This window comes from Diabrotica undecimpunctata, chromosome 6 (genome assembly GCF_040954645.1).
Source record: "Diabrotica undecimpunctata isolate CICGRU chromosome 6, icDiaUnde3, whole genome shotgun sequence".
Lineage (NCBI taxonomy): Eukaryota > Metazoa > Arthropoda > Insecta > Coleoptera > Chrysomelidae > Diabrotica > Diabrotica undecimpunctata.
The window spans coordinates 23,554,140-23,827,012 of record NC_092808.1 but is presented as its reverse complement, the minus strand read 5'-3'; the positions used below and the strand labels follow the sequence as shown (position 1 = coordinate 23,827,012).

General features: G+C 33.4%; 5 protein-coding genes and 1 long non-coding RNA gene across 15 annotated transcripts; 3 read left to right on the top strand and 3 right to left on the bottom strand.

The window, feature by feature from the left end:
* Positions 1 to 30,420: 30,420 nt before the first annotated feature.
* LOC140442603 (peptidyl-prolyl cis-trans isomerase-like 3) lies at positions 30,421 to 33,744 on the bottom strand. The gene is made up of 4 exons (XM_072533612.1): positions 33,593 to 33,744; positions 33,296 to 33,532; positions 32,777 to 32,895; positions 30,421 to 30,612 (listed from the first exon to the last, which is right to left on the bottom strand). The coding sequence occupies exons 1-4, from the start codon at positions 33,593 to 33,595 to the stop codon at positions 30,486 to 30,488; spliced, it is 486 nt and encodes a 161-aa protein (XP_072389713.1). The 5' UTR covers positions 33,596 to 33,744; the 3' UTR covers positions 30,421 to 30,485.
* A 19-nt stretch (positions 33,745 to 33,763) lies between these two features.
* MED22 (Mediator complex subunit 22) lies at positions 33,764 to 36,151 on the top strand. The gene is made up of 3 exons (XM_072534470.1): positions 33,764 to 33,966; positions 34,296 to 34,509; positions 35,998 to 36,151. The coding sequence occupies exons 1-3, from the start codon at positions 33,864 to 33,866 to the stop codon at positions 36,101 to 36,103; spliced, it is 423 nt and encodes a 140-aa protein (XP_072390571.1). The 5' UTR covers positions 33,764 to 33,863; the 3' UTR covers positions 36,104 to 36,151.
* Positions 36,152 to 39,096: 2,945 nt separating this feature from the next.
* On the bottom strand, positions 39,097 to 109,831 carry sxc (O-linked N-acetylglucosamine (GlcNAc) transferase sxc). Of its 2 annotated transcripts, none has more exons than XM_072534468.1 (10): positions 109,694 to 109,831; positions 109,284 to 109,368; positions 107,361 to 107,571; positions 105,135 to 105,318; positions 104,346 to 104,414; positions 79,126 to 79,322; positions 45,596 to 45,880; positions 45,343 to 45,533; positions 41,760 to 43,488; positions 39,097 to 39,648 (listed from the first exon to the last, which is right to left on the bottom strand). In XM_072534468.1, the coding sequence occupies exons 1-10, from the start codon at positions 109,721 to 109,723 to the stop codon at positions 39,483 to 39,485; spliced, it is 3,147 nt and encodes a 1,048-aa protein (XP_072390569.1). In that variant the 5' UTR covers positions 109,724 to 109,831; the 3' UTR covers positions 39,097 to 39,482. The 2 variants fall into 2 exon arrangements, with proteins under 2 accessions (XP_072390569.1, XP_072390570.1); XM_072534469.1 differs by having other exon boundaries at positions 105,135 to 105,258.
* Positions 109,832 to 114,177: 4,346 nt separating this feature from the next.
* LOC140442602 (uncharacterized) lies at positions 114,178 to 115,045 on the top strand. Its single transcript, XR_011951078.1, has 2 exons — positions 114,178 to 114,453; positions 114,514 to 115,045. It is a non-coding gene; the product is annotated as an uncharacterized lncRNA (long non-coding RNA).
* A 3,995-nt stretch (positions 115,046 to 119,040) lies between these two features.
* On the bottom strand, positions 119,041 to 262,423 carry l(1)G0196 (inositol hexakisphosphate and diphosphoinositol-pentakisphosphate kinase). Of its 9 annotated transcripts, XM_072534461.1 has the most exons (24): positions 262,156 to 262,423; positions 261,985 to 262,099; positions 240,219 to 240,419; positions 235,141 to 235,372; positions 229,272 to 229,426; positions 228,856 to 228,957; positions 224,649 to 225,121; positions 218,240 to 218,428; positions 217,809 to 217,894; positions 217,487 to 217,627; positions 200,647 to 200,881; positions 196,902 to 197,110; positions 194,874 to 195,100; positions 189,086 to 189,337; positions 188,752 to 188,997; positions 188,028 to 188,248; positions 186,217 to 186,398; positions 174,295 to 174,336; positions 157,784 to 157,996; positions 152,038 to 152,283; positions 146,787 to 146,910; positions 127,086 to 127,240; positions 121,625 to 122,532; positions 119,041 to 119,269 (listed from the first exon to the last, which is right to left on the bottom strand). In XM_072534461.1, exons 2-24 carry the CDS (start codon positions 262,066 to 262,068, stop codon positions 119,093 to 119,095), a joined length of 5,100 nt encoding a protein of 1,699 aa, XP_072390562.1. In that variant the 5' UTR covers positions 262,069 to 262,099; positions 262,156 to 262,423; the 3' UTR covers positions 119,041 to 119,092. The 9 variants fall into 9 exon arrangements, with proteins under 9 accessions (XP_072390562.1, XP_072390564.1, XP_072390560.1 ...); XM_072534463.1 differs by lacking the exons at positions 261,985 to 262,099; positions 262,156 to 262,423 and adding an exon at positions 261,829 to 261,976; XM_072534459.1 differs by lacking the exons at positions 261,985 to 262,099; positions 262,156 to 262,423 and adding an exon at positions 261,745 to 261,973 and having other exon boundaries at positions 217,502 to 217,627.
* Positions 262,424 to 265,092: 2,669 nt separating this feature from the next.
* Vps28 (vacuolar protein sorting 28) lies at positions 265,093 to 271,792 on the top strand. The gene is made up of 4 exons (XM_072533611.1): positions 265,093 to 265,213; positions 265,269 to 265,329; positions 265,388 to 265,583; positions 271,304 to 271,792. Exons 1-4 carry the CDS (start codon positions 265,198 to 265,200, stop codon positions 271,673 to 271,675), a joined length of 645 nt encoding a protein of 214 aa, XP_072389712.1. The 5' UTR covers positions 265,093 to 265,197; the 3' UTR covers positions 271,676 to 271,792.
* Positions 271,793 to 272,873: the final 1,081 nt, after the last annotated feature.

The window sequence follows — 272,873 nt, the reverse complement described above, 5'->3', positions numbered from 1 at the left end:
CTGTCATTCTAAGGGGTTGAAGGTAGGGGTTGCATTTTCACGTTAAAGAATGTCAAGTTATAATTTAAATTTGACGTGTTTCGGGATTTTTTATAAATATGTACAGTAACCTAAATAATGAATTTATTCCATTTGCTTTTACACACTGTATGTTTCATAAGATAATGCCCAACGTGAAAATGCTATTAAACATAACGAAATTGTAAAAATAATCACGCAGTTTTACGTTGTTTAATTAATATTGTAATTTTTTTAAGTTGTCAGGAATTATCATTTAGGGGACACGATGAATCGGAGCATTCGTTAAATCAAGGTAATTATAGAGAACTAATAAAGATGTTGAAGAAATACGATTTGGAATTTTCTAATACACTTTCTGATTCGAAGATATTTAGTGGTGTATCTAAAACAATCCAGAATGAATTAATAGAATCAATTAGTTATATTTTGAGTAACGTTATTGAATCTGAGATTCAGGGAACTATTATTTTCACTAGAAGTAGATGAAACCACCGACATACCATGTCATTCACAATTATCAATTATTGTTCGATACGCGTTACCTGGTAATATTTATGAGGGGTTTTTAGGTTTTACAGACGTAAGTAAAAGCCATAAGGCAGAATATATTTTTGGTGTTTTAAAGGACAGATTAATATTTTTTTATATCAAAAATAAATTGGTAGATCAAACTTATGACGGCGATGCCGTGATGTCTGGTGAATTGAATGGTCACAAGGCAAAAGTTAAAACTATTGCACCGCAAGCTTTATTTACTCACTATCATGCGCATAGAATGAACTTAGTTTTACAGGATACATGTAAAAAAATTAAAAAATGTCGTCTTTTTTGTCAGTTTAAGCGGATTTGCTTCATTTTTCTCAAGCTCGTCTAAACGGACTAATGTTTTAGAACGGTTTGTTTCGACAACAGTTTGTCAGACGCGATGGAATTTTAAATCTCGGTTAGTTTTCACTGTAGCAGATTTTCGTGAACAGCTTTTGGCAGTTTTTGATTTTATTATTGAATGCGACGATTTTGAAAGTGGTGATATCTCGATCCGTAAAGCAATCGGTTTGAAAACTTGATTAAATGATTACTCTTTTAACATACTTTTAAATATTTTTAAGAAAGTGTTTACCCAAACCAATTTGATATTCAATATTGTTCAAAATCAGTTAACTGACATTATTCATTCCAAAAATAGAATAACAAAACTGGTGCAAAATTTCAGAGATTTTCGTAATGATAGTAATTTCGAGTAAATACACAGTGCCGTTTTGGACTCGCTTGATATTTCCGAACCCCCAAAAAAAAGACCAAGGCATGACAGAGAAACATCTCTCGAAAAACGAGTATATTTTGAAATTTTGGATACTATTATTATGCAAATAGATACTCGTTTTTCGAATTTTGAAGATTTGCAAATTTTTGACCTCTTTGTCGATTCAAAATTTAAAAGTTACGCCAAAGAATTTCCAAGATATTTATTAGACAGGTTAATTAAAAATTATCCATCATTCTTTAATAAAATAAAATTAGAAAATGAATTAAAGTTTTATATGCTGATCCAAATATTTTCGGAAGGTGGTATAAATTACAAGATATGTATAATTTTATATACTTCAATTCATTACAACAAACTGTTACCGAAATTAATAAATTATTGTCATTAAATCTCTCATTACCACCAGTCTACCTCAAATGAACGAGACAAATAAAACAAAAAATCTCCTATGATATTATATACCTATCTGAGGAGACAAAAAATACCTTGCCGACCTTGTCTCTAAAGCCACGAGCCGCCACTGATTCATAAAATTGTACAATTTTCAGTGACAATAAAGTATGTATATTTCTATAAATTATAAATAAACTTTCGGTGACATTTCGACAAAAATCTAAGGTTCCATACACTAACATCAATTTAGTTATTTGTATAGATGGCCCGAGGAGTACAAATAATGAAAAAGCAAACCCTCTAATACCTATTGTTATGAATATAAAGCGATTCAAAAACATATTTTTAAAATTGTATAAAAAATATTTACGCCTCTTTAAACACAATATCGTATCAAATCTAATAATCAGATATTTATTCCGCAAGACGAAACTTTTTATCGTTTTTTATATCTTCCTCAATTTTCTATCTGTCCATATAGTAATTTTGTGGACAATGAGTTCCTGATAAAACGAAAATATATCTATATAATAAAAAGTTTGGAGCATGTAATTTTCAAGTAGATTTCCACTTCGATAAGTTGATAAAGACAGAACGGCATTGAGTGTTTTTCACTTTTTGTCGATATTCTTTACACAAAAGAATTCGCTCGTTAAAACTGTAGAGTACTGAATGATAGTTATAATGTCAAGGGTGAAATCTTCTCGGTTTGGTTTTTTTATTAAGACACATGTTTTGGTACCACGTGGCGGGTAGAGAATATATTAGCGTCTGTAACGAAATTTTGCAGGTGATCGTCCAGACGGGATCAGTTTTTTTCTCGTTTTTGTTCACGTTCTCGGATAGCAGAGGCTAAATAGAAAAAGAAATTTATAATAAATTACTTTACATGAATTTATAATAATAAACATTAACGTTTGATACTGTCAATCAGTGGCGGCTCGTGAGTTTTACAATAGGGGAGGCTATAACTATAAAAAATCTAGACAAAATTGCACTATAGAGCGTTCCACGTTAAGAAAATAACATTGTGGAGATAGTGCCATGTATTTCTTATAGATGATAGAAGCGCGGCGATGCCACGACGAACACAAGCACGATTCAGGGTTGTATTATTTATATTTTCGTTTCCACAGACATGAATTAAAATAATGTTTTTTAACGTAATTGACCAAAAGTGCCCATTCGAAATAAGAGATGAGAAGTAGGGAAAATGATTTAATTAAATAAACAGTATTTACAAAAGATAATTTTATTTTATATTATTTTAATTATAGTAACGACAGTTTATTTGTTTTTCGGTGAGAATACCATATGCCATAAATGATGAAAATCAGTAGAAAATATTGCTTAGCTACATCATTCATTTTGCCGGCTATTAAAGATAAGCAATTAAACGGACCGCTTTGTGTAGCCATGATGGGTGATAGCGCGGTTGTCCAGCTATCCGTTGGAATGCATATACCTAATTACTAATTGTCACATAATTGTTACATAATGATAATAAGTCTTTGTGGTTCTTTAGTAGTTATTCTGACTTCTAAATGTTAATTGAAGATAGAAATTCACAAATTAAGCCAAGGGAATATCTTGTGACATCCGTGCAAAACAAATTGTTTTAAATGTATTTAATTATCATCTAAATTTAAGAAGTGGTGAAAGTGTTAGAAGCTTAACCGAGAAAGTAAGTTTTAGTACTATTTCTAAAATATGCAAGGAAGCTGCGAAAGGAGGACTAAGGCCCATAAAAAAACAAGAAAGCGTACCAAAAGTAGAGTGAACAGCAGAAAGTTCACTTACGATGCAGTAGTTCATACTCGGCTACGTGCCATCGTGCATAGTTCTTTCTTTAAAAATTTACCGCCGACAGAAAGTTTTTGCACTGGTTAAAACGACAAAGATTTAACAAACATGTCACGCACAACAATGTGGACAATACTGCATGAAATGAACTTTGTTTTTTACAAACGAGGAGTAAAGTCAAGCATGATTGAACGGACCGATATTCTGAAATGGAGAAATCAGTATTTGCGTGAGATAAAAAAATTTCGTTCTCAAGGATACACCGTCGTTTGTTTGAACGAAACTTGGGTGAATGTTGGACATGATGTTTCCAAAGAATGGAAGGACCTCTCAGTGACTTCAACCAGGGATGCGTTTGTTAAGGGGTTGTCAACAAGCCTAAAACAGCCAACACAGTTGTTATAGTGCATGCGGGTAGCGAATTGGGCTTTGTAGAAGGTACTGCTTTTTGGTTTTTAGCTAAAAAAAACTCAGCGGACTATCATGATAAGATGGATGGTCCTATATTTAAACAATGGTTTAAGGAAAAGCTGATTCCCAATCTTCCAGAGAAAACTGTTGTGGTGATGGACAACGCATTGTACCATTCGAGGAGAGAAGAAGTGATTCCGACACACGCCTTCAATAAAGATCAAACTAAGACATGGTTGGTGTAGAAAGATATCTTTTTTAAAAAAAAATATTTAAAATCAGAGCTCATGGGTTGTAAACACATACAAAGAAAAACACATAAAATATAAAATCGACGAGATGTGCAAAGAGAAAAATGTTGCCATTCTGAGACTACCTCCATACCATTGTGAGTTAAATCCAATTGAAATGGTATGGAGTCAAGTCAAAAGACATATTGCCTTCCACAACACAGAGTTTAAGACTGCCGCTATGGAACAATTAATAAGAAATGCATTTGGTGTAGTAACAGTGGAAAAACTGGAAAAACTATTGTAAACTTGCTATTAAGGAAAAGCAAAAATTTTGGGTTATTGACGGGTTGATGGACGATATTGATTCTGTGGTAATAAATGTGACGGTTGACAGTGACAGCAATGAAAGTGATAGCGATGATAGAGAAGATGAGGATCATGTTAATATGCAGTGAATAAATTATGTGATAGTGTGCAAATCGGCGGACACAAAGTGCCAAATCCAAAAAGTTTGTAAATAATAGTCCGGCAGAAGTGAAAATTAGGTAATAGTGCAAAAAATTTCATATAATATAACATATATATATATATATATATATATATATATATATATATATATATATATACATATATATATATATATATACTACACTAAATAGAAAAAAGAATGGAACAACCACATAAGCGGAATGGGGGAGACACGTGTGGTCAAAATAGTAAGAGATAAATCATTAATCGGTAGAAGTATCGGCCGACCGCGCGAAAGATGGAGTGACAACCTTTCAGAGAGGTATCAATCCGCCAATGAACAAGCAGGATTGCTTATAAACAGGAAGAAGAATAAGCAGATAAAATATAGCTTTGATACGCCGAAATTTTTGGGACACCCTGTATATTTCAAAATAATTTTAAAATGTAGCTTTTATTAACTTAAAAACTAATACTAATTCACCCTGTATACAAGAAATTTTTTTATGAATATAATTATTGTTATTACTTACAAAAAAATAAAATTAAAGCTGCACTTGTTTTTTTTTTAGTTACATCTTATCTAGAGCATTAATAAATATGTAATATTAAACAATACTAAAATTTAACTATTTTTATTAGACCTATAATAATTACATACCTATATCTGTCAAAGAAATAAGTATTTATAATGCATTATTTTGTATTCAACTATACATATCCTTTTATAAGTGAAATTAATTAACTACAACTACATAGTGCTGAATACGGCTTTGGTTAGAATTAATCATATATCGACAATCTAATAGCAACACGTGCCTGAGAGTTTTGGCATCACTGATCTCCATAAGCGCAATGATATTTTCTTAACTTGAAACAAAGTATAGCAAAAAAACGCCAAAAAATGTAATTTAAGGCTTCATTTGTTTTTGACCATTTTTTATCTAGACTTCCTCTTACTGCGATCATCTCTCTCACCGCATGCTTGCATTGAGAAATCATGTAGAGTAGCTTTTGTAATTACTTTTGTTTTTGTTAAAATTATTGATACTAAAACAACTTTTTGCTGAGTTATTGATAATAAAACAAAAAATGCACATGTCCCCGGTATTTTTTTATTTATTTTCAAAAAACATAATCTACAAATATAACAACTTTTTTAAAACGAGATTCTTTTCATTACTGCACTTGTAATTTGTCGGAATATTATTTGCACAACACAACAAATAACAAGGAATCACTTGAAACAAATTACACCTAATTTCATTTTCTCCTTCTTCTGCATTTTCTGCGTCACTATCCACATTCAATTTAATTCAACTTAAAAATACAATATAAAAATGTGAAAACAGAGAACACTTCCTTAACACGTTCATCTCCGTCTCTTTTTTTAAGGGAAAACAGTGGGCCACTGAGATGTATTTGTGTAAACTAATTAATTTTTAAGGTACACTTTAAAAAGTCATTTATAATAAATATGGGTACAAAAAAAATTAATTTGGTCACAAAAAAAACTCACCGCGTGAGTCGCGTTGGTGGCCACAGGGCAGAAAATGTGTCGGTTGAACTTAAAAAATAATAATCTAATTGAGAAAAGATATAATTATGAACCTAGATAACTAACATAAGTAATTATTGAATGGCAACAACATCAAGAAAACAAATTAATTATATAATTTTCAATTTCTTCATGAAAACGTCTAAAACAATTTTCTAAGCACAATCCCGGATGTTCAGGGCACTCCGCACAATGAAACAATGAGTCCTTTCTTACTTTTTTAGTTTGCCAGCAATATTTACACCGTCGTCGTTTTGTAATACCATTAGCTGATTTAGGGCAATGGGATGGCAAATGAAACGTCAAATTTTTCTTGACTTGAGGGATTTTTGGGTTTGGTCCCAAAAGACTATCAATCACCGACAATCGAAAGTCATACAATGACATTTTTGTATTAGAATTATTATAGAAATAGTATGCGTTGATTAGTATAATTTGAAAAATATGTATGCCTATTTTTTTGTGCCACCTCGTAGTTTTGTGTTCACAACTATAATTTAACGTCTGGTCGCCTAAGTCAATACCACCTTTATTTTTGTTATGTTCAGCGACTAAACGGGGCTTTTCTTTATCAATTCCTCTCCTAGATATTGTTGGAACCATTTCATGACCAAATTCGGAAGAGATCATTAAAATATCTCGCTGATCTTTCTATTTACACACACATATCCCTTTATTATTGTAAGCACTCACCAGTTCATTTTGTTTTAATTTTTGAGAAACAAAAAAAATGTACATGTCATGACGTGTCGATCGCTATTGACATGTGCGAAGAGGACCATGATCTCAATGTTTTAGTTTTCGACATAATATCTTTAAAAAATTATCTATTAATTTCAATTTTACATGCTAAAAAAGGGGGCCCACATTTGGAAATTTTGGGGGCCGTATTAAACAACACAAACTAAAGGCGCGCCAAACTTTTCCAAGACAAGATTTAGCTTATACACTGAGTATACCTCAAACAACTTACGACAGCGACTAAAATAGTCGGCCGTGCTTTGGTCTCACGAGGATCTTAATGTTAAACAGTGTTGCCACTTTGCAACTATACCGTACATCTATATCAACCTAGGGATGGACCCGGATTTGAGCAAGTTTCTCTATAGCATTGGAGACTTTGAAAGTAATTGTCGATGGATGTAATAGATATGTGCAATATGATATGGATCACAGGTAGGTAAATGACTTGATGAGTGGCGCGAATCAACATTTATCCCTATTCATAAGAAAATATTACTAACCGTAAAAAATCACTGCTCTTATTCCTCATGCAAGCAAAATTCTACTACATATCAATAATGAACGGCTAAAGAACTTTCTCTTCCAAGGATAACCGAAGAAAAATGCGGATTTGTACTAGAAAAAACAACGCGTGAACTGGTAGTAAACACCAGGCAGACAAAAATATATTAATGCTGTTTCGTGGATTACACAAAGGCTTATGATTCTGTAAAATGGGATCCCTCTGGAATATAATATATATATATATATATATATATATATATATATATATATATATATATATATATATATACATATATATATATATATATATATATATATATATTATATTCCAGAGGGATCCCATTTTACAGAATCATAAGCCTTTGTGTAATCCACGAAACAGCGTGCAAATAGAATATATAGAGAACTAGACAAGGATGCATCCGACCACGATTAACATATAACACAGTATGTTCTGAATATGTAATTAGGAGTAGTGAATAAGAAGAATCACTATAGGAGGCAGAAAAATAAATAATCTGCAAACCTCAGATGATACACTTATACTAGCAGCGAATAAAGTGGAAATGATTACCATCACCGAACGCTTAAGTTGGATAAGCAAAGAATTCGGACTTCAGATCAACCCTGGAAAAAAATAATGATCATAGACAGGGCAAATAATAATCTACCGCACATATACCAAGTGGCGAATTTGCATGTAGTACACAGATTTTTATACTTAAGCTCCCTGATAACCAGCAATGCCAATAGCTCCTCAGAAACCTCAGAGCGTTCCAAAGTTTTTCCTTTTTTGCGTTTTTCTCATTGCTACATATGCAGCGGGAACATCGACTCTCAAAACAATCAATAGAAGTAATATCGAAGCGTTTGAAATGTGAGTCTACAAAAGATTTCTATGCGTGTCTTGGACAGAACATCAGAACCAACCTGTCAATTTTGGAAAAGCTTCATATCAAAGACGCTATTAAAAAAAGTAAACCGAGCATATCTAAATTACTTCGCTTACATAACCAGAAGACCAGAGACTATGAAATTATGGGTAGTAACAGGAAAGGTAGAAGACCAAAGACCAAGTGGAAGATCTCCAATATAATGGGCACACCAAATGAAAACTCTGGAGGGAAACTCCCTTCATGAAGCCATCCATCTGGCACAGAATGGAGACAGCAAGCTAACAATATTTAGGGGAAAGTAAAAAAAATTAAAAGTCGATAAAATAAACAAGCCAGTATATGTATGTGTCATAGATCTAACAAAACCATCAGATATAGTCAATCTTAACGATGTATAACAGAATCTGAGACAGAAAAGAATTCCGGCAAACATCTTGAAAATCATAAAACAAATGAAAAACAATAATACGAGAAAAATTAAAACAAACGTAACAGCTATGTATAACATACCAACCTCCGAGGATCAGACAGGGAGATAGTCTCAGCCCGTTCCTGTTCAACATACTAATGGAAGAAATAATAAGTGTGGAACCGTTACGACTAGGATACAGTAGCGTATGGGCCTAGTTTTTAGCGGTCATTTCAACTGTCAATTTTTCTTCTTTTACATCTGTCAATACTTCTTTTTTTCCGTCTGTCAATTTTTTTCAGCTGTCAGTTATACATAACGAAGCAAGATGAATCATGGTAAAGATGGAAAGGCGGGGGTTCTCCAGCATGGGGTTCTAGGGAAAGGCGGGGAGTCTAACGTGGTCAAAGTTTAAGATAGAGAGTCTAACATGTCTAAAAGGGGTGGTCTAGAGGAAACAGTCTTATACGTCATATAGAACGAAATAAGATCAAAGTTGGGGTGGCGAGGAGATCTGACATGATGAAATGGGGAAGGCGGGGAAGTCTGACATCAGCTCTGTATCAGATATGTGCCAGCATACCTCAGTTCTAAACATGTGTAACATTAAATTTTAGGACTACAGAATTTCATAATAAATTAATTAATGTCAAAGAAATAAATATAATATTTATCCACAATAATTAGTTTATTGTAACTTCGACAACACGGTTTCGCATACTAAACTCTGTTGTTTACCGTAATGTCTTAGAAAAGGTTACTTAAGTGCTAAAAATACAAATTGCTACTATTAGGATTCTGTCAGGTAAACTATAAATTATGCCCATATTACGTATGCATGACGTAAAGAGTATATAAATTGTACTTAAATGCCGAAACAAATAATGTAGTTAAATGTATATAGAGAAGCACATAATATAGTCATCAGTTTTACTACACATTGAAAAAAGTGGGAATTTTCTTAACGAGAAATTTAGAAAAACAACTATTCAGTCATAGCTTACTTAAAATTTGTAAAAACGCACCCAATTAATAATTTGCTTTGAAAAATGAAAATATCTTAAAAACTAATAAATTTAGACATAGGGGATATAAAAATTGAAGTATGATATTGGTAATTTTCGAGTCGCATTAGATATCGGGTGTTATGTTATGTTGATATCGGGTGTCGAAAATTACTGAGAAAATAATGTGCTTGCTTTTTGACTCAGACTCACCATGTATTCGATATAAAGAAGATTAGTAATATCAACCATTATCAATATCAAATTTTGACAATCAATAAAAAATATGGCAGCAATAGATCATTATTATTGTGCTTCTTTTTAATTATACAGAGAGTTGAACTTTACAACGATTTTTATAAAAAATTTGTTATAGCTTTGTAAATACCCTGTATAATATAACAAAAGGTTATGTTAAGAGGTTAAGAGATACAGGGACTGCTTTGCGTCAGTTTTCTCTGTCGCACTGGCAGAACTGGCCTGTATAGAAACAGTCAGTCTATTTGTATTATATATCTATGGGCTAGGTATCATTGTTTTCTCTATGCCTCTATAAACAGTGTTTGAAAAGAGAGATCGATGCTAGACTCGGACAAAAAGATGGAAAAATAGCTGACTATCACGTCTCAAAAAATACTTCAACAACGAAATTAACATATTGTCAGATCTACAAGTCTTCTTCTTCAAGTGCCATCTCCGCGGCGGAGGTCGGCAATCATCATAGCTATTCGGACTTTTGAGACGGCTGCTCTGAAAAGTTCATTTGATGTCCATCCGTACCACTCTCTCAGGTTGCGCAGCCATGACATTCTACGCCTCCCTATGCTTCTCTTTCCTTGGATCTTTCCCTGCATAATCAGTTGGAGCAAGGTGTATTTCTCTCCACGTGTAATATGTCCGAGATATTCTAATTTTCTTGTTTTTATTGAATTTAAAATTTCCATTTCTTTGTTCATCCTTCCCAGAACCTCTTTGTTTGTGACGTGTTCTGTCCATGATATTTTCAGAATTCTTCTATACACCCACAGCTCAAATGATTCCAGTTTTTTCATTGATGTTGCATTCAAGGTCCAAGATTTAATTCCATAAAATAAAGTCGAAAAAACATAGCACCTCGCCAACCTAACAAGGTTGGCGAGATCTACAAGTACAAGAAGAAAAAGAAAAATTGGACAAATAATAATTAACCTACACAAACCTTACTTCGACCCAAAACATATTTAATTATATAACAATATCATCTGAACGTAAGGAAAAAAGCTGTGGCTGTTTTAAAGTTTTAAATATTTTATTTAGGATCTAGGAAATATGGAGACACTCAGTATATCTTATTACTAAACTGATGTATATCTAAACCCTTTTACACAAGATCTATTTTCAGCTTTCTGTCAACCGCAACCAAAATTGTAAGATCGTTGTACGCAATGCCTCAATAAAGGAGAGCGATCGCCTCAATAAAGGAGGCTGATCGCCTCAAAATTACATCAGAACATCGGAGCAAGGGGCACGCATCGCTGAAGGCTGTGAACGAAAAACTGAAATGCAGTGACGTGCAATGTACCAATCTAATAATTATTATAAAATATTACTTTTCAAAAGAGCTGCGACCTAAAAGAAAGCATTTAAGATTAATACAAACGCTTATTTATAAATATTCATCCTGTTAAGCAATAACGTTAGCAGTGGTTCACCTTTGTGGTATTTTTGCTTCAAAATAACATTTATTAAAAAGTTTATATTGTTCAGAACAAACATTTTCGATTTTATCAGACCATCTTCAGTAAACCTGACAAGTAAGTCTTCTTCTTCTACTTCTTGGAGATCTTTCGATCTGTTTAATTCTAAAGCTACCTCTGGTTAATTTCCTGGGAGGTAGATTGCCAACTATCCCTTCATCTTTTAGGTGGTCTTCCGGGAGGTCTTGAACCAGGCGGGTTGTTTTCTAGGGCAATTTTGGGAGTCTATTCTCATCCATCCGTCTTAAATGATTGTACCACTTCCTTTTACGCTGCCTTCCCTATCTTACAATATCTTGAATTTTGCGCTGCTGTCTGACGTTTGTATTTCTCACCCTGTCTCTTCTTGTTTTGCTCACTATTGTTCTTAGGGTTTTCATTTCGGCAACCCTTAGCATCTGTTTCGTTTTGTTGGTATCTTCGCGCACTTATATGCCATATGTCATGATCGGTCGTATACAAGTCTTGTAGATTCTGATTTTACTATCTGTGCGCATATACGGATTTGACCAGACTATCTCTCGCAGACATCCCGACAATGCGGATGCTTTGTTGATCTGACTACTTAGGTCCTTTACTGGCTCGTGTGTGCTTGATATATCTATGCCCAGATATCTAAATTGCATCACCTGTTCTATGGGGTTGTTCTCAACCACTAACTTACATTTGAGCGGATCTTTTGCTATTGTCAGACATTTAGTTTTGTTGGTAGAAATGGTCATATTTAGTTGGAGGCTTATTTGAAAGAACTGAAAGAGCTGTCTCTTAAGATCATCTTCCGATTCGGCAATAATTGCTGCATCATCTGCGTAACACACCATACCAATTCTTTTGTTGCCCATTCTGTATCCGAGATTGAGAGATGTTACTTTGTTTATGATTTTGCCCATAAGTAGGTTAAACAAGAAGGTGCTTAAACTGTCGCCTTGTCTAATTCCTCCCGGTGTTGGAATATTTTCAGTGAATTGGTCTCCTGCTCTAACTTTGGTTACATTGTTGTTATTTAGGTTAAGGACTATCTTTGTTATGTTGGTCGGTGTTTTATTTTCTATTAATATATTTAGAATGTCTCCCAGGCGAACCCTGTCAAACGCCTTCGTCAGATCAATGAAGCAAATATACGCTGGCATGCCGAACTCTATAGCTTTTTCTTTTATTTGTTTTGTTATGAATACTTCATCTGTTATAGACCGTCCTCTTGTAAAACCTTATTGTTCTTCAGCATTAGTGATTTGCCTTTCCAATTTGTCCTTAAGAATACTCGTGAAAATTCTATCGTTGGATTTAAGAGGGTTATTTCTCTATAGTTTTGTGGGCAAGTTCTTTGTCCTTTTTTAAATATGGGGATTGTGATGCTCTTATGCCATTCCTCTGGTGTTTCTGTGTCGTTTAAGATTTTGTTAAATAGTTGTGACAGTTTACTTGCAAGTTCAGGACCTACATATTTTAAGAGTTCATTGGGTATACCATCTGTTCCAGATGGTTTTCTGTTTTTTAGATTCTTGATCTTTGCTTCTACCTCTTCGTCATTGATTGTAGCACTTATTTCTGCTTCGTATTCGTTTATATCAAGTAAGTATAACCACTAATATTGAAGAAAAACGTGGTTGAAATTTTGACTATTAAATAAAACAAGTGGTTAAGATTACTTACTTTAAATTACTGCTAAATAACCTTATCACCAAGCAGTGAATATGTTTAAATTACATATTAAGTGGTTAAAATTATAAATTGAAACTACATATTGTCGATGAAGAAAGAATTTACTGTCCGGGAACACTGGCGCCTACTCGAAACTGGCTTGTACTGGAAACACCCACATGTTCGTTGGTCAGCAGACACCAGCCAACTAACATCAGATGGTGGAAATAAAAATTAAATGTTTAAATGACAATGACATTAAGACAATATTGATAGGTTATTTGTAAACATCGCCCTATGGCCCTTATTCAAAACTTCAAAACTTCAAAACTTATTCAAACTACATACTTGTAAACAACCTATTAACCTTGTCTTAACCCATATACGGCCAAAGGTGCGTAAACGCAACCTTTATTGTTAATTTTTTTTTGGCCCGAAAATAATTTTTTTAATGTTTTCTTTTTATTGAAGTAACATCTCAATAGATTGAGGTATATAGTATCATTTTTCTTTTGACAAAAATATTACTTTTTAAATATTTTAAGATTATTATAATTTTGCATAATTTTATGATTTATGCACATCTTCATACAAAAAATTTTTCCGATACTAATTATAAACTATAATTATAAAAATATGTTGAAATTTTTATTATTCTAAAAACTTATTCATTCATACTTTAAAAATAAGGTCTATAATTGCATGTTTATATGATGGATTCGTATACGCACCTTTGGCCGAAACCATATTATATTTTTTTCGTAGACTAAACAATCTGAAATTACGATCTCGTCAATAGTCAATACACTTCATTCACTATTTATAAAATTGCTGTGTGCTGTAAACGTTATATTTGCTTTTTTCTTGACTTAAATCAGTTTGAACGTTTCCTTGTGTTTATTTGTTTTATATTCCATATAAGTTGAAATGAGGTAAGCTAAATTATTATCATATGAATGCGTGTATGTAGTAGTAGTAGTGCATTTTTTATGAAATATGAAATAAAGAGGGCACTAACTACTAAAGAGTTAATGGCTTTGTTAGAAGAAGACTCAGACTGTGAAAATGCTGACTTACTTGATGTGGTTTATGTGCCGCCGGAAACAGATGAAATTTCCGATGTAGAAGACATTGATGATAATATTATTGGTACAGAAGGAATAAAAACAGATATTGCAGATACATATGAAATACAAGTGAATGGGAATTCTGACGATTCTGATGATGGTATTCCTCTGAACCACAGATCAAAACGTCCAAAGAAAGAACCAGGCAAAAATAATAAATCCAAATTTGTCCCAAGTTGGGTAAAAACAGATACTCCTTCGTACTCGGCAGTAATTCAACATCAGTCTGATCGATATTTAGAAAATATAAAAGCCAACCATGGAGGCAAGTCACCTATTGAAGTTTTTTCACTCTTTTTTGATAAAGAAGTAAGTGAGAGTATTCGATATTTTACAAATATTTATGCATCGCAGAATAATCGTCACGATTTTGAAATGAATGATACAGATTTAAAAAAATTTATTGGCATATGTATATTATCTGGTTATCACACTCTGCCTCAAGTTGATATGTATTGGTTGAAGGATGAGGATAAAGAAGTGCACATTGTAAGAGAAAGCATGAGCCGACATAGATTCCGTTCAATCAAACAGAACATACATTTTTCAGATAACACCTTACTGAATAAAAATGATAAATTTGCAAAATTGTCACCAATTTTTGAAATAATTAACCGAAAGTTTGCATAATTTGGAGTCTTTGCAAAAAATCTTTCCATTGACGAGGTAATGGTTCCATATTTCGGGCGACATTCGTGCAAAATGTTCATCCGTGGAAAACCTGTTAGATTTGGTTTTAAACTATGGTGTTTATGTTCTGATACTGGTTATTTGTTCAAATTTATTCCATATGGCGGAAAAACTGAGAAAACAGATAATAGTTTTAGCTTAGGAACGGCAGTTGTTTTGAATTTACTTTCGATAGTTAAAAACCCACAGCAACATAAGGTTTTTTTCGACAACTTCTTTACGTCATATGCTCTTTTTGGACTATTGAAAGAAAAAGGATTCTTTGCAACAGGAACAGTAAGGGAAAATCGCACTGCTAAGTGTCCTCTAGAAGAAAACAAAATTATGAAAAAAAAGAAAAGAGTTTCATATACATGTGCATTCGATTCCAATTTAGAAGTTTTGGTGACAAGATGGAACGATAATTCAGTAGTGACTGTAATGACAAATACATGTGACGTTTTACCCCTTATGCAAACTAAACGTTATAACCGTAAAGAACACAAAGAAATTCTTATGCCTCAGCCTAATGTAATTCACCAATATAACCAATACATGGGTGGAGTGGATCTGCATGATAATGGCATTGCGAATTACCGTATTAAAATAAGAGGAAAAAAGTGATGGTGGCCGTTGTTTACTAACATGATTGACAGTATGGTGGTCAATAGTTGGAAAATTTTTAAAATTGCGAATGATTCTAAAATTTCCCAACTGGAGTTTCGTTCGAGATTGGTTCTTAACTTACTAAAATATAGTGGACATGCAGAGAATAGTGAAGAAACCGCTACATCATTGTCAAACTCAGTATATGGACGTCCATCTAAATTTGCTTTACCAGATGAAACTAGATTCGACAATATTGGCCACATTATAAAAAGAGACGATAATAGTGCAAGAAGAAAATGTCGGATGTGCAAGTAATACTATTTATTTATGTAAAAAGTGTACAGTGCATCTACACGCCGAATGTTTCGAAAATTTTCATCTTAAAATTTAATTTACAGTTAAGATACAATATGTTCCTTTTTTAAAAATTGTATGCGTATTCGGCCAAAGATGCGTATACCCACCCAACTGTTTTTCCTTTCATGAGAAAAAAAAATTCTTTTTGGTTGTAAATTAGTCTTAATTTATGTGTTTTTAATCCAATCTAATAAATCAATTGTCAAATTTCTCTTTGTTTATTGTCTCGGCCCTTAATGGGTTTGTAATTGTCATTTATGAATTCAATTATTAAAAGTACAAAATATACAAACTTTCCAAACGCGCATATCCAGTAACCAGTACATTCTTGGTGAATCATTCTTAACATTATTGGTGATAGATGGGACATTTCTTATTGATTGTGACGAATCGTAAAACAAAAGGGAAGTACTTTAAATTCAATTAGCACGAAAAAAGTTCCACTTTCTTTAGCACCAACTAATGAGAATACTAGTACAGTGCAGTAGGATGAGACCTTTAGTACCGCCTTCCGAATAGATTTCTTTTGTTACTAGAAAGTCAAACTGTAGTAAAACAAATTAAAACAACATTGTTTAGTTTGCTAATAATAATATTATGATGAAATAATATGTGGGGCTTTATAATGTTAATTTTTTCGCGTAAGGCAATAATAGAATCTATGTTCTGTGGATATATAAACGAGTTCAACTCTAGTAATAAAAAATAAACTCTTCTTCGTGTAGTTGTTTGTCGTTTATCCATTTCTTCCAGTTTTTTAATATGTACTCAGTTCGATAGTTTCCTCTTTTGTCCAAATTTGTTTTGACGTGACAACGTCTTAAATTAGGTTGTGGCTCGGAGTCATTCATGAAAAAGTGTAACGCCCGCTCAAGTCTGTTACGATGAGTCACTCAAACATGATCGGTCCGCTGCGCGCGCAGCACTAGAGAATTAGGCGCGTTGAATCGGTGCGTGCTTGTGTCTCTGTCTTTCTCGAGCGTTCTTGGCGTTCAAGACACATTACAGCAGAAACACTTCCTTTCATTTCATATTTCTCCTATCATCGTCCTATCCTCAACAAAATCACTCAAATAGAAATTAGTTAAGTTTAAGTTTACATGTACAATGTTTTAGTAAACAAAATATATTTCTATAGTTAAAATTTGTGCAATTCTTATTTTCATTCAATTCCTTGTTCCTATTGTGCAATTTAATAATATTCATATCAATAAATATTCTACCTAGAAAAAGACGTTGTCACGTAAAATCTTCGCCCGTAAAACCGACTTTACAGGCAACCGATTTTTTTTCTAATTATCCATTTCTCCTTTTCCATTTTCCTCCCTCCATTCCCCATCCCCATCCATTTTCTATCTTTTTCTTTGTTTTTTGTTCTCTTTGGTTTATCGTTTTTGATTATGGTTCTCGATTTATCTTTGCTGTCTAATTTCTTCATTTTTGTATCTTTCCATTTTGGTCTTAGCAGAAAAAAAACCTTCTAGATAACTCATTTGTTCTCCCAACCACTTTACTATTTCGAATTAAATCCCATTTATATGATATGGATCGCAAGTATCGTCGCATTTTTTTTTTTTTGCTTTAAAATGCTATTCGATATCTTTTTTTAAACATACAAAAGAAGAAGAAAACATTCCAGAAAACATTTTTATTTAAAATCTTTATGATATTAAATATTCGTATTATCAGTTCATATTCAAATTGTACTCACCGAAAATTGATTAATTTCAATACGCTTTTCACAATAGTTCTAGTCCTAGTTTAAATTTGGTATTTTCGGGTTTTATGAAATTTTTTGCATAATTTTTTGAACTGTTGAAAGCTCATTTACTCAAAATAATTGTGGACAATTCGTCGAATCATGTGCATCAGCGATTTCATCGAGAACTGTTTTAGACCTTTGATAAAGTTTTTGTGGTATAATTTCAATAAAATGACAGAGTCGCATCTTTCTCTGCCTTTTAACTCCTATGATGCTTATTTATATGTATTTACCATACATTACATATTTTTCCTTAACAATAAATTTTGTGTTTTTTGTTCTGGTTCTAGGGGGCGAAATAGCATTTCCATCCATATTTAAAAAAAATGTCATTTAACAAACCACAAACTTCATACAAGCTATCCAACACAAACTGATTTTATTACGATGTGTACACGGCTTCGCAGTTCATTTTCAAAAGCATATAACTGATAAATGATATGATAAATCTGAACTGACCCAAACAATCAATACTATCAAAAGCAAATCTTCCGGTAGTACTGATGGACTATCCATAAAAATTTTCTCAAATCTCCCAAAAAATGTGTTCGAAGTCCTGGTCTCACTAATTAATGATTCCTTTGAAAAAGGTACATTTCTAGAGTGAATAAATGCAGCCGTTATTATTACTCTTCATAAGGGTGGTGAAAAATCTAATGACTGCAATTATAGGTATACCCTTACTATCGGTACTATCCAAAATTATTGAGAGACTTATAAAAGCCCGACTTATGTCCTTTGTCATTGAAAACAACATTTCATCACAAAATCAGTTCTGCTTATTACCCAATAAATGTACCAGTGATGGTACATTTATTGGGTAATAAGCAGAACTGGAATTTTATAAAAAATAGGTAAAACTCACTTTGGAAAGACCCTACTCAATTTATAAAATGATATTTATTTCAAAATTCAGTTAAAATTATATAATTCACTCTGACAACGAACACATTTCATACAGTTATTAAAATCTAGAGAAATACTTTCACACTTTACACAGCTCCTTATTTTCACAATAATCATTATAAAATAATGTGTTTATCTTAATCCTCTCTAAGACGAACGCCATTGCTATAAAAGTCTGATGCGCTGCACTTTATGCTGAATCAACGCCGCGATCACGTTGAGAAGATAGTATAGAGAGCAAAGCATTTTTATGGAGTGCCCTGGGGCACTGTCATGATATGTCCAATGACTTGGACAGGAAAAGTGTGATTGTATTTCGGGCCCTAGGGCCCCTTTTACATTTTCATTTCATCTCTATATTATTTGTCGTCTCGTCTGGATTCGGAATTTATTACTCGTTTTTTTTTTTCTGAAGCACATGCTTTCTAGAGATAATATTGGTTTTTGAATAACGTATGTACCTCAAAACTTTATGGATAAGGTCTTAAACGACCTTATGACTTGGAGCTCAATAGTTCTTAATGAAAAATATACCTATCTAACAGGGTAGCTTTATAGAGGTTTGAAATAAATTCTTTGTAAAGCTGAAAAAGCTAGAATGAAAATGATTTAAAACGACGCATAAGTGGAACTGTATAGAAAAATGCATTGAAATAGATGAGATAATAAAAGAATTTACAAAAAAATTAGATAAGGCTATTTTCCTGTAATAGTTGGAAATATGTCTAAAATATTTAAAGTGAATGAAACTCCAGCAAGGTTGCAACGTTCATTTATTTTTTAATACCTTACCTAATGAGAAATGAGTTTTTTATTAGAAAAACGACGGAATTAGTAAAATGTTAAAATAAATTAAATAAATAGTCCAGTCGTTAGAGACCTCTAAAAATCATACAAACGAGATTAATTTTGCTGAGAATGTCAATCTTATAACCCGAAAAAGATGCAAAAAAACTCCTAACACCGACCTCCCCCTAAAACCCCCCTCGTAAAGAGGAAAAACAAGAAAAAATCGAGTTAACAAGAATCTGTATCCCGTAGAAAAAAATGTTTCAAATAAAAATGTAGCTGAGATAATTTTAAACAAAAATGTTTATTATCACTTTTTATGTAGAATGAACCGTTCGCTTGACGGTAAAAATTCTATATCTTTTGATCAGAGTTTGTATCGACAAAATAATAGGGCTTAAAACTCAGAAGTGCGAGTGAATGTATTCCTTAAGGGGGAAGGTGATTCTCAGAAGTACCTTAGTTTATAGATTATTCTTGTACCTGATATGTAAGTAGTATTTGTTTCGTCGCAGATTAAAATGTAAATTAAATTCAATTCAACTAACACAATTTTCCTCTAATAAACCATATACTAACAGCTGAACGACTATTTAGTGCAGCTTCCACCAGATAGGTGATGCCCAATGGCACTAATGTCCCAATACAATACTTGATTTGTCAATCTTACTCTCAATTAATGTTATAGCTGCTTACTCACTCAATTTGTTATTATTTAGTCTCATTTATTGTGTTTCAGTTGTTTATTGCTTGTTTTATGTTGTTTTAGCTTTTAGTTTTTAATATAAATAAAAATAACGTAGGGGAAGGGTGGGCATAGTGGCCACTGAGGGCATAGTTGTCACTGTACAGTACGGTGTTGATACACAGCGACGGGCCCGTCAACTCTTTCATTTGAACGTCATCTTAGATGTGTTAAAGCTGTAAGCTGTTCTGATCATTTGTTTAAAAGTTATTGAAAATTTCGTGTTTTTTAACATCCTGATATAAGGTACGTGTATTTAATTAATTATTACAACCAAACTTTCATTCATAATACAGGCAAATGATGATGAGTAACGTCTTAAAAGAGGTGTATTTAGACTACAAAACGATGAGTCTGTGTAACGCCTTGCTCGATTCGTTTAGCCGGTAGTGTGACATTTATATAATGGCGGAGAAGAATGCAAAGTAGCCACGTCTGTAGCCACTATGCCCGACATAAAGTAAAATATATTTTCATTAAAAAATAATAGTATTGTATGTTGTTTACAAAACTATTGTAAACACGATCACTTATTGTACTATGTATTTACATGATACAATAAATTAACATTACTGTATACGATTATTGTAGCTTTATATAAGGTGAAAACGCCGTGTCACTTTCATATTTTAGTGCTATTTAACATGTAATACTAAAAACGTTTTTTTTTTCAGGTGTAGCGATGGTCTTAAAATATCAGAGGAAGAGTCATCAGCAGTCATGGGACCCCGCAGCGATGCAAAGAACAATCGATGCCGTGAAGAAAGACGGCATCGTGCCTTATCAAATAAAAAAGAATTAGGCCATTTTCGAGCAGTTTTCAACGAAGAACAAGAACAACAGTTGGTAAATTATCTCTTGGAGATGGAGGTATGTTTTTTTGCAATTACTGTAGCTGATTTGCGCAGCCTTGCTTACCAACTGACTGAACGGACGAAATAACATCCCCCATGATGTCAATAAAGAAACGAAATTAGCAGGAAAATATTGGGTAACTGGGTTCAGAAAGCGCCATTCTGAGCTTGTGTTAAGAAAACCTGAGGCGACATTTAACAAAACGAATGTAACCAAGTCTTTTGATATTTTGGAGGCTGTTCAAAAACATCACTTGTATCCTCCTCATACGGTTTACAATGTTGATGAAACTGGACTTATGACTCTTCAGTCAGTCTCTTATATCTGCAGAGAGAGGTGTTCTCAGCACATTTGTAATTTCTATGTCAGCTGGAGGAGTTTTTATTCCTCCTTTTATCATCTTCCCTAGACAGGGGATGAAAGTGGAACTTCAAGACGGCGCTCCACCTGGAACAGCTTTTGTTTGTTAACCTTCAGGGTGGATGCAAACTGAGATGTTCACACAAAAATCTAGATTTCATTGAAAGGGGCCCTTCATGGGGCCCTTCAATACTTATTATGTCCAAGCGATCGAAAGATTCTTGCGTAATAATCCTGGTAGATTAGTGACACAGTATCAGGTATCTAAACTTCTTAGAGAGGCATTTTCATCTGCAGCTACTCCAACTATTGCTTTAAAGAAGCTTGAAAAATGTGGCATAGTTCCTATAAACAGATAGAAGTTAACTGATGCAAATTTTGCTGCAGCCATGACCTCAGAAATTTTCGTGCAAGATTCTATCTCTCTTCAAGAAGCTGAAAATCAAGAACTGGGTGTTGAATACCAAGAGGAAACCTCTGCTGTGGTGCCAGGAAAAGATTTGGCATATTCGCGACAAAATATTCCTCGACGTCAAGAGTCACCACTTGCAAGTAAATAGAACCCGCCTTCTGGAGAAATAAATTTCCGACCAGCAACCTCCGCATCCAACACTTCAGTTCCTATGTTTTTCAATGACCACAGACAAAATGTCACTGTTATATCTGGAGATCTAAACTCTACATTCGTTCTAATCTCTAAAGACTCGCCAAAGCCAAGTACTTCAACATTCCAGCCCAGCCCACTGCCTTATTTCAGTACTTCATGTGATTTAATCAGCAACTCCAAGGGCAAGGGGCACTATACTTTTGCTGTAAGCCCATAGGATATTGTTCCAATCCCTAAAGCAAGTATTATCAAACGAGAAAATAAGAGAAAAAAAGCAACAGCTGCAGTTTTGACCTCAAGCCCTTTCAAGATGGAACTAGTAGTCGCAAAATCAGAAAAAGAAGAAAAGGAAAGGCTTAAGAAAATAAAGCTGGAATTAAAAAAAGGAAAGCAGAGTAACAAGAGGAATGAAGAAAGCAAAGAAAAATTTAAAGGAAAACAGAAAACGAAATCAAAATCAGTGAAGCGTGCTTTATTTAATGACTCGAACAGTGACGTGAGTGTTGCTGATTGCCTTTTCTGCGGGGACTTATATTCCAAGTCAAGGAAAAATGAAGGATGGATAAAGTGTTCGGGCTGTTTACGATGGGCACATGAAGCTTGTGCTGAGTGTGAATAAGAAGACAATGACTTTATTTGTGACGTTTGTAAATAAACTCGGTGTGAAACTTTCTTTTTCTACGATAGCAATAATGTTTTTATTTTGAAAATACACTTTCATGTAGTATACAAATTCAGTTTAAATTTTGTATTTTACATCGGGGAAAGTGGCCACCTCGTGGCCAGTTTGCCCCACCACGCAGGGCAAAGTGGCCATTTGGTAGGTTTAGGGTAAAAATAGGTATGTATCTAAAAAATTTACTGAGATAAAGTGAAAATTAAAATTGCCTTATGTAGCTAAGTCTATAGGATATCGTATGTTAATATAATATAGTATATTTCTTATTTATTTTCTTCAAGATAAAAAAAATATTCCATAATTATCAGAATATCATCAGACATTCATTTCATACTTGTCACTAAACTTGTAAGAATGTAGTAGTTAATAAGCGTTTTCCGTCGACTGTCCATTTATGATCAATTTTAACACCCTCAAAATCATTGATTAATGACCCCTATTAATGAATGATTTTCTATTAATGAACGATTTCATTATAGGCAACACAACATACGTTGCTTGCATAAATTAACGCACAACGCTCTGTGATAGGCAGTGACCTGTGGTGTAGGCAACCAAACATATACCTATTTATATTCCCACTAAAAAATTTAAAATGAAGTAGCCGCTGTTAGTACTATCTGTCATTGTATGTCATTATTTACTTTATTGTTTAAAATTCTGTGTATTTGAAAAATTAAAAGATGGATGGCAAAATGGTATACAGCAGATAATCATTTATCAATACCTTCCTTTAATTTCAGTAATTGTACTATTTCGAATATTAATGTTTACAATAATAAAACTACCACTAAGGAAAATTAAACTTTGAATAAAGTCAATGAAAGCTGAAAAAATTGTTGTTTATCGTTAAGTCGTGAATTAAAATGGCGATTAACAATCTCGAATATTAACGCGCTCGCTCCGCTCACGTGTTAAAATATCTCAATTGTAATCGCCCTTATTAATACAGTTGTTGGTTAAATAGCTATTAAAAACTACTGATATTTTAATAATCCTACACACAATATAAAACATATAAAGGTTACATAATATATAAATAAGTATATACTTTACTGAAGACACGGAGTAACTAGCTTTTTGTTTGTAATATATTTCTGATTATATCTGTTTGCTATCTTAATGTGTCTACAGTAATAATATCTTTTACAAAATACACAAAGCTCCCAAAATTATAAAGCCAATCGAATTCTGAAACTTTAAAATATTGAAACGGGAAGGGAGATTTAATTTTAAGGTAACATATTTTTATGTCATATAAATCTAAATTTTCTTCCGACTTACATTCGAAGCTTTGAAAAGATAAAAGATTTACTAGAAATAAGTATGCAATATAGTAGAAAGATGGTCTTTTACGAATGCATTGGCGTAAGAGGTAATACATTCGGTCGGGCTTTAAAACTAAGTATAAGCTTTGCAACTCTCTATAGGACTTTGTTTAATACCTTTAGTATATATATATATATATATATATATATATATATATATATATATATATATATATATATATATATAAGCCCTTCTCTCTATTCGGATTGCGGAATATAGACCTCTCCTAATTCTCGCCATTCATCTCTCTTGTTTGTAAGACGTTTCCACATTGGTCCTGCAGTTCTTTTAATATCGTCGTTCCAGTGCATTTGCGGTCTTCCTCGTGGTCTTTTGGCTTCATATGGCCGCCAATTCCCGAATTTCTTTATTCCCTCGGCCATCCTTAAGAAGTTCGTTATGTCCAGCCCATTTCCATTTCAGTTTAGATGCCTGTTCGACAGCATCTTTTACTTTTGTTCTATTACGAATGTCTTCATTGGTTTTATGGTCTTTGAGTAAGATACCCAGCATCTGTCGTTGAATAGCTCTCCGAGTTTTTCTGATCTTCTCTATGTTTATTTTAGTGAATGTCTAGGTTTGAGCTCCATATGTAAGTACAGGTAGGATACAGGAATTAAACACTTTGGTTCGCAGTCTTTGAGGTATATTTTTATTTTTTTAAGTACGTATAAGAGTCTTCCAAATGCTGCCCATCCCATTTTTACTTGTTCTTCTTTCAGTGCCCTGTCCGATTATCGAACGTTAGCGATTATATTGGCAATAATAACTTTGTTTACGGCGGCTCTAAATAAATTAGCGGTGGTCTCTTGATACCATTCTCGGAGATTTCGGACCTGGAGATTGTTCTTCTTCGACCTGGGCTTCTCCTTCCGGCGATCTTACCTTGTATTATGAGGTGTAGAAGGTTATACCTCTCTGGATGTCTCATCACATGACCGAAAAATTGTAACTTTCGATTTTTACACGTCTGCTAATTTCGGTAGTCTGATTTTTTTTGCTTACCTTAACTTTTTGACTCAAATATGTATATTCATCTACGTGTTCTATCTCTGTCCCTTGGATGTTTATCATAGGTTTGTCACCTTAGTTTGACATTAGTTTAGTTTTGCTGAAATTAATTTTCAGTCCTTTTTTTAGGGATTCTGTGTGTAGTTCTTCAATCATCGTATTCAGTGCATTCCACGTGTCGGCTATTAGTACTGCATCATCTGCATATCTAAGATGGTTCAAGTATCTTCCGTTAATAAGGATTCCCTTATTTTCCCAGTCTATTGGCTTAAAGATATCTTCTAGGGCAGCTGTAAATAATTTTGGAGATATTGTGTCTCCTTGTCTTACGCCTCGATTGATTTTTACTGGTCTTGTTTCGATTCCATTACCCAACGTCCCTATCATTTCAGCTTTTCGTAAATATTATGTATTAATATTCTGTACCTGGAGTCGATCCGGTTGTTGACTAATGCTTCTTCTATTGCCCACAGTTTTACGCTACCAAAAGTTTTTTCATAATCTATAAAAGCCAGACATAATGGGAGATTGTATTCGTTTGTCTTTTCTATTAGGATTTTCAAAGTATATAGATGGTCACAGGTGCTGTACCCTTTTCTAAATCCGGTTTGTTCTACTGGTTGATATCCGTCAAATTTAATTGTTAACCTGTTTGTAATAATCTTTGTGAAGGTTTTGTAAAGTTGTGAAAGAAGTGAAATTGGTCGATAATTTTTTATGTCTGTGGTGTCTCCCTTTTTATGTATTGTTTTAGCAGTATTCCATTGTTCGGGTATGTTGCCTTTGAATAGACATTTATTAAATAGTATTTTTAGATATGTGATAGCTTCTTCTCCGCCTTCTTTCGGCATTTCTGCTAGGATTTCATCGCTTCCAGGAGCTTTATTCCTTTATACTTTTTTTTACTGATCTTTCTATTTCTTCGTGGCTTATTTCGGGCATCACTTCTGAGTTGACATTTGTTATCTGCCTTTTCAAGTTTTGCTTTAAGGAGTTAGGGGGATCGTTTCTGGAAAGATACAGATCGGCGTAGAACTTTTCAATTGAGTTTGCTATATCAGATTTACTTTTTTCTAGTTGTCCTTGTTCATTTTTATTGTTTATTATGTTTATTTGTCCTAGTTTCGGTTTGGTATATTTGAGACTTCGGTTTTTCTCTATCACTTGTTCTATACGGTCTTCTTGATGTTTTTTAATGTCCTCTTTTATCTATTTTCTTATTACTCGATTAATTTCCTTAAATTCTGCAGTGTCTCTTTTGTTTTATCTCAGAAGATCTTTTCTTTGTTTCAGCATGTTTTGTGATTCTACACTTATTTTGGATTTTCGTTTTCTGTTAGCGGTAGCCACAATTAAAGGTTAAAGTAAGTTTTATGAACTTTAAAATTTCCACTTCGGAAGTCGTTCTCAAAATACAAATATTAATAAATTAAACAAATTTTGCTTTTTGTTACTGGTGAAAAATTCTTCTAATAATTTAATTATCTCTGACTCATTTATATTGACAATTTAGACATACATTATACATTTTAAAGTGGACGTCGTGGACGACTTTAACATAATATTGCCAATATTGTTGAGTTGCGTTCCTGTGACGACTTTACTTGTAAGATAGTTTAAAAAAGAATTGAAAATTAGAAAAGGAAATAAGGAAATGAAATATTATAATCCATGGAATAGAACGAAAATAGAAAACTTTTGCAGAACAAAGTAAAGGAAATAATTAATACAATAAACTTAAAAATAAATGGAGATGAACATATATTGAAAATATACAGAATTGGAAACCAACAAAACTTAAGGAACAGACTTGTAAAGATGGAGCTCAAAAACTAAACAATAAAAAGGGAAATTATGAAACGAGCTAAAATATTAAAGGGCACCAACATATTTATGAATGAAGACTTCTCAAAAGAAATTAATCAAAGAAGATGCCTATCACAATACCTGAAAGAAGCGTGAGAGAAAGGACAAACTGCCTACATAAATAATAACACATAAGAGGAGGAATCGTATACCCCAGAAATTGAGAAGAAATGGTATACTCTGGAAATATTATGATATGGAAAAGAAGCAAATCAACCAAATGTAGAGACACAACAACAGATTATACAAAATCCGAAATGAAGGACAGTCAGCGAAATATCTTCAGAATCAGAATATAATATGATAAAGAAACTTTCAAAAATAACTAGAAAACTTATATAAATGATGCACATCCAAAAAAACAACTAACGCAAGAACCAACTGAAAGCGAAATAATCAATAAACCGACCGAACTAACGGAGATGAATATGGATGAAACAGGAGAATATCACTATCGTAGCATGAAACTTCAGGATCTTCTGACAGTACTGCCACAAAATGGTCGCATAGCTTCTGTAGTGATCCTTTCTCAAGATCATTTTCTCCTGTTCCAAGTTAGCTGCACCGTACTGATGACGACCAAATAGTCAGAAATACGTATTTACAGTTGCCTTCTACCTTTTTTATCATTATCATCATCATTCTGGCTTTACAACCCTGCGTGGGTCCTAGCCTCCTCAAGAATTTCTCTCCAGTCATCCCTATCCATCGCCTTTCTCCGCCAAGCACGTACTCCCATATTTCCCATGTCTTCATCGATGTTATCAAAGAACCTTGTTCTAGGTCTTCCCCTTCTTCTCTGACCAATGGGTCTATCAATAAGCGTTTTTCTGGATGGATCATCTATGGAATTATTTATCTTTATCATTTATCTAGATGGAATATCTCTGCGGTAGTATTATTTTCAGTGTTAAAGAGCGCTGCCAGGTATACAAAACGATGACGTCATTTTCTATGTCTATTTCTAAGTGGTTATTCGTTTTGCTGGTGTTTATTATTAAAACCATTTTTGTAGATGATTCTTTTAATGCTACATACGCCTCTCATACAGCGTTTTCCGTTCTCCCAACAATATTGTTACGAGCATGCAATCGGCGTGGCCCGTGTAACGGTTGCATCTCGAAAGCGACTAGAAGTTTCCGGCGAAGTCTTGAGCGCGAGAGAGATCAACCCGTCAGACGAATTAGAGGTGGGCTACTCCAGAATGTTCTAGTACATAGTAACTTTTGTATATAAGCATACGATGTTATGAGTAGAGTGGAGTTGATAAGATATTACCGAACTGTAAACATATAAATAAATATATTTATATAAATTCGAACCGCTCGTTTTATTAAAAAAACGTTACAATATATTGATATCATCAGCATAGGCAAGATTTTCACTGATTTATTGTATATTGAACCAATGGTTGTGATTTGTGACATACGTAGGTATTACTTTTTTTAGAGCCAGATTGAACAGTACCTATTCAGGAGAGAGGGTCTCCCTGGCGCGGCCCCTTATTTTTTTAAAAAGGTTCAGACAGTTCCCCCTGAATTCGTACTCTACATTCAACTTTTTCAAGAGTTAATTTTGTTAAATTTACCAACTGAATTGGTATTCCTAGATCTTTCATTGCTTTGAACATTTCTCTTCTATTCACAGAGTCGTAGGCTGCTTTGTAGTCTATAAATATGTGATGAGTATCAATGCCATATTCCAGTGCTTTTTCTTAAATTTGTTTCAGGGTTGGAATCTGATGAATTGTCGATTTACCACCTCTGAAACCAGCCTGGTATTTTCCTACTATCCGTTCTGCATAATGGTGCCATACGGTGACATAGTACTGTGGAAAATATTTTATACGCTGCATTTAGAAGCGTAATTCCTCTGTGGTTAGAGCATTCCAAGATATCTCATTTTTGTGTATGGTGCCCAGTATTCCAATATTCCAATCATTAGGGAGGCATTTTTGTGTCTATATTTCTTTTATAAGCTGCTGTAATGCCATTATGGTATCGTGGCCACTTTCTTTATATAGTTCAGCTGTGAGATTATCTATTCCGGGTGATTTGTTTCTGGCTAGTTTTTTAACTGCATCTTTAACTTCAATCTCTTCCCTCTCGTCTGTTTCCCTTGCCTCACCTCTTTCGTTTTTCAGGTTTTCTTCTTCTTCCTCTATATTAAGTGCCTGGTTAAAGTATTACCCCCATCTATTCAATATTTTTTTCCGTGTTGTTAATAAGTCGCCATCCTGACTTCTGCATTGTCTTGTGGTTGCCTTGAATTCTTTTCTGTTGATGTTAGCTTTCTTATAGAACGCTGTGAATTCTTTCTCTCTGTTGAGCTTTTCTATACATTTAAGTTCCTTATTTAAGTGGTTTTGTTTTTTTCTTTTGTGTATCCTATTTTCTTCTCTTCTCTTTGTCTGGTAATTCTCTAAAGTTGTTTTAGTTCGTCGGGTAAGCATCTTTCTGTAGGCTTCATTTTTTTTTCTTTTTTTGTATTCTTGCATTCATCGTCAAACAAATGATTTTTACGGGCACAAATTTCTGTTTCTATTTCATGTTTCGCTGTTGCTTTAATGTCTTCCTTTATTCTGATCCAGTAGTAGTCTATATCTGTTTGGCCTTCTTTATTTACATTTTGATTCCTCAGCCTGTTGATGATGTTTTCCAAGTACCGTTTTGCAATTTTAGCATCTCTCTTGCATTGGGCCTTGGCCTTTTTTTATAATATGATTGACGTCACTGGTTTATCATCCTACATTTTTTATTGAGAGTACAATCCATTACAAAAACAAAAGACCAACGCAGGAAATTGTTGAAGGATGTTCCTAAAGATCTTTGTTTGCCTTCAGTTCAATCTCGAAGTAAAAACCGGATGACAGTGAGGAGTCATTTTCTTCGTAGTACTGTAGAAATGGTCCTTGGTCGAAACATAGTATTTGCTGTAGTTACTCCCCCTGAAGTACCTCACAGCACTTGTGGATCTACTCCAGTAACCGGAAGTTGCCATGTTTGTCAAAACGAACAGAAAAAACGGCGTAAAACGAGAACAAGCTGTGTAGTATGTTTTCTATCTGTGTGTGACGAACATTCTTTGTCTAAAAAGACATGTATGTGTAGCGAAAATCCACACTAACTTTAATTTATGTATTTTGATTCAAATAAACTATCATTTAAATACAAAATATTATATTGTTTTTTATAAAATTTATTTAAAAAAATTTACAAGGTACAAATATACCTATGCTGTTAGTTGTTTATGGGGTAGAAACAATTTAAGCCTCCTTCTGTGAACTGAATAAAGATTTTTTTGTTACGTTTCGCTCACATAACCTACCGGATAAATGTAGAGATGTCACAAAAGTCTCTACCTCTTTAAAAAAAAAGGTATCACAATTTGAAAGCTCAAAATGAGCAATTGTACCTATGCCGCCCAAGAAAGGTTGAAGCTTGCACTCCATTTTTTAACAACCGCTTACGAACGAGTTGGCAAATCTACTTTCCTCTTAACCCTATAAATACGGGTATTTGGTGATGACTCGATACTCCAATTTTTCGATTTTCTGGTCAATTCTTTTAATTATTTTGCAATTCTGGTTTGACTTTGTGTTGAAACTTAACACTGACCATTCTAATAAGTTATATAGGATTATAAATATAAAATGCACAAAAAATCTTATCAATATTTATTTAAAAATACACTTATATCTATTTACAAAATTAAACTATTGGTATCTTAACCAGCTATAGGGTTAGCATGTATTGTTACACTATTTATTCTGACATCTGTGAGTGGTTTGTAGTTTTTAGGATTTACTGGTAGCTTCTCTAACTCATCTAATGTTTCAAGACCATCGATTACCCTGAAAGTAAACCATAATTAGAATCTTGATATACTATGATACGCTGCATTGAGTTGACAGTGTCGCAAACATATGACCATGCATTTTAAATAGGAAGGTGCACCTCATTATTGCCAGCTTATTGGAATATGGCAATGTTTCACCATTAGTAACTTACATGAATCAGAAGATCTTATACATGGGCATAAGTCTGTTTGCAAATTTTCAACAAAAACTTTGAAAAAAAAAAACACTTTTGGTTAAATTTTAATCAACTGGAAGTGACTGGAAATTACTATACAACCAAGCACACATACTCGCAGCCAATATTTAAATAAAAAAATATTCACATGCAATTTATTAACAAAATAAAACTGATCAATTAAAACAAGAGTTTATTTTTGCATTTTATATTTGTTTTTAGATTAGTATTTTTAAAAGGAAAGTTTTTAATGAAAATTAATTAATAGAAACTCCCATTATTCACGATAATTCTTCTTTTTTCTCTGAAAGAGGTGAGCAACAGTAAATTTATTTGAGACATTAATAGGACTTTTCATCAAAAAATAGTGTCAGCCATTTTTTCGAACAGACCTTTTTTTAACAAACATGTTAGGTTAGTAATATAAATAACCATCCACATTTATAATACCAGTGATATGGAAGAGGTGACCTTAGTCACCAATGAGAAGGTCAACTGGATGATAAACCCGGCCCATTAGAAATAGATGTGTGGACTGCTTTGCGTCAGCTTTCTTTGCTGCACTGGGGAAAAGGGTTGATATTGCAACAATCTGTCAATCTTGTATATGTCTATGTAAATAAATATAAATAATTAATATAAAATATACCAAAGAAAGTCTAGTTATTGAAAAAAATAAAGTGCCACAATTAGAAAATAAATTATTATTACGATACATGTACGAAAAGGAACAATGAAGCAGTGTTGTTATGGAATATGTAAGGGCAATGCATATTTACAAGGCTTGCGGACGCAGCAAGTGAATTAGGACTTGTGGTAAACGAGGAAAAAACCAAATATATGTTGGTTTCTAAAAACCCTCGAAATATCCAAGAAATAATTCAAATTAACAACCATACCTTTGAGCAAGTCAAAGAATTTACATATCTTGGATCGCTAGTAAACGCAACAAACACGACAAGCGACGAAATAAAAAGACGCATAGCAATAGCAAACAGAACTGTTCACGGCCTCCGGAGACATTTAAAAAATAAAAATATAAAACGTGCACTAAAGCTTAATATATACAGGACCTTCATAAGACCAATTTTGATATATGGGGCTGAAACGTGGATCTTATCTCAAAATGATAAAAGACTTCTTGGTATTTTTGAGAGAAAAATTCTTAGAAAGATTTTTGGGGCCGTAAATGAAAATGGGCTATGGCGTCGAAGATACAACTTTGAACTGTATCAGTTATACACCGATCCAGATATTGTGAAATTCGTTAAAGTGCAGAGACTTAGATGGGCTGGACACATTGCTAGGATGTCAGATCACGAATACACGAAGAGATTAACATTTTCACAACCAGAGGGCACAAGAAGCAGAGGACGACCACGAATGAGATGGATTGATGATGTGGAAGAAGACCTACAGATTCTAGGGGTTAGAAGATGGAGGGAAGTTGCCAGGAATCGACAGGAGTGGCGACTTCTTTGTGAGCAGGCCAAGATCCACAACGGATTGTCGAGCCACTTATGATGATGATGAAGGGCAATACATGCTCTAAATCATTTAAAGACAATACATACATTATTTTATAAATTTTCTAAAGCCTTTATTTCTGTATAAACAATGTTATTTCTTTATTAAATAAAAAATATTTATTTAAATATTTCTTTATAAAATTATAAGCCAGTACATATGACATATAATATATATTATATGTCATTGTCAAATATGTCTGTACGAAAAACATGGTGGTTGATGAAAAGTCCTATAGTGGGAGGTAGGAATTTTTGTGTTGTATGTTTCTGACATGAATCTGTCCAAATATTCCCAAGCTGAGCGAATGGACTACATTTCCAAAACAAATGAAAATGACAGAAGATACTCTTGTGTAAAATATGTCAATAAAATAGTTATATTCCTTAAACTGTAGTTGATTCGTATAACATACTAATTAATACCTATACATTTTCAGAACTATATGGTACATACTTTCCAAAAATGGTGTACTTCAAATCCAAATGAGGCTGGGCTGCATAACTAATAAAGAACTGACTACCGTTTGTATTAGGACCATTACTAGCCATAGAAATAGTACCTCTTTCACTGTGCTAAAAATTAATTGAATTAATTGGCTAATAGTATAAACATATATTATGTTTAATTGACTTACAAGAATTATTCTCGTCACTACATAGTTTAAAATCTTTGTTGTAAATTATTATATCTTTTGGTTTAAAATATATTTAAAAACTACTTAGTATAAGGAGCAAAAATTCAGTGACTTATATCACATTATTATTTTTAATAGATCCAAATTGTATACTTAATTTGCCTCTAGTTACACATTTTTGGCATTTAAAGTATGTCATGAATAAAACAGGATCCTGTTTTATACTACATATTCTCAAATTTTAAATTTGAATCGTCATTTCATATATATACTGTTTGTATAAAAATTCTAAATCTCATAAAACACCACTCTAGCTATATGATTATAAAATGTATTACTTTTAATTGTTCTTTAAATTCGTCTTCAAATTTTTTGCCCCATATGGATGTTCCTCCTTTGCCTGTACCTGTAGGATCTCCAGTTTGAACGATGAATCCTTTAATGTTTCTATGAAATAAACAACCGGTATAATAATCACTTGCACAAAGGGCTAGGAAGTTCTCACATGCTTTAGGGCAGGACTCACAAAATAGCTCTAGTTTCAAATTACCTAAGTCAGTGTGTAATGTAACAGCCTAAAAAGATATTAATAAATAGCATTCTAACATAAAGAACCCTATTATAGTTTATATTACCATAATTAAATATATTTATGAAACTTTTTACAATGACCACTATTAAATTCCATGTATTATAATAATATAATATAATTGTATGTATAATTGTATTTATATTTACTATTTACTGAAGTTCTTAATATAGGTTATGTTGTTGGAGTATAAAGTCAAAAAATAAAAGAAGAAAGTTTCTACATGTTATTAATTATTAACCTTAACCTAAGATTTAGCATTTTGAGAAAAAGTAAACTTGAGTGAAGTGGAAGTGTAAACAAAAGTATTTTCAAAAATGTCTGTATCAAGAACTCTTCCACAAAGTAAAGAAGCACTGTTAAAATCTTACCGAACTCGATTAAAGGACGATGTCAAAAGCATGCTCGAAAACTTCGAAGGTACGGTAAATGATGGTTACTTTCTTTCAAGATTTTTTTTAACATAAAAATTAATAAAGCCGTTTTATTTGTTTGACACCAGGTTGTCTGTTGACTTTTGCATGTTGTTCGTATCTCCTAATCAAGATCTAATCATTCCTGCAGCTTTTTTTGTTGTACATCTAGTGTGGTAGATGTAGGAGATATTACTGGTGTATGAAGTGTCCAGACTCCAGAAGCAACATTTTTAGTCGTTTTAATAAAACAGAATTTAACAAAATCAGAACTAATCTAATCTATATATTTTATAACCAATACTTATATAATATTAATAAACTAATATTTTTTAGAGATTGTTAAACTCTCCAAAGGAGAACATGATACACAACTATCAAGGATGACTCAGTGTGAGCAAGATACTTATGAGATGCATGTAAGAGCTGCTAATATAGTAAGAGCAGGGGAATCTCTTATGAAATTAGTATCAGATATCAAACAGTACCTGATTTTGAATGATTTTCCTTCTGTCAATGAAGCCATTACACACAACTCGAAAGTTTTTAGGTAAGAATATGTAGGACTTTATGCAGAATTTACATAAGTATATAATTCAGAAAATATTACAAAATTTGAATAGATCCATTATTCACATAGTAAGTGACTTTACATATTACAAAAGCATAAACTATAAATCTAAGATCCTGTAAGCTGGTTGTATCAGTTGCTTTGGATCTATCTTCCTATAAAACAAATATATATATATATATATATATATATATATATATATATATATATATATATATATATATATATATATAAAGTAGTTAGGTATTATTGACTGACACGTTATGTAAAATAAAGTTTTATTTTGAGGTTGCAGTCATTAATAGGGTCATAATATATATATATATATATATATATATATATATATATATATATATATATATATATATATATATATAAAACAAAAGTCATACTAGTTTAAATCATGTTGTTGCATGTTTTAGTTGCCAAGAAATCTTAAAGTTTGTAGACTATTAAGCCATGATATATTCATGTTGCCAAAGTGAACAAAATCTACTTTATACTTTAAGAAATTAAGAAACAAACTTATAAGTATTACACTTAAAAAGGATATTCCCAGGGGTTTAGAAGAGAATATATTCTCAAGGATGGAATGAAAAAGTAAACAGCTTTACTATAGCTGATAACCCTCTTCATAACCTAGATACTGTAAGAAGACAAAGTTTGAGTGGAGCTACTGAAAGATTGAATTTCCCCTAATCAAGTACAAAGGTATGGAACCTGCTATTCAAAAACCTGGTGGTGCCACAGCGCAAGCAGAGAAAAATCTAAGTATAACACCTAAATAAACTGAAAACAACATTGTCAGAGTGTCAAGAGCCCCAAAACAATCCACATACCTTGTAGCAAGAACTCAATCGCTTAAGGAGAACACACTCCTTCTCAGAACTATCCAGATTGTTTACTGAGGATGAGGTTGCCACTGCTATATCTAAAGGATACTGGGCAGTGGAGTATAAAACTGTGGAGTCTCGATTGTAACCAACAGACAAATGACCAACTACATATATGGTTTGAAGGCTACACCTGCAATATCACTTGTATGGAATTAAATTGAAAACAATGGCAAATGTGCACATTCACTCCACAAATGGGGAAGAACAACATCACTAGGATGTGCCTGCAGTGCTCCTAGACAGGTGATCTAGCACATCTGTGATGAATATACAGTAATTGGTCAGAGTCAGACTTCCTGGAGGCATGCACCATGTTATTGATATTTAGTTAATTATTTGTTATTGTATCATATTACATTAATATTGCATGTAACTATAGGCTAAATAAATAGCTTATATCAACATAAGATGTTATTTAATGTTGATGTATTCTGTGACAGCTGTTTATTTGAAAGCTTAAGAGTAAATCATGTTATTTTTTATATGTATATGATACTATTCTGAGAATCATTGTAAAGTAAAAAGTTGGGGTAAGAGTTTTTAACCAATACTAATATTTTGTATCTTTTAGATCTAAGCAAACTGAATGTGACCAAAAATTAATGTCTTTGAGGGATGATATGGCTGCTGATCTTTACGACCTTGAAGAAGAATACTATAGTAGTATAAATAAATAATGTATATAGAGTTTAAGAAATATATTAAATTAATATTTATTAGGAGTAGACTTCATGTTTGTTTAAACCTATTCTATAGTGAATTTATAGTACATTTAACTTTTGGTGAATGGTGCAGTCATTGAACAGATCGATAGAACATTCTAAATGTTTTAAGGAGGAGATTCTTTCTGGAATTGAGATATTTCGCAAAATGTTCACACACCAGAAATATCGCTATGTTCTTTCATAATATAATTGTTAAATGTTATATTAAGTTAGTATTATAAAAATGTGAGACCTGGACCCTTCGAAGTTGAAAATGTGAGAAGCATTTTGAGTGGTGGTGATATTAAATTCTAAAGAATTGTGGATAGATACATAAATCTTTTGTAGATGCTATCAAGGAGACAAAGAAAGTTTGTTTACTTATCAAAGCGATATATGGATTAAAACAATCACCAAATGCCTCTAATGAAAGATTCAATGAATTTATGAAAAATTTTAACTTTGAAAGTTCAAAATTAGAATATTGCGTTCTTTTTCTTAACTAAAAATTTTGAAAGATACTGCAAAACAAAGATATTTACATAAGAAATGAAGCTTTTTCATGTATAAATATACCACATTTGTGTTAACACAAAAAAATTGTGGCTTAAATTCAGTTATATTAAATATTTATCAGAAATAATCTTTATGTAAACATTATCTTTAATAATTACAGCCAAAATGATTTACTTCAGTTTCTTATTTTTTGTCCATAGACGGCCTTCAACATTAAATATGTTGCTCAATAAAAGATATTTAGAGTAGCAACAATGCAGCAATTATACACAGATCCTTGGGATGTAAAACACTTTTAATATTAGTTACCAAATAATTTTGAATTTTCCTCTTCTAGGACAAAAAAAAATAAATTTTATAAAAATGAAATCTGGGTGAGACCGTTTTAGTTTATTATTTTGCACCATCCAAACACCAACCAAATGTCCTTAAAGCTAGTGTATATGGATTTCATAACTAGAAAGACTTAGTAGTCTTGGAATTTGACATAAAACTCTAAGTAAATTTTTAATAAGAAATATTTCGAATAAATAAGTAATACATTATTATATTTTTAATATTATTGTACAGAATATTTACAATATAAAAATATTTTAGTGCTGACACCTATACATCTAAGACTATACTATAATTCAGAACTTTGTTAGAAAGTTTAGTCACTACTCGCTAGATGTCACGTACGGATTGACGAAACGGAATCCCGTTTTTATATTTAAAACAAACTACAACAATCACTTGGATATCCTCGAGATATCATACAGAATAATGATACTGTCTTATTCCTTTTGTGTCACAGTGTATGACGATAAGTCTAAGCAAAAAAAAATCATACAGAATAAATAACATTTAATATAAAAAAATGTCACTAAAAGTATTTTTGAATTAGTTGTTATATATTATGTAAAGATAGTCACAGTTGATATATCTAATGCATGGAGTAAATATTCGCTAAAACAAACCTATGTAATAAAATGATGTTCATTTATTAAATTGTTAAAAGCAGGATACGATACATTCAATCTTTCATGAAATTACCAAAATGATCGCATCTGGTGTTTATGCAACCAGTAATACGCATTCCGGGAAGAATTTTGGTCATCTGTTCGATTTCGTAAAAATTTAGACTGTTAAAAATTAACTGCCAATTGTAAAATTACTTTGTACCACAAGTTGGAATTCGTAACTTATCAAGACTGTTTTCATTCGACAGTACAGAGTAATTGACCTTTGGCCGTTTCTTCATCCTTGTCACATGCAAGATTTTAATAAAATGTTTCAAATTTAAATATTAGTTTTCTAAATAGACATCTAAGTTTCTTTAATCCATAGTATGATCCATTTGCAAGATATATACGTCTATTAGTTTCTGCAGTTATATACGTCTATTAGACGCATTCGAAGGAAGGAATTCATAAATTGGATAGATAACATCATGGTTGTTTTGTGTAAAACTTACTGAGTTCGCTGGTTAATATTTAATTTATAATAACGAAAAATGCAATATGTGTAAATAAAGATGATTGTAATTCAAGTAACAATTGGCAGATTTAATAACTTATCCTCAATTATACATGAGATTCACTTACCTTTTGTGAATGCGGCCGATATCTAGATCGATAAACAGCGGCGTCTGTGGCGGAATCTTAGGGTATGCTGGACGCACACTTGACGCTGGTACGGATCTTGGCTGGTTTTGAGATATGTCCGACGAGTTGGTTTAGAGTGCCCATACATACGGAAGAATTACGTATATATGAAAGTCAACTAGGGTGGTTCCTTTGGTCTTATGACCTCCACGCATAGCAATAAATTAGCTAAGTGTCATCTTAAAAAATTGCCACAAAAATAAAAGTTAAAAATCTGAAGGACGACACAACAAGGTATCTCTGGGCGAAAGAAATTACGTAATAATTAATTTGGACTTCCTGATCTATTCAGTTGCCTGGTATCAACCGTGGGTCCTTTTTTCGAGTAAGAATCTGTATGTTCCCTTAAAGTGAAATCCTCTAACATCGACCTCGTGTCAGATTTTTAAAATTTAATATTTTCAACATGTAGTCTAAGGGATCCTTGCTACATGTCTAGTTTTACCTCCATTTAAGATGCTTTCACTGATTATGGTCTGATAGGACTGAAAACGTTCTGAAATTTTTAATCCTTTTGGATATTTTAAAAATATATATACCACTATACATAGGAAGTTTTTACTGCATTTAAGTTTATGTTAAGTACGGTATACAGCCAAGATTTTCCTTTTTAATTTTTTTGAAAAATAAAATGTTTTCGTTGAAAGACTTGTATTTTCTTTGTTCTAGCACGTCGTTACGAAACAATACTTCCTTTTAAAATATTTCGTTGTGTATCTATTTCAATGTTTGTTTCTTTTTAAAATATATCTTTATTATAATGGCATTAAATTACACATGTCAAGTAAATGTATTACATAGTAATAAAATGAACAGCATATAATTTATTAATAACTTAAATAATATAAATCATATTGAACTTATTTAAACCGCACATATACATTTTATACTATAAGAAATATATACAATTTAATAAATCACACAAATAGCCATAGTCAGTTGTTGATATCAATTATATAAAAATAATGTTCACTGCGAGAATAACGTAACAAGAATTCGCATCAACTCAATAACCTTTTGCATAATATGTCGTCACGGAAATCTTTTATATACAATGTCATTGTCATACTAAAACTACATTAGTATCAACTTGGAACTGAAACTATGTATTTTTCTCAATTGCAAATTATTGTCTATAAAAAGAAGAGATTTTTAAGTTAACGTATTTTATCACATTTTCAACGATGACACTATTCAGTGGCAGTTGTATCAATGATGTGATCGGGTTTCAAGCCAGCTGCGAAGCGATCCCACATCTTGCCATACAACAACTCCAATCCTTGTGCATAGATCTTACAGTTAAATAGTGGTGAAGTTGATCTTGCTGTCCATACTTTGTGTCGCATAGCTTTTAAGCTGTAAAAAATAAAGTTTTTAGGTTAAGTGTTAAGTTTTTAAAATAATATTGCTTTTGTAAATAAGAGGAAAGGCCAGAAAAGGCTCACGATATTATTCTAGTATCATAAGTTTTTTTGCTGGTTTTTCTTCATGATTTACAATGAATTTATTAACGAGAGAATTTTAGCCATGCTATGAATTTTCTGACGGGTATTTAGTTATAAGTTATAGAGTTAGAATATACATATAATGTTTCCTGCTTTAACAAGGCTGTAATGTAAAACTCTGTGCTTGTGCAAACAAAGAAACCAGGATTTCAAAATTTTGCAATCTTTCTCAATCACATTTCTGGTTGCAGTAAGACCATGGGTGAATCTTCCTTCTGGGGTATTTTCTCCAGCATTTGAAACAGGAGCCAATAGCCATGGTTGTATGGATAACCTGAATCTCCAATTAAATAGGCATTTTTTTAAGTTCATATGTCACAAATTGTCTTCCCAAAACTCAATTCACTACACTTAACTCAAAAATCTCTGAATTATGTGTCGATGCATTACACTTTAGTATAAAAATATTAAATATTATTAAATAATAAATATAATATAAAAATTGGCCTCACAAATTGCTTGCACATTTATACTATATCTGTTGAAGAAGGCCAGGTCTAATCGGATCAGCAGAAGGTGCTTAATTGCAATATGTATGCAATCAATAGCCCTAATTACACTATTCCGTCCACCAAATCTCATAAAAGTAATAACACATTTAGTTAATTAACAAAGCCAAAAGTTAGGTTAATTTGAATTAACTGACAGATCTTCAAGATATGACAGAATCGTAAATAAAATTTTATGTAATTTTCTGCCCTGGTTTGGTGATTTTACGCATAGCAACGCAGAGCATGATACATCATACCGTTTTTACATATTATGTTTTGAGAACTGTAATCTGATGTACTTTTTCTGAATTTTACACTTATATGTAATTATTTACGACTACAGTGTACAAGTAAATATTTACTTTATTTACCACCATCATTTTAAAGTCATCTACTTTGAAATAACACACAAGCTATATCACCAAAAATAATTACATAAGGTTAGAAATAAAAGAGGAAATACACAAAATCCAGATATACATCCCAATTACAAAACATGATAGGTACAATTAGAACAAAATCAAAAAGTACTAATAACAGGAAAAGGAATCGCTAGAATAGGAAATAATATATAAACAGGGCGGGGATCCATGGAAGAATGCAAAGAAATAGAATGATCCAATTCTGTATTACCAAGAATATGAAAATAGGAAACAGTCTATGGGAACAACAAATAAATGAACGATATACTTCGTAGCCGAGGAAAGAGGAGCAAGAACCATCATAGATAACTTCACAAGAGCTAGAAACGACGATAAAAGAAGTAAAAGTAATAACTGCCAATCTGAAGCATGGAGTGCTTTCGTAAAAGTCATAGACAGTTTCCTTGGAAACAACAAGTCTTCAACCTACAAAGTAATTGTAGCCAACATGGTCGAAAATTATAAAAAGTTGGGATGCAGTATGAGCGTCAAACTTTATTTTCTGGATTTCCACGTTGACTATTTTCCAGAAAATCTTGCGAGCTGGCAGCGACAAATAGGGAGAGAGTTTCCACCAGGACATAAAGGAGATGGAGAGACGTTACCAAGGAAGATAGGGTATTAGAATGATGGTTGATTACTACTGGACCTTGAGGAGACTCGTTCGCAAAAATCCATAAAAAGTAAACTAGAAAACGCAGCTTTCACGAAAAAAAAAAACGATTTTATTCATGCCAACGTTGTCATTGTAATCATTGTCAAGGTAGATTATACTGCATTGTTTTTTTATGAACAACTCCATTTTGCAGTGTAATTTGCAACCTGACGCGATGGAAAAAACTAAACACATATTCGTGATCAGCACCCCCCATTTATTATAGGACACCTATTAAACAAAACACTTTTTCGTGAAAAAAAAAATGTGTTTGTGTAATTAGTGGCTTCCCGAATGTTTTAAAATAACTTACTAATCGAATGTAAATACAGCAAGTTTAATTTAATATTGAGTGATAATAAAAAACATGCATTTGACAATTACGAGTACTTACTATTCTTTGTCTGTTCCCAGTTTAATGGCAATATCTTGATATTCCTGCCTTGAGTTAGCTATCAACTCAGGACAACCCAAAGTATTCAACTGACTGGCTGCTACTCGCGACGCTAAAGTTTCACCGGGTAAAGTTACCACTGGAGTTCCTGTCCACAGCACGTCCATGCTGGTTGTGTGTCCATTGCATAACGGAGTATCGAGACAAACATCTGAGAGTTGACCTCTCCTTACATGTTCTTCTTTGGCAGCTACATTACTAAAGATAATTTTCTCTGGTGGTAAACCTAGATGCTGTACAGTGCTCAATAAATTCGGTTCACCAACTGCGGGAAACCGTAACAGCCAGAGGACTGCGTTTGGTACTGCTTTCAAAATGTTCACCCACATGTGAAGCGTCACTGGATCGATTTTGTACAACTGATTAAAATTACAGTAAACTACTGCATCATCTGGTAGACCGTATTGCTGTCTAGTTGTTATAACGATATTTTGTGGAACTTCCTCACCCGTAGCTGCTTTGTTATTTGTTTGCGTTGTTGCTAGTCCGTTTTGGACAACTACTCCATTCAATGAAGTTTGAATTTGTCCAGATGCAATCATGTTTTCTATCGGAGTCGTAGTTGGTAATTCAGCAACTTTCAAGCTAATTTCCACTGGTTTTGCCGCTTTTATGATCTCTTTAATTTCTTTGATGTCTGTATTTTCAACGAGAGGAGATAAATCTGTGGCGTTGATTATAGCTACATTATCAGCTAAATTCTGTCCCGTTTTATCACTTACTATTAATCTTTCTTTTAAATGGGGGAACATTTGTTTGTGGTCTCCGACAAAGTATGTGTATGGCATATAAGCCAACTTTTCGCTATATTGATCTGCTACTTCTATTGGTGACGTGATTTCATCGGTAATAAGGTAATCCATGAAACTGGCACCACTTGTACCTGGATACCCTAGCCACATCACTTGAATGGGAGCTGGCCGTAGAGCAAATATCTCGTTTCGTGCTCCCTTTGTATACCCATTCATGTTTACTAATACGTGGATATTATCTGAATAAATTCGATCAGCGGCTTTGCCATTGCAAGATAAAGAAGAAAGATCAATAAAATGCTCCGCTTCCCTAGAGATTTTGCTTCTGAATGTAGTTCCATCGTCTTGGCTTAGAGCATAACAAAATATTTCTACTTTTGATTTATCGTGCATTCCAGGAATCGACTGCATTAAATGTGATGTCGGATGATTTCCAAAATCGCTGCTGACGTAACCGATTCTTAATCTACTTTTAAGCTCCGGGGTAAACTTGTAAGGGAATTTATGCAAAACGTTGATTTTCTCTAGGCATAAATTAGCGTGCCTGGCAGCAATAGCTTTGCGGAATTCGTGAGAAAGAGGATACAACATTGAATGATGCGGGTGAACAGACGGTAAACGGTTCTTCTCCAGCTGATCTGCGACAATGTTTACCAATTTCTTCATCCTTGAATCATAATCTGTCCAGTCACAGACAATTTGTAAGCAGTGAGCGAGGTTACAATATGCATCAGGAAAATCTGGTTTCAGCTTTAAAGCGGTTCTGTATGACTGTATGGCTTCTGGAATGTTGCCTGAATCTTTGTGGATACTAGCTAGATTACTGTGCGCATCAGCAAAGGCCGGATTTATTTGGATGGCGCGTGTGTAACATTGAAGTGCTCCAGATACGTCTTGCATCTCTTTCAAGGTATTTCCTGTAATAAAATTGTACTTTAAAAAATAAATACTTTATAAAATAAACAGTAAAAAAGTTAAATTAAAGTTAAAAGTACAAGTCGACCATTATAAAGTGCGGCTTCGGAATTCCTAGATCCAAAGATGCGCTGTAAATAGGAGCGTAACAAAGTTTCTTAGATACCATTCGGCACTAAGCAACAGAGCGAGGTGGTTGAAATTTTACAGAGCGGTAATTGTGATTTTGTGACTAGTGTTGTTAATACAGTATGAAATAGAATACGGGATTTGTTTCTAAACTTTCAAATGAGAAACTAAGTGGACAAACGAGGCAAGTTATTGCTAATGTGATTCAATTTATGCAGCGTGAAGTAGATGGTAAGAAACCAGTTATCGAGTTTCGGCAACTTATACCCTTTACGGATAGGGCGGGCGCGCTATCGGTACTTCATGCCATCTTTTTACTTATTTCAAGATTCCGTAAAGTATATGTTAGGCAACTTACGACACACATATCGCGTCGGTTTATGATTTGTCGAGTTGTCAGTGAGACGCTGAAGTAATAGGTGTTAGTTGATAGGACCTCAAAAATGGCCAAAACCGCTATTTTTGAAATTTTAGGTTAGGGTATCTCAAAAACCAGAACCAATTCGGCAATTTAGAGCTCAGATTCGTATTCAGTGCACCAAAAACCTTCGGGAAAGTATACTCTGTTTTTCTGGTTAAGAAAGTTTTTCTACGACTAACCCTTTTTGAATAGCTTTAATGCAATATCGACATACAGGTGCTTAGTATATTGTATATATTGTATATTTTATTATATAATCACTTTGAGGATAATGATTGAGGTGTAGTGCCAATGCTAATTTTTCCGATTTAAATTTCTAAAACTTGAAGAAGCTACTCACTTATGTCGAAAACGTAAAATGTAAGATCTATTCATGTATCCGAAAATGACGAATCAAATTAAATGAAGCCACATCCATCCAAATTAACTTCACAAATAAAAGAGTTAAAAAGATATCAAAAGTTCCAATAAAATGCCACAAACACCTCAGCAAACTATTTGGCACCACTTTAGGCACAAGGCTCCACTGAAAAGTTCAGCTTAAAAAGAAAAGAAATAATTGATAATCGGTGGACAAAAATGTATTGAAAGATTGGACAATTTTTAAATTGTTCATTGATAAATTTATTAATCTATCAGTAAATACTAAGACCAGTATGGGTATAAAGTTCTATGTAGATTCTGTCGCCTAGAGGAAGAGCAGAGCTCATTTTGTGTCAGTGCGAAAGCCTGACAAATGTGCGGTTCTTTACATTAGGCGAAGAAAAGCTAAGAGCTACATGGAAGTTTAAGTCTCGAAGCTACTACTAGAGAATGTAATCTAGGGATTAGAGAAGCTCAATAAATCTGAAAAGGTCGCAGTGGAATAGGCCAAAAGCCACCTCATTGAATCTATCTATGAATATGTTAATTATAGGGTTGTGCCAAAGCTAGTAATATACACGCCATCTAGAGATTTCAGAATAGTGTTAAGAAATATTGAAGATACTTCTTAGTATATACGCAACTGTGATCTTCGTAGGGACCTGGGCACGGAAACTGTGGATAGATGAATAAAAAATTCAGCTGAAATCATGAGTGGAAAAATTCATGTTCGTGTGAATGTTAGACAATACAGCTCCTTGACACCACTGGAATAAAAAGAAAGCTCTTATGCAGAATTAGATGTAATATTCCATGTCTAACTGGTATTAAGCAATATTTACTGATATAGGATGGTCTCTTAGTTTTAAAAAATCGTCGATAAATTACTTTGAACGTGAATTACTCATTGGTTAGTTGACCAGATTAAAAAAACGTAACTTACCCATATTGGAATATGCATCTGCAAAGGTCGGCTGAATCCTAATGGCTTCCTTGTAATGCATCAGTGCTTCATTCAGTTTACCCTGCTGCTGAAGTACAGATGCTAAATTGCTGTGAGCTGCAGCAAATTCGGGGAATACTTCCAAAGCCTTCAAGTACAACCTGGTAGCTTCTTCTATGTAACCCTGTTCCCTGTTAACAAAAGATGGTGTTTAAAACCAAATATTCTGATAGAGAATAAACTGATGACGTACCTCTTGATATTGGCCAAATTGTTGAGAGAGTCCGCATGCGAAGGACACAAACGTAATGCTGTGTTGTAACATTCTTCGGCTTCGGAAACTTGACCTTTTTCTTTTAAAGCATTGGCTAAGTTACAGTAGGCGTCCGGGAAATTAGGCTGAAGTTCAATTGCTCGTCTATATGTATCAATGGCCAGATCGATAAGTCCTTGTTCATAGTAAACGCAGGCGAGATTTCCGTGAACCACGGCATTATTAGGGGACAAGTTGAGGGCACGCAAATATGCCGCTACCGCTCTGAAATAAAAATAGCAAATTAAGAGAAAATTCAAAAAGATTTTGAATTTGTACATTGTATATGTTACGGGTAAACCCCGAAATTGGATAAAACTATTTGTAGCCGGATACTTTGCATATTATCAAAACTGACTGGATAAAAGGCAAAGGAGATTGATAATTTCTTGATTTATTCGTGTCATTCTAGAAATATCCAACGCCAAATGAATAAAGCAGTACATTTTAAACTTGGGTATAAATAGCACTACTTACATTTAAATTTTATTTGCTTTCTTTTCATTATTAATAATTTATTGTTCAAAACATATAACTAAACACTGAGAACTTATAACTAAAACAGAGATTAGAATCATATTCATTTTTACTCCAAATTAGAAACAGTTATTTTACTTGTATCTATTTATAACAAAATCACCCAGATCCTTGCATCAGCCGATCATGTATACGTATTGGCTGAACACATGGCTGTTGTGCTTGACACTTAAATGAATATGGCTTAAGGTCCAGAATACCTGTCACGAAACCTCTATTAACGCTCGCGAATATCTTAATTGTGGTGTTGACGATTGGAGTGCTATGCTTTTCACGGATGAATCAATAACAGATACTCACCAGATGGACGGCCTAGGATATGGAGAAGAGCTGGTGAATGTTACCAGCAATGTTGTTTTACACCGAGAGTTCAATTTGGCGGAGGTGGTATAATGGTGTGGGCAGGCATTTCCCTAAGAGGCTCTGTCGTCGCAGCAAGAGTGGACCTCTCAAATTATCCACTCTGCTGTACGCTCTGCTTAGGGCCTTCGTGTATAGTGTACGCAGTACCCCTAAGGTACTTTATGACAGCTCATACAGAACTTGTTACAATTCAAGGGGGCAATTTGAACGCACAACGGTATATTCAGCCATGTTTGGAAGATCATGTAGTGCCATTTGCACCATTTGTTGGAGAAAACTTTCGCCTGATGCAAGATAATGCTGGTCCGTACATCGCAAGAATAACACTAGATTACTTGGATGAAGTTGGGATTCGTTTATTGCCATGGGCCCCAAGGAGTACAGACTTAAATCCAATAGAGCATGCATGGGAGATTCTGGGACGGCAGATTCGACGTAACCATGGTGAGTTTGAAACCATGAATGATTTGGAGCAAGCAGTTCGTCACGAATGGGAGCAAATCCCTCAAGGAAACTTTGCTGCCTTAATCCGAAATATACCTGATCGAATGAGAGCCGTAATTAGGGCTTGTGAAGATAATACACTCTACTAAATATCGTTTTCCATAAAAAAATGTTTATATTAAAAAAATAATTTTTGTTTATTAGCAGATTTTCAAATTTTTTATTGTTTTTTCTGTGTAATATTCTTGAGTTGTAGGTATCTCGACGAAGTGGAAGAGGATCTCAAAATAGTTCGCATGAAACAGACTAAGACGCACGAATGGCTGTAGAACCATGAAGATGAGAATTATCATTTCGGATGTGCTGCCTCTTTTATTGAATGTTACATACTCCGTCGTCTGTTTCCTGTTTTTCCAAATCTGCTCTTTTCTGTATACGTTTTTGGACATTTTTTTTCGCCATTTCACTACCTTGAGTAAAAAAATGTCAAGTTGCAGATACATATATTGTATAAGTAGAGCTATGCAAAAATCGTTTCCTCCTCTTTTACATTTTCACAACAGAAGATATAATTGCTTAATCAAAAGCCAGTTTTAAAATAAATGTATTATTTTCAAACACAAAATAAATATAAATTCAACTTCAAACACGACAAAGTTAATATTAACGATTCATTCATAATCTAAGCTTTTGCCAAAATATCTCGGATACTGGTTCTGGAAATGGCCGTGATAGCTTTGGCCCATTTCCCAATTCCACATCTGTTCCGACACCACATATTAATTTTTTGCTTACATTCGATTTTTAAATATATATAAAACGGATTATTTTTATACCCTGATTTCATTACCGTGCAGGCATTTTCTTATCGTTAAAATTTACATAAATATTAAAAGTTATTTTTGGCGTATACATTCAGACAGCCCATGTTCACTTTTGACAGTGAACATGACCTACATAGAAATTTCAACCTTGGTTCAAAATGATCTTTTATTTACAACATAATAAACAAAACAATGCAAACAGTTTTATGACGCCGTATTAAAACATAATTTTAACACAGAAAAAATGACAGTTTTATAAATCTACAGAAATTAAATATTAAATACATTGTTCATAAAGACTTCGATATTGAACACTAACTTCTTTATTCATATCAAACGATATATTGTGTTGGAACTCAAGACATCGACTTACAACCGACGTAACTAGGTAGTAGGTTTTAAGGTGAAAATCCTTAAGTGATAGATGGAGCAATTTAGGGATATGCTATGATCTAATGCCAATAATATTTGAATCTCCCACACAACTAAACCATGAATTAAATCAGAACAAAATCGAACCACCATCATTACAGGAAATAAGTGAATCAATCTAAAAACTGATAAACAACAAAGGATCAGGAAATCCTACAAGAACTCTACCTCTACATATATGAAGATGAACATCGAAGCAATATTCAGTTTTTAAATCTCTGGCGGTCATTGCATCTTCTATATCTTCTCTCCAGCACTGTCTTGACCTACCTAGTTTTCTTTTAGTGGACAGAGTCTGTGTCTATTATTTCTAGATCAATTTCCATTTCTAACTGAATATCTTTGTTCCTCACCTTATTAAGTCTAGTGAGCCGGCAACATCGTCTCGAATAGTACATTTCAATGGCCTCAATTTTTCCCAGAGTATGGCGCCGTACAATCTAATACTTTTTTTATTGTTTTATAAATTCTTCTTTTATTTTCTTTTGTTATTTTAGTACTTCCCAATAGTTCGTGTAATCGTCTAGTGGCTGATCTTGCTTGGTCAATCCTGGAATGCATTTCTTCGTTACTTCTTATGTTATTTGGACTCACTTTCAGTTGATTTTATACTTCCCATTTCAATTTGTAGCCTTTCTGGTTTTTGCCCTGCAACTAAGTACTTGGTTTTTTGTATACTAATTTTTAGACCCCACTTGGTGTACTCCTTTTCCAGTTTTCTAACCATACACTATATATCACTCTCGTTTTCCGCTAGAATGCCCATGTTGCAGCACTTCCTTCTCCACACTCCTTCGTTCTGATATATTTTGAATATTGTAGGTGCCGTTTAGGAGCCTTGCTTTAGTTAGACCCTTGCTAATAGAAACTTCTCTTGTTAATTTTCTACCTGTTTTAATTATTGCCGGCATATTTTTATAAAGCTGCCGTACTGTTTTTATATTTTTTTTGCTTATTCCTTTGTCTTCCACTGCTACCCAGAGGATTGAGTGGTACTCAGACAGTGGTATCGTATGCTTTTGTCAGATCTGTAAAGAATATTATTATATGAGTTGAAAGCAGTGGCGGATACATGGAGGGAATGGGGAAATCTCCCCCACCCCCAAGAAGGTCCAAAATTAAAGAAAACCTATTATATATTGAACAATTTTTTTATTTCATTTTTGTGGATGTTGTTAATATGTGCTTTTGTCCAATCCGGTGGTAAGTCATGTCCTTTATAGAATTAGGTGAAAACATATGCTAATAACAACTATACTACTATAATAAAAATATTGGGAAAGAACCGAAAGGTAGAATTTACAAAACTGCCATCAGACCAATAATGACATACGCGGCAGAAACACGACCTGACACACAGAGGACAAAATGGATGTTAGAAACAGCAGAGATGAAAACACAGAAAAATTGATGGCAAGACACTATGGGACAGAGCGAGAAGTACAGATATACGACGTAGATGCAAGGTGGAGAACATCAAGAAGTGGGTAAGAAATAGAAGAGTAGAATGAAACGATCATATAAGTCGAATGACAACAAATAGAGTAGTAAAGAGGGCAAGAGACGGTTCCCCAATAGGAAGACGATCAGTAGGAAGACCACGAAAACGATGGAACGACAACTTACTGGAGGCACATTGAAAAAACCGAGTCATGTCTACATAAAAAGAAGAAGAAGAAGACATGTTATTGTGACGGTGTTCGTGAATTGCGGTCTTCTCTCAGTCAGAAGTTGTCAGTAATGTTCCATCTAAGATCTTTCTTTTATTAAATCTATTTGACTTGTTTCTTTTCTGTTTTTAAGGTTTTTGACCGTTTTTCATCCTTCTCTTGACCTTGTTGACTCTATCTTTTCTTTTTCTTTTTTTACATCTCTGTTTAATCCTGCATATGTGAAGACTGAAGGCAAATCTGCAATCTCCACTTTTTCGGAAATCGATATTTTGGTGGCATTGGATAGAATGAACTGTCTGCTTTAAGACCATTAATCTCTTGGTAGCAAAAACAGCGTAGAAACATTTGTTTTTTTTTTTTAAACTGGCCTAAAGTTTGCAAACTTCAAGTCTATACTCTGAAATCTGAAAAGCAATGCCAGCAAAGTCCAACTTCACCAACCGGAGCGCTCGATTTGCTCACGTGAGCTGTACAGGTAACATAGCTGCTTGATGTCTGTATGGAATGCCGTCGGTGCGGGTTGTGTGTACATCGTAACTTATAAAATAGTTTTAGTTTTGAAAAGCTTTTTAATTTATTGTGAAAGTATCAATGGAACCGTACAATAAACATAAAAAGCAAGGAAAATGCCGATTTGTCATGAAAAGTGGAAATGAAACGTTTCCAAGAGTTTGAGGTTAGTGCCCTACTAATCTTATGAATAAGATTAGGTTTTCTAGGTTTCTTACTTAAAAAATGTTGTCAACATTTTTGGTAACATTTCCTTTTTATTTTATTACAGCTATTAAGCGCTAAGCCTGCCGACGTATCCTATTTGTGGTCACACTAAAACCTATCGATGTAGTGTTTTAACAATGAAACAATGCTTAGATTTCTGTACTATTTATTACAAAAAAAAGCCATGCAATCATAAAACGAACTCTTCACAATCACAAATAGAGAAGATCCAGGACAATTGTTTTTCAACATTGCCCATGACTTTAAATACCCCTAATAAAAATTCAAACAATAGTTAAATGGAAATAAAATAAAATTATAGGAAAAAAGTAGGTTTGAGAAAATATATAGTGTTTGAAAATATATTGTGTTTTACAATATTAATATTAAAAGACATTTCATTCCGAGAATGAATAACTATTGATGACAAATACATTGTACTATACAATTTAAGAAGTTGCCAACGATTTGCAGAATCGAATCTTTTAAATGCCAAAGAAATTACTGCTTTGTGATTTATTATACAGTTACAAAGTCTATTCGCGTATTTTATATTTTATTTCGTTGGAAGGTTAGAAGTTAATAATAAATTCACTAACGACTCATGCAAAATTAATGAAGAAAGTCATGGTATTGACTTTGCAATTGGCAACAAGAAAGACATGATTATATAGATACAACAGCAAAGTTGGATCTAATAATTCTTATCATCCCAATCATTTTCCAAGTTAAATAATGTAGCTTGGCAAATAAAAAAATAATAAGAGCTGAAAAATCGAGAGAGTATTTATCCATTAAGACAATGATTCTTAATCATCTAGGAATGTCTTAAAAATTTTATGGAATTTTCACGATGCACAAATTTCTTACACAGGTTCTTAGGCTTCCTAAAATTTTGAATAATGATACTACAAAACAGGTTCCTAATATTGTTCTATGAAATGGAGTATTTAAAATTTTTAGCACATGGTACACTAAAACTTTTCCAGATGTAACAAAACTTCCTTGGAAGTTCAACTTGCTTCTTCTTCTTAGTCGTTAACCTGATGCAGGTATCGTGATATCATGAAGCTATTAGCTAAATTTCCCAATGTTCCTCCACGTTTTTCTATCTTCTGCCATTCTAGCACATTCTGACAATAGAGCGCCAATGGTAGCAACAATATGATCCGTGTATCGTGTGGGAGATCTACCTCTATCTCTTTTGCCTTCTACTTTTCCCTGGATGGTAAGTTTTTAATGTTAAAGACCATTTCTTCGAAGCACATGTCCAAAATAGCTTATTATTTGTTCTGATATTTGTGTTCTTAGTATTTTCTTTATGTTTAGCTGGTCCAGTATGGATTCATTTGTTCTTCGGGCCACCCATGGTATTCTCAGCATTCGTCTCCAGCAGTACATCTCAAATACATCTATGTTCTTTTTGTCTTTCTCAGTAAGGGTCCAGCATTCCGATGCATAAGTAAAAACTTCTTACTAGAGAAAGACTTCTTACTAGTCTCATTTTTGTATCGGTAGTTATTTCATGGCTTTTCCAAATTTTTGTTAATTTTGCCATAGCGCTTTTTGCGATTGCTGACCGCCGCTTTATTTCTTCGGTACAGCCTCCTTTGTTGGTTATTAATGACCCAGATACACACTTGCTTATCACACCTTAAATAAACTCTAAGAAGCGATTTTTAAAATTTCGAAAAACCAAATTTAACAAGTGCTGAATTACAAATTATTGTTGATTATTTATTGAATTCTCAAGAAGAAATAACTGAAAGTGAACTTTAACAAATAAAAGATTCATGGTTCATAAAGAGGTTCAGTTGCAAGATTACATATTGGTAAAGATAATGAAACAAATACGCGGAACAGTACGCCTGCGTATTTGTGTAAAGAAAACTAAAGCCAACAATGCAATCAAAGTTGTATTATTGCCCAAAGATTCAGCACCAAATATTTCAACAGTGTTAGAATCATTTCTCACGCTGTTAATCTAAAATGTGATTGACCGTATTGTGACATGTACTACGAGTAACATATACATTGAAAATAAAAACGCAAACAGTCATAATACTAAAGAAAAAACGGCTGCAAGATGATGTACAATATTGAAATTAAAGTACTGTTTAAAATTATTTTTCTAATTGCATTGAAAAGAGGAAATCATGGAAAAGTTTTGGAATTCCAGTCGAAATATATCCTATAAAGCTATTTTTAGCTGTAATTAAAAAAGAATGCTCTTCTTTGGTTGCTGTGATAATATTAAGAGCCGTGCACTTAAATTTTTCACACAACCATATAGCGAAAGTTACTCGACTTCGTAAATATGATCTTTGTAAATTTTGACATTTCATACGATAAAAAAGATTGACAGATTGAAAGTATATCGCGTGGTTTATCAGCAACAAACTTTCGAACGATCTCGTGAAAAATGGCAATCTCTCGTGAAAATTTTCGTGCGAGAAGACCGTCTGTAAACAGCAGTTGTCCCAAAAGATATTGATGCTATGCGTAGCACGAATAAAGCAGATCGACATGTTACCTTTCAGGAGATTCGTGCATCTATGGACAATAGGCATGAGTTAAATACAAACCATTTTGCATGACCGTTTGACAGTGAAAAAGATGTGCAGTCGTTGGATTTCTCATAATTTGTCATTGCTGTCCATATAGTCCACTCGTCAGAGACGAAAATACCATTCAACCTCTAAAAATCATTCGAACAAGATGAATTTTGCATGCACAAAGTCACATTATCCCATATTCCCGGGCTTCTCCCTAAAAACCCCCCACCCCTCGCCGGTGAAAAATCGAAGAACATAGATTTACTAAGAATCTGTACGCCGTAGGAAAAATATTTCAAACAAGTTCTCTCAGAAACCACGCAACAAGCGACAGGCAAGTTTGAATATCAGTTACGCAGACAAAATCAATTTTTGAAATAAAATTTATGTCAACTCGACAGTAAAAATTCGATATCTTTTGATCAGAGTGTCCCATCGACAAACATCCAAATGCATTTTAAAGGTAAAGAGTGCAGTTTTCATTTTTCCGCAAATGAAGTCAGTCTCTATAAAGCTCTTAAATGAATAAACGTTGCGATATTTTTGCCATTTTTTACGATACTCACGAGATCAATAAAATGTATCAATTCCATTGACCAGTCGCTGTGGAACTTCCACTGTTAGAGCCCAATCTTTAAAACATAACATGAATTTTGATACTTGGAAACAAATAGGTATGAGGCATTTGAAATATGCCAACAAAATGCTGAATTTAAAGTGTCATATTATAAACGATCTCACGTTAATTAATTAAAAATTATGATATATTAATCTACCGTTCCAAAGATAGAGCAATTTCCATATCGAAAATCACAGTGAGAATTGGCGGCATGTATTTCGCGCCAAAAATGTTTGTGAGAAAAACAACAAATACATGGTACCTACTTTGTCGTGTCCTGAATTTTAACATAGGTTAAATTCAATAACATTGAGACTATGACGGTAATCCCCCTGCCTGAACTGATGTGGATAATACCCATTATTTATTTTCATTGTTAAATTTTTTTTGTGTATTTATTTATTAAAATATATACCTGTCACCAGCAGACTATATTTTACAGAATAAGTAACCCCTAAGGAATAAAAGTTTAACCACACCTGGGGTAAACAATTATTTAGAAACACAAAATTAGTAGCAGTGAACAGAAAAGTAAGTTTAAGGAACGGATATTGTCTCTATTATCTATCTAGCTAGGTTAATTATTATGTTTGTCTTTGATTCCTATAGATAATAAATATTACACAAACATATCAATTATTTATATGACTATAATAGGAGAATGGCTTTCATAACATGCACAAGTGCACTCGCTATCCTTGTAAAACGAGTGACGTTACGCACTAGCTCTCTTTCAATTTACCTTTGATACCTCTCGTTTTAACAGCTGGTAACCCTAATTTCCGACCATTTTTTCACAGGCAACCTTATATCATCATGTTAAGAAAAATTAGCTTTAATTTGATATAAAAAAACATGTATACATGTCATGAACGTAAAAATTCACCAAAATAGTACCTGGATAAACGTGGCTGCGAAGCAGTTACGGCAAAGTGGGCAACGGTAGCCATGTCTTTTCAAATTCTTTACCCGCATTGCTATGATATGGATGGTATTTTTTTTTTTAAATAAATGGACGATTTTTTTTTCAAAATGAATAATCCTTAACTGAATTAAAACTATTTGCGGCAACTTTTTGACTGGCAACCTGTTATCAATGTATTCTCGTATTCTTAAATGTATGTAAAAATGTGAGTTAGATTAATTACATTATGAGAGTAGTGAATTTGTAGTGGTATCTCGTATTATAAGGAGACCATACGTAAAAACTCGAATAAGTATCTATTATAGATACGAATGTAAAAGAATATTTATTATGTATTACGATAATCAAGACCAATCCTACAGTTGGGAACAACAAGTAAAGTAAATGGTGTGATAAAATTAAGGAAATATGCAAAGAAACAAAAAGACGGATCAAAGTAAATTAATAACAAGAAGGAAATCGTGGATAAGAGAGACATTTAGGGATTGAGAATTACAAAATTTTAGGGAACAAGTGTAGCCTACATCTACTTTAATATTCATGAGCATCTTTTTTATTTGGTGATTGTAAACAATAAAATATAAAATAAATATATTAACCGTTTAATTTGTCCTTTGATCCATCCGAGGCATCCTTCTTCTCTTTTGCAAACTCCCACAACTGGCAACTGGATATTGATAATGGTATAGATGACCATGCTTTGCAGCTCCATATTTCCGACGACAATTGTGACGCGCCGAAGTCCGGCCCGATGGCCGTCATCAACATCGCGAACAAAGATACACCGACAACAACAAGCAACGTCCAACGTCAGTAATGATGAAATTTTTTTATGTCGGTATTTTTATGCCTCCACGGCGGTACATGTCCACGGTGTTCCGGAGATGACTGAGGATATTTTGGGTGAATTCCAACAGCGCGTAATACGTTCGCGTAATAATTTCAATTTGTCGTCACGGTACAATTCAAGGGATTAATTTTTTAACAGTTTCTGTGAAACCTGTATTTCGAAGCGCCAAAATTCTGGTGAACGCAATAAAATTATTTTTTATGATGCTATTTATATCCATAAGTGCTAAATATTATATATGTAATTACAATAAAGTTGGCAATTCAGTGTTTTCATAAGTAACATATTAAAACAAAAGTTTTGCAATGGTCAATTTTTTTGGAGAAATTCCAATCTTTAGATTTTAATTCCTAAATCCTAATTGGGGTGACGTAAAAGTATTTATAATTTTATAGCACCGTTTAAAATTATCCAACATATGATTTTCTAGAAGTTTGCACAATAATATACAAGCACTCATGGATAAAAATATCGAATATTTTAAAATTTTCTAATTTTTTTTTTTTGAAAATTAATTCTGGTCAATAAAGTCGTTTATTGTGAAGAAGAGTTTATTTTAACGTTTAATAAACAATTTTTTATGCGGAGAAGATTGAGAAACATGCTTAATGTTAGGTAAATATGGTGATTTTACTCTAAACTTAAATGTTAATTTAAATTGCTTAAACAAATCTTTTTAAGTAAAAAAAGTGCATGATCAGTAATGAGTATTCCCCCCTCTAGTTCTTATTACTGCTTACATCCTCCTTGGCATGCTTGTAAGTAAATTTAATTTTGGACATATCCTTGGGGAATTACATACCGTTCATCCTGTGCAACAAGCCGAAGCTCCTCTATCGTATTTGGAACGGGATTTCTTTGTCATATGCGGCGTTTTAGCTGATCCCACATGTGCTCTATTTGATTTAAATCTGAGCTAAATGGTGGCCAATCCAATTTTCGAATTTGGACCTCATCAAGATAATTTCTCACTTTGGCAGCGGCATGTGGTCGAGCATTATCGTGCATTAACATGCATCTGGCATATCCAATGTAACCAACATATGGCAAAACAATATCTTGCAAGATGTTTTGAACGTAAGAGTCACCAGGCATCCGCCCAATGACTTCTACAAGTGCGATGCGTCCCTCCCAACTAATACCTCCCCAAAGCATTATGCTACCACCGCCAAAACAAACGGGTTGGGCGAGATTGCAGGTGGCGAATCGTTCTCCAACTCTTCTGTAGACGTGGACTCGACCATCTGACTTCCATAATAGGATTCTGGTCTCACCAATGAAAAGGACATTTTTCCAGTAGTAGATATTCCACTGAATATGTGTTTTTGGAGAAGAAGTGGAACTTTATCAGGGCTTCTAGGTTTTAAGTTTGCTTCTTTTAATCTTCGTTTAACTGTTTGAACTCACATTAACTTGTAGTAGCTCATTTCTGAGGTGCATCGATGTCAATGAACGATTTCGTGTAGAATTAAGAACCAAAACCTTGGCCAGAACCAGAACTTTGACCAGGTCTTCGTACAAAATTTCCTGTCTAGTGGTACCTTTTTAAGTATGTATTCGAAACTGTAGATTTGACTTCTCCTTACCCGTCGTGCGATATCTTATTGTGTATATCCTTCCTCGTACAAAATTACAATCTGTGCTGTTTGGACTTCATCGCAGTGTCGAATTGGTGGTAAACTTGTTTTAAACTTAGTTAAATTAAAACAATATTTAATTAAAATTAATAATATAAACTAAAAATAACCGAATTACTATGGTGATTCATTTGGGTGAAGGATTTTTTTGCGTGTAAATTATTTTAAAATAATAGTGACTACAAAAAAAATTGGAACATTTCAAAATATTTGATATTTTTATCCACGAGTTTATATACTGTACAAAAAAAGGAATTACATGAATACATACTACTAGTCTTGAAGACTTGAAAATATGAATCATAGAAAAGCTGCAGAGATAGATAGAATAAATACAGAATTAATTAAATAAATTGGCAGTTTCAGCCACTTACGACTCATGCACCTTTTTAATAAATTCTGGCAAAGATACCAAATTCCGAATCCATAGAAAAAAAGGGGTCATCTATTTATTTAAAAAGGACAATAAAAACAAGTGTAGAACCTATAGAAGCATTAATTTACTGACTACTGCATATAAAATCTACGCAAAGAGCCTAAACATCAGACTCAAGATTCTAACCTCACAAACAAAATGGATTCCGGAAAAGGCGCTCATGCCATGGTAATACTGTTTTGTCACCTCTAATTGCGGCCCTGACGAGAAGCCGAATTCAGCTCTCTATCAGTAATACTCTGGAATTTCGTATTATCGCCGAAGAATGGATTTTGCCGCCGTCTATCCGCTATCTATTCTATCTACTTCGAGAACACCTGTTCTAAACGTTAGTTACAAAGACTACCCAAAAAATATTCAATTACAGTCCAAAAGTCAAGACCTCGAAAAATATGCTGATAATATCCTTGTGAAGACGACACTTATTAGTGAGGAAGAAGACAATCAAAACATCCACATATTGTCTACTAAAAAATCAATATACGTAAGAAGAAACTTCATTTATTCTAAAGATGTAATTAACAATTTAAAATTGCTACGAAAAAAAAACGTGAAGGCAAAATAGCCTGAACGTCATGCATTGATGTAGGCATGTCAAGTTACAATTCAATGAGTACAAAAAACATTTCGAGCAAGTTCGTAAAAGAAAAAACATTCAAAATCAAGGTAGATTTTTGCTCTTACATTGTTGTGTAAAGCCTGGAGCGCCAGTCCTCGCCCCAACACGGTTGGTGGGTCGAAATGTGGTCGGGCCATTCCCATAGAGCGTGGAGTATCGAGGTTTTAGTTTAGTTTTGCGCTTCAGCTTCCGAGCTCTTTTGAACCGTATTGATTTACCAACAAATGACGGGACTCACCGCTCCGATCGAAGATTGCCAATTCTTCGCTATTCATCGGCGCGTGAACCGGCAAGATTGGAAGAAGAAGTAGCACTCCACGCGCCGCTGGATCCCAGCTTAACCATATCCTAATAAATGTTGTTTAAACTCCTCTTAGGGTACGTTAAGAACTAGATGATTTGGACCAGACGATTAGAAATGGATTAAGAAAGTTTTTATCTTCCCAAGGCATTACAAAATATGCCGTTTGATATTCTGCTCTATTAGCATATTAGTTAGCAACTGCAACAGTGGACATAAGATAGAAGATATGTGAAACGCCACGTAATAATTCGTGGATAGACAAAACAACCAAGAAGAGATGTTGAATTGGACAGTGTAGAAGAAAGAAGAAAGGTTATGATCCTTGACAAAATATGTCATTTTAGATACATTCTAGGGTACCAAAACAAATGTCTACGATGTATCTTCTGTTCTCTCCCGGTGTAAAAGTAAGAATGCTGCGATGCTACGTCTTCTCTGTCCTTTTTTATGGTGTTGAATGGTGGACCTTGAACGAAGATATGTACTGAAGATTGGAAGCATTTGAGAGGTGGCTATATCGGAGAATACTGAAGATCCCGTAGACTGATCGTGTCAAAAATTAAAATATCGTCAGAACACTGACCGAGAGGTACTGACCACCATTAAATCTCGAAAGCTACAATACTTCGGACACATTATGCGAAATGAATCCAGATATGCCCCTCTACAAGCCATCGTACAAGGAAAAATATTTGGAAAGGAGGTCCACGAAGAACATCCTGGTTAAAGAACCTCAGAACCTGGTTCAACACAATATCTGCGCAGCTTTTCCGCGCTGTTGCAGACAAGATAAAGATTGCCATGATCATCGCGAACATTCATCACGGATAGGCACATCAAGAAGAAGATCCAAACGTTAAATAATTGGATTTTAGTGACCGCGTCCATAAGACCACGCAAAAAGCTCGCGACGTCAAGATGCGTAAGATAATTTGTGGTACTCCAACCTAGGACTCGATAACTCGGAAAATGCCCCATCAGAGCTCAATCATTTTTTATCTTTTGTCATGGTATGGGAAAATGTTCCTTTAAGAGGTAGTGCCAGCTGCTTTGCATTTACATAATTATAACCAAATTTAATTAAAATACAAATACTTTACCATTTGTCTGTGAAATATGAGAGATAAAAACAGTTGGAATATCAAAGCAATGAATACGTAAAAAATCTTGATTTTTATATTGAAAACACTCGAAAGTAAACTCAAAAATTATATTTTGCCTTGTGCTAAACGCGAATATTTTACCCCTTCACTTATTGAATTGACACATTATCAACGACTAAAATTTAACTAGAAGCTCCCGATCTTTTTACCGGTCTATCTAAACAATAAAGCTATCGTGTTAGAAAATAATCACGTCACCACAAACTGTTTTAAGAGGATTTAAGCGCCCTTTGTAGGCTTCAGATTTATCGACGTGACCCATTAAGAATTGAATATTCTATTTAAAAAAAAAAGAGATTATTAAAGGAAATATGCTTACGTAAAACGCTAATATTATTAGACAAGATTAGAACATAATAATTTTATCAACAACACAGATTGTTGCTGGAGTTGATTTATAGTTGATGCCTCATAAATATTCATTTTACAAGATACTTAAAGCTTTTCCTAAATCCGACAGTGGTGTGTTAACAGCACATCTTTCTTGAGTATGATTAATTACAGATCGTTGATAAAAGGATATAGAAGAGTTAAATTTATTACCTCTACAATATACCACGAAGACCATAATACAACAAATCAAGAACAACAGATAAATACAATAAAAGAGAAGCGGGTACTCAGTCAAACGCTTAAACGAATTAATAAAGAATACAAGAAACACTTATAGTACATTTGAAAATAATCGATAGCACAAATTTTATTGCGCGTAAGATAAAACCCAATATAACATCATAAAACAGTGACGTAGATTTTCTAAAATGAAATATTCAGAATTGTTCTGAAAATGTTTGGATTTTACCTAAATCCAAAAGTACGTAATCTCTACAGATACAAAATATTTACAATTTCCAAAAAGGAGAGGGTCAATTTATAAGCCCTCAACTTTCTTAGAAAGGATTAAAATTTCAAAGCGGCAGAACGTGTTTTGCAGAGGGTGAATCATTTTCGTTAAGATAAACAGGTTCTGTTTGTAAAGTCCTGTGATTATAACACGCTGAATTGTTAGTTCTATAATAAAAAGCGATATTATTAAGTAAACTTGTGTGGTGAAAATGTCACAAATGTCTAATTTTACTCCTCTAAAATTAAAGTGTCATTTAACCGTGCCAATGAAAACTTAAGTGTTAAATGTACATGATGCTCTTGTACATGAACATTTGACAAGTACTGTTCGGAGTTTAGTGTGTTCAGATGTGACCGGAGAAGAAACTATTTATAGACTATTTAAACGAAAGAGTGGAAGTATTATAGAAGCACCTAAAACGTCAACAGGGAGAAAACCCATTCATATAGACGATAGTGTGAAACAATCGATTAGAACAAAGTTCGTTTTATTTACAAAAAAAAATTTCTACTTTGGATAACCTTTTAGTAGACATTAATGAAGACAAATATTTGCCAAACATTAAAAGAAACATTAATGAGTGCATTAGGTTCGTTTATGAGAATAACAATAGAAAATCTGAGCTCATAGAGAAAAAAGAAATTATTTGTTGGAGGAGGCAATATTTAAGGAAAATTTCAAAATTGAGAAGGCAAAAATATTTTTTATTTAGATAAAACATGAATAAATGAAGCGCATTTTGTAAAAAAAGTTTGGCAAGACAAACTGGTTACAAATGCTCGTGAGGCATTTACAGAAGGTTTGTCTACGGGCTTAAAATTTCCAAATGGTAAAGGTTGCCGTGTAATTATCACTCATATTGGAGGAGATAAAGGATTTGTTGATGGAGGCTTCCTAGATTTGATTTCCAATTCTACGAACGACTGCCATGAAAAAATGACTGCTGATGTTTTTGGGAAATACTTCAGTCAAAAGATAGATTTATTACCGACCAATTCTGCAATAGTCATCGGCAATGCTAGTTACCATTCAAGATTAAAGGAACCGTTACCTAACACTAAATGCAGAAAGCAAGAACTCTTGGATTAGCTAACAACCAAAGAAGTAGTAGTGCCAGCAAAAGGTCTACTCAAAAAAGAGTTATTGCAACTATGCAAACAATATTCACCAAAATTTGAACTCATAGAACTAATTTGGGCTCATAATACATCAAAACTATTATCTGACTCCATATCAAAAATTTTATCTGACAACTGGTAAAAAGCTATAAGACGTGTCATAGCAGAGCACATTCTGGAAACTCGATATTTTAATAGAGGAAACAATAGAACCAATTATTATTTCTGTGGAAAATAAAGAAACTGATGGTGATGCCTCCTTATCGAAAGAAAACACCTATGTATTTAGGGATGTAATTATATATTTACATTACTAATTATAAGTTTATATGACACTAGTACCCGAAATTATTATTAAATTGTAGGGAAATGTTCTAAACCAATATTTAGTATTTTTATAAAAATTAATGTGGTACTACGTAGTTTAGTTTTTTTATATTAAAGTAATTTTATGGTCTCCGCCACTGAGGCGTTCAGTGATTGCTTAATCCCTTAGGGTTTGCTCATTTGCATTTTATGATGTATTGTATTTGAGGTTTGTCGGGGTGGTCATATTAAAGTCGAGTGAAAATTCAGACAAGAAGGTATTAATTATTACGTTCTTTCTGCGTTGACTAACCTTGTATTTAGATCTTTGCTATAAAATTTGTGCTACCAATCATTTGCAAATGTACTATAGTAGTAGATCAGATTTTTACTATTAGATAACAGCTGGAAAAGAGATGGGAATTAAATAAAGATATATCAGCTGTTTATAGATTTCCGGCAAGCGTATGATAGCATCTCAATGGATAGTGTGTGGATGGACACGGAAAGTTTAAGGGTATCAAAAAGATTATCAATGTAAGTCAAATATGTGTGAAGAATTCAATAGCTAAGACCAGAGTAGCGAAACATATCATGAAAACCTTCTCTATTACCAGTGATTTTAAAACGGGGCGATGGGCTATCCCCACTACTCATCAACAAAGCGATAGATATGATCATTAAAGAAGCTTACATAGAACTGAAAGTGTTCTCTGACCAAAGTCCGGGAATTATTCTGACGTATGTAGACGACACAGACACTCAGTTCCATCAAAAGAAATAATATGCTTATGAAAATAGAAATATCAATGAATAGAAAACGAAATATATACACATAAACATATAGAGCAGGTATATAACATAAAGATCATAACCCTGGACCATCACCTGAACAGAACAAATGAAGAACAAGAAACCATTAAAGCAAGAAAAATAAAATAAACTTTAGTAAAACTGAGCTACATAAATCAAAGATAACAAGGAAAAAAAATTTTAACAATTAAATAATTTTTTGTTTCATTAAAGACCGCATTGATATTTTATTTAAAAAACTATTTTCTCTATTTAAAGTTAACCTAACAAACACCCAACTAACCTGTGCATTGCAATATTACTTTCTAATATTTAGATGTGAAGGAGTGAAGAAGATTACCTACTAAAACTAACACACCACTCAAAAATATAAATATAAAAATTTATATTTTCCGATTACACTGAAATTATCTAACCGAAAACAATTTAACTATGAACTTGAGGGTCCTTTATAAGTTCCAGATTTATCGACTTTCATTACGATTTTCAAGAGTTATGTAATTCACAAAAATTATATATTTTTTCTACTCCAATTATCGTAATATGTCAATTATATTTTTTCATAACTGTACTAAAATATAGTGCGGTAAATAGTACCTATAATTTTGAGAATAATACGTAGGCTTTAGATTGGTCGGTTTTTATGAGTTTCCAAAGATTTTAAACCCTATTTTTATAATGCCAAAAGCAAAAGTTTTTTGAATTATATATGGTGCAAAAAAATCATTCTACAGTGCAATAGTACAATAAAAATTTTACTATACTCATTTGCCAGTCTTCTATAATGTTTTGTGATCATGACAAACAGAAAAATTTAAGCGGAAGCCATATTTACTTCGATTTCTTTGAGATTGTGTTACGTTTTAAACCATTATATTTTATATTATTTGCAATCATATTTATTACACACTAGATGATGAAATTACATTCTAGAAAGTGCATTTTATTATAAATGCTATTAGTTACCAAGATCCCAAATCGCCAGCTACGACAAAGAACAGGAGTGGCTGATGCAGTAGAGAGAGTAGCAACACTGAAATGGAACTGGGCAGGTCACGTGGCTCGAATGACAGATAATAGATGGACAAAGCGGATACTGGAATGGAGACCAAGAGATGATGCCTACCGAGGCAGAGGTCGTCCACCAACACGTTGGACGGACGATCTAAAACGTTGTCATAGGAATTGGATGCAAAAAGCACAAGATCGAAATAGATGAAAAATTATGAGGGAGATCTATGTCCAGCAGTGGATAAGCGAAGATTGAATGATGCTATTGGTTACTACGATTGCAAATTATTCCCTAATCCCATATACCTACGGTATAGAGCTCAGGAGGAATGCTTCCGTGTTATCGAGCCCTAATGAACCGGGTATACTGGAGTATCTCCCAAAATGTTTCTGGATGTCACGAGCAGTAGCCCTTTTGCAAGTTTCCGATAATATATTATTGGAAAAATTAATTTTAGTGATGAATAAGATTTTGTTGGTACCCCATCAGGAGTCAATGAAATTGCAAAGGACGCTTCATTAAACTGATAATTTAGGAAATCAAGACTACTTAGAGTAGGATTCGCTAAAAAGTTTGGAAATTTTAGAAGAAATGTATTTATTTTTCAAAAATATCGGATCAAATCCCCATCACCTTGATCTAGCTACTCGATGGTGAAAGATTGGTGTTTCTAAAAAATCCTACTAGACCTACTAGAAATTAATGAAACTAGATTTAGACCAAAAAACTCAAAAGTATTGAACACACCTATAAATTTCTAAAAGAAACTTAGACGTAAACTCAATATTAATTGTAACGACCGAATGCCGACCAAGAACGAACAAAGAACCGAAAGATGTCGAAGATGAGATGGAAGAAGAATGAAATTTGCTCATAATCATCATCAAATTATAATCATAAGACCATTTACTAGTGGTAAAGAACCTGATACAGAAGTCAGATGCATAGAGAAGTTAAGTGCAGAACACAACAAACCATTGGTTCCTATATTGGCGGACAAGAAAGCATTCGATATTATAAACCAGCAGAAAATGCTAACAGCATTGACAGAATGTAGAATAGACCATCGCCACAGCTAGCTTAAGACTATCTGAACAAGAAAAAAATTCTACAATTCTATGTACAGCAAGGAGAACGACAAAGAGACAACGTCTTTCCAAAGCTATTCACGACAATTTTAGAACATACTTATAAGAAGGCACACCTGAACGAGTATGGTATCAACATAGATGGAGATAAGCTCAATCATGACATCATCCTTTTAGTCGAACATATGTATGAGCATTAATAATGTGCAAAAATTATATCAGGCTTCCTTGGAGGTCGAACTAAAGCTCAACATGAACGTAGCGTTTTAATAGTGGGACTGCATGAAAAACTAAATGTGAATCACAATGAGAACGAGAAAAGACTAATTATTATTGATTTCGTAATTGTAAAAGAAAACGATGCCAATAAACGTTATGAGTATATTATTACAGAGGGATAACATATGGATAGAACCATTAAAGTAAACATATTGTTCCCATATGGACCTAAACAATGATGCATCGTTACAGATGAAGGTCTTCCAGAAACCAAAAAGATAGACGAGAAACACTACAATTTGGAACATTCTAATTCCTAAAGTTGACAGCAACTACATCGCAACAGGTTATTTAATTTAATTCAGACCAAAAACTTAAAATTTGGTCCATTATAGATCAAAAACATGTAAAAGAAGTCTACGAGAACCTGGAGAACTATAAAATATGTCACAGAAGAAGCAATCGGTGTCAAAACTAGAGCTCTCAGCAACAAAATCTACTGGGACAAAAGATATAGATCTGATAAAGAGCCGATCACGCAGAAGAAACAACTGCACTCAAAATGGTTTAGACAAAAACGAAAGATGACAGAGACCTATACTTAGAAATAAAAAGAATTACAAGACGAACTATTATTATTAGTAATGCAAAGACAGTTATGTAGGACAAAAAATGCCAAGGAAATTAATATGCACCTCGGACCTCGGTACAATAAAATGTTCGGATCATGTACATTTATAAAAAGAATCAGATGTAATGACAATAGTTTTTGTAACATTTAACTTATACCCATAAACAATTAACTAATCAAGGAAAACAACAGAAGAAAGCTTGAGGCGAGATGGACACGTTTTAGACGATCCTTGAGTATATCCAGACGAGACAGATGTAGAAATGATGACGTCCGACTGCGGATGGGAATAGGCGCCGCATTAATAACAGACATTAAGAACAAACAGTTTATATGGTAGGGATACGTGCAAAGAATCGATGAAAACAAACTACCCATGCAGTGGATACCACCAAACTGTAGGAAACGAGAAAGGTATAAGAAAACACGAGTGCCAAAAATCTAAGAGAGAACCAATGGAATGACAAAAACCAGTGGAACTTGTCATCGAATAACGTCTGAAACCAATTTATATATATATATATATATATATATATATATATATATATATAATATATATATAATATATATATATATATATATATTATATATATATATATATATATATATTATATATATATATATATATATATATATATATATATATATATATTCAACAAACGGTACGAACCTCGTATATCTTAGGTGTCACGTGAATTTTTGAGGATAATGTATAAAAGCATCGCTTAAATAGTTACAATGCACTAAGAGAGTAATTAGTGTTTGAAACAAAATGTTTCTGATCTGTCTTGTATAACCTTATTGTTGAGACCGTTTTCACAAGCGAAAAGTATTTAATAGTGCATGGTAAGGTCCCGAAAGAATTGAAGTAGAAGAAAGGTATTCTACGATAGACACTAAAACTAAATGATTGACACTAAAACAACTAAAATTAAAGCGCCAGACAAAAGAAATGGAAAGAATAAAAATGAATTCATGAAAAAAATATTATTTTTTCACAAAGGAAAAGTATTTAATGGTGTATAGTAAAATCGCGAAAGAACAGAAGAAGTAGAGGAAAAGTATTCTACGTTAGTTGCTAAAACTAAATGATTGTCAGTAAAATAACTAAAATGAGAGCACCAGACAAAAATAATACTAAAAATAAGAGTAAATATTAAAAAAACAAAAATATTATTATGTCTAGTCGCGGAAAAATATTTCGAATTGGAAATTAAAAAAAAAATGCAGATAGTTTAAAATGTTGTAAATCAAAGTTAAATTTTATTCCCTGCATCACCTAACCAATAAAAACTTACTATAATTTTGCGCAGTTTTTCGTAGTTGTCGACATTTCCGTCAGTTTTCAAAAATTGTAAATTGTAACTCACCTAAATTATATCTTATTAAGTATTTTTAATGTAAAATTCAACATTCAAGTAAAACATTCAAAAAATATATCAAAGCTTAAATAGCTACACTACACTACGAGAAAAATTATTGTTGAAATTGACAGAATGTTGATGTTATCAGTCGTTGTTTAACCCTGTTGTTTCGAAAGACTGTTTTCACCAGAAAAAAGTGCTTAGTAATACAGATTAAAGTCGCGGAAGAAGTGAAGAAGAAGAATAGTCGTTAGAGATAGACACTAAAACTAAGTTCTAATAGAACACTAAAGCAGTGAGCGGTGCGAAAGGTGCAACTACATGGCTGCCTCCTCGGATCTGTGACGCACCCCGGGTCGTCAGCTGGACTTTCGCAATCGTTACTCGGGCAACCTGAGGCTGCGCGAAACGCAACATTCCGCCTCTTCTGATTAGACGAAACAAAATCAATTGCGGCTTAAAAAAATAACTGAAGGAGTATATATTTTTATTCTTTTATATAAAAATCGATGGTGAAAACGAAAAATAAAAACCGGAAGAGGGTGCTTTTAGGATATTATAGTATAATATATTCCGAGTACATATCGACAAAACAACATTCACGAAACGAATGGAAACGTTATCTGGAATCAGTGTGTCGTAAAAATAATCCGAATAGTACAGTCGATATAAAGCTTTTATTTGAGAAAATTGTTTCGAAACGAAAACTTGATTGTGAAAACAATTTATTTGTATTTGTTCCCTTGTCGTTGAAGCCCTGTGAGAATTAATACTAACATTTTATCATTTTTACTATCTAAAATTAACGACAATTGACACACCTTTGTAATACGCACATAAATATTTTAAATGGTTACTAATCCCATAAAGAAATCTACGAATATACTGACATACAACTTACCTGAAATATAAAATTAGTAGTCGACTATTTTACCCAACAATAATAGTACAAGATCCCACAGCAAGATCACTGTGTTCATAATATAGTTAATCAAACTCACATTTTTACATAAATTGGAGTAGGAATAGGAGAATACATTGATAACAGATTGCTAGTCAAAATATTTTTAATTCAATTAGTAGTTATTAATTTTTGAACAAAAATTTTATTTCGTTAATTTGTTTTTTAAATAAAATCCGCTGCTCATGACGTTTATGCATGTTTTTTATATCAAATTAAAGCTAATTTTTTTCTTAATATGATGATATAAGGTTGCCTGAAAAAATTAGGATCGGAAATAACTGATATTGAAGATATGGTGCTCTTCAAAAGTGGATGTAAAGATAGAATGCTTGGAACTGGTTTTTTAGCAGCTGAATGTATCAAGGACAAAGTGATAGCTTTTAATCATATCTCTGATAGGATGTGTTCAATACGAATTAAAAGTAAGAAAAGGAATTGGAGTATAATCAATATTCATGCTCCGTCAGAAGACAAGGACGACGAAATAAAAGATCTTTACTATGAACAGCTAAATGTAATGTATGTAAAAATAATAATGGGTGATTGTAATGCTAAAGTGGAAAAAGAACCTCTGTACACTGCAGTAACTGGTAACTACAGTAAACACGAAGTAACAAACAATAATGGTCAAAGACTTATTGGATTTGCCATGGAGAAAAACATGGTGGTGAGAAGCATACAACTAAAACGAAAAGGGATATACAATGGTACGTCGGTCTCCCCAGATGGAAGGACGGTGATTCAAATAGATTATGTTATGATTGAAAGTAAATATATGAATATCGTTCAGAAGGTAAGAAGTATGAGAGGAGCTGAAATCGACTCGGACCATTACCTCGTTAAAGTCACATGTGGGAGGAGGCTGGAAGAAAAAGAGAAAGTACAACATTGAGAAACTTAAGGAAGTAGAAATAAAAAATAAATATGAAGAAGAAATAAATAAAATTCTACAACAATATGACCAAAATTTACATACAGGTCAAGCCTGGGAACAAATTAAATCTGCCGTAGGAGAAGCTAGCGAGAAAATAGTTAAGTACGACTCCAAGAGAAGTACAAACAAGGATTGGTTTGACGAAGAGTGTCAGGCGATAGCAAAGGAAAAGAAGATCAGACAACAACTATTAACAGATAATAGAGAGTGTAAAAAACAAGAATATAGAATAATTCGAGGTAAACTGAAAGCTCTGTGTAGAAGGAAAAAGAGATACCACAATGAGTTGAAATTAAAAGAGATAGAAGAGAAGTTTAAAAACAAAGAGGTGAGGTCGTTCTAGCAAGAAGTTAAAAAGATAGGAAAAGGTTATCAAAGCCACTGTAGTTATATGAAAGGTAAAGACGGAAATTTAATTAGCGATCCGGCAGAAATAATGACGGAATGGAAAAAACATTTTGAACAAGACTTCTGGACGGTTGGAGAAGATGCGATAGTTGAAAGGCAGCCTACATAGGAGGAGGTGGTGACAGCAATACAAGAAATGAAAAATAACAGAAGTCCTGGTAAAAATGACATATGCATAGAAAAGATCAAGTTTGGTGGAGAACAACTACAAAGAAAAATATACCAGCTACTAGTGCAAGTATGGGAAAAGGAAATAATGACATCGGAGTGCATATGCCCTATGCATAAAAAAGGAAACAAACTGAAGTATGACAACTATAGAGGTATAGCCTTAGTAGACACGGTATACAAAATCTTGGCAAGAATATTGAGAAATAAACTAAATTGCTATACGGAAACAATCCTATATGAGTATCAGGCCGGTTTTAGAAAGGACAGGTCTACTGTAGACCAAATCTTCTCATTAAAGGAGATATAAACGACTTGTTATGAAGGTAAAGTTCCCCTGCACGTTTTGTTTGTAGATTTTAGACAAGCATATGATAGAGTCGATAGAGTCCAAATGTATCGAGCAATGGAACATTTATGTATACCAAAGACACTAAATAACTCTACGTGTGAAATTGCTTGACAGGGTCACATATCAGATCAATTTACGGTTGCAAAATGCTTGAGACAGGGAGATCCCTTATCCACTACATTATTCAACTTAGTGTTAGAAACTGAAATCGGAAAATGCAGCATGAAGGTGGAAGAAACGATCATGAAAAATGAGCACCAGTGCTTGGCATTTGCTGACGATCTAACGATCCTAGCAAAACCGAGAAAGAATTAAGAAGAGTTGTGAAAAAAATAATTAAAGTACAGAAATTCGGATTGGAACTAAATGAAGACAAAACCAAATATATGATCACGGGAGGGACAGAAGGGAGAAAAGAAGACTTTAGTGTGAGGTCTGTAAGTGGTAAAAGCTATAGTTTTAAAAGGGTGGACAAATTTGAATACCTGGGTGTAGTTTTCGATGAAAATGGAAAAGAGAAATGGGAGCTCGAAGCCAGAATAGCAAAAGGGAATAAAAAATTAGGTAGTTTAAGAGCTCTACTGAACTCAAAATACGTTTCTAGACAAGGTAAACTCAGAATATATAAAACAGTAATTCGACCCACAGTAACATATGCCGGTGAGACATGGACATTAAACAAGAAGGAAGAGGATACTCTGGAAAGATGGGAAAGGAAAATATTTAGACGCATATTCGGAGGACGAAAGACAGAAGATGGTTGGGAGAGAAGAACCAACAATAAATTAATGGATTTATACAAAGTTCGTCATTACAAGTTCGTCAAGTCACAAATAATCAGATGGTTGGGACATGTGGAAAGAATGGCAGTAAACAGAATGCCTAAACTAGTAATAAGCAGAAAACTAATCGCCCCCAAAGAAGAGAAGAGGTAGACTCAGAACGAGGTGGATTAGTAAAGTGGAGGAAGACCTTAAACACGTGAAGGTGAGGGACTGGAAAGAAAAGCACAAAATAGAATCTAATGGAGAAATATTGTCCACCAGGTCCTTCAGAGTAGTTAAGAATGTTGTATATACATATTAAAGTTAAAGTTTTGTTTAAAATAATTGTAATTAGTTAATATTAGGATTATGTTTTAAAAAAATGCCCTAGGCCTTAACGGCCTGTTGTGCGTATAAATAAATAAATAAATTGAATTAAAAATATTTGCGGTCACTTTTTGACTGGTAACCAATTATCAATGTATTCCCTTTTCTTAAATATGAATTTAATTAACTACGTTATGAACATAGTGACCCTGCAGTAGGATCTTACACTATAATAGCAAGTTCACATGACCAGCGCTTAACGCCAGTTTACAACTACATAAATTTTACTCAGGCGCTGCGTTGGCGCTCGATTGTTAACAACGCGCGTTTTGATATCATTGGTTGGTTGGGTTTCTGTTTCTGTGTTGTGTGTTACCGAGTTTACGTTCGTTCAGTTGACCACGCGCTTTTGACGCAGAGAGGCGTATTTAGTTTAGGCGTTCAGAATTCGTCCGAAATGAAAACGGAAGCTTTTAATACCGATTTATTTTTTATTTATCGTATGGCAATTACAACACATTTAGAACAAATACACAAACACTAGTAATATAGGTATTTGACAAACTTTAAATAGTTACAAACAAACATCAAGTGTATTTATATAATCAATTGACTCTGAAATTGCAAACAGGAAGTCTTCAGGGCTACCATTGTAAGATCTTGAGGGACACTCTTGAATAATGTGGTCGATGGTTTGGTTCTCCCCACAGTCACATTGAGGAGACGGGTTCTTTCCCCATTTATGTAGCATGTATGCACATCTGCCATGTCTGGTTCGGATCCTATTTAGAGTGGACCATGTTTTGCGTGGAAGATCAAAACCTGGTGGCTTGTGGGTAATGCAGGGCATGTTATTTTGCCATTCGTTCCATTCTTGGGACCATGCATTCGTGATGTTGAACTCCTCATGTATCATTCTTGCCGTTTTCATTGGTGGTTTTCTAGAACGGAGACGGGTATTTCGTGCATCTTCGGTATCTTGGTGGATCGGCAGGTTAATATTGTTCATGATCTTTTTGTATTCACGTGTAAGTGCGTCGACTCGTCGTAAATGTGGAGGTGGGATGTGACTTAATACTGGAAGCCATTGGGTGGGAGTTGATTTAATTGTACCAGCTATCGTCCTCATAGTGCTGTGCAGCTGATTGTAGACCTTTTTTACGTGTGGACTGTGTAGCCAGACTGGAGCACAATATTCAGCGGTCGAGAAAACAAGGGCTAAGGCAATAGAGCGGAGAGTGGAAACCGATGCTCCCCAGGTGGTACCGCAGAGCTTCTGTATAATGTTATTTCTTGTATTCAACTTTTAGGCAGTTTTTGTTAAATGCTCTTTAAATGATAGCGTTCTGTCTAGTGTTACGCCCAGGTACTTCGGTGTTTTGTTGTGGGTAAGTGTGGTATTTTCAAACCGTATGTTGAGTTCCTTTCCAGCAAGTTTATTGTTCAGGTGAAAGCAACTAACTTCTGTTTTGAATGCATTTGGTTGAAGTCGCCACTTGCGAAAATATTTGCCCAATGTATATAAGTCTGCCGTCAGAACTTCTCCAGACGTTTCTAGTATTCTGCATCGTGTAGCGAGGGCCCAGTCATCGGCGTATCCGAACTTTCTTGACTGTGTTTCCGGCATATCTGCTAGGTATAAGCTAAATAGTAGTGGAGAGAGCACTGACCCCTGTGGTAGGCCATTCTTAAGTTTCTTTGGTAGGCTGATATCTGTGCCCATCACTACTTGAAACATTCGGTCGTTGAGCATGCTATCTATTAGGCGTGCTATTGGTTTCAGGGGATTGCACGGAGAATTTTGTATATAAGGCCCTCTCTCCATACTGTATCGTAAGCTGCCGAGAGATCAATAAATGCCGCTGAAGTTTTAAGTCTTCTTTGGAAACCCGCTTCGATGTAGGTGGTGAGTGACATTACCTGGTCTGCACAGCTTCGTTCTGGTCTAAAACCCGCTTGTTCGACTGGGATCACCTGGAACAGTTCTGTACTGATTCTATTATATATAAGCCTCTCTAATAGTTTGTAGATGGCAGAGAGAAGCGCAATTGGTCTGTAGTTTTTTTAGGTTGTCGGCGGGTTTGCCTGGCTTTAGTATGGCTATTTTTATAGTAGTATTATTTAATACCGAATTATTTATAGATGAAATTGAAAAACGTCTTGAGATATAGGTCTTGAAGAGTAGCGTTTATTCATATAGGAACTTAAATGAGACGGGAAGAACTCGTCCTCATATTTTGTAAAAGAAGTGATAGTAAAGAAGTTATTGTGTTATTACATAATAAAATTGGCTTTGCTTGGAATACAAAATTATGTTCTGGCTTTTAGTCAGCCTACATGAAACAATGAATGCACACCCCATCTCAGTCTTCTCTCGAGTCGTTTCTGCTGTCGGTCTAAAATCACCGTTAATACTGTTTCTACGTCCATATTCGACACATATAAGACTCAAACTCATCCAGGGTGACTGCGGTAATGTACATTCAACGCCTGAAAATTGCGCACCATGTAAATACTATAAAAAAAATGTGAACCTGCTCTAAACCTCGAGATAAAAACAACGGACGTAAGAGTAATCAGAGTGACAAAATGTTCAAGTGGCGATCATACTGTAAAAGTGATAGTATTTAGTAATAACTTTGAAAGCATAAATCAAGAAAATGTGTTAAAAACTATTGATAATACTAACGATATGACCGCAAATAAATTGTAAGAAGAAGATACATGAAGTTGGAAAAAAAAAGAAATGGAAAAACTGGTCGACGACAGAAACTTTAAAAATAATAATGGACAAAAGTGATAGAAGAAAACTAGATATTTGAACCAAATAGGTAACAGATGATTACAGTTAAGTTATCATGAGGATAGAAAAATAGACCAGGGCCGAAACCTTTAAAAAGCGGAGGTTTTGAAGTGAGAATTTTCGATTGAAAATTAGGATGCTTTTTCTATATTAAATCAAAATAAGGGGAAAAGATAAGTTTCCACCTAATTTCGTGATTTTTTTTTTGTGGAAATTAAAAATACAAAAACCAAAAATTCGGTTATTTGACTTTTTCGTATAAATTTTGAGGTTAGGTGAATAAAGTGTAAATACCAAACTTAAAGATTTTTTTATTAACTATAACTTTGCTATTTAACTTTTTTCCGTTGAACTTGTAGTTTTGGCGGAAATCGTGATAAAGCATTTTTTACCCTTAAAAACTCACCCCTTCTACTTCCCACCTCAGATCACCCGTAAATTATTTTTCCTAATTTTTGTTATTTTTTTCCTTTATAATGAGTTCCATCCTGTTACTATTTTTTTTTTATCTTAAAAATTATCGGTCCTGGCCTAAACTATATGCATTTTGAAATTGGTAGAAAGGGAAACAGATTTGTATGAAAGTATATACGGACAATTTCGTTTTTGTTCAAGGTGCAATATCGAATAAACACCACTCTAAATCAAATATACCTAAAATGTATCTCTCTCTCTCTCCCTCTCTAGTTCCATCCCTCCTTGTGAAGTATTGGGCGTTTATGCGTTTCTTGACCAAAAGTGTAATATTGCTGACTCTCCGGATCAGCTAAAATTTGAAAAATTAAAACTCCGCAGAATTACCCTTCTTCTTCTTCTTCAGTGCCTTATCCGGTCCGGATGTTGGCGATCATCAAGGCTATCATGGTTTTGTTGACTGCTCTGCGAAACAGCTCCGCTGAGGTCATCCCAAACCATTGTCGGAGATTTTTCAACCACGAGATACGACGGCGTCCCGGTCCTCTTCTGCCAAATACTTTACCCTGCATAACAAGTTGAAGAATTCGATATTTTTCTTCGTTCCGCATCACGTGGCCGAGGTACTCAAGCTTACGTTGTTTAATTAAATTAAGCACTTCTTTTTCTTTTGTCATGCGTTGTAGGACCTCAACGTTGGTGACATGGTCCACATAAGAATTACCCTAAATTCTGTTTATATGACTCGTATCACAGAAAGAAAAACTAAAAAACAAAACCACTTGCTTATTTGTCAGTTTGTTATCCTCTAGAAAACGATGCTTCAATACAAGAAGATACAGGAATAAAAAAATATTCAAAAAGAAATTGAAACAACAGCAATCTACTTAAATTGATATAGCATCCAGTTTTTTTGTTAATAAGTATCATTTAGCTAGTTCCTTTGAAATCAAATATAATTTCACAAACTTAATAATCATCTAGACATATTCAGTTTATATTTTTAAGTATTTTTAGTAGATTAATCAATGATGGAAAATAACAACGACTGTTTTCCACGAAAGTGACGTTTATAATAAACGGGAGCTACCAAACTCCATCCACTTTAATCAGTTATATTCTTAGGTCATTAATTTAACGTTGACACTCCTTCCGTGCATTAATCAATAAAAAAGTGTTATAGGTGAACATTGTTTGGACATGATAATGGGGAGTAGATTACACACTAGCAAAAATTCATCAACGGTTCACATAAAATATTTTCTTTTGCTGTATATATGGTAGGTATAGAAGAACTTTGTAAATGAAGAGACAATAAATATTTCGAGGGGCAGACGATGTCAAACAAAATCAAAATATAGGAAATGACGGAGGTGCTAAAATCAAAGGCTATCTATGGATCAAAACTGAAAAAGACAAAGCAGTTGGACGTAATTAAATTCAAAACTTATCAATCAAGATAATAACATTGCGTAATGGAAGCATGTGACAAAAAACTTGCAGTTTACATTAAAAAAAAGGCCATATTTTTATCTTTGACAATTGTCAAAAGCAATTTGACAACACAAAACCGAAAAATGTAAACTGTTAGTTCTCATCTATACATATCACATGATTACCGCACTCAAACTTAATCTCCGAAGACAATCCTCCTAAGGCCACTTTCACATTGACCTTAAACGTTTAAAAAGCATAGTATTCGCACGACACATCTTTTATTTGTACAAAACCGATGAATTATTGCACGTATAACAGAAGATAACGAAACTTTTACGAAAAGCTAAGAATTGATGAGAATAAGATTTTTCTACATTGTTGATATGATATATATCATGCAGCGCAACCGTCATGTGAACGGACCTGTATAATATATGAACCACTATTATTTTGTGTGTATTTTGTATCCAAGTGTGAAATTTGTGACGATATAATACTGTTATTCATGTTTTGGTTGACTCATCTTTGTGAAAATGAGCGTAATAGATTTAACATTCCTAATGAAATGAATCAATCCTAAGTGCGAAGTAAAAAATATTTGTATTTAAAATTTGTATTATTTAGAATTATCTACCGTATTGCTGCTAATCTACTAAATGGTGGAGGCGGATAAAATTTAATAAAAAAATAATGATCAAAATGAATACGAGTAACATAGCGAAATAGCAAAAATTGAAATCAACACCTTGTGTCTATAGATTGATAACACTACCGAGTAATATAGTAAAAATGTTTCTTCGAATTATCGATAACTCAACAGTGAAAGAATATGATGATTTTACTGAAATCCAATTCGGATTCAGAAATCCTTTTGTGGTAGAATTGTTTGTTCGTTTCAATATGACTCATTCGAATGTCGAGATTAGAAAAGTTTTCTTGCATTTTATATAAATTGATCAGGTATAAATTGACAAAAAACCGGTCAAACCGAAACATTTCGTATAGTATTCATATTTGGTTATTAATATTTAGTAGTATGATCATTACGAATTTATGGAAACAATCTGTATTATGTATATTTATTGTGGAATTCTATTTTACTGTTTTTCAACAATAACAACGCAATTAACTGTTGAAAAGGTGTATGAGATCAGATTGTTCAGGTTACGTGAAATCTGTATATACAGAACAGACTGATAAATTTGAAAGGGAAGCCGGATCTGAAAGATAAAAGGCTATAAGTTGTTGACGATCTTTTTCTTCTGTTTAAATTACTTACCAACACTATTCAACTGTTATCCAAAGAATCCAATGGTTATTCTTTGATCAAAGTCAAGCAAAAGATAAGATACTCTGACCTCTCGATCATTATACTACATTTATTCCCAACATAACTTTAGGTCACACTGATCGTTGCGTGAGTCGTGTTGTCGCAGCTTGTCGTTGGTTAGAAATTAATATCTAACAAATTAATTAATTTTGAGAAAATAAAGGCAGATATCGAGCACAGTTTTATTAATTAAATCTTGCCCAAGTACTTTCGCTTCCTAGAGCATCTTCAGAGGCATTTCGTCAATTTTGGGCTATCCAACAATCGCAGAATGTCATAAACATAAATTTAAACATAAAGCTGAACATAACACTACACTAGACCAGAACAAACAGTTTAAAATTATTTAAAAAAGTCGAAGCTACATTTTGGTCGGCAACAGGAGAGAGAATGTCTCTCTCTCTCTCCTGTTCTTCTTCTTCTTTAGGTGCCGTCTTCTTAGCGATGGTTGGCGATGACCTCTGCAAAGTCTTCCCTATTTTGGGCTTTCCCTATTAATTTGAAACTTTGAACTTTGAAAGTCTAATCCTGTCCAATCTTTGATGTTGCGCAGCCAGGTCATTTGTCGTCTACTCCTGTTGCTGACCAGAATGTAGCTTCGACTAATAATTTTAAACTGTTTGTTCTTGTCTAGTGTAGTGTTATGTTCAACTTTATGTTTAATTCCATGTTTATGACATTCTGCGATTGTTGGATAGCCCAAAATTGACGAAATGCCCTTGAAGATGCTTTAGGGAGCGGAAGTACTTGGGCAAGATTTAATTAATAAACTGTGCTCGATATCTGCCTTTTATTTGATCAAAGTTCATTTATTCGAGCATTCAACCTTATATCAATTAATTAATTATTTCTAATGACAAGGTGCAACGACACGACACACCCACCGATCAGTGTGACCCCTATCTTGGGAATGAACGTAGTATAGTTTCTCTTTTAGATCACTTCTTTAAACGCTTCCCTATCTTTTGCAACGTGAAATACCTTTTTAAGACTGAGGTTAGTCCAATCTCTGATATTCCTCAGCCAAGATTTCTTCTTTCTTCCCTCTACTCTTCCTTGCACGATGACGCGCAAAAGAGAGTATTTATCGTTTCGAAGTATGTGGCCCAGATACGACGTTTTTCTTACTTTAATTATGTTCATAAGCTTCTTGGAAAATTAATGGAAAACCCCGGAAAAATTTTAGAACGAAAAATCAATGTTAAATATTTCTATTTTTAACACGTTAATCTAAATATTTTAAAAAGTATCTATCATATCTACGACAAAAATAAATGCAGGAAAGACGATTGGTAATGAGATTTCGTACCAAAATAGGCTTGGGTGAAGATTAAAAAAATCATAGCAAGTGAAAATTCATGGAAAAATAAATGGAGAATTTTTCTATTTATTTTTCTTGGAAATGTTTTGGTGGAAATTTTCTGATGGGAAATCGATAACTCCGGTTAACATTTCTCAAAATTTGGTATGAAAATGTCTTCAAAATAATGGCGCAAAGAAAACACCGGTACCTTTTTTTCATAATTATACAATCTAGTAGGTTCGAAAATTTCGAAAATTTTTAAAGCTTTGCTTCATGGAAATTTCTTTGTCATGTAAATTTCTCATCTGATTTTTTTACCTGCGGAAGAGCAGATAGGTTAGTTGGGTGAGACTGAGATTTTTTTAAATTATTGTTTATGAAAAAATTTAAAATTTGATTCATTCTAAAACTTTTCCTCATTTTTCTACCAATTTTTTAGCATTAAAATATCGAAATTCACGTTATAATGAATTTTTCGGAGACATTTGGACAAAAAAAAAATCTGTATTTTTGCTCACTGCAATTAAATTATTTTTCGGGCTTACAGGTATTGGTCTAAAATAATTTCTGGCTGATGTTTCGACCGAGACTGTGGCAGATCTTAAACGATTCAAAAGCTCAGACCGTGATCAAAAAAAATATTTCCAGGTCTTTGTGTATCTTTGTCTGAGTTAAATAGCTTACTAAGTAATTAAAAGGTTAGGCTTAAAACCTAATGTTAAACGAACTAGCAAAAAATGATTCTAATAAAGATATGTTTAAAAACTTACCGATCAAATATTCTCGCTTCTTTCAAGACGTTCCCAAGATTGATGTAGGCGTCCAAAAAGTTAGGATCTAAACCAACTGCTTTCTCAAAGTGATGAATGGCCAACCAAATTTCTCCTTGTGCGTTGAAAACGCATCCCAGATTGCTCCAAGCGACGGCAAAATCAGGTCTAGTCTCAATAGCTTTCAAATAACAGGCCTAATAGGAAAAAAGTCGATTTTAATGCAACGTTTAGTGTTATTTATTTCCGCAAGCGCTCCCATTCTCATGGAACCTCTAAAAAATCGCCAAGTTGCCAAAAAGTCGCTTACGCTTATCGCTTGATGAAAAATAGAACATTTATTCATTTAATGCCAATTGTTCTCTTAAAACTCGATGTTTTTGGTTGTAAGTGGTTCTCTTATTTAACCAATTTCGATACCACCAACAGATGAAGCTTTTATATAAAGCAATAAAGAAATTTCCTTGTTTGGAGCGTAATATTTGAAAATATTAATCTATATAAATGTATTTTTTCGTGAATTTTCCGAGAACAGTAATAAGCAGTGAAGAAAATAAAAAATAATAAATTCTGTTTAGTTGCTTTATAATCTACTGTTCATTTTTTGCGCCACGCTTAGAGATTCTAAAATGGCGGACACATGACGGTCTCGATAACAACGGAATATGAGAACATTTCGCAACGTTCTGTAAGACCAAATATGACAAACGAATATCCATATTTTTTACTTTTCGTTGGTACAATTATTATAAATGTGAAAATTCAGGTATTACTTGATCTGTACAGATATTACTATTAAATATATTGAAAATATAAAACTTTCTTTTCGGTCTGACATGATTGACCTCAAATTTGTTAACTTGTTTCATTGAGTTTGACTAATTTGAGCTTATGTAATATACCTTACATTGTTTCTTTGTTCGTATTTTCCACTGTCCGATTGATTTATATTAAAGAAATTTATATAAATCACACAGTTGTTATTCGACCTAGTTTCAATAGCAAAGTACTTCAATTATTGAAGTTATCTCATGAAAATGTGGGTTTCTGAACACAGAGTCGGGATAAACAGTTTGTTTTCGAAGTATAGACAATGTTATTTGTCATGTCTACTTTACAATTCGTAAAAAACAACTATGGAGCTTTTTACCCGAACGGGACGGTACACAAACATAAACGCCCACCAAAGAAAAAATAAGAGCTTTTAAACAATATAGATAAGAAATAGTCTCAGAATTATAATGAGAAATGAATCGATAAGAAGTATTAAGGACTAAAGTTAAGTTGTAGTAATTTAGGCATTTGTGGATGGTATTGTTATTTTAAATGTATAGGATAAAGGTTGTGGGGACATATTGGTCTTGGCACAACAAACAAAACAGGAGTAAGGCTGATCCAATTTTGCCAAGAGATGGATATGGTTGTAACGAATACATTTTTTTAATTACATCCAAGAAGGATAAATTAGAAGATGGAAAAAATACATGTAAGAATTATTCGAAGATACAGCAAGAAAACCGACTGAAATAGACGACCTAACGGCCCAGAAATAACAAACAAAGAAACTATAGTCATTAAGCGAACTAAAGATGGGAAATCACCAGGACCTGATGAAGTGCATGGTAATATTACAACAGTCAAGAGCACAAGAGGGATGGCACTGTGGCTGTGACCACTTCTTAGTATAAATACATTTTGCAGTAGAAATAGAAAAAGAAAAAGGAGCTCGAACGTTAAGAAAAACATTCTGAGATATAAGAGCAGTAAACTAAAGAATGACGATCATAAGACGAAAATATGAGTAGCACATACACTTGGGAGTTGCAAAAATGGAGACAGAAATATAAAAAAAAAAATGAGAAATGACGAAATACGCAGTGGAAAAAGCAAGCAAAGCAGCATATGAGAGAACAAAACTAATGAAGTAAAGTATTGATTCAATGAAGAATGTAGGAAGCTATCAAAAGCAAGACAAGAAATATTCGATCATCAAGAAACCAGCAAACAGAGAAAAAATAACAAGATTACATAGAACAACGAAGCAAGTTTGAGATAAGATGCAGAGCTTTCAAAAGACAGTATAATGAAAGAAAAAACCAAGATATCGAAGAAAGTTCCTAAACAAAGAAATTAAATCTTACGTAGAGTATGTACTAAGAGTACGTACATGAGATCGAGCGAAGGAATACTGCTAAGGGAGCCTGATCATGAAAAGTTATATTGCAAAAGTATAACTGACACATAAACAAAAATGGAATAAGAGCAAAAATGTGCAAGGTATGTGGAGAGTGATTAGGAAAGCAATTACGTGGGTGTATCTGGTAAAAACAGAAGATCCAACGGAATAGTCTCTCGCATGTATTTAACCAATTCATAACCCAGGAGATACGATGCTTTGCGAAGACTATATGGGAATCGTTCTGATAAACACTTGCTGTAAAATATTTAGCAGAATTATGAGATTAAATTAATTAGGTACGCGGAAATGTTATTGGGAGAATATAAAGCTGGCTTCAGGATCAACACATCTATTATTGATGTCAATAGACATTATGTCGATAGACTTATTAGGAAAAATTGTTTGGTGCAATGAACCAGCTGACTATCCCAAGTAAGTTGGTAGACTAACAAATCTGACATTAATCAGAACTAGAAATAAAGTTATGTGAAATAAGTTAAGATCAGAAACTTAAATTGAAAGGAAGCTAAGGAATAGAGGACCACTTAGACACATTGTTCAACTTATTTCTGGAAACTATAAAACGAAACAGTGATTTAGAAAGAAAATGAACAATTTTCAGGATACAAAACCAATGCGGATGACTTAATACTACGTGCAAAAACAAAAATACAATTAATAATTGTATTTAAAAAATTAGAAAGAGAAATGAGGAAGTATGGACTGGAAATTAATAGTAAAAACCAAAATACATGATTATGGGAAAGAGATAAGTTGACGGAGAAGAAATAATAATAAAGGGTGAGATAATTCTAGAGATATCTAGTTCGTGAGTAATTTCACATTGATTTGTTGCCTTTACTTCTATCTATCTCATGTGTCTTATTTTTTAACTTTTATGCATTCGAATATATATATATATATATATATATATATATATATATATATATATATATATATATATATATATGCTGAGATATCTTGCCCACCTCATGGGAAAATAAAAACGGTGAACTCATATCGTTACAATAACATAATTGAAGACTAGAATTGCTAAAGAGACCAGAATACTTAACAACACGTGTGGATGTGGCACCAAGAATTATAAAATAAAAACGATGAATTAGTATGACAACATCGCTGTATCAGCTCAATTGAATCAATACTTATAAACTGATAAAAATTACAAGTCTTGGCATTGCTTTAAACATTTGTAAGTGAAACTGTGTTAAATCTTTTACTTTCATTATATTCAAATATAAAAAATCGTAAGTTGTCCTATTACTGACTATTCTACATAAACAAAATTCGGATATCTGCATTCACACAGCTTTGTTTAATAAACCAATTATACCGGCAGATTAAAAAAATGAATCACCTTGCAACACTGTTAAAAAAGGCTAAACAAGTTGATTTAACTTTTAATTTTTTTGCGCACTTTAGCCAATATCCGAACTTTTAAAAATCACATGTGAGAGTAATCTATACCTGGACAACTTTCACCAGTACTTAATATCAAGTATCGACTGGATAATAAACATTGGATAATTTTAAAATATCTATTTTTCATCAGTATCGCCTTTAATGGTAAAATCGAATAAACAGTTTAAATTATTTGAACCAAAATGTTTATTATTGTACGCCAAATGAATCTAATGACGCCTAAATGCTGGTTACGCTAAAGAGGTCCCGCTAACTCCGTTACCTAAAAATATAAAGACCACTGCCATCCTTCGTTTGCGTACTTTACCTGACTCTTGAGCCATTTGGTTTATGGTTATTATATACCAGATTGCCTGCCATCAGTGGACAAAATCGACCAAATCTGCCAGATACCTATATTACCATATAGCAACATAGTAATACCATTAGTTAATGTCATCTAGATCTTAGAAATAATATGAAAGATATTTTTCGACGAGGTTAAATATATAAACAAAATAATTGTACAAATCTATTCTCTTAATATAATCGCAAACCTTACATTGATTTGTCAATTTTGTAATCAACTAGATTATTAGTAGAAAAGGTTGGACGATGTAATTTTATTTATTCTATTACTTTTTCTACGTATCAGCAGCTTGTCCTTGGGTATATTCCTTCTCCTTTTTTTCATTAAAATTTTTTAATCTCTATACGGAGTTTATTGTTAAGCTTGCTCTTAACTACTATGTCTTTGGAATCTCTCCACGGTCGCGAAGATTTGGAAGAGGTGTCGCAGGTTTCGCTTAATTGTTTTCAGTTATTCAGTGCAGATTAGTGTTGGTTGGTCTTCAAACACACTTCTTGTGTATGAATTCAATTTTTACAGCAGTTTTTTAGTGTTATTTTAGAGCGTAGCCATTTTTTGCTAGTATCTTCATCTTCAATATATTTTACCTTATGTAATACTCCTGTGAATTGCGCTCCTGTAATGAGCGCAATTCACACATACTAGTGCTCAATATGAAGCTGCAGAAAAATCGAAAATCAAGGTGATCGAACTGAAAATACCGGTGTCCCCCATATCAAGCTTCAGAGTTTGAGTATCTTTTGTAATAAAAAGTTCCCATAATGTCTAAGTCTTTAGAAAGAATTCATTTGGTTTCTTCGATTTTGTTTGCTGCTGTGCATTCAAAAAAAATGATTATCTACAACTATAGCTTTTCTCAAAATATTGAATGTTTTATTATTAGTGTATATATTTTGGTAATGCAATCGTCCAACCAAATCCTCCGTAGTCACAGTCACTAAAATACAATAACCTAAAGATTAAACATCAGTCATATTTAGCAATCTAATAACATGATAGGTAATTCTTCGTCTTCTTCTTTTTATATTGACATGACTGTCTGTTTTTCAATGTGCCTCCATTACGTTGTCGTTCCATCGCTTTCGTAGTCTTCCTGCTGATCGACTTCCTATTTTGGATCCGTCTCTTGCCGTCTTTACTACTGTATTTGTTGTCATAATCGTTCCATTCTACTCTTTTATTTCTTACCCAGTTCTTGATGTTCTCCACCTTGCATCTACGTCGTATATCTGTACTTCTAGCCCTGTCCCATAGTGTCTTGCCATCAATTTTTCTAAGTATTTTAATCTCTACTCTTTCTAACATCCTTTTTGTCCTCTCTGCTTCAGGTCTTGTCTCTGCCGCGTATGTCATTATTGGTCTGATGACTGTTTTGTAAATTCTGCCTTTCGTTTCTTTCCCGATATTTTTATTTCTCCATATTGTTTCATTCAGACAGCCTGCGGTTCTGTTTGCTCTATTCACTTGATCTTCTGCTTCAGTTTCACTGTAAATCATCTTCACTTTAAGAGAGTAATATTGCGTCGTCTGCATATCAGATTATTTTAAGTTGTTTTTCTTCCATTTGGTATCCTTTTTTTTTAGATCCTTGTTAGAGTTTAAAATTCAAATGATATTACACTTTTTGATAGATGAAGTTCTTGGTCAATGGAAACCCTTACATATCTAGTAAAAGATTTTTTGAATTTTTACTTCATTTTCTCAATTGCTTCACATAGTTCAATTCTATTCCGTGGTCTAAGGTTTGTTTCATTTGATTTCTTGTAAACTCTGTCCACACATTTTCGATGGGGTTAAGGTCTGGACTCCAGAAAGGCCACGTAAGAATATTAACATGAGTTTCTTCCAACTATTCTTGAACAATTCTGCTCGTATGCACCTGATAATTGTTATGTTGGAAGATGAAGTTGTTATTGGGGAATCCCTGGATCACTGATAACAAGATTATATTCTCAAAAATATGTTTATAATACTTAATCCTGCTAATTTTTCTACTATATGAGAACAGACACCTACTACTTCTTACATGCTGAGTAGACCGTTTATTAAACCTATGATTTCTCGACCTATAAACTCTTATTCGATCATTGCTATATGATTGAAACACGTATTTATCGGAATATACGACGTTAGACCAAAAGTTGTCTTCACGGTCTATGAATTCATTACAAAATGTACTTCGTTTCCTCTTGTGATCCTCTGTCCTTCTACGTGTAGTGCGAATGCTGCCTGAACACGCTGTCTCTTCACTAGCTCTTCGTGCTGTGGCAAGAGGAGCTTCTGTCAGATAATCTACTAACACCTCATCTTGTTGCTCTGTGGAGATCTTCTGCCATCTTGAACCACCTAACCGTGCTACAGAGTGAAAATGATTCCATCTTTGCTTGATTTTCCATATGCACATACGGCTCATGTTCAAATTTGCAGCAACTTGCCTTAGTGATCGACATTCTTCGAGTTTGGCAATTGCTCTTGTTTTTTTGCGCGTCATTCAAATGCATTCTAGATATTTTGGACACGTTTAATAGATACAAATGAAGGTGTAAACTATTCAGTGACCGCAGCTGTATATAAATAAGTCCATTTCACAATTTTTTCCCGAACATTTAAACTTTCTATCTTCTTACTGAATTTCGTCTCTTAATGGCTTTTAGAAGTAATCTGTTTTCGTACATTCATGGAATATGTTCATTACAATTATTTCTTAATTGACATATTGTCTAATTTAGATAACACATATCGAGCTCACTTTTTATTTCATCATATTTGATCTCATATCGTCTGTTACAACCTTTAGCTCTTTTTATAAATTTCATTTCTCATTCTTGTATTCGGCATTATTGACTTGTCCAGATCTAGCTTCAACGTATCAGGGTTTACACAGCAATTGTTATATAGAATCTGATCTAGAAGTTTTTCTGGTTTTCTTTCCTAAGTCAGCATATACGATTGAATTTGTTTATCGAATCGATTTTTCAATACCTTTACTATAATAACATTCCAGATTACATTCTAAGTATCTATTTAAAATTTCTAATTTATTCTCTTTATCAATTCAATGAGAACATTTTCATTTCATCGGTCTCGCATATACATCATTTTTGTAGTTTATCTTCAATTTGGTAGTAGTATATCAATTGTGTATAAGAGAGAATTGAAGATTGTGCATGTTTATCAAAATCATTTCCTTTATCGCAGTTTGCTTTTCATTCTCGCATTATGTAAACTATGCATATATTGCTAAGACCTGGAGAAATATATTTCCCGTGTCAATTTTGTTTAAATCTTTTCCGTTTCAGACGTAAAGGTGCATCATTTACATCTCGTCTTCTTGAAACCATAGTTGTTTCTAGTGTTTAACCTAGCTACTTATCTGGATTTTTCTCTCAGTGTAATCATTGCTTTGTATGATGAATAACATAATAACATAACAAGTTAAAGAAAAGACGGGGGATTCAGTGATGTTTCCTACAAGGATTTTTCAACCTTGTTTTGACTTGTTTTCAAGAATACTTCACAAGCAAATACTTACATCAGTGTGAAGAGCTTCTAATTAACAGATTCATCTGAACCTGTGACACTGGCTGTAAAAGTGAATTATTGTGGTTTTCTAGTTGTTGATAGCCGATGAGCTCTGGTTAATAACCACGCGACAATTTCTTGAATTACTGTATGTTTTAATTAGAGAACAAAATAATGTGTAATTGATTCAGTAACAGTTCAAGAAATGTATGTAAACAATAGCAATGCCCATTTACAGATTTCTAAATAAATGACAATAACGCAACATTAGGAAAGTTTGTCTTCGAATTATTTAAAGAGTTTTTTCTGTTTATAGTTGGAAATATTGGTCCCTTTTTTCTTCTGTTCTATTTGCTCTACTACATTGGAAATACTGATTCCGAATAGATTATAACGCTAATGCCCGAACTCAAACTCCAATGTTTATATGGATTTAAACTCGTCGAACATATATCTGTTGATAAAATCACAAAAAAGAACGTCACCAAATCAAATATGACAAATATTTGTGTCTGTAGTAATAAAAACTTAATTGAGCGAAATAAAATCTAATAATCTTACGGATTTTTCCAAAACATTTATACAATGGAAGGTTTCCTATAAATAAAATATACCCGACGGAAAATATTTGATTATCACGCGATACTTTACTTTTAATTATAAATGTCATCAAAAATTTCCGACCTAACAGCGACACAACAAAAATATAATAATTATTGTTCACTTTTGTTTTTATGATTCTACTTCCGCTAACGTTAATGATCAACCGGAGTGATATGTTTATTAATTCATTATTCAAAGTTAGGTATTAAAAGAATTAATTAGTAATTCTGTCCTGTTTCTAATTAATTTTCTAGAGTTGCCTGACAAAGTTCGAGGTCAACACATTAAAACCGAATTTGCAATGTGTAATGTGCACTTTAATAGCGAATCTAAGAGGTTCGAATACTGTTGAGACGGAGAAGCGTCCTATTAGTTTAAAATTTCTAAATGGACCTGCAACATATATAGGATCTTTAATTAAACGCTTCCTATCTTTAAATTTAAATGAAACAAATTGTGTGTGAGATATCAACGACATTTTTTGTTCATTCGAAAGGCCTCTCGCTCTCGATGCCATTCTGAATATCTGATGGTCAAATAAGTAACCTGCTTCGCCGATTAGGGCGCTGAGATTTCAAAAAAAAACATTTGTTCTAGAAAGCTTAACCTTTTATAGGCATACATGTCAAATTTTAGCACGATGCAGCCATTATTATATTTTTAATAGCTGCATAAATTTGACATATTTGGATAAACGGCGCACATGGAGAAAAACGATTTTCGATCATAACTATGATAAAGTGAAGGCGCGTGAATTTGCAGAGGCCACAAGAGTTAGGTAGTATATAAATAGCGCACTAGTCATATTTTGAACGAAGGATCAATGGGTCGGAAAGGTTATGACCACTGAATTTTGGGATTGCAAAGGGATAATTTTAATTGACTATCTTGAAAAACGTAAAATTATCAATAGCCAATATTATTCTGTATTATCGGACAAATTGAAGCAGGAACTCAGTGAGAAACGACCCCATGTGCACAAGAAAGCGTTATTTCTCCAACACAATGCACTTGACGCCCAAGAGCGCTATGACAATGGCAAAAATTCACGAGTTTAGCGTCGAATTGCTTTCTCATCCGGCTTATTCTTCTGATTTGGTCCCCTCCGACTAATGTGTTCCAAAATCTGAAGAGATGGCTCATAAATAATTTAAATAAAAAAAATTTACTCGAACGAAGGGATAATAATTGACGAAACGCCTATTTTCACTAACGAAACAGGAGCTTCCAGACTCGTATTATTCGGACGGTACAAAGAAATTGAAAAATTGCTGGAATCGTTGTATTGAGCTATAAAGAGACTATATTGAATAAAATGAAATAAAATTCTGGAAAAAACTGTTTTTTCTTATCAAACCACCTATAGCGCTCGCCGTTGATGGTCTCATTCAGCGAATATATGTCCTTATCTATGGTCGTTACAACGCAAAATTACAGGCCCTAGTTACAACGCAAAATTTGCCAAATTGTGGTTTGTGAAAAGCTGAGTTACGTTTCATAGACGTACAGGTGTTGTTTGATTGTTTAGTGAAGCAGTGGACTCAAATGTATCCAGAACAATGCGAATAGACTCCTTATTAGGACAATTATGACGACCGTAAAATAAGCGAAGCGTGCGGAACGTTGCCCGAACAAAAAATACCCTTTTGATAAAACGATGTTATCATTTAAACCTGTCGTTGTGCGCTATAACCACCCATAGTGATTTGGCAAAACAGAATAAATAAGTGACAGATAATTTGACAGATGTGCCAACTGTCAAGATATGGCTATATATCTTGAGCAACGATAGGAGAAAAAAAATCAAAAACCTACGTTATGCTGATGACACTAGTTATATTAGCGTCATCACCAGAAGAACTGGAACAAATTATGAATAGGCTAGGCATGGTCAGTACGGAATATGGTTTGAAAATAAATATGAATAGACAGAATCGGAAACAACCAAGCAGAGATAAGAAACATGGCAGGTTACGAAGTGGTCAGGCAATTTAATTACTTAGGCTCCGTTATTACTAACAGTGGAGGATGCGAAGACGAGATCCGTCGACGCATCCCAATGGCCAGATCGGCAACAGCCAAACTCACAAAAATTTGGAAGAACACTAACATCACAAAAAACACAAAATTACGCCTTGTTCAAGCATTGATATTTCCTATGCCACCTATGCTTCAGAAACTTGGACAATAAAAAAATCCGATTCAAAGCGTATAATGACATTTGAAATGTGGGTCTACCGTAGAATGTTGCGCATACCAGGGACCGCCCATCGCACAAACAACTCAATTCTAGCAGAACTTAACATAAAAACAAGACATCATCACAACTATCAACCAAAATATACTGAGATATTTTGGACATATAACTAGAAGAAGAGAAGGCATGTAGCGAATGACAGTTGAAGGTAACATAGCGGGTAAAAGATCCAGAAGAAGATCTCCAGTACGATGGTCGGACCAAATAAAGGAGATGACTGGTTACTCATTCTCCGAAGCAAAACAGCACGCACAGGAGAGGGATAATTGGACAGAATTAGTCAAACAAAATTACATGACGCCACTACATCCTTACGAAGGAGAAAAGATAGAGGAGGAGAATGATAGATATACCGCAGAGTAAGTGAAAAAACAAGTCAATAGCCAGAATATCGGGATACCTGAGGGATAACAGAAATGAAAGTATTAAGAACCATATGAGGAATTTCTCTCAGAGATAGAATGGGGAATGAGGATACATGAAGAGATACCGGAATCCAGGATGTGGTGAGATGGAGACGAGCACAACGCCGCAAATGGAGAGATCATGCCGACAGATTGGACCCAGCTCGAATCGCGAAATGCGCATAAACTCGTAAGCCCAATACAAAAAGCTGGACAGCTGGACATAAACAACGCTATAGTAAACCTTCGAAAAAATAAAATTTCCTGGCATATCTTCAATTATCGAGCGGTTTAAGAACGAGTTGTAGAACAAAGACAAAATGGACTGTTTTATACAGTTAGATGGACCTCCACCATAAGAAAAACTTCAGTTTTGAATACCGTTGTCTATTTTTATGAATAGATATATTATTTTTGTGTTACATTACTAGAATCTTCAATGTATTAAGTATGATATTGCGAGGAAAATTGTACAGCCAAATGCGAGTAAGGCGCAGAATATCATCAATTAAAGAGGGTCTGCATAGACATGGTTGTTTCAAATCTTCAATGGAGCTTAAAGAAGGTGTGATGATTTTAGGGCTTTTGGTTAATAGGGCTATGGATGGTTTAAAATTGCTTAACCCTTAAAAATATTAGTTTAGAAGAAATTACAATTTATCAAAAATAAAAAACTGTTAGCATGCTAAATTTTGGATCATATTTACATTTACTCATTTCCATTTACAATAAACTAAATAATATACCTTAAGCTACAAAACGAGAATATCTGTAAGGATAAAAGCAGCATTAATCTCCGAACATAAATGTATTATTTATACAAGTAGAGCAAGTTGGTCTGGAGCATTGCAGGTAGACTATTTGTTGAATTATTGCAAAAAAACGTTCTTCGCCTTTATCTAATACCAAATTAGCATTTTCGTTAAGCATATTTGCTTCTCATTTACCAAGAATGCGAACGATAGTTCTCCGAAGCTCGCGAAGTATACGTGGAATTGGTAAACGTCACTCCAAATGATCACGAACCAATTGCGCTGCCAAATTCTTAGCGAACACAGATTTCAGTGGTACTTCCTCATTGCGTTTAAAACATTGGTGTAAAATATAAGAGTTAACCGTAGAAATGTCCAGTACACGAAAAAATATTTTTTAACACAACAGTACGGTCTCACACCATAACTTAAAACTACATTATATTTGTAGTTAAAAAATACGTCACAGAACAATTAAGAAAAAATAGATAAAGTTACGTATTACGGGGCGCATTTGTTAGTAAATACTGTGAAATTTTAAATCAAATCAGTCTCACAGACTACAGGTTACGGGTTAAGATCAAATTCTAGCTCTTTTGTGTAATTCAATGACGCAATAAATAAAAACGATGTAAAAATAAATCGACAAAGTTTCAATTATTATTTTTATAGTCTTCCTTCCAACTACAATTTGGTGAGATTCTTTTTTGGTAAATAAAAACAATGAAAGGTCATGGTTATCTAAGTATCTACTACTTTAATTTACTGATAAAAGTCTATCAAGGGTATTAAGCCTTAAAAATATAAAAGAAGTGAACAAAACATGATACTATTTACCTACTCCCATACCAAAATTTTTCTTTGTGTAAACCAATTTGAAAATCATGCTGTTATAAACTTTTTAATCTACGTTGGGTAAATATCACAATATTATTAATATATTATCTTCTCATTTATGGTTAGTTGACAAAATCTGTAATCTAAACCCGTTCCCCCAGTGTGACAAAGATACGAGCAGCCCTTGCATCTCTTTCTAATGGACATTGTTTATCCAGCACGTGACCTTCGCACTGGAGATTATTTGGTAATGGGAAGGTCACGTGGTCGATAAGCATCATTTTTCTCTGTCGCACTGGGGGAACGGGTCTATATTGCAGCGCTCGGTCTAAGTATTATATGTCTATAAACCTAACTTAGCCGAACCTAACCTAATTCTCTATTTGTTAACGATGTATATTAGTGCTATTATTTCCTTTATACAGAGGATGTTCATAGACTGTTAACAAAAATACTGATCTGCTCTAGCAAAAACCTTTTAATGAAAAAGTTTAAATTCACCAATGAACCTTAGTACAAATATATAGAAAGAACGAAGTTATAAATGCAAATTACTTTTTACTAGGTTTTATATTATAAAGTCATGATAATGATTTTCTAAATGAATAATAAATACCTGCTCTTTGCACTTCTGAATTTAAAAATGTGGAAGGTTTTGACATAGAAATGATGAAGTGTACCTAATATTTATCCTGTAGATAAGTAATTCTGTATTCTGTAAGATTTCGACAAAATAGTTACTGGTATAGACGAATAAAAACCATTTTGATCTACAGAGCCCTGCATAGTCAATTTCCTGACTGATTTCCAGATCAAACGGAAAAAAACAATATACAAAAACATGGTTTCCGGTATTTACTATTTAGATACAAAAGTAATGACCGTTAAATGTTATATTTTGTATTCAAACCGCCGATAACTTTCTTCAATACGGGACACCACTTATTTGAACTGATAGAACTGGAGTTTTCAAAGAATTATTGATTCGCGCGGAGGGTGTCAAATTCCTCTTGAATTCTTATTTTCAATTGTTCAACATCACGCAATGAGGCATCAATAACAGTTTATTTTTGAGTGGTGCTCGAACAGAAAAATCGCACGCCGCAAAGTCTGGTGACTGTGCTAGCCTCTAGATTCTTTCGCTTCTTCTTATCCAGATGACAATCTCAACATTTGGATATTTAAATACTGACATCTATTCCAAAGTTGGCGGAATGTCGTCTTCTTGCAAATATTGAATATTTGTTAACTCCGGGTTATTTTTCAGTTTGCCATTTAAATTTGTAAGCAGCTACAAACAATTTTCTGCATTCACACAAAAAAAATGATCAAGAAGAGCACTATTATGAATTTCAACCCACACTGTTACTCCCGATTCAACTCTTGGGTAATGAGATTTCTCAGATGCCCAGTAAACGGTGCCAGCTGTCGGTTAATCCGTCCAATACGATATACGATGGCCCAGAATTCAAGACAAGGAAACTTGAAACTAGAAGAATGTAGTAGATGTAGATGTATAAAAAACTTGTATTATGCATTATAAAAACTTAGGTTTCAAAATTTTGTTGGAGGAACGGAAAACGCTGAAAGAGGCGTATGTAGCACTAAAAGAATCAGCTACAAAAATAGGTTTAATAATAAACATCGACAAAACGAAGTAACGAAGTCGTTAACGAATTTGTATACCTGGGAGCGCTCGTCAACACTGAAAATAATACGACCGCAGAGTTGCACGGCTAACAGGTGCTATTTTGGGCTCAATCTCCTTCTTCAGTCCTCAATTACATCGATAAATATGACTCTAACAAAAAGTAATGAAAACGTGTTAAAATTGTTTCGAAAAAGTACTAAGGTGCATCTATGGAGCGGTGAATGACAAAGGAGTGTGTAGAAGACGATACAACTTTATAGACTATCCCAGAAACCAAGTCCCGTAAAATATTTTAAGACAGGACGTTAGAGGTTCTTGGCCATGTAAAGCTGATGGAACAAAATTACCCAACTAGAAAGACGCTACTTGATTGGTCACGCACTGGTCAGAGAAGAAGAGGAAGACCCAGAACAAAGTTCCTTGATAACATCGATGAAGACATGAGAAATATGGGAATACTTGGTTGGCGTAGGAAGGAGATAGATAGGGACGACTGGAAAGAAATTTTTTAGGAGGTTAGCACCCACACATGATTGTAAAGCCATAATGATGATGATTGTGATTGGTTGAAGTACGGCCATATTTACACACGAAAAATATACCTTATTGAATTCGGAGAATGAAAACTCACTTTTCATTTATTATTCATGTTAGACTGGAAATTTTGCTCCCTAATTTTTATATTTTCTCTTTTTATATTTTTATCCAATAAATTTTTCAATTTCCAATATCAAATATAAAAAAATTATGGAATTAATTATTATTATATTTCAAATACCAAATATAAGAAATGTTGTGTGGAGTAAATTTCAGTCTTATTTCGTATGCTTTAAGTTAATGATGACGTATGGGTAAAGAACCATGGACTCAACTGTAGATAAGTTGAACGTCGTTTTTTACTACAATGCATCTTAATGCCCTTTGATCTGGTTCGAATATTTTATGTGTTCCTACATTTCTAGGTTTTGTGCTGACCAAATGAGAGGTTTTGTATCTTCTAATTGTATGTCTTACACTATACCGTGACAACTGCAACTAATTGAAGAGGTGGATTCCAAAAGGGCTTAAGTAATTTTTTTCCCATTTTGGGGTTTTAGTTGGATCTGATTCTAGAGCATCATTTCTAACATTAAAAAAAACCATTCATGCCATAACAGCTAAGTCAAGTATACTATACAGATTACAAATCAGTAATGTTTTCCAAAAGTGCTTTAGTCATGCCTTGTTCTTATCCAAACAGGCTTAAGTCAGCTGTTGAGTGTTTGCGCATGCGCGATTTCAGCTGTCAGCACCTATTTGCTGTGAGTTTTTGGTTATGTTGACTGTTTGAGGTGAAACAAGAATAATCGAAAACGTTATAAGTATAAAATGAGTTTAGATTCTGTAACAAGTGATTTTTCAGTATCTGTAAACGACATTAATAGTGCCAAGAAGAGGAAGCGAGAGAAAAATGAAGACCTGTAGGACAAAAATCTGAACAAATTCGCAAGAAATAGTAAACAAGCTCATCCAGATCCTCGCATTGTTTGTGCTCATAAAGGTGATGTTTGTAAGACATATCTTACTTTTGTATTGATGGAAGATACACAAGATTCTACTAATACTTTTGTCTACACATGGACTGAAAACCAGAGTGGGCGAGGCTCCAATGAAGTAGTTTCAGCTCTGTATAACTTTTTGGGATTTTGAAAGACAAATTTTAAAATGTTCCAGCGAAATCATTGACACTTCAATAGTTTTCTGATGCTTGCAGTGGACAAAATAAAAATCAAAATGTTTTGGGTTTCCTACTTAGTTATGTGAAGACTTGAGCGTTTAGTGATATTCAGCATTGCTTTCCAATCAGGGGACAAAGCTATATGCCTCCTGATAGAGTATTTGGACGTTTTGAAAAAATATTTATAAGAAAAGAAACAATAGTTAAACCAGAGGAGTACTATAAAGTGTTTGCATCTTCAGCTATAGTTAAAGTTTTAGGAAAAGACTGGGAACTTTTTGATTTCATGGATGCTGCAAAAACGAGTTTTATTGAAGAAGCTCCCTTTTTTGATGCGTGAACGAGTTTTTTCATTTTCAAATAAAAGCTAAAAATACCTACTGTGGTGATTCTAGTACTTTTAAATTTATAAAAAAAAGGATGCAATTTGCTGGAAGTGTACAGTACAGTGAAGTCTGTGCCATTAGTGAATTATGTAAGTGAAAAGAAGAAAAAAGATGTGGAAAACCTTCTCAAATTTATTTCGTTATCTGAAAGTTCAAAAGACTTTTAAAATACTGCACTTACCAATGTGCAAAATGGTCCAACGATAATAATACTGTAGTGTACGATGAACTAGAGCCTTTTATTTGAAAGATTTTTCAACTTTACTTTTCAAATTTTGACAAAAATGTGAATAATTGATTTTTATGAATAAAAATTAATTTTTAATTACTTACTTAGATAGTTGTTATTACTAACATCTTAAAGACAAGCTCTGATTATCAATAAACTTACAAATGAATAATAAAACTTCTTAAAAACCATGATTTTGTGTTCAAATCTTATTTTCAATTGTCTTGAAACAAGAAATTGAACCTGCAAATTACATGACCGATTCTATTCCAAAGTAACATTTAATTATATTTTTAAACAATAAACATAGAAAAAATTCGTTCCTGAAAAATTTACTTTTTTGACTTAAAACCCTTTGGAATCCACCTCTTTAATTCGCGATTTTTGCATTGGATTTTCCAGAATTAAAAAAAATGTAATGATGATTGAACAAATGTTCTCATTGATAACTTTATCTCTACATATTTTAAAACTAACCAACCGCAATAGGCTTTATAATATCACAAAATACATTTGACATTATTTGATAATTGTTTTGATTTCATTTTGCCACAACTAACTCTGGTTTTATGATAATTATGTAAAATCAACGTATGTTGATAAACTGCATGAAAAGTCACGATTTAGCGATTTTTTTCTTATTGTTGGAAATAAATAAAAAAAAATCCACAAGAGTAGGTAATATTTTTAATAAACATTATTAAAAAATGGCAAAATAGTTAATATGGGAACTTATTAAAATATGTAGATTATGATTTGTTTATGGTAATCACCATAAACTGTAAATTCCAAAGGTGGACCAAGTGTAATGGGAAGGCGTAGTACTTTTAAGAACTAAAAACGAATGTGGGTATCTAGTGACTGAAAAACTAAATTCAGACATAAAAATAAGAATCTGGTGAGATTGTAGGTATAAATCCAGCTTTTAAAAACATTACACTTTTTAGTTTTTAAAGAATTTACATATAAATACAAATATAAAGACAGTCTAATCTAGACTAGAAATTTAAACTTTTGAAACAGACAAAAGTAGATAAGAGAAAAAGGTGACATTGTCTTTTTATTTGATCATTAACTAGTCATTTGTGAAATATTAGTTTTATACGAAACGAAACCAAATGTATTTTGACAACAGCTTTTGATCTACAAGAAAAAATGTTAACAAATATCAATTCAAAGGATTACTACTTTAAAGGTTAGTCAAAATTTTATCGATAGCTGTAATTTTGTGTTAAATTTATAAAATATTTACACATGGTCAACATGCAAATAAGTTTTTAACCCTACGCATGTCAATTTATACAGGCTAAAACATAAAGGGTAAACAGTACTCAAAAATATACGAATCAATATAATATCTGCTTCCAAAAATTTCCAAAGCAATTGCTGTTTATTGGAATGTTATACTTTAATAATCATTTAAGTAAAATCACATTTTGTTCATCAGCTTCTGAATTTAATTTAATACCCTGAGCTAACGTAAACTTCACATTGAAAAGGTTAATTTCAAAATACAGCGACGTATAAAAGGGGAGTTTTAGATGTTGAAATTATTAGATGACATTTGTTAGAGAGAAATTAAACCACCAACACCCAAGAACGAATGTATTCTGTTTTTATTTGTCTGTCCAATAGTTCATTTCTCTTCGCCATTTTTCTTCACATTATATCGACTTAATAATACCAACAGTTTAATTGTTTGTCCCTTTTGTTAACACTATGTTCTTTATGTTAATTGTTTTTATAGATACGTATCTTCATGGGATTTTTCCAAATATGTATCCGCATTTTTCCTCAGTGGAAATATACCAGATGTCTTGTCTGCTCTGTGTCTGCACAATACATTGTATCTTATCTTGGCCCATTATTAAAAAACGACTCAAAGTAGGCAGCTCAAATTTTGTATGAAACATCGTGATGAAACTTAGTTATATTGCTATGAGCCCGAAACGAAAAACCAATCAATGGTGTTGCAAGACGAGCCAAAGCCAACAAAGTGGTAAACAAATGGTTGAGAGTTTTTTGGAAAAAAGGGACATGCTGCCACAATTTTGTTAGAGAATGGTAGAACCGCCAATACTAAATGGTATACAATCATTTGTTTGTCTGAAGTAATTGATGAACTCCGCCACAACCACCGGAATCGTCGCATCCTTTTGCATCAAAACAATGCCAGCTCTCACACGACTCTTATAAGATAAAGGTGAAAAACAACGATATGGTGGGTCATCCTGCGTACAGTCCTGACTTAACACCGTGTGATTTCTTTGCTTTTCCGAGAATTAACAACAATCCAAGCGGTAAACTTTTAAGATGGCAGATGCGGAGGTCGAATCATATAAAACTCTCATTTTTGAGATACCTATTTCGGGCTGGGCATAAATACTTTGCCGATTGATTTGTTCTGGAATTCAAAAGTGTATTTATCTTAAAGGCGAATATTTTGGAAAATAATTAAGCCGATTTTTCCCAAAAATATGTTTTCCTTCTATTATTTGTGAAAAACTTTCTCTCTGTTCTCCTCATATTTAACATGAAGCTTTGTCTCTATAATGCAGTAACTCCAGTTCCTTTTCCTTAGTTTTTTTCTGGCATTTCCGTGGCACCGGAAAATGATAGGTACGTGTGACAGTAGAACAACGAACGAAGATGATTCACGCCGACCATTCTTCGTCAAAAACGCATGGAAATATCAAAAAAATTAGTAATTTGAAGACTGAAGCTTTATAAAGTATATCTAGAGGAGTAGGTCTTATGCAGCTATTAATGAGCATGCTCGTTTCGTTCAGGCAGGCGTTTACTTTCTTGGTGTGCGCAGATCTCTTCCATACCAGGCATGCGTATTCCGCCGGGTTGGCGCCCCATTTACTATTGCTAAATTTCTTACATATCCACCTTCTTTCGTGTTTTTTTCGCAATGAATCTGTATGTTAAAGGTCTTGTGTAACTACGATGTATGTAGGTTTTTCGGTGTGCTCTAGCGCGATGTTATTTCGGGTGATGTTGAGTTGAGTTTTAGTTTTATTTGGTCTTAGCAAATTTTATTTATAATAATCAGACATACAGCTTAGCTTCCAACTTTCGTTCCACCTCTACAAAGCATGAACTTTGGGCTGTGAGTTTCAAGTCGTCTCTGTACATGAAAATTTTGCTGTAGACAGCAAATTTTATTCACGTTATTCGTCAGATCTTATGCCCGCGACTTCGATATGTTTCTACAGTGAAATCTACATCACAAGCAATAAGATTTGTAGCGGTTGAAATTTTTAAAGAGAAGGGGGCACGCATCCTGAAATTTCCGAGGGAAGAACGCTTCCAGCACCGTTTGGAACAATGGAAAGTTGGCACTGAGTGTTGTAAGGGTAGCGGTGGGGTGTATATTGAAAGTCTTGATAATAAATACGTATTGGATCAAAATAAAATGTTTTACAGTTCAGTCTATTTATTTAATAGTCACATCCAGTTAAGTCTTTAATTAAATAAAAAGTTTGATTGCAGAATTCAGAACGGCTACGTTACTAATTGATCGATATTGACTGATTAATTATCATGGACTGGGTTGACGCAAGTTAAATTTTGTAGTTGTATAATTTAAAAGGTTTTTAAAAACATGACTGGGGATATCACTGGGGCACATCACTGTTATAATTTGCATCCTACATTCCCAATGTGAAAATTACTCATAATGTAGTTCAAAATATATTGACTACCTGGCTAATTATTTTCTTCAAAAATGTAAAAATCAAATAAGATCATATGACGCCAAAAGCGATAAAAACAGTCAATAATTACTATCTTTGAAAAAAAAATAAGTGTATTTATCGACTGTTTAACCTGAAAAGACAACTAAAATATGGGAGAATATTGATCAACCGTATGTGCATTTTTGTTGAATATTTTATTAGCTATATTCTTAAAAAATAATACAAAAAAGGTGCAAATTAAAACAAAAAGTTTATGTAAATAATATTATTATACCCTGAAGGTTTTAAGTGCAAAAATACATTTAAACAGATTAAGAATACGAGGAAAATGTTTCTATTTTGAAATAAAAACCAAACGGAAACGATTACAGTTTTTTAATATTATTTATTACGACCATCGACAGTTTAACTATATGTTAACTTGGAAAACATTTTTATGTATTTTGTTTATTTCTTAACAACCATTTTTGTTAATATCTCATAAAAATAACTGACGTTCTGACTTATTCTAAGAGTCATAAACTTTAATCATCACGATTCTATATTACACATTTTTTGTTATTACTAATAGCACGATTCGGTTTGCCATTTTCAGACCAGAACATGCTCAAAATACGACAAACCCTCTTTTTTGATACTTTTTCCATGTTTTAAGCACATAACCTGATTTAAATCTGGCAAATTTATATCGATTTGTGTTCCCCCCTTTTATTCGAGTGGTGATTATAATTTAAATATTTTCAAGCCCAAAAACAATCTGATTTTTTTCAGTTTTTTTTTTTGATCAAAATTGAGCTCTGGAAAAATATTTGAATTTTTCAAAGAATTTTTAGGTGACGTAGGTAATCTTTGGCAAACTTCTAAATAATTGTTTTTCGTTTTTTTTCTGGTCTTTTAAATGGCGGGGTTAGATTTGCCATTTTCTCTCCGTAACATACTTAAAATTCTAAAAAAAAATCCCTTTTTGGTATTTTCCTCCATCTTTTTACACATAAACTCAACTGCAGGTCAATAAAAATCGAATTTTTGTTATTTTTTCTTTATTTCTAATAGCGGGAATGGGTTTGCCATTTTCAGACCAGAACATGCTCAAAATATGACAAATCCTCTTTTTTTGATATTTTTCACATGTTTTTAACACATAACCTTAACTACTTACGGCTAAAGTTTTTCATACGATATTTGTTCATCTTACACGTGTCTACCGATTTCCCAATCGGAATTACCATTTTTGTATCACCTTTTTCGTATTTATAAATTAAGGTAATTGAAAATTACCTTGAAGTTAAGAGTTTAATACATATTAAAAAAAAAAGTGGTATAAAAATTTTTAAATGTTAAATAATATTTGGTGTTTTTTAATCTGGTATTGGAAACAATAATCAGAAATAGCCGAGTTAAAACGACCGGATCCACCTTCAACAATGAACATCAATGTCTGGCCTTCACTGATGATCTTACTATTCTAACGAAAACAAGAAAGTAATTACAAAATGTATTAAAAAATTAGAAAAAGGGGCAAAATATTTTGACCTAGAAATAAACCAGGAAAAGTCATATGATACTCGAAACCCAGAGCAAAAAGAAGAAGGGCAGTTTACTTTCATATCTAATGAATCAAGTGAATATAATTTTGAGAGAGGGGTCAATTTTACTTACCTGGGGGTTACTGCTAAAGAGAAAGGTCAGGAAGAATGGGAACTGAAGGGCAGATTGGCAAAGGGAAATAAAAAGATGCAGAAAAATTGGAAAGATTGGAAAGGAAAATGCTCAAAGCTATATATGGAGGCAAAAACATGGTGGAAGGTTGGGTGAAACGAATAAACAGGGAGCTAGAGGAACTGTATAACGAACCAAGCATCACTCACTTCATAAAAGCACAGAAAGTGAGATGGATGGGGCACGTGATGAGAATGGAAAGGAAGAGGATGCCAAAGAAGATTCTATAATAGGGCCCAATCACGAAAAGAAGGAAAGGACGACCCAGACAAAGATGGTTTGATAGTGTATAGGTAGATCTCAGAAAAGAGGCAAGGAGCATGATTGGACAAGAAGCCACCCCAGTCGATACAAGTTTTGTAATATATAAGTATAATATCAATTGTATTTTAGCCCTAGGCCTTAAAATGGAAGGTTGAGCTTTGTAAATAAAAAATATTTTTAAAATTGAATATAATAATTTTACTATTTTTTTAGATTTAATAATAAAAGTTTAACTCAAAATAACAAATTATGACCAGTTTTGATAATTTTAATAATAATACCGATTCGAGCACGGAAAGTTTAACGAATTTGTCCTCCTAAGCCATATATTTGGCCATTTAATTCAACAAAGCGATAGCAGCTTTTGCTAAAAGATTTAAACTGTTACACATTTCGTACATCCCAAAGGAGAGAAAACGATATTATTAAATCGTTTTCGTTCATGACCACCAAAGTAGGTGGCACCTCTGTACGCTAACCGCTGCAGTGGTAAAGATTTAGAAGACATTTTCCAAGTTTCAATCGTCAAAAAATGAAATGTTGACATGTTGTATAATACATAGTTATACTTAATGCATGCATTTATTTTGAACTTTATGGATATCAATAAAGTTTTAATTGGGTCAAGACAAATAAATATTAAGAACTAAAAATATTATGTCGAATACAAACCTAATTCACGTACAGTGGTATTTTGCGCGATGCTTGTGACTGTGCCAATGAATTTTGAACTGTAGGTACCTGTTCTCACATTGCCACAATTATTTATTATTTAAGCAATGCAGGTATAAGTCAAAAATTAAAAATGATTAGACCAGCAAAAATACGTTCAGACTTATGTATCACATTTGATACTGACCTCGTAATAAACGAAGATAGTGATGAAGACTAAAACTATTATGTAATGTGATTTTGAATATTTTTCACTAAAATCATATTTCATTATTAATAGAAATTAAAAAAAAAAAGGCCAAATATGAAATTAAATATAAATATTTTATTAATTTAATCCATAAATGATAATCATGACTTGAATAAAGAGCGAGAAGAAACAAAAATCGTTATTTGTTATATTTAAATGAGGTTACATGCTTCAAATATGAAAAAAAAATCACTGAAAAATGCAGTTTTTTTGAATTCAGATTATGTTTCAGTGTGGAAATGGCCAGCATTACCCTGCTATTAGAAAAAACGGAAATATATGAAAAACCAATTCTTTATTCAGATGAAGTTGAGGTTACATGCTAAAAAAATGGGAAAAATATTCAAAAAATAGGGTTTTCGTATTTTGAGCATGTTCTGGTCTGAAAATGGCAAACCTGATCGCTCTTTTAAAAATAAAAAAAATCGTTATTTATTGGCATACATTTGAGTTTATGTGCTAAAACCATGGGAAAACAGCAAAAAAATGGAATTTTTCGAAGTTTGAGGATTTTCCAGAGTGAAAATGGAATATCTAACCCCGCCAGTCAAAAGAACGAAAAAAAAACAATATTTATTTAAAAGTTCGCTAAAAATTACCTACATCACCTAAATTTTTTTTGAAAATTTCAAATATTCCTGAGCTCAATTTTGATCCAAAAAATCTGAAAAAAATCAGAGGATTTTTGGGTATTAAAATAAATGTTGGTGAATTTTTTCAAATTTTTTAAAGCATAGGATCACTCAGGAAAAATGTTTGTTGAAAAAATACATTTTTTGCAATAGGGACCCAGCGGCCACCTCGGGAGCTAAAAATTTGGCTAAAGGGCTTTCTAAATATGTACTTTCGAGTGCCCAAATAAAAATTCAGCCGAGTGCAAATTTTGCTATCTTATCCCTCAAATAGCCTTTGGCATATTTTCTGTTTTCTGACAGCAGTAAAATGTTCAAAAATGAAATATTTTATTGGCCACCCCTATTATGTTAATGTTTATATCACACAACAGAGATTTAATTGTCTTTTCAAATGATCTAGCACATGACCCCTATTCTTATTTAAAAAATCATTGAATATGTCAACACACCCAGATGAATAACGTCACTAGTTATGATATGTATGCCAAAAAATGATAATTTAAAAATAAAAATCAGTCACCTATTCTAGAAAAGTGATTTATTACTAATTTTGTCCCTCACTGTATATTATAATTTTCGGCAGACGAAACCATCACATAAGGATTTTAATTTATTTCTGAATGAAAAAAAATGTATATAAAATGTAACAATCTATTGTTCTGGAGAAAATCATTTATATTCCAAGTTACTTTTGTTCATCATTATAAAATATCACAAAAAGTATTAAATGAAAAAATTGAGGAACTTCAGCTTGTTATTAAAAGAAATATAGTTTTATTTGTTAGTCAAGTTCATATTATTAATAAAACTGTTGCATTTCTACAGAAATGTTCTCAACATACTTTACTTGTACCAATAGTTGAGTTTCCGAAATTTATAAAATTTCTATTTAGGAACAAATTAAACATATTTAAAGGTGTTAACAACACCCATTCAAATATAGCGGATGGTGTAAAGTAACTGTAGCAGTTTCAATTCATGCTGTAAATAAAAACATCTTACAAATTTCTTTTGGACTGTACTCGAATTTGAAAATGAGTACTAGTACCTGTTTAATAATGGTCATTATTGATCGGTATTCTCCTATGTACACTGTAACTATTTCCAACGCCAAGTGCTCTTCAAATTATAAAATAAAAACCCTAAATGTCAAGTTGAAAAAATATTACGCAAAATATTCAAACAGAGAATTCAAAACTGGTTGTTTTATTTCCAATAAATTAATATTACACTGTAAATGCCTTTTCAGTTATAATATTTTACAAGGATCTTAAATACAATAAATATTATTAAAAACATCAAATATGCAATAAATTAAAATGATTTATAAGAGAATGATTAAACTTTCCTAGTTGTTTTTAAGTTGGATTCTATATTGCTCTCAAATAATATCTACTGGATATAAAATTCAATTATATAAAGATAAAACAATTTAGTTAAATGCTATAATATATTTACTTTTATTTGCTAACTCTAATTACGCTATTGCTCATTTTGAATTCTCTCTATGGACTAATAGTGGCGCTAACTCTACGCTGAGCGCAATGTAGAAAATAATCAGCCAGATATATGTAATCAAATGATATGATGATTATTTCAACGAAATTATTAACACACTATGAAAAAAGACAAATGTAGATGACTTACCTTGGCTTCATCTAAACGACCTAGAGCTTTAAGAAGGTTTCCCAAATCGCTACGAACACAGTAGAGATCCTGTAAGTAAATAGAGAGAAATTAATGGACAATTATGACTATAGTACAATTAAGAATTAATCACAGAAGTAGAGAAGAAAACATGGATCTTGCTACTTCAAAAGGTCATAAGACTGCTATTCATTACATGGCACTTGACTAGTATAGTAGTATAGTTACTTGGTCAAGTACATGAACAAATTCAAGAATGTTCCATACAATAGCAGCCATTCCACCATCATTATCAGTAGAACTAAAGACCAAGTTTCGCCAGTCATTTGTTGTCATCTGTTGCCAATTTGTCCCTCCAATCTTCCCTGTATCCTCATCTACAAGTACTACTTGTGAGAGCTTGTGGTATTAACAATCACAGTGGAAATAAATTGTAAGATGGAACTGGATTGGGTCTTAGAACAAATAATTCTTCTATTTTAATATAAGTTGAAAATGTCCATGTCTTATTAGGCCATTCCATCTTCATAGAACAGATCTATGTTTATTTTGACAGACTTGTCGAATTAATGAGGCGCAACAACTTTGATACTATGACTTTGAGTGATTTACTGACTGCATGTCACTAAATCAGAAAGGGGTAGTGAAAAATTGGGCGCTTTTAGGCATTGTTGAATGGATGAACAATTCAGGAAAAAGCTAAGATACTTTCTGAAATATAACAAACAGGTGAGATGTAAAAATATGTTAAATACTAGTGTTAAGTGAATATATATATTGCATACTTACTGGTTTGTATTGTAAAGCTGTAATGTACGCTTGTACTGCTTGTTCCATATCACCAGCTGCTACCAAGGCAGCAGCCAAATTAATGTACCCATCAATGAAATCTGGCTTTAGTCTGACAGCATGCCTGTAATTTTCCAAAGCATCACTGAGTTGGCCTCTTTCTTTATACACATTTCCAAGATTACTATAAATAGGTAAAATTGGTTATTGGGGGCAATTAAAGCTCATACATACATACATTAGTGATGTAACGAATGTCATTTTTTGAACATTCGCAAATGCGAATATATGCCACCGACATTCGCGAATGTGAATATTCATTTTTTTAATTTGGCAATTTTAATTGTCTCAGGCACTGCCGGCAGTTTCATTTGCGCGAGGTGTGTAGTTAGATAAGTTCAGATAAATTTAGTAATTCAGCAATTTTCAGAACAATTATACAAATCATATACTGTATTACACTACAGTGTAGTGTACATTATATGTATCTTGTTCTGAAAATTGCTGCATTACTAAATTTATCTGAACTTATCTAACTGAAGTCGAACTGTTTATGTTTGTTTGTTTTAAACTCTTTACATAAAAACTCATAGACTATTAATTTTTAGTTTGTAGTTGAATAATTTTTAGTTTTTTCAAGATGAATGTCTAAAATCAAAAACTTCAGGATAATAACAGTTTCAAAAAATAATTTGTTTTTGTTTATTTACATTTTTTGTTTTCTAATTATATAGTTTTCTAAGCTTGTAAAATAAAGTGAGTTTTCTTAATAAAAAAACTGGGAAGTGAATGGATTTTTATTTTATTAACCTAACTGAATGCGAATATTCGTTACATCACTAACATACATACATACTTACATACATACATATATATACATATATACAGTAGACTCCCTCTATAACGAGAACTAAAATGGCAGACTAATTACCTTGTTATAAGCCGATCTCGTTATATATCAGACAACAATATTACTGTGCATACATATGAATATGTAGTTTTCTAAAACATTAACTTCGTATGTTGAAGCCATTCGGAGCAATATAAGATGCTAAATATTGTTTGAATGGCATTTTTGAAAAAAAGTTGTTTACTTTTATTGTAAATGAAATACGAGTACATTAAAACAAAAAAGAGTTGTTTACTTTTATTGTCAATGATATACATTAAAACAAAAAATCTGTACTTTAATTTTTTTCCAATTACATAATGTATAAAGCGTATTTTCCAAGATAACATAAACTATTGCTTCTGCAATTGGAAGAAGTCTGTCATTTTTGACTGCTATAAATTGTCCAGTATCATTTTATCTATTATATTTTCTAAAGAAGTGAAACAGTTGTATTTATTGTAAAGAAGTTTATTGCAGGTGGCAGTTAAGTTTATTGCGGGGCCCTTTAAAAAGGTATTTATTTATGGTCACGGCCGGGCCAAAAACGCAAAAAAACACGTTTTTCGATCGTATTTTCTCTCGTTATAACCAAATTTGCCTCGCTATAGAGGGTTATAGTTCAATAGAAATTTCACGGGACATCTAATGTACCTCGTTTTAAGCGAAACCTCGTAATAACCGTGTTCGTTATAGAGGGCGTATACTGTATATATATATATACAAAAAAAGGTAAATTTTGAGTTGAAAATGAAGACTTATTAGTAAACACAGTTATTGTCCACCCCATGAATATTTATGCAGTTTATGCCATGATTGTATCACATTGTAGAGATGGCCCCCAAATATCTGAATGTTTACCAGAAGCAATTTGAAAAAGATGCAAACTTTCTAAGCCATGTTGTTAATATAGATGAAACTTGGGTACATATATCTACTAAAAACAAAGCAGCAGTTGATGAAATGGAAACAGTTTAGTTATTCAAGAACTAAGAAATTTTGTGTTAAAAAATCTGCTGGAAAAGGCCTTGTTTTAGTTTCAGTTATTGATTGATTTTTTGCAAAAATGTAGAATAATAAGTCAGAATTATTATTGCCAGTAGTACTATTCGACATTACTAATATATGAGAAAAATTATGAAGGGAAGACATGGAAAAGTGAAGAATTGACAAGACACTATTTGTAGTTTCATTATTTTACAATATCAATAGTGGTAATGATATGTGTAAAATCAAAAATTGAAAAAAATTTTAGTTTTATTATAATTCTCATTTTAATTTAAAAGTTAGATTACAAACTACATTATGTTTAACATTTTTTATATACTAAAACTTACCTGTAGGCTTCTGCTAGAAGGGGATTTTGTTTAATTGCCAAACTACTAAATTGAGCTGATTTCTCTAATCTCCTACATTGAAAATGAATGCTGGACAATAACAATAAGACACCTGTATTTGTCTGATCTTGTCTCCACAACTGCATGCAGTGCCTTTCTGCATTTTCATAATCTCCAGCTTGGTACTCACGATGAGCGAGCTCTAACAGTCCTTAAATATTAAAATCCTTTATTTGTATTTTGTAAATACAAATTACATACATTTGCACACACCAAGAGCCATATATAATGTCAAAAATAAACATATTAACATTTATTGTAAAATCTGGTAAAAAATTTTGTATGGACAAAGGTTGTACATGATGAACTATTAACAATACATTTTCTTTATGTAGGAACCTGACTACTTACTCCTGCTGAGATTGATCTCATAATAGGAAAATTACAAGCAAGGTCTAGATACATTTTACATTACTGTCAACAATAGCAAAGAGTTTAAAAATGAATTCTTAATTATAATTAGCATCCTGGTAAATTTAACTTTCACAACTAGCTGCTTATAATGATGAATATTCAATTAATGATGCTGCCAAAACATTCCAGTCTTCAGTGTGATGGAAAACTGGAAGACTGATGGAAATGCATGTGTTTTTAAGAAATTGAAGAAATCAAAGCAGTTTCTCAAAAATTTTATAAAGTGCAGAGAAACTTTAATGATCCAGAAGAAAAAATCAGAAGAATTATAAATTCATAATAGCTAATAAGGTCTCACAGATCTATCACCAACTGAGGAAAAGTAGCAGTAAATTCAGGCCTGAAATGAAATCCTTTAAATTGCCACTGTTTAATGGGAAGTCTTCTTGATCCAAAAGAAGAAAAAAAACTAGTCCTTAAATGTGGCTGTAGAAATGCTGTCCAACTTTATTCAACTAACTAGAAAAATGATATGGAAATGCCCCTCTACAAGTAAACAAAATTCATAAAATCAGTGCCCAAGAGATGCTCAGCCAATCAGCCAACAGCTGTAAAGTTTTCCATTTGTGAAACCAAACAGTAATTTATCAGAGAAATAACAAATATTCAAATCATTAAGTACTCTAATATTTGGGGACATTGGTATTTTTTTCAGTTGTCAATATAGAACCTTATGGAAACGGTAGTCACTAAATGTATTGATTGGACATTTGTCGTTTATCTCAAGTTAGATAGACTTATATACATACCATAGAGCCCTTAGAACAAATACAAATAATTTGAACAAACACAATTTTACAAGTAATTGATGAAATACAAAATAAAGAAGAATAAGAACTACTGAAGAACAAATATAATATTAAAAATGACTACCTACTTGAATTTAAAGATTTAATCAACTAAAAATTATGTTATAAATTTTAGAAAGAAGAGACAAAAGAAACCAGAAAATCAAAATGGAAGACTAAGCAAAAATTATTGGTAAACAACTCAGAAATCTGGAAAAACACTGAAGGAATAGAATTTAAACCAGTCATACGCACACATTTAAAACAAAAACAAAAAAAAAGGAAAATAAATAAAATTCGGTGGAAAATGGCACCTAACTTAGCAATGATGATTAACAATTATCAGCAACATTATTTTAAAAAGAAAACTATTGACTATATAAACATCAGCAAAACAATGGAATTAAAAGAAGGAAATGATTTATAAAATACAAATGATTTATTGATGAAGTAACCCCATGATTGAAAGTTATGGCAGTCGCAAATTATATTGCATGGCAACAATTCAGCATTAATAAAAATAAGAATCGCGTGTAGCTCTAATAGAAATCAATGTTTTGATCTATTATTATATTTCACCATTTTTGCTAATCGTGTACTTTTAATTAAAGTCCATACAAACATTCTGATCTTAATAAGATTGTCTTTTTTATATACTTACCGACTGAGGACATTGGAATGGAATCATTCATTTTCGTTGAAAAGGTACTTCCCACGGTTTGATTAACATTCACAATTAGTTTTTCCTGCATTTTACAAAACATATATAAGTATACTACCAAATGACACACAATTTGTATTTCACTACACTATTCAAAAATGGATACTCTCAATCGCAAAATGGTTTCAGTTTTCAGTACAGAATAGAGATGAACATCTGCGTCAAATTGATACTGATTTATAAAGTGAAATAGAAATATATATCTGTCGTCTGTCGCTGTCGCCAGAAAAATATGGGTACCTACTATTGGATGGATTACATCGAGCATGAATTTAATCATTACAGCTACATTAATATATTAACAGAGAAACCAAAACAAAATATATTAAAAACATATGTAAAATACTTACAAAAATGTTGAAATAATTATGTTTCTGCATAAAATTACTCAGTTAATAACATTTTACCATTTTCTTTCTATGTATCTATGACTACACTGGACAAATACGTCATAGATGGAGCTAGTTGATGGACCAGACCAAATGTTTCAGAATGATCAGATGATAATTTAGCGAATCGTATCACAAATATTTAGTCACGTGAAAATATACTATTGGACGCTATTGGTGGCAAAAGTTTTCGATTCCATTAAATGCATTATCCTGAGTACATTAAGCCAATCAAAATGGATTGCACATGTGGACTAGGTAGCATGCGTTGAGTATACATAAAGAGATTTGCGATTTGGAAATTTTCCACTCAAAAACATTCCGAAACGAGTTCTGAAAAACATACCCCTCTTCACGCCTATTTTAATACAAAAGAGTAAAATCCTCGTGTACAAGTCTAATTTTAAAAACTATTCATTAAACAGTTTTGCTTCAAATGTATCTTTTTATTCTTGCGTTTTGAATTTGTCATTTCATGTGTGAAAAAAAAAAAACAGCAGGATCAATTACAATATGCGTACAATACTTAAATAATATAATGATATCACGGAGTATTCTGTGATGATATAGTTAAATACTGATGCATACGGCTCTCACTTCGCCTAAGAGGAAAATTGACTAATTTCAGATATTAAATGGATTGATTTCTTTAGGGGTTTTTTCTATGATATTGAGCCCTAGGTGCCCTGATATGCTAGATTATCTAAAAATATATATTTTTTAAATATAAAAGTCGCCTAATATTGGATAGTTGCCTAATAGTGGATACTGCGTTATCTCAAAACCTATTAACAGTTTTCTGTAATTAAATGCACAAAACTAAAGGTTTCTAACATAAAATGGTAATGTGTAAAGCATATAGTTTCATTGTATACTGCTAGATGGAACCATATAATTATATGTTTTTTCGTGGTACGAGTTTGTTGTTTATTCAACTGAAAACTGTTATAAAAAGGTAGATATAGTTCATCCCAAACCCTTCTTTCAGTGCGTCATAGTTGATCGAATTCTCTCTAACACATTAAGCTAGAAGTGACAGAAAAAAACGTGAGTCTGTGATTATTATACATAGAACTTAGAAAATTATTTATCGTAAAGCTAATTCTACTTACGGATGTACAATTGGTTGGAGTTTAGAATACGCTAAATAAATATCCAATCAATGATGCGCATAAATATAATTTGACGCAGATTGTCTCGATCGTGACAGTACTTTCACAATGTCAACTGATAAAATGATAACTGTCATTCCAGGTTAGTGTTATCAGACATTTTACAGTGAAAATTTAATTTTGTATTTATTGTAATAAAAATATTTTAAATATTCCGAGATATATCGAGATAGAACAAAGACTAATATTAAAATTAATAAATTATTTTCAATTAGAAAAAGAGAGACTGCGATCCTGCAACTGTCAAATTTAACTAAAATGTCATGCAATAATTCTCGACATTCTTAAAATCCTATACGACGTCAAAATTAGTGACGCACTGAAAGAAGGGTTTGGGACAGACTGTACTGACCATCGAGTTAGACTGACAGTATTAAAGTGAAATTTGCCAGGTATATTCTTAAATAGTTATAGAATAAGCTTCAATATTTAAATTGATGATATCTGCCAAGTATTTTTTTATTTTAATCACATAACCTTGAACATGAAGGTTGCATATTTTGGGATAGGAAAGGTATCTTAAAATTGGATATCCAAAATTAGGAACCTAATTATATGTAATTCAAAACATGTTTATCTACACTTTTTTTCAGTAAAATGCCTACTAAACGACTACCACATAAAAAATGGAATCCAGAAGATATGAAAAATGTTATTGATGTTGTTAAAAGTAAACAAATAGGATACTTAAAGGCGTCAAAGTGCTTCAACGATCCAAAATCAGCCATCGAGCTATATGTCAAACGTGGCACGTGGCAAAGACTCAAAAGAACAATGCGAGGTACGAATGGGCCAAAAACCAGTTTTATCAGCAGAAATGGAAGCAGACTTGGTACAGTACTGTTTGGAAATGGACAGAAGATATTATGGTACAGTAGACGTTCGGAGATTAGCATACCAGCTTGCTATCAGAAATAACCTTTACCATCCCTTTTCAGAAAGAGATGGTAATGCCGGTAAAAAGTGGCTCCGAAATTTCCTCAGACGACATCCCAATCTATCTGTAAGAAAACCGCAGGGATTTCAAAAAACAGAATAAATTTCAACCCCCTAAGAGTGTATAACGTTGATGAAACAGGTATCACTACCGTTACAATCCAAGATTGCTAGGGTCATCACCCTAAAAGGAAAAAAAAAACAAGTAGGAGCCGTAACTGCTGCAGAAAGAGGGGCACTAGTAACTGTAGTTACGTGCATGAATGCTGCCGGAGGATTCGTTCCTCCATCATTTGTATTCCCACGCAAAAATATGAAGGCCGAGCTATTAGACGGAGCTCCAGCTGGGTCAATTGCTGATTGTCACCCCTCAGGATGGATCATCGAGCAAAAAGACAAAAGAGGGAAACTAATCGTTATGAAAAGGCGACCAAAAAAGTGGCCTCTGATGGCGGACATATCCGGAAATGTGAATGCGCCAAATTTAAATTTTCCGATACTTATTAACAGTAGCTATAAAATAGTTTTCAGAATGTGTCTTAGACGAGAAAATTTTAATTAAATATTAACGATAACAGTCTAAAATGTGAAACAATTGTTAAAAAACTTCAATATAAATAAGATTTCATGTGACAGTTGGGACAAATAATAACATAACCCAACTAAATTTGATTTCTTAAACAAGGAAAGACTCTCTTTCCTTGTTTAATTTGGCCTCTCAAGATGGCACTTCCTGTCTAACAATATTTTTGCCCCCACTACCTTTACATTCCCTCTTTTGTCTTTTTGCTCGATGGGATGGATACAGAACCACATATTTACGCGATGGATGCAACATTTTATCAATCATGTAAAACCTTCAAAAGATGATCCCGTATTGCTCATTTTTGACGGCCATTATAGTCATACACGGAATCTGGACGTTATAGACTTAGCGAGAAAGAATTATATTTCTATTATTTGCATCCCTTCCCATACGTCACATAAAATCCGACACAGATACTATTCAAGAGAAATCTAAAATTGTTTAAAGAATAATCCTTCTCGAAATGTAGACCCTTTCAGATAAGTTCATTATTCTGCCCTGCTTATCAGAAATCTGCTACTTCTAAGATATCAGCCAATGGGTTTCGTAAAGCAGGAATTTTTCAATTCAACCGGAATATCTTTTCAGAAGCAGATTTTATTTTAGAAAAACAAATAGAAAGAACTCCGCCTCGACAACATACTTCTGATAAGACTTTGCCTCACACTAGTAGCTCAATTCAACTGTCTATTGAAACCCCCTCCCCTCCCCCCGAGACATCAAATGGGTAGCAGTATGGAAATTATGTTTTTTGATAATAGATTTAATTATTATATAAACCAAAATAATATGTTTAAAAATAATAATTGTCTTTATATGAAATTATTTTAAAACGAGACATCATAAAAATGTAAACAAATAATTCAATTTTATTATTAATTGGATGCCATTTATGACTTTTATTAACTTTTGATTCTCATGCAGTTATTAATTTTAACTTGCTTAGAGTAAATATATGATTAAAGAATATACCGTCTATATTCTTTGATATTATGACTAGAAACGAAATGATCGAGAGAATCCGTGACGAAGCCATCTTGTGGCGCTAGTTCCATGACACTCGCCTTAGCATTTTACCACAGAACAAATAAAAATTGCTTTCTTATTCTGTGATTTTAGTGTAGAGAAAATAAGTAATACAACGCCAGTGTATAAGTTTCGCTTCAAAAACAATAAATCTTGCGAATACCTTTGAAAAGAAGATATTAAAACTCATTAGCAACAATGGTGTGTAGAGAATAAGATTCAACCAAGAGAATGAGTTCATCAACATTACAAAGAACCCACTATAGCAATTTATCCAAAAATACAAAGGCTGCGTTGAGCAGGTCACCTTATAAGGATGGATAATAACAGAACACCTAGCAGAACATTTAGTGCGGAACTATGGTGGGGGGTAGGCCAGCAGGAAGATCAAAAAAGAGGTGGTTAGTGGAAGAGGGCTAGAAGAATATTGAGGAAGTGTAGTGTAACTCGAGGAAAGCAGCCGAAGAAAGAGGTATGTTTGGAGACGCATCGAGTAATAAAAAAAGAGTCTCTTTTTTATTACTCGATGATGGTGGCGAGTGCTAGAGAGCGCGAGGGTCCGATACGGATTGTAGCGCCATTGGAGAGAGAGAGAGAGAGAGAGAGAGAGAGAGAGAGAGAGAGAGATAGAGAGAGAGAATACTTAAGATAAGAAATAAATAAAAAAAGATTTAAAAGGTCCCCTAGACCTCTATTAAATAAAATCTCATTATATATAAATTTTAATTTTAAACCCTACGACTACGCTTATTTGTTTGTTTGAATATCCTATCAAAAAGTTGACTTTGTGCTTGAGATGATCTGTTATTTTTATCCCCTGGGATATTACTCAATAAAGGAAGAAGAAGAAGATCTGTCATTATTTGCGTTGAGGTTACATTTTTAAAAGACGGTAAACAGTAAAAACAAAACAAAAAACATACATTTACTGGGAAATCAGTCCTAATTCATGTAAAAGCTAATTATAAATAGATATTAACGTTTATAAATTACGACTAAAGGTATTTGGTATGTTATGTTTTTCTATTTATACAAACTTATGATTATTACATTTTTTTCAGCTTCTCATAATGAGTGATCAAGTAATTAAAATTGAGTCTGATGAGGACGATGGCAATGTAAATGAAAATAATGGCAATAATGATGAAGTTGTAATGACTGTTCAATATACCAATGAACAGAGAATAGTCTCGGCTGTTTGGATGCATGAAAAACAGTTCAACAAGCAGTCAATTGAAGATATTAGAAATAATTTTAAAATTCGTTTCAAACTACCCCCTCCTAGCACAAAAACTTTAGAACAGTGGGAAAATCAGTTATTTTCCAAAGGGAAAATTGTTACTGACGAGAAAGGAGAAGTTATAGGTGATAATGAAAACAGTATTGATCAATTATCTGATGAAAATTCAAGTGATGAAGATATCTCTGAATAAAATGACTGACATTTCTAATATTCCATTAAGTTAATTTAAGTAAACATCTTGTTCTTTGATGTATTTTTTTAACACCTATGTTTTAATTTATTAGCTATTATTTGTATATGGTGGCTTCAACTAGAAACACTAGACTTTTAATAAATAATTACAAATGAGATATATTGTTAAATTACTTCAAAATTAGTTAGATAGTTAAAGCATATAATAAGGATAGAGGTGGTTGAATAGTATCTATTTGATATTTATGTATCCTACTTACTATCATTGGAAGTTATTGAATCCTACCCAACAAGTACTTGTTACTAAAAGTAATCACAAGTTCCACCAGATACGGATTAGATACTAGAGTAATCAGCAGGTCACTCACTTCCATGATATTGCGACATGATACTAAAAGTAATCATAACAAGTCATATTTACTCACTCTCAAGTGCTTAATTGTAAAAAATTATAATAGATGATGGTTGGTTTGTCTACTTTATCCAGATCACTTACTTCTTCTTCTTAACATGCCATACACCAAAGTGCGTAGGCGACTATCTCATTACTAGAATTCTGTTCTAGCCGGCGTGACACAGCTCGCCTGTATTGTGTATTCCTGTCCATTCTTTAATATTCCTTAACCAGGATAATTGTTTGCGGCCGGCTCCTCTCCTACCTTCGATCTTCCCTTACACTTGTATGTAAATATTATGATCTGAACACCTATACCTCATAAGAAAAAACTTAATTCTTTCATAATGTGCTGATGAGAACACTCTGGTCCCAATAATTTGGTTCTTGATTTACCAAAAAATTTGAATTATGGTTCTTTGGAATGAATATTTGAAATCATTATTTAAGGGTCTTAATTTTTGAAAACTAAAAGCTTTTTGTTTTTATTCAGCTCAGTTGACTATTATTGTCTGATGTAATATCTACTATACTAAAAGTATATATAAAGTATTTTACTATAATCAATAATGATAAAGCTAAGTGTGATGTATGTAAAAGTGTTTTATCTTAAAATGGTTGTTCTACCAGTAATTTGCAAAACCATTTCGAGGTTTTTAATGAACAAGGCTCCAAGGCTGTTGAGCAGTCAACTATTCAATTTGAAGTTATAGAGTGTTCAGGTGCTTCAAATATTTTTAAAATCTGTTCTGGACTGCTGGTAGTAATAATCTGTCCATCCAAACCAACTAAATAACTGTTCAGATCCAATACAAACTAAACTATCAAGATTTTCTGTACATCCAGAAAATGCTTTGCTGATAAAAATGCTGAATGAAAAAGTGTTGAATATGATGATAAAATATTTACAATCCATTTCAATTGTGGACAATGGAGCATCTTATATCCCCTCTTGATTCACCTTTCCCTCAAATTCCTTTGAGAACTACTTTTACAAGGGATTTTATGGATGGAAAGTATAAAGAGATCATTCAAAAAGTAAAGGCACAGTTGAGTCAAGGAGAATTCGTGTGCTTAACAACTGATACATGGCGACTCATTCTGTTGATAAATATATGGCCTTATTGCTCAGTATATAGATAAAGATTAGGTATTAAGAACGGCATTATGTAGCTGCTTTAATTCTTCCTATCAGCACACATCACTCTGAGAAAATCTCAGAGATAAAATTATAAATGTTGTACAAGAATGGGAAATAGTAGAATACAAACAATAGTGACTAATAAAGCACATAATATAACCAGTGCCATAAAATTAAGAGGTTGGTCTCATCTTCCTACCCTGATTCATACCATTAACTTGATTGTCCAGGATGCTCTAAAATTAATTCAGTCGCTACAACAAAAAATAAAAAAGATTGTCAAGCATTTTCATCGAAGTACTACAGTTGCAGCAAAATTTAGTGAGATGCAGATGGTAGGAAAAAGTTTAAAGCCCATGACATAGTTACCCACTGGAACTAAACATATCTTATGTTCAACAGCATCTGTGAGCTTCAAGCCTCACTAGAAGCTGCTCTGGGCATTTAGCATAATACTGTAGAAAATCTTCTTGAAAGTGAATGAACTCCTTTGGGTGAATATTGTAAAGCTTTAATGCCCTTCGAATGCTGACTTTCAAATTATTTGCGAAAAAATTGTAATTAATTGCAAAAATTATACCGTTAGTACAAGAAATATATACAGAAAATTCTGGCGTCTCCAATCTCAAGGAAACATGGTATGAACTAAAGCTTTGATAGAATTAATTTCAATAATATAATAGCAAAAGCTACATCAATGTTTAAAAAAAGTTTTGATAATGCTAATGCAGTGATTCATGTTAAAGAATCTTTGTCGACTGAGATGCCATGTAGGTCATATTAGTTTTCACTACCTATTTCTTGAGCATGCGTTAAGTAAAATACCGAACTTTTAAAAACAAGGACATATTCAAATTATTCAATAGTTTTGAAAATAATTGAAAAGTTTAATATCTGAATACAAAATGTAACATATGCACTTTGTGAAATTGGTTCCTTGAGAGACTTCACCAGAGTAGTACCAAGCCATCTATTCCTGGTTACAGTGTTATGTTGGTTTTTTCCTTACCATCAAAAAGAGATGCTTTTTTACATATCCTGTTAAACATATTTCTTTACTGAAGACCTTGGCTGTACAATTCAGCATAATAGTGATAAGACCGTTAAGTACTATTAAGATAAGCTACAGAGTATTCACTCTAGAAAGTAATGAAGCAAATATAACGCTTTTAACTCTACAAACCCCTAACCGCACTGGGCAAAAAGTAATAAAGAGAAAACCGAAACTTGCCAAACACCTTAAAACAGTTTTCCAGCCATATCCTGTAGATGAACAACTCAATATAGATATTGAAACCCAACTTCACATTGAATCCCTGTACAAACTTAAAACTCCTCTAAAAAAAATAGACCTAACGAAGTCAATAATATCCATAAGAGTTAAATCCCAGAAAGTCCCCTGGGTATGACCTTACCAAGAAAAGCCCTACTTAACGTTATACACAGCTGTGTAACGCCGTATTTCTCCCTAGTTGGGAAAACCGCTGCAGGAAATAAAATTCTACAGATCTATCACTTTACTCACCTATAAGTTCTAAAATATTGCAAAACCTGCTGTTATCGAAAATAGAGACAATTTTAAGTAAAAAAAATAACACCCCATCACCAGTTTGGCTTTAAAACACAGCACGCTAGCATTGAACAATTAAGCATCGTGTCTAAAGTATATTCGTTTACCAAATTCCCATCAGTAAACATGAGCACGTGTTGATATTCGCCGTCTCATTCGTCAAGAGGCAATAAAATATAATTTATTACCGTAAGCGAGCCAGATTCTCATGTTACAGATCCCAACTTGTGATTATTTTAAATTCTAATTGTATCGTGTTGATTTTTAAGTTATTATATTGTGTTATATTTATGTTATAGTTATTGTTAAGTTATTTACTGGTCGTGTTATTTTTTAGAGTTTAGTTTAATTGTGATATAATGATTAAATTTCAAGAAATTCTTACACTAACAGTTTCAAAAGTAAATATTTTTAAAAATCATATGATACATAGGTCGTACATCAGTACGACCCTGTTTGGCTTACACGTGGTTCTGTTGACGACTGGGAATTTGTAGAATGAATAGGGTTTAGGTCTCCATTCTAAAATTTTTCAAGTCCATCCATCTCTGACTATAGCAACATGGCCTGTCCAAATCCATTTTAGGATTGCAATTCTTTTAACTGGGTCCGTAATACCAGTTGTTTCCTAAATATTTTATTTGAAACTCTGAGCGATATATTCAATATTAACCTCTCCATTGCTGTCTGTGCCACTTATATTTTATTTATTATTTTTATTGTAAGGGTCAGTGTTTCTACTCTATGGAAATATCTAATCTAAAGATTTCCCTCAGTTTTACGTAAGCTGCCCATGTTAGTCCTATTCTCATGTTTAACTCTGTTGTTTGTCTCTTCCTAATTTAATCTCATATAGGTATAGGTAGGCCCAGATACTTATAGGTATACACATATCAAAATATGATAGATCAAATGTTTATTTTGAGTACTGTAAGGCCTATAACTTCTGTGTTAAAATTAGAAATGTTAAAGTTTTTATATTTCCCATTGTATAAGATCGTTTTGTTACAGTTTATCAAAGGGTTAAACATTTCATTAAAACAGACACTGTTATTTAATATTTTATTTTTATACTTTATATTATAATTATTATATATTGTCTATTTTCTTTTGTTTTTCTTCTTGTTTGTATTGTCTGAAGGTAATCGAATTGTATCTGCTGATGCCGACACATGAACTACATTGAAAGTTCCTTCTTGGCCTTCTTTTGTAGCTACAGAAGCGGCGTGTTCAGCTTCATCCACTCGTGTGGTGGTAAATCTCTGTGATTTGGTCCCCTAAAAAATAATATACAAATAAATAAATTAAAAATTTGATGCATATTTGTTGAAATAGTGTTGGATAAAAACAGGTCCGCTTGTCAGATAGATCCAAATTTATTTAAATATAACTTGATAGTCAAGAACTTCAAAATTATGGATGGAAGACGAACTGGAGGTATGATGCAGATTAACTTTAGTTGTCAGAGAATCGAGAAGAATGCACAAGAGAGGTCTGAATGGGCGGAAATATCCACACAGGCAAAGACCCATTTAGGGTCTAATGAAACCAAAAGAAGAAGTGGAATGGCAAGTGTAAGAGTCATATTTTAGTCGATCTAAAACAGATGTAATAATAAAGAATATAGACGCATATGCGCAATATGCGTCTATTCTTTGGTAATAATGCCGTAGGCAAAATCTTAATGTAAGAATAGTGGAGGAAAGTCATTGTTTTAGAGCAGGTATTGGTTCTTTTCAATATTAAGTAGTTAAGGGAGAATAAGGATATAGCTATATTTAATGAAGTCTATGTTTAGTCTAATTTGTTAATCGAATGTAAAGTGGACTATTCAAATCACCCTATTGCCGATTCCGTAGAGCATCGCCTTAATAATCGTGACACTTTAGGTACATCCTACATCCTACATCTAGAAATATAAACAATATTTGTATAATGCACAATCTTGAACCAAATAGGTATTAAATAATATTTTATATTATTTAATCTTGATTTATTATTTACTGAATTTTTCGAAATAGTACTCCTCATTACAATACAAAGAATTTAAATTATGGTATATAGAACTACTGAGAACATAAAAAGACATACAAAATTAGACGTACATCAGAATATACATGTATACATCAGTATACATGTGATCACCTACAAATTGCTATGGAATTACTCGGCAATTAAGCAAGTACAACTAAGGATGGTGACAAAAACTAAAAGAATGTAATAGAGACACCATTTGCTGATTTTTATCTTTTGAGAGGCACTTTAATATTTAAGGAGGCACTAAGGGAAAGATTTGAAGGTGTAAGGATTGGAGGGAGCATCATTAATAAGATAGGGTTTGCAGACGATACCGCAATCATGGCAGAAAATATAGACGATTTACAAATTCTTGTAGAAATTATTAACAGAGAAAGCAAAAAGATGGGTCTAACAATGAATATAGATAAAATGAAATATATGGTGATCTCTAAAATCCCTGTTGATAACATACATCTGACAGTGAAGGGTAAACCGTTAGAGAGGGTCGACAAGGTTAAATACCTTGAAGAAATTATAAACTCACACTTAGATCAAGATGAGATGATAAAGAACAGAATTAAAATAGCTCGAAAAGGATTTTATCGTAAACATCGTATCTGGGCCACATACTTCGAAACGATAAATACTCCCTGCTACACGTCATCATGCAACGAAGAGGAAAGGGAAGAAAGAAGAAATCTTGGCTGAGGAATATCAGAGATTAAACCAACCTCAGTATTGAACAGATATTTTACGTTGCAAAAAACAGGGAAGCGGTTAAAGAAATGATCGCCAACCTTCGTTAGAAGACGGCACAATAAGATCTTTTGGGAGAACCATAAGCACACAGAATCTAGCATAAAAACTTAAACAGCAACATGAAAAATATGACAGATCTCCTACGCTATTTTCAAGATCCTATAACCTGATCAGGTTCTAAAAAGACCTATTCCAGGTATTTATGGTGTTAGCGAACAGTAATTACCCAGCAGTTACAAATAGTATGCTACGCCGTTTCAACTCAATTTTTGTAGAATCCACATGATGCTTTGTCCACTTCGTCCATTCATCATCATCACTGGCTCGACAACCCTTTTTGGGTCTTGGCCTGTTCCAGGATTCTTCTCCATTCTGATCTGTTTCGTGCTTTTTTTCTCCAGTTTTTTATTTTTAAGGTTGTTATATCATTTTCACTTGTAATACCCTTTTTCCATGTCTTTGACCTGGAATATCTTCTCAGTAGAGGGCACTAAATTCCTTTTCCCATTTACGAACATCTTCCACACGTATTCTTGGGATACCTCAGACGGCCCTTGGTCCATTAAAAGAACTATTAGCTCCTTCTTTAGTAAGACCACCAACAATCTTTATGTTCTGCCAAACAGTTACTTTCTTAGCAACTTGCTTAATGAACAATTTGCACTTCCAAGCTGTTACGTACTCACAAGAGTCTAGAGTTTTTAGTACAACTTGACTATTAGAGGTCATACGAATTTAGTGTTCAATTTAGAATGCTCAAGGAAAAAACCCAATTAATCCTAAAATAAAAGCAGCTAAAAATCAATTACAAACTAACTATAAATTTACCATTTATATTTAATATGTTCACTTACTATATGACTTAGTTCGGACACTGACTTGCTTGTTTCTGGTGCGCATTTTTTAGTGCTGTATTGTGTTGCAGGGTTACTGAGTGATTTTTGTTTTACAATGGACTTTACTTTATCCACACTCGGTTCTGGTTTAATATCTTCAGTCATGAATGATGTAGTGGATGTACTGCCAATAGGGCTATCGCTAGCTCTTCGGTGAGTATTATTAATATCTAAAAAGCTATTACTTATTGATGATTTGCCATGAAAGCTTCTGGAAACTCTAGAAAGGGTTAACGGTTCTATATATTTTTCTTTTACTAATACAGCTCCTGGTTTTATTTTCGTCTGGTCTTGCTCTTTTTCTAATTTCATAATTTTATCGCAATCAACGCTTTCAGCTCGTTTAACACTTCTATTTTCCAGAAATTGCTCTTTTGATGCTGACCATTTATCAGATCCCGTGCTAGGTATATCTATAGAGATATTTGTGACCACACTATCCAATACGGATGATTTCTTATTTACAATTTTAAAATTTTTCCTTTCGAATTCACTGGAATTTACACTACTTGATGATTCAGTCTGTTCTGCATCCTTAATCGGTTTTGAGCTCTCTAATTTGAAGACATTGGTAAATATGTCCACATTTTTTGTTAAAGAAGAAAGAGGATTTGTGCTTGTTGGTTGAGTCTGGAATAAATTACTAGATTCCATCGGTTTGGGGCTACTGGGGTGGTTAAATATGTTATTTAAAACAATTACTGTGTCAGTTAATGTGCTGTTGCTATTATCTCCTACTGTTTCACAGTTTTCTATATCTTCTGTTACTGTAATATCGCAGTCAGCACCAGAACCGACGGTAAGATCGTTGGTGTTGAAATCAACTTCTGATCCAGACACTGGAGTAACATCGCCACTTTCTGAACCTGAAAAATACGCAATAAAGTTTAAATATCAAGTAAACATCCAACCACATTAATAATAAAAATATTAATTAAACGTCAGCGTTTACAGAATGAGGATGAAGTATCGGCCAGATTCCGAATTAACAAATCTTCTCGATTTGGATCAGATCCAGAGATGAATAGTGAATCCGTTGAAGCTAAGGGTGCGTTCATAACGGAGACCATCGCATGGTATCCTCGCCTAGATCATAGCACTGATAGTTAAGTGAACGCTCGCATTTAAAATAATGCATTTATTTTACCTTTCGATCGATACGATGGTCGGAGCGAGGCTCGCTGGTCGGGGCCTCGTAGTGTACTAGAATCGAGGGTCGAAAAAATACTAAGCTGGAATACTATGGTCCAAGTCTATGGTCCGATACGTGGCTCGAGACTGGGCGGTGTGCTTTGACGGTGAAAGTTGGCATTTTTAAAGTAATGCATTTATTTTACGTGGCGATGATAATATGATACCATCCTATGGTCCGAGCGAGGGTCGGCGTCTCGTTACGAGCGCACAGGTCCTAGGACAGGTATCGTTGTGCAATGAGATAGGGTAACCACAGAAAACTAATGTCCCCTTGTCAACTCTTCAAGAATCTCATTGCAGACGGATGTCAGTGACGTTCTACAAGAGAAGAAGAGTTGAGGAACCTAAAGAGTGGATGTCCCAAAATGGTCTCCAAAACTCTCTTGCTTAGGAATTGAGTTAAACGGGGTTTTAATGTTTTAATGGGAATTGTGTGAAGGCCGACGTTGATAGCGAGTGGCTAAACATAATGTGAGCTCTTCGATAGTGTCTCGGACAAGTTCGTCTCTTTTTTCGAAGAGGATAATAAGAAGAAACCTTGACTTCATGTTGGCACTGGAGTGTACGTGGGATTTGTGATATTTTTTGCAGTTGGGACAAGTTGTAAAGAGATGTCTGCGTTTACAGCACTTTTAGCTGTACATTCGGCGTTCGATTTAAAGACTCTCGCAATGAAGTCCCACTCCGTCAATGAGAATACTTTTCAAGGGTACCTCTGTGTACTTGGTTTCAGAATCTGTAAAGGCTCAAAAATTTGTGGGGATAGTGCTTGATCTGGCGATTATACGGTCGTCTTTCGTAAAAGGTAACTTGGATTGAGTGATGATAGTCTCGATCTCATCGTTCCCTGTTTACTTTAGTCGTGACGAGACGATGGTGGGTTTGGTGGTGGAGACTTTTATAACTCCGATGATGTTTTGAATTCTGTGTTTGAACTCTCATTACTTCATGACTCTCAGTCATGAACATTAATGGTATTGTACGTATTTAAATATGATGCCGGTTTTTGGGGGAGAACTCTAAGTTCGTTTACTTTGATAATTTGGTAGATTTAATTCACTCTATAATTGTAAAGCAGGGAGAGAAAACTTAACACCGAAAGAAAGGAAACATAAAGAATGGATGAATGAGGAAATACTACAGTTGATGTGTGAAAGAAGGGTACACAAAACAAATAACCCGATAAGATACAAAGAAACAGATAAACTGATAAAAAAGAAAATAAGAGAAGCTAGAGAAAGATGGCTAAGTGAGCAATGCCAGGAGTTGGAACAACTGGAGCGAAAATATGACTTTTTTAATGTACACAAAAAGATTAAAGAAATGACAGGAAGGAGAAGAACAACACAGATAGGACAGATCAAAGATACAGATGGTATACTCATAACAGATTTACAACAAAAAATGAATCGATGGACAGAATACATATCACAACTTTTTGATGACAAAGATAGACAAGAAATCTCAAACGAATATACAGATGATACAGGGCCTGATATAATCAGAGAAGAAATAGATTATGCAATCAAACAAGCGAAAAATGGTAAGGCCCCCGGTCCTGATGAAATTCCCGTAGAACTGCTCAAACTTATGGACGATGAATCTATTAAAATACTCCTAGATCTATTTAACACAATATATAGAACTGGAATAATACCTAGGGAATGGCTCCGTTCGACCTTTATACTACTGCCAAAAAAGGCAAATACAAGGGAATGCAGCGAATATCGTACGATAGCTTTGATGAGTCATGCTCTAAAACTGTTCCTGAAAATAATCCATAATAGGATCTATAGGAAATTAGACGCAGACATTAGTAACACTCAGATGGGATTCAGAAAAGGGCTGGGTACAAGGGAGGCTCTGTTTGCAATGAACGTTCTCTCACAGAGATGCTTAGACATGAACCAAGAAATTTACACCTGCTTTATTGATTTCGAAAAGGCCTTTGACAAAGTACAACATGAACCACTAAGACAAATTCTAATAAAGAAAAATATAGACAGCCGAGATATTCGAATTATATGCAACCTATATTGGAATTAAACAGCAAATGTGAAGGTTGAGGGTAGGCTAACAGAAGAAATTCAAATCCGTCGAGGAGTCCGGCAGGGATGCATCTTGTCGCCACTTTTATTTAATCTGTATAGTGAAGCTATTTGTGAACAAGCACTCGAGGAAGATCTTGGTCTGATAATAAATGGTGAGACGATCAACAATATAAGGTATGCTGACGATACGGTTCTCCTAACGGGAACGCTAGTAGAACTACAACATCTCGTTCAAAGTCTCAATATATACTGTAACAGTTACGGCTTGAAAATTAATTTGAAAAAAACTAAATTTATGGTAATCACGAAATCAAAGAACATCAGAGCTAATCTTGTAATAGACAATACAACGATTGAGCGTGTGTCCTGTTATAAATATCTAGGTGCTTGGATCACAGACGATACTGATCAAACAAAAGAGATTAGATGTAGAATAGAAATCGCTAGATCAGTCTTTAATAGAATGCGCAAACTCTTTTGCAATCGTGATATCAATATAAAGTTACGAATACGAATGCTGCGGTGTTATGTCTTTTCTACCCTGTTGTATGGAGTAGAGGCTTGGACACTAAAACAGTTGACCACAAAAAACATCGAAGCTTTCGAGATGTGGTGCTATAGGCGCATTCTCAGAATATCATGGATGGACCGCGTCACTAACACGCAAGTACTCCAAACTTTAGACAAAAGATGCGAAATTCTAAATGAGATAAAAACTAGAAAGATGGAATACTTGGGGCACATTGTGAGAGGTGAAAAGTACGAACTTTTAAGAAATATCATGCAGGGCAAAATTAAGGGCAAAAGAAGTGTGGGAAGAAGAAAAATATCGTGGCTTACGTGAATTGTTCGGGTGTAGTTCGATTGAACTTTTTAGGCGCGCTGCTAACAAAGTCGCAGTGGCCATGATGATTTCCAATCTCCGATAGGAGTGGCACGAGAAGAAGAAGAAGAAGAATGATTGTAAAGAGTTTTGAAGCGTGAGCGGTATAGAAGGGGTCTGAGGAGAAAGTGTCCTATCCTGCGTGTGTCTAGAGTTGGAGAGTTGTTGGCTGTGATATAGCTTTTTAGGTTATTTTAGTCCTTTGGGCATATGAGGTTTTTGCGGATCTTTAAAGTGTTGGTGGCATTTGGAATTTGATTTCCGATCTACTTCTAATAGATGCGAGCGTGTTGTGGGGTGGATGGGCTCTTAAGATGGATTGCGCGAGGTGGAGAACTCTCTAAGGACTTCATGGAAGTCTTGGGAGAAATTATTCTCCTAATAATCTATTTTAATAGAAATATGAGGGGTTCGGGGGTAGTTAACATATTACTGTCTGCTTCAGCACAATGGAGTTTACTAATTTTAGGATAACGGTAACTCGTTCAGTGACATATAATGAAGGATTGGATGTTTTCTAGATGGGGACTATTTTTTGTTGTTCTTACAAAACGTCTCACCTATAGACTCACTGGCAAGTTAACCACCGATTAGTGATTTATCAGTGATCTTTCCCAATCGGACGTTTTTTCGCGGACTAATACGCAGGAAAAATTTCCCTGTTGCTCCAAATTTACTACTTTCGAAGTATGGTTCTTTTATTGAAATTTTGTAAGGATCCTTATATTGCTGATTGTTCTGCTCGTCGACCTGCGCGTCGCGTCTGTTACGGCGTTCTAACAGATAATGCAGAGTTGGGTTCCAGATAAGGGATAATGTATAGCCTTCCTTTTCGGTTATATTCTCGGGATGACTTGGGAATTCTATAACTTCACGAATTTTTCAGGAATAGAAGACTTTTGGAAAGAAAACGGTCCTTTTTTGTATGTGATCATAGAAATGTAGCATAGATTATAGACCAGGAAGGTCCGCAACGGTAAAAATTTCATTAACGGTTTTTTGAATAGTATTATTTAATTTTACTGCTTCAAAGAGGTTTTTTGCATTTTCACAAAGTGGCATACGTAAGATTATGTTTCCTTCCAAGAATTCTTTAGTCTTTGGTTATTTAAAGCTTGCAGAGACTAAATGCCATTGTATTTCTACTTGCCGTGCAATTGGCAAAGTTAATAAGGTGTTTTTCCTTTGCCTGTTAAGATTGTCTTGATTAGTTGGCACGTTTTACCGCTTAAATACCAGTACGTCGTTAAAAGCATAAAATAAATCAAATCGTAAAATTTCAATAACTTACCTTTTGGTTTGTTATTATTGGCATAATATTCCGTGAATTCGATCGATTGCGGAACATCTTTTTCAAACGAGTCTAACAGCATTCCAACATTTTCTAAATCTTGATCTAATCCCGGCACTGCCGGAAACATTTTGTTGAAGTTATCCACAGTAATACTAAAAATGAATGTTAGTTATGAATGATACAGATAGATGACCAAGATAAAATTAATGAATGCAGGTAAAACGGTGCAGAGTGTTAATGTATGACTCGTTAGGTATGATTCAACATACACCGTAGTACTTAATCCAATCATACTCAATTACACTGATTTTTTATTTATAATAAACTAACAAACGGACTATAATAGAGCCCCGATAGAATTCTTGGACGTAACGAAGGTTTTGCAGGACGTCTAACGATTTGATTAAGAACGTTCCCAATTGAACATAATTTTGGATCATTATAATGAATAAAATACACTGCACAGTATCCATTTCTTCTTCCAATACCTATGGGTAACCGAATGCTGACAATTATTATTTTGATCATAATTTTATTTGTTCATATTTTATTTGGTCTAAAAAGTATTGTGATGAATGTAGTAAACCACCAAGTAGTAGTGTTCTTAATTTCTTTAGTCCGGACATTTTTTCTTCTTTATTTTTTATAATTGGTTCCATGTCTCATAATATGTCTCAAATAGAATAGAATGAATAGAATATAAATATGCTTTATTGTCACTGAAAATTATTGAACAATTCTATGGACAAAGCTAAAAAAATCAGTCAAAAAGTACAAAAAGTATAAAACAAAAACAAATATAATAAAAAAACAGAACAATACAATTTTAAATTAGTAAAATTATTGTATAACTTACATAATTTGTACAGACAACAACAAATGAGACAAATTGTAGCCACTGCTTGAGACACCCAAATGTAATTATAAACAATACCAATTTTGTTTCTTTGTTATACATTAAGAAACTCGTCAACTGAATAATATGGTCTCTCAGAGAGATAGATTTTTGTCATCTTACGAAAGTTAATGAAAGATGTTGCGGATTTAATTTCTCTTGGAAGGTGATTATAAAGTTTTTTTGCACTATAGAATAGAATTCTTTACTAGCTGAGTGGACGGGATCGGTAAATAAACGTTACAATCCGAATTTCTAATGGAGTAGCCATGATCAGATCTATCGGGAAAAATGTTTAGATGCTTGCGAATCAAACAAACCGTTTCCAAAATAAATAAAGAGGGAAGCGTCAAAATTCCGTGATTTTTGAAGTAGGTCTTGCAATGAGTTGTTTGTTTGAGACCAAATAGATAAAGAATTGCTCTTTTTTGCAACTTAAAAATAGTATCAAATTGGGCCACTGTACTAGAACCCCAAAATGGAAGTCCATATCGAAGATGGGAATATGCCATTTTGACAGAAGATAAATGTAGTTCCTTCGAAACAGATCTTATTGCAAAGCAAGCTGAGGCTAGTTTCTTCCTTAAGGAGTCAGTATGCAAGGACCATTTAAGATCGCTGTCGACAAGAATACCTAGAAATTTCACGGAATTAACGATACTGATTTGGCTCTCATTCAAAAGCAAGGGTTGAATGACTGCTTTATAAGATAATGCTACTGTCTTATCCACGTTAAAGCTAAGTAAGTTGGAGTCTGACCAAGCCTTGATTATAAGCAAATCAGCGGTTATAATTGAATGAAGCGTTGAAATATTAGAGCTGCTCCAAGTAATGGTATCATCAACAAATAGAAAAAATTTATTTTCCCTTTAATTTTCAAGTAAGTGATGTCATTAATGAAAAGTAAAAAAAGAATGGGACCTAATACTGAACCTTGTGGTACTCCACACTTAATGTTTTTACAACTAGAGTCGGTGTCTTTTATTCTAACCAATTGTTTCCTACCTACCAAGTAAGTTTTGAACCAATTCAAAGACACACCCCGAATTCCATAGAAAGTTAATTTTTTTAATAGAATGTCGTGATTTACGCAGTCAAAGGCTTTGGAATAGTCGCAGAAAACGGTGGCGGAGGAGAGGTTACTATTTAGTGATAGATATACCTCATGTAACACAGCAAACATGGCATCACTAGTACATTTATTAGACAAAAAGCCGAACTGATTTTGCGATAAATTATGTTTAAGGAGAAAGGGCATAAGTCGAACTTTTATAAGCCTTTCAATAATTTTTGATAGTGCTGGTAACAAGGCAATAGGTCTATAGTTGCAGGCATCAAATTTGTCTCCACCTTTATGAAGAGGAATAACGATGGCAGTCTTTAGGCAGTTAGGGAATGTACCTTTTTCAAGGGAATGAACTGGTCTTAAAAAGAAGGTATCAGCAATGTTTTTTGAATTAGGGAGATATGAAACTGGATCTTGTTGTGGCGAAATAGTTGAGGTTATATTTTTACTCACATTAACAAAGTAATCATTTAGATTTTCGGGGTTAGGAAAAGAAAAAGTTTGATTCGCTGCACTGGTTTTATTTCGAAAATCGTTTATTATTGACCAAGTTTCTTTTGAAATATTTTTGGAGCTTGTTAGGCGATTATGAAAGTAGGATTTTTTGGCTACTTTGAGTAGTTTTAGATAGCATTTTCTGTATGTATTGATATAATCAGAGATGGGGATACTGTCATTAAATTTTTTATTATATATAGGAGAAAACGCATATTATTCGCAGATATGCGAATGCCTTTGGTAATCCAAGGTTTGTAATGTTTTGGCCTGATGTTTAATAGAGGAAATGTTTTATTAAAAATAGATACAGCCCTATTTAGAAAATCACCAACATTACAGCTACATTAAAATATGCTACTTTTTTTAAAGTTTTTACCATGTACATTATGTTTCTTTCTCTTTACTAAATTTCGAAGTTCTTGATATTGTGTCCACCCATCATATTTTAAAAATTAATAAATTTAAATGATTTTTTGATTTTCAACTTGCTGTATCTTAAGTCTCTACGAATACTTCCTTTAAAAAATTATACAGCATAAACCTTCGAGTATTCCGATGAAAATGAGTGAATATAAATTGAAGTTTTTAAATAAATTCTATGAGGACTGATACATTTTAAATCATTTTGTTGTGAGATCTCATCAGTTTTATATTTACTCGTAAAACTTAAAAAGTTGGTCTTTAATTTCATATATCTTTTCTGTAGTTATTGCATATTTTAATTTGAAAATTTCCAGAAAACTTCCTCGTGTCTTATATTTTAATATTAGAAAACTTCCTTTCGAAAATTTTACTGCATAAGCTTTGAAGTATTCCGATGAACCAGAACGAATTCAACTGAAGTTATTCAATAACAAATTAGTCCATTAATTTGTAATCTCATATTACTCTTAATTTACTGAATTTTTAAAGTTACACCGAGTGTAATTGTGAAACATATTGATTTCATAGGTATTGAGGAAATGATTGCAATCATTTCCTCGGTTCAAATTATATTTGCCAGCTTTCCAAAGTCAAAGGTTTTTGTTCTTTGCAGAGGGCAATACACTTATTTGATGAATCGTAGCATTTTAATGAGATTATAAATATAGCTTCGGGGCTAGTTTGGGACGCAGTCTGTTATAAATTTTTACCTCAACAACAACTATAGTGTAATAATTCAGTAGCTGTCAATAAAACTAAATTTTTACGTCGTCGATCAAGAAGAATCGAACACAGGGAATTAGAAACAATTCGTAATTATAATTACATTCGAATTGCAGAGAAGTTTTGAAACAAATTCTATAAGGGCCGATACATTTTTAAAGATTTTGTTGAGACTTCATTAGTTTTATGTTTATGATATCTAATAGTTAGAGTGCCCGCCGCAAATTTTTTAGAGATTTATACTCTCTTGAAACTTCTTGTACGGCTTCCTTAGACCAAGTCTGCCACAGTTTTCCTCTGTGAGTTTTTTTGGTTCGGGGGCGTTTCCCCCCTATATTTTCCGAAACATGACCGTTTCACGACATGTGCAAAAATTATACATACTCTTGCCATATTTATTGAATGGCTTGATTTCAGTGAATAATAAAAGGAAATAATATTCTCTGACGCCATATATGGGACGGTAAGGGTGTCCACCCCTCCAAACATGACCGAAAAACGGTCAGTGCAAAAATGATAAATAACCAGCTAATTTTTTCTATATGCCTTGCTTTAACGAGGAAACTAACGGTTCTATTATTGTCTGACACCAAGAGCAAGCCCCTTTTCCAGTCTGACGAGTCAAACGTGCCCTTCTCACGGCATCTCTAAAATGATTAATAACATTTTTTTTTCAAACATATTTCTCTTTTAAATTAAATGTTGAATACATTTCATAACTTGTCTGACACTCAAAACGGGACATATAGTGTAAAATTTCAAAAAAACATTTTTTAAAATATAATTTTTCCGTAGCACTTGGGCCTAGTGTATGCTTCTATTTTTCAGATTAATTCTTTAATAAATAGGTGTCTTTTTTTTAAACATATATTTATTACAGCAATAATTGTTTAATTACAAATTAGAATGTTTAAAAACGAAAAAATCATTTTAAAAATTGAAAAAAATCTTGATGAGTTAGATATTGTTTAATAATTTAATTGTGCACTTTTTAAACATACTTATTGTAATTTAATTAATTTCATTCCCAAAATATCCCATAATCAGCTGGTTTTTGTATTTCGCGCTTCTAAGCGTCGGAGAAATATGTATACGTGTGAGTAATAATACTGGTTTTGGTGTGCGTGACATTCTTTTTCGGATATCACCATATGGGCGATAAGGGCTTGTCAAAGTGTGGCCACTTATACACTCCCACGGTGCCTTACAGAGGGTCTTCGACCAGTCTATTCGAAGTACTCTCTGTGTATCTTCCATCTTAGTTGATAATTACTATCTCTTAGACGAGGAATAAATGAAACACAAGGGTGGCACGAGACAAGGTCCAGCCACAGACATCGGACATTTCCAAAAAAATGGAGATAAAGTTGGCAATAGCTCTTACCATCTGTCATGTTTTCACGGGCAATAATTATAATCCCTCATTTTTTAGGAAGGGCAAAAAAGGCCATTTAAACTTTTAAAAAGCAATATAAATTATCAAAATGCTTTCCTGCAACTTCTGGAGATTTCTATTTCAGAAATGAATATTAATCGTGGCGTATTTCATGACATTGAAAAGTATGTGTGCAAATTGTATTCTGTAAAATCGACTGACGTCAATTTAGCGAGAGTTGAGCTTTTTGACAAAGCATTTTCATACTCAAAAATAAGTGAGATTGTTTTCAAGCGGCGGGTCAAAGGAATAAATGCATCGAGTATTCCTCCAAGTAAAGCTGAACTGCTCCAGCAAATAAAAAGGACCATGTTCATTTCTAGTACTTGGTGCAATGCACATTTAAGGCAACCAACAAAATATATACCCGAGGATTGTGGGTGGACATTGATTGATAATGAATATGTCCATTATTGGTTCGATGGTCCTCAAAGCCCTTCGTTTAAGAATATAACATCTGCTGGTGAAGGTAAATTAACATTATGTAATATACATTTTTCAAATATAAATACAATTGGTATATCCATGGAAAAATCTTTAGATATATCTGTAGAATAGTATATATAAACTGCAACAGTATGGTATAGTATACCCACAGTATGATATAGAACCCAGCATTGGGAGTAAATGTTTGCAACTTGTCAGACATTAATTTATATAAGGATTATGTTAGATTTAGATGGGAAGCTCAATACAGAACATCTTAAACTATATCACAAAGTAATTATTTTAAAATTCATCCAATTTACCGACAAACAGAACATTTGAGATTATAACAGGCATGAGTCATCTATATCACATTTAAGACTAAATCATAGACGCTTTCTAGCACATTTGTTTTGGATTGGTATCTTTGATTCTCCACGCTGTCCCCACTGTTCAAACCTATTCGCTATATACAAGTTCGGAAGAGCGACACCTAGTGGCATAGATCAGCGAAATTTTTAGCACTTTTAATATATTCGTCGTATATAAACTGCAAAAAAACTGACAGAAACTTGTTTACTTAATACAAAATTATAATTTATATCAATAATTAACTTTTTTTAATTAACAAAAAATTTTTAACTGTAAAAATCGGTAAGTATATTTTTCAGTGCAGATTTCGCCATTTGAACAATTAAGATAGAGGTTATTAAAAAGTAAAGTTTTCGGAAGAGTATCATAGATTAGCGGAGATTTTAGTAAACTGCAAATAAAATGACTCACAACTTGTTTGTTTAATACAATAATTATTGTGTATTGTGTATTATTGTTAATGAATTACGACTGATAAACTTAGCAGCAGCAATAAATATAACAGTCGTTAGCACCTATTTTGAATACAAGAACATACACAAGGTAATCTGGACCTCTCCTGATAGAAGAACAACGAGTCAGATTGATCACATCTTTATAGATTCAATGCATGAAATAGACGTAATAAACTACCGACGTTATAGAGGCCCAAACATAGACTTAGATCATTGCCTAGTGATCTCAACATTGAGTACTAGAATTTCAAATACCAGTAAAGAAAATAAAATGGATAGAAAAAAATGGAATGTTCAAAAGTTGAGAGATGCGAAATTGCAGAACGGTAGTCGGAAAACATTACCAACAGGCTAAGGAATCAAAATGTAAATGAAGAAGGCCAGACAGATATAGACTCCTACTGGACCAGAATAAAGAAAGACATTTAAGCAGCAACGAAAGATGAAATAGGAACAGAACTTTGTGCCCGTAAAGATCATTGCTTTGACGATGAATGCAAGAATGCAACAACAGAAAAAAATGAAGCCTACAGAAAGATGCTTATCCGAAGAACTACAACAACGTAGAGAATTAACAAACAAAGGGAAGATAAGAAAAAAGGATATACAGAAGAAAAAAACGAAACCACTTAAATAAGGAACTTAAATATACAGAAAACCTCAACAGAGAGAAAGAATTCTATAATTCTTGTAAGAAAGTTAACATCAACAGAAAAGAATTCAAGGCAACCACAAGACAATGCAGAAGTCAGAATGGCGACCTATTAACAAGGAAAGATGTATTGAATAGATGGGTGGAATATTTTAACCAGGCACTTAATATAGATTAAGAAGAAAACCTGGAAGACGAAAGATATGAGGTAAGGGGAACAGACGAGAGGGAAGAGGAACCACCAATGAAACTAGCCAGAAACAAATCACCCGGAATAGATAATCTCCCATCTGAACTATATAAAGAAGGTGGCCATGATACCATAATGGCATTACAGCAGTTTATAAAAGAAATATGGACACATAAATCCCTCCCCAATGATTGAAATATTGGAATACTTTGCACCATACACAAAAAAGGAGATATCTTTTAATGCTCTAACCACAGAGGAATTACGCTTCTAAATGCAGCGTATAAAATATTTTCCACAGTACTATGTCACCGTTGGAGTACTGTCACAAAATGGAGTTAGACAAGGTGATGCCTTATCAACAACACTTTTTAATCTAACTTTAGAAGCTGCTGTTAGAAAACTGGATATAAACGGCTGTATTAATACAAGATCAATGCAAATATGCGCATATGCGGATGATGTTGCCATAATAAGCCGCAACAAAAGGGTATTAAGCGAAAAAAATTATAGAACTGAAACGAGAAGCTGCTACGTTTGGTCTATATATAAATGAAAGCGAAACAAAATATATGGAGTGCACAAAATCAAATCAACATGAGAATCTGAAGGTAGACAACCATACTTACAAATATGCCTCCACTTTTCCCTACCTAGGCTCAATAATACATGACATCAGTCAAGAAATACAAGCACGGATTCTTAGCGGTAATAAGTGCTTTTATGTAAAGAAAGACTTAATGAAAAGTAAGTTACTGAATCGTGAGTCTAAGCTAGAATCTACAAAACAGTAATTAGACCAGTGGTCACATATGGATGTGAAACGTGGACCCTCTCAACCACTGATGAAAATCAACTGAGAATATTTGAGCGCAAAATACTAAGAAAGATATTTGGACCAACCAAATGCAGCGATGGTTCGTGAAGAATTAAAATGAACCACGAGCTGGATGAAGTAATGCAGAGCGCAGATATTGTTAGATTTGTAAAGTCACAAAGACTAAACTCGCTTGGTCACCTAGAAATAATGCCAGATAATCTAGCTGTAAAAGTAGTCCAGAGATGGAAGCCCCAAAAAACAGAACAATAGGAAGGCCCCGTAAAAGACGGATAGACGACGTAGAGAGGGATCTTAAAACCATGAACACCAGACAGTGGCGAAGGAAAGTATCCGACAGGGCAGAATGGAAGAACATTGTTAAGCAGGCCAAGGCTCACAAAGGGTTGTAGCGCCATTAGAAGAGGAAGACTATGTCACCGTATAACACCATATGCACAACGAATAGTAGGAAAATTCCCGGCTGGTTTCAGAGGTGGTAAATCGACAATTCATCAGATTGCAACCGTGATACAAATTTTGGAAACAACACTGGAATATGGCATTGATACTTATCACATATTTATAGACTACAAAGCAGCCTACGACTCTGTGAATGGAAGATAAATGTTCAAAGCAATGGAAGAGCTAGGAATACCAAATCAGTTGGTAAATTTAACAAAGTTAACTCTTGAATTCTTGGGGAAATTCAACAAAATCTAATCTTGGAAGAAATGCAGAGAGTAATAAATCACTGTCAAAAATATAAATATTTAGGCATGTAAATATCAACGATGGCAAATTAGACGAAGAAATTAAACATATAAATAACCAGGGAAGACAAGCCATTAGGCAATTAAACAGTTTTGACACAAAACAATCTTCAAAGAAAACAAACACAAAATCTATAACAGCATTATAAAAAGCATTGTTACATATGGAAGTGAGGTAAGGCCACTGAAAGGAAAAAACTTAAAAGCATTAGAAGCAACAGAAATGGACTTCTGGAGAAGAGCGGCTGGAAAATCAAGATTAGACAGAGTTAGAAACGAAATAATACGAGAAATTATGGGTGTTAAGCACAATATAACAGAGGACATCAGAATAAATCAACTAAGATGGTATGGACACGTCCAAAGAATGGATGAACACAGAATACCAAAGAAAGTATTGAACTGGACACCGCATGGAAGAATAAAGACAGGTAGACCGAGATTAAGTTGGAGAGAAGAAATCGATAAAGACTTAAAGGAGAGGAGAGTTGAAGAAAACCTTTGGAACGACCGAGATAAATGGAGACCGGAAATCAGAAGACGGCGTAAAACGTTATAAACTGATTGATTGATTGATAACTCTTAAAAAAGTTGAATATAGAGTACAAATTCAGGGGGAACTGTCTGAATCTTTTAAAACAAATAACGGGCTGCGCCAGGGAGACCTTTCCTCCTGTATACTGTTCAATCTGGCTCTGGAAAAAGTCATACGTATGTCAGAAATCACAACCACTGGTTCGATATATAATAAATCAGTGCAACTCGTGGCCTATGCTGATTATATCAATATTGTTGGGAGAACGGAAAACGCTGTACGATGGGCGAATGTAGCATTAAAAGAATCAGCTACAAAAATGGATTTAATAATAAACACCAACAAAACGAAGTATATGAAGATAAGCACGCAAGCAAAAATCCTATACGACTTGTTATAGAAAACGACGTCATCGAAGCAGTGAAATTTGTATACCTGGAACCGCTCCTTAACACTGAAATTAATACTACTGCAGAGATAAACCGCAGAATTTGCACGTCCAACAGATGCTATTTTGGGCTCCCTCTTCTCCTTAAGTTCACAATTATATCTAGAAATACAAAAATAAAACTCTACAAAACAATAATACGCCCAGTCCTAACATATGGTTCAGCGACCTGGACTCCAACAAAAAATAATGAAAACATGTTAGGATGTTTCAAAAGAAAAGTACTAAGGCGAATCTATGGAGCAGTGAATGACAATGGAGAACACATACAGTTATGCTGTACCAACAACTGAAAAATTTTGCAAGAGAAAGTAATTTTTGATAGTTTAATTAAGTTTGGTTTAGAAGCAAAAATAGATCTTTAAAAAAAATATATAGGTAATAACCAAATTATTAAAACAAACATTCTGTGATAAATAGACATGTTCTAATGTCATTTACTATCTTTACACACAACACATACACAAGGAGAAGAAGTATTATTTTGTGTTTTAATATTAATTGTAGAATAATTTACTTCATATTTTTTATGTTCTTTGATGTAGAAATATCTATAAATGGACACACTTTATTCTTCTCTGCAATATCTTCATTTTAAACTTACCTTCTTCTATTAAAAGCAATTATTAATAGTCAAATCTAACTTATGAATCTTAATATTCCCAGTGGTGTCCTTTAGTTGTTCTCACACTTTGTCAGAGTTTGGTATGTAGACTACACTGCACGTTTTACACTGACACTAGCACTTTACATCACAAACCCGATTGACAACTTCTTTTAGAGAGTCCTCTCTAGATATTAAAGTTATAAAGATCTGCAATCTTTATTTAAGTTGATTTATTCTATGATAATGGTCAATTTCAAGTTTGAACAATCTCATTGATAATATTTTTGGATATCATAGATTCAGACCCGCTGTATGACTTGTTTATATAAAAAATTTTGATTTTCCTCTTACGACCCACTTTCAATTTTGAAATTTAAAGTCCTTTCCGATTCTTTTGGATCTGTCCATTTCATTTAAGTCGTTTCTCGAAGTTCGTTGCTAGATATGAAGTTGAATTGAGATACGGAATTGCACTATTTATTATTCTTACTTTTGATCGTTCGGTTTAGATATGGGCGGAAACGTAATTCATATATTTGGTATAATTAATCTTTAACTTCGTCGTACTGCAGCCAATTGGCTTATTGTGCATTTTTCATTTATACATTCCAGAATTCTGGAGCATTGTACAGGCCTTGTACAAAACCTTGGTACTGTAAACGCCGCATAGGAAGATCCAACCTCGCGCATGTGGCGTGTGCGGACTGTATCCGAAGAGATGGACGGTGGCGTGATTATGCTTTTTATATTATTAACGGCACCGAATTACTACTACTAACTACTACTAACGCTACTAACAGTGAATAATTATGTAAACAAGGCGCTCGGATCGAATCGGTAAGAAAATAAGGATTTGAGCTGGATCTTCGTAACTTACGCCTACTGTACCATATGTATTTGGAGGCTTCAAACAGTGTTTGCTGTCTGCGATCTAGTTGCTCGAAGGTATGCAAGATTTAGTTGACTGTTTTAGGTTCCCTGCTAGAGAGTCTGCATCTTAAGCCTCCATGCAATAGTTCCATTGTATGCAGGTGTCCCTTGACTAGCGCGTGTCCAGTAAGGAAGCTTTTTTCAATGTGCTTGACCATGCATAATTTCGTAGTGAGTTATGTTATGTATGGATCCAAGCTTTTTTCCAGTCGCGGACGATCCCACGACCGGCTCTAGACCAAAGTATTTTGTAATTGATCTTCATCTTCCTTTGGTTTGTTCATTGCTCCGTTTTATTAGAAAAAATATACTTATTTAGTATAATGTGTAATTTAGTAGCTTTGCAAATATTTCAAGTCTTAGTTAGTCTTACTTACGGAGAGACCAGCTGACGTAGGCAAATGAAGCTATATCTGCATCTTGCTCCAATATGTCGCAAGTATATAGAACAAAGAGTCTATCCACCAAGCCTTATCATATCCATTGACAAGATCAATGACAGCAATCAGCTGCCATTGAACTTGTTTCAGCATGTCTTTCATTACTCCATCTCACTTGCAGTTTTTCTCTTCCTTTCTTCTATTCGAATGATCATCAATATTTTTATATAAGTTCTATATGTAACATTTGTTTTTCTATTGATTTTTGCACCATTAAAATCAATAAGAAGTAGCGATAAATAAATTGTAACTCATAATACGTTTACAGCTCAAGATGTACATTATGTCTCGCTTCAAGATTACCACTCTAAAAGATATTTTTATACTAAATAACATCCCCATACTTTAAAATAACCACCATATAACATTTGAAAGATGCCACAGATTACACACGCGGTTAATTAATAACAGAATTTTTATTTAGTATTAATAATATCCAACATTATTCATTACTACTTATCCAATCTTCTCGAAGATGTTTGAGTCTTCTTCAAAGTTTTTAAGACAGATTTTCAACATCTCTTTTCAATTTCAATACTCTTTTCTCTTTACACTTTTGAGATGCAGTAAAACAATCTGTTAACACTCTTATCGGATATACTTTAAACATGTTGTATCCACTCTAATTTTATAATCTATTCTTTCGACATCTAGAGCATTCTGATGTATGTGATATAGTTTTCTTGTTATTCTTTACAATTGCTCATTCGTTTTAAATTTAGCACCCCGTTTAAAACATTTACCTCATCGTTATTAAACCATTAATATTGGTACATAATAATTGTCGTAAGTACCTAAAAGTCCGTATTACTTCTTACAATAAACAGAATTTCTTTTAAGTTAATATCTCCTGTGCAAAGGGCTTTTAGAAGTACTGAGCCATCGAATAAACAATCGTCATTAGAGTAGGCTGTGAAATAAGATTTGCATTGGTTGGTAGATTAGTCACAGCCACATAACAATACATAATGTAACCTAACTTGTTTAAACATTTTCCGCATTCTTTAAACACACGTTTAAAGAATATAACATAATCTAAAACACGGTTAAGCGCTTTTGATTACTTTTACAACATATACAGAAGCGTTATTTGTCAGTAATGTAATAAAAGTATTTCCATTTATTATACATTTTTCAAAAGCACTTTTGAAAAATGTATAATAAAAGATAGGTAATAAGATAAAGTAAATTTAATTAATATTAATATATATTAATTTATAATATAATTAATTTAATTAATACTTTTAAGTACGTAGTTTTTAATTTAAACCCACCCACTGATTGGTGTTGCGGTTAGTAGCGCAAGAACTTCAAAGTTCACTAAAGATGGACTGATTCGGACTGGAATTCCGAAAACGTTCGTTCGGAACAAAAATCAACTATTGTAATCCAATTGGATTTTTGATTTAATTTTTTAATGAAATATATACCAATTACAACAGAAGTTTCTACTTCGATGGTAAAGTTTTTTTAATTATTCAAACTTTAACACAAATCATAGGATACCTAGACGATCTAGCATTAGTAGCATGTGACAAACAAAAGCTAGAAGAAACACTTCTAACGCCGATAAGAGAAGCAAAGACCAGAGCACTAATAATCAATCATAATAAAAAAATACCAAAATAAGCATAAGAGACGATATAAAGAGAATAACAGAAATAAAAATTAGTGAAAATAAATTCCAGAGGATTGATTGCTCGAAGTACGGCATAAAATGAAAGAAGTGCAGAAATAAACGAAAGAACTAAAGCAGGGAATGGGGTATATTGGAAATATCACCGAATGCTTAAAGATAAAATAAGCAAAATAACAAAAACAATAGTATATAGAGCAGCAATTAGATCAGTGATAGCACGTGGAACAGAAGCAATGTGTCTTACGAAAAAAGACGAAGAAAAGCTAAGTATAATTTAAAGAAAAATTATGAGAAGAATACACGACCCAATAAAGACACAACAAGGGGAATACAGAAGACTGATGAACCATGAAATAATAAATAAATATAACCGAAGGGAAAGATATAGTAAAATTTATAAAACCACAAAAAGTGAGATGATTTGGACACACGCAAAAAGGGAAGACGAATTAATTAGGAAGTTAACGAACTGGAAACCAGTAATAAACAGACCAAGGGGAAGACCAAAAGTAAGATGGAAAGACCAGCTGCTATAGGATATAGTCAAGATAGAAATTGCAAACTAGAAAAAAAAGATTCAGGGCCGGACAGAGATAGTAGATAAAGCAAAAAAACATAAAGGATATATGAAGGGTACAGGGAAAAACCAGATATGGTTAACATTAAAGAATACATATTAGAGTACTAAAACTGGGAAAAAACTACCGTAGTATGGCGTAAAACAATGTCTAAAATATAGCGTACCGAATAAAAACCAGCTTAGTCCAAACGTCCAGGGGGAAAAACCAGTGATGTCATGTAAACAAACCAATTGATGCAATATTCATTTTTAAGAAACGTGCCATTATTATTGTAACCGCAAAAGTGTAAGTTCTTGTGTGTTTGTGTGATTATTAATAAACGATTATGGCTAAAAGTGATTTAAAGGGGTCCGTTTTGAACAAAATTATGCCTTCAAAAAAAGGAAGACTACCGGCCAGATGTCAGAGGTCTCTAAAATGTCGAAGTTATTGACTCATGAAGTTGGATAGCCTTGTAACTGCTCAAGGTTGAAGTGCTTTGAGGTAATTAATGAGATACAAAGAAAAGAAATATTGAGAAATTTTAATGCTCTGCGCTCTCACGATGAGCAAAATTATTATTTGGCTGGTTTAATTACGGTCTTACCTGTCCAGCATAGAAGGCCTCGTCCAAACGAGAGTACTGCCAGTTTCTATGATACAAATTATACGTATCGAGTTCGAGATTCTGATATTTTGGTGAGTGCCATAGCTTTTTGTTCCATTCATGGGAATACAAAAAATAAAATAAATTATATAAAGGAAAGCCTCAAACAAAATGGTGCAGCTCCTAAGGACATACGTGGAAAGCATAGTGAAACACATAGGAAGTTGGAAGACTTAACAAAGGGTTTGGTAAGTGATCATATCAAAAGTTTTAAGGGTCGTCAGAGCCACTATAGTTTGAAAGATATAAAAAAGACTTATTTACCAGAAGAGCTCACAATCAAAAAAATGATTAACCTCTTTAAGGAAAAGCATCTAAATGCTAGTCTCATATGAAACGTACAGAACAATTTTTTAAGGAATTTAATATTGCTTTTGGATACCCCAGAAGTGACACATTAAAATGCACAATGTTATTCAAGAAATGAACAGGTTGAATATCGATGTACTGGGTGTCAGTGAAGCTAGGTGGCCCAACTCAGGTTGTTTTTCAACAGACGAAGCCACAATATATTATTCCGGTAGCGAGAATAACCAACACAGACACGGCGTGGCAGTAATAGTTAATAAAAAATCTAATAGAGCGGTGGAATGCTATTTCCCTATCTCAGAAAGAGTAATGGTACTGAAGTTAGTGACATCTCATGCCAAACTGAATTTGATACAAGTTTATGCTCCTACGGCGAATGCCGACGAAGAAGAAGTAGAATTATTTTATCGAGATATCGAAGAGGCACTTAGAATAACGAAAACAAGAGAAATCACGATAGTCCTAGGTGATCTCAATGCAAAGATTGGAAAGGGACAAAGCGGAAAGTGTATAGGAAACTATGGTCTGGGAAATCGAAACGAGAGAGGAGACCGTCTGTTACAATTCTGTCAAGAGCAGAACTTTATTATTACAAACACATTTTTTATGTTACCAAACAGACGACTGTATACATGGCGATCGCCCGCAGATACATCGGAGAAAGTAGTCAGGAACCAGATAGACTACATTATGATCAATGAAAGATACCGTAATGCTGTTAAAGCCGTGAAAGCATATCCTGGATCAGACGTGGCCTCAGATCACAATCCACTTATAGCCAAAATTACACTCACCCTTAAAAATATTAAAAGACATCAAAGAATCCCTACAATAGACACAAGAAAACTTAAAGAACCTAAAGTAAAAGAATGCCTCCAACATGAACTGCATGTGAACTGCAACAAATTGAACACAAACACCAACGATATTGACGAGTACTGGAATCGACTAAAAGATTGTCTACTGGAACCCTGTAAAGAAATATTAAAGACTTCCTCAAGGAGAAAAGAGGAATGGATGAATGACGAGATACTCAATATGATGGAACAACGGAGACAATTTAAAAACAAGGATAACAATAAATACAGAGAGATAAACCACGAGATTAGAAAGATGATAAAGCAGGCAAAAGAAAAATACTTTGAAGAGCAATGCAAAGAGATCGAAGACCTTCAAAATAAATATGATCTGTTTAACCTACACAAGAAAGTCAAAGAACTGGCAGGACTAAGAAAACAAAATCCCACTTGTGCAATTCTGGATAGACACGGTACTGCTATAACACATACGGACGAGAAAATACAAAGATGGGCAGAATATATCGATGAATTGTTCGATGATGAAAGAGGAGATCTGGAGCACATAGAACTTAAGTCAGAAGAAATAGGTCCATATATTACAAAAGAAGAAATATTGCACGCATTAAAAACAATGAAGAGCGGGAAAAGCCCTGGACCTGATATGCTTCCTATAGAAATTATAAAAATTCTAGATGAGAAGCACATTGATGTTTTAGTGACACTTTTGAACCAAATTTATAGTTCAGGCGTATTACCCAAAGAGTGGTTAACATCTATTTTTATTTATCTCCCTAAAAAGAAAAACGCAAGAGAATGCAGCGATTACCGCACCATTAGCTTAATGTCTCATACGCTAAAGTTACTACTTAAAGTCATCCATAACCGAATATATCACAAACTGGACATAGACGTTAATAATACACAATTTGGTTTCCGCAAAGGCCTAGGAACACGTGAAGCTCTTTTTTCACTTAATATACTAATACAAAGATGCCTGGACGTCAATCAAGATATATACGCATGTTTTATTGACTATAATAAACCATTCGATAAAGTACGACATAAACATTTAATGAATGTCCTGAAATCAAAGAAGATTGACTACAACGACCTCAGGATCATATCAAATTTATACTATAAACAGCGAGCAAAAGTACGTGTTAACGAACAGCTGTCAGAAGAAATTGAAATTAGATGTGGAGTAAGACAGAGATGCGTATTGTCGCCAATTCTTTTCAACGCCTACTCCGAAGAGGTCCTGAAAAAAGCTCTTGAAGGTGAAACAGCTGGAATAAAGGTAAATGGAGTTCCCATTAACAACATTAGATATGCGGACGACACTGTGATTTTAGCCGAAAACATTGAAGATCTTCAGAGACTGGTGACCAGAATAGCAGAGTATGGAAAAGAGTATGGTCTAACAATGAATGTCAAGAAGACGAAATTTATGAGAATATCGAAAACTCAAAGAAATAACGAGAATCTTCTAATAAACGAAACCAACGTCGAACAAGTGGACAAATATGCATACCTGGGAACAATGATTAACTCCACAAATGATTACAATCAGGAGATAAAAATAAGAATAGAAAAGGCTAGAGCAAATTTCAACAAAATGAGAAGAGTTCTATGTACCAGAGATTTAAAACTGGAACTAAGAGTTAGGTTGGCGAGGTGCTATGTTTTTTCGACCTTATTTTATGGAATGGAATCTTGGACCATGAATGCTACATCAATGAAAAAACTGGAATCATTTGAGCTGTGGGTGTACAGAAGAATTCTGAAAATATCATGGACAGAACACGTCACAAACAAAGAGGTTCTGGGAAGGATGAACAAAGAAATGGAAATTTTAAATTCAATAAAAACAAAAAAATTGGAATATCTCGGACATATTACACGTGGAGAGAAATACACCTTGCTCCAACTGATCATGCAGGGAAAGATCCAAGGAAAGAGAAGCATAGGGAGGCGTAGAATGTCATGGCTGTGCAACCTGAGAGAGTGGTACGGATGTACATCAAATGAACTTTTCAGAACAGCCGTCTCAAAGGTTCGAATAGCTATGATGATTGCCGACCTCCGCCGCGGAGATGGCACTTGAAGAAGATAAAACTACTACTACTTTTAAATCTATCTTTTAAAAAATAAACTACTTTTTTAATCTATCTATATAAAAGGCTAAGACGATAAGTCACACCGTTTGTCCAGTAAGGTAACTACGCCACCTAGGAAAGAAATCTGAACTACCAACATGTGACATTTCAATCATACTTTGTTCTGGAAATGATACGTTTAATTAATAACACTAATAATATTGGTTGCAGTAATTTTAAAATAAGATTTAATAAACAAAATAATTTAAAGTTTCATGTTAGTTTAGATTTGATTACTAGCGCCACCTAGGAAAGAAATCTGAACTACCAACTGACAGATAAAATAAATTAAACTTATCTGACATTTGTTTGCCAAATAAAGTACCGAATAAAAAGTTATCTGGAAAATAAATTGTGTTTATTGTAGCTTATTATGTTGTAGGTTATTGCGAAATCAAAAATATAACCTAAACATTGTTTTTTATTATGGGTGAGAGAAAGAAAAAATCTTGGCTAGGAAACATCAGAGATTGGACCCACACAAGAGGAAATGAATTAATTCATCAAGCCCAGAATAGAGAGAAATTTGCCATATTGATCGCCAACCTCAACAGAGAAGGCACTTAGGAGGAGGAGGCGGGTGAGACATTGATCCGGTATTAAAAGATATAATGAAATCGGAAAATATAATCAGTATGATACTTAATGTTTATTATAAACTAAAGCGAGAATATAATATTTCAAGCAGAATCGAACATTTAAATTTTTGTAATGATAAAGACTTGCTATGGAAAAGAGGTTTAGATTAAGTAAACCGATAGTGATCTATATTCTGAGAAAATATTGTAAATAGTCGTTAATAAAAGATTATAAAAGTAGGTGTATATCACTTTTTCTTTGCTTGGTTTAGGCATTCAATATTTTCAAGAGATACTGGTGCTATTAATTAAATAATAAGATAGAATTCCACAATGAAAAATATGCATATAGTATCTAGGTTGTCAGATTATTTTAATGATTATAAAATACATTCAATTATATATAAAAAAAGACTCAGAGTAAGTACACAAAATATCCAGTGCAGTACGAAATTTTAAAAATTTTCAATAAATCTTCTATATAATATATGGAATATTGATTTTAAATTCTGGCAATTTCGTGATTCTTCTTGCATATGTTTTTCTAGGTACTTTTCAGGTAGGTGTAAATAATTCTGTATTCTTGATAAAACGTTTATGTAGATAATAGAAATTCCAATGGAAATGGCTGTAAAAAGATTAAAAAGATTCAACCGTTCCAATCTACAGCAACATTCTACGAGTATAACCTAGCAAGAGTTCAAAATGAAGACAATTTTATTTTTTTAATAAAATCTTTATCGTTTTAGCGTTAAAAATGCTATGACTTGGATAGAAAATCGAAATACTTTCAAATAAGAAATAAATTACTACAACTTCCTTTTGAAGTGCTTGTCATAAGCACTGATATAAGTATTGACATAAGTATTTGACATTCATCATTATCGACATTTACCCCCCGAAAAACAGATGTGTTTCGCAATTAGTTTACAGGTCAATATCATCTAATCTGTTCAGGACGACTCGTATTAATTAGAATGCTATGAGTGTGTAGCATACCGTGTTTAAGGTAATATTTAATGTTTAACCAACGTGGAAGCAAACATTAAGCATATAAAAAGAAACGTTGTGAGTGATTTAGCATTTATTTATAACATTCGAAACCTAAAGAAGCTTTTAAAACTTAAAACATTATCTTAACTATTGCAGGTATTTTCAAGCGTGCAGGATAATTAAAAGAAACCGCATTCCTCTTTGACACGTACCCAGCTAAGGCATGCATTATAATACACAAAGTAACAAAACATACATATGTAAAGATAACTAAGATCTAAAATAATTATTATAAGTAAGTATTTCAATACCCGTCGGCGCTGATAATACTAGAAGACATCTCGCTGCTGCTGCATTTCGATGTGCTTTCAGAGTAACCGGGCGAAGATGGCCCACTGCTTGACATAAGACTGGGCGGTCCACTCCAACCCACACCTGGAACGTTCAAAGTAGAATTTATTTGTTACATAAGTTCTAAGAGATTTTTTTAAATTTAAACAAAAAATATTGACGAAACTCGAAGAAGGCAAAACAGACATTGATAAAGATGTAATTAGAGAAATGGGGAATCTAAAATTGCATTCCACAACATATCTCCTCAACTAAGCAAAAATCCTTGGCGAATTGGTTTCTAGTACTCATAAAGAGTATATCGAAATAAAAGGAAAGACAGTTAAGATTTGATTTCACGTATAGTGCCTCTGTATATCCGTTTATACGTACTTAATCCTAAAAGGAATCTTCGGAGTGACTATTTACAGATGTTCTGAACATGAAAACAATCTTTCAGAGACTACATTTGTCAAAGCTTGAGGGTGAAAAATGTCAACAACAAATAAATGAAGCAATTGCACCAGCATTCACAGAAGCTTCAAAAAAAGGTATTAAGAGTGTCTGGAACGAAATGGAGGTGGCAGTACTTAACGCTGCTGGTGAAATGTTTGTGAGTAGAAAAGAACCAAGTGCCAAAAAAGGCTGGATTATATCAGATATTATAAAGCTCATAGAAGAAAAAAGAAAATCAAAAATATAAATAAAGAAAAATACAAGCAAATAAAGAATCTAGTAGAAACGCAGATCAAGAAAGCTAAAGAACGCTGAATGGAAGAAAATTGCAAACAAATAGAAGAATTTAATATGAAACACGACACACATAGCCTACATAAGAAACTGAAAGAAATTACGGGTAATACACGAAAGAGAATACAACAAGTAATAAGAAACTTCAATAGAGATCTCCAATTATGAAAAGAAGAAAAACAACAAACTTGGGAGATATACATCAAGGGCTTAGTTATAGATAATAGGGAAAAAATAAATGAAACATTATTAACTACTGCAAATATACAAATTCTAATATCAGAGGTGAAACAGGCAATTAAAAACTCAAAAAGTGGTAAATCACCAGGTCCTGATGAAATTCCAGTAGAAATATTAAAAATTCTGAACGACGAAAATATAATATGTAGAATGTCTAACTAAATTATTTAATAAAATATACCACGACGGTCAATTAACTGATGAATGGGTAAAATTTATATTTTTACCCTTACCCAAGAAAAATATTTCTAAATCTTGCGATGAATACCGATTAATTAGCCTCATGAGCCACACTTTAAAAATACTACTTTAACAAGAGAGGCATTGTGCAGAATGAGGGTACAATTACAAAAATGCAGAGAATATAATCAAAACACATACACCTAGATCTCAAGGACATTAATTTAATCAAAAATCTATACTACAATCAAACATCGATCGAATGGACGGAAGATAGTGAGACAAACTGTGTACTCCCAACTAATATTTCACTAGGCACTATAAAAAAGAACTGAAGGTGTAACGATTGGAGGGAGCATCATTAATAACATAAGATTTGCAGACGACACCGCAATCATGGCAGAAAATATAGAAGATTTACAAATTCTTGTAGAAATCATTAACAGAAAAAGCAAAAAGATGGGACTAACAATGAAAATAGATAAAACCAAACACATGGTGATGTCGAAAACCCCTGTTGACAACATACATCTGACATTGGAGGGTAAACCGTTAGAGAGGGAAGAGAAAGTATAAATACCTGGGAGCAATAAAGTTAGATCAAGATGAGTAGATATAGGTCAGAATTGAAATAGCTCTCAAAAAGGATTTATAAAATACAACTCAATGTATACAATTAAGAAATAGAGTATGCCTATCAGATTGAGGTTCGTCGAATGTTATGTATGGTCGCAACTGCTATATGGGGTAGAAACTTGGATCCTGAAAGCCCAATCCATAAAAAATTTGGAGGCATTCTAAATGTGGATATATAGGCGTATTCTTAAAATTCCTTGGACTGCAACAGTCTCAAACAAAGAAGTGTTATGACGAATTGGACATGGCAGAAAGTTTATGAACACAACTAAAATAAGAAAAACATCGTATCTGGGCCACATACTTTGAAACCATAAATACTCTCTGCTACACATCATCATGCAAGGAAGAGTATAGGGAAGAAAAGGCTTGGCAAGAAAGAAAAAATCTTGACTGATGAATATCAGAGATTGGACTAACCTCAGTGTTGAACAAATATTTCACGTAGCAAAAGATTACCAACTTTCGTTAGAAGACGTCACAATAAGAAGAAGAATATTGGTGGAAGATATTAAAAAATAAAGGAACAAGGCAAGACCAACTTATGATAACTCATGATACTCATGAACCTGTATCAGGTTAGCGAATAAGAAAAGGTGCTTTATTGTATCTCTTACATCCTGTAATCAGATTTCAAAGGGTGTATTGTTTCTTGTTCTTTGGGATTGTTGATTGCCAAAGTATAGCTTTTTAATTTATAGTTTCATCTTCATTATACATTAAGGTTATCGAGTTTGTTAAAATATACTTTAAATTTTAAGTTGTTTAATTGTTGTCCAATTAGCGGGCCTCCATTAAACTGCTCCACTGGACTCTGTTTTAAGCTGTTCTAATACAATGCCCATTTACTCTTTTTATATCGTCGCTCTAACGTGTTGGCGCTTTAGCTCTGTTTTTTTGAATTTATTATTCTTAAAGACCACCTGTCGTCTTTGAATCTTGCAATACGTACAGCTCATTTCCCTTTTAGTGTCGATGAATTATGTCTTCTATTATACTTTTGGTATTTGCCCGATGTATGGTTTTTTACGTGACTTTGGGTCCGAATTCCAAGCATAGCTCTGTCTCAATGTTTCTTTGTGTACCGCATTTTTTGTCAGTTTAAGTGTGACACCAGAAGCCATTGCTGACAATACGCATTCATCATATACTTTTATTTTTGTTTGTTGGCATGTGGCTTTTAAAAAAATTCCTCAATCTTTAAACTAATTCTTCTTTGCAGTTCCTGTGATTGATTCATCATCATCAGTAGCTCGACAACCCTTTCTGGGTCCTGGCTTGTTCTAGGATTTTTCGCCATTCTGTTCTGTTCCTTGCTTTGTTTTTCCAGTTGGTAATCTTAAGTGTTTTCAGATCTTGTTCCACTTGTTCCATGTATCTAAGTTTGGGTCTTCCCTTTGACCTTCTTCCTACTGGTGTTTGCCTCATAATATGTTTTGGTGTTTCAGTCTCCAACATTCGTTCAACATGGCCCATCCAGCGCAGACGTCCCATCTTTATGGATGTTATAATCTCGGGTTCATTGTATGCTGTGTAGAGTTCAAAGTTATGTGAATTGTGTGATTGATTAGCTCTATTTATATTCAAATTTCGTGTCGAAGATACGATATTGTTTGTAAATAAATTTTATATAAATATCAACTTCAACAAACGTTTAGTATGTTGCAAACATGACAAGAACATCGAACATCTAACAAAACTGTTTCGTTTGGGGTTGATTCCAACGTATTTAATTTCTCCGCAAACTCGTCAGTATTGTTCTTAACTTTTACAGAAATAAATACATTTCAATACATACACTCACCGGTACGAAAAACGGAGCATTAGCATTTTTAAAACACTTAAAATTTTAATTTTCTTTTATTATTATAATAACGTAAACACAAACGAAACAAGCTGTCTTAAGTAATTTCTAATAAAAATGTAACTTTTGAACAAAGAACTGTTTCAATAGATAACAATTTAAAAATTAAGGAAAAAAACGTAAGTAAATGTTGTAACAAAATGATGCTCAATTAATGAAAACTTAATTCATGTGTCCGGACAAACTGATTATAATATTGAATGTGTCCTCCACGTGCTCGAATTATTGCCTGAATTCTCCTTGGCATGCCAAAATCAAATGAGAAATGTTCTGTTGAGGAATAAGTTCCCATTCCTCGAAAAGGGCTTCTTGCAACTGATTTAAGGTTAAAGGGGCAGGAACACGACTTCGTATCCTTCTCCCAAACATGTTCGATTGGGTTTACATCTGGACTCAATGCTGGCCAATCCATTACAGGAATGTTTACTTCATTTAAAAACTGTTGTGTGATTCTCGCACTGTGAGGCTTGGCATTATCATGCATCAGAACAAAGTAATTTCCAACAAAACGAGCTAAGACACAACAAAATCTTGGAGAATTGCATCAATGTAACTGGCAGCTGTTATGAAGCCTCTCGGATCGATGTACAATTCTGTATGTGCCTCTAGAGAAATTCCAGCACACACCATAATTCAGCTAGGACTGAAAGTACATTCTGCAAAACGCTCATGTGGTTTTCGCCATATTCTCTTACGGCCATCTGTAGACCGCAAGGTAAACCTGGACTCCTCGGTAAACAAAACGTGCCTGAAATTATTTACAGTAAAATGAGCATAGTATCTGGCAAACTGAAGCCGCGCAACTCGATGGCACCTGAGAAGTTATAGGCGAGTTGCATGTCTGCGACTGCTTAAATTTGCCTTTCCAAGCCTTTGTCTAATTGTTCGTTCACTTACGTTAGTATTCCGAACGTACTAAAGTTGATTTCGGATTTGTACAGCCGTGGCAAGACGATCTCGTAGACTTTGTAAGAAAATGAAGCGATCATCACGAGCACTAGTTCTTCGTTGGGGACCAGTTCCAGGTCGTCTAGTGTAAGCTTCAGTTGCCAAGAAACGTGTAAAAATAAGGTGTACAGTACTGGATATTTGATGCTTTTGAGCAGCATATCGCTCACTTCTTCCGTCTCGAAGCAACGCAACAATAGTAGCCGCTGTATCGGGATTTACAACCATAATTCTTGAGATTAAATCAACGCAATTCAAAATTGTGTTTGACACTTTGTTCAACTTCACAGTTCACTCACATAAACAAGAACAAAAGTATAACAATAGACTACCAACAGCTACCTTTGCACTTTTAAAAGAGATAAGAATAGTGTATTCTTTATTTCTGATTTCTTATGAATTTTTCTCGGATAAGAACTTAAGTTTTATTAGAAATTACTTAAAACAATTTGTTTCGTTTGTGTTCACGTTATTATAATAATAAAAGTTTAAAGATAATTAAAATTTTAAGTTTTTATTTTAAAAACGGTAGTACTCCGTTTTTGGTGCCGGTGAGTGTATTAATCAAAATATAAAAATTAATTTTCTGGCACCGTAATAATACTACTACTTACTGTTGCTGGGAGACTGTAATTTCAAAGGGCGTGACTTGTCCAATGATAGTCCGCATGCTAATATATTGCCATTTGTTGGCGTTGGCAAAGGAGTTGACGGATATTTTGGCGGTGTCGACGATGGAGTTCTCAAGATAGGAGCAGTAGTCATTCTATCCAAAAAAGCATCTAACTGTTTTAAAGATAGTGCATTATGTAACGTCTCTAAAGGTCTTATAGAAGGTACACCACCAAAACCGTCGATGGCTAAAAATATAAAACACAAATTAGTGATATCAAACAGTTTTATTATTATTATATATATATATATATATATATATATATATATATATATATATATATATATATATATATATAAAGCAGCTTTTACATGGTCAATGTTTTGCTCTTCAACAGGTACAATATTATTTATTGTATATGTTTCATTCATTCGAGTAAATCGGTTTAATGGTTTCAATAAATCCCCAAAAGCTACTAGAAAAATATTAATGAGACACCCTTGGACAAATCATTATTAATTTTTTTATTTATTTATTAATAAATTATTATTTATTTATAAGTCGATGACACAACTCCGCTAAAGTATTTTGTTCTGTGTTGGATCTCTATATCACAGTGACTTGGCGAAGGAAAGTGAGGAGCGATTAAACCGCCAACAAGTACAATGTCGACACTCTCACAATACAATTTTCAAGAATGTAATACAATAGGGAATATATTGGGTCACGGAATGTACGAGGAGTCTACCAGGAGGGAGCATTAATTAACCTGATAGAAGAACTTAAGAAATATAACACACACATCATAGCAATACAATAAACACGTTTGACTGGAAACAATATTGAAAAGATTAGCCCATACACGTTTTATACATGTCCTCCATTTATACAAGTGAAGGTGATAACAGGAATTTTGTAGTGGGTGGTCTGGTACATGAAGACGTGGAGCAGGTAAAACGATTTGTAACAAAATCTGACAGAATGTGAAAAATTAGAATTAAAGGAAAAGAGAACATGATATCGCTGATAAATATACAAGCTCCAACAGAAGAAAAAAAGAAAATAAGTAAAGGATGAATTTTATGAAAAATTCAGAAGATGTGTCATTATCTGAAGAAATGCCAATGCTCAGACAAGATATTAAAATTATTATAAGCGGCGCCAATGCAAAGGTTGGAAGAATATATATATATATATATATATATATATATATATATATATATATATATATATATATATATATATATATATATATAACTTATACAAAAGTAAAAAACTTCAAAATTTGTATTGGTATAAAAACATTTAATTTAAAACTTGTTAAAAGTGTCGTCCAAAATTTATAGATGCACAACGTTTTCGATCTAGCTCAAATCATCCTCAGTGCCTTTTTTTGGTACTTGAAGCTAACACTAAAATTGTAGCAGAGACATCAATATATGGTTTTACATATTTAAATTATAATGCGACCCTAGGTCGATGACAATGGTTGAAGATTTTAATACTTAAAGAGCAACATGTTTCTTTGCTTGACTTGAACACGTGATTCTTGTCAGTTAAAACGACACAGATCAACTGTCAGTTGGTCTGTCTTGGAAAGAATATTTTGAAGAGCTGCTAAATGGCGGAGTGACTACTGAAGAAAATTATAATGTTCCTAAACCCCAAATAGTAGTAGAAGGAATACCAGAGTACCCACAAGAGAAGAAATTGAAGACATAATAAAAGATAGGAAAATCAAAAAAAGCTCCGAGGTGTGCGCCATTGTGGCAGAGAACTTAAAATATGGAGGAGAGGCTTTACGAAACCAACTTCATGAGCTAATAGTAGAAGTGTGGGATACCGAAGAAATGCACCAAGAATGGAACAAGTCCATTATAATTCCTATACACAAAAAGGGTGAACTGAATGCGCAAACTATAGAGGAATATCCTTGTTAGAAGTAATATACAGAGTGCTCGCCATACTAATTAAAAAACGATTAGAAATATATGTGAAGAAGAATCTAGGAGAATACCAGGGAGGATTTCACAAGGGAAGGTCAACAACCGATCAAATTTTTATGCTAAAACAAATCCTGATCAAATGCAATGAATACAACATTTCAACATAAGTACTTTTCATTGATTAAAAAGTCTCCTACGATGCAATAGACACAAACAAATTAATAGAAACGCTAAAAGAATTCCAAGTGCCAGAAAAAATAGTAAGATTGGTAAAAATGACAATTAGAAAAACCATTTGTGCTGTGAAATGCAATGGTACAGTCTCAAACGAATTCGAAGTGAAAAAAAGGTGTTCGCCAAGGAGTCTACCTTGCTATTCAATATAGTTCTAGAAAAAATTATAAGGATTAGTGGGATAACTAGGTCCGGCATACAAAGAGCACCAATACTTAGCGTAAGCTGATGATGTGGTTCTCATTGCAAGAAATGGAAAATAACTGGCAAGTATAGCAAAAAGACTGATTCGGGAAAGCTCTAAAATGACACTGAAAGTTAATATTAATAAATAAAAGTAAATGGAAATCTTGAGCAAAAAAGAAATCTACAATATGGGCTCCTTTAAATTAGAGGTGGAGGATGGATCAGTTATATAATTCGAGAAGGTGAATGAATATATGTACTTAGGTACCCTTATGGATTAGACATGTAAGAAAGAAACTGGAATCAACCTAAGACTGACCAAGAGCAACAGATGTGCTGGGGCCATGAACAAAATAATTAAGGCCAGATATATATCTCGTAATACAAAAATAAGAGTATACAAAATTAAAATTAGACCCACAATCCTATACGCTGTTGAGACAAGGACTATGAACAAAACCATACAGATCAGATTGGAAGCATGGGATAGAAAGATACTTCGAAGAATGTTTGGTGGAAAAGTAGTAAAGAGAAAATGGAGAAGACGAACTAAGTGTACCAATTGTATGCTTACCCTCCAATAACAAAAGTAGTGAGAAAACGTAAACTGGAATGGCTCGGACATCTAGAAAGAATGCAAGGTAATAGACAAGTCAAGAATATTTGTTGGAGAGTAGGTACCTGAGATAAAAAAAAGAGTAAGACCAAGAACAAAATGGAGGGGTGTAGTGATGGAAGATGTCAGAGATATGGGAACCAGAGATTGGAAGCTGACAGCTGAGAACAGAAAAGATGGAAATTATCCATCCAGCAATGGGCCTAAAAGGCATGTTAACGGTATACATGCATACAATATTTATTTTTAACAATAATTGTAATTAGTTTTAGTTTAAATAAAATGATTTGATTCGATTAATACAGTCCATTATGTCAAGTGTCCACCATATATGGCCCAATGGATCCGAATTAGTGTGAATTAAGAGCATAATTATTAGTTTATGAAGATTGCTGATTTATTTACTTAATTCCATTTATTTTACCTCATTTATTCTTCATAATTATTTCCCTTTTGAACAAACTGGCAATAGATTATTAGATTAAAAATAAAAAAAAAATAATTTATTACAGCTGTCTTCATGAATTAATGATCGATTCATAACAACCTATAAATTTGTTACGGGGTTTGTCTTTTTAGTTTTGCATATTCGCTATGTGCAAGTTCCGAAGAGCGACACCTAGTGGCATAATTCAGCGAAGGTGTTAGCACTATTAATATTTTAGTCTTATATTAGCTGCATATAAAGTGGCTTATACTTGTTTATTTAATATAATAATTATTGTAATATAGCTTTAGTTGTGGCTATCACCAGATGGGATGTAAGGGATTGGCAAAGTATGGCCACTTATCCTCTTCCACGGTGCCTTACAGAGGGACTTCCACCAGTCTATTCGAAGTGCCCTCTGCGCATCTTCCATCTTTGGATAGGCGACATTTCTCACATGGGAAATAAATGAAACACAGTTTAGAAGAAGGAAAAGGTCCAGCAACAGAGTCTAAAGTTCGGAGAACCGGAGTAGAGCCCCGACATCGGACTCCCAGGGTACAGGAGACCGTATTTGGGAGCCGAGACCAGACTGGCCGAGAGTCGAAAAATGTCACATATTTACCTATATGTTTCTATATGGCATTTTCAGATCACTCAGTAAATAGAAAAATGTTTTTAAAACGGGGCGATGGGCATAAGGGTGTGGGTAAGCATGTTGCTGCTGTTATTTATGTTGTAAATCACGAAGAAAGTTTATCGAATTTGGGATATTTATCACGTTGCATTAATTTATGCTTAGAAATTGGAAAGCGATAGAACTTGAATTTACTATTTTTTGTTGTATTTTAACAATTTATAACACAGTATTTGCGAAATTCCATTTTATTCAATAACTACTTATGACATATACAACAAAGTTGCAAGATTTCACCGCTGCACGCCCATGATCGTTTCTAGTATCCCCTCCAAGTACTTGCACACAGCGAATAGCCGCTTAGAGGGCGCCACGAGTAAAACCTTCCGACACAAATGTAATATCAATCTTTTGTTGACATAAATCGAGAGTTTCATTGCGATACAACAAGTCGTGTAAATACAGTGAATTTTTGAAATTAGCAAGTCGGTAGAAAAATGAATCTTAGCCGACAGCATTTTCGAGCAATATCTTTTTACAAATTGCGAAAAGGATTATCCCAACAGCAATGTATCGCTGAAATCATTTCTGTGTTTGAGAATGAATCATCATACCAGTCAACTATTTCCCGCTGGTATTACGAATTTCAACGTGGTCGCTTCAGTCTCAGCGACGAGTCCAGGCTAGGTTCACCCAAAACAGCAGTCACACAGCAAAACATTGATGCGGTTCATCAACTAATTAAGGATGACCGACGTATCACATACTGGGAGATAGAGGCATCTTTGGGTATTTCAAGGACCAACAAAATTTCAAAAAATCAACAAAAGTAAGCAGTTTTTGAAGTTTGTCAAAAAAAAAAGGTTGCAACTTTTGTGTCAAAATCTGGTCATGTGGCAACAATGCGAAACTCCGACAAAGTAACAGACAACAGCGAATCATCCTACATCAGGACAATGCAAGTGCTCACACTGTTCAAAAGACAGTAAAGTTTTTGGAGTTTCAAAACATCGAATTGTTAAACGATCCACCGTATAGCCCCGACTTAAGTCCCAACGACTTCTTCACGTTCCCAAAGATGAACAATTCAATGCGTGAGCAGCGATTCCATTAGCCAGAAAAAGCCATCGATGCCTCTAACACAGCGATTTTGCAGGTGTCAATTGAAGACTGGAATAACTGTTTTACCAATTGGTTTGAACATATGCAAAAGTATATCGATCTTGGTGGGACATATTTTGAAAAGCAATAAAGTACTTTAAGTCTATATATTTTTTGTCTTTATGGTTATATACAAAACTAAAAAGACTATTTACTTACGTATTGTATTTAGATTAATTTCGGTTGGTAACAACAATTTATTTGATATTGAGTTTATTTATTTACTATATATTTCATAAAGTGATTTGATTTGATTAATACAGTCCACTATGTCAAGTATACACCAACCCTGTATAACGAAAACTAGCCTCTATCATCCTTTAGCAATGTCAAGTTAATTGTGAGGCACACGGTATAAATCCATAAGTCTTTATCTTTTCTGAGTGAACTCCTTGCCCAGAGATTTCAAAATCGAATAAGGTAAAATGACAAATTAATGTGATCTGGTTTTTATACGAGGAGATTTACTTTATACTTATTTGTTTCATTGTTTATTAGCTGTTTTAAATAAATATACTATAATAGAACAATAAAGCTTACCTGTTGCATTTGAGGAGCTGGTAATCATATCCCTGAGATTCGGAGCACTGGAACTACCAGAAATGACTGCAGTTGAAAACAAGGAGTTGGCGCTTCCGCTGACGAGCTTCTTCAAACCTAAGGGGCCTCCGCAACCGAACCCTAACATCTTGTAATAGCTCATCTGTCCGACAACGCTGTGTCGATGGCGTTTGACGACGTTGAGGCTGCAGTCTGCGTTGGACATGCAAGGAGTCACACAAGGAACGGGATGAGATAGTGATCGATAGGTGTTTGGCCTCGTAGGGGGCGAGGTGAAGAACGATAAGAGATGAGATGTGGTGCGGGGATTTACACAAAGCAAACATGTATTTTCGGAATCATGCTTGGGATAGAAACTGAAGGGTGGACAAGGATCGTGTTCGGGTGGTGATAGGTTCGAAGTGAGTTGTTCCTTTACTAAACTTTCTCGGTATTTTTTCATCAAAAAGTTTTTATCTGAATGACTAATCCACTCACCGTCCAATACGTTTGGATCAGAAAAAGATCTATGCCGTTCAATTTTACACTTCTCGTCTATTTCTTTTACATTCGTATTCCAATTTGCTTCTATAGACAGATCATCGTTTTGGCTCTCAAAAGTATTTTGTCTTGAAATCAAGCACGATCTAGAAAATTTCAGCGCAGATAAAGGCAATTCGTTGGTGCTCATTGCACAAGAATGTTTATGGTCTAAATTAGAAGTGAATAATGCCAGATTGAGTTCGGTGAGTGGTAGTTCATTAGTAGAACTTGGCGACTTGAATTTCAGTCCTAATAAGTCACTCGGCTCAGAATTTAATTCCGACAAAACAACATTTTGTTCGTTCAACAAGTGTACATCACAAGCGCCAATAGTTTTCCTTCGTTTATCTACAGGTCGAGTTGTGTTAGTGGGAAGTATGTCTGGATCAGTGTTTTAAGATAAATAAAATAAAAATAAATATTAGTTTGAAATGCATATTGCAAGTTAACAAACACAGATCAGGGAAACCAGCAGGGCAAAAAGAGGAAACAAAAAATTACTATCAGTACATGTTGACAGCAAAGTAAGAATATTTAGTGCAACTTGTTTTATTTTTAACCTGATACAAACGGTTTTCATCTAATGAAAAATGTTAAATTTTGGTAAAAAATTTACATTAAAAATAAAGAAAATGTGTCAGCAGTATCTCTTGGACTAGCAATTAAAAGTTGTGTTTTTGTCATTAAATTCAAATTTAAATTAAATATAGTAAGGTCTTCATTGATTTTTGAGATTATCGACAAGTATATTGTCTAAATCCTGTAATTTTAAAAATCTATTGTATATCTAATTAGGATCAATTTTTCTATTACAATATATAGGGATTACTTTTACTTTCCTTCTCTTTATTTTCCCGTTAAGTTTTCGTCACATCTTTTTTTTATTTCTTATGTGTGCACTGTTTTCAACGGTCGACAGTGTCAACTATAAATATAATTATTGATTATGGATATACACTTGTATTTTCATGTTTTTTGATCTGATTACCTTAGTAATTGCGTGTTTAGTTTTTTTATTAAAAGAAATCAATACAACACTTCTGTCCTAGGTATTTCTAGATGTGGCTAGGTTTAATGTCAGTGTTTAAAGTGACACTTATCATACAAGTTCGAACTGTTTGGTGCATTTGAGCCTGCGGACTAGGTCTTGATTTAGCTAACAATTCAACCACCACTGTTTATATCATTCTGAAGTCATTCTTTGTGGCCCATGGCAATCTTCTTTATTTATTCTTTGTTTCCATGTGAAGTTCCCGATATAGGTAACTAAATCAGGACTACTACACTATTAATCTAGTACAGCCCCATATTTGTAGATCATAGGTACTGGTTGGAGTATTTATTTGTATACTAATATATTGGTTTTTGAAAATCGCGAGTTTCTTCCTAATAGCCAATGTACCTTTTTATTTCAGTTTCAGTTCCCAGTTTTCTTTTTAATATGTTGCTGCTATTTTGGTTTAATATCCATATGTAGCCTTAGATACTGTTTTCTTGTAAGAGACAATTGTATTGTTTAGTACAACTGGATGATTATTTACTAATCTGATATTAGAACTAGATATGGGCAGATTTTCCTTGATTAATTTTTATGCGCCAACGGCTGCAAATGTGGCCAGGTTAAAATTCTCCGTAACAGGAATGTCTTAAGTATACAGTATGATGATGATTACAGAAACAGACGACTTTAAAAAAATCTTAAGACACGTCAATTTTAATTTTCGAATGACCATCAACTGATATATTATATGTGTTGGACATTACGTCATCAGTGTCGGCGTAATGACGTAATTGACGATTTTTTAAATACAAACCGAGGTCACGCGACAGCTCATTTGAAAGGTCTCCTTATCGTCTTTGTAACGATGTAATCACTTGAATATTTATTTCTACAGGGTTCACCAAAATTATGAACTTTGTCAAGTAACATGGCATTACAATAAATATTTATTCACTGAACTAAAATACACTAAGGAACGCCACTGGGAATAAAACAAAATAGTGTTTATAGATGGTTCCGAAAAAAAAAATACATTGATAACAAACAATGCTACATTATAATCTGAAAATAATTATTATAGTAAGTATTACAAGTAATTTTCAAAAATATTTAAATCAATATTGTCATTCACTGGTCTTTATTTGTCAATGATCTGTGAATCTGTCAAATATTAAATTTTTACTCTTCGAGTTTTTTGTCGACATTAATAACAGCATTTACAAAAATGAAACTAACAGAAACAGAACGAATCGAGATTTTAATCATGATTGGTTATGGAGATATAGTGAGGACTCTAGCAGAAGTTCGTAATTTATTTAATGCTAAATACCCCAATCGCTAACCAATTACTCAATCAACAGTAAGTAAAATTGAAAAAAAAAATTAGAGTAACGGGCCATGTTAAAGATCTTCCCAGAAGTGGTAGAAAATCAATATCTGAAGCCAAGAAACTGGACGTTGTACTGGCGTTTCAAGAAAATCCCCATACCAGTTCTAGGCAGGTCGCACTAGTTAATAATGTCCACCAATTAACTGTTGTAAGAGTGATAAAAAAGCAGAAGTGGCATCCATACAAAGTACATCTGGTCCAGGAGCTATTAGAAGATGACTTTGGTAGAAGAATCGAATTCTGCGACACCGTTATGGAAAAATGTAACAAAGATCAGGGTTTCATACAAAAGGTACTTTTTTTTGATGAAGCGTCTTTTATGCTGAACGGTCACGTAAATCGCCACAAAATCGGACACAATATCCCGAAAAGGTGAATATTTGGGCCGGCATTATAAACAATCAAATTGTAGTGTCATATTTTTTTCAGGAAAACTTAACTGCTTCTCGTTATCTAGAAGATCTTCAAGATTATCTGTTGCCACAGCTGAATCAGCTATTTCCAAATAGAAATAATTTGTAGTACCAACATGATGGCGCTCCCCTACACTACGGCGTTGGGGTACGAAATTACCTTAATAACGTTTTCCCAGGTAGGTGGATAGGTAGAAGGGGGCCATCGAATGGCCATCAAGGTCTCCAGATTTGACTCCGTTAGACTTTTTTTTTGTGGTTATATTTAAAGAGCAGAGTGTATCAAAATCGACCGAATAATGTAGAAGTATTGTATTATTCACATTGTACGTATCACATTGCCGAAGGTCGTCAATTTGAACATTTGTTGTAATTTAATTTTTAATTGTATTTAAGTAAACATTTATTGTAAGTTAATTGTATTAATAAAACAACAGTTTTGGTTAACCCTGTAGAAATAAATATTCAAATGATTATATCGTTGCAAAGGCGATAAGGAGACTTTTCAAATGAGCTATCGCGTGACCTCGGTTTGTATTTAAAAAAATCGTCGATTACGTCATTACGCCGACACTGATGACGTAATGTCCAACACACTGAAATAATTAATTTATTCCATGGAGTGGAATAATTTCCGAATGTTAGGGAAATGAATAATTTCTGTTTGGTTAAGTATATATTGTATTATTATTAGCAGTATCTCCTCAAATAGTTTGGAGACAATTGGTAGCAATGATATTGATCTGTAAGATTCTACTTTATTTATCGGTTTTCCTCGTTCGAAGATCATGATTAGTTCAGCTGTTTCTTACGTTATTTGACACGTATTGTAGCCTGAATGCTATCTCTATGAGGTTTGTTAGTTTTACGATGACCTCCTAGGTAAGACTTGTACTATGATTCCTGACATTAAGTCAAAATCCATGACATTTCCCTACTGTTTCTGCTTACATATTTCTAATACATTATTCATGTTGTTCCCCCTTTTTATCAAATGGTCTTTATTGTCTAACTTTGGTTATGCAACTTGCCTTGATTCTCTGTATAATTGGAACATGATTTTAACTGATCAATTCTGTCAAATTTTGACTAACTGGTCTCTTTCGATTTCTCTTTTCTAATTTTTCTTTGCTGTTTACCATACTGTAATAGTATATGTGACTAAAACATTAAATATACCATTTTAGATTCTATTTTCTTTTGAAAATACTGAGATTTTTATAGACTATCGTTAGTATTTATTCTCTTATTGCTTCATTACGTTGATAATAACGTGCTTCATACACTTCAAATGAAAAAGTATAAAAGAAACCACTTGTTTCATCCTATTTTTTGTATGATGTATAACAAATATATTCCTAGTATGATATTGCCGAATAAAATATTTTTCGAATTTAACACGATGCATAACTTCTTAAATTCGAATTGTTGCTTTGTGAAACATCATCTTTATCATCTTTGGTTCGGCAATCCTTTGTGGATTTTGGCTTGCTGCAAGATTCATTACAATTCATACATCTAACCACCTAATTCACGGTCGGCCTCTGCTTCTTTTTCCTACAGATGTCCCTTGGTTTGTAAAATACTGATGTATTTTATAAAAGCTCTTAATAGATCAATATATTTTTTATCAATTTTCATCACGTTCAATAAATCTTTATCCGATTCTACCGGATACCAATTGATCCGATACTACCGGATATATCCTGATAATGTAATTTTTAAACGTTGTATAACCAACAAAACACACATACGACAAAAGATACCAGGAAATACCCTAACGAAATTTTGTACCAAATAAAATATTTTTCATGTAGATATATAAAAAAGGTGTACCAATTTAAATTTTCACTTTGTACCATCGGGAAAAATCCTAATTGAGTAGTGTGTGCAATAATAATGTCGTAGGCTGGTATTTTAACCACTTGCACATAATATATATATATATATATATATATATATATATATATATATATATATATATATATATATAATTTTCATAATAAATTTTAAACAATATGTTTGTATAAACAATGTTTATATTGACAATATCGAATCAGAAATGTTGTAACACTGCTGAAAGTTGTCAAGTGATTTCAATCTGTATAGAGTATGCTATATTTTGTCATTGGCATCGAGCATCTTGTTATCTTTATATACAGTAACTATTAATACCTGATGCTTCATAAATATAGCACTAAGCTACAGTTTTCAATGTTCAAGATTCCGTTAATCACCACACTAATTTCATTTAACAATTAACTATAATAAATCCATCAAATATTTTCGTCAAATTGGATTCAGTGTGTAACTTAAAACAAGATTAGAAGACAAAAATGTTTAGCTTCTACCTACAAATATCTTCATCGAATTGGATATGAGATTTTGGGACAAAAAACTACAAACAGTTCCAGAAAAGAAGCAAAAAGCTTATATATATTTCCTGTAGATAAACTGTTAAAAATCTTAGAACGCATACAACAAAAACACGAATTTTGCTAGACACAATAAGTTTATCAAGAATCCTGGAATGAATTTATTTCTGTTATCGAACATGATATAAATGGAAGAGAGAAAAATGTGCAGCAAAACTAAACATAATCAAAGAGTACCAGTAGATAAATCAATACAAAAAACTCTGGCGTAAAGAAGAAGTAACTGAATGTAATAATACAGATTTAGATAACAATAGCGAAATCTAAGAAATCGAAAAAAATATGAGAATGAAAAAGCTGCCAAAAGAGATAGATTAAATAGAGAATTAATTAAATTTCGATAGGGTTATACACTTTTTTAATATATGCTGACAGAGATAGGAAATCCTAGATCCACGAAAATAGCTGTCACTCTCTATTCGAGCCAGAAAATTTAACCTTGTAACCCATACAGTTTTCACACACTTTGAGGAAGCTTTTGGCCGAGTCATTCGAAGTGAATCCGAGTGAATCCAAATCTGGAAAATAATGAATGAGAACGCCTACTCAAATTAGAAAAATAGTAAAAGCTTGGAAAGAAAAGGACATCGGAAATCGAAATGAAACATTGAGAGGGACAAAGCAAACGGCATTCCCTACCCTCTTCGACGAATGCATTGATGGCGTCATTAAAAACTGGAAATCAGTAGAATATTGTGGAATAAAATTACCAGCTTAATACTCCCCTAAGTGAAGTTAATTCTCCCATTTAATGAAAAATATCTCTTAAGGTAGGAAACATTTATATACAAAAGACTAATAAAGTAAGTATCGCAGGCATGTGGAATGTGACCAAGTTATGAATACGATAATGACGAGAAGATAGAATATATAGATTTCAAGTAATACACGGTAAAATAAATTTAACACATCATAAAACTAGGAAAGATACCAAAATAAAATTCTATAAAAATCCGGCAGAATTTTTTCTCATACACGGGAATAAATGTTGGAAAATGATAAAACACAGTAGAATAGAACACATGCAGCAGAGATTGAGGTTTCTAAGACAAGAGTTAAAAGCTCTGTTTAAAGAGAAAGAACATGTTTTCGTGATGAAAAAAAAAGGCTGTCAAAAAGATACTTAAATTATAATACAGAAGACAAGAGTGATATAAGAATAAAATGGTCGCCTGTGTGAAGGCGAAACAGATAAAGCCTAATCTTTGTTGTGAAGAAGAATTCTATCCATTTTTCATCCAACAGAAGTTTTCATTCCAAACTTCTGAAAAAATTCAAAATAATGCAGTTATGTTGACTCTAGTTCTTTCTGATTTATTATAATCATTCTAGAAATTCAGTTTTGTGCTGATTTATTTAAACAAGCAAACACCGATGATATTCGTATCCAGCCATCTATCGGCCAAAGTTTTAGTTTGCCATGTCTCTTGTTTCTCTCACAGGTTGTGCAGTGGTTATCTTACTCATATTTGTGGCAACAACTTATGCTTTTTTATTTATTAATATTACCTTGTTTTTGTAACTGATAATTTAATACTGATTTTATGATAATATTCAAGACTGATTACTAAAAAAGTAATTTCTGATTGATTTTAAACGATTAAAAAAATGTCTTTATTTTTCACTTTAATTTTTCATTTTAATTAAAACAAGTTGCACGAAGAAAAAGAAATAATATCAAAAATGCAATACCAAATCTAGTCCATTCTTTACTCAAATAGTAACCATTAATATATAGTGATCAGCTTATTCTAGGTGAAGGATCAAATCTTTTAACATTTTCTGCATATTAAGTTCTAAATCTAAAATCAAACACATTCATTATATTTCTATTATTTATAGGCCAAAGAATCTATCTTTTTTTATTTGTTTATCTACTTTGATAAGAAAAAATATGCTGAAATATTGATGAAAACAGTACTGTATAAAAGAGAATAAAGTAAAGAGAAGTTACGACTTATGTACAAAAATTCTGGAATAAGGCATGATCAATGGTAGAATCAACCTTAATTTATTCCACCATTCAACAAAACAGGATTTTATTTAGTATTTGACCTATTATGTCTCATATATCACTGTCCTAACTTCGAATTTTACGTAATTATTTTTGCATATCATAGACTGCGTGAAATTGAAAATACAACACTTAATAAACGTTAGCAAATGATGTATTTATTGTCTTGTCCTTTAGATGGTAGAAGAAATCGTAAAAAAATATAGGATATCGTATTGGAAAATCATCGACTTACTGAAAGAGATTTAGTAGAACCCCTAGGCAGCTCATTGGGCAATGTACGCAATATTTTGACTGAAGTATTGGGTTTAAGAAAGCTTGTCTACAATGAGTGCCGCATTCGCTAACAATGGAACAAAAACACATTCGAATGTAAGTTTCTCAGCTATATTTAAAGCGTTTTCGAAAGGATAAAATGGATTTTGTGCGTCGATTCATCACTATGGATGAGACTTGGTTCTGTCACCATGATCCCGAATCAAAACAAGAGGCTAAAGAGTGTGAACCTGGCTCTTCGGCTTCGAAACGAGTTCGTATTCAGAAATCAGCCAAGAAGGTGTTTTCAGTTTTTTGGGATACGAAACTATTTTTGTTTGTGAATTACTTGTAAACTGGTAAAACAATACATTCTAAATAATATTTCAACTTTTTAGACCAGCTTAACGAAAAAGTTCGTGAATAAAGACCCGGTTTGCAGAAGAAAAAAATCCTTTTTCATCAGGACAATGCACAGTGTCATATGAGCCTTTTGACAATGGCTAAAATCCACGAACTAAAGTTCCAATTATTGGGGCATCTATTGCATTCACCAGATTTGGCTCCTAGCCACTTCAATATATTTCAATACCTAAAGAATGCATACGTGGAAAGCGTTTTTCATCAAATGATGAGGTCATAACAGTTGTGGAAGCGTATTTTACAGCCCTTAAAGAGCCTATTATTTGTTGACAGAAACATGAATTTTCTGGACTACATTCAAAATGTTTTCCAGTTGTTATAATATATCTTCAGCAACTAGAGGATAATGTAGAGGGCAATGCCATACAGCAGCAGTCACTATCAGGTTTCTTCGTGACTCTTAAGTTAAAATTCTTTCCTGGCTAGTGATTCTCTAATTCCTCCAGAAGACATCGACCAATTTATTGAAACATGCCTCGGAAAGTTAAGGAATGTGTTAACTTGGGAAATGCCTCCATTATTAAAATATACAACATTGTGTTGTTGTATGCTCTAATTGATTTTAGTAATAAAAAATTAACCAAAATCTCGAATAATTAAATTTATTACTTTACAACTAAATAAATATTTTAAAAATTACTAAGAAGTCAGAAGTCTTGAAGAACATTTTCATCTTGAGGAAAAACATCTGTTATATAGAATTATGAAAATCACTGTTCCACAAATCTAGGAAATGCCATGTAAAGAAGTTTAAAACTAGTTTACGAGACACAATATTCTATAAACTGCCATATAAATATTAGCCAGCTGCTTATCGCCAGGTACTAATTATTGAGAATATTTCTCATATGTTTCAAGAATATTTCTGTCCCTTGGTGGACAGCAAATAGAGAGAGTGACAAAATATAAATATCTGGGAACTTACATAAACACAGAATTAGATCCAGACCAAGGGATAAGGGTACGAATGGAAATGGAAAGGATAGCGGTCTTAAAATTCACGAAATTGTTCTGTGATAAAAATCTGAATACTGCGCTGAGACTGAGGTTTGTTGAATGTTACGTCTGGTCCCAACTATTGTACGGGGTACAAACATGGACGTTAAAAGCGCAAATAGTTAAGAAGCTTAAAGCCTTTGAACTTTGGATATACCGCAGAATGTTGAGAATTCCATGGACTGCCAGGGTCACCAATGAGGAAGTGCTGAGAACGATGGGTCGAGACAAAAAATTGTTGAGAACAATAAAAGTACGCAAGACTGCATACCTTGGACACATACTGAGGAATGATAAATATAGTCTTCTGCAGGTCATCATGCAGGGTAGAGTCGATGGCAAAAAGGGAATAGGTACAAAGAGGAAGTCATGGCTGCGAAATATTCGAGACTGGACAAACATGACTGTAGACGAATTATTCCACGTTGCAAAATACAGAGAAACTTTTAGAAATGTGGTCGCCAACCTCCGTTAATGGAGACGGCATAGGAAGAAGAAGAATTTCTCAAAGACGTTTCAAGTCTTATTAAAAGATAAATTGTTCCTATACGAGTTCTGTCATCCCAAAGTTCATGATTTCGCGCCAAAACGTTCTTAACACATTGTGCCCTCTGTGGAGTACTAGTATAATTAGTCTCTCTTCATCACGTGACGTATCAACGGTCATTGTTTAGTTCGTAATATTATTTTTTTGCATACTTCGCATTTGAAACTATTCAAACAATGCGAAACGGGAAGTGAATCAAAACACACAGAGTATAGTTCAATATACTTGAAAATGGCCGCGCGTCTACTAACGGTGATTCGTGTTCGGGCCGACCTTACAGCACAGCAATGCCGGGAAATACCCAAATTGTACGCCTTGCAATTGAAGCGATCATCATTTAACTGAGTGAAGTAGAAACTGATCTTGAAGTTTCGAAAACAAATTCTAACCGAGCCAAATGTGTGCCAAATTAATACCTAAATTTCTTACGACAGAGCAGAAAAACACTGGCTTAGAAGATCATCTGGACACATTAGAAATGCAATGATGGCAAATGATAAATATGCTTAAAAATATGAATACCGATGCCAAATCGTGGGCTTATGGTTAAGATCCTGAAAAAAAAAGTAAGTATTCAAAATGGAAGCCACTCGGTGCGAGTGGCTTCTTTATCGCGATTGTGCCCCTTAAATTCATATAGTCTCGTGAGGTTAGAGCTGAATACAAGGTAACGCAACTCCGCCACTCTCCGTACAGTTCCGATATAGCATATTACAATTTTTTCGTGTTTCTAAAACTGAAAATGCCGCTTAAAGGTCAACGATTCGATTTTATATCTACATGTTCATACCCACGTAGAGGGTAAAAATTCTATTGATTTTGGAACCATTGTATGCAGAAATTGTTATACATTAAAATAAATGTCAACAATAATAGATAAGTGAACAGTTCTACTCTCAAAAATATTGAATGATCAATCTAATATTTCCCAATGAATGTAACTCTGATAAATTTAGTTTCAAATATTTAATAAACGTTTCTAGGCTGCAGTTATATTTTGTGTAATTAAAAAATTGATCCTTCAAGTATCGACTGAGAAAAAAGAAAAAAACTAAAATATTTTAAAGATTTTATATCATTTTGGGACTAAATTATGATACCCATAGGAAGAATAAACGTATGCAAGTTTAAAATGTCCACAAACAAATTTATAACTCAGATATTATTAGTTAATTAGTATTGATCAGTTAAAAAGTAAAAAAAGTAAAAACCACACACTTTAAAATTGCATATCCTGCATACTTTACCTTTTCCAAATAAGGAAGTAGGTCATTCTCTTAAAAACAAAATATATCACACCATCATTCAAGACATGCATTTCAACACTAAGAAGAAAATAGAATAGTAAAGCAAAGAAAAAGCGTTTCATTTAAAATTGTCAACGTCATTTCTGGTATTTCAAAACAATTTAAGTATTCCGTCAAAATAAACAATGCTGAAAATGAACATTGGATTGCATGATTTTTGTATAACAAAATGTTCATAACAATGTTGCTAATGTACATGTTAGCAGATAGTGGCCGTTACAGTTGTCTAAAATATATTGTCTAAAAATCAGCAGCGATCTATCCGCTTATACCTTCAATATTAAGGGGTACGTCAAGGCTACATATTATCACCAGTACTTTTTAATATATACGTAAAAACGATATTCCAAATGGCTCTGGAAGAAGAAAGTAGAGGAGTTGAAGTTAACGGAATTCTAATAAATAATATCCAGTTATTTCTTTATCACAATTTAAACCAGAAATGACCGTTTACAATTTTGAACGTCGAAGCATATCTACGTAGGAAATTTTCGCACCACAGCAAAAAGCAATTTTGAGATTTGGGAAAACGGGAGTGTAAGGAGATCGCAGAGATGTACCAAACTCTAAGCAGCTCTTCGAAAAGAACCGAAGGGTTTGATGCATCTCCGGTATACATACTGGTCACACCAGTCGCACGGTGTTTTCCGGACAGATGAGTAAATGTAATAAAAGTACCAACGTGGCTTTACTCATGCTCAGCAGAAAGTAATGTTTCTACAACAGGTATGTAATTCGTTAACAATTTTACTAGAGACATCAATTCGACTAATATATATATATATATATATATATATATATATATATATATATATATATATATATATATATATATATATATATATATATATATATATATGTTTGTTTTGAGGTTTCCGCGGGAGCTATATGTGCTGTCACTATTTTTCCGGGATTGACTCCGCGTTGTAAAATGCTGGTTTTTTTGAAAACCATTGTTTTGGCGACGTTTCGGCAAGGTCTCACTTGCCATTCTCAAGCCTGGTGGATCTACTTCTCGTCGTTACTCGATTAGTACTGGTACTAATCGAGTAACGACGAGAAGTAGATCCACCAGGCTTGAGAATGGCAAGTGAGACCTTGCCGAAACGTCGCCAAAACAATGGTTTTCAAGAAAACCAGCATTTTACAACGCGGAGTCAATCCCGGAAAAATAGTGACAGCATATATATATATATATATATATATATATATATATATATATATATATATATATATATATATATATATATATATACATACATATATAATTGTTTAGTGAACTCTTTTAGTATCTTTTATTTTGAACATTTAATTAAGACGTGATAGTTTACTTTACTAATGTTCTTTTATTACAAATCTAGAGATGATGTATCATAAATCAACCAATTGTAGAAACGTCAAAAGGGTCCCGATATAGAACTTGCTATAGCAAAGCAGATTATGATTAATAAAAACAGGTTTAAATCGAAAAATAAGAAAATAGTATTATATGTTTAGTGTTTGTTATTGTTTGTTGAGATTTTCCATGAAATACAAAGTTCTAATTATCCAAAATAACTACACAATATCCCGCAAAATCCTGAAATTGTTATATATAAAGTGGTTCGATAATAATAAATCCTAGAATAACCACGAAGTCTTTATATCAAAATATTACGATTTAGTATTTTAACTTTTTAATAAAGAAAATTTAAGATAAAATAACGTTCCAATATAGATATCTAGAAGATATCCCAATAAAAAGTCTTTTGCTTAATCACAAATGCATTTTGGTATATACCTAACTCTTTCACTTTGGTATGTACCTAATTCTTTCACTACGTAATATTCAAATATAACACACATTATTACGAAAATATGACACGTAACAAGAAAATTATCTAAGAAGCTCAGAGGAAACTCATGAGATCACAACCAGGCCGAAATTTAACAACCCGTGTCCATCCAACAAGATTATAAATTGATTTTTCTATGTACTCCAGTCACCAAAGAGGAAAATGCCACCGAAACTCTAAAAATCATACGAACAAGCTGAATTTTGCAGAGAATATTAATTTTGGGACCCCAAAATAGATGCAAAGAAGTTTACCACTTTTACCCCCGGGCTTCCCCCTAAAATCCCCCTCGCAGGGGGGTAAAAACGCAAAAAAATCGATTTACCAAGAACCTGTACACCGTAGATAAAAATGTTTCAAATAAAAAATGTAGCTGAGGTAATTTTAAACAAAAATGTTTATAAGCATTTTTTGTGTACAATGAACTGTTCTCTTAGAAACAACGCTTGAAGCGACCGTCGATTTTGCATGTCAGTTACACGCGCGAAATCAATGTTCAATAAAATTTGTATCAGCTGGACGGTAAAAACTCGATATCTTTTGATTCAAGTGACCTATCGACAAAAATCAAGATGCATTTTAAAGGTAAGGAGTTCAGCTTTCGTATGCAATTTTTGTATTTTGCCGCAAATGAACTCAAAGTTTATTTATTAAACAGTTTTATAGAAACTGATGACATTCTAGATGAGAAGCACATTGAAGCACATTTATGTTTTAGTGACACTCTTGAACCAAATTTATAGTTCAGGCGTATTACCCAAAGAGTGGTTAACATCTATTTTTATTTGTCTCCCTAAAAAGAAAAACGCAAGAGAATGCAGCGATTACCGCACCCTATTTTTATTTGTCTCCCTAAAAAGAAAAACGCAAGAGAATGCAGCGATTACCGCACCATTAGCTTAATGTCTCATATGCTAAAATTACTACTCAAAGTCATCCATAACCGAATATATCACAAACTGGACATTGACGTTAATGATACACAATTTGGTTTTCGCAAAGGCCTAGGAACACGTGAAGCTCTTTTTTCACTTAATATACTAATACAAAGATGCCTGGACGTCAATCAAGATATATACGTATGTTTTATTGACTATAATAAAGCATTGGATAAAGTACGACATAAACAATTAATGAATGTCCTGAAGTCAAAGAAGATTGACTACAACGACCTCAGGATGATATCAAATTTATACTATAAACATCGAGCAAAAGTACGTGTTAACGAACAGCTGTCAGAAGAAATTGAAATTAGATGTGGAGTGAGACAGGGATGCGTATTGTCGCCAATTCGTTTTAATGCCTACTCCGAAGAGGTCCTGAAAAAAGTCCCATTAACAACATTAGATATGCGGACGACACAGTGATCTTAGCCGAAAACATTGAAGATCTTCAGAGACTGGTGACCAGAATAGCAGAGTATGGAAAAGAGTATGGTCTAACAATGAATGTCAAGAAGACGAAATTTATGAGAATATCGAAAACTCAAAGAAATAACGAGAATCTTCTAATAAACGGAACCAACGTCGAACAAGTGGACAAATATGCATACCTGGGAACAATGATTAACTCCACAAATGATTACAATCAGGAGATCAAAATAAGAATAGAAAAGGCTAGAGCAAATTTCAACAAAATGCGAAGAGTGCTATGTACCAGGGATTTAAAACTGGAACTAGGTTGGCGAGGTGCTATGTTTTTTCGACTTTATTTTATGGAATGGAATCTTGGACCTTGAATGCAACATCAATGAAAAAACTGGAATCATTCGAGCTGTGGGTGTACAGAAGAATTCTGAAAATATCATGGACAGAACACGTCACAAACATAGAGGTTCTGGGAAGGATGAATAAAGAAATGGAAATTTTAAATACAATAAAAACAAGAAAATTAGAATATCTCGGACATATTACACGTGGAGAGAAATACACCTTGCTCCAACTGATTATGCAGGGAAAGATCCAAGGACAGAGAAGCATAGGGAGGCGCAGAATGTCATGGTTGCGCAACCTGAGAGAGTGGTACGGATGTACATCAAATGAACTTTTCAGAGCGGCCGTCTCAAAAGTCCGAATGGCTATGATGATTGCCGACCTCCGCCGCGGAGATGGCACTTGAAGAAGAAAAAGATAGAAACTGACTTCACTTGCGACAAACTACAAAAACTGCACTCATCGCCTTTAAAACGCATTTTTATTTTTGTTGATAGGACACTTTGATCAAAAGATATTGAATTTTTACCGTCGCGCTGATATAAATTTTATTGAACATTGATTTCGCGCGCGTAACTGACATGCAAAATCGACGGTCGCTTCAAGCGTTGCTTCTGAGAGAACCGTTTATTTTACGCAAAAAGTGCTAATAAACATTTTTTTCAAAATCATCTCACTGTTTTTAGCCCCCTACGAAGAGGGTTTTGGGGGAAGCCTTGGGGTTAAAGTGGTAACTTTTCTGTGCATCTTTTCTGGGGTCACAAAATTGACATTCTTTGCAAAATTCAACTTGTTTGTATGATTTGTAGGAGTAAAATCTCTGACGGCTGGACTATTTATCAAATTAACTATTACGTTAAATCCTGTAATAAGTACTTTCATTAGCCCAATACCGATATTTTGTCGATAAAACGGTTCCATTTGTCATAAACGTTATTTCATCGCATGGTTAGGGCACTATCTGATCATCGCCCTTATTACACGTTTATTTCGATTAGTTTGTGTTCAAATGAGCCTGTCTCAGGGGATTTTTAAATAATTTTTTTATCCATGTCGCGAAATAAATACAACATACACAAACGTCATACACTGGATTATTTTTACATTTCCGAACTTTCATAGTGCAAAAATTCATAGGGATTTACATAAAATTAACTATAAAAAGAAGCAGATTTTGAAAAACTTTTTCAATTTATGAGGTTTTATAACAAGCAATCGATAAAAATACAAAAGTTTCTCTTCTTTGGCACCCAATCCCTGGATATCTTGGATATCTAAAACTATTTAAAGAAGAGAAAACTACATAAACGAATCTAAATCGTAATATAATAATGTAAAGAATAAATGGTTACTCTGCACACCATTATAAAGGGCCACTTTATATAAAAGTGGTGAAAAACCAAAAAGAATGGCATTCAATTATGGCAATATAATTTATCTATAACAAAAAAATGTATATATTTTTTGTATACACGGAAAACATACTTTTTGGCTTTAACCACAATCAATCAAACACTAATAGAAAGCGATATATAGAAATTTAAACAAAATATACTGCATATCTGCGTATTTCAAAAAAGAGATTATGGAAATGAGCAAACCAAGGGGAATATTTAAGAGTATTTACTATAAGTGTCATACCTGTGCTGTTAACAGCGTCCAAACTTTGGTGTAATTTCTGAGCTGTTCAAAATAAATTAGTATTGTTAATTTAACAGATTTTCAAAGAGAATGAGGTAAATATGAAACACAGATTAGCATTTCCACAAAAATATAGTCCCAAAAAGTTTTAGATTTTAATCTGCCATTTATAAAACAGTTATTATTGGTCTTAGAAACATTTTAACAATTACAAAATAAACTCTTCGTTTCAGCTTACACATCGAAGGCTTTATACATTTTTTTTATTAAAGAAACTGTTAACAATGTTGATTAAGAATAAGATTTATAAAAAAATATCATGATGCTAAAAGGCTAAAGAACAAACTTAACAATCGTAACATAAATTACTTGACAGCTGTCAAAATTGCAACAGTTAAAAAAGTGTTACCAACTTCTATACCTCTAAGAAAACCCACTTTAATACCAACACCTTAGTTATAGATATTGCTACTTAAAATGCGTATACAAGATGCGGCATTAGTGCGAGGACGTCCAATAATCATTTCTTATAAGAAATAAATAAAATTTAATTTTTTTTTAAAAGTTGGAGCTTTTAGATTGAGCCTATAGATATGACTATACTTTAAAAATATTTTCAAATATTCAGGGCCACCCATATTGACAGGTTGAACAAACTTATCTTTTTTTTAATGGAACGCCTTGTATATTTATAAATTTTTAGACTCGATGTTCTCGTTTTTCTAATATAGGTTTTGAAATATTATATAAGGTAGTTTAAAAAATAAATTACGATTTTATTTTCGTAACAAAATTAACACACTGTAGAGATTTGACATCAACAAGTCTATTTATGTTCAAAAAATTTTTAATATAGTCTACTATTGTCTAAAATTATTAACAAAACGATTATTTCTATTAAAAGTAATTAATTTTTGAACAAAAATTTCGTTCATTAATTTTTTAAATCAAATACAGTCCATCTAATTTACAAACCGTTGCACGTCATTATCTACGTCACAGATCGAAGTTGACATAGTTGCCAAAGTATAAAAAAAATCCTGAATCCATTTTAAATCAAATAGGTCACATAATTATTATTATACTCTTTACAACACTATTTAAATTCTTACGTGACATTTTTGAAATAAAACACACTAATTTTGTTCTAAAAAGAACAGATTTTATTAAATAGGTAAAAATATAAAACAAGAGGTATTCACTTTAAAATTTAAAATAATAAAGTACAAAAAGTGTCAACGCCGCCAACTGTCAAATAAGTGTTACCAATTTATGCCAAAATTTCACCTTCGTTCGATTACAGTTACAGTGTGTTCCGAACAAATGTTCTTCATAAAAACGCTTTATAATGCATTTATACAAATTAAATGAAACATATTGTTGTCTATTTCTTTAAATTAACATTAATAGAAATCTTTAAATATTAGTTCTACGCGTATATATTAAAATATGTCTAGTGGCTGTAATGCCAGTGTACTCGGCAAAGTGATTCTAAAAAAGAACTCACCTACCGCCTAAATATTTCGTGTTGGTATCATGTGACGTCACGGGCTATGGTGGACTGTACGTTGGATGGACTGTACGAAAATTTTGGGATGAAAATTTTAAGCTTCCGAACACGAAAAAGTAAAGTAAAAAGTGTAAAAGTCCCTCATGTTAGTTCAATGGAAAAATTTTGTTAGTCTTGTTATTTTGCTAAGTAACACTGTTAATTTTTTTCTCAAACCTTGTGTTCCAATCTCAACACAGTTATATATTGTTAAATTTAAAATAAAACTCTTTAAATTGAACGTTAACTACCTTTCATTATTTTAGTACGATGTGTACATCCAATCACATAACTATTTTACGGTGACAGTGCTTTTTTTGTGGAAAATGTAACTCTTTATCACGGCTTACCTCATCCTCTAATGAAACTTTACCAAATACATTCAGATATAATTCCAATATTGACAAAAAAACACAAAAACATCAAAACCTGTAGGCACCCATTCGTTTTTAAACTATTTATTAGGCAACTTTAGACAAAATAAAGTTCTATCAATTTCTACAAGTTAGTTTTGTATATAGATTTCTAATAAAATATTATTCGACCTTTTCGCTTGGCCCAACAATGATCCACTTTTTTTTGAATTCGTTTCTTCCAACATAAGCTGATATGAGTTTCTTGTACTTGATGTAGCAAGTCAAAGTTTCTACAACAAGAAAAAACAAATTCAATGACCGTTGAGTATTTGAAAGACTATATTTCGGAAGCTTTTCTACTACTGCAATAGAATTAGGTAGCCGTTGTATTTTGTTGAAAAAATAACTAAGGATTTTAAATGCACATGAATTATATTACCAAAGAAAACAATATATCCAACAAAAATTTCCATTATTGCGTAATTTTAGTTAAAAAATGATTTTGTTCTTATTTAAATTCATAGTTTAACAAAAAATTTTCATTTCCCTGAAATATTTTTAATACCATGTTAATGAGTAAGTCACTAATTTGTACTAAGACAAATCACAGAACAGGCCATCGAGTACAATAAACCAGCATATCTATGTTTTATAGACCTGACAAAGGCTTTCGATCGCATCCAAGTCGAAGACGTCTTACACCTACTGTATAAAAGAAACATATTAATCAATATTATACAAACATCGAAAACATCTACTTCCATAATTGAATACAGGCAAAGATAAATGGAAAACTAACACAGTGTATACCAGTACAAAGCGAAGTCAGACAGGGTGACTCGTTAATTCCACTTCTCTTTAATATAAATAATACAAGCAGTACGTAAAGGTCATGGTTACAAATGGGGAACTTCTTCTTCTTCTTGTACCACTCCTATCGGAGATTGGAATTCATCAAGGCTATCCTGACCTTGTTTACAGCTGACCTAAAGAGTTCATTAGTGGTACAGCCAAACCACTCTCTCAAATTACGCAACCATGACATTCTTCTACGACCTGGATTCCGTTTTCCTTTTATTTTTCCTTGCATTATATTTTGAAGTAATGCGTATTTATGTCCTCTCATCAGGTGACCCAAATAACCGAGTTTTCTTCGTTTGATCGTTGACAAAGTTTCTGGGTCTTTTCCTATCCTTCGCATTACTTCAAAGTTTGTGACTCTTTCAACCCAACTTATTTCAGCATTCGACGGTAGCACCACATCTCGAAACTTTCAATATTTTTTATGTTGTTCTGTTTGAGAGTCCAGGCCTCTATAGACAAGAAGTAAGACAAGACACAAAAATAAGAATCTATAAAGTAGCAATTAGACCTATATTAACATATACGGCAGAGACAAGAGACACATCTAAAACGAGACGACTACTAGAAACAACAGAGATGTAAATACTCCGACGAATATCAGGGAAAAGTCTGTTGGATAATGAGAGAAGTAAAAACATAAGAAGAGTACGCAATATAGAAGACATAAATGGATGGGTGACAAAACCGAAACAGGAGTGGAACGAACACATTAGTAGAATGGCAGAGGATAGGAAAGTAGGAATAGCACGAGATAAGTCACAAAATGGACGAAGAAGTATTGACAGACCAAGAAAAAGATGGTGCGATAATTTAAACAATGTAGGAGGCTAATATTGAAGAAACAAGCTTTAAAGCCTACATACAAGAAGGAAGAAGAAGAAGAAGAAGACTATGTTATGAAATCTACTCCACCAACAACGGACTGTAATAAAAAGGTATAATAGAATATGTTGGCAACATTTTGTTCTTAGATTCTTAGACACAGAACAAATCAGTATCGTACAGTTTGACATATAAGTGACATAAGGCTCAAAATGTCTCGTAACAGGGCATTATTAACAGCTTGAAAAATTCCTCTTGACCAAAAATTGCATTAAGTCGTAAACATTTACCTGCTTCTACTTGCCTAACTTATTTTCAGAATATAATCGTGATTCTTTGCGGGATGGATTTCGTAAAGATCATCTAAGTATAATATTGTGCCAGAAAACATCAATTCTGCGTGAACGAACTTCTTTTTGACGATATCTTAAAAAATGCTTTTGTCGATTTGTGTACATACCTGTTGAAAATTGCAGTCCCTATAGTATATGCGCGATCCCTTATTAGATCACCTTAAAGATTTCACTTTTGATGTTCAAACACCTTGAAAGTATAAGGACGTTGATAAAGGATTGCTGAATGGGTGGCATAGCAATAGGTTACTAATTTTAATTCTATAATTTTTTGATTAATTTGTCAAGCATTGATCAATGAAAGTGTTCAAAGTGTGCCTCATTTTCCAAGTTCAGTTTTTTCATTAAATAAGTGACAACTTATTTAAAATTTGCAGTAGTACTCGTAGTACCAGTATTCATATTGTATAGTAGTCATTGGATTTTTTTTTTCTAACAGGTTCGACATAAAGACCTTCCTATTGAGGAAATCTCCCTAACTGCTCTGTTATAAAACACTACACAGAGTCAAAGAGAGATATAGCCAGAAAATGTGGTGTATCTCAATCATCGGTTCGACGGTTTAGTAAAAAACTTTAAGCTAAGGGTTCTGTTACGTCAGTCCGGAAGGGTTGGTGTACCAAAAGCCTTCAGTCGCCCCTAGAAGGTAACATATTTTAAATAATTTGGCTGTAAAACACATAACAGCAACCCATAGAAATATAAGAAATAAATTGGAAGAAGCACGATGAACAGGATCGTTTTATTATTGAGAAATGCTTGGATTAGTCTATTGTCTATTGATGACTGTCAGGATGAAGAACCTTGCCGTACATTTAAAAACATTAAGCGTTTTTTGCTAGAGCATGAAATTCCTTTATATAACAATAAAACATTGAAAACTTTCGTTTTCGAACTAATTTTAAATTTGTTTTCCTATTATTGAAAGCCCTTTTATGTTCTACTAAACGTTTATTAAAAGTTCTATCAGTTTGACCTATGTAAGTTTTTGGGCTAAGAAGCCTAAGTTGTTGTTTGTTGTAAAAGCTGGTGTTATTCCTTTCTTTTTTATCTGTTTGGCTATTTTTGTTGATTCCTTTATTACCATAGCCCGGCAATTCACCAGATATGAACCGCATCGAAAATATTTGCGTATATAAGTTCCTAAAACGGGAATTGTCCAAGAAAATCCTAACAAACAATGTTCAACTGATAGAAACAGTTGCCATTGGAACCATAATGACCACTTAATATAAATATCTTCAAAATGCATAAATAGCATGCCCAGAAGAGTCACTGCACATCTTAACACCATTAATTTAGTAGAATTGCCTTAATAAAATAATAATATTTTAGTAAAAGTCCTGTAACAGTTTCAATTTTTTTTTTGTTCAATAAATATGCAAAAAGATTAGACCATCATTATTATGCTCGTTATGAATTATACCCAATGATGCAGGAATCTCATCATAGGTAACGTTGATCTGGTTCACACCGGACCGCCTTCAAACACGCTATTATAACAAAAGTAAACTGTACATAATGTTAGGGATAACAAAACACGCTGAAAATTTTTGAAATATTAATTGTTCTGAAGAAGCTCTAAAAAATAGCAGAATCTTGAGGAAATATGTACTTTCTTTAATTTTGTTCTTCTGCCAACAATGCTACAGAGAAAAGTACAGTTTTAATATTTTTATAAAATAAAGCGATAATTTTATTTTTCCCCCTAACTGTAAATAATATAATTTTGAAACATTTGATATTGGTTACTCGCCGTATATATTTTAAAACAAAATACAACATTAGTTGAGTCCTATCGTGAATGTAACTATGAGTTTTATGTACAAATTTTAGTGATACATGGATCTACTAGCTAGTTACTAACGAATAAAGTGGATAAGTGAAAGTTCTACGGTTTTGTTTTAAAAACTAACTTCGTAAGTTTTTATATTAGGAATGGGCACCTGCACATAAAAACGGAAAGAGAAAAATTGTTAAATTGTTTAGTTACTAATAAACTGATATCATTTCTCTTAGATCCTTCTAGTTAAAATTCATAAGAAATAATTCTAAATTATCTATTATATCTAGTAAGAATAAACCACAATTTTGTGGTGGAAATCAAAAATCGTCAAATATACCGTATTTTTAATTATTATTAAGGTTTATTTTAATTAAATGTATAAGATAATATTACAAATGCTACCAACAAATTTTTTCAGGACCATATAAAGGGTGATTCATTTAGAAGTACTTTTTTGGTGAGGATTTGATTGAAGATCGTGCATGAATATTGTCAAACTGACATTTCGCTTTTGTTCAGTATTGTTTGACATTTCATGATGGAAAGACTTAGCCCGGCACAGTGTCTAGAAATTATTAAGTTGTATTTTGAAAATGGGAGTTCTGTGAGGAATGTATTTCGTGCGCTTAGAGCAATTTATGGTCCACATAATCAGCCTACCAAACGTACAATTCGCTTTACGATCAGTAAGTTTGAAACCCAGTTTTCATTATTGGATAACACGCGACCAAATAGACCACATTCAGCACGTACTGAAGAAAATATAGCGGCGGTAACGGATAGTGTACTCGAAAATAATGAAGAATCGATTCTTCGCCGTTCTCAACAGCTTGGCTTGTCATATGCAACAACTTGGCGTATTTTACGTAAGGATCTTGGTTTAAAACCATACAAAATTCAATTAGTGCAAGAGCTGAAGCCGACCGACCTTCCCAGTCGTCACCGTTTCAGTCGATGGGTTCTTGATAAGCTTTCAGAAGATCCACTGTTTTCGAGAAAAATTTTGTTTTCAGATGAGGCCCATTTTTGACTTAATGGGTACGTTAATAAACAAAATTCCCGTATTTGGGGTGATGAACAACCCAAAGAGGTTCAAGAGTTTCCATTATACCCTGAAAAAACAACTGTTTGGTGTGGTTTACGGCCTGTGGAATCGTTGGTCCATATTTCTTTAAAACAGAGGCCGGCCAGAATGTTAATGTGAATTGAGACCGTTATCGTGCCATGATTACGGTCTATTTGGTACCTGAAATTGAAGCTCGTGGTCTCGGCGACATTTGGTTCCAACAAGATGGCGCCACTTGTCACACAGCCCATGGCTTTACTGCGAGAACGATTCGGTGAACAAATTATTTCACCCTTTGGACCAATCCTAGATCCTGTAACATCTCACCTCTACACTCTTTCTTTTGGAGCTACCTAAAGTCCAAAGTCTACATGAATAAACCAGATACGATTGAGGCATTGGAGGCCAATATTACTCGAGTCATTGGTGAAATACCATTCGAAATGCTAGAACGAGTCATCCAGAATTGGAACTTCAGAATGAACCAACTTAATCGTAGTCATGGCCAACATTTAAAAGAAATTATCTTTAAGAAGTAATTGTAAAAAATGGTTCTTTTGTATGATAATAAATATTTTTAAATAAAATTTATTAATTTTAGTGTAACTAAGTCGGTAATTACCCAAATTAACAGAGGAAAAACACGAAAGCTTAACATTAATAAGTGAAACAAGAATACAAAAGTATCCAGAAAAGTACTTTCCCAAAGAAACACCCTGTATATTATTATATTAATGGCTATTAACGATATGCACTGATATGACCTATTTTCAATTAGACAACGATTTTGTAAACAAGATTTTGGATTATCCATGGGCCCTTCATTATCTCCATTATTAGCAGATATATTCATGGAAGAATTTGAGCCAAAGTTGCGTACAAACATGACCAGAAACACGTAGTATGATGGAGATATGTAGATGATATGTTCTCCATTTAGCCTCGTGGACCAGAAGCACTGAATAAATTTTAATGGACATTAACTGCAAAGAAGAATCAATCAAATTCACTATGAAAAAGGTAACAACTCACTACCTTTTCTGGATGTGTTAATCTCAAAGGAAGATATAGGATATGTAGCCAAAGTATACAGAAAATCAACTAACACCAACAGATCAACTTAAATTATCTCTGAAACCAAAACATAAATATCAAAAAGGGAATCATCAAATCTCTATGACACAGCCCAAAAACACCTGCTTCAACAAACGTTCATTTCAGGAAGAAAAAACCTGTTAATACAGATTTTAACAAAAAAATTATTATCTCTTGTCATTTGTAAACAAGGAATTTCACAAGATGGAAGAAGGGAAACACCAAAACATTAAAAACGATCAGAAATGCTCACAAGAAGGGATATGCAGATAACAACAATACCATATGTAAAAGACCGTTTAGGAAAATTAAAAAGAATAGGAAATAAATAGATCACAACAACATTTAAAACGACCAATACACAGATTTATTATTTCCAAAACCAAATCCAACAACACCATTCTTCTTGTAGTTCCTTCTCCTATCGGAAGTTGGCTATCATCACAGCTATCCGTACCTTATTGGCGGCTGCTCTGAAAAGATGTACTGAACTGCAACTATACCACTCTCTTAGGTTTCTTAGCCAGGAAATTCTTCATCTTCCTATGGATCTTTTACCCTTGATTTTACCTTGCATTATGAACCTTAATATCTAATATTTCGCACCTCTGGTAATGTGGCCTAAACATTCCAGCTTTCTTGTTTTGATGTGCTTTATGACCTCACAATCCTTTTGTAGCCTTCTTAACACTTCTGCATTTGTAACTCGTTGTGTCCATGGTATTTTCAAAATCCTTCTATAGCACCACATCTCAAATGAGTCCAACTTCTTTATATTATCCGCTTTTAGTGTCCAGCTTTCCATTCCATACAACAAAGTCGAGAACACGTAGCATCTTAAGGCTCTTATCCTCAGCTCCAGAGGAAGGTCTCGATTAACAAACATTGTTTTCATTTTTATAAATGCTTGTCTTGCAATTTCAATGAGTGTCCTTATTTCTCTACCTTGGTCATTGTTTTCATTTACCCAGGGTCCCAGATAGTTGTAGTTATTCACTCTTTCTACTTGTTTTTCCTCGATATCTAGCCTTCCTACTGTATGTTGCTTAGAAATAATGATGCACTTGGTTTTCTTAACGTTCATTTGTAGTCCATATTCTATACTGACTTGATGTAATCTATTTGCTAAGCGTTGCAGTGCTTCTAGACTGTCTGCAAAAACAGCACCAACAACAACATGTATTAGGAATGAATCATACATTAAAAACGAGCACAGGGTACAATGCAGCAATAGCTATGAAAGAAACTGGCAGCAAAAAGAGGAAAATCAAAGAAAGAGGCCTTATCTTACAAAATAAAGAAAAATGTGTGGCAAACTTATCAATAAAATGTAGCACGCTCTGGTTACAAATACTGAAAGAATAAGTCAGTAATAAGAATATACCAACATTAAGGAGTAAATAGGAGTTGTGAGAAACATCATATATAATTAACCACATAAATAAAGTTCAGAATTTAATATCAATCAGAGGGTAGAGATAGATAGTCATTACAACAAAAACATGATTCATTTAACCTCCATAAAAAGATTAAAGAAGCGGCAGGCTTATATAAACATAAGAACACTGGATTCCTGACAGATAATCAGGGAAACATAGTACTGGAAATAGAGCATAAAAGAGATATTTGGATTAAATACGTAGAAAAAAACTTTTGAAGATATACGAAGTAACACTGGTATTACAACAAACACCAATTGCGAATCTGGACCACCATTTACAGTCGAAGAAGTAAAATATGCCATCAAAAGCACCAAAGATGGTAAAGCAGAATTTTCACTCAGAATTCTTAAAACTTATGGACTATGATGGCATAAAATGGTTGACAAATATATTTAACAGTATATATGATACGGGCGTGGTTCCCCAAGAGTGGTTAGTGTCAACTTTTATAAATCTTCCAAAAAAACCCAATGCGAGAAAGTGCGAAGACTATAGAATTAGAAGCCTTATGAGCCATTTACTTAAAACATTTCTAAAGGTCATTCACAAAAGAATATATACAAAATGTGAGGAACAACTAACAAGAACACAATTCGGATTTCGTGATGCTCTGGGAACACGGGAGACCCTTTTTGCCGTACAGGTGCTATTTCAGAGATGCAGGGATGTGAATTGTGACATATACGTATGCTTTATAGATTACCAGAAGGCATTTGACAGAGTAAAACATGACAAATTAATGACTCTAATGCAATAAATTGGAAATGACAACAAAGATCTTAGAATTATCAGAAACATTTACTACAATCAAACGGCCAAAATCAAAATAGAAGACCAGTTAACTGATAAAATTGCAATAGAACGTGAAGTACGACAGGGCTGTATTTTGTCTCCATTGTTGTTCAACATTTATTCTGAATGGGTATTTAAGGAAGCTTTAGACGGTTGTGCGAAAGGAATACTAATAAACGGTGAATGGTTGAATAACATTAGATATGCAGATGACACTATAGTTTTTGCCGATAATCTGAATGACTTACAGATATTAACAAATCGCATAACAGAAGTCAGCAACAGATACGGACTAGCTCTTAACATAAAGAAAACCAAATTTATGACAATTAGTAAAAAACTAATACTAAACGCTCAACTTACAATCAACCAACAGAATACTGAAAGAGTCGAGCAATATACATATCTAGGCACCAATTTAAATAGCCAATGGGACCACTCAACAGAAATTAAACAGCGAATAATAAAAGCAAAAGCAGCATTCGTTAGAATGAGAACCATTTTCAACAGTCGAGACATATCATTAAAAACAAAATGCCGTCTATTGAACTGCTACATATTCACAGTTCTGCTCTACGGAATGGAAGCATGGACACTGACTGTTGCATCTATGAATCGGCTCGAAGCTTTCGAAATGTGGTGTTATAGGCGCATCTTACGTATATCCTGGGTTGACAGAGTTACTAATGTGGAGGTCCTGCGTAGAATGGGGAAAGAATGTGAAATTCTCATGACCGTCAAAACTAAAAAGTTGGAATATCTAGGACATGTAATGAGAAATCAAGAACGTTACGGCCTTCTCCAGCTGATTCTCCAAGGGAAAGTAAATGGTAAGAGAGGACCGGGAAGAAGGCGCATTTCCTGGCTTCAAAACTTACGAAAGTGGTATAACACGACTACCACTGAACTGTTCCGCGCTGCAATAAATAAAGTAAAGATAGCCATCGCCAACATCCGGAACGGATAGGCACTTTAAGAAGAAGAAGAGGGTAGATCACCTCTCAAAATATGGCTATTTGCCTACAAGATCAAGGCCAAGTCAACTGTGAAATTAGTTTACTGTCAACTGTCAAATTGATTTTTTTAAAACGACTTCCGGATTGGAAATCTAAACGTCAAAAATAAATGTAAAATGTAATTCTCATTACAATCAATTGTGTAGTTTATCCCACATAAAACAATACTTAATTTATAACTACGCTAAGCAAAAATTTCTACCCCTCAGTATGAATAGTACAAACACACAACTGTTACATATTTCTTTCATTGAAAAAAGAAAGATAATCATGATTAATACAAGTGTATTTACTATTTTTACTGGGAATAAGTCACAATTTTATTTAAAATAAGTTTATTTTGACGATTCGATTTCCACTCGGTCTCAAACTCCTAAATGAAAAATAACAGTAAAAATAGTAAATTGTTTTAAGATGCCACAAGAAAATAGCTTAAGAACAATAGTAGAAGTTTATACTCATTAATTCTGATCAAAACCTTTCAACTTTTTGTATTATTTTTGTATTTTTTTTATTATTTTAAAATTTTTATTGTTTCATTTGACGCAGTTTTATTGTGTTAATAAACAATATGTGAATACATGGGAACAGAGTATATCAGTTTTACTTAATATAGTATACTATAAATAAGAATAGTTTTTGTAGTAGACTGTTGGAAGATTGTTAATATTATATAAACTATGTACAAGTAAATTTTTCTCTTTCCAGAATTTCAAATTAACAACAAAAAGCAAATACAAGTAACTAAAACAAAAAAGTAAAAAATACAATGTTTGCTTACCTTTACCCTTCTGAGGACTCTTGTGATCGTAGCTCCTGGATCGCTGCTGATCTAACTCGGGACTAGTTGCTCGGTTGAGTCCGTAACTGCGACTGCCCTGCTGAGCAGCTTGGTTAGCTAATTCCTCGTTGAGGCATTTTGCTAGGTGCATGGCTTCATGACCGCATACAGTGTGAGAATTTCTTCATATAACAAACAATATTTGCGTACAGACATCGTTGTATATATATATATATATATATATATATATATATATATATATATATATATATATATATATATATTATATTGCTATATTGCTTTTTTGTTTACCTATGTTAAAAAAATGGATGTAAAATGAAAAAATTAAGACCTTGATATTGTACTCATTTCTGAAATATACGTAAAGTAACACAGATTGAACACCTAGATGGTTAAGTACAAAGGATCTTAATCTAATAAATATATAATTAATAATCAAATAATCTAATAAAAAAGAAATACTTTCAATGAGCACGCCCACAAGTTAAAGCAGCATTAATTTGGAGAGTACATTACCCTTAATATACCACTGAGCACTTAACCACTAACACAGCATAACACCAAACGGTGTATTATAAATGGGCTGAATAAACAAATAGTTAACGCACTTAAACTAGCACAAGCAGAAATGAAAAGCAAAACGAGATGAAAAACTTACTTTAGAAACATAACTCAAAATCATAGAAATGAGGCAGTTACAAAGTGATAAGAGGAAAGTGAACCACAACGCATAATGGGCACTCAATCAACATACATCAAAAGCTGTAAGAACAGATATTAGGAAATTTCAACATGAAAAAATTGAACAGACTATACAGCAAAACAGGAGCATGAAGGTAATGAGACGAAACATGGCGTAGAAAAGAAATTTTCCAGCTTAGAGTTAAAAAGAGTGATGATATGACAACAGAAAGACAGAAAGTACTAGGGATAGTTGAAGAGTTCTACGCTATACTTCATTCAATTTCAAGATAAGCTCAAGGTAAACAGTTTCAGATAGGTGATCGGTGGGTGTGTCATGTCGTCACACCTTGTCCTTGATATTGTTCTGAAGCTATTTTCTTGTGGCATTTTAAAGTAATTACTATTTAAATGGGATAAGCCACAATTAAAGGTTAAAGTACGTTTATTGATGTTTCAATTTCAACTTCGGAAATTTCGAAAAAAAAAACGATTTCCGAAGTGGAAATTGAAACGTCAATAAACATACTTTAACCTTTAATTGTAGCTTATTCCGATTTAAATAGTAATTACCTTGTCCTTGGTTAGAAATTAATTGCTAAACAAGGACAAGCTGCGCAGGCACGACACATCCACCGATCGCGTATCTGAAACTGTTTACCTCAAAACTTATCTTGAATTTGAATGAAGTATATATTACACACACAACCAATCAACAATAACATAAATCAAAACGATAGACAAAGTTATGAGATAACACTGCAATCCTTGCTGACAATCCTTAAGCTCTTCAACAACTTCTAAACCAGTTAATTCAGAAAGGAGATCCGTACGACCTTAAAAATAAATACTTACATTCACTGTTTTGAGCTGCACAAGATAGACATTACTTCGCTGAGATTGTTGCTAACTTACAATGAAAATAGTATCATAAGAAGAAGACATACCCTGTGTAGATTTCATAAAGTTCTTAGATAGTAATTTTGATTCATTTTTTGTAAAAACAAATATAGAAGACAAAGTATTACATAATAAAATATCTACATTGATATTTAGTTTGCTGGAACTCAAGCTCGATAAAAAAATGTAACTTGCAAATATAAACTTACCCTATAGGAATGGGATTACTACTTTTCATATTTCCCCGATAATATATCTCCGGCGAACAAGGCGGCGACATCTTTTGAGTATCTGTCGGAGATTCAGAATCCTTCGGAGAATTAATTATATATTTTTCTTCTTCTATACACATTTCTACTTCTTCGTCGATTCTGGGTGAACACCTACTTTTTCCTTCTTCTGGAGTTGCCGTTTCGGATGTATTTAAACTCTTTAATATGAAAATAAAGACAGTAAATCTATTAGTACATCCAAAGAAAAAATATTTAAATAGACCTTTCGAAAAAGATGGTTCACTTGTTTTACTAATTATAAGAAAGTTTTTTATCGAATAAAGTAGTAAATATTGCAAACATACTGTAGTGAAAACAAGTAGCTTCAGTTTAAATGGACAATAACGACAAGTAAAGCAAAAATGTAAATGAAATGTTCATGTTAATTTCATTTATAGGCCCTGGTATGGCCATTGGTATTTATATGTCTATTTCTTCGTGAAATAGTATAGCTTTTCTTTGATTTTAAAAGCCGACACGTCAATTAGCGCTTTCCCACCATCAGGAAGACAGTCTTGGCCTTTACAGCTCCTCCTCTGTTATTGTTAGTTTAGTTGCAACTCCAAGACGCCCGAAAAGAATACCAGACCAGAACCTATATATAACCCCGGAAACCAATACATCATTACAAAACGAATCTACCATCATTAATAATACTTACAGCATTCTTACTGGCAGCAGATTCGTTTCTCGAATGAGGTCGGAAACCAGGACCTGGAGGAAGGTTTTTCTGTACACAACAATTGACGCCAGGACTAAAATGTAACTCGATGTGGAATCTTTCTTCGCTACAAGGATCTTTCGTAGGATCTTCGTAGAGCATTATAACAATCTGTGACATATAATTCAGTTCGGAAACGCACGAAACATACTCCATAGCTCTGCGCCATTGTTCGTCTTTTTTAACCTGAAAAATTATATAGCTAATTAAGCTCGTCGTCATAATAATTAGCTGATTTTGCAAAAATTTAGTAAAATAAGACTAGAATACTTACATCGACTAATCCTCCATGTCGCAAGACAGTAATCAACGAGTGAATATGACTTTCACTGGTAAAATACAGTCGTGTTCTAACGTGTCTTCCAGGACTGGAAACACCATGCGAATACCTCGGATTCAATCGATTTACGTTCTCTTCTCCAGTTTCCTCTATGTTCCTCTGCAGGTCTGCCTTGATCTTTTTCAGCAGCGGCGTACAGATACCCTGGCCGATGGTCAATTTCTCTTGGGACGTCAGGCCATATTCCTTTTTCCGTAAGAGTTAGAATAAGAAAAGAGTATATTCTAGTTAATTTATTTAGTTTTCGGTTAGTTTACACATAACCAAAGACACAATTTTTAATGAAGAATGTTAAAATGTATTAAGACAGTAAATATATTTAAAAATGCATGCAATTATTGGAGTGCGTTTATATTTAAATATTTAGTTAAATAGTGACAGAGACAATATAGTAAAAAATGTAATAAAAACACAGTTAAATAAACAGCCAAAAATGTTGACTATGTTCATCTTACTGGCATCATCATCATCATTTTGGCTTTACAACCCTGTGTGGGTCCTAGCCTCCCCAAGAATTTTTTTCCAGCCGTCCCTATCCATCGCCTTCCTCCGCCAAGCACGTATTTCCATATTTCTCATATCTTGATCTATGTTATCTAGGAATCTTGTTCTGGGTCTTCCTCTTCTTCTTTGACCAATAGGTCTATCAAGGAGCGTTTTTCTAGCTGGGTCGGTTTGCTCCATCCGCATTACATGGCCTACCCACCCACATCAGACGTCCTATCTTAATGTGTTTTACGATATCTGGTTCCTGGTATATTCTATAGAGTTCGAAGTTGTATTGTCTTCTCCAGACACCATTTTCATTCACCGCTCCATAGATTCGCCTTAGTATTTTTCTTTCGAAACATCCTAAGATGTTTTCATTGCTTTTTGTTAAAGTCCAGGTTTCTGAACCATATGTTAGGACTGGGCGTATTATTGTTTTGTAGAGTTTTACTTTTGTATTTCTTGATATAACTGTAGATTTAAAAAGGAGATTAAGACCAACATAGCATCTATTAGCCGTGCAAATTAGCCGTTAACTGCTTCGATGACGTCGTTTTCTATAACAAGTGGCCGTAATATTTGTGGTTGCGTACCTATTTTTATGTATTTCGTTTTATTGGTGTTTATTATTAAACCCATTTTTGTAACCGCTTCCTTTAGTGCTACGTACGCCTCTCGTGCTGCGTTTTTCGTTTTCCCAACAATATGTATATCATGAGCATATGCTAGGATTTGCACAGATTTGTTATATATTGAACCGGTAGTTGTGATTTGTGACGTACGTATTACTTTTTCCAGAGCTAGAATAGTATACAGGAGAGTGGGTCTCCCTGACGTAGCCCGTTATTTGTTTTAAAAGATTCAGAGAGTTCCCCCTGGATTCGTACTCTGCATTCAACTTTTTCAAGGGTTAGTTTGGTTAGACTTACCAACTGATTTGGTACTCCTAGGTCTATCATTGCTCTAAACAATTCTCTTCTATTTACAGAGTCGTAGGCTGCCTTGTAGTCTATAACTATGTGGTGCGTGTCTACACCGTATTCCAGTGTTTTCTCTAGAATTTGTCTCAGGGTTGAAATCTGATGAATTGTTGATTTACCACCTCTGAAACCAGCCTGGTATTGTCCTATTATTCGCTCTGCATATCGTGGCCACCTTTTTTTATATAATTCAGCTGGGAGATTATCTATTCCTGTTGATTTGTTTCTGGCTAGTTTGTTTACAGAGTCTTTAACTTCTAGGATCGTTGGTGGATCCTTCTCCCTCTCGTCTGCTCCGCTTACCTCAGAGCTTTCGTCTTCCGGGTTTTCTTCTTCTTCTTCCTCTATATTAAGTATCTGGTTAAAATATTCCATCCATCGGTTTAGTACGTCTGTTCTTGTTGTTAATAGATCGCCATTCAAACTTCTACATTGATTTGTGTTTGCTTGAATTCTTTTATGTTGATGTTAACTTTCTTATAGAATGTTCTGAATTCTTTCTCTCTGTTGAGGTTTTCTATATATTGAAGTTCCTTTTTTAAGTGGTTTCGTTTCTTCATTCTGTGTATTTTCTTTTCTTCTCTTTGTCTGGTAATTCTCTATACTTATTCTAGTTCGGCGGGTAAGCATTTTTGCCTAGGCTTCATTTTTTTTTTCTGTGCTGCGTCTTTGCATTCATTGTCAAACCAGTGATTTTTTCGGGTACAAGCTTCTGTTCCTATTTCATCTTGTGCTGCTGACTCAATATCTTCCTTTATCCTGTTCCAGTAGGAGTCTATATCTCTCTGGTCTTCTTCGCTTAGACTTTGATTCCTTAACCTATTGGTAATATTTTCCCAGTACTGTTTTGCAACAGTTGCATCTCTCAGCTTCTGTACATTCCATTTCTTTCTATCTATTTTTTTTTTCTTTGTTGGAATTTGAAATTCTAGCCCTTAGTGTTGAGATCACTAAACAATAGTCTGAGTCTATGTTTGCGCCTCTATAACTTCTGCAGTTTGTCATGTCCGTTCCGTGTCTTGAATCTATTAAGATGTGATCAATCTGACTAGTTGTTCTTCCATCAGGGGAGGTCCAGGTTACCTTGTGTATATCTTACTGGCATCACCAAGCGCCAATTTGATGATTTTTGACGAAAAATTTCTTTATATTTGACATTTCGATTTGCACCTCGGAAATTATTCTCAAAATACAAATTTCTAGGTTAAAATCGAAATATAAAATATTTTTAATTAAAATTGTGGTGTATTCTCACAAAATACAGTAATTACCTCCTAATAACTTAACATTGTTAACTGCTAATAATAACAATCTAAAACATTATCGATAATTAAGTGCAATGTATAAATTACACTTGATACATTAAAGAAATAACAGTAATACCAACAATAGGTAGATTATACTTCCTAATACTATGAAACCTAGTAGAAGTACGAAACAACTGGACCATTCACCATAGATAATATACACACAAAAAGAGTACCTAGAAATATAGCCCATATTTTCTTGGGTCAGCGTAACAGTGACACGATACGTCGTACCTTCTACCATTTTGATGGTCATTCCCTCACAGGTCTGAGCGACGCGTTAGGGATAAAGCATGGTATATTTAACCTTCGGCATAAATGTACTCGACATACAACATTTGTTCCACGACCTTGCATTATTATTTAATTTTAGAAAGTGGTTAAATCTGTTCTACAACGTTCTGCTCTACAACGAGCCACCTGAACTAAAATGCTGAAAAGACACATGCCAGTGAGTAGAGCGTAGTAAAGGAACGGCGGTATATTTGCTGCTCTTGGAAGTATTCCTGATTTAAGCACCGTCGCTAGCGAATAATATGCCCTATTTCATGTAATGGCCCTAGCTTCCACGTCCTTTTCATAGATGTTTTTTGCAGTTATGATCGCTCCCAGGTATTTGAATTCTTTAAAGTCTTCTAAGTTGTATTCTTTTATCGATAAATTTTGTCTAAATCTTGATGTTGCGTTCTTCGTAACCACCATTTACTATTCTTATCCTCATTGACCTTAAGACCAATTATTTTCTTGGCCCTATCTTCAAATGGGATGCAGTATGGTATATTTTGCCATTTTTGGTCTAATGGTTACTCTGAATTTGATGCCTATTATTCCAGAATTAATTATAGTTGACGTTAAGTCTGGGACTGCGGCGCAGACCATTAAAGGCGCGTCGCAACGGTCGTAATTCAAAGAAAAACAGCTAAGGTCGGTACGTATCGTCTAAAACAATGTCTACCTATGTCCTTGCAATTCAAACTCTAGGAAATATAATTGCACACCACAGCCTATGTCCAGAAAACACTGTATAATTAGAACGGCCGTGAAAGCATACTTTCCTTGACTACGATATCTGCCCAAGAAAATTTTTTTCGATTAATTAGACATGCATATAAAGAATAATACTATAATAAATAGAAATGGTAACATCACATCAAACAGAGAACATTTGTTACAAACTGTGGAATCATTCTATGAGACATTATATAGCAACCAATCGACTCTAGATATAGTTGAATATCAACAGAGGAAGGTTCAAAATCAGGGTTCCGAAGATATCCCAGAAATCTCCTTGGACGAAATTTACAGGGCTCTAAAAAAGATGAAGAATAACAAAGCTCCGGGAGAGGACGGTGTCGTCACGGAAGCGATAAAGATAGGAGGCTCAGTACTGATAGCCAAAATTCAAAAGCTCTTTAATCTATGCCTATGGAATCAAAATATCCCAACAAAGTGGAATAATTCAATAACTGTACTCTTACACAAGAAGGGAGATATAGCAGACCTGGAAAGATACAGACCAATCAGTCTCCTTAACCATCTTTATAAATTATACACCCGAATAATAACGAACAGATTAGAGACAAAGTTGGATTTTTACCAACCTCGGGAACAAGCCGGTTTCCGCCCTAATTACGGCACAAACGATCACCTGCAGTGCCTAAAAACCCTGATAGAAAAAACTAACGAATATAACCGTTCCTTGGCATTGATATTTGTAGACTTTAAAAAGGCGTTTGATACAGTGGAACTACCGTCCATCTTAAGAGCACTACAAGATTGCAGGGTCGACCACAGATATTGTAATATAGTTAAAAATATATATGAAAATGCCACAACAACCATAAATCTACATTCAGCAACTAATAAAATAAAGATAAAAAGGGGAGTCAGGCAAGGTGATACCATGTCACCAAAGCTGTTCATTACCGTTCTTGAGTATGCATTTAAAAGACTAACATGGCAACAGAAAGGAATATCCATCGATGGAGAAAGATTAAACCATCTACGTTTTGCGGACGATATCGTGCTTCTGTCAGATAATCTGGGAGAGATCAAAGACATGCTCCAAGAACTGAATGACATAATACAAGAAACTGGGCTAGAGATAACTTTCGAGAAAACCAAAATGATGACCAATATGGTTCCCAGCGAAGAGATACAGATCAATAACAACAAGGTAGAATTAATCGATAAATACACATACTTGGGTTATGAAATCAGAATAACCAGAGACAACCAAACCTGCGAGCTAAATAGACGAATCACGTTGGGATGGGCGGCATATGGAAGGATGAGAGACATTTTTAAAACAAATACCATTTGAAGGCATTTAACCAATGCATCTTACCAGTCTTGACCTACGGAGCAGAGACCCTAACTTTAACGAAAGCTACTGCCGAAAAACTGAGGGTAACACAAAGGCGAATTCAGAGATCAATGCTGGGCCTGACCTTGAAAGATCGCGTGAGAAATGAGGAGATATGCCGACGAACTGGCGTAGACGATATTATACTGCGAATCAATAAACAAAAGTGGAGGTGGGCTGGACATGTTGCTAGAATGGAAGACGGAAGATGGACGAAGAGATTATTGGAGTGGAGACCAAGAGCCGACAAGCGAAGTCGAGGCAGACCACCCACCCGATGAATCGACGACCTAAGGAGAATAGAAATAAACTGGATTGCAGCAGCTAGAGATAGAGAGAACTGGAGACGTTTGGAGGAGGCCTATATCCAACAATGGATGTGAAAATGGGACTATATGATGATGACTATAATAAAGGAAAACTAAGAAGTATCAGTATCATAAAAGAAAGGTATTAACCAATATGTATAGGGATCTCAAGAACGTAAAAAAAAACATTCACGAACGTATTCAAATTGACAGTATATGCTGTAATGATAATAATTTTAAATGCTAATACTTATATCACTTTTAAATAAATACCTGGGGTATGACAATATCAGCTAAATATTTAGCATACGTATACAATTCCTCTGCCTGATCAAACTGCAGAGTATGTTGGTTATGTTGTAAATCGTACTTAATGCAGTCGTAGATATCGGGTATTTTACTAATATCAAACGTTTTGTTTTTCGTAAAAAAGTCTTTTTCTATTTTTCCCCATCTTCTTCCCATTAATTCCCATGTTTCTCCGTGATATAAAACAGCATCTGCAACATAAATTCCTGATTAGTATATAATGAGCTAAAATCTGGGATAAAACCCCAAAGTACCTGGTCATTACGCTCGATAGAACTCTGTGTTATAGCATTTTAATAACCGTAACCGGAACAACATCATCCAAAAATTATGCGGTACTAGGTGGGATCTCATGATGGAACTAGTTCCATCATGGAGGGAGGGCAGCCCGGTCGCCCGACCCGCGAATGAGTTGGAGGGGGGAGGATAGGAGGCCGCCAAACCAATGGAATGCACACGAAAAGTGTCAGAGGGAATTAGGAGTAAGGTCGGTGGGTCAGACATGCACGCTGAGTCGGCTGGAGGGAGAGGGGGTGAGTTTAGTCGGTAGGCGGCCTCGACACTGAATCCGGACTGAATCCGACACACCTGGGACACCTTCCCAGACGGTCTTTTTGAAGATTCTCACCTCAAAAAAAAAGGTGGGATCTCATGCACCCGTACTGCGCAACTTAACTTTATGACTCGTTAACTCGGAGGAGGAATACTGTTTTCCAGTGTGTTAAATATCACTCACACAGACGAGGTACGCAGAACTAAGCAAAACAATGAACTCCTACAAACTAGCTACCTCCATTGAGTAATATCCCGTCACCACACCTGCGTAGAGAACTTAGCCTCGGCAGGGAGTATCTTAAATTACAAAACAACCTGTAACTCTATATTCACGCTCTGAGTAGACGAATTACTAGAATAGATTACGCTCCAGACTTTCGTCTCTGGTCAGCGAAAAGATCCTGATATATAACTTTTCCTTTGTTGAAGGCTGAAAAAATAATGGGAATAACAGGCCCTCCCATAATCTAATAACTCACTAGTACCAACGCGCAAGCCTCCAGGTTTAGATCTGTCTCGAAAAGCCTGGACTACTCTGAATAGAATCAGAATGGTAAATGCAATGTGAACTCCCTATTTAGGTCTGACAGACTTTCTTCCTCAGAATTTGACTACAGTGCAGAGTAACAAACAATCCACTATATCGTAACATAATGCTCTCTGAGATCTTATGCTGGCAAAGTGACCGACATCCTGGACGTGACGCCTGGAGCAATTGACTACATATTGAACCTGAATATTCGGCTATGACTATCTGTGTATTTATTTATCATTGTATTCTTACTTTAAGTATAGGTGACTTGTATCATACGGTAAATAATATAAATAAATGAGCTAAGGCTAACGGCAAAACGTGGATGTGTTTATTTCTGAATATATTACCATGAAACAAATTTGAACTCAGCTCCACTCGTAAGCCAAGTCATTGGAATCATCTAATTTAGGAGAAACACATCGAATATCACCACAGAACCACAACAAAGGTTTAAAAAAGCTTTCGTCATAAAGTATTTTAGAAAAGGTTGTACCACACACATATAATCATCATCATCATTCTCAGCATATTCTACCGATTATGGTGTAGCCTCCCTTACATATTCATTCTAGATATCTGCCCACGATTGTCTAAAATTCGCTTTTCTTGTTTCGGCTTGTTTCCTTATGTCATAGTCCCATCTTAAATTTGGACGTCTTCTTGGTCTTTTGACGCCTCTTGGATACCACAGTGTAATTCTATTTTATATTTGAAGTAAGACAATTGTCAAATTAACATTTACAGGTTACCAGGTTAAGATCACTAATAACTCTTATTTTAAAAATGTGAAAACGATTTTCCCATTGTAAATACCATCAAAACAAATGTAAAATGTAAATGTCATAAAATAATATTCAACTTAAATTTTCAACAGTTTCAGGGCATCGAAATAGTATGCTTACCTCTGCTTTTCGGATCTTCTTTTTTAATTTGCACTATTCCTAATAAATTTTTAATCAATTCGTGGACATGTTTACAACATTTTACCGGATTTTTTACGAATTCTAAAGCATCTGCTATACTAGTGGAATTGCACGGATTAATTTTTTCTTTGTCTTCTTGTGTAAAGTCTCGATCTATTTGCATAAGTTCGTGTAACCTAGTCTTGCACCTATAAGTAAAAAAAACATTAATGTAAAGTAAACAATAATTAATTTAATTATTTTAACACAGTAAGATTTATAAACAATTTAAATCCTATTAAAGAAAATTGATACAAATTTTTATTTTGAGAACGATTTTCAAAGTGGAAATCAAAAACATTTCACATTCACTCAAAGAAATATATTCATAACAATATGTAAATCTTCTTATAATATTCTAAATCTTGAAATATTTAAACAGACAATTTCAGGGCCTATAGTCGGACAATTTTTAATTAAAGGTGACTAATCTAGAAATTGAACTAAGAGCTAACGGCAACCATGTTAAATGTCAGAACTAAATTCTTACCGAGGTCATTTTTATTGTGTAAGCTTCGCCCATGTAAATAAGTGAAAAATTAAGATAAGTTTCATAAAATTTGCCCCCGTAACAATATAAATTGATGCGATTCACTAGTGTATAGTGAGACAAGTTCATTGAATAGTTTGAAAGAGCGGTAAACTTATCAATATTTTGCTGGTCTATATATATTTACGTTCTTAGAAAGAATGGGAATGAGAGAAATATGATAATTTAGTTTATTCGTTCCACATTTCTATATGTGCATAGGCGTGGTGTGGTCTATTTCTTGGGAATATATTTATTAAATAGACTTTATTATTAACTTTAAAATAGTTTTGAGGTAAATAAAGTAAATTTGAGGTAAGTTTATTCTTTTTATAGTATTATTAATATACATTAACGGCCGATACAATAAACAAAGGGATATTTGACAATTAATTTATTAGATTGGATTAAAAACACGTAAATTAAGACTAATTTACAGCCGAAAAGATTTTTTTGACGTGACAACGTCTTAAATTAGGTTGTGGCTCGGAGTCACTCATGAAAAAGTGTAACGCCCGCTCACGTCTGTTACGATGAGTCACCGAACGAGAGAGAGGCCCGCCGGACCGGCGAATGCCTTGCGTCTCTCTCCCACTCAAACATGATCGGTCCGCTGCGCGCGCAGCACTAGAGAATTAGGCGCGTTGAATCGGTGCGTGCTTGTGTCTCTGTCTTTCTCGAGCGTTCTTGGCGTTGGAAAACCGAGAAAGCGTCATAATACAAGTTCACACGTGTGGTTAAAGTATCGTCTGCTATGTCTGTAGTGAAAATGTGGAGTGCTTAGATTCGTCATTTACAACAACTACAACAATAAAGGTAAATAATTGTACACTAATATTTCATTATCGTAAACTATGATTGATTGATTAATTGTTAGATTGACACAAAAGTTGAGAAACTAAGTTTATAGGTTATGTCATACTATTGACAAATGTTGATAGTGTTAAGTAAATTATTAGTTTAAATCACTCTGCAATCAATCGTAATTCAGTCGATTGAGAAGAAACAGCGCGTTTCAACTGCAAACAACTATTGTGCAATTTAATAATATTCATATCAATAAATATTCTACCGAGAAAAAGACGTTGTCACGTAAAATCTTCGCCCGTAAAACCGTCTTTACAGGCAACCGATTTTTTTTTCTCATTTTCATGGAAAACAGTACAATTTTTAATAAAGGAACATACTGTATCTTAAATGTAAATTAAATTTTAAAGCGAACATTTCCGAAACATTCGGGGTGTAGATGCACTCTACACATTTTACATAAATAAATAGTATTAAAGAAATACAAAGAAGAGAATTTATAACACCTTGGTACGCAGTATAATGTATAATGGAGCAGAGAATTGGGTAATAAATAAACGAAACAGGTCCAAAATCACAGCAACTGAAATGGAGTTTATGAGAAGAAGCTGCAGAGTGACAAAAATGGATCTCATCAGAAATGAGGAGATAAAACGAAGAATGGCAGTAGAACAAGACATACTCAGCTACATCGAAGAAAAACGTTTAATTTGGTATGGACATGTGAAAAGAACATATCATACAAGGTGGATAGCAAAGATTTCGGATTGAAGCCCAATAGGAAGGAGGAAAAGAGGTAGACCCCGAAGATCATGGAGGGATGAAGTGGACGAGGCCATGGAAAGACGAGACCTTAGAGATGGAGAATGGCAGAACAGAAAGAACTGGAGACGTTGGCTGAAAGAAGGAAGGCGGCGACAGCTGTAAAAATCCTTATATAGATAGATACAAATAGTATTACTTTTGCACATCCGACATTCTTGCACTATCGTCTCTTTTTGTAATGTGGCCAATATTGTCGAATCTGGTTTCATCTGGTAAAGTAAGTTTAGATTAACGTCCATGACGACTGATATAGCGGTTTCTTCACTCTTCTCTTCTCTTCATGTTTGATTAAACGAAATCTATGTCGGCTCATGCTTTCTCTTATAATGTGCACTTCTTTATCCTCATCCTTCGACCAATACATATCAACTTGAAGCAGAGTGTGATAACCAGATAATCTACATATTATGCCAATAATTTTTTTTTAAATCTACGTCATTCATTTCAAAATCGTGATGGTTATTCTGCGATGCATAAATATTTGTAAAATATAGAATGCTCTCAATTACTTGTTTATTAAAAATGAGCGAAAAAACTTCAATATATGACTTGCCTCCATGGTTGGCTTTTATATTGTCTAAATATCAATCAGACTGTTGTTGAATTAGTACTGAGTACGAACGAGTATCTGTTGTTACCCAACTCGGGACAAATTTGGATTTACTATGTTTGCCTGATTTTTTCTTTGGACGTTTTATCTGTGGTTCAGAAAAATATTCGAATATCATAATCAGAATCGTCAGAATTCCCAATCACTTGTATTTCATATGTAACTGCAATATCCGATTTTATTCCTTCTTCACAAATAATATTATCATCAATGTCTTCTACATCGGAAACTCTGATTCCAGCGGCACATAAACCAACTCTTTAGTTCATATTTTGAGAATTTACTGAAATAAACAAAAAAAATGCACTACTATATACACGCATTCACATGATAATAGTTTAGCTTACTTCATTTGAATTTATATGGAATATAAAACAAATAAACACAAGGAAACTTTCAAATAAAAAAAAAAAACAAATATAACGTTTACAGCACATTTACACGCACGTTTACAGCAATTCTACAAATAGAGAATAAAGTGTAATGACGAGATCGTATGTTAAAATTTCAGATTGTTTAGTCTAATAAAAAATAAGTATTTTGCAAAGTTTTCTGTTTTTTGAAGTATTGTATTAGGTACTCTATAATAACTATAATAATATAATAAATTTTTACTTTATTTGGTTAGACAACTATAAGGCACCTGTCAAAAGAGACATGATAATTTAATAATTATATCGGTCTTAAATTTATTTTTACGTAATTACTTAGGTATTTAAATAAATTAAAATTTTATTTTGGTACGCCTCTGCAAAATTGATAAGTGAAATATGATTTCGTTGCTTTAAGTGCGATGTTGCCAATTAATCACCTTCAATTAAAAATTGTTTCAGTATAATGATTTCTAGTATTTTTTTAATACATGATAATTAATTTGTATATTTTTAAGCAAACAAATTGAACACTATACTTACATATTTTGATACTTGCTACTATCACAGTCGTTATCTAAAAGTCCATTTGTGTTTGCACTTTTAACCATTTGCACTAAAATTGGAGTGAGCTCCCCCTCTAAAGCTAACAGACCTTTGGCAAAAGCCGCAGCCGTCATTTGAACCCTACCCTCGTCAGAAGCATATATCTTCAGATCGTGTCGGAACGTAGAATGCAGTCTCAAAAGACCTAAGCCTTGAGCTCCAGCATATTCACCTGTAGAAAGTAAATATTCATTAAACAAAGCCAAATTAATTTCGTTAGTATGCTAATACGTTCACATTAAGTACAAAAATATTTTAGCTGTATCAACTATCTACTTTTTGGTTGATGTGTTAGCCTTTATAAAACCAATTCAAAACCTATGGAAGATGATATTTTTTGGAGCAGTAACAACTCTGAAATTTAAAAAGAGTTTTTTGAGATCAGGTAACATCCATCTGATAGCTCCTGTATGAAAATGTAAAATTCTAAATAAAATTATGGGTAATTCCAGCAATAATCGACACAAATCGGTGGGGTCACCCTCTCCGATTTGGCTGAAATTTTACACACATGTTGTACTAGACAAAAAACATGATTGTCAAATTTTCAGACCTTAATATTCAAAATGGCGGCCGTGGCGCGCTATTGAAATTTCACGCTTTTTATCAATTTTTTTTCGTGTTTCGTCGATTTTTTAGTACAGCGAGCTAAATATGCTTAAAAAAATATCCACTATATGTTTTCCAATGTAAAATTTCCCGCTGAACACGATCCCGGTGTCAGAATTGCCATATGACGTCATGTAAAGCCACAAAATGCGAAACAAAGCGCTTTTTTTGAAAAATTCATATCTCAAAAACACCCTCTTTAATTTTTTTTTCAAATTTTCACAAAACACGCCTTAATACAAGTACTTTCGAATAAAAGTTGTCTCAGAAATCCTTTTTATATGTTTGAAGCCGCTGCGTCGGCTTCAAACATATAAAAAAACATATAAAAGTCCAAAAAACGCGATTTTAACGCCTTTTTTAGCGCTTTTCCTTCGTTTTTCAGCTTCCAAATAACTTTTAGAGGTTTTCTGACAACGAATTCGAATTCTACGGAAAATTTTACACAAAAAATGACTATTTTGAATTTATTTACCACAAAATACTGTTCGCACACATCATTTAGAATATAATTATAAGGAAACGTCAGTTGTACATTTATAGCTTGCCACGCATAAACAATCGGTTTGATTTCTGGTAAAATTGATATTTCAGCTTCCATATTGCAGCAGGACAAAATGTAACTTTGGTCTCATTATAAAACAGAAAAATGACAAATAAAGTATTATTATATTACAATAAAGTAATATTATATCACAATTATAACAGCTTTGGTGATTTATTTAATTATGATAATATATAAGCATAATATATACATACATATATGTACACACACACGCACACACACACACACACACACACACACACACACACACACACACACACACACACACACACACACACACACACCCTTGTGTATATAGACGAACAAATATTATAATAAGTATAATAATAAAATCCTAGCGCAAAAAATGTATTGATTACAGCGCGCAATTCTGCGTTTAATATTGTGTCGCCCCCTATAAAACGGTAAAATCGGTGGTAAATAAATTCAAAATAGTCATTTTTTGTGTAAAATGTGTAGAATTCAAATTCGTTGTCAGAAAACCTCTAAAAGTTATTTGGAAGCTGAAAAACGAAGGAAAAGCGCTAAAAAAGGCGGGAAAATCGCGTTTTTTGGAGTTTTATAGGGCGCAGCGGCTTCAAACATATAAAAAGGATTTCTGAGACAACTTTTATTCGAAAGTACTTGTATTAAGGCGTCTTTTGTGAAAAGGGTGTTTTTGAGATATGAATTTTTCAAAAAAAGCGCTTTGTTTCGCATTGTGTGGCTTTACATGACGTCATATGGCAATTCTGACACCGGGATCGTGTTCAGCGGGAAATTTTACATTGGAAAACATATAGTGGATATTTGTTTAAGCATATTTAGCTCGCAGTACTAAAAAAATCGGCGAAACACGAAAAAAAATTGATAAAAAGCGTGAAATTTCAATAGCGCACCGCGGCCGCCATTTTGAATGTTAACGTCTGAAAATTTGACAATCATATTTTTTTGTCTAGTACAACATGTGTGTAAAATTTCAACCAAATCGGAGAGTGTGACCCCACCGACTTGTGTCGATTATTGCTGGAATTACCCTTATATAACTTTTAACATAATGTATCTTTTTCGAAAACAACATATTAATGACATATTTGGTCCAATAGCAATATTTTTGGACAAATAACCAAACTATGGTAAGGTTTGGTTATTTCTCCCTAATAAAAAACTAAACCCTAAAACCTCAATAGTTATAACTCACCCAGTATATTTTTGCTAATATAAATTTACAAAGCATTAAAATCGTCCTTGTAAACTTATATTACACCGTGACGGCCGTAGCTCAGCGGCAAGATACTGGCTTCATAAGCCAGAGGACACGAGTTCGAATCTCGGCACCAACAACGACATTTTCATTTCTAAAAATGATACAAGCCGTCCACCGTGCTTCGGAGGACACGTGAATCCGTCAGTCCCCCTGGGCTAGTGTGAGCATCGACACTAGCTACTGAAACAGGGTTAAAGCTGCAAATAACGCCGGAACTTGTCCGAAAGGATCTCCCCGGCAAAAATGCCATACTATTATTATTATTACATCATAAAATCGATAAAAGCAAACCTCGGAGCAGATGCAGCATCAAAGCAAAACGTTATTACGGCTAAAATAAAAATACAATTGAAGAAAATAAAAAAGAAGTAGACCTCCAAGAAATAGACGTAAGGAATGAACATTTAGAAAAATCAGAGAATCTTGAAAATGACTGTGAAAATTTAAATAAAACTTGGTAATACTATCAAAGAAGCCATAGTAACCTAATCATTAAAACATCTTAAAGAAAAGAAACGTAAAAGAAAGTAAGAAATCATAAAAATAACTCTAAAAACTACAAATAAATTAAAAATAAAATTAAACAGAAGATTCGAAATGCAAAAAATTTGTTTACACATAGAAGTGCGTAGAAACAGAACAATTACAATTAAAACACACTTTTAATTTATATCGAAGAGTGAATGAACTAACAGCACAAATAAAAACCTCTTATGTGTTAGAGGGGAATAATTCATTCATAAGCGATATCAAAGAAAAGATTAAACTGTGGAAGAACTATATTGAAAACCTTTTTGAAGACAACCTAGAAGAAAACGAAACGGTACTCCAAGAAAAAAAAAGCAGGATGAGATGTAATAGAAGCGGAAATTCAATATACTTTGAAAAATATGAAAAGGGATGAGCGCCGGGACCTGATAACCTCCTAATTGACATTATAAAATTAGTGGATGAGAAATATACACAACGAAAGACTTCTTCAGAAACATTTATAGAACTGGCATAATAACACAAGAATGGCTTACATCTACATTCTAAATTTCATCATCATCTTATTTCTTCATCTTAATTTTATAAACATCCCAAAGAAACCAAACGCCAAATAATACAATGAATATCATACGATAAGTTTAATGATTCATATGTTCAAACTGTAAAATCTGTAAAACTGCCTGAAAATCATACACCACAGACTATAAGCCAAACTTGGAGAAGAATATAATGACATAACGATGTCTAGATACAAACTTCTTATAGACAAAAACATAGATTACAGAGACATACGAATAATCATCAACCTTTACTATAACCAAAGAGCTACAGTACAAATTGAAGAAATATCAACAGAAGAAATAAACATAAAAACAGGGGATGAAATTCCGATTAACATTATTAGATACGCGGATGATACCATCATCATTCCAGAAAATCTCAACAATTTTCAAAAGCTATTAACACAAAGAGTAGAAATAAGTGAAGAATATGGCGTAACCTCAACATAAAGAAAACTAAACTTGTCGTTGTGTCGAAGAAAACATCAAGGAATCGGCTATCTGTCAACCAAGATATTGTAAATCTCCATAAACTACAGTATTATAGCAATATTAAATTCAAAAAACAATAAGGCACCTGGACCAGACGAAATCCCGTCAGAAATACTCAAATTACTGGATGAAAGGGGAATTTCAGCACTACACAAAATATTTAACTTAATTTATGAAACTGGCTGCTATCCTCAACAGTGGTTACGCTCTACCTTTATTTCCCTGCCCAAGAAAGTCAATGCAAAAAGATGTGAGGATCACAGACTCATTAGCCTGATGAATCACACTTTAAAGATATTAAAAAAATGTGAATGGGACATCAGTGACTCCCAGTTCGGGTTTAGGCAAGGTTAAGGAACACGAGAAGTAATAGTAGCAACACAGGTGCTGGTCCAAAATTGTTACGATCAGAAGAAGGATGTGTTCCTATGCTTTTTAAATTACCAAAAAGCGTTTGATCGTGTCCAACACCACAAGTTAATGCAGATCCTCAAGAAAGTTGATATAGACCAAAAAGACATAAGATGCATTGAAAACTTGTACTGGCATCAAACGGCACAGTTAAAAATAGACAATTCTATATCCAAACCCATACATATAAGAAGGGGCGTTCGACAGGGATGTGTGCTTTCCCCTTTTTATTTAACATTTATTCGGAAGCCATATTTCAAGAGTCTTTAGAGGATGCAAAGATGGGAATCAAAGTGAATGGAGTATTGATCAACAACATACGATATGCTGATGATGGTGTCTTAATTTGTGACAACATAGTCGATCTTCAACAACTTGTCACTATAATCGGAGACTACAGTAAGCGAATGGGGTTAGAGATTAATACCAAAAAAACCAAATTTATGATCATCTCCAGAAACTTGGGTGCACTTGAAAACTCCACCATAACACTGAATACTAAGTCCATTGAAAGAGTGAGTAAATTTAAATACCTGGGATCGTGGCTTTTTGAAGACTGGGCATCGGACAGGGAAGTAAAATGTCGCATTGAGCAAGCTCGACAAGCTTTCGTAAAATTCAAGAAGGTACTGACTTGTTCAGAATTCGATCTTCAACTGAGACTAAGGTTTACTAAGTGCTACGTGTGGTCAGTGCTGGTATATGGCGTAGAGGGCTGGACACTCAAAACGGGGGATATAAACAGATTAGAAGCTTTCGAAATGTGGCTCTATCGCCGTATGATAAAAATACCATGGACAGCGAAAATCACAAATATAGATGTCCTTAAAAGAATAAACCAAGAACGCCAACTTTTCGAAACCATCAAGAAAAGGAAAACGGCGTATCTAGGTCACATCATGCGAAATGAAAAATAGCAGTTCCTCCAACTTATAACCGAGGGTAAAATTGAAGGCAAGAGAGGAATGGGACGCAAGAAAATGTCCTGGCTCCGAAACATAAGGCAATGGACAGGGATTAACGACATACAATCTCTGATACATATTGCAAGAAATAGAGAATTAATGGAAAATGTGATCGCTAACATCCATTAGTGGATTTGCATATGAAGAAGAAGAAGATAAACTACAGATGATACTGTATTGGGAGTTTCTAAAATACGAAGAAAAGGAGAAAAGCAATTAGTTTTAAAATCAGGGCAACTGCTGCATTCCATTTTAGAAAACGATAAGGCAGTTGGCGGCGTATTCTTTAGTCCAATTTATACACCCACGTCCCAAAACTCGCCGTTGTTTCAAAACATCTGAGCGCGGGTTTTCAAGGTGAACACACTTTATCCTGGAATCCTTCTTTTCTATACCCACCCAGGTCTAAAGTTTGTTACACTATAATGGTGATTCCTTGTTGGGTTCCACGTCCTTTTGTAACTCCTGTGTGGTCGTATCGATCTAGGTTTTCCGATCCTAGACTCTTTTGTTTAGTTACCACAATGAATAAAAAAACAACGAATTATCTAAGATTTTTTTCTATAGGTATATATTAACTAAAATACTTCTAGAGAAAAACTTACTTTCCTGGAATATGAGGAACAAATAATTCGAGATCAAGTCCTGTAAACCCAGATATCAACCTACCTCTATGCTTTTAATTGTGATTTTAGTAAAGACAGATGAAATAAAAATAAAAATTATAAATATTAATAAAAATAATAAGTGATGCAATTTTATTCAGTAGTTTATTCTAATAAATATTTTTTTTTTAAATGAGTTGTTATTGCTCCTTTTTGAAAAGCGAATTGATGATCAAAAACGTCCGATTTATAAGTAATACTTACAATTTATATAATTTTCCAACTTTTACCACGTTAAACTATCAAAATCGTGGTCTAATGTTTTATTTCACTATTTTTACTATGTTTTGCATTTTAGTGAAGAATAACAGTCGTATGGATAATCTAATTTACATTTTTTCTGTAATATTAAATTCATATACCAACGCATTCTATATCTTTCTCAATTGGCTTGTTTCATTCATTCCTTTTTTTCCTACATTCATTTATATTATGTAATGTTGTTTTTGATAGATAATATTTAGATACATGTCCAAAATTTTGAATTAAAACTAGTTCCATTTTACTTTTACCATCTGCCAGTAAAGTTAGAGAATAAATCCAGATTGTTTATCAAGAGTTAACGACGATTTTTGGTCTTTTTATGGCAATATGATTAAAAAGACAAAATAACTGATGTTTTGACCACTTTTTCTTCATTAACAAAATTGACCCAAATCTATTTGTAGTATATTCCAATCGCCAAATATTGGAATTCAGTTGAAATGAATGATATATGATGTATAGGGTTCGAATAATTATGCATTTATAGTACTAACATCTTTCTAAAAGACCCATCAATATTCAGCACAGCGGGCTGCTATTGTTAGAGGTGTGAAATTACATAAACAAGGGATCATTTCATAAAATAGGTGGATCTCTTGTTTATAGAATTTCACACCTCGCTGAGCTGAATATTAACGAGTCTCTTAAAAAGATGGTAGTATTATAAATGTAGAGTTACCCGAACCCTAATGATGTATAATCAAAAATATATAAAAACTATGCCATAACAAGCAACAAAATAAAGGCGTATATTAGGTATTAGTTGAACATCACCTGAATTCTTTTAAAGATCCATTATTCTGCACCGAACTTCACGTAATTTTTTCATTGCTGTAAAACTTAGTAATGGATTTTGACAACTTATCTGTTTTGTTACCGCTGGAGCAAATAGTGCTTAATTGTAAACAATTTTTATGAAATTAAATGAAATATGTAGTACTAATTCTTGAATGCCTTAATCTTAAAAAGTCAACTATTGTTTTTTACACAATATGGAAACCAGTTATGGAAAAAATTGTGTCCTTATTTTAGAAAATTAAAAAAAATATGAGTCCGTCAATTTTTAAATGTACAAGGTGATTCATGCAAGTCTAGCATAGTCGATAATATTTATTTTTTAATAAAACACCCTGTATATTTTTATGTTTTTAAAAGTTCCTTAATAACCAGTTCTTAACAAACTATATTATGTAGGGTCTATTATATAGGTGAAATTTTGAAATTATGTAAAATTTTCGTCAAGAGTATTAATTTATAATTAAGTAATTAAATAAAATTTTAAAATTAATCATTTACAACGCTCTAAATAATGATATTTTTTAACAGTGTATTTAACTGAGACTCAACGAATTTAGATTTTAATGATGATCAGTTACGGGAATAATTGAAGAAGTCAAGATGAAATAGCAAACTTTTTTAATCAGAGGTATCCTCAGTTGGCTAATATTTCGCAAAGTGCTGTGTCCAAAAAACGTGCACAATTCAGAGAACTTGAACATGTCAAACTATTAAAAAGAAAATCGCATTTCGTTGAAGATGATGTGAAAGTGGATATTTTATTAAATGTCGCAGATAATGCAATGTCAAATTCACGTCGAATTGGTCATCAAAATAACGTGAATCATACTACTCTCCTAAGGTATCTCCATAAAGAAAAACTTCTTCCACATAAACTCACTTTTATGCAGAAGCTAACAGGAGACAATCCAGATCTTAGAATAGATTTCTGCGAAAGAAATGAGTATATCGAACAGAAATGCAATAGCTGTTGGTACAATTATTATTTTTTCTGATGGAAATCAAAACTGTGGGTATTGGTCAGCGGGAATGCTCATTGGACACGTGAGATACATACTCAGTATTCGTAACAGCCAAAAAAGATTTAACATTATTATACACTAAGTTGTTCCTGCGTTGGCCAACTTATATCTCAACGTAATAGATCCGAACCTACCGAATGAAAATGTCTGGTTCCAGCAGAATGGAACAACTCCTTATTATGCTTTAATAGTAAAAACTTAAACGAAATCTTAATCTTCACCAATAAATGGATTAGACGAAGAGGTACTATTGAGTGGCCAGCTAGACTGCCAGACCTTACGACCTTGGATTTTTTTCTGTGGGGTCATTTCAAGCACAACTATATGCAACACAGCCAACTAGCACAGCAGACCTCAAAAAAATGATAACTATAGAAATATGGAATATTTCACCTCAAACTTTAAACAAAGTTCGGGACAAGTTTTATAGGAGATTGTGTTATTGCCAGCAATAAAGTGGAGAAAGAAAAAGTATCATTAATTTTAAAATGTCACCTTGTATTATTCATTATGGACCCTACATGATATAGTTCGTTGATATCAGGTTGTTAAGAATCTTTTAAAAACATAAAAATATACAAGGTGTTTCATTAAAAATAAATATTTGGACTATACTAAACTTATGTGAATCACACTGTACATTTAGATTTATGTTTAAAAACGCACATTCGAATTTAAAAGTTGACGGATCCCAGCCTTTTTTATAATTTTCTAAAATAAGGACACAAACAATTTTATTCCATAAGTGGTTTTCGTACTGTATTATATAGATATACCGATAGTTTATTGGTAAGAATAATACAAAAAGTACTTTTATAAGTCAAAATTGCTTATATTATTATTGAGTTCTTATACAGTACGTAAATCTTTCAGCTAGACATAGGTAATATACATTGAGGTAAGTGTAGCAACAGCAACTGAGCTTTATCGAGTCTGTGCCAATATTCGACGACACTAAGAGATAGCTTACAATTACTCTGACAAGGAATTAAAAAATGTGTACGAGGTGTAAATCAAATACATCGTTTACTAATAGAAAAATCAAAATATTATCGGTTCAGAACATTTTGATAGCTCTCCGTATATTTTAATGGATAATATGAGATCTTTTTCAGTGGGCCAGCTGTAACAACAAACAATTTACGGTATTAACAAATTAATATTTGGTGAGCACAATTTATTCGAATTCGTAATTATTTATTCTTTATCAGTGGCGTTTCATAAAGACATCTTAAAAGTTTTGTATTGGAAATTAAATTTATTTGAGACATTTATTTTATAACTATGTTTTATTTATAACTATTTTTGCGTAAACACTTGGATGGGATGTGGAGTGAGTAACACTAAGCCGCAAACCCCTATCTTTTGTAGAGCTACTTATCCAGAAGTATATCCGATACACCAGCGTAATCTTGGTCAATTCACTAGATCATTCACAGTGAAGTCTGGGCTGCTTGGGTACCTGACCCACGATTTAAGTCACGTACCTATATTTCCATAATAGTAAGGTAAGATCGGGTAATTACGAAATTCACAGAACGACAAAGACACTAACAGAGACATAATGATAAAATTAATTTATAATAAAATAATTCAATTCTACAAAAAAATAATGAAATACCCACGCCTCTGGAATTGTATGATTTTTCAACAGGTGGTCTTGACGACAGCAGTGGGCTCAAGAAAGCGCAGTTGTCACAATTCCCTCAATGTATATTACCTATGTCCGGCTGAGAGATTTACGCACTGTATAATAACCAAGCAACAACATACGATATTACATAAAGGTAAGGCATAATAATCACTAGTGATAACCTCAGTATCCGACTTTTTAAGAGGTAACCTCAGTATCCCAGCCAAATAATAAGAAGGAAGTTCCAAAAAAAGAATAATGTCAGAAAAAATTCTAAAACACGTAATAAAAAACAAAAATATAACCAGTTCCGCGAAAATTAAAATTTAGAGAGCAGTAAGATCGATGGTCATATACCGACATGAAATACGGACGTGACAAGAATAGAACCGGCAGAACTGTAAACATGAGAGCGAAAACCATTAAGAAATATATTCATAAGAAAATAGTAAGCAGCGTATGGATAAAAAGTAAAGGGACTAAAATAAGAGATAAACTGGAGAATCGACAATGTCAGTAATGCCACCGGATATAATATACGCACCTTGATAAAAACACTTAGTTTTTACTTTAAGCTCAAACAGACCGTATATATAACGACGAAAGATATTTCCTAACAAAAAATAATGAAAACATATAAGGATGTTTCGAAAGAAAAGTACTAAGGTGAATCTATGGATATTGTATATCTATTGATATACAACTTCGAACTTTATAGAATATACCCGGAAACAGATATCGTAAAACATATTAAGATAGGACGCTTGAGGTGGATAGGACATGTAATGCGGATGGAACAAAATGACCCAGCTAGAAAAACGCTCCTTGCTAGACCCATTGGTCGAAGAAGAAGATGAAGACCCAGAACAAGGTTCCTTGATAACATCGATGAAGACATGAGAAATATGGGAATACGTGCTTGGCGGAGAATACACGCAGGGTTTTAAATCCAGAATGATAATGATAATGATATTTCCTAGAATAGTCTACTAAAAGAAAAACAACCTCGACACACTAAACATCTAATTCATTCGAAATAAGGATTAGAAATTGCGGGAAATTTGATTGAATATATACCAAGAGTAAAGAGATAAGGATAACCAAAAATTGCAAGAAACATTTCGGTAAACATTGAAATATTAGAAGAAATTTGTAGAGCTATTCACTAAGATTTCTGGATGATATTAATCTTGATTTACAAATTTATTAAACAATCTACATAAATACACTACATATGAGGCAATACAATTTCTTCTCTTCGCGTATTACCTGTCCAATATACTTGTGGATCTAATGGTCTATTTTGTGATTTATTCTACTCAGTCTCATTATTACAAAATGGTTTATAACTGGGACTAAATACATTTTATTTATAGACAGCCACTACTTAAGTTTTAGTAAAAATTAAAACCAAAATATTATTGATTCCAAAATTATTTTTTATAAGTACACAACATTTTAACTAAGAGCTGGTATAAACGATAAAAAGTTATACGATATACAGAAAATTCAAATAATACTACCACAAAATCATGTCCACTGCCTAGAAGTGAAATCGGTGACTTATGAATATGAAGGAAATCAAGGTTAATTAATATAGGCTATGTTTACTTAAGGACAGATAAACATTTTTTCCTCCATATTGTTCTGAAGCTATTTTCTTGTGGCATTTTAAATTAATTTATATTTAAATGGGAATAAGCCACAATTAAAGGTTAAAATACGTTTGTTGACGTTTCAATTTCCACTTCGGAAATCGTTCTCAAAATTCTAAAAAAAAAAAACATTTTGAGAACGATTTCCGAAGTGGAAATTGAAACGTCAATAAACGTATTTTAACCTTTAATTGTGGCTTATTCCCATTTAAATATAAATTAATTTTTTCCTCCATATTCGTTGCACGTCATCACGGTACAATAAACTGTTTAGAGTTTCCCCAACTAAGCTAATATTTCTAAACTTATCTGAACACTCATTAGCAATCTTATAAATAGACATATTACCAGGTAGCGTAAATGTCATCGTGATTATTTTGATAATTTGAGAATTATTTCGATATTTCTATATTTCATATTTCCAGTGAAATAAAATACATATATATATATATATATATATATATATCATCTTCAAGTTTAAAAACAATAATTTATGTTGAACAATATTTTGAAAAAGAGCGTGATAATGAAGGACCACTGATACTAAACTCTATCCACCGAGAAGCGATAGTGCCAGTAAACAACGAAATATACGCGTGTAGGGTTATAAACGTTTTAATTGGCTGTCGTTTAGATCTCTCTCCGCCTATTTCAGATCTGTATTACGAAAATTAAGTGATATTTATGAATATATATTTTTAAATAATAGAACATTTTTGATTCAATGCACATACAAAGTCGGCAATAAATGTTTTTCTCATCCCATATATCATAAACTTGGGAATAGATATTCATTATACAATTTTTTGTTTGTATTTTTAAATTAAATACTAATACTAAATCAACTGACAACACTGTACACAGCTGTACTGCTGTAACTTCCATTAAATTAGTATTTGAAGAGAAGTCGAACGATAAAGATGCATCCCTAGCCACAGTTAGACGATACTTCTGTTACTGCGCTGTTGCCAATTTGTTATATTTTATTGTGCTACATAGATTTTAAATCCATTTGTTGACAATTATGAAAAATGAGCACATACATTTTGCAATGCATATGGAATGACATTTAAAATAACTTTTTTTTTCAAACCTTTTATATTTTTTGCACTTATTTCTATTTCCGTTAATCAGTCTGGTAAAATTATAATAAATCAAACTTGAGGAAAATGTATGTTATGCATTATTCTTATAAAAAAGATTTACAAATAATAATTGAGATTAGGATAATTATGAAAATAAATACAAACAAACGAGGCTTACATGCCAAAAAAATCGTTCGCCTTCCGTTTTATAGCTAACTTGGGAAAAAAAACGTGGCTGCTAAGATGGCTTACCTTGTTGTCGTTAAAAACAATTAGGAAAAACTTGAACTATCACTATCACCATTACTACCAATTTCTATAATTAACGGTTCAACCATGACCTCAATAATATGATCAAGTTCCCAGAACTTTTTTTCTACTGTATTCTGCACATGCTTCACACAGTTTTTCCATTTCTCCTGGGTAATGTTGTTAAGGGCATCATTTAAAAGGATTTTGACATCTGCAAATTTGAAAGTCTTGTTGTTGGCAGCAACAAAATTTTTAGCATCAGCCCAAATCAGCTCAATAGGATTGAGCTCACAATGGTTGGGTGGCAAACGTAAAACGGTTTTATTTTAAGCTTTTGCGAGTTCATCGATAACATATTTGTTATATTCAGCCTTACGCGGTGCCACTAATTGTAAGAGTTCAACTTTAAGCATGTCCTCATCGAAGTCGATATTTTTTGATCGTAACCAGTCTTTTATTTTTTGCTTTATCCATGCTGTAGTCGGTACTTTCTCACTTTTTCGCGAATGGTAAGGAGCATTATCGAGAACTATGACACAGTTGTCTTCTAAAAGGGGCAAAATATTTGCAAAAACTTTTCAAAACCGTCTGAGTTCATTTCCTCGTGATAGTCGCCACTCTTTTTTGATTCAAACGTCCATAGGCCACCTTCTACAAAACCTGTTTCACTCCCAATATGTGTAAGAATCAGTCTTTTTCCTTTGCCAGATGGATTTTTGAGACCTGCTGAGAGACCTGACAAAAACGCCTGCCTGGAAGATTTCACCGTTTCGTCAACCCACACATGAGATTTTGTATGTCCTGCATTTACCCACGTTTCATCTAAATAATAAATTTTCCTGTTTTCCTCCCGAAATTTTTTAATGGATTTTAAAAAATTTCGCCTCCATAAAATAATCTCTTCTCGTTCTAATACAGCACTGTTTCTACCCCTACGTACGTATTTAAAATCTAATGATTTTAGAAATTTATGAAAAGTACTGCGTTTAAAATTTGGCAAGCTTTCGTCGTCGTTAACAGCTGCAAGAACTTTGTCTATAGTTGGTATTTCGTTGCGAAAAAAAAATTGATGTACAATTCGACGAATAGCAGTTTTATCAAAATCGTCTATTCGACGATTTTGATAAAACGCGATTCCGTTGTCGATTTATAAATATTATATATAACGCTTTTTTCCGTACTACTAAATGCACGTAATTTTGAACGCTTTTTTGGAGTTAATTCCTCGGCAGAATCTGTAGAACTCGACATTGTTTGTAAAACTGAAAATTAGACAGCAAACTGTAAACAGTGTAAAAAAATAAATATAAAAGCAAACAATAGAAAGCATAAATAAACACCCACTAAGTTCGATTAAACGCGCCGAAATGTACAATTATTACCACGAAAGCTATTTTATCAACTGAACTTATAGCGAGTTTATACACGCAAGAATTTGCTGATGACAGTATTTGTTGGTTCAAACAAAATCAAACAGTAACTGATTATGGCAGTGTTAACAGTGGCGGTGTTTTATTTCATTGTAAATAGGAGCGTGTTACAAATTGCTATTTATTTTTAAAATGGAAAAATTTTTTTTGCATAAAACCAACAAGATGAATCCAGATAAGTACAACATATTATTAATTTTGGATTTCCGATTTACCAAAAAAATATGTTTAAAAAAGTATGTATTAGTAAACGTTAAATCCGGACCTGGCAAATTTGGCAACGCCTTGTTGTTTTGGCGCACTATCTCTTCTCGTTGGATAGAGTTTAGTAACTGATGTGACAGGTAAAACAATGCAGCCATATTTGGGGAAGTAACAATAACTTTGATATATACTTTATTCAAAAGCTTAATAATCATTGTTCTAATTTAATCTTACAGATTAATTTTTATGAATCCAAACTAAATTACCAAAAGCTAAATCTTTGAGCTTATCTAAAAATCTTAATCATAAACACTATTTTATCAAGCAGCAAATTCATATAGTTATAATTAATTATTTTTGTTGTCCAATTTTTTTATTTTAAAAATATAATAGCATTTAACTATATAGCAAAACAGTTAATATGGTACGGCCATGTACAGAGAATGCCAGATGAGAGGATTCCGAAACAGATTTTGACGTGGACACCACAAGGAAGAAGAAAAAGAGGAAGGCCGAGAAGAAGCTGGAGAGAGGGAATTGAAAAAGAACTAGAGGAAAGAGAAATTCCTCCAGGCCTATGGTTAAATAGAGAAGAATGGCGGTTAGGAGTCGGAAGGCGTTGGAGAACGCTGTAAACCGATAGTAGTAGTAGTAATAGTAGAATAATATGGTTTCAGAAGGATACAGTGATCCATATTCTTCCTCTATTAGTAAAGATGAAAAACTAGAAACAGGAACAATACTAAGGCCGGCGAAAAATGCCCAAGTAGAGTGTGAATAAACAAAAATTGATGTACTACAAAATCTTGCTTTTAAATGTTTTATATATGATCAACCCTTTGGTGCACAATGTAATGTTGGAACAGACAGCAATCTTTCTGTTTTTGAGTTGTACTTTGAGAATAACATAATGCAGACAATTGTAGATCAGAGCAACTTGTATGTGTCAGAGCAGGTTTTTAAATTGAACAATTGATGAATTGAAAGTATTCTTCGGTCTCTTGATTTTGTTTATACTTAACAGATTACCTACTATATGGCTGTACTCGTCCAATAATGCCAACCTTTACCGACACCTTTTTTTGTAATTTAAAAATAACATCTGTAGAAATTCCGTAGAAATTGTTGTTTAGTGCTTAATAAACTTGATTTAGTACAGAAAACATACCATCACTGGTACATTTATTAGATAAAAAGCCGAACTGACTTTGTAATAAAATGTTGTTTTCAATGAGAAAGGACATAAGTTAGGCTTTGAGTCTCTCAATAATTTTGCATAGGACCGGTAGTAAGGCAATAGGTCTATAATTGCGGACATTCGATTTATCACCAACCTTATGAAAAGGAATCATCTTTTTCAAAGGAATCATTAATTAGTAAGACCAGGACCTCCAACACATTTTTTGGGAGATTTAAAAAAAATTTATGGATCCATCAGTACTACAGGAAGATTTGCTTTTGATACTACTGATTGTTTGGATCAGTTCAGATTTATCAACTGGTCTTATAAAGAACGCATTTAAGACCGTTTTTGAATTGGAGAGAGAGGAAATAGGATCTTGTTGTCGCGAAATAGTTGATGTTATATTTTTACTCACAATAACGAAGTATTCATTTAGATTTTCAGGGTTTAGAAGTGAAAATATTTGAGCTGTGTTAGTTTTATTTCGAAGATCGTTTATTATAGACCAAGTATCTTTTGCCACATTTTTAGAGCTTCGCAGACGATTTTGATAGTACATTTTTTAGCCGTTTTGATGTTTTAGATAGGTTTCTCTGTACTTGGAGATATATTCAGTGACAAAGACGTTGGTAGAAAATTTCTTGATGTACAGAAGATATTCCATCCTTAGTATATTATATCGATCTTTGACTCTTTCACAATTGCCTACATTCTTTACTATCTTGTCAATACGGCAATGCTGTGCAAAAATGACGACTTTAAATTGGATGGCGTACAACAGATTTACTAGAAAATGACCAATAAGCGCCATTTATAGTATATTTTAAAAACTATTTAGTTTGTAATACCATCGTTAGATGACTCTCAAGTAAGAAATGTTTAACAAATTAAAATTTGGAAAAAAATATATTTGCCAATTTCGTGAATTCACTTATACGCCTTAGACATGAGTTTTGTAGAAATATATTGAAAAATCACCATTAAATAAATCGATTTTTGCTTTTTAATGCCTACATATTACCAATACTTTCCTTAACGTTCTCAAATCTTCTCGAATTCCTTAGCAACACACTTATGTAGTAGCCATCAAATCTTATTCTGAGGTGTTATAGGATAGTTATACATCTATGTATATTCTAAGGGAAAGACTGTGCATAAGAGTGGTCTTAACGAGTATGCGCAGTAGAGTAAGCAAATAAAAATTAAAAGTGCTGAAAAAAATACATAAAAAGCAACAAATACCAACCAGCCAGATGTCTACCTTGTCCTCCTGGATACATGCAACGAAATATTCTACCGAGTTCTTCGGCTTGAATTCGACCAGCTGGTGTTAGTTCCCCACCCCATTTTAGGATGAGTACTAGCGAAGGTTCAGCTGGTTTATCCACTGAAAAAAAATCGATAATTATTACATATATTACTCTGAAGGTATTTTATTGTGACATTTTAATATTATTTACTATCTTTAATGAGAATTAACCAGAATGTTCTTGTGGGAAATTACAACCAGAAAAGATCTAGTGGGCCTAAAAAACACAGGCTATAATTTATCAGAAAAGTGCACTTACCATCATCTGAACTCGATCCCCTGGGTCTACCTTTAGGTTGATATTTCATCTGAACTTTTCTGTTAATACCAGAGAAGTGACCATACCTGTATAATAATTATGTTATAATTATTAATTTAGAAATTCATTTTGATAAACGCGTATGTATGATTTAGAAACTTAAAACTCAATATTTCAAAACCTGTGATATGACAAATTTTGTAAAAAAAAGTAAAAACAAAATTTTAAAAAATAAATAAATATGAGATATTTATATGATCATCTACTTGATAAGACTGTGTAAATGAATTATGAATCTCTTAGGAACATGTATGAATTAATAAGTGCCTAAAGGCTTCGCATCAGGATCCTACCGGTTCTATTAAGAATAAAACAATACTTCTCTTCTATTTATTAAATAACGTATGAACAGTGAGTACGTAGTTACTTACATTTCTAACACAGCCTTTAGTTGCTCCAATTTACCCTGTTTCTCTTCAATTTCTGGATCAGCCTCGTGAAGTTGTATTTCTGTTAATAAAGATCTGGCTATGTCCAGGATTTCTTGAAGCTGTTTCGGTCTTTTTAACTTCACGTGTCCATGTTTATAACCATCATACTTTTCGAATATTTCAAAAAACCTAAAAAAAAATTATAAAAGTTATCTATTTCAAAAAGATTTTTTTTCGACAGATGGACGTCAAGGTGTAACATGATTTAGTGAAACTTAAATTCGCATAAGCGCTGTGGACACACGTAATTTTGAGCCACGAATGAGTATCTTCCCATCTACCGGACTCAGAACGAGTTCTTTGGAAACAAAATCTCGGATACATATCGGGTGATAGAGGAAGTGAAACGAACGCTAAAATAAATGAAAATCAACAAAGCTCCCGTAGGCGACCAAGCAGTAATAAAAGTTGTTAAAGTAGAAGGCCAGAAATTGCTGGAAATAATAACTGAACTTTTAAGTTATGTGCAAACTGAAGTATAGTTCGTACAAAATGTAATAATTCAATTACTATCCTAATACACAAAAAATAATATATACAGTGCTAGTCAAAAGTCCGTTCTCCTCCTCATATCTTTTGAATGCTTATACCTGTAATCAGTGGCGGCTGGTGACTCAAAAATTTGGTAGTTCTGCAGTATTTTTTGGTTTTTTTTAATTCAATATCTTTTAATCGTTGTATTTTACAACAAGGCTTTTAGTTTGATATTTTACACCATATATTTATTCATTATATATCTATTAAAAAATAATAAAGAACTTACCGATTTTCTTCTTTTCAAATTGAAGATAAATCCAATTATATCAAAAATAGCAATGGTACATTATGGCACACTAGTAATTGTTTTATAGTTTATGTTTTTAGTAGAATTTTATCGATAAATACGTGAAACTAAGGAATGCAAACGAAAAAACACTACAAACAAAATCGCCACAACAATAATTGCATTATAGGGTCTTACGAACTAACTACACACAGAGCCAAATATATTATTTTTTTTTATAAATAAGCTCGATTCGTCGATTTTTTTTAAAGCAAACTTGTCTATAACTTTTTCATTAAAGTTTGGTATTTCTTTTATAAGTGTTTTTTCTACTGACAACATGGTTAATGCTACAAGTCGGTCTTCAGTCATGGAATTTCTCAAGAATGTTTTAATCCGTTTTAAACTCGAAAAGCACCTTTCAGCTTCTGCCGTACTCATGGGCACTGTAATTAGAATTTGAAGCAGTTTTACAGTTTCTTGAAAAGGCTGTGTTAAATTATTTTCAATTAAAAATTTTAAAAAAGGTATTGCCCCATTAATGTCTCTACAGTCTCTTCTAAAATAAATAACAGATAATTCAGTCTTCAAGCGCTCCCTATCTAAATTTGGATATGACGCGCAAGTCGGGCTTAAATTATCATCTGGGAAATTATTACAATAATTATCAAATTGCTCAGGATAAAGCAATGAAGTTGCAAGTAGGTGATTTTTAAAAGCAAATCTATCATTTGCACAATTTATGATTGTATCACAAACTTCGATAGATGCTCTCCGATGACCTACTGGACTGTTATCCTTCCATAACCTTTTAGTTGGTAATGGTTCAACGCATAAACTAGAACCTTGGTTAATGGTATCATCTATTGAATTTCTAACTGAATTCATGTATCTTTCGAAATCTGTCACCTTTTTATTGATTTCCAAAGGATCCGTTTTAGTCTTTTGAAGGGCATTATACAAAACGTCTACTTGTGGCATTATGCGATGGAAAAATGTTAACCAAAAAACAAAATTTTGATCCACTAGTATTCTTCGAATGGAAGACGCTGAACTACAGACAGCTGCCTTATCAAACGATTCTTCTATTTCTTCCATACATTCGATAAAAGAAGATCGATGTTCAAACACAACATTAACAGTTCGAATATTGAAGTTCCAGCGAGTTGGAGCGCCATGAGGAATTTTCTTTTGGACGATTTTATCTAAAACTGCCACTCGTTGTGGCGAATTTTTAAAAAAGGTAGGGATTTCATTTAAATTTCCAAAAAAAAGTCTAACTTGAGAGTTTTCGGAACAAGCCTTAGACATTATTAAATTTAATTGATGCGCGTAACAGTGTACAAAATGAGCAAATGGATATTTTTCTTTGATTCTGGCTTGAACTCCTGCGTGCTGTCCACACATGACCGCTGCCCCATCATAACTCTGAGCAATTAGTTCATTATTTGAGTTTTCCAGGATAGGATCCAAAACACTGAAAATGTTTTTGCTTAAAGTATCTGCATTTAATTTTGAAGGTACCAAATATGTCCAAAATCGTTCTACGGTGCTCCATTTCGACAATATCTAAATACTACAACCATTTGTGATTTTGCTGAAATGTCTGTAGTCTCGTCGGCCATGACAGCTAGATATGGAGATTCCCGAATTTCCTCCAAAATTTTATCCTGGCATAATTCCAACATGCAGTCCAAAATATCATTTTGAATTTCTTTAGAAATGCCCTTAAAAACCGTCGATTCTTCCAAGTGTTGTGCTAAAGTTTTATCCAATTCAGCAGTAAAATTTATGAGGCCGCGAAAAATTCCAGGATTGTCGGATGTTTGTGTCTCGTCGTGTCCCCGAAGCGCCAATTCGAAAACACTACAAAATTTTATGCAGTCTATAATTTTTGAGAGAACATACCTATTTTTTGTTACAGCTTCATTGAATTTTTGAATATTTATCCAGTATGCAGAATCTAACTGTTCTTTAATATTCACGGAGCCTAATAAAGCATATTCCATTTGATTGTGCAAATGATGCTTAGAAGTTTCGTGCTTTTTTATTTTATCACTTAAATGTACTAAGTCTGTTACACCAACTTGCGTCCATGACTTATCACCTCCAAAGAGTACACAAGGAAAACAGAAAAGAGCGTTTTTTCTGTTGCAGCCACATATCCAACTATTTCTCGTATAAATATCGCAATTAAATTGTCGTTTGTAATTTTTCCCTCGGCTTGATCCTTCTTTTACGATTTTAATATCCGGCAAAGGACGTCCTTTGCATTTTAATTCTAGTTTTTCGTCATAAGAATATTTAAAGAATCTCTTAACATTAATCAAATTATAAATAACATCCATCCTGAACAGCACTTTTATTCTCATACTTAACTTAACTTTATATTAAGTATACTTACATATACTTAATATAAATACCGAATTACGTGCAGGACAACTTATTTTAACAGTCGTCGCGTCGCGATCACCGATTATTTAAAATTACAATAAACGTAGGTTTGTACACACTAGTTCGAACTGCGACAAATGCAGCTCAAATATTGCTTTCAGTCGTCGCCAGAAAAGTGTTGGCGAGGGGTTGAGCGGGTGTTATCGGGGATATCTTTAACAGTTCACAGCTCGGAGTAGCACCGGTCCGGTCAAATAAGTGGGACTTGCTGTCGCCATGAGATGCGACGGACGACAGATTAAAATAAAGGCGGCCATGCATGAAAACCATCTAAATGAATTTAAATTTTATAAGTAGTGATATTTTCAAAGTAATTTTGTTTGGATTATTTTGGTGGTTCTGCAGCTCCGCAGCACTTATATACCAACCGACACTGCCTGTAATAGTGAAATTGGGAGGAAGGTAATAAACAGACGTAGGCTTCTAACTAGTCATAACAAGTGACGTAATAGTGATAGATGACGTTACAGCGCCACTGTGACAGATAACTTTAAATAGGACCTTATGGCAAGTGATACCTCGTTTGAAAGGTATTGAAAATACCTATTCAACCATACTAATTTTATTTGCGTTTAAGCTCATTTTGATGAATAAATTAAATAAATACTAAAATTGTAGTTTCCCATTTAATTAATAAATATTAAAACCTCCGCCTCTAATTAGTTGTCAAAAAGTTGACGTTTTTCAATTCTATAATTGTTTTTACGTCAACAACTTTTTTGACAATTAACCAGAGGCGAACATTAGAATACTTATTAATTAAATGCGAAACTACAATTATTTTAATATACCTATTCAATCATACTAATTTTGTTTGGATTTAAAGTGATTTTGACGAATAAATTAAATCAATAATAAAATTCTAGTTTGGCATTTAATTAATAAAAATTCTAAAGTCCGCCTTTGGTTATTTGTCAAAAAAGTTGACGTTTGTCAATTCTGTTTCTGCTTAGTTTAGTCAATTCTCTAGTTATTTTTAGTTAGCAAACGCGTTTGATGACAAAAAAATTGACATAATTTCAGAAATGGTAGTAAACCCTACTTCTACAGCCCAAGTTGCATCTATCTATGGAATCAGTCAAAAGACAGTACACCGAGTGTTGGCTGAAAACAAATTTCATCAATACAAATTAAAAATTGTGCACCAACTTTCAGATGATGACCCCGACCGAAGACTAGAATTCTGTGAAAATATGTCCAATAAAATTAACCAACAGCCCGATTACATAAAAACAATTTGTTTTAGTGACGGAAGTACTTTTTCTCTCAATGGAAATGTTAACACATACAATGTGAGGTATTGGAGTGACACAAATCCTCACGTCTTTAGTGAAACACATACTCAATTTCCAAAAAAAAAAAAATGTTTGGGCAGGTATTTTGGGAAACCACATATTTGGGCATGTTTTTCTCAATACTAACTTAACCGGTGAAGTGTATCTGGAGATGTTACAAAATGCAATTGAACCGTTATTACTTCGAAATTCTGGAGGATAATCCAGATGAATTCGGCAACTTGGAAATAACGTTTCAACAAGATGGTGCTCCTGCACACCATTATGGTGCACTAAAACGTTATCTAGATGAACAATATCGTGGTAGATGCATTGGACGATGAGGTATGATAGAATGGCCAGCTCGGTCACCGGACCATACACCATTAGATTTTTTTCTGTGGGGATACTTGAAATCTAAAGTTTACGCTACACCCGACAATATTGACTTTTGAAACAACGAATTGTTAAAGAATGTAGGGCAATTTTCTCCGACACATATGAACGAGTACGGCAAGAGTTTAGAAATAGGATGCATTACTGTCAGAAGCACATTTTGAATACTTACTATAAGAAGTGGTTGTTAAATATTTAATTTTAGAAGCTACAATTTTAGTATTTATTTAATTTATTCATTAAAATGAGCTTAAACTCAAACAAAATTATTATAACTTTTTATTTTCAATACCTTTCAAACGAAGTATCACTTTGCCATAAGGTTTCATTTAAAATTATCTGTCACAGTGGCGCTGTAACGTCATTTGTCACTATTACGTCACCTATTATGACTAGTTGAGAAACCTACGTCTGTTTATTACCTCCCTCCAAATTTCACTTTTATAAAAATAACCGTTCAAAAGATACGAGGGGGAACGGCCTTTGGACTAGCACTGTTTGAAAAGAATTATAGGCCAATAAGTCTGTTATCTCATATTTACAAATATTTTACCAAATTCATCACAAAACGTTTGGAACGAAAATTAGTTTTCTATCAACCTAAGGAGCAAGCTGGGTTTGGGAGAGGTTATTGGGCACACTACCATTTACAAGCACCAAAACACTGATTAAAAAGTGTGTTAAGTATAATAAACCACTCACGTTGATATTCGTCGACTTCACGAAACCTTTTGATACCATGGAATTGCCGGCAAAATTGAAAGCATTAGAATAAAGTCGAGTAGAAGTAGACTACAGATACGCCAAGTTGATAACATATATAGGTAAAACAACACAACAGCATTGGTTAAATCCCATGACTTTACGGATAAATATAGGCTTGAGCGAGGAATTAGATAGGACGATACCATCTTCCCCCAACTATTCGCTATGGAATAAGCGTTTAAAGAACTAAATTAGGTTAAAAAGAAAATAGATATTGATGGTCAATACTTAAGTCACTTGCGTTTTGTAGATGATATTATTATTAGAGACGAGAGTTTAAATGAAGCTTACAAAATTATGGAAGAATTAAAACAGGCAATAGAAGAATAGAACAAGTAGTTCTAAACATAAACTTATATAAAATACATGACCAATTTAGTTCCAAGTGATGTTATGAGAATACGTGGCAACGAAGTACATCAGGTTTAAATGATAAAAGCTGAACCAAAAGACTCACAAAATGGAGACTTTGAGAATACAAACATCGAGGTAGACCACCAACAAGATGGATGGCCGACTTAAAAAAAACAGCAGGGAGATGGATGTAAAAAGCACAGGTTGGATAACATTAGAAGAGGATGGAGGAGACCTATATCCAACAGTCGTCCAAGAGGTTGACAGAAGATGATGATGATGAATACAATAATCAGATTAAGGTATCGGAATAACTATGGTAAGTTTTAAAATAAATACTTACTTAGGATGACGAACTTCAACCTTCATTTTCTGCTTCGGCGTCCTATCACCATGTCTTATCACAGCCACTACGCATCGCAACTCCATCATCTTTCCAAACGTAGTCGGTACAATGGGAGGATCGTCCAATTGGAACGGCACTGACCATGGTATGTGCAAAGTCGGAGCTAATTCTCTCAGTATCATATTTCCCAGAATTCTAGCACAATCATCGTAATACTTATTGGAATTTTTAACGAAACTAAAACCGTTGACGTCGCATACGAAAGATTTCCCGTTCGCTCTTAGGAGATCGAAACCGCATACGGCTTGTTTAAACGCAAGACAAACCTTTCGAGATATGAGCTTCTCTGCGTTGCTGAGAATAACGGGATAGCGAATTTCTTTACCATCGCGATCTCTTTCCACTTTGCCGTCAAGAGCTGGAGACTTACGGGCTTCAGCATGGGCGTAATCTGGACCAACTGTATATACCTAGAAAACAAAATTTTAGATATGAAGATAAATGCAAAACTAAACAATTTGGAAGAATAATAATGACTGAAAATTATAATAGATGTAATCAATAAATACGTATCAGAAAGTTGTGCATATATTTACGTAAATGTATATATATATATATATATATATATATATATATATATATATATATATATATATATATATATATATATATATTTACGTAATTATATGCAATACTAAATAAGATAGAAAGCAGTAAAAAAACTGCATATAAAAGTTATAACTCAAAACATCATCATTATATCAAAGTACATTCCACACACACACACACAATTTGTACAAACACCAGCTCCGAGTGACATGTGTGTTCCAATGGATCAGTGGGACCCACATGCCCGAAAATGAAACCGGTCACACTCTTTAAGCCCGCCACTCACGTTCCAACGGCGCAGTACGATTTTGTCGAATGCATACAATAATGTTGAACATCGGATGGGAACACACACGTACCGGTTTTGCAGTATGAGTTATACTTTAAAATCAAAAACATGTCAGATAACGATATACTTTTAGCGGCTCTTGTTGTTTGTATAAACGAAAAAAGTACAAGAAACGTAGGTGGTGGTAAAAATATTGGTTGCTGAAAAGACATACATACTATCACATACATTTATTAGAAGAATTGCGATTATATCCAGATAATTTTAATTCCCTTTTGTAACATGTTCGAAAATTATTAATTTTATTTTTTACCAACTCTTCATTAGTATGAAGACCAAAATATTCACAGCTTTTTATCTAGCGGTTTTATCATGATAATGATAATGCCGATTTTATTTTCCAAAGACACTCTGTTCTTTGAATTGATTTTTTTGCAGTCGAACGATTTTGTCGTTGTCACAATATACACGGTCAAATTTACGACCCAACCAACTCTGTCATACTGCTGCACACTGACTTGTTTGTCTGCCGTCAAAACGCGCTGATTTGTTCGAATGGTGCACGATCAAATTACGTTCAATTTTGTAGCATTCGACAAAATCGTACTGTGGCGTTAGAACATGAGTGGCGGGCTTTAATGGAGAGCGGTATCTATGTTACCCCCAAGCTATAACCAACCACTCCTCCCAATCGCAGGACACAACGAATGAAGAGGCTTTTGTACTGAGCATTACCTTGGATGCCCTGGGTAATGGGACAGTTTTACTTTGTGTGGATAGGCCACCTAATTTTAGGGGTAGCTAGAGGAGCTGTTCTCCCTATGACTGATTGAATTTATTATTTGACTTGACTTTAGACTTGTGTCCCAAAAGTGTGTTCCGGACAGATGTCCGGATTTTTGTTTGCTTGGTCACTCAGCCGCCGAATCGGCAAAATAAATTTTTGTTCTCCTCGCCCACTGAGTGCTCTTAGCACTCAGTGGTCTTACCACCGAGCTCACGCTTGTCGCACGTGACCTCGATGCTCAGGTTTCGCGACTGTAGGTCCTTTGACCTGTCTAAGGGACTGTTTCGTCTGAGGGGCGATAGCCTGAGGGGCGTCTTTATGTATGCGTTTTTAAGGTTGTGTCTCAGAATTCACTTGATGTGGTTGCATCGTTGGCATAACTGGGGGTTGTTAGTGAAGATTAAGATGAAATAATAATAGAAAGAAAGTAGCAATGGGTGGGGTGAGCACTCGAAGGAATATATGGCCATTACTCACCCCGTGTATATATTTTCTGGTTTTTATCTTTTACAGTATAACTGGTTAGTGAAATAAAGATAACTAAATAAAAGAAAAAAGATAATATAGGGATTTTTTTCTGTTACGCACGTTAGACTATCGCATGGCTATCTCATTCTTTATTAATCTTCTGGATTATCTCTATATCCTGCTAGTTGTCGCCTGGGCCGTCTATGTATCGTCCATATGTTTTCGTCATTCATAGTCTGTCAACTCTCTTAATAATCTGCTCGGGTGGTTCCTGAGGTTGTCGAATATCTCGCGTGCTCTTTCGTCCATTGTTATCAGGATTCTCTTTTGTTGTGAATCCCTAAATACGTACCTTAATGGGACGTACCTTAATGGGGCGTACTTAGGAATATTCAGAGCCTCTCTGATCATGAAGTTCTAGGCGGTCTGTATCCTTTTTCTGTTGATTTTACACGTATGTCCCCATGCTGCTGAGGAGTATGTTAATGTTGGCAAAATTATGCAGTTTGCCATCCTAACCTTTGTTTTAAATTTCAGTATACTCGTTCGACCTATTAGTGATTAGAGTTGACTCCTGAGCGCTTTAGCCTTGTTGGCCGTTTGTTTTACGTGCTCTATGAAGGTCAGCTTTGTATTCAACGTTATGCCTAGATATTTGGCATGGTTTGACAATTCGATTGGGATATCGAATAGGTATAGTACCCCATTTGATCTGCCTTTTTTTTTGGTACATGACGGCCTGTGTTTTGTCAGGGTTGACGGCTATTTTTCTCTGCACACCATGTCTTAAGTTTGTTGAGTGCTATTTGTAGGTGTCCCGTAACTAGATCTGGGTTAATACTGCTAGCAGCTAACCAAAGTGCATTTCAAAGTATTTAACGTAAACCGAATCTGTATTGATATTGAAAATTGGCACTTCTAACGGCTAAATTCCTTTCCTACTTCCTAACCTGTGCTAATATGTTAGTAAACCCTTTTATTTTACAATTTATTAGCCGATTTTGGAACATATTTAAATTTTATGAAGATATGTTAATGCTACTTCGGGTCTATCGTGTGATGTGAACAGAACTGTGTTATTAGCATATGTCACAACACTAATATTTGTATTTGCTGATAACGTTGCTGTATAAATCGGTTGAACCTAGCATAGTGACTCTCCTGCACTACCTTTTGGAACTCCAGCTATGATGGATTACATTTGGAAGCATATAATTTCCCACAACGAATTAAAAACTATTTGTTACCTAGATATGTTTTTATACTTCTGAAAATTTGATATGGAAAGTTTTTATAGATGTTACAGAGAAGGAAACCAAACTGAAAAATTTGCCAAATCTAGACTTTTACCTAAAAATCCTGCACAGCCATATCTTTTATTTCCAAATCACTGTTAACTGCATCTCCCACTCTATGTTGTCGTTCAATACATGAAGTTTCATTTCTGAAGAGCGTGCGCAAAATTTCGGGCTAATGCTTTTTAAATGCATTCAGTTTTTTCGAATCCCGAGAAAACTAATAAGTATTTTTGAAAAATTTAAACGCAGAATGAAAGATTACATTATTACCGAGGGCCGAAAGTCCCTAAAAACTTCTATATTGTTTATTTTAGTAAGTTACAAGGGTGAAAAAGAAGAGAAAATTAAGTGTGATTTTTAATTTTAAATATCTCATCCAAAAGATTTTTTTTTATTCTAAGGGACTTAGAACAAACTAGCATTCAGCTATTAATTATTTATTTTTTTTATTATCATATTTTTTCTAGTATCTGGAGAGCGTTGGAAGTAGATTTATGATGTGTAGTAAGAGGTAATTTCTTTTGGATTATTCAGGTTTTTGTATAATTATTATGTCTGCAGTTCTTCAGGAGTTTGGGAAATATTCTCACTTCATGGCTGTATTACGGTTCGCTCTAATACAATTTCTGTAGAAAGAATAAAACAATGTCCATATAAAAAATGGGTAAATGAGGACTAATAAGTATTTTCCTCCCAAGTATACTTATAATATTCTGCAAGATTAAAAATATTTTAGAAACAATGTGTACTCACCTTTACATCTGTTCCATCGGTAGGCATAAAATCTTCGTAAATAAAACTGCCCGTTTTTCTTACTCGAGATTCTGGAGAATATACACTACTACGACTACCGATCTGAAATGAAAAAGTTTATGTTTAACTATATGATACAAACCAAATAATTTTAAACAAGAACTATAGCGTAAGGATCTTATCATATGTTTTCGCTTCCGTATAATATTCTTACATAAGAAACAATGGGCTAATCACATTATCTCCGTTTCAATATCGATATATTTCAATGAATATTATACCGAGAGGAAAATCGATTGTATATAACAATATAAAATCAAAACTTACCTTCCTGAAAAGCCTTTGATTACCGCCTCCAGCCGATATATACCAAGAGGAAAATCGATTGTATATAACAATATAAAATCAAAACTTACCTTCCTGAAAAGTCTTTGACTGCCGCCTCCAGCCGATGTAGGATAGTAAATATAGATATTGTGATCTTCTGCAGAAACAGGTTTTTCAACGAATGGCTTATTAAAAATAATCCCATTGACTTCTACATGATCCTCAGATTCCACTAATTCATGATCTAAAAAAGAGACATAATTATGCACTTTTATACTATTAAGCAAAAAAATATATAAGCGCCAAAAAAATTTCAAATAGGATCGAAATAATAATACGAAAATACAATTTCTTATAGATTATTTTTGTCCGTCCGTCCGCCTGCACAGTCTAAGACTGAAAAAACTGTATAAGATAGAGGAAAACTGACGAAAGTTCCGATTCAGCACTTAAAGTTATTACGGCAAAAACTGTGGAAACAGAAGCACTTACTTCCGGTTTTGAGAAAGTAATAAAAATGGTATAACAAGCAAACGACTGCAGATATAATTATTTTGATAAGGGATTCGTGATCAGCGTGCAAAAATACATCTGAAAACATGTCTTGATTAACTTCCGGTGATAAACAATTGACACTTCCGGTAAAAAAATTTGTTTAGTCGTGAAACATGCAAAAGTTGATAAAAATTTTAAATTCTTATTATTTAAAAAGAAATAAGGAAAGAACACTCCAGACTGAACTTTTTCTTTAACGTGAAATCCTTACCTTGCAAGAAACGATCGATTTGATTTCGATCCAAAACCTCGCTTGCAAAATAAACATTCGCACAGAAAAACAATTTTCGCACCGATAAAAATTTTCACCCCTCCAATTTTGATTTCTAGCGAAGCTTTCTTAGGTACAAAAAAACATCACGATGTGGTTCTTAAAACTAGATAAAAGTATCCCAAAAACGTTACAACAAAGTTTCTATTAAACTTCTAGTCCTCCTCCTAAGTGCCTTCTCTGTTGAGGTTGGCGATCAATATGGCAAATTTCTCTCTGTTCTGGGCTTGATGAATTAATTCATTTCCTTTTGTGTGGGTCCAATCTCTGATGTTTCGTAGCCAAGATTTTTTCTTTCGTCCTATGCCCCTTTTACCTTCAATCTTGCCTTCTAATATTACCTGGAGCTGCTCAAATTCCCTATGGCGCATTATGTGTCCTAGATATGACGTCTTTCTAATTTCGATAGTATTGACCAGATGAGGGCGTGTGTTCATTGCTCACTTCTAGTCAAAGTAACAAGAAATCAACTATTTTTGCACAAAATTGCCAACTTATAAATTTGGGTTTGCGCAGGTAAGGTCATAAAGACGAATAATTGAGTGAATCTAAATATTAATAATTGGTACAGTTTTTAATATTATGTAAACCATTTTGTTTGTTTATCTTGACTAACTCTCTAACCCCTTTTTTTTTAGTTTCATTTGAAAAGATATATTTTTTATGTTTAATAATTATTTCAATAGTTACAACTAGCTGTTGTAATGGTCATAATTTGGAACCTCGAAGCGGCGTCCTTTTTAAATTGCTAGAGGTATTTCCTGACTTCCTGTTTCCTTTTGTTTTGTTTGTCCCAAGAGATTCACGTTAGTATCCCTTTGTTTCATTGTTTATAGTTGCCCCAGTCCGACCCCTTGCCATTTACTTATCTACGATCCCAGCTCTCCAAACAAACCCCGAGTGCCGTTCGCACGAGTATCGATTATTTTGCTTGCCCTATCTCCACCCCCAGTAATTTATATCCCCAATTTTCAACCCCCATAATTATACCCTATGTGGTAGGCAAAAATATTTCGTTACAATAGTAATTTTTGCTCATTAAAATGTGACAATGTTGAAAACTTCCATATATAATTATAAATTATTTATATTTTAATAGAAATAAGTATATCAAATAAAATAAACAGCGCGAATAATACAAATATTTACTACAATATGTTAAATTATAACAACTAAAATATATTTTTATAAACGAGTAGACTCTCACTATTTGTAATAATTTTTCAATGAAACAATGAGCAATAGTAAGTTTATTTGAGCTGTTAATAGTGTGAGGTAGGAATTTTTGTATTGTAGGTTTCCGACTATGAATCTGTCAAAATATTCCCGAGCTGACCGAATGTGCTATACCATATTATAAATTCGTAATCGAAGAACCATATTATCAGTATTTGAACAATGATGTTTAACATCTTCTATTACAAAACTTATCTATAGAAGATCAAACAAGGAAATCTACACAACACAAGACGATTGTTGACATTAAAATGCAAAATAATACAATAGACAAACAGTTAGTGTTAAGTAAACAGATTCAAAATAATGGTCTGTAAATAAAGATAAGAAACCTAACACATATAAATCGGATCATTTTTTCTTACTCGTAAATGTTTGTAGACATTATTTGTAAAATTTGTTTATTTACATTTGTAATCATTTAATATACAGAGTTGGCCATCCAATATTTATTGTATTTTGTGAAAATACTAAAACAGGTCTATTTTTATTTCATTTGGGACATCTTTTAGCGATATACATACATCTGTCATTTGTCATCCTCGTCTCTTCCAGTACCACAAATCCATTGAAATAGGGAATAGGCCACGTGTGGCATACCATTAGAGAAGTATTCCGACAGAGAATTCGGCCACAGAACAAATACCCACTCTCAGATGCCGCCTTTGAAGCATGTCAGCACGCGATCGCCATATTTAAAATGGAAAACACAGGCTAGGATTGAGAAATTTGTGACAAGCAACGACAGAACCGTAATTTAAATTTTTAAGACGTTAATTTAGTAGATTTGAAATAATTTTTTGTATTCTTCATCTAAAAGTACGACATAAAATATGTTATATGGATATTTTGGCTATGGTTGCCGTAAATAAATTAAACCGGGTTAATTTTTCTATTGCTGGATTAACATATTATACTTGGAATGTACTGAATTAAAATATAAGATAGAAAAAAGAACATTTTCTGAATGTTATACAATACTAGAAATAGATACATACATATGATGGATTCTTTAGTGAAAATAGTCCAAATATTTTTGATAGTGCGAAGTAAACATCGCGTAAGATGCAAACTTGCGGTTACACGACATACGACGATGCTCTTCCGCTAAACAATATAATTGCACTAACATACTTTTAAATTGGAAATACAAATTTAAGTAAGTCTTAGCTGTAAAATTACTAAACAACTGATAATGAAACCATTCTTTTATGTAAATCTAACCATATATATATATATATATATATATATATATATATATATATATATATATATATATATATATTTAGGGATTCTACAGTATTCACTGCCTTCCCTCGCTCAACCGTTTCCATCTCTCTCTGTTGTTCCATTCTCCATCGTTTAGTCCTCTCTTACTCATGGCGTCGTCTACTTCGTTCCTCCATGATTTTCGGGGTCTTCCTCTTTTCCTCCTTCCTATGGGACTCCATTCGGTTATTCTCTTTATCCATCTGCTGTCGCTAGTTCTTCTTACATGTCCATACCACTTTAGTTTTTTTTGTTCTATATATGTTAGTATGTCTGTTTCTATTGATGTTATTTGCTTTATTTCGTCATTACTTCTCCTATCCATTCTTGTTACTCTGCAGCATCTTCGCAGGCATTCCATCTCTGTTGCTACTATCTTACTGCTGTTTTTCTTGTTTATGATCCAATTTTCAGCCCCGTATGTCATAATACTTCGCACTAATGTTTTATAAATCTGCGTTTTTGTCTTCATATTTAGGTGTCTATCCCACCATACTGAGTTAAGTTGTCGGATTGCTGTTCTTGTTTGTCCTAATCTTTGTGTAATTTCTTCCTCTGTTGTTGCCTTTTTTGTGATTATAAACCCCAGGTATTTGAATTTATCCTTTCCTTAGATTGTTACGTTGTCATCAATCTGTAGATCTTCTATGTCTTCTTCACTTGTAGATAGGTACTCTGTTTTCGCGAGGTTAATATCTAGGCCAGCCTTGGTATATTCTTCTTGTAGTTTCTTCATCATGTAGCTGAGGTCGTCTTGGTCTTGTGCAATCACTACTTGATCGTCTGCAAAACTTAACGTATATAGGTATTCGTTCCGTACCGGTACTCCCATGCCTTCGCATTTTCTTTTCCATGTAGTCAAGGCTTTCTCTAAGTATATTTTGAATAGGATTGGAGATGTGGAACAACCCTGCAGGAGCCCTTTTGTTGTGGTGAAGTCTCCTATGATTCTTGTTCCCATTTTAATGGACACTTTATTTTTTTTATACAGAGCTTTTGTAGCTTCTATGAGTTCCGTCTGTATTCCTAATTTGTACATTGCCTCCCATAGTTCTGACCTTGGTACAGAGTCATACGCCTTTCTCAGGTCCACAAATGCCAAGTGTATATCTCTATTTTTTGCTTTTTTCTTTTCCAACAGTTGTTCTAGTGTATATGGTCTATGCATGATCTTCCTGTCGTGAAGCCTGCCTGATCCTCCCCGATTTTGCCTTTTATCGCTTGCTCTATCTTTTCTCGTAGTAAAAAAAAAAAACTAACCAATCTTTTATGTAAAAAAGTAATCTCACTTCGAATTTATTAGCAACTAATTTTTTATGTGATTAATTTTCCAAACATACTGCTGCCACATTCACAGGCTAAGTAGCAAAATAAAGTTGTTACATCTAAATTTTTTACATCACGGGCATATTTTTTGAGAATACAACACACTCGACGCACACTCGTCTCTCGACACACTTGAGAGACATACATCAACGCAGTTTCGCGCTGACCGTGGCTATCTTCTCACGGCGCCATAACAGAACTTATGCTCATTACAATAGACTGCCAGTAACAGTACTACACAAACAATTTACAATTGACGTTAAAACCATAGAAACAAAAACTATGCTAATAATGGTTTTTAGGAATTACAGTAATTTTTTCAAGCAACCCAATAGTAAACTATGTTACAACCGAAAATAGTTAAAAAAGAAGAATAATTTCTAAACAAATTCAAATTACGGGCTAACCCTAATTTTATGCTCGGCAGTGTAGTTTATGAGGTAGAAATGTACTTTTACACATTGTTAAAATCATGATTTGTGAGTACTCCTCGTAACATTCATAATGTATTGTTTATTTCTAGTACATCTTTATTGTGTATTTACTTACTGTAAGTATAAAAATTCGTATAAATTTCATGTAAAATAATGAAAGCATTCTTAAACATTCTCAAATGTTTATAAGAGTTCCAAGGAGATATATATTTATGTCATGGGATGATGGGATAAAAAATACTGAAAAAAAAAGTCGAGAGAAAAAACTGTAGCAGAAAAAATTTACCCAGTAAAGGGCCTAAGGAGTCAGATCAACAAAGCATCCGCATTGTCGGGATGTCTGCGGGAGATAGTCTGGTCAAATCCGTATATGCGCACAGATAGTAAAATTAGAATATACAAGAGTTGCATACGACCGATCATGAAATATGGCATAGAAATGCGCGAAGATACCTACAAAACGAAACAGATGCCAAGGGTTGCCGAGATGAAAACCCTAAGAACAATAGTGGGCAAAACAAGAAGAGCCAGGGTGAGAAATACAAACGTTAGAGAGCAGTGCAAAAGTCAAGATATTGTCAAGATGGGGAAGGCAGCGTAAAAGGATGTGGTACAGTCATGTAAAACGAATGGATGAGAATAGACTCCCAAAAATTGCCCTAGAAAACAACCCGCCCGGTTCAAGACCTCCCGGAAGACCACCTTAAAGATGGAGGGATAGTTGGCAATCTAACTCCCAGGAAATTAACTAGAGGCAGCTTCAGAATTAAACCGATCTAAAGATCTCCAAGAAGTAGAAGACGAAGAAGAAGAAGAGGAAGAAAAAATTTCTTAATGAAAAATATTTACTATGTTTATCCAACTTACTTTTTGGATCAGGGCTGTCTCTGTCTAAAACAGCATAACGAGGTATTTCGATTCCTTCTACGTCCAGCGTTGCGTACACCTTTCTTCTGTCTTGTATATCGTATTGCATGTGTAAATTGTTGATAACGTACGGATTATGTAATTGAGCATATTGTATTGCCTTATCTAAGGGGAATCCTTTGGAATGGAATGAAATTAAACAATCACATATTGGCCACTCTTCAACTGGTTTCTGAAAAGTAAATAAATGATTTACCATTAGATGATTAAAAAATTAATAATCCTTATTACTTTAAACAGAAATATACAGTGTGGAAACCACTTATGGAATAAAATTGTTTGTGTCCCTATTTTAGAAAATAATAAAAAACGTTGAGATACCTTAACTTTTAAATTTAAATGTGCGCTTTTTAAACATACATTTAAATGTACAGGGTGATCCACGCAAGTCTGGCATAGTCCATAATATGTATTTTAAATGAAACACCCTGTATATTTTTATGTTTTTGAAAACTCCTTAACAACCTGATCTTAACGAACTATATCATGTAGGGTCTATTATGGATACTACAAGGTGAGATTTTGAAATTAAGTATAATTTTCTTCACGACCATTAATTCATAGAATACCCGAGGTAATTAATTGGATTAGATTAAAATAAATGCTCAAAATGTTATCCACCTTGTTGTTGGCAATAATAGTCTTCTATAAAACTCGTCCCGAACTTTGTTTAAAATTTGAGGTGAAATATTCCGTATTTCTGTAATTATCCTTTCTTTGAGGTCTTCAATGCTAATCGGTTGTGTTGCATATACTTTGTTCTTGAGATAACCCCACAGAAAAAAATCCAAAGGCGTAAGATCTGGCGACCTAGCTGGCCACTCAATAGTACCCCTCGTTAAATCCATTTATTGAAGAAGATTTCATTTAAGTAATTTCTCACCTGTCTTAACCAGACAGTTTAATGCGGTAGGTTCGGATCTATTGGATATAAGTAAGTTAGCCAACTAAGGAAGAACATCGTCTCTTAGCATGCTTAAATATTTTTCCGCCGTCAAATTACCATCTACAAATATAGGACCAATAATATGATCTCCTATAATACCTGCCCAAACATTCAACTTTTATGGATACTGAGTGTGTGTCTCACGCATCCAATCAGGATTCTCCGCTGATCAATATCTACAGTTTTGTCGGCTTACCTCTCCGTTCAATATAAATGTTGATTCATCAGAAAAAAGAATTGTGCCAAGAGCTATTTCATTTGTGTTAATTTGATCCATCATTCTTTCGCAGAAATCTATTTCTAAGATTTGGGTCGTCTTCTGTTAGCTGCTGTACAAAAGTCAATTTATATGGATGAAGCTTTTCTTCATTGGGACACCTTAGGACAGTTGTGTGACTGACATTATTTTGACGTACAATTTGACGTGAATTTGACGTGGGATTCTCTGCGACACTTAACAAAATATCCACTTTCACCTGTGAAAACCAAGTTCGGTTTTCTTTTTAATGGTTTGACATGTCCAAGTTCTCTGAATTGTGCATAAATTTTAGACACAGTACTTTTGGCAATATTAGGCAACTGAGGATCCCTCTGATTAAATAAGTTTGCTACTTCAACTTGACTTTCCTACTATTCTCCCCGTAACCGATCATCATTAAAATCTTAATTTGGTGGGTCTCAGTTAAATATTTCATTTTTATTTATGCAAGAAATTAGTTTTTAATTAGGAATTTATTATTTTAATATAAAATGTCAACACACCAACAACTGATTGATCACAGTCCGCATTATTTGCCGATTTAGTTTAATTAGCATACTATCTAGACAGTTTTTACCTATTCATGACAAAAAATGTTAACAAGGTTACTAAACAGACATTTTCCCCAATATACTGATACTTAGAGTAGAAGTGTATTGTCTGTATTTAGCTAATTTAAAATAATACCATAACACGTGATAAATTATTAATTTCAAAATTTCACCTTGTATTATTCATTATAGACCCTACATGATATAGTTCTATGAAATCAGGTTGTTAAGAATCTTTTAAAAACATAAAAATATACAGGGTGTTTCATTAAAAGTAAGGATGATGGACTATGCCAGACTTGCGTGGATGGATATGCTACATTTAAATTTATGTTTAAAAGGCGCACCTTTAAATTTAAAAGTTAACGTGTCCCAGAGTTTTTTATTATTTTCTATAATAAGGACACAAACAATTTTATTCCATAAGTGGTTTCCACACTGTATAGTGCAATTCGCCAATTGTTATAAGTGACATTATATTAATGTTAAATCCTTATAAAATCTCCAACAACAGAGATTGCTTTTTTGAGTATTGTGCATTTTAAAGAAAAAGTAAAAAAAACATTTACTCATATTTATGAATAATAAAATGTATTAAAGGCTGGCAATGAGCTTCCTTTGTATGATTAGCATGGCTATGAGATATGTCTGAAGGTGGAAACAAAGATGGTCCATGGTTATCGGAAACCAAGGACCGCTAGGGGAGAAAGACAAGCCTTCCAGGCCGTCATTAAGCCAAATTCCTGTGAAAAATGCCTAAATAAGCCAGCAACAACCTTATACATAATTAACTTAAAAATCGTTACTTGGGATATACAAAATATGTTCCAAGCAGGAAAAACGGCAAAAATCATACAAGAAATGCAGCTAATGCAAATTGAATTATTGGATGTAGTTAAGTAAGATGGCCGTTGTGGATGTCCCTTTCCTCCTAAAATTCTATGTTGAAGTAATAGTAGATTGTGAATTTAGGTATTTTTGTTTTATTCGAACACAGTTAATATTACAGAAACTTTTATTTTACAACTTGTCCTGAAAATAGCTGATTTAAATGACTTATGAACTAATGCTTTGTACCGAAAATGTTGCGTCGGATTGACATACCAGATAATATGTAAATAATCCCTTTGAAAGAGTCTAAGGTGATAAAAATTTGAGAGATTGATGGGGTAATAAAAGAAGGTTAACGAAATCTCTTGACTTTTTTTGCGGTAAAGATACATTTACAAAGAAATATAATGAATATAGTCCAGAGGCGTAATATGTACAATTAAATAAGAAATATGTTAGGACGATATTAAGATAGGTATGATACAAGTTAGAGAGAGAGGTAAAGGTAAAGGCTGCTTTAAAACAGTCTAAGAATGGTAAGGCTACAGGTCCGGACGAAATACCCGTTGAACTTATTAAGGTGATGAGTGAAGTGAGCACGAAGGAGTTAACTGAACTGTTCAACGCCATATACGATTCAGGTAATATCCCAGAGGAATGGCTATTGTCAACATTTGTAACGGTACCAAAAAAACGATCTGCGAAAACGTGCGAAGATTTCCGAACTATCAGTCTTATGAGTCATGCACTTTTTTTTTCTTAAAATTTTTCTTAAAATCATACATGCCAGAATTTACAAGAAATGCGAAGAAAATGTCGGTGAAATGCAATTCGGATTCCGCAATTCTGTGGGTACACGTGAAGCACTTTTCACCTTACAAGTCCTACTTCAGAGATGCCGCGATGTCAGTTGTGATGTCTATATTTGTTTTATTGACTACGCCAAGGCATTTGACCGTTGTCAGCACCAGAAGATGGTCACCGCACTGCAGAGAGTAGGATTGGATGAGAAGGACATTCGGATAATCATGAATTTATACTGGAACCAGCGTGCTCAAGTCAAGGTCGAAGACCAGCTGACCGACCAAGTGAAGATCATGCGAGGAGTAAGGCAAGGATGTGTGCTATCGCCGACTCTTTTCAATATATACTCTGAGGAGATTTTTAATGAAGCCCTCACAAACCTAGACATGGGAATCCGAGTGAACGGTGAATACATCAATAATATCCGCTACGCCGATGACACTGTGTTACTAGCAACCAGCCTAAACGATCTGCAGGCCTTACTAGACCGAGTGCGAACTGTGAGCGTAACATACGGACTGAACCTTAATATTAAGAAAACTAAATTCATGGTTGTCAGCCGTACAAATTTAGATCCCGGGGCACTAATGGCAGGTAGCGAAGAGATCCAGAGAGTCGACAGATTCACTTACCTCGGAACTACCCTCAACGTACAATGGGACTACGCTCAAGAGATTAGATCCAGAATTGAAATGGCACGGTCTACTTTTATTAAGTTGACATCCTTGCTGTGCTGCAGTGATCTCAGTTTGGGAACCAAGATGCGGATAGTGAGGTGCTACGTTCTTCCAGTGTTACTATATGGAGTTGAAGCCTGGACATTGACGCAAGCCACTGAAAAACGAATCGAAGCCTTCGAGATGTGGATATACAGAAGGATACTAAAAATATCTTATGTGGACCATGTCACCAACGTTGAGGTCCTACAGCGCATGACAAAAGAAAAAGAAGTGCTTAATTTAATTAAACAACGTAAGCTTGAGTACCTCGGCCACGTGATGCGGAACGAAGAAAAATATCGAATTCTTCAACTTGTTATGCAGGGTAAAGTATTTGGCAGAAGAGGACCGGGACGCCGTCGTATCTCGTGGTTGAAAAATCTCCGACAATGGTTTGGGATGACCTCAGCGGAGCTGTTTCGCAGAGCAATCAACAAAACCATGATAGCCTTGATAATCGCCAACATCCGGACCGGATAAGGCACTGAAGAAGAAGAAGAATGATACAAGTTGTAGCAATGGCCACATCATAAAATATCTAAAGTATCCGAATTCGGGGATTTTGTTCTCTGGAGATAACAGAGGACAAAATCGGAATGGACTGGCTTTCATAGTGAGACACTGTTTAGGAAGGTTAGTTGCAGACTTTATACCAATATCAGATAGAGTAGTTTTTCTAAAGTTTAAGGCTAAATCTTTTGATTTAAATATTTTGAAAATGTATGCTCTGACATCAATGAGCGAAGAGCTCCGACATCAAATAGAGGTATTCTATACAGACAATTTTTTTTGTGATACATGGTATACAGCCAGCTACAGGAACTTATTTTCCTTGTGGAGACAGAAGGCTCTTAAATTTTCACAATCATCATCATTGAAAAATCCGGCATACAAAAACAATAAATTACCTGCAAAATAACTTCCTCTTCAAATACTATCACCTTGATGTACTCAAACTCTTGTAAACGTGTAAGAATCTCCTTCATCGGTTTACTCTGAGTTTTCTTCTCCATGGCACACACTCCCACAATCACCACTTTGCCCCCATCGTCATCCATGTCTTGGGGACTTAAACTTACATCGCTTGAATCGCATAGTTCTAGGTCACCCTAAAATGAACAAAGCTATTAATATATTAAGCAAAAACTTCAAAATGCAACAGAGTAAACTCAAACAAAAATTATTTACGTGAATCATAAAACGGTTAGTATTATTGTAAAATGTACAAAATTTGACAAAATCTGTTATGTCAAAACAACGCCCCCAATGACAAAATACTTTTTAGGAACTCAACTAAATAAATATATCTAGGTAACTATTTAAGTATTTTCACTTAGTGTGACTTCTACCATCCATTTGAATTGCTAATGTAATATTTATATGTACACTATCATAAAGCTTGGCGTTTTAATGGTATACGTGACAGAACATTTTGTTATACAAATTAATGCTATTTGAATTGCTTACACATAGTTAAATTTTTGGAGCGATGATTTTTTTATAATTTTTTTTGATGCATTTTGAAACAATTAGTTGGGTGTACCATTCTGTAGTGCCGAAAGACGTAAGTTCAGTTAAGTATAGGCGATTTAGTCTCTGCACCTCGACCTAAGTAATTCTTTTGAGCATAACCCTAATCTCTTATTACACTATGTGTATACACCTTTTATCTTTGTGTGCATAGGATACCTCTCAGAAGATAGTTTTACACAGACTCCAATCAAAACTTTATAAAGACCATTATACTTTGTAAAGACATAAGTTGTACTATTGTACTTATGCTAAAAGGCTATGGCGGGATAAGATGGTCAAAATTGCACCATGCTCGATTCAGTTTTGGGTCTGGCCATTCGAAAGGAAATAATTAAAAACTCACTCAGTTAAATTTTCAAGTCAATAGGTGCCTCTGGGGGTTCGCTATGGGCAAAAACGTATTAAAAAAAATTTTTAAACGCTGTATTTCTGCAAAAAATCTGAAAAAATTCATGAAAGCGTGTTTTAATAATACAAACCTGTCTGATTTTTTCAGATTTTTAGCTTGAAAATTGAGCCCAGGAAAAATATTTGAAATTTTCAGTGATATTTTAGGTTATGTTGGAAATTTTTGGCCAACTTTAACAATGTTTTTTATGGACTTTTTCCGTTCTTTCGAATGGCATAGGTATTATTATCATTTTAAACGTGGAAAATGCCTAAAAATCGAAAAAACTGCTTTTTTTGGCATTTTTTTGAAGTATTTGACTCATAACCTCAACAACATACACCTAAATTAATGATAATTCATATTTTTATATGTATTCTTACCTTTACAATCGGAATGAGCTATTACAGCTATTATTTTTTCCTACAGCATGCTCCAAAAACCGAAAAACACCGTTTTTTCGGCGTTGTTTTTAAGCTTTCGCTATATAACCTCTAAATTCAGTGTCTAAATGAATGGTAATTTACATTTTCACATGTATCTTTCCCTCTACAATCAAAATCAGCTATTCAAAGCATTAGTTTTATCTCACAACATTCTCAAAAACCGAAAAACCCCGTTTTCTCAATGTTTTTACTACATAACCTCAAAAGATTCTGAAAAATGAATCGTGAATTCGAACACACTTGTACACTCAGAAGTTGTGGAATTTTAAGCTAGCGAATATATCTATATACGTGATATTATATCACAATGTACATACATTTATACACAGGCGCATATCTATATAGTTCCATGACTTTTGAGATCCTTGTTATATACATTCATAAGCTCGTACCACGCTCGTCCATGCCTTACTCTTCCGCTTAGATACAAGAGTTATACCCATGCTTATATCAGTATTCTTTTATTTTATATTTTATATTTACTTAACTGTTTTTGGCCTTCATGTCTTAGCCCTGCGTCCCGCATATCCAGGGAGCCTGATTGTAACAGAAAACATGGTTTTTTTTTAATGCGTTTTTGCCCATAGCAAACCCCCAGAGGCACCTAGGGACTTGAAAATTTAACTGAGTGAGTTTTTAATTATGTCCTTTCGAATGGCCAGACCCAAAACGGAATCGAGCATGGTGCAATTTTGACCATCTTATCCCGCTATAGCCTTTGCACTGTCTAAAAAGGACCTAGATATTGGAACTCTGAATGTGTTAGGTCTGGTGCTCCCAAGGTCCAGTCCTTTGATTCAGTTCAGTTCATTCAGTTCTCTGATGAAGTCCCACACCACTCTGGACGTCACTTCCTGATACGCCACGCCTTGAGTGCCGCTTGACTGTTAGAATATACGGATGTGGTGTTTTTCTTAGTTCCCTTTGCATATTGCAGTATCACATAAATCTCCGCTTGGAAAACGATGCAGTTCCTCCCGGAGGTAAAACTCTTACTAATTATTTGATTTTTGGAGTGAAGTCCTGCCTCCACTCCCTTTCCAATCTTGTATACATACGTCTGTATATTAGATGGCTACTTCCCAAAAAAGCCACGAACCGTGAAGAACATAGATTAATAATAGTTTGATGAGCCATGTACGACGTATGTTAAGGATCTACACCACCACACAACTAACATTATTCTCCAGAGGCTACGAAAAGACAAAGAAATTATTAACCGCCGTAAAGAATAGAAAATTGGCTTACTTCAGTTACATTATGCGGTTTAATACATACGGAATTCTACAGATTGAGGACAAGAGAGGCTCTGGACGCAGATGCATATCCTTGCTGAAAACTGATCTATTTCGACCTGCAGAGGATAGAATGATATGGGTCGTTCGAAGTCTCGAGGATTTGTATAAGAATTAATGGAAATACAATAATCCAATTGGGTGCAGTACGACAGGTATAATAGACGGCTTGATGTGGACTATAAGGATGAAAAACGTAAAAAAAACACATTCTTTTAGACACCAAAAGAAGTACACTTACATATCAGTTACAACATAACTAATTTTTAAAGGTCGATTAACACTGAGAGTACCAATATGGGAAAATGAAAATCTCTGCTGATTGATACCAAATTATACTGTAAAAATATTCATTTCTAATTAATAATCTGTACATATATATTAAAATCTGAATAATTTATTATTTCGTACATAAATATAAATTATTGTAAAATTGAATTCAAAAGCTATTAATGTTTTTATTTTAAATTGAAATAAATAGTCATATTAAAAATATTACGATCAAATGCATCTAAAACAAAACTTTTAATATAGCCATATAGTATGTGTATACAAAAATATTACCAGCAGCAAAGGGGGGTAGAGAAACGCATTATTCATGATGATTCAAGAACACAACTTAAACGCAAAACACCATTCACATGTAAAATACGCTAAGACACTGATAAGAACAGCTGGTGACGAAATTTTAAACAGCAATAATCTTGACATTGTCAATAGTTTTTTATTAGATTTGATTGTATATTTGAACGATGATTTTATCGTATCCGTAGTGAGATAATGTAAACAATTATATTGCGAATATTTTAATTTTCTTAGCTTCCCATTCATTAACAATTTATTAATTAAAAAATCGGTTGCCTGTAAAGTCGGTTTTACGGGCGAAGATTTTACGTGACAACGTCTTTTTCTCGGTAGAATATTTATTGATATGAATATTATTAAATTGCACAATAGGAACAAGGAATTGAATGAAAATAAGAATTGCACAAATTTTAACTATAGAAATATATTTTGTTTACTAAAACATTGTACATGTAAACTTAAACTTAACTAATTTCTATTTGAGTGATTTTGTTGAGGATAGGACGATGATAGGAGAAATAGCATCGTACCAGCGGACCGATCATGTTTGAGTGGGAGAGAGACGCAAGGCATTCGCCGGCGTTCTCCGGCGGGCCTCTCTCTCGTTCGGTGACTCATCGTAACAGACGTGAGCGGGCGTTACACTTTTTCATGAGTGACTCCGAGCCACAACCTAATTTAAGACGTTGTCACGTCAAAATAATTAGTTAACGATAACTGGGACAAGTCTGATGATACCATTTCCATCTGAATATAGACTGTAATAAATATAATAGAAGAATGGTATCTTAATGGTGTCGTTAATTCGTAATAAGACGTGAGGTCTCTCAGTCATATTCGGTTTTCGAATTTTTAACATTTTCATAATCACGCACCTTACCGGTTCGAACTCAAGTGTAGCTTCGTCTTAATGTGATGACTAATAACTTGGAGTAGAGAATTTTACTCGTCAAAGAGTTGACGAGTAAAATTCCCTACTCTAAGACCAATAACGAAATACCCAGGGTTATTGGTATCGTTTGAATGCAAGCGCGTGTTTAGAACCAAAGTCGTCAAAACGTAGCGCTCGTAGAATATACTTCAAACCAGTGGCGCACCCAGGGGGTGTTCTGGGGGTTAAAACCAGGGCATATAGAGTAAAAAATATATACAGAATAATAGAAAAATGTATCTTGTCTTATACACACAATACAAAAAATCCAAAACGCTAATTTAATAATTACTGTAACGACCTGTACATGGGAAAGGTTATTTTCATTGCTGAAAGTAGTAAAGACTTATTTAAGAAATTTTATTAACGAAGAAGGACTAAATGGTTTGGCTTTGACGTTTATCCATCAGGAAATTCAAATAGATGAAGAAGAGATAATAAACCATACGGCTCTAAAGCAACGCCGTTTAGATATTTTATTATAAATTTAATTTGTTTACAAATTATTATTTAAAATCCAGTTTAAGATTTAAATTAATATTTTTCATTATATTTAGATATCTTCTTCTTCATGTGCCGAGCTCGATTATCGAGCGTTATCTATCAAATTGGCTATAGTAATTTTGTTGACGGCAGCTCGGAAAAGAGATGCAGAGGATCTGTTAAACCAATCTCTCAGGTTTCTAAGCCATGACGTTCTTCTTCGACCTGGCCCTCTTATTCCGTCTACCTTGCCTTGCATTATTAAATGGAGTGTATTATATCTCTCTGGGTAGCGCATAACATGGCCAAAATATTTAAGTTTGCGATTTTTAACTGTTTTGACGATTTCCGTAACTTTTCCCATCCGATGCAAAACAATTTCGTTACGAACTCTATTCACCCAACTTATTCGTAGGATTCTCCGATACACCCAGATTTCAAAGGCTTCCAGTTTCTTGAGAAGTGTATCCGTCAAAGTCCAGCCTTCGACACCATACAAAAGAGTAGAGAACACAACATCTCACTAATCTAATGTTCAGACTTAAAGTAATATTGTTTCCACATAACAGTTTTTTCATCTTAAAGGATGCAGCTCTGGCCTTCTCTATCTGTATTCTAATTTCTTTGCTCATGTCTCAGTTCTTATTTAGATTACAACCAAGGTAAGTGATACTGTTAGTTCTCTCCAGTTGTTCACCATAAGCTGTTACCACTTCCGGTTGTATTGGCGTTTTACTGACGACCATCACCTTTGTCTTTGCGGTGTTTAGCTTAAGGCCATATTCATCACATGTTGTGGTAATCCTATTAATTAGATGTTGAAGTTCTTCGTAATTGCTTGCAATTAACACTGTGTCATCCGCATATCTCAAATTATTAATATTGACGCCATTCATTTTTATACCACATTGAACATTATCCACTGCTTTATTGAAAACGAACTCAGAATAGATGTTAAATAGTAGCGGGGACAAAATGCAGCCCTGCCTTACTCCTCTTCGTATTTGAAGCTATCAATATTTAGATATAGATAACTAATATTAGGCTCGTGATAAGAGTAGACAGAAAGAACAAGTCTGTTGCGAGTAGCATGCGCCTACAGGACTGTATCTGCGATGGCCTTTTGGACTATCACGGGTTGTGCACACATCCTTTGTTGTTTTTGCCTTGCTTTGAATCTACGGTGTAAAAACCAAATACATGCTAACTCCTTTAACTCCATAACTGTACTGGCTCTGGCTGTCTACATTCTAGTAAACCGCGGCGCTAAGCGCTATCATGTGTACGATACCACTTTTTTCCAAAGGGGTGTTAACGCGATGTCTAACGCCCTCATGTGTACAGGCCCTTAGTTTTTACCGAGTTATAAAATATTTGCCACGTCTCACAGACTTCACGTCTGTAATCGAGTAAAATTTTCGAATTTCTTATATAATGTGATTTCTAAGTTTTGTTTAATTTATTAACAGCTAATAAATCTACAAATAAAATATGAATGAACCCTCAAAGAAGACAAACATTGGCAGCAGAAATTTTGAGGAAACTTTGCTAAAATTGGCAGAAGAAGATGACGATGATTTTATACAATGAGCACAATACAGTGAAATCGATGTAGGCGATGAAGAAGAATTTCAACCTGAAGAACCGCAGCCTAAAGAACTTGAAATGTTTTTTTACGGTAAAACTCCCTTTAGACGGTCTAAGAACATAAGAGTACATGCTAGAGCAGTGTTTCCCAAACTTTCTTAGTACCTTTGACAAAAAAATTATTTGGCAACCCCCTTGTCTTATCATACCTAGTTCATTCGCCATTTAATAACATGCCAAATAACCGGCCGTTAATAAGACCGTTAAGAGGAAGATCTAATACGCCGTCTAAGATTTGGTACAGTTGTTTAATAGCGAAAAATGTTTTTACTTGCGCCATCTATGAGTCAGTCTCACAATTTCTTTTTCTTACGTATTCCTTCCGTATTTAACCAAGACAAGGCGCTACATGAGGGTAAGCGGGAAAACGTGATTAAACAATAAACGTTATGTTGTACTGCTGTAGTAAAGTGGTGAATAAGTTATTTGTATTGGACATGATAAATTGTCAAAAAGATTCTTAGAACCGTCTCCGTCTGGAAATGAAAATAATGAAAGAAAAAACAGATTGTACAGTGATGGCTCTCAAATATGGCTTCACAGTTATCGTGGATAAGTCACAGTGCGTTATTTGTGGAGTTTTTTCCAAAAAATGGATGACGTTCGGTATTTAAATAGCAAACATGCAGACAAAAAAGAGAAGCCTGTAGAGTTCTTTGACAGAAAGCTAAGGTCACTTCACAATCAACAAGCGATTTTTTTATCATCAAAAACTACAAATGAAAAAGTAGTTCTAGCAAGCTGTAAAGTATCATAGTGCATTACAAAAACCAGTAAGTCACATACAATTGCTGAATATTTGATTCTATCTGCAGCTTTTGAGGTGGTGGAAATAATAATAGGTGAAAAAGAGGCTGCAAAAATGAAAACCATGCCTCTTTTTAATGTGTATACTATCCAAAGAAGAATAAGTGACATGGCAGAAGTATTTGAAAACATCAAAAATTTTACGAAATTCGCTCTACGGAGGGATGAATCTAAAGATGTTTCCAACTGTGTTCAGTTTATCAACATTCTTAAGGTACAACAGAAAAAATGGCAGCACAAAAGATATTTTATTTTGTTCTCTTCTAGAAACGAATACTACTGGAAAGTATTTATTTGAAACTGAAAGACAGGACGAAATACATTGCTATACAGTGTGTAAAAGCCAAATGGAATAAATTCATTATTTATGTTACTGTACATATTTATAAAAAATCCCGAAACACGTCAAATTTAAATTATAACTTAACATTCTTTAACGTGAAAATGCAACCCCTACCTTCAACCCCCTTAGAATGACAGGTACAACCCCCAATTTTTAAAATAGGAAGTATAGGCTTGTGATATATCGTTTGAAAGGTCTTTTCATTCTCCATTCAAAAATGTTGTCGCTTTCAATTTTATTAAGATTAATTAAGATAAAATAAATTAAAAGAGGTTATTCTTTGTATGTGGGTATATTTTATTTTATAAAAACCCTTAAAAGGGCAACATTACAAGCACGAACGTTTTCGGAACAACTGTTCCATCATCAGGTTAAAATGCAGGTTAACATGCCTGAGCCACCAAAATATTTGGGTAAAAACCCTTTAAATTGAAAAATGTTACCGAAGAATGTACATGATGTTTATAATATTATATGATGTTTAATATTTTAATTAGATTTTACTTCAGGTAACATACACCCATGCTTAAGTGAGTTCCAGTGTCCGGAGAGTACACCTCTTCAAACGGACTACGGTTGGCAACTGAGTTGCCAACCGTAGTCCGTTTGAAGAGGTGTACTCTCCGGACACTGGAACTCACTTAAGCATGGGTGTATGTTACCTGAAGTAAAATCTAATTAAAATATTAAACATCATATAATATTATAAACATCATGTACATTCTTCGGTAACATTTTTCAATTTAAAGGGTTTTTACCCAAATATTTTGGTGGCTCAGGCATGTTAACCTGCATTTTAACCTGATGATGGAACAGTTGTTCCGAAAACGTTCGTGCTTGTAATGTTGCCCTTTTAAGGGTTTTTATAAAATAAAATATACCCACATACAAAGAATAACCTCTTTTGTTATACGTGGTATACAGCCAGCTACAGGAATTATTTTCCTTGTGGATTTTAAAATAAATTAAAATCATGTGGTTACCGAAATTCGCTACAATACAATCAAAAACTAAAATGTAATGCAAAACGTAATAAAATGTAGAACACGAAAAAGAACTGTGAATGTTAATGAAGTAGATGTTCAAAATGTTCACCGCGAACGTCTTGGCAACATCCTAATCTCAAATAAAACTGTCTTCTAACATTATTTAACATAACAGGCGTGATCGACCTAATCGCAAGCGTTATTCGTTCTTTTAAGTTATTTAAATCAGAAGGTATAGTTTTGTACACATGGCTCTTCATATATCCCCATAAAAAGAAATCTAGTAATGTAAGATCAGGTGATCGCGCTGGCCATTCAATCAATCCTCGCCTCCCTATCCACCGATTGGGAAATATTGTATCGAGGTACTGCCGGACATTAAGTTGGTAATGTGGTGGTGCTCCATCCTGCTGAAACCATATCGTATTCGCTGGAACTTGAGGGTGTCCTGGATCAGGATATAAATTTGCCAACGTTGGAATGACATCATTTTGAAGTAGTGCCAAATAATTGTTGCCATTCAAGTTGCCCTCAATGAAAAAGGGACCAATGATATTGTTTCCTACAATCCCTGCCCAAACATTAACCTTTTGAGGGTATTGAGTGTGTTCTTCTCTCATCCAGTGAGGATTTTCCGTGGCTCAGTAGCGGCAATTTTGCCGATTAGCATGACCGTTAAGTGAAAAAGTACACTCATCAGAAAACTCTCACCAGAAAACTTCTAATTGGATAATATTGTTATCCAACATGTCCATCATTTGCTCACAAAAAAAAGTTCTCCTATCAAAATCGTCTTCCATGAGCTCCTGAGTAGGTATCATCTTATAGGGATGCAATTTATTTTCTTTTAATATGTTTACTATCGATGTATGGCTAGCATTGAATGTAGTGGATGCCTGTCTACTCGATGTATGTGAATTTTCCTGAAACTCAAGCAACACATCTAATTTGAGTTCATCACTAAGTGCATTGGCAGCTGCTTCTTTTATCTGTCTTACATGACCAAACTCGCGAAACTGCTTCTCTATTTTACTTATTGTTCCTTGGGATATAGGCGGTAAATTAGGAAATTTCTCATGAAATAGGCGAGTTACGTCCTGTTGTGTTCGGGGAACTTTTTACTTAAATTAAAATACTGACAACTTAAATAAAACAATTTACTAATGCGTGTTAAAATAGCGTTGCCACGGAAATTCTTTAAAGTTTTTTAATGGTTACCATCTAAAAACCACATTGGTTTTTGTTCACTTTCTCATTATCAAGACCTAAACGGGAAATAAGTTTTGAGTATATTTTAGCGAATTTCGGTAACCACATGATTTTAATTTATTTTATCTTAATTAATCTTAATAAACTTGAAAGCGACAACATTTTTGAATGGAGAATGAAAAGACCTTTCAAACGATATATCACAAGCCTATACTTCCTATTTTAAAAATTGGGGGTTGTACCTGTCAGTCTAAGGGGGTTGAAGGTAGGGGTTGCATTTTCACGTAAAAGAATGTCAAGTTATAATTTAAATTTGAAGTGTTTCGGGATTTTTCATAAATATGTACAGTAACCTAAATAATGAATTTATTCCATTTGGCTTTTACACACTGTATGTACCGATGGAACTAAGGCTCTGACAGATCATCGATCTGGTCTTATTGTTAAATTACAAGAAGTAATGCCAAATGCTGAATGGTTACACTGTTTTTTTTTATATCAAGAGGCTTTTGCCTCAAAATCTTTACCACCCGAAATAGATTGTGTTTTAAAAAGTGTCATTAAATTTATAAACTTCATCAAAAGAAGACCGTCATAAACTCACATTTTCAGAAAAAATTGACAGGTGTCAATTTTACAGAATGAACAACTACAATAATTCCAAGATGCTTTGAACGAATGACAGGTTCAAAGTCAGTGTCAGCTTGAAGAAAAAGAAAATGTAACCGAAGAAGTAAGCCTCCAAAAGACCACAGTTAAACAGAAAGAATATCATCATATTATCTGGAAAACCTTAAAGAGCCAAAAGAAAGATAATGACTTAAAAGTCATACCAGAATGTCTTAAAAATGGAGTAAGACCTATTTGACAGGAGATAACTAAATACAGTGAAACTATAAAGGCGTACTGGGCGCAATGGGAATCTCTGTAGCTTTTCAATGGTCTATTATATCGGAGGTAGGAAAGTCCCGATGGAGTACATACAGTTCAACAAGTGTTACTGCCAAAATCACACATTAAAAGTGTTACAAGAACTTCATAACAACCATCCTGGAGGACGTTTTAGAGTCAAAAGAACACTGACCAGAGCCAGATTTTAGAGTACAGATTTTACTGTATCAATTGTCGCTGAGATATAGAAGATTGGTGTAACAAATGCGATTTATGTAACGATAGAAAAACCCAAAGAGCTAGATGCTATAGGATTTTTCACCTAAGAAGACCGCTTTGCCATTAAATGCTGGTAACTTTATTACTAGCGGACCAGATAAGCGGCAATATATTTTACACTACCTTTATGAATAACATTTTACTGCTCTGTTGTTTCAATCAGCACTGCTCAACAAGTTATCGTTTATTGGTTTATAATTTTATTGCAATGTTAATTTTTTTTAATTTCTTCTGACGTATCGTATAATGTAGGTTTACCCAATAATTAAAGTTATGCATTTACAAGAACATATTATTTGAAAAATAAGGAGTAAATACCATGTGTCATAATAATTGTAATCTGAGGAAAAAAGACAGTTAAGATTTTATACACACTTAAAAAATTTTTTAGTAATGTATTTCTTAAATCCACACAATCATTGAAAAATGATTCATGCTGTTTAAAATATCTTTCTGTTAACGACACTGTCATCGACAAAGTAGATCAAAGTCAAACGTCATCATATTTCTCTTCTGTTTATCGTTAAAAATTAATTGATGGTCGTGGGTTGTATTTTTGTGTTTTAATAATTTAACAAAATACATAATCAGCAAAAACCTTATTTAAAACATGCGAACGGTTTTGCAATCACAATCAATACAGTGTTTATGCTTGTTTAGCATTGGCTGTTAAATAATTTGTGTTCGATTGTTTCATCTGTTGTAGAACCCTCGTCCTTTTTAGGGTGTAGTAGTTGTATATAAGTACCTATTTTTTATAGTAGTGTAGTGAAGCGGTACTTTAAAGCAACATGAGTAATTTAGAAGAAAATAAAATACAGTCGAAACGTAGAGTGTTATCTCCAGAAGAACGGCGTTTAGTTCTAAAAGTCGAAAGTTATTTCAATTTGGAAAAAAATAATATGGGTCCATTGACATCTGTTATGGCAGTTCAGAAACGCACATGCGATGCTTGCGGTATCTCAGAGAGGACATTCCGAAGAATTAATAACATGAGTGAGGATGAAATAAATAAAGTAAGCAAGAGAAATCGCCAACATCCAAAAACTTTAGATTTGCACCAGTCAATTAAACTTGCAATTAAAAATATTATATATAATATGTATAAAGCCAAAGAACATGTAACAGTTAATGCTGTGTTGCAAAAAATAAAAGACAAGGAACTGTGTGATATTAGTTTAACAAGTTTGTGGAGAGTGTTGAAACATTTAGGTTTTCGATATAAAAAGACAAATAATAGACAAGTATTGTGTGAACTCTCTAATGTTGTTTCAAAACGGTGGCATATTTTAAGAAAATTCATGAACAATAAAATGTCTGATAGTCCGAGGCAAGTTGTATTTTTAGATGAAACTTGGATTTTCGCTAAAGGAAATATGTCAAAATCATCTTGGCAAGATGGCACCAAAAAATGTTATTCATCTAGTCGTTCCGGTAATGGTAAACGCTACATTATACTTCATGCTGGAAATGATGAGGGGTTTATTCCTGACGCTAGTTTAATTTTTTCGTCCACAAAGAATACAGGTGATTAGCATGGAAATATGGATGCAAATATTTTTGAAGAATGGTTTGAAGAAAATTTGTTAAAAAAATTGGAGCGACCATCCATAATAGTGTTGGATAATGCATCCTACCACTCAAGAGTAGAAGAGAGATTTCCTTCAAGTAGCTGGACAAAAGAAGAAATAAAGTTGTGGTTGACAGAAAAGAAAATTTATCACAGTGACATATTTTTAAAAGTGGATATACTTCAAAGGTGTGGAGAGCACAAAATTGAAAAAAAATTTGTTACTGACCAAATGGCTCTTAAATATGGACATGAAGTTTTTCGACTTCCGCCCTACCAATGCCACTATAATGCAATTGAGTTAGTTTGGGGTATAGCCAAAAATTTTTATGATAAACATTTATGACGCTAGCGTTCTTAGTTTATGGAAAGAATCGCTAGAACATCGATCGGATAGCCAAGCGGGGTGGGCGGCTGGCTTCTCCTTCGCTTCACTGCGAGAGATGTCAGTTCAATCCCCAGCTCGGTGTACAGAAAACAAAAAGGCTAACGCAGCAGTTTAAAATTCTAAATGAATCTGCGGCTTAGTCTAGAATATGCTGGTATCTGATCGGCCTATGGTGGAGCAGTACGGCAAGAGATAAGGGTTTGCGGCTTGGTGATACTCCTCCATAGATCCCTACCGGAAGGGCGTGTGCCGCCTAAATACCGGGTATATATATATATATATATATATATATATATATATATATATATATATATATATATATATATATATATATATATATATATATATCGCTAGAACAAATAAAGGCAGAACAATGGCAAAATTGTATTAGACATACGGAAGTCATAATCGTTCAGTCTTTTCAAACCGAACGAGTTATAGATGAGGTCCGGCCTCTAATTATTCGGATAGACAATTCAGATAGTGACGACTCTGCTAGTGAAATATCAGACAGTGAATAGGACAAATCGTTTGCTAAAAACAAGAAGCAAAAAAGTGTTTCGGAAATTCAATTCGGACTTTGTTTGCGTGTTTAAGTTAAACGATAAAGTACCTTCGGTCTAATTACTGGACTCTCAATAGCTTTGGTATTAATTACTGGACTACACATGTTTAAACCTTTTGTTTTGCTGAAAACTCGGAAGTGATTTAGTGTCAATTTGTTTCAAGGTTATATTTAATACAGTGTCTGCAGAAAGTAAAGTCTTGGATGTATTTTATTCAAATTTGGACATACCAGCAACTCGGCAAGTATTTTCCAATTTAAATGCATGCAAAACCATTCGTATAATTTTCACTCTACGCAAAATAGAGACTTATAGAGACCTTGATGAACATTTGATGTCGACAAATAATTTCGATTATTCGAAATATTCCGTCCCACTTCTTTTAACCGCCCTGTATATACATATTGTGTATATAATATTACAATATTATACATATTGTAAAATTGAAATGTTAAAAGAATGCTGAAGGAGGGAGAAATGGGGAAAAAAGAAGACGTCCAAAGAAGAAATGGTTGGAAGCAATAAAGTTTTTATTTAAGTTATGAAATAAACATCTTTGTAAAAAAGTTTCTTCTTTTGGAAACCATTTCGCGACCCGCTCAGCTCTTTAACGCGACCCACACTTTGGGAACCACTGCTCTAAATTATCGTCACCTCTGCGAACGATGACGATCAAAAGTTTTATGTTTATAGAAAAATAATTGTAGCGGTTTTATGTGTTTTTTAACTCATGCTTTTATCTTATGAGGTGTAATCGTTATACATTGTTAAAAATAGTCTACAAATATACTCTTTATTCACGTTCTAATGTTTGTTATTTATTATTAACTGAATAATTCTTTTGTAAATATTAGAAAGATTGTTACTATTGTTTTTGTGTTTCATTTTTAATGTCATGTTTAGAACAAATCGTATACTTTTTTATGAGGTGTAATCGTTATACATTGTTAAAAATAGTCTACAAATATACTCTTTATTCACGTTCTAATGTTTGTTATTTATTATTAACTGAATAATTCTTTTGTAAATATTAGAAAGATTGTTACTATTGTTTTTGTGTTTCATTTTTAATGTCATGTTTAGAACAAATCGTATACTTTTTTATATTTTTGATATCCATCTTTGTACTAATTGGAACAGTGTCACTAATGAGAATAAAGAAATCTTAAAATTAAAAAAATTAATGGTATACATCAGAATTAAATAAAAAATATGACTATCACACAATGATAAAACATTTGTTGAGAGTATCTGTAGTAACACGCAAGTCTTAAGCACTTAAAATCCTAATCTAATACCCATTGATCTAAACCCAACCGTACAGAGATAAAATTAATAAGAAACAGATAAAATAAGTCCATACATACTTCATCTTGAAAACATTCATCACAAAAACACACTGACTCTGCTCCACTGCCCCTTCTGTAGCGTTTCCAGCGTTTCAGTCTCCACCAATCTTTCAGCCATGCCCATTCCATTACGATACAGTAAGTGCCTATAGATTCGTTGTTTGAAATATTGTACTGCTCTACTATCAGTCAAATGATTAGCGTTTTCGTTTCCTAACAATCTAATTCAATATTTGACGTTCATTTATCACATGGAATTAATTCAAGGTTTCCTATAAACACTTTATATCAAAATTATCAGAAAAGGCACAAGCGAGTGCATTTTGAAGAGTTCTACATTACAAAAGGTAAACGTTAAAGAAGTGTTGTATTCTGTTAATGATATAAATAGCGTCGTTATGGATCCTCTCATGATTTTGTAGTTTTTACTTGGAAGATTACATATTCAATATATATACGCGTATTAAAATTTAGATAATTTAATAACAAGGTGATAACGAGGTAATACAATTGACAAAAATGTTTTATGGTAGATTGATAGGTATTTATCATCGATAGCAAGAGATGAAATGTGTACCACTATCAAATACAGGTATTAAATAACATTTATTATACATCTATAGATAATAATTTATATTATGAATATACGCCTTTCACATTCATCTTCATTTATTATTCTATTATTCGTCTTTTTTACATTGGAACTACAAATTGTTTAACATCATAGGTCCATCTCATTATGGTCGACATTTTCATCTTTTTGAATGTATATGGTATCCAGCGATCAAAACTTTTGTTTCCACCTCATTATTCATATCCTCCGTTATATCCAGATTACTAGATCTGGTTACATTGCACTTAGTATTCTTCTTTTTCTTCATTTCAATAAGCATTTTTTTTAGCTTTGTGTCTCGACAGCGTAGGTCACTGACACAGGTACAATTTTATTATATTACATTACAAGAATATGCAGTAACATTACAATCGATAAAGAAATACATTAAATATTGGTAAAATTATTAATTATCAAATTCTAAACTACGTTTCTACGAGGAAATTAATATGGTTTTGAAATTAATCTGGCGAGTTGAGAATATTTTGTAGGTTTCGACTCAAAAGATTCATTTTTCTGTTGTTGTTGAAATAGGGACAGTCTACGAGAATATGTTTAACAGATAGAATATTACCACAGTGTGTACATGTAGGTGGATCTTGGGAACTCATTAAATGTTTATAAGTTAGTCTTGTATGGCCGATTCTAAGTCGACGAATTAAGATTTTGTTTTTTCGTGTCATGGAAGGAAACTCATGCTTTTTAACGGTGGGATGCATATCACGAAGCTTGGAAGGGATTTTATTCCAGTGATCTTGCCAAGACATTTGGGTGATATTTTTAAAATATGACTGTAAATCTGTATGTAATTGTATGTTTTCAGTCTCCATATTAGAAGATGCGGCTTGTTTTACAAAGAGGTCGACTAGTTACACGGAATCCAGATCATGGTTATGGATACTCCCAGTGAGATTAAACTATCGAAAGAGTTTTGAATAGCTTGAACAAAAGATGTGCCGGTACATACTTTTGAGAGAGTGGATAGACGCTAAAGAGTCTACATATTGCTACTTCTTTATATTCTGGTGATAGTAAGTTTGTAGCTTGGAGAATAGAGTAATTCAGCAGTATGTACGCAGCAGAGAAGCGGGAGATTACAAGATATGATTAAATCTGTGTTTGAAGTTACAGCAGATCCAACAGCTGTAGGACTCTTAGTGGCATCTGGGTATACAATTTGGTCAAATCTGTTGTTATCAATTAATTCTTTAAAGGTTTGCCTTGGAAATTGTGGATTTGTCTGTTGCTTATGATAATTAGTTAACGAGAGATTAAAATCTGCTTTCAATTTATTCCAGGGAAGGTTAGGTGATATTATTATTGGAGTTGTGGCTGAAAGATCGATGTTATTCAGATGTGGTGAGAGATACTGTGGCATAGATTGAAATTTAATAGGAGAAAGAGAGTTTAAAAGGTCATTACTTAGTAATTTATAGGCTGGATTTTCATAATAAGCTGAAATTCAAGGCGAATATTTTAAAAAGAGTTGCCGGCGACGTAGCCAGAGGGGAAGTCCATTAGCTTCTTTGTATAAACCCCCTGCGGGGCTCGACGTGAAGGCTCCAAGACAGATTCGAAGTGCAGTGTTGTGTACAGAATTAAGAAGTTTTAAATCTGATGGGTTAGCGGACATATAAATGGAACTGCAGTAGTCTATTTTAGAACAAATAAGACATCTATAAATCTGAAGTAAGAGTCTTCATCTGCACCCCAATGATGATTGGACAAAGTTTTTAATATGTTAAGATTTGTCATGTGCTTAGTTTTGAGATCTTTTAAATGGCATTTCCAAGTAAGTTTACTGTCGAATATGAATCCTAAAATTCGTATACTCTTTACTGCTGGTAGACGCACCATTTATGATAATTTTAGAATTTAAAGTACTGGCTGTCCTGCGAGAAACCTTGAAAGATTTTTGTCTTCTCAACAGAAAGGTTAAATCCACTTATCGAATTCCATTCAAGCAATTGGTCAGTAACATTCTGAAGCAGTTTGCAAGTGGCAGCAGTGTCTTTGCCTAGGCAGAAAATTATTAAATCATCTGCGTAGAGTGCAAACTTGACTGGAAGCTCAATTTTATTACATATATCGTTTAAAACAAGTATAAAGAGTGTAGGACTCAATACCGGCCCTTGAGGAACGCCATTAGTTTGTTTGAAAGTCTTAGAGATTTTGCCATTTTCTCTTATGTTAAAGGTTGTATTTGTTAGAAATTGATTGAATGCTTTTTCGATATAAAACGAAACAGCTATTACATCTTGTTTGCACTGGAAGGAGTTGATGAATGATGTTTGGGGGACTGCTAGATTGTCTGCGGTACTTCGATCTGATCTAAAACCTGATTGTGCCAAATTTATTTTTTTTTACATTTTTCTAGGTACCACAGGAGTTTTTTATTGATCATTTTCTCCATAAATTTGCACATTGTACATTTGAGAGAAATTGGTCTGTAGGAATTTGGATCAGTTGAAGGTTTGCCTTGTTTTTTAACAGGAATAATTATGGATTTTTGCTAGAAATTTGGAAATGATTTTTAGTCCATATTAAATTGTAAATTTCAAGGAGTTTAGCTAGACTAGGCCTAGAAAGATTTTTAATAAAGATAAAAGGAATGTTATCTGGACCTGCAGCTGAATTTTTGCAACAGTACAATGTGTCTGACAATTCTTGTAATGTAAACGGCATATTTGGAGAAATTTGATCGGATTTTCTGCTATCAGATAAACTGGAGTTTAGATTAGTAGACATGGGAGCTGCCAATTTGAAGTAAGTTTGTTTGTTGCTCTTTCTTATGAAAATTTTCACTCAATATGTTAACAATTTGTTGACTACAAGTGACTGTGCTGTTTTGAGTAAGTATCTTCTTCTTCAAGTGCCATCTCCGCGGCGGAGGTCGGCAATCATCATAGCTATTCGAACTTTTGAGACGGCTGCTCTGAAAAGTTCATTTGATGTACATCCGTACCACGTACATCCGTGAGTAAGTATAGCAGAATTTTTTTAATAAGTTTTCTTTCCTGTCATGTGTTTAATTTGTTTTTAAATTTTGCTAGGAGTGTCAGTATTTATGTATAAGACATGTTTTTTCCAAAAGTCTTTTGTGCTTTGTTTAATTACATACTTAGATTTGGCTCTCAGTTTTTTTAAGTTGATTAGATTTGCTTTAGTATTGTCTGCGGTATTTGTTTAATGCTGCCTTACTATGTTGTATAGTCAGAGAGCATCTTTCATTCCACCAAGATACGAGATAAAGAAATTGGTATTTGTCCAATATTTGCAAGATTATACAGTTATTGAAAGCGCCAATATTTTCATTTACATCTTCTGATAACTGAAGCTGATTTAGTGATATAATCGAAAGCCATCCCAGTTAGCATTACAAGTGTTCCATTTTTTAAAGGCGTTGAAATGTTTTGCTAATTTTTTAGATATTAAAATAGGAAAATAATTACTGTCATAAAGATAGTCGACTGGTTTCCATGTGAGGTTAGGATAAGCATTTGTTGTCTCTTAGAGATCGAACTTGTACTTTTCAATGGGTGTTCTATACTTTTATCTGAATATGTTGTTTTCATTTTGCTATGTAGGTATTCTTTTATTTCCTCATCGATTGACCAGATATTCAGTTCTTGTCTAACGTCATCATTTCTGTGTCTATCAAGTCTTGTAATCCTTTTTTCTGTTCTGAAAAAACTCATTTCGCTAGCTTGAATTCTAGAGTGATATCTTTATTACCCAGTTTTCACATCCATATAACAGAGTAGGTGTGGCCATCTTATCATTGTATCCTTTCTTATCTTATTATTTAATGTTCTGTGTGTCTTTTGTCTCACAACTTGTGTGATACACTTGGTAATTTAAATTACTTACTTGTTCTAGTGGATGATTATCAATTACTATTTTTGGATTTATGAAGTATTTACCTTCAAACGGTATAATTTTTGCCTTTTATTTATCAATATTCTCATATTGAAATTCTTCACACAAAATAGAGTTTATAGATTCTATAGAAAAGACTCCTTCAATCAATCTATTTCTTGATCAAAATACTTCAAAGGCTATTTTTTTGATGTCATCTACTCATCCCATTTGTGGTCTTCCTCTTGGCCATCCAACTTTGTAAGGTCTCCAATTTTGTATTGTAGTGTTCCAACGTTGGTCTCTTTGCCTAGCAGTGTGGCTTACGAAGATCCATTTGAGTTTGGTAATTTTTCTTGTGATATCCTCGACTTTTGTTTTTGATCTTAGTCACTCTTTCCTCTTTCTACCTGACAGTCTATACCTAACATAGGCCTCTCCATTTCTGTTTGTGCTGGTGCTGGTTTATATTTACTTGGTTTATATGCAAAAAGTTTATTATTTTAAAAATTTAATGATTGACTGTAGATGACAATTGATTGGATCCCTCATCCCATGCAAAGTCACTGGTTAAATATAATAATTTCAATGTGATCAAATAAGTAGATATTTTTATCCATTTTTCTGAAGTCCTGAAAACTTGAAGGTCCAAACATACTTCGGTGTGAATCTTATGAGTAATTGTCATTAAGCTTATATTAAAGAAAACAGGTCTAATGCACATTGTATAAATTGTTATGCCTACTATCTAAACCTCATTATGGAAAAAGTCTCTTATAAAAGTATCTTTTGATAATTTGTCAGCATGCCAATCTTTTTTTTAATGCTGCTGGTTGATGTATTTTAGAAGAAATTATAAATAATATAGAGGGAGCTGCTACTAGAGGAAACTATTACAATTCGTACAGTTAACTTAGTCTTCCAACATCTTGAGAAACTTCTCTAAACTAAATTTCCAATCTGATGGTTTGATCCTACACTTTTTATCATACATTTCCTACATTGTGTAAATCCATAAAGGTGCGATTTAAAGGAAATAGATGAAGCCAAAAATTTACAATATTTTCTTTTAAAGAGCAATCTTTGCAAAATGTTTGTGAAAGTTATAAAAAATATGTTGTTACAATGAGTTTGTTAAAACAATATTGTTAGAACACCTCATTGACTACATCAGAATTAGAACATTGATTTTAGACTTGTAAATGAATATAAATCTCTTTAAAAACAGCATTTTAGGCAATCTACTGTGTCAATATACAGAAACTTGATGAGATAAATGATTGTTATGACAACATTTACTTCTCAAAAATGATCACAGAATTGATTTTGTTTTCAAACAATGATTGCTTTTATTTTACTTAAACAAAATTACAATGATCAAATGGTTTTCTTTTCTACTCAAAAATCATACTAGATCGCTTAGGGATTGTTATTTAAATAGCATCAAATTTGACCCTTCCAAAACTTAATACAATAAGTAGCCACTGGTTGTTTGTATCGATTTCTTGAATTGTTATTCTAGTCTAAGTTGTGTTACTTTTAGTTCTAATGTAATAGTAGCTTCCTACATAATTTCCTCTTACATATTAATTTACAGTTTATATTTTATTCATATATGCTTCTCATTCATAATATTAACCAAAAAGAATCAACACATCAATAGCATTGAATTAATCATTCAAAATACCAGATGTCTGTATCTAAAAATTGCAAACTTTCGCCATGCCATTTATCAGGCACACACATGTATTTGTTAATTTTTATATAGCTGAGTTGTTAAATATATTTTTAATTTGTAGCAAAAAAATAAAATACTAATATGTAAGTGTATTTAAAACATACCGAACTACTTTTAGATGAAAAACTTTTCAAAAAATCATCAATCATTTCTGTCATCTTAAAAAATAGCACCTAATTGGTGCTTTCTGGCAACAACCCAAGTTATTTTCATTAACATTGTCCACAAAAACAAAATCAAACATAACCTATAAATAAAACTATAAATTAATCCCCCTGTCCCTGAACTTTAATAAAATAAAAACACATCACACATTTTAAGGCAACATCATGAAACTATTATTATTATTAATCTGCCAAAATATTCAGAATTTTAATTTTTGGTTGTAAAGAGAACAATGGGTTTATAAGATACAATGAAATGTATATTTGCTTAGTTAATTAGTTTACTAAAATATGCAATTTCAAACAACCAAATTGTTTATTAATTAACGTTTTAATCTATTTTATCTATACAATTGTTAGCTTACCATCACTTCACATAAACCAAACAAGTTATGAATTAAACCAACCAAAACCAAACACACACAGCAAAAAAAACAAGAAACTACCACCTGCCAATGTGAAGGGGTTATTGAATCAACATCTTCTATTACAACTGAAGGAACTGATCTACCAAGAGAAAGTGACTCCATATGAAATGTACTTTTGTTCTTTTTAATTATGGAAATATATTTAATATTAAACTAAGAACAAAAAGTATTACTCACTGCCCCCACAAAAAAATGTGCATGTGCAGGTCTAGTTGCTTTCCGCAACCCTTGATATCCATGTTCCAATTCTGTATAAGACATGATTTGACCAAAACATACCTAGTTTCTTAAACTAAAAAATAGGAAATATTAAAATGTTAAATAAATATTGTAACTAAAATTTCTTACCTAAAATATGTTAATAATTTATAAATTTGATTCTTTTTAAAAAGTTTTTTTTATTTAAACGTAAATAAATTCGAGTTTATATTCCACCAGTTTTTGTTTGTTATGATGTGATCAATAAAATTATATAATTTGACACAAAATCACAAAGCTTAAAATTGTCAATCAAAATTAAATGTCAAAATATATTTTATTGAACTGCTTTTAAGTTAACTTGGCAACATCCATATGACAACAGAGTTTAGAATGTGAAAACACACCGAAAGGCTGTAGGGCTTTAAAGGCGATGTACCTACAATATGTAAAGTAAAGATAGTGTTTCAAATAACTATAAAAACGTTCCAAGCTAAGCAGGAAAAGGCAACGTTGCATCAGCTGATTAAAAAAGTCAAAAAAGTGTACCAGACCCAAGGTTATTAAAAGATAGGTTGCATGGTAACTCTGATATTAACAAAATTACCGTGACGTCACCAAGGGTTCAATTTAACGAATTGTTTGAGAACAGAATAGGATAAGTGGTTTGGAGAATATATTTTGTTGTTAAATAACGTTAGTGTTTTAGTTTATGTTTATATCTTGTAATATAACGTGTCTATAGATATCATTGAGTGTTTTTTAGTATATAAATTGAACCCAAAACTCTTTTAAAAGTGTTAAAATACATTTAATATGGTTGTGTTAAGTACCTACTTACTGGATTTTATTTCTGTTGTATTATATAGTAAAGGTAACATTGTGATTAATGCAGGAAAATGTTTAACATAAATTGATTCAATTTTTTTATTGATTCAGATGACTGATGGAAATATTCGCAGTGTAGCAATATGCAAAAAATATTCAAAAAGTCCAAAATTAAATGTTTTTTTCATTTTCAAAAAATGTAAAAATTCAAAAGCAATGGATCAGCTAGTGTCTTAGAAAGGATAAGGTACTGTGTTAATAAAACAGTTTGTAGTACCTATACACTTTCGTATACAACCGAAAAGCTGAAAAAAGGTAAGTAGATATAGTCATTTAAATGTTCAGTAAAAATATGTTAATTCATTGACTTTAAGTTATTTTTGAGAATGATTTTCATGTAGAGGAGGATAAAGAGGAGGATATAATCAAAGTTGGATACCTTTTTACAATACAAGACCAGGCTTGTATTCGCATAAAACTTGACATTAGACTAACAAAACAGATATTTTAATACTGAAATGTTCTTGTCACAACATACACTAAACTATACTACACTTGGCCTGTATTATTAATATTTCTTGTAGCACATAAAAATTTTTTTGTAACATTTTTATAAATAAAGCTTTTGTTCTATATTTTATTCTTTAATTTTTTTAACCACTTTTGCATTTTAGTGTAATTAAAAATAAATATAGCCTCATCATCATCATTCTGGCTTTACAACCCAGCGTTGGTCCCAGCCTCTTCAAGAATTTCTCTCCAGTCGTCCCTATCCATCGCCTTTCTCGGCCAAGCACGTATTCCCATATTTCTCATGTCTTCATCGATGTTATCAAGGAACATTGTTCTAGGTCTTCCTCTTCTCTGATCAATGGGTCTATCAAGGAGCGTTTTTATAGCTGGGTCATTTTGTTCCATCCGCATTACATGCCCTATCCACCTCAGAAGTTCTATCTTAATATGTTTTACGATATCTGGTTCCTGGTATATTCTATAAAGTTCGAAGTTGTATCGTTTTCTCCACACTCCATTGTCATTCACTGCTCTATAGATTCGCCTTAGTATTTTTTTTCGAAACATCCTAACATGTTTTCATTACTTTTTGTTAGAGACCAGGTCTCTGATCCGAACCATTATGTTAGGACTGGGCGTATTAGTGTTTTGTAGAGTTTTATTTTTGTATTTCTCGATATAACTGTGGGTTTAAGGATGAGATTGAGTTCAACATAATAGCATCTGTTGGCCGTGCAAATTCTGCGTTAGTATTATTTTCGGTGTTAAGGAGCGCTCCCAGGTATAAAATTCGTTCACTGCTTCGATGACGTCGTTTTCTGTAACAAGTGGTCGTAAATTTGTGGTTGAGTGCTTATTTTCATATAGTTCGTTTTGTTGGTTTATTATTACATCCATTTTTGTAGCTGATTCTTTTAACGCTACATACGCCTCTGGTACAGCGTTTTCCGTTCTTCCAACAATATTGATATCATCAGCATAGGCAAGGATTTGCACTGATTTATTATATATGGAATCAATGGTTGTGATTCGCGACATACGTATCACTTTTTCCAGAGCCAGATTGAACAGTTTACAGGAGAGAGGGTCACCCTGGCGCAGCCCGTTATTTGTTTTAAATGGTTCAAACAGTTCCCCCTGAATTCATACTCTACATTTGACTTTTTCAAGGATTAGTTTTGTTAAATTTACCAACTTATTTGCTATTCCTAGCTCTTTCATTGCTTTGAACATTTCTCTTCTATTCACAGAATCGCGGGCTGCCTTGTAGTCTATAAACGTAGCCTCAACATAACAAAAAAACTAAATATTATACGAAAAATGTATATAGAATAAGGATTTTTGGTTATTTTAGAGTTATATTGATTTTCCCCTTAAAATAAGAACAATCCTAGTTAATTTTATATGGCTTTTGAATGAACAGCCATTTATAGTATTTTTCATATAAAAATGCGTGCACGTCACAATTTATATAAAGTGACGTCACTTATATTTAAAATTTTCAGAACGTCAACTTTAGAGTTCAAATTTTCCTAACACAGCTAATAATACGAAACCCATACAGAACTAATCGATCTTTCATAAGCGTCAACATGGTATAATAACCAGAAAAATGTAATTATCATTATATATAGTTACGCACCCTGGCACTAGACGATGCGCCAATCGTTGTTTTACTCATTAACACGGAACTAGCACTGGAAGGAGTGTGCTGTGTTCATGTGGTTCTATGCCTTCTCTATGCTGATGCTGATTGCTGTTTGTCAAGTCAAAAGTCAAAGTCAAAAATTGGTTACTCATAATAAAAGAAAGTAATTTGTCTTTGAATTAGAAAACAAATTTAATAGAAAAATGTCAGCTAATCTAGGTAAAACTATTAGCTACAGTCTTACTAATACAGTATTAATCAAATTCATTTTTAGAGAATCGCCCCGAACTGTACGAGGAAGTCAAGCTATATCACAATGCCAGGGAAAGAGAGAAGTAAATATTAATTTTTATATTTAGCTAGGTTTATAGTTTATATATTTTATGTTTATAGGTACGATAATTTGGCGGATTTGTATGCTGTAATAAATACTTTGCAACAATTAGAAAAGGCATATATTCGAGATTGTGTAGTGGCAAAGGAATATACAGGAGCTTGTAGTAAATTATTAGTTCAGTATAAGGCTGCGTTTCGACAAGTCAAGAGTGATGAATTTACTACACCAGACGCCTTTGTTAAGAAGTACAGAGTAAGTATGTTTTAAATTTTATTAACTATATCTGTTTTGTATATTTTTCACTGGGTATATATGCCAACTATACTCACAGCTCCTATGAATCTGACAAGTGTTTCTGAATAGTTCTTTATTAACTTACAATGTATATACATTAGAGGGCACAGCTTTAATTTTTAACTGCTTAGTATGTATATGGTTTACATCAAAATAATATTCTTAACCATAATTTTTTTTTCTCTTATACCAATTTTTTTCTTGGTTTGAAGGATCTGCTGTTAGTCCTTTGTTTTGATTTAATTGTAATACTCATCATTAGCAATTATTTCAATACACCATAAAGCTTTCTATAATATTGATCTTATCATGGTAGATATTTATGTTGATATATAAATTTTATATCACAATCTGGGATTTTACTACTTTAGTTACTTAATTTTAGTAATTTTAATTATTTCTAATTGTTTATTAAATACATATTTTATGACCAGTTTAAAATAAAGCATATATTTTAAAAGATAAACTCTATATGCAGATTTATATACCAATATAAAATATTTTCTTAATATGTAAAAACTGTATTGGCACATTGTGATTAACTGTATGTTCTTTAAATTATAAGAGAAGTTTAATAACAGTGTTAAATTATAATAATTATGGAATTTTGAAGTGAAATATTATCTATTGTTTCTTTCTCTCATTTGGAAATTTCTCCACTTAAACTATTTTTTTCTGTAATATTTACAAGTGCACTTTACTGAATACTGCAATACCAACACTAGAAATATTCCCTATTTATACATAGGTATAAATGATGTATATTCGACACTTAATTACTCTATGAATACTAAAAAAGGTTAGGTGTTGCCAAATTATGTTTTTATGTCATTTTCTGAGGCTGAATTTTATACATGTTCATGATGGAGTTTTTTACTAATCCGACATTCCAATTAGAAGAACATATTATAGCTAATAATAATCCAATACAACCAGAGAGGCATCGCAGGCCAACAAATGGTGCATTAGAAATAAGAAATAGACTATGTAATTTTTTTAATCAGCCTGCAGCTACCCTGCATTGGCAGAATGACCACTACATTTTATAGCTTTGTGCATACATATGTCTAAATAGGTAAATAAAATAGGGTAGTCTATACAGCGTTCCATGTTAAGAAAATAACATTAGGCTTATGGAAATCAGTGTTGCCAAAACTCTCAGGAATGCGGTTTACTAGATTGTCGATATATTTTTCGAATTTCCATTTTCAATTAACATTTAACTGCAAAGTCAGAATAACAACTGAAGAACCCCAAAGCTTTATTATCATTATGTAGTCTCAGAGAATGACATAAAATCGCTGACATATGCACACCGTATTATTTTAAGTTGCAATTAGTAATTAGATATATGCATTCCAAGCGGTCCGTTTATTTGCTTTTAAATCTTTAATAGCCGGCAAAGTGCATGATTTAACTAAGCAATATTTTCTACTGATTTCTATGATTCATGGTATATAATATTCTTACCGAAAAACAAATAAACTGTCGTTACTATAATTAAAATAAGATAAAATAAAATTATCTTTTGTAAATACTATTTATTTAATTAAAATCATTTCCCTACTTTCCATCTCTTGTTTCGAATGGGCACTTTTGGTCAATTACGTTAAAAAACATTAATTTAATTCATGTCTGTGAAAACGAAAATACAAATTATACAACCCTGAATCGTGCTTGCGTTCATCGTGGCATCGCTGCGCTTCTATCGTCCATAAGAAATACATAGCCCTATCTCCGCAATGTTATTTTCTTAACGTGAAACGCTCTGTAGTAAAAAGGTATAGTGTTTTTAGCCCTTATCTGTTAAATTATTCGTTTTTTTTCCTAGTAAATATCATAACAAATAAATTAAAAAAAAAAATTATTATTGTTAACATTATGTTTTTACAATACAAGCTAAAGTTCATTCGTTTACCAAATTCCCATCAGTAAACATAAGCACGTGTTGATATTCGCCGTCTTATTTGTCAAGAGGCTATTAAATATAATTTATTACCTTAAGCGAAACAGATTCTCATGTTACAGATCCCAACTTGACATAATTTTAAATTCAAATTGTATCGTGTTAATTTTTAAGTTAATATGTTGTGTTATATTTATGTTATAGTTATTGTTAAGTTATTTACTGGTCGTGTTATTTTTTAGTTTTAGTTTAATTGTGATACATATAATGATTAAATTTCAAGAAATTCTTACACTAACAGTTTCAAAAGTAAATATTTTTAAAAATCATATGATACATAGGTCGTACATCAGTACGACCCTGTTTGGCTTACACGTGGTTCTATTGACGATTGGGAATTTGTAGAATGAATACGGTATACCAACATATTTTTTTAGAATGAAAGCTTTTTATGCAGCCTTTTTATTACGAAAATGTCAGATAGATAAGGTTAAGGAAATAAGGTTTTCCACCGGTTTGTGAGACATGACTCTAGTCTAGACACAACTCTATAAGTCTGGTCGTGTTTAAAATAAATCTAGATAAAAATTGAACATGTCAATAAAAATATGTCATGTTTTTGGCCATTGAAGAATAAAAACAGATCGGCTAATCAAAAAAGTTATTGATGAATAAATAATGTTTTCTTTAATTTAAGACACAGTGTATAATAAATAATAGAAATAAATATTGTTATTATATTTATTATTAGTAAAAAGTATTACTAAACTTCACCTGTTGTCTTCATTTCTTTTATAATTTTTGCTCATGGAAAATCTTTTACATTTCTCTTTGAATATTCCGGACTTGTGTTGTCATAGATACCTGAAAATTTCTCAATAAATGAGAGAAAACGAATATTAAATTCTGGACTGTCTTCCATATTTAAATTTTTCATCAAAAACAAATACAAAGTTCAAGTAGCACATGGCAAAAAGTAGAACAAGCTGAACAAGCTCTATTTTTAACGACGTAGCGTAGCAAGCTGCATGACGCCACTACTGTCACTGACTTTCAAAATCGAGGGTCGCTTTGATTTGAGGCTGAATTTGATGAAGGTACAGTCATTAGTGTTCTGCGCTACTGCATTTCAAGCCTATGATTCTGTGACTGTCGTAGCAGAGGACATTGACAATCTTGTCTTGTTCAAGGCATTAGGGAGGGAGCAGTCCAATGTTGTGTGTCCAAAGTGTTCAATTTTTTAAATCTTCGAAAGGATGTAAGTGGCATTAATTATACTGTCCTTGATTGCTGAAACATCTTGAGTTAGCTAACGGAACAGCATTATTTCTGAGTGAGAAAGCCGAGCTACCTTTGCCCTCTGTCGTTTGCGAACGTTTTTTCGTCTCTTTATATGGTGGAAATAAAGATGATTCTCTAACAGCATGAGATTCAAACGATTCGCCAATACAGTGACCAAAATTACATTTAACTTATCATTTCTTCCGCCAACATACGATGCAGCTCGTTTCCACAGTGCTAGAGTTTATCACCAGGAAACTCTGCGATTCTGAAGATTGGGTCTAGAAAAAGCATGGAAAAATTTGGATATCAATTAAAATTTTCAAAATTCTAGCACTTTCCGAACTTCTGAAACCAATTTTCTGCAGATGCAAGGGAAGCTGTGAAAGTATGTGTGGTTGCTGACAAGTAGGCCTCTGCAGTATGCCTCAATTGTTCAGGTGAAACCTGCAGCGACATCATCGATATATTAAAATTAATCGAAAAATTTGAAGAATTCGAAGATGAATTACCCACAATGATGCCAATTATAACTTCCCTTCTTCATTCCGTTCTTTCTTCCGCTGTAAAATCCGGAGAAATTACTTTGAAAAACCTATAATGTTGATCTAAAGAGACGGAATAGCTTTTATCACATATTACTGGCTTAAAATATTGAAAGTCCTAGAAATAATACTCATTCTGAAACCTGACAAAAATCCAAATAATGTCATCATATAGAACAACCAGTTTTCTACCTGTTATCTCCAAAATACTTGAAAAAAATGACTTACTACTACAAAGAATAAATTCTGATCCTGATACTCAAGAAGGGATATTAACCAGTGTGGCTTTAGCGAGAAACAAATGTTCAACAAGTCCACAGAACTATTCATAATATAAACCAAGGATTAGAAAACAAACAATTTTGCATCACCGTATTTCTAGATGTCGGTCAAGCCTTTGACAAGTTGTGACACATAGGATTATTAATTACTATTTAAATGGGAATAAGCCACAATTAAAGGTTAAAATACGTTTATTGACGTTTCAATAGGATTATTATTTATTTTCCCATCACCTAACTTATTTCTATTTACCTATTACTTTATTTATACTTATATTATATATATATATATATATATATATATATATATATATATATATATATATATATATATGTATATATATATTAAATATATTTATATACTATTTATAGTTATTATTATATAAGATTCTATAAGATAAGATCTTATATAAGATATATAAGTGAAAGAGAGTTTAGAACAAAAATTTAATGAACATACATCAGACAGTTTTCCCAACAAATCCGGTGTCCCACAAGGAAATGTTGTTGGCCCTCTCCTATATGTACTACACACAACAGATCTCGCTGTTACCAGCGAAACCACAATATGTACATTTGACGATGACAGCGTTATCTTTGCAAGATACGGAAATCCAGTGAGAACTTCCACACTTCTCCAAAGTCACTTGGACCAAATACAAATATAGCTACAAAAATGGAAAATCAAAATTAATGAAACGAAATCTGTGCAAGTTATCTTCATCCTGAGGAAGCATCAGTGTACCTAAACAACATACAGATTCCACAATCCACAAACATGAAATATTCAAAAATTCACTTAAAGGATTAACCTAGAAATAAAACATAACCAAAAAGTGCAAACAAATTTATTTAAAAGTAAAAGATATTTATTGGCTAATTGGTAGATAGTCCAAAGTAGCATTAGAAAACAAACTTCTTATTAATCAAACAATCATAAAACCCATCTGGACATATGCGGCGGAACTATGAGGATGCGCAAGTAAGTTAAACATATCTATTATACAAAGAAGTCAATCCAAAATACTGCGCATGATAACAGATGCATCATGGTATATGGTATGTCTCCAATAGATTATGTCAAAGACGTCATTCAAAGGCAAGGCACAAAACACCACAATAAATTAAAAACTCACAAATTTGGTAGTTCACCCACTACTATAGCTTCAAGAGAAATTGACCAGCACACCTACAAAATGGTTGAAGAGAACTTGTCAATGGAGAAGGTGTTATAACCTCAAACATGAGCATTAATATGATCTAAAGTCAACACATTATCCTATAGGCTAACTTAAATATAAACTTAAAAAAAATTATCTATATGTATGACGGGCATAATTTTTTACAATAAGAACTATAAAATTACTATTTGTATTGGGAATAAGCCACAATTTAGGTTTAAAATAATTTTATTTTTGACGTTTCGATTTCCACTTCGGAAGTCGTTCTCAAAATAGAAAATATTAGTAAATTGGTTTAATTTATTAATGTTTTGTATTTTGAGAACGATTTCCGAAGTGGAAATTGAAACTTCAAAAATATACTTATTTTAAACTTAAATTGTGGCTTATTCCCAATAAAAATAGTAATTCCATTAAAATGCCACAAGATAGCTTTAGAACAATATTATGAAGTATAAAAATAACTAAATATCTCGTTTTTCAGCTTGACTGCCCTGCAGCTTTAGAACGTATCAAGGAGGATAGGCCAATTACTATAAAAGACGACAAAGGTAACACTAGTCGATGCATTGCTGATATCGTATCACTATTCATCACTATAATGGACAAATTGCGGTTGGACATTCGTTCGATGGATAACTTACATCCGGACGTGAGAGACTTAGTAGATACTATGAATAGACTTAGTATTCTACCATCTGATTTTGATGGAAAAGTAAAGGTTGCTGAATGGTTAAATACTTTAAATGAAATGCAGGCCTCTGATGAATTATCCGAAGCTCAAGTGAGGCAACTGTTGTTTGATCTTGAAAGTGCGTATGCATCGTTTAATAAAGTCCTTCATAATTCTGCCTAAATGTATGATATTGTTAGACGTTTATGTAAATATAAGCAAAAAATAGAGCTAGTTATTGGCAATGTATGCATTTATCAATTTTAACCCTAATTAGAATAATAAAATAATTATATTTTACCATTTGCTGTTTTACTCTTACCTCTTTTTATGCCACTTTCTGTCTCTTTTATTACTTAGATCGTCCGAATTTGATGTATTCATATTTGTATGTACATCAGTGCATATTCCCGAACGTTTTGAAAATGTATTACCAAAATTGTCAGTATACGAAATTTTATCACATATTACAAAAGCTGCATAGCAGAATCCAACGGTTTCATAAACATAAACAACTAACAAAAGAATGGACAAATCATAATAAACTACTGTACGCTCAGGATAGCAATAGACGTGAACTGTGCGCAAACCAAAGAGGTATGCAGAATTAGTTTGTGACTTACATTACAGGGTTGCTATAAATATTGACTGATTTGTTTATATACGTACAGAAATGTTTCATGAACAATCTATTTGATACTGATATGTTGCAAATAATTGTTGATGGGACCAATACAAAATTTGAAGCAGAAATTCTGTGCAGAAATGTGGAACAACTGTTTAATGATGACCGTCCTAGTGGGTATACACTGAGCAATGATGATACTGGCCCTTCTATTCTAAAATCAGAAGTGGAGAATGCTATAAAGGGTCTTAAAAATAACAAAAGACCAGGCAACGATAACGTATATGGGGAAGTACTGAAAATGCTGTGCGAAACAAACAGTCAATTTCTAGACTCACTCGTCAGACTCTTTAACAATATTTATAACAGCGGGGAGTTTCCTGAAGACTGGCTAGAGTCAACTTTTGTTGCCATACCGAAAAAACCAAAAGCAAAGTCTTGTGATCAACATCGGATGATAAGTCTAAGTAACCACATTTCGAAGGCATACACCAAGGTTATTTACAACAGAATAAGCAAAAAATGCGAGGATAACATTGGAGACTCGCAGTTTGGGTTTCGGAATTCTCTTGGGACAAGAGAAGCACTTTTTAGTCTACAGGTACTTATCCAGCGCTGCAGAGATATGAACAAAGACGTGTACATATGCTTTATAGACTACGCAAAAGCATTCGATAACGTAAAGCACGAAAAGATAATTGAAATTCTCCATAAGATCGGAGTCGACTACAGAGACATTCGAACAATAGCGAGTCT

Excerpts from the sequence above, each read along its gene's own strand:
- LOC140442603 (XM_072533612.1), bottom strand. Across the intron at positions 32,896-33,295 it reads AATTTAAAGAACAATTAAAA|CACAGTGAAAGAGGTACTAT; the intron begins GTAATACATTTT and ends ATTAATTTTTAG. Across the intron at positions 30,613-32,776 it reads AAGTACACCATTTTTGGAAA|GGTAATCGATGGTCTTGAAA; the intron begins GTATGTACCATA and ends GTTTACTTTCAG.
- sxc (XM_072534468.1), bottom strand. The coding sequence starts at position 109,723 with ATGCAGAAACATAATTATTTCAACATTTTT. Across the intron at positions 79,323-104,345 it reads GTCGTTTAGATGAAGCCAAG|GCCTGTTATTTGAAAGCTAT; the intron begins GTAAGTCATCTA and ends TTTTCCTATTAG. Across the intron at positions 45,881-79,125 it reads GAAGCGAGAATATTTGATCG|AGCGGTAGCGGCATATTTGC; the intron begins GTAAGTTTTTAA and ends TTTTTATTTCAG.
- MED22 (XM_072534470.1), top strand. The coding sequence starts at position 33,864 with ATGTCTGTATCAAGAACTCTTCCACAAAGTAAAGAAGCACTGTTAAAA. Across the intron at positions 33,967-34,295 it reads CATGCTCGAAAACTTCGAAG|AGATTGTTAAACTCTCCAAA; the intron begins GTACGGTAAATG and ends AATATTTTTTAG. Across the intron at positions 34,510-35,997 it reads CACAACTCGAAAGTTTTTAG|ATCTAAGCAAACTGAATGTG; the intron begins GTAAGAATATGT and ends TGTATCTTTTAG.
- Vps28 (XM_072533611.1), top strand. Across the intron at positions 265,330-265,387 it reads AATGCCAGGGAAAGAGAGAA|GTACGATAATTTGGCGGATT; the intron begins GTAAATATTAAT and ends TTATGTTTATAG. Across the intron at positions 265,584-271,303 it reads CCTTTGTTAAGAAGTACAGA|CTTGACTGCCCTGCAGCTTT; the intron begins GTAAGTATGTTT and ends CTCGTTTTTCAG.